General features: G+C 42.6%; 2 protein-coding genes and 1 pseudogene across 6 annotated transcripts; 1 reads left to right on the forward strand and 2 right to left on the reverse strand.

Annotated features, from left to right (window-relative positions):
• Window positions 1-20,769: 20,769 nt before the first annotated feature.
• On the forward strand, window positions 20,770-188,828 carry bcar1 (BCAR1 scaffold protein, Cas family member). Of its 5 annotated transcripts, none has more exons than XM_060923959.1 (7): window positions 20,770-21,187; window positions 142,280-142,897; window positions 171,930-172,073; window positions 176,399-176,509; window positions 180,427-181,563; window positions 182,534-182,623; window positions 186,866-188,828. In XM_060923959.1, exons 1-7 carry the CDS (start codon window positions 21,176-21,178, stop codon window positions 187,376-187,378), a joined length of 2,625 nt encoding a protein of 874 aa, XP_060779942.1. In that variant the 5' UTR covers window positions 20,770-21,175; the 3' UTR covers window positions 187,379-188,828. The 5 variants fall into 5 exon arrangements, with proteins under 5 accessions (XP_060779942.1, XP_060779944.1, XP_060779946.1 ...); XM_060923961.1 differs by having other exon boundaries at window positions 142,283-142,897; XM_060923963.1 differs by lacking the exon at window positions 20,770-21,187 and adding an exon at window positions 83,438-83,640 and having other exon boundaries at window positions 142,283-142,897.
• Window positions 188,829-201,753: 12,925 nt separating this feature from the next.
• LOC132887497 (leukotriene B4 receptor 1-like) lies at window positions 201,754-203,050 on the reverse strand. Its single transcript, XM_060922977.1, has one exon. It carries the CDS (start codon window positions 202,942-202,944, stop codon window positions 201,961-201,963), a length of 984 nt encoding a protein of 327 aa, XP_060778960.1. The 5' UTR covers window positions 202,945-203,050; the 3' UTR covers window positions 201,754-201,960.
• A 32,355-nt stretch (window positions 203,051-235,405) lies between these two features.
• Window positions 235,406-242,585, reverse strand: LOC132888303 (chemerin-like receptor 2; annotated as a pseudogene).
• Window positions 242,586-288,358: the final 45,773 nt, after the last annotated feature.

Here is a 288,358-nt window from a genome sequence, read left to right on the forward strand (position 1 = left end):
TGAGTTTTGGTGGGTGGCCTTCTCTTGTCAGGTTTGTAATGGTGCCATATTCTTCCCATTTTGCTAAAATGGATTTAATGGTGCTCGTCATTCATTATCTCATCTCATCTCATTATCTTTAGCTGCTTTATCCTGTTCTACAGGGTCGCAGGCAAGCTGGAGCCTATCCCAGCTGACTACGGGCGAAAGGCGGGGTACACCCTGGACAAGTCGCCAGGTCATCACAGGGCCGATTTAATGGTGCTCCCAAGGATATTCAAAGTTTGGGATATTATTTATAACCCAACCCTGATCTATACTTCTCCACAACTTTGTCTCTGACCTGTTTGGAGGCTCCTTGGTTTTCATGTTGCTTGCTTAGTAGTGTTGCAGAGTCAGGGTCCTTCCAGAACAGGTTGATTTATACAGACATCATGTGACACTGATTGCACACAGGTGGATCTTAAATCAATTAATTATGTGACTTACGAAGTGGGCAGCACGGTGGTGTAGTGGTTAGCACTGTCGCCTCACAGCAAGAAGGTCCTGGGTTCGAGCCCCGTGGCCGGCGAGGGCCTTTCTGTGCGGAGTTTGCATGTTCTCCCCGTGTCCGCGTGGGTTTCCTCCGGGTGCTCCGGTTTCCCCCACAGTCCAAAGACATGCAGGTTAGGTTAACTGGTGACTCTAAATTGACCGTAGGTGTGAATGTGAGTGTGAATGGTTGTCTGTGTCTATGTGTCAGCCCTGTGATGACCTGGCGACTTGTCCAGGGTGTACCCCGCCTTTCGCCCGTAGTCAGCTGGGATAGGCTCCAGCTTGCCTGCAACCCTGTAGAGCAGGATAAAGCGGCTAGAGATTGTTGTCACAACAAAACAACAATTTGCACCTTTAAAGTTGTAGGCATGTTGTGTAAATCAAATGGTGATAATCCTCCAAAAATCCATTTTAATTCCAGCTTGTAATGCGACAAAACAGGACAAACACCAAGGGGGATAAATACTTTTGCAAGACACTATGTATTTACTGGAATTGGGTTTTTTAATGAATGGGTTTTTTTTTTTAGCTAATAAGTGACACAATTTGAGGCGGGTTTATCATGATTTCAGTGTACAGTAATAAATCATGCTAATCACTTCCCTTCTCACCCCAGTGCAAAGCGAATCAAAAAATTTGGACATCAAAATGTCTTGGCTGCAATTTGCCCAATAGCTTACTGTCATGTACAATGCAAAGGTCACGCAGCCATTAATGGCACAAAAAGGCTAAATTTGTTCTCCATCAGTGTGTCTGCAGAGCTTTATGCTTTCCTTGAGGTAACACACAGGATTTGGAACGGGCAACTACCTACCTTGTGTGTGTGTGTGTGTGTGTGTGTGTGTAAAAGAGAGGAGAAAAGATATTAAACTATTCCTGGCAAGGTGGCTAGAACTAAGAAACACTGCGAGACGAGACTTGTTGACGCAGGTCTTTAGCACAAAATGGTGACCATGGCTGTAATTATTCGTCTTTATTATTACTGTCTTAGACTTTGCATTACTGTACTTCTTGTTGTTTAAAAACTTCTCTGGTGTTTAAGCCCTTTCATAAGGTGAGCCAGTGTGTTACTGAATGGAAACCTTCAAAATATGCAGTGCATATTTGCACGGGAGAAGAGCACGGATCCCCTGCTGACTTTCACTCTGACCTGAATATTTAAAAAGTCATCAGCTACAGCTGAAAATGAAAAAGCTACTTACAGTCCAAAACCGTCAGGGATGTTTTTAGAATGAATAAAAGAATATTGTTTTAATATGCATGTTGTTTCTATTTTGTCAGTTTGCCTTGTTAAAGTTGGATGGTAATCGCATCTCTTGTGCTGTAAATGTTTGACAATAAATCAAATCATCTGGGTTTTTTTTTCTGTAAAAATCATTTGGCTGCCTTTTTTTTCCCCCCCGTCTAAAATCAACCTGCTCTTATTTAGGTTTATCTTACTAAGTAATTACTCTGGCCTGTTCTCAAAGGAAAGGGCCGTGTCATAATAGTTGCCTCAGACTGTTTCATCATACATGCCATATACAACAGATGCCCCGCCTCGTGTGCTCTGTGCCTGCTCAGCACCCCAAAACAAATTCTCGTCAAGAGGATTTCTCACTCTTTTTTTTTTCTCCATTGCAACATATCCGTCTATCATCCAAGCTCCACTTTTTTATACCATGTTCATGTTCTTCCTTTAGATTTGGCGTTACACGTACCAGGCTTTATTTACTCAGGAGCTCAGAGCAGCTTTACCAGTTTAGCCCTGGAAATGTTTTTAGATGCTAAATGCTTAGATTCAGACTCTGACCTCAATATCACTTATTATAGATGTTGTATCGCATGATAAATCAGCCTATCATGTGGAAGCAAAACAACACGCATCTAGTTAACAACAGTTTTGTGGGCAGGAACAGGTTGCTGATTGAGATCAGACAAAAATGGCAAGAATGATGCAAGCCAACAGGAAATCTACATCTGCTCAAATAACCACACTTTCATAACCAGAATCGGGGGGGAGCATTTCGAAGCACATAACATGCCAACCCTTGAGCCAAATGGGCTCCAATAGCAGAAACCCACATCAGGTTCCAGGGTTCTCCACTTTTCAAAAATAAAAGGTGGTGGCAGGGGTTTGGGGGCCGCCTAGGCCCCCAACAGGGTCCAGGGCGGAGCCCCGGTGGGAGGCCAAGGGGACGAAGTCCCCCTGAAGCTGATGGACTTTGGGCTTTTTTGACAGTGAAACTGGCCAATAAATGGATAGGAAATGCTAAATCATTGTTAAAATCATTTTACAAAAAATTACTACACATATCTTTGTCAATGTGAGACTCATTTGACATTTCAGTTGAGACTGATGCACCTGTTGCATCAGTGAATTAATTATATTTTTTTCCGTGTGTGAAAAATAAATGAACTTCCATACATAAACAAAATACCCAATTACAATAAATGCATACATTTTTTACAATACACATAATTGGGTGAAACCACTCTAATCCATGTACGAGCTGGTGCGCGTGCCCGAGACTGGTACTACAAAGCCACCCCGGCCTCCATAGTTCGGGTCCTTTGACCCAGGAACCTGGAAGTCCTGCAGTAAACAACCACAGTGAAGCAATGGGAAAATGCAGCTCTTGCATACACAATCACAGATACGTAAAATAAAAGACCTGAACTTTAACTAATGTGTGTGTGCTGTTATATGATTACTGTAATTGTGTATGGTCAGAAAAGACGATAGATGAGCGTACCCATTGCACAATAACGCTACAAGCGTGTGCACCCGAAAAGTTATTTAGCTGCTGGCGAGCCACAGCTTGTAGCTTCCAGCGTTACTATGTGTCAGTATAGTGTAATGTGGTGCGGTGTAGTGTAACGCAGGGATAGACCTCAATCTGCACAGCTCTGGGTCACAATCTGTATGCAGCTGGCCAGATGTTTTTCGACTGCAATTGCGTGGCCACTTCAAGTAGCCCTGTGTGCATTCGTTTAATGGTGTTCTGCATGTTAAATAGTTACAAAATTATAATAAAGCCAATACTTAATGATTTATTTGGTGTATACTTATGAAGTTATTTGGGGGGGGGGGGGGGGGGGGGTTGGCCAAGGGAAGGGTGGCGGGCCAGAATTATAACGTGGTAGTGCGCCACTTTAAAAGTGCCAGTGGAGAACACTGGGTTCCACTCTGAGGCTACAGTGGGCAAAGGCTCAGTAAAACAGGATTGTTAAAGGAAAATCATCACCTCGCCTTTTTCTAATCTGTTGTGCATTTTGAGATGCTGTTCTTCTCATCATGGTTGCAAAGAGTGTTCTGGCCATTCTCCTCTGACCTCTGCCATCAACAAGCTGTCTCAGCCTGCAGGAACCACCGATCACTGGATGGTAAATAGCGTAAACTGCAGAAACTGTTATGCATGGAAAAGCTCAGATCAGGGCGGCACGGTGGTGTAGTGGTTAGCGCTGTCGCCTCACAGCAAGAAGGTCCTGGGTTCGAGCCCCGGGGCCGGCGAGGGCCTTTCTGTGTGGAGTTTGCATGTTCTCTCCGTGTCCGTGTGGGTTTCCTCCGGGTGCTCCGGTTTCCCCCACAGTCCAAAGACATGCAGGTTAGGTTAACTGGTGACTCTAAATTGACCGTAGGTGTGAATGTGAGTGCGAATGGTTGTCTGTGTCTATGTGTCAGCCCTGTGATGACCTGGCGACTTGTCCAGGGTGTACCCTGCCTTTCGCCCGTAGTCAGCTGGGATAGGCTCCAGCTTGCCTGCGACCCTGTAGAACAGGATAAAGCGGCTAGAGATAATGAGATAATGAGATGAGAAGCTCAGATCAGCAGCTTCTGAAATACTTAAACCAGCTCCCATGGTACCAACAACCATTCCATGGTGAAAGTCATTGAGATCACATTTCCCCCATTTGAATATTTGACGTGAGCATCTGAACTGCAGCTCTCGACTCGTTTCTTCATGATTTTATGCAGCACGCTGCTAAAACATGACTGAGTGGATAATTGCAGCAATGTGCAGGTGAACACGTGTTCTTAATAAAATGGCTGGTGAGTGCATAAATTAATTCAAGAGTGAAATTACCTCTTTATTCTCAAAAACCGAGGCTTTTTGCGAGATATCCTATTTTCCCTCCTCTGTAATGCACATGGCTATATTTTGGTTGGTCTTTTCATTTTGTTTGCTCCAGCAATCTTCTGATATCTGTAGATGTATCAGTAACATTTCACTGGAAAATAACTTCTGTTTATAAAGTGTCTCCCTTCTACTGCATTACTGAGTGGGCATTAGGATTGTTTATTTCCATTCAATGGGGCCCAGTTGGAGACACAGTTTCATTTTATCTCCTTGTTTATGTAATTGCATCCCCGGCACAGTGCTGTGAACATCTGTCTCTCTTGCCCTTCCCTCCACATGTCTTAGCAGAGATTATTTTTTCTGTAGGAGTGGATGTATGATGTATGTGCTATATGTGAAACCACAAGCTATTTTAATGCCTGTGGTGCAGGTGTGTGTTCTCTGTGCAGGTGGAGTGTTATGTACATCAACCCACCCACCCACACACCCACGATGACTCTCTTCTCCCACTGCTGCTCAGTAGCTTGCACTCAAAATGGCCTCCTACTGAGGAGAAGAGAGATCGGAGATCATTTTGACACCTACTCCAACACCTTTTGCATACACATATAACAACAGAACACAAAAATAAAACTGTGAATCACACACATCTTTGTCACATAAGGCAGCCATGCTTGTACTTATTTGTAGACTTTTACAGCTACAGCTACATCTTCATTTCCAGTATCTTGCAAAAGTATCCATCCCCCTTGGTGTTTGTCCTGTTTTGTTGCATTACAAGCTGGAATTAAAATGGATTTCTGGAGGGTTAGCACCATTTGATTTACACAATATGCCTACCACTATCGGTGCAAATTGTTTTATTGTGGCACAATAATTAAGATGAAAAAACAAACCTGGAGTGTGCATAGGTATGCACTCCCTTTCGTATGAAACCCCTAAATAAGAGCTGCTCCATAAGTCACATAATTAGTTGATTAAGATCTGCCTGTGTGCAATCAAAGTGTTACATGATGTCTGTATAAATCAACCTGTTCTGGAAGGACCCTGACTCTGCAAGCAACATGAAAACCAAGGAGCCTCCAAACAGGTCAGAGACAAAGTTGTGGAGAAGTATAGATCAGGGTTGGGTTATAAAAAATATCCCAAACTTTGAATATCCCAGGGAGCGCCATTAAATCCATTATAGCAAAATGGGAAGAATATGGCACCACTACGAACCTGACAAGAGAAGGCCGCCCACCAAAACTCACAGACCGGGCAAGGAGGGCATTAATCAGACATGCAACAAAGACACCAAAGATAACACTGAAGGAGCTGCAAAGATCCACAGCGGAGATGGGAGAATCTGTCCATAGGACCACTTTAAGCCGTACACTCCACAGAGTGGGGCTTTATGGAAGAGTGGCCAGAAAAAAAGTCATTGCTTAAGAAAACACGTTTGGCGTTTGCCCAACAGCATGTGGCAGACTCCTCAAACACATGGAAGAAGATTCTCTGGTAAAATGAGACTAAAATTGATCTTTGTGGCCATCATGGGAAATGCCATGTGTGGCACAAACCCAACACCCTGAGAACACCATTCCTACAGTGAAGCATGGTGGTGGCAGCATCATGCTGTGTGGATATTTTCGTCTGCAGGGACAGGAAAGCTGGTCAGGACTGAAGGGAAAATGGATGGCACTAAATACAGGGCAATTCTGGAGGAAATCCTAGTGGCTAGATGTGCTAAGCTAATAGAGACATACCCCCAAGAGACTTGTAGCTCTAATTGCAGCAAAAGGTGGCTCTACCGTACAAAGTATTGACTTTTTTGGGGGGTGGGGTGGGGGGTGAATACTAATGCATATTCCAGATTTCTTTTTTTTTTTGTCTTAATTATCGTTTGTGTCACAATAAAACTACAATTTTCCACTTTAAAGTGGCAGGCATGTTGTATAAATCAAATGGTGCTAACCCTCCAAAAATCCATTTTAATTCCAGCTTGTGATGCAACAAAACAGGACAAACACCAAGGGGGATGAATACGTTTGCAAGACACTGTACAGCTACAGCCTCATCATTATTCAAGCTTGCTTTGCATTCCTCTCGTATTCTTAAACTCATTTCATCAATACACATATCCACACACCACATGGTTTTCTGTGCACTAGATACAAAACACAGAAGAAATAATTGTGCTCTGGGATTATTTCATCGCATTAAAGTTGAGGAAGCTTAAAATATGACAATAAAAAGCACATTTGTGATAAAACTGGCCAGAATTCGAGCGGGAAACTTGTGGCTCTTGAAGCCATGAAAAGGTTTTATCATTGTAATCCTCTGCCTTGTTGAAGTGTCTTGACCATTTCCAATGTAATGTGCTCTTGGACTTCAGGACTTTCATATATCATCTCATCTAATCTCATCTCATTATCTGTAGCCGCTTTATCCTGTTCTACAGGGTCGCAGGCAAGCTGGAGCCTATCCCAGCTGACTACTGGCGAAAGGCGGGGAACACCCTGGACAAGTCGCCAGGTCATCACAGGGCTGACACATAGACACAGACAACCATTCACACTCACATTCACACCTACGGTCAATTTAGAGTCACCAGTTAACCTAACCTGCATGTCTTTGGACTGTGGGGGAAACCGGAGCACCCGGAGGAAACCCACGTGGACACGGGGAGAACATGCAAATTCCGCACAGAAAGGCCCTCGCCAGCCACAGGGCTCGAACCCGGACCTTCTTGCTGTGAGGTGACAGTGCTAACCACTACACCACCGTGCCGCCCCTTTCATATATCATCTTTCATATATTCTTAATTTATTCTTAATCGATAATGAAATTCTTGCTGACAGTTTATTATCTTATCAGAGTCATTGATTATTTGTAGCTGATCTGCTCTCCATGGACACTTCTCTGAGGAGACCCTCTCTTATTCAAGGCTTTACATTCACATTTTCCCAACCCCCTCCAAGCAACACTTTGTCTCTTGTGCATGTTTGTTGCTTTTGCTTTGGGTATTGACTGCAGCCTTGATTTTTATTTACTTTAATCATCATCATCATTCTAATTATTATTATTATCATCCTCCTCCACCTTCTTCTCCTCCTCCACCTTCTTCTTTTTCTTTCCCACCTCCTTCAATTTTATACCTTTCCTTTTCCTTCCCTGACTCTCTTCTTTTTCGAATCCAGCCCATTTTGTCAAGTAGTATCACAACTGAAGAATCAGGAGGAGTATGCTTGGTTCTATGAAAATGCATATAGAAATTGGAGTCATATAGTCAACACTGTGAACTGTATCTAGTGTGCATCACACTGGATTTACAGAGTAGGATCAATTTGACAGAGTGACACAGAAATTCAGTTCTGCCAGAGTGAAATGCTCAGATTTAGACACACATTCCCTGTCTACAGTGATTTGAATAAAAGCAGGCTTGTAGGCTGTAGGTAGCCGGGCAGGAAGCCTGATGTATATTTGGCACAGACATTACCTCCAGGCATGTGTATCTGTCTGTCATGAGGGCATGGCTTCAAATGAGAGCTGGAACCACAGAAATAGACAGCAGTGTAGAGAGGAGGATAATTATAAACAATCGCCATAAAGAGAGCCTCAAATAACACTAGGGTAAAATGTTCCAAATACCAATAATCTTGTGGCTGCTGCTGGATAAAAGACTCATCCGAGTTGTACTCGTGCAGTAGACATCTGTTAGAAGCACCTTTGTTTCAAAACCAGATTACATTACAGGCATTTAGCAGACACTGTTATCCAGAGTGATGTACAACATACCCAGAGCAGCCAGGGGTTAGGTGCCTTGATCAAGGGCACTTCAGTCATTCCTGCTGGTCCAGGGACTCAAACCAGCAACCTTTTCATCCCAAAGCTCCTTCTCTAACCTTCAGGCCATGGTTTCACCAGCTATCTAGTGTGTGTCACACACAGATGAAGTATGAAAGGAAATTTACTGAACATGGGCTATATGGTGTTCTCCCTTCTTGGGTTTTCTGACAACTGGAATTCTGTTGCAGGAATTTCTCTAAATTAGTGTCCTCCATCACTTTGCCCTTCATATGACCTAAAACAAAACCAAATGTGTTTTCTTGCAGCCAATACATCAATCCAGGCTCCACACCAGGGATGTCCATTTCCTTTCTGGGAGCAAGGAACCATTTTGCTGCGTTTGGTACCAACACATCTGAGTCTAATTATCAGATGCTACTGAAGTTTTTGATTAGCTGGATCATATGTGTTAGATTAGGTCTGGAACTATACTCTTCAGGGTGGAAGAGCTCCAGGAATAGGTTTGTTCACCTCCTGCTAGTTCACTCAATGATAGTTCATCTCCTGCAGTTCTGCACTACTGCAGGGTTTAGTTCTAAGACAGCATCAACACACCTGTACCTAATATTCACAGGCTCTCCTGTGCTTTAATGGGCTGTACTTGTGGCACTCCAGAAGCATTTCCAGCATCTGTTTTACACCCTCACTACACGAACAGGCTACATTATCCCCCCCAAGTTCCCAAGTTCTCTGCTACTGGCACACTTCACCCCTTGAAGTGAAATGTAAGTTCAAACTCCTTTTCCTTTCAAAAGAAATACAACCCCAATTCCAAAAAAGTTGTGACACTGTGACACTATGCAAAACATAAACAAAAACAGAATGCAATGATTTGCAAATCATGGAAACCTGACATTTTATTGAAAATGGTACAGAGACAACATATCAAATACTGAAACTGAGAAATTTTATTATTTTAAAAAAATATGCTCATTTTGAATTTAATGCCAGCAACATGTTGACTGCTATGTTGCATCACCTCTACCTTTAACAACACTGTAAACATTTGGGAACTGAGGAGACCAGCTGCTGTAGTTTTGAAAGTGAAATGTTGTCCCATCCTTGTTTGATATACAATTTCAGTTGTTCAACAGTTCAGGGTCTCCTTTGTAGTATTTTGCAATTCATAATGCACCAAACGTTTTCAGTGGGAGACAGGTCTGGACTGCAGGCAGGCCAGTTTAGCACCTGGACTCTTTTACTACAGAGCCATGCAGTTTTAATATGTGCAGAATGCGGTTTGGGATTGTCTTGCTGAAATAAACAAAGGCCTTCCCTGAAAAAGATGTTGTCTCGATGGCAGCATATTGGTCTGAAACGTCTATATATCATTCAGCATTAATGATGCCTTCCCAGATGTCCAAGCTACCCATGCCATGTTCACTAATGCACCCTCATGCCATCATAGATGCTGGCTATTGAACTGTGCACTGATAACAAGCCGGATGGATCCTCTCTTCTTTAGCCTGGAGGATGCAGTGTCCATGATTTCCAAAAAAAAAAAAAAATCGAGTTGTCAGACCTTGGGACAATTTTCCACTTCGCCTCAGCCCATCGTAAAAGAGCTCGGGCCCAGAGAAGGCGGCGGTGTTTCTGGATATTTTTATATCTGGTTTTAACTTGCATTTGTGGCTGTAGTAATGAACTATTTTCACAGACGATGGTTTTCTGAAGTGTTCCTGAGCCCATACAGTGATTTCCACTACAGACACATGTCTGCTTTTAATGCAGTGTCGCCTGAGGGCCTGAAGATCACAAGCATCCAGTGTCAGTTTTCAGCCTTGTCTCTTGCATACAGAGATTTCTTCAGATTCTCTGAATCTTTTCATGGTATTATGTACCACAGATGATGTGATCCCCAAATTCTTTGCAATTTTACATCGAGGAACGTTATTGTTAAATTTTTGGACTGTTATCCAATATCCAATCGTTTTATTGACCTACTGCCAATAAACATAATTAGGTTTTTTTTAAATATTACAGAACTTTTCCAGGGTTTTTACCAAGTATTGCCCCTGTCCCAACTTTCTTGAAGCATGTTTATGGCACTAAATCCGTTACTTCTCAGCAAACTTCAGAGTTATGGAGTCTCAGGCTCACTACTGCAGTGGTTTCAGAGTTATCTGTGTAACAGACAGCAGCGTGTTGTCTTAAATGGAACATTCTCTGACTGGTTACCTGTGACATCTGGTGTTCCACAAGGCTCCATACTTGGACCACTACCGTTCCTTGTCTACACCAATGATATGCCAAACTATCTTCAAGGTGATTCTAAGCTTGCCCTTTTCGCCGATGATTCGAAGCTTTATCAAGTCATAGATTCAAGATCCTGTCAACAATCTCTCCAAGACAACATTGATTGTGTTCACCGCTGGAGTGTTGACTCCAAAATGACATTCAACATATCTAAATGTAAAGTCTTGCACATGTCAAAGAAAAGATCTGAAGTCGACACCAACTATTACCATCTTGGTAACCAGGACCTCCAGCAAGCTAACCACATCAAAGATCTGGGAGTCACTGTTGCGAATGATATGACGTGGGGTAAACATATCGAATACATGTGCCAAGGCCAATAAGACACTCGGCCTCATAAAAAGAATCTGTGGGAGAGACATCACTGACATAAGAACAAGGAAACTTCTATTTTGCTCGTTGGTGAGGCCCAAGCTAGAGTATGCCTCCTGTGTCTGGTCGCCATACACTGCAAAACATCGCAGGCTGATCAAGAACGTACAACGTAGAGCTACCAAGTTCATCTTGAACTATCCTGAAGACAAGACATACACTGAGAGGCTCATCTACCTCGAATTGCAGCCACTGGAACACAGAAGAGAGATGACTGACCTGGTCATGCTGTACAAGATAAGGAATGGGTCTACAGAAACTGAACTTAAACAGTATCTTCTTCCAGTCACATCAATCTACAAGACACGTAACTTTGACAAGAACAACCTCGTCCAACTTACAGCATGCCATAAGCAGACTTACTATAGGGCTTCATATCTGCCAAGAACTATAGAACTATGGAACAACCTACCAACTGAGCTGAAAACCACGCCAATGTCCTTAGCGAAATTCAAAAAACTAATTTCTGAACACTATCACCAGAGGTTATCATCTTATCAGCCACCTCAGTGACTCATTATATAATGAATTAGTCTAGTATTTTTGATAAGATATTTAATGTTATAACTTTTAGACCATTCCACTTTTGCTATTTCAGATTTTTTTAACACGAAACAGTTTTAAAAAGTCTAATGTCCTTGGTGAAATTCAAAAAAATAATTTCTGAATACTATCACCAGATATTATCATCCTATCAGCCACCTAAGTTACTCATTATACAATGAATAAGTCCAGTATTATTTGATAAAATATTTAATGTTATAACTTTTAGACCATTTCACTACTCTTGCTATTTCATATTGATTTTAACATAACGTAAAATAGTTCTAAGAAGTATTTCCTGTATTTTTCAATGCTATTACAATAGGGTAAGGTTGTCAATTGGGATGCAAGTCCTGTATCCTCCTCTTGTCACGCTTTTATCATAAATAACCCTGATTTATTTTGTCTCTATATAACTATATTTAGCTCACTTAATATATTATATATTATTATACCTTAAGTTGTAAATAGTGACGAATAAATTAAACTAAACTAAACTAAATTCAAAATGAACATATATTATTTCAGAAAATAATAAGATTTCTCAGGTTCCACATTTGATATGTTGTCTTTGTGCTATTTTCAGTGAAATATAGGGTTTGCATGATTTGCAAGTCTTCACATTCTGTTTTTATTTATTTACAGTGTCCCAACTGTTTTGAAATTGGGGTTGTACTATTTCATCATGCATACGTATTTGGTTTCACAGAACTTTGTCTTTATCCTCATAATTTGTTCCTGATGCATCTTTGCTGATTGGCGTTGTTTTTTTATTCTCCCCTGACAGTGACATAGCCAAATGCCATAGCTCTTTTACGAAAGGGGGGAAAAAGTTGCTGAACTTTTGTGGAAGATGTAGACAAAATAATTATTTTCTGTTTTAAGTGATCGGTACAGTTTAAGTCTCTTAATCTTCTGCTCAGAAAGTGTCTGGGCAACATCACTGTTGTAGAGTCACAGTTCTTTGCTGAAGGTGAAAACATTCATCTTTTCACTATTGTCCAGCAGAAACCCCACTGTTCTATTCTCTTGTCTGCAGTAAAGCTGATGGGCCAGCGTGAAATATGGTGCCTTCAATGGAAGAACAGAGATGGTATTCTCACTAAATGCCAGTGAACAACATTACTCACACAGCACTCAAAAGACCTTTAGTGTTGTTGGATATGATGTGCTCAGAGGATTTAACACTATGACTCAAGGTAATCAATACTTTTTTACTAGTAGCCAAAATACCAAGTGTAAAAGCACCCTAACTGTTGTGAAAAAGAAGAATCAGTATGATGCTGAATAACTTTTTCCATTAAAGTCTTGACTTGAGAAACACATACAGTGATTTCTATGAAATTGAGATCATGGCTGTACATGGATTGAGCCTACAGTAGCTAAGCCATCACGTGTGGCTTCATCGCATATACAAGTTCCATCCATCCATTATCCATAACTGCTTATCCTGTGCAGGGTCGTGGGCAAGCTGGAGCCTATCCCAGCTGACTATGGGCTACACCCTGGACAAGTCACCAGATCATCGCAAGGCTGACACATAGAAACACACAACCATTCACACTCACATTCACACCTACGGTCAATTTAGAGCCACCAATTAACCCAACTTGCATGGCTTTGGACTGTGGGGGAAACCGGAGCTCCCGGAGGAAACCCACACAGACACGGGGAGAACATGCAAACTCCACACAGAAAGGCCCCCGTTGGCCACTGGGCTCAAACCAGAACCTTTTTGCTGTGAGGCGACAGTGCTAACCACTACACCACCATGACGTCCTATATAAGTTCCTATTTGTCCTATTTGAAAACACCAAATCTGGGTTTTAAGCCAAGATGTCTTCCATTATCATACTGCTTTTCCAGTGAGAGAATAGATTAGGAATGTTTAAGCGTAATGTTCCATATAACAAATGTAAAGACCAGTTATGCCTTCACTCAGAAAAAAAGAATCCTCAAGGGTTCTTTGACTAGTTAAGGGTTCTTTGCTTCCTAAAGCAATCAAGATCACAAATAATGTGTACTAAACTTTCCTGTGTAATCATCGTCATCATCATCATCATTGGCATTTTGTTGAGTCGAGGATGTTTCCAAAGTTTCTGCATTAATGTTGTTGATGTTTTCATTTTTCATGACTGTACCTTCTGATATTTAAGATGAATCATTGGTGACAGAATCGACATTGAAGCTTGTGGGACAAGAACATTGTTGAGCTCTTTCCTTTCCACAGTACATTGAAAACAGAGTGGGCACAAATGCACAGCCTTGTTTAACACCACTGGTGATGTCAAATTTGGGAGAAAATACACCTTGGTAGGACACTCAAACTTTCATGCCATCATGAAGTGATTGAACCATTTGGTTGAAATGGTCTTGGCATCTAAATTTTTTGAGTACCTTCCATAAGATAGGTCTCGGCAGACCTTCTATGATCTGGTTAAAGAAGACCATATCATAGAAGATGAAAAAATTGGTTTCTGTTATTCACTTGTCTTTTCTTGAAGTTGTCTGGCAACAAAATTCATATCGTCATGCCTTGTTGAGGATAAAAACCACATTGGGATTCTGGAAAGATTTGTTCAGATAGTTAGATGAGCCGATTCAGCAGTATTTGAGACAGAATCTTACCAGCTGATAACAGAGAGCCTGTTGTAGTTTTTATATTTTCCACAGTCACCTTTTTTGAACATGATCAAAATATTTTCATCTTTGAAGTTGCTAGGAACAGATCCTCATTCCCAAATTTGTAGTATCATTTCCCCCATCCGGGCGGCACGGTGGTGTAGTGGTTAGCGCTGTCGCCTCACAGCAAGAAGGTCCTGGGTTCAAGCCCCGGGGCCGGTGAGGGCCTTTCTGTGCGGAGTTTGCATGTTCTCCCCGTGTCCGCGTGGGTTTCCTCCGGGTGCTCCGGTTTCCCCCACAGTCCAAAGACATGCAGGTTAGGTTAACTGGTGACTCTAAATTGACCGTAGGTGTGAATGTGAGTGTGAATGGTTGTCTGTGTCTATGTGTCAGCCCTGTGATGACCTGGCGACTTGTCCAGGGTGTACCCCGCCTTTCGCCCGTAGTCAGCTGGGATAGGCTCCAGCTTGCCTGCGACCCTGTAGAAGGATAAAGCGGCTAGAGATAATGAGATGAGATGAGATTTCCCCCATCCTTGTACAGTTCAGCAGGGATAGAATCAGGACCAGGAGCTTTGTTGTCTCGCCCCTGGTAGCTGGCAATGCCCAGTTCCTTGAGGGTTGGAGGTGCTGACATCCACGTTTTTTTGGGTAAGGTGGGAAGATCAAAAAGACAGTCCTCAGAGGCAGTTGAAGGTCTGTTCAGTAGGTTACAGACCTCAGTCTACAGGATTGAGATTTCTTTGCCATCTGTCAATATACTGCCGTCTTCAGCTTTCACTGGCATTGGTATTGTCTTGACAGGTCCATAAGTGGCATGAACAGTGGAGTAGAAGTCAGGCACACGATCCTGGTCAGCATAGCACTGGTTTTCATTGGCCTTAGTTCGCCACCAGTCATTCTGAATCCTACAAATTTGTGTTTTAACATCTGCCATGACGTGTCGATAGTTGTCTACCTCAGTCTTGAATTGAGGACCATTTTCCAAAAAAAGTCTTGCAGAGTTTTTTATTGAGATGAGCTTGCAGATTTCATCATTGTTCTTGTCGAAGCAATCTTGATGTTTACAACTTGAGAATCCCGCTTCTCTTTCAGCTGCAGAAAGCACTGTAGTTTTCAGGCCAGCCCACTGAGACTCCAAATCAAATGGGTTTGAAATGTTGGTGTTCAGATATTGTTCTAGAGTTTGCTGAAATGTTTGACAAATTTCAGGATCTTTCATTTGTTGGACACTCAGCTTCTTTCGGAATGGCTCATTGTTCTTCAAATGTCTTGGTTTATGTTTGAGTCTCATTCGTAGATGTGAAATGATGAGACAATAATCAGTCCAGCAGTCATGATTAGCTTCCATTGCTTTGGTGATGCTGACTTCAGCTTTGTCTCTTTCTCGAACAGTGATATAGTCAATTGAATGTCAGTAATGTGCTTGAGGATGCAACCAGGTTGTCTTGTATCAAGACTTCAGCTTGAAGAGAGTGTTGGTGATGGTTAGATTATATTCTGCACATAATCTAAGGAGAAGATTGCCACTGGAGTCACAGTTTAGATTGCCTTAGTTTCCAATTATGCCCTTCCACATGTTGGATTCTCTACCCATTTGGGTGTTGAAGTACCCTATGAGAAGGAGTTTGCCACTGGATGGTACCAACACAAGGACACGTGAAAAGGTGGTGTAGAAACTTGATTTGTCATCATCACTTGCATTAAGTGTTGGTGCATGTACACTGATGACAGTCAGATAATGACCCTTGATGAGAGGTATTCTTAATGAGATGATCCTTTTGTTGATGTAGGAGGGAGTCCGGTTCAGATCCTTCACCAGCTTTGATTTTACAGCAAATCCCACTCCATAAATACACCTTTCTTTTTGGAACTTCCTTCTCCAGAAGAAAGTGTATCCAAGACCAGTTTCTTCTACTTGACCTTTGGAAATCTGGTTTCAGCAAGCATGGCGATGTCAATGTTGAATCTTGCCGGCTGAGGTCTTCTTCTTCTTCTTCTTCTTCTTCTATATTTGAAGTACAATTTGAATATTTCATGTTCCAACAATCAAAGAAACAATCTGATTTCCTGAATAACTGTTGTGACCACAAAATGGATACCCTACTGGATGTGGTTGTCCAATAACGAGACAAGCGATGTTCAGATCATCTTTTCCAGATCCTACCCCAGTGTGTGTGTGTGTGTGTGTGTGTGTGTGTGTGTGTGGGGGGGGGGGGGGGGGGGGGGGGGGGGGCTGCTCCATAATAAAAGCAGCTGCCGAATTCAAATGTTGTCTCCAATCCACTATGAAGACGACCTCCAAGCGTTTGCCCAGTTGGAACTAAAGACTTCCAGATGTATCAAGTCCTATCTCCATAATCTCTCATGGAACGCTATTGGACTTTGATGACAGAAACTCTGAGGCTGTTTGCTAGTGAGTTTGATTAGTATGGAGAAAGAGTCGTGAGTTCAATCCCCACAGTGCTTGGTCTTCAAAGCCCCGATGTCCATGGCACAACTGTGCTGAGATGATGGGAAGCCTATCGGATTGCAGAGAGATGCCGGTGCCGCAGACTGTGGTGGTCAGCCTTGATGCCTTCTCTCGATGTGATGCATGAGAGGTGATGACAACCTGTGCCATTGCTTCGACAGCTGTTATTTTTAGTGCTGCTGGGATCCCTCAAGCCCTCCTCAATGAGTGAATTTGATGGGGGAAGAGGGGGATTGCCGGTTTAGCGATCAACAACCTGGCCATGAAATGGACTGTGCAGTTACATGTTCCCACGGGAAAGGGGCCAAAAACCCTATGCATCCGGCAATGATTCTATGTAATACCCTATAGGAAAAGGGCTTCCATTGTCATAGATATTTCAGAGTCAAAGCCCTTTAGGAAAGGAACAATCATTAACTATCCAAGGAACTCAAATAAATATTACTTCTCTGTCGCAGAGCTTTTTGGTAAATGTAAAATAAATTCCACAGAGCCCCTTCAAACATCAAACTATTCAAATACTCCATCTCATAATGTGCATAATAACATTTTGTCTTTTTATTGGAGCCTTTTTATTCCTAAACTTTCCATCTTTCAAGTTGACATTATTTGTAAGACTGCTTATTATCATGTTATCAAGGTTTGGATTCAAGTCAGAAATTCAGATAATTCAACTGACTAGTCAGTTCGGCTTAAAAAAAGAACAAAACAAAAACACAGACCCATGTGAAGCATAGTTACTTTCAGAACAACTGCCTTATAGGATATTTAAATAATATTGGCTAGCATTGAGTGGTGTATCAGATATATTCCATTCAGCTAGCATGATATTGAACGAGTTGAAGCCAGCCAATATTATTATTATACATGCACACAATCTTCATATCAGCATATGACCATTCTTGAAGGCCAACGCTAGCATACCAGCGAGTTGGCGCTGCCAGTGAGGTAGTGCAGTCAGCTTCCAGCCGGTGTAGTTTTCATCAGTAGTGTTAGCAAATACTAATAAAGCAGTCAAGCCAGTGCTGTCGAGAGCAAGTAGCACAGGCTAATGACCGAGATACTAAGATTTCTGTCTCCAGACTCTTACACGCATGTTCGTGTATTTTTCACTCATACTTAAGTATTCATTTCCTTCTGTAATTTATTTAGTTACTTTTAAAATCAGCATTGACAACTGCACACAACGGAGCGACCTGGCAGCCAAAATTATTTCAGTCTTCCATATTTAACAAACCATGTTTGTTTACAAATTGTCACAGTTGCTTGCTAGCACAGAAGTTTTACATCTCTGACACATCTCTTTTCCACTTTTTCGATGTCCATTGGTATGTTTTTCTCCTATAAATATGCGTGAAGAATATATAATGAAGTTTTGGTAGCCTTTCAGGTGTTCAACACGTCTTTCTCTTTCCTGGCGAACACAGAAATGATTGTACGCATGGGCAGCAGAAAAGTCTCTCATTGGATATTTGCGTGCCGACGTGTGACATTGTGTTGTCTTGACAACGTGCAATATCGTAACGGTATTGCATGCTCATTCTCCATTGGGTAGAGTGGCATAATACACGTAGGATAAGCGATATGATAACAATATTGCATGCTATCGAATCAAATTGAATGAAACCTGCTAGAAGGGAATAGAATACATGTTTTTATTCTATTGAAAACATGTCCTGTCTGTATAATAATCCATAATATTAGCTAAATATGGCCCGTGATATTTCGATGTTGAATGTGCTTCTCTGTTTTCTCTCTTGAAATCAACTGTATAAATGCAACGCTTAGGGTAATGTTTTTGTCAGCGGTGGCTGTCCATCACTAGCGATGATGACTGCTTCATTAGGATGCGCAGAAACGCAGATGGGCCACAAGGCCCCCACCAGAGCAACAGAGTCGCCCGTAGTGGTGGCATGGACAGTCCAGCCGAGCCGCCATGGAAATGTTTGGCCTTGTGAGCTCTCACATACTATTCTCCTTTTCTAACGAAGTGTCTTGCATGGTAACGTAAGACAAACAATGTCATGCCCCCATCGTATTGTCTGTCTGGACCTCCAGACCTGATGCCAAGTGGTGCATAAAAGTGCCAGATAGGTAGGGAAGTTGCCCCACAGTGACAACTGACTTTGCCAGGTGATGCCATCCATTGGCCATTTGAGTGGCTCTTCCACATGCCATCTGGTGGTGCGCCATTGACCTTGTTGGGTTCATCTGCCACATTGCACCGAAAAGCGCCCTGCTGCCAGCACTTATTGGTGATGTACTATTTAACCCATAGCTGGAACCCAGGCAGGTGCTACCACTCCAGATCAGAGCCAACCTGGGAGCAATGGTGATCAAGGAGTAACTCCACTTTCCCCTTTATCACCACTTTCCCCAAGACATGAGACTCACCACCGGTTGCAGTTTAAAATCATACCCAGGACTAAATAAGGCATGGCAGTCCTGCTTATACAAAGCGAATAAGGTACAGTGATATCCATCCATCATCTGTAGCCGCTTATCCTGTTCTACAGGGTCACAGGCAAGCTGGAGCCTATCCCATCCAACTATGGATGAGAGGTGGGGTACACCCTGGACAAGTCACCAGGTCATCGCAGGGCTGACACAGAGACAAACAACCATTCACACTCAATTTAGAGCCACCATTTAAAGCCTCAGTCACAACCGGCCGTACGTGCTCCTACGGCCGGTCTACGTGCAAAAAACGCAAGAAACGCACGGAGGGTGCGCGTGAAATGCACGGGGGGCGCGCATGTGACGTGTGGATTTTCGAGCCGTAGACTGGCTGCAGACTGGCCGCAGAGGTTCTTTGTCATGTCAAACAAACTCTACGGGCGCTTAGGTTTTTTTCAGGTTGCAAGACAAACTTACGGCCAACGCACGTCTTTCTCCATGAACAAAAAAAACGCAGCGATTTGGGAAACACCAAAAATCACACGGCCAAAAAATCGTACATCTGGTTGTGACCTAGGCTTAACCTACCCTGCATGTCTTTTGACTGTGGGGGAAACTGGAGCACCCGGAGGAAACCCACACAGATAAGAGGAGAACATGCAAACTCCACACAGAAAGGCCCTCGCTGACCACTGGGCTCAAACCCAGAACCTTCTTGCTCTGAGGCGACAGTGCTAACCACTACACCACTTCGTCTCTGTACAGTAATGTTTTAATGACCTGAACAACAGTGTGTGCTTTGTTGTCGATTTATCCATCCATCCTTTACCAGTAGCCGCTTATCCTGTCCTACAGGGTCGCAGGCAAGCTGGAGCCTATCCCAGCTAACTATGGGTACAGCGAGGGCTGACACAGAGACAAACAACCATTCACATCTACGGTCAATTTAGAGCCACCAATTTGCCATGGACTGTCGGGGAAACCGGAGCACCCGGAGGAAACCCACACATACCCCTTTTCCACCAAATCAGTTCCAGGGCTGGTTCGGGGCCAGTGCTGGTTCACAACTCGTTGAACTTGCGAGCCAGCTGAGAACCAGTTTGCTTTTCCGTAGCTCGCGGTGCTAAGGGAAGCCACGTCAGTTACGTCGCTACGTTTGCATAAACCTTGGCGCGAATATCGAAGCAAAAACAACGCGGAAGAAGCAGCATCAGCAACAACAACAACAACAATAATAATAATAATGGATGACTTCGCATTTGTACAGCTGCTGCTTCTCGTCGCTTAAAAATGGCGATCTTTCGCGGTCTTGTTATTGTTGTTGGTCTTAACAACTCCGCCTCCTCCGTTGACGTAAGCGGTTCTTTCCTCTGGCCCAGCAGAGAGTTGGTGCTAGCCTGGAACCGGTTTTTCTGGCCCCAGAGCCAGTTCTTTGTCAGTGGAAACAGAGAACCCGGTTCCAAACTAAGCACTGGCCCCGAACCAGCCCTGGTGGAAAAGGGGCATCAGATAGCAAACTCTACACAGAGTTCGAACCCAGAACCTTCTTGCTCTGAGGCGACAGTGCTAACCACTACTACACCACCGTGCCACCTGATTCATCTCATCTCATCTCATCTCATCTCATCTCATAATGGAGTCTGTCCCTTTAAACAAAACTTGACGATTCCGTCAGAGCGCGCGCGCGCACCCAGACAGCACAGTCCCGATTCAGCTGCGATCGCACAAGCGCAATCCTTCCGAGCGCATCGGGAAAGTGCGTTTCTCCAACATACTGCATTCCCATCACTCAAAGCACAACACTAGTGCGTCTGTCCGAGATTCCAGACGGAACCGGTGAGACTGTGGAGCGCCGGATCGGAGAGCTGGCTCTTTAAACGCGCCTCTGCGCTCGATTCCCCTGCTTTCCTTTCGGCGATCGGGGAATATCCGCGACATTTCCTGCAAACTTCAGCACGCAAGGCGGAGCGCGACTCGCCACACGGGGAAGCATGGAATAGACCAAGGTGAAGAAGATCTGTGCTTCCTTGTCGGTTCAGAAACGCAGCAGATCCGGTCTGTTCAAGATCTTCAAGCAAGACAGAGAGTGGACAGAGAAGGACTACAAGATGTCCATTCCGGTAAGAAAAGACAGAAGATCTGTCCTGTTTTTATGAATCTCCAAAACACAGAAGCAGCACTCAGAGATTTGGGTTCATGATGTTCTACTGTAGTGCGTAAAGTTGCGCTTGGTGTCGGATTTCCATATCATGGATCAGATGCTGAGTGTGCGTTCCACACAGCACTGTGACACCCTGGACAGGGCGCACTGACCACTGCTGCTGACAGGAGCTCTCAGAAACAATTACAAAACCACACTGACAGTGCAGAGAGGGGAAAAACAACAACAACTCCAGTGTAGTGTCCAGCTTCAAAAACGCATACTTGGGAATTAAATAAAGTAAGCAGAAAGCCTCATCTCATCTCATCTCATTATCTGTAGCTGCTTTATCCTGTCCTACAGGGTCGCAGGCAAGCTGGAGCCTATCCCAGCTGACTACGGGCGAAAGGCGGGGTACACCCTGGACAAGTCGCCAGGTCATCACAGGGCTGACACATAGACACAGACAACCATTCACACTCACATTCACACCTACGCTCAATTTAGAGTCACCAGTTAACCTAACCTGCATGTCTTTGGACTGTGGGGGAAACCGGAGCACCCGGAGGAAACGGGGAGAACATGCAAACTCCGCACAGAAAGGCCCTCGCCGGCCACGGGGCTCGAACCCGGACCTTCTTGTTGCGAGGCGACGGCGTTAACCACTACACCACCAGTATAGTATTAGTACTATACTGGGTGGTTTTTTTTTTTTTTTTTGCTTTTAGTTTGCACCTTTACTTTAGAAAGAAAGAAAGCACAACTTTTATTCATCACACACTTGTGAAATTTCTTCTCTGTATTTAACCCATCTGAAACAGTGAACACACATGTACATACCCAGAGCAGTGGGTAGCCATGCTAACAGCACCTGGGGAGCAGTTGGGAGGCACCTCAGCCCAAGGCCGTCCCATATTAACCTAACTGCATGTCCTTGGGGGAAACCGGAGCACCTGGAAGAAACCCACGCAGACACGGGGAGAACATGCAAACTCCACACAGAAAGGCCCTCGCCGGCCGCTGGGTTCGAACCCAGGACCTTCTTGCTGTGAGGCGAAAGCGCTAACCACTCACAGCAAGAAGGTTCTGGGTTCAAGCTCAGCAGCCGGCGAGGGCCTTTCTGTGTGGAGTTTGCATGTTCTCTCCGTGTCTGCGTGGGTTTCCTCCACAGTCCAAAGACATGCAGGTTAGGTTAACTGGTGACTCTAAATTGACCGTAGGTGTGAATGTGAGTGTGAATGGTTGTCTGTGTCTATGTGTCAGCCCTGTGATGACCTGGCGACTTGTCCAGGGTGTACCCCACCTTTCGCCCGTAGTCAGCTGGGATAGGCTCCAGCTTGCCTGCGACCCTGTAGAACAGGATAAAGCGGCTACAGATAATGGATGGATGCCTTTTCTTTGTATTATTTCTTCCACCTATTTATTTATTTGTAATTGGCATTCATGGTGGACAGCAAATTAAGAATTTCATTGTGCAAGAGGACATTTCCTTCCTGTGCATATGGCAATAAACACTTTGAACTTGAACTTATGCAGCTACTATGTGTATAGGTCTAGGCCAAGGCGCCTTTCGTGCATTAGTTCAAGTTCAAAGTGTTTCTTGTCAAAATAAAAGCAAAAAAAGAAAACCCCCAGTATAGTACAAAATAAAGGTAAATGTAGTGCAAAATAGGTAGTGTAATACAAAAATAAGGCCATGATCGGACGTAGTAGCAAAAAGGGCAGTAATGTGCAAATATGTTTAAAAAAAAAAAAAGGCATGAGGCTTTCTGCTTACTTTATTTAATTCCCAAGTATGCATTTTTGAAGCTGTAATTGTAATTGGCATTCATGGTGGATGGCAAACTAAGAATTTCATTGTGTAAGAGGCAGGCCTGGAATTTCGTCATTTTAGGGGCAAGGCCACTTGGCCTTTTGTGCTGTCAATTTTTTGAGGGCACGAAGGCCAAAAGCCATGGCACCAAGGCCATAAAATAAAACAATGCTTTTAAGTTCACATCTATAATGAATTTAATTTAAGGACTAATGACTCTTCTGAGGAAGATTGGAGTCTCAGTCGAAACTATCAAGCAGGTAAAGAAACATCTCCTACACTATTATGTCTGAAGATAAGAAAATATTGAACACATCTAAACTTATCAATCCATCACTCACTTCAAAAATTGTAAAACTTATTAAACCTATATCCTCCCATAATTTTTGTTCAGTTGACACCGAATGTGCAAGAGCATCTTCAGACTGTACTACTACGCAGATTTTTGATTAATCAAAATTGAGCCTGGGGCGGCACGGTGGTGTAGTGGTTAGCGCTGTCGCCTCACAGCAAGAAGGTCCTGGGTTCGAGCCCCGGGGCCGGCGAGGGCCTTTCTGTGTGGAGTTTACATGTTCTCCCCGTGTCCGTGTGGGTTTCCTCCGGGTGCTCCGGTTTCCCCCACAGTCTAAAGACATGCAGGTTAGGTTAACTGGTGGCTCTAAATTGACCGTAGGTGTGAATGTGAGTGTGAATGGTTGTCTGTGTCTATGTGTCAGCCCTGTGATGACCTGGCGACTTGTCCAGGGTGTACCCCGCCTTTCGCCCGTAGTCAGCTGGGATAGGCTCCAGCTTGCCTGCGACCCTGTAGAAGGATAAAGCGGCTAGAGATAATGAGATGAGATGAGATGAAAATTGAGCCTGGAGTACATCAAAATGTTTGACTGTAAATGGAACATATACTAGAATGTATATGAAAATGAATAAAAGTAAATGTTAATGTTGTAATGACGCCAAAAACAATGAGATAAAATCTCTTGCGATGGTGATCTCGTCAAGATGGCAGCAGTTACACTTCGGTTAAACAGCAAAAAGAAACATATAATACTAGTAACAAAACAACGCTAACTGCATAGATTAAAAAAGTGGCTATGAACAGACAACAGCACATATCACGTATCATATTACGGCAGGAACAAGCAGTAGTAACATCCATGACCTTACGCTTAAAGCTCGACAAAGGAAAAACTTGACAGCAAGCTAATTAGCATTTGTTACCAGCTACAGTCGGTACTCGGCACGTTAAAAGTGGGTCAACGTTGTAACGACATAACGTTACTGTACAAGCAATGCTTATTTAACTGTAACAAACTTAAGCCCTATATGTTGAAATTCCTATCTTATTCTTTTGCTAATTTATCACACAGTCTTACCTCAGTCAACTTCTTCCCTCCTTCTGTGAAAATTCAACGTCTCAGATGCGGACACAAGTGGGCGGGGGATGCGTTTGATTAAGTCTCCTGGTTGGCTGGTGATAGATTGGTGTCATTATAGCATGTCGGAGCGGTTCATGCCAGGCTCGAGTCCGATCTACCACTGATGAGTTGCCCAATAAGAATCCAGAATGTCATCAAAAGACGTATTTTTTTTTCAATAGACGCAGGTGATGTTAAAGCCTGTTGGCAGTCATGAGGCAGACTACAAAACTGCAAAACCGCAGGGCATCAAGGCCACTGTGGCCTTACGGCAGATATTTTTTTCCAAGGGCACAAGGCCAAATTGAGAGGGCACGAGGGCCATGGCCCTCATGAAATTCCTGCCCTGGTAAGAGGACATGTCCTTACTGTGCATATGACAATAAAGATGAGATAAGATAGTCTTTTATTATCCCACAAAGGGAAATTTACATTGTTACAGCAGCAATATCTCATCTCATCATCTCATCTCATCTCATCTCATCTCATCTCATTATCTGTAGCCGCTTTATCCTGTTCTACAGGGTCGCAGGCAAGCTGGAGCCTATCCCAGCTGACTACGGGCGAAAGACGGGGTACACCCTGGACAAGTCGCCAGGTCATCACAAGGCTAGCAGCAATATATAAAGAGAAAAAGATAAGGCAGTGAAGGAGTAGTGCAAAAGTACTAAGTATACAAAAAAGGATATATATAAAAGAAATAAACTACAAATTTAGAGATAAAAAATTAACAAATTTGCATAAATTAACAGGTTTGCAGATATACAGTTCGCATAAGTGTATTACAAAGGTGGAATTGCACTTGTAAGTATTGCACAGGTATTATTACCAGTATTACACTTTGAACTTGAACTAATGCAGCTACTATGTGTATAGGTCTTGGGCAAGGTGCCTTTAGTGCGCAAGCTGTTTAGTGACAAGTTAATTAACACGGGGTGGGTGGAGGGGGGATATCAATTTTACTAAACTAGCTTTTGCATCAAGCTTTGCTTTAGTGATTTTAATAATTTAATGTGAAGCAAATGCTGACTCTACGATGCAGAAAACTACCTGGTTAAATCAAACACAAAGGAAAGACTGTGATGGAAAATGAAAACGTGTTGTACTTTGTGCGCGAGTGGGACAAGAGAAGCCCAAACCCCTGCGAATGACAGAAATAGCGCGCGCATAACGTGCATGCGCAACAGGCATAACACAGCGCGTACTGTTTATAGAGCCAATATTAGATTGTAAGTGAGCATGGAAACAGCCTCTGTGTGCTCAGATACAACTCGACCGTTTAAAAAAAAATTATTTTACGGTCGCAGTGACCACTTCTTAATTGAGGTCTTAGGCATAATTCATGTCAGTTTGTTTGCAGCAGGCGGAAATGACGGTGTTGAAATTACCTTGGTGACGTACGTCAGCAGCAGGTGAAAAGTAAACACAGTTGTCCGGTACTTTATCCAGACTGTGTCATGGAAACCCTATTAATAAATTTATTTCCATCACGCTACAAGTGATGTAACGTTTCTGTAGTCTGTGTATCAAATGGCACCCTAAAAGGCCCCATAGCCCAAGTGTATTATAGATAGAGCAGCATAACACTGGACACTAATCTAATACAGTGCATTATAGGATTTCCTGAACAAACTGCATTAATGCATATACTACAATACCTTATAAATGTACAGCGGATAATATTTTGCACAAACCTGCTCTATCTTGCACCATGGAAGATGGAGGAGGGTGCAGAAAGAGGACAGAACCAACATGGGAGAGCGGGAGAGAGTAAGTGTGGGGCATCAAATCTGTACCTGCTATTGCTACACATTTAAATTAAATTTAAATGGGGTGGTGTAGTGGTTAGCGCTGTTGCCTCACAGGAAGAAGGTTCTGGGTTCGAGCCCAGTGGCCGACAAGGGCCTTTCTGTGTGGAGTTTGCATGTTCTCCCCGTGTCTGCGTGGGTTTCCTCCGGGTGCTCCGGTTTCCCCCACAGTCCAAAGACATGCAGGTTAGGTTAACTGGTGACTCTAAATTGACCGTAGGTGTGAATGTGAGTGTGAATGGATGTTTGTCTCTGTGTGTCAGCCCTGAGATAACCTGGTGACTTGTCCAGGGTGTACCCCGCCTCTTGCCCATAGTCAGCTGGGATAGGCTCCAGCTTGCCTGCGACCCTGTAGAACAGAATAAGCAGCTACAGATGGATGGATAGATGGGTTGGCATGGTGGCGTAGTGGTTAGCACTGTCGCCTCCCAGGAAGAAGGTTCTGGGAGTTTTCATGTTCTCCCCGTGTCTGCATGGTTTTCCTCCGGGTGCTCTGGTTTCCCCTACAGTTCAAAGACATGCAGTTAGGTTAACATGGGGCGGCCTTGGGCTGAAGTGCCTTTGAGCAAGGTACCTAACCCCTGACTGCTCCCTGGGCGCTGTAGTGTGGCTGCCCACTGCTCTGGGTGTGTGTGCACGTGTGTTCACTGCTTCAGATGGGTTAAATGCAGAGGATGAATCTCACTGTGCTTGAAGTGTGCATGTAACAAATAAAGGTTTCTTCTTAAAAATGAAAAACACAACACATCCATCCATTATCCATAACTGCTTATCCTGTGCGTGGTCACGGGCAAGTTGGAGCCTATCCCAGCTGACTATGGGTGAGAGGCAGGGTATACCCTGGACAAGTTGCCAGGTCATCACTGGGCTGACACATAGAGACAAACAACCATTCACACTCACGGTCAATTTAGAGCCACCAATTAACCTAACCACCAGCAAGTATCGTAGTGGTTAGTGTGTCCACTTCTCGATTGAGAGATCACGAGTTCTACTCATGGTTGGGTCATACCAAAGACCATCATAAAAATAGTGCCTACTGACATACAGATGTGAGTGGGGAGTCAAACTCTCGCGGTTACCAGAGGACTAGCCCTCCACTGTAATCCTAGCTATGTAATATAGGCAAGAGGCCAAGGGCTACGAAACAGAGATCGGCGCCACCAATGGTGCGGGAAGGACTTTGAATTAACCTAACCTCTTTGGACTCTGGGGGAAACCGGAGCACCTGGAGGAAACCCATGCAGACACGGGGAGAAGATGTAAACTCCACACAGAGAGGCCCCCGCCGGCCACTGGGCTCAAACCCAGAACCTTCTTGCTGTGAGGTGACAGTGCTAACCACTACACTGCTGTGCCACCTAACAACAGCATCATAGAAATTTGCAGGGACATGCCTGATAATAAACACATTCAAAATGTGGTGAAGCTTTCTGGAAGGAGTCTCCAGTGTCCGTACTGTAACCGATGGAGGTGATGCCTTCAGTCCAGACGACTTTGCACTTTCTGCTTTCTTGGTAACATGACAAAATGCCTTTTTTTTAATCTTATTAATTTCAAAAGAGAAAGCATGACAGACTGGTGAAGAAATGACAGTATATAACTGCTATAATGCACGTGATAACAGGAACTAACTTGTTTTCAGGATGTTCCACAACATTAAATGGAGCTATAAATGGATAAAAATTATAATCATTGATAAATTACTGTTTCCATAAGAGAAATAATACCGTATACATCTCTTATACTAGTACATTAGTACTATTAGTCTCATCTCATCTCATCTCATTATCTCTCGCCGCTTTATCCTGTTCTACAGGGTCGCAAGCAAGCTGGAGCCTATCCCAGCTGACTACGGGCGAAAGGCGGGGTACACCCTGGACAAGACGCCAGTTCATCACAGGGCTGACACATAGACACAGACAACCATTCACACTCACATTCACACCTACGGTCAATTTAGAGTCACCAGTTAACCTAACCTGCATGTCTTTGGACTGTGGGGGAAACCGGAGCACCCGGAGGAAACCCACGCGGACACGGGGAGAACATGCAAGCTCTGCACAGAAAGGCCCTCGCCGACCATGGGGCTCGAACCCGGACCTTCTTGCTGTGAGGCAACAGTGCTAACCACTACACCACCGTGCCGCTCCAGTACTATTAGTGTATACGTTTAAGTTTTAGGTCATACTATTATATTTAAAACTAAAGATTACTAAAGGCTAACAGGCAAACAGCGAAAAGAGCCATTTGAAGACCACAACCACAGTAAAAACATTTCATTTCCAGTCACTAGACATCTAGAACTCAAGATGCTCATTAATTAACTATTTACCCCTTAAAGCAGTTGCTACAGCCACCCTGAGGCGAAGTGGCCAAGTGGTTAGAGCACTAGACCACTAAGCAAACGGTCCCCGGTTTGAGCCTCGCCTCGGACGGTGATCTGGGGCTCGCCTCCTGTCCACCCAGCAGTGAATGGGGACCTGGTGGAAACACTGGGGAAGTTAAAGGCTGCGAGGAAAGGAACTGGCCACCCTACCTCACCATGCCGACGGCCTAGACAGAATGTGCTCTCTAACAGGCACTCCCCAGCGTATGTACGAAAAACGTATATGGGACTCTTTGACTTTGACAGCTACCCTTGTATATGTATATACTGTTCACCCTTAGAACATCTCATCTCATCTCATTATCTGTAGCCGCTTTATCCTGTTCTACAGGGTCGCAGGCAAGCTGGAGCCTATCCCAGCTGACTACGGGCGAAAGGCGGGGTACACCCTGGACAAGTCGCCAGGTCATCACAGGGCTGACACACAGACACAGACAACCATTCACATTCACACCTACGGTCAATTTAGAGTCACCAGTTAACCTAACCTGCATATCTTTGGACTGTGGGGGAAACCGGAGCACCCGGAGGAAACCCACGCGGACACGGGGAGAACATGCAAACTCCACACAGAAAGGCCCTCGTCGGCCACGGGGCTTGAACCCAGGACCTTCTTGCTGTGAGGCGACAGCGCTAACCACTACACCACCGTGCCGCCCCCTTAGAACATATTTACAAGAAAAAAAAAGTCTAAAGACAAGGTTTTGCTCATATCAGTTTTCTCCTTCATTATGTTGAAACAATCATGACATATCATACATTTTTGAAAAGATAGCATGACACAGAATACAAAAATCACTCATAAAGTTATGTTTTAACATTCACCAGCTCACAGGCAGTGTCTGAAAGGTGAGTAATACCTGTGTGAAAACCAATCTTCACATTTTACATGAAGAATTCATGTCAAATGGTGTACAATAAATGATTACTGCAACTTTACAAAGATGCTTTATATAACATTGTTCAATTATCTTTTCAAAATGCATACATTTTATCACAAATATTCACCTGGGATACCTGTAAAGGGTAAAATACGTATGTAGAGGCAAATTCAGAGTCGTCAAATGTCGTCATTATGGTGCATACACGCCGGCATCATATGTCGTCATTATGGGATATACACGGGGTCGTCATTAAGGGGTAAAGAATTAAAGACTAGCAAAGACAGGGGTAGAAATGCAAATTCTGTCCATACAAGAAGAGAGGGGATTAGTGTGCAGTTGGTGAATGGCATATTCGAGTGAAAAATGGAGTAGCCAGATCCCGTATGTACACTCGGCACTCAGGACATCTAATACCAAGACGACAGTCACACGCACGCATTTTAACAAGTTGCACAATAAGGACACGGAGTGTATTGTGTACAATGGCTTGACTGTATCTTCTGCTCAAATCACTCCAGTGCTGGTGTCTTCTCAGTAATGAGAAAATTGCGTAGCATATAAAATGGTCTTAGAGTACGAACAGCTCTACTTTTATAAATTTGACAGCTAAAACAATGAGCCAGTGTGTCAGCCTGATAGTTACCAGTTGAATATATGTGGACCTGAAAGCCTTTTTCCCCTCTAGTGAGGCATTACAGTTCAGTAGTTCTTGCGCAGTATATTCTTGAAAACAACACTAACTGCATGCTCAGGAATTCTCCTTATACGCATGGCTGCATATGAACATGCACTCACACGAATCTTAGTCTTACATAAATTCATCATCTCAGGCTCTGAAATATTCAGCAGTATGCATATTGATGAAAGATAGCGTTTATCACTGAGCACGAGTCCTTTAAGGTTAGCCTTGATTTCGTTTAGTCCATACAGTAAGTAAGCTTATCAAAGTGCTAATCTAGAATCAGTTGCCAGAAGTGCTGTACCGTCGTATGGATGGTAAAAGCTAATCAGACCCCTGTGCCAGACATTTTCTGGCTCTCTTTTCAACTTGTGCAGCTCAGTTTGGAAAGCTCACATCACTTTCTGACAGTGGAGTTGTGTAGCACTAGGTTAAGTGGGGCCTCTGCAGGGAACACAGCAGCCAGGGAACACACACACACACACACACACACACACACACACACACACACACACACACACACACACACATATATATATATACATACACACACACACACACACACACACACACGCACTACTCTGAAGTCTGACATTTGGTGCATGTCATAGATGATACACCACATACATATTAATAATCGGCCAAGGTAAGCCTTTGCATTTCAATCATCCCAAAGCCACCGGGGCCATTCGTGCGGGGTTGCCCTGGCAACTGGAAGCCAATAGCCAGTCTTCCTCTACGTGTCTCATATTGGTTTTGGGAAGACGGAGATTATGATGTAGCACGTTTATAATACATTGTAAAAAAGGGTAGGATTCTAGCATATCCTATTGACAGGACCAAAGGATGCAGTACATGCTGAAGCTTGCAAAAGACATTGCGACACGCACATTCCTCTAGAGATATCGTTCCCTTCTCTCTGTCTCTCTCTTTTTCTCTCTCTCCCTCTCTCTCTCTCACACACATACACACACAGAGTCACACATCAGTGCTCTCAGTTTAGAGGCCTGTAGCACATATGGTAGACACATCTTTATTCGCATTTAATGATTGAGGAGCTCTCTGCTTTTCCCAAGCCTACACACACACACACACACACACACACACACACACACACACACACACACACACACACACACACACAGAGGAAGAGTCTTTATCCAGCAGTCAGCTGGCACATTCATTTGTCTGTAGATGACAACTCAGCAGATCATTTATGCTCTGAACTGCTGCAGGTATAGACATTAGGATTCTTAATGTGCGTATAAATATTTAGATGTCCGCAGGCCTCTTTACAATTTCCTTGAATAATTTCCTTATATGTTACAAAATATACGGTGTATGCTCATTGAAACCAGTTTAATACTATAGAATATTATACTTTAGATACAATGAAGTCTGTCATATATATCAGTGAAACACGCATATACAGAACAGCTGAACATTCTTGCAGTCATCCCAGAAGAAATCTTTTCTGTGCGCACGCACACATGTGTTGAAAAAGAGAGATCAGTGTGGTTATTTGCATGCACTGCATACATCTATGCAAGAGCGAGGCAGACATGATTGAGTAAAAGAAGCTGCCATGTGTTTTGACATGTCTGGGTGTGTACATGATGTGATGCTGTTGGAGGATGATAATATGAAAATGTGGTATTAAACTCGCGTGTTCATGTGCTGTTCTCTGTCAGTCAGATGCGCCTGTGTGTTGGTGTGTTTGAGTGTTAAGGGTTAAGCTTGAGAGAGTGAAAGGAAATCTCTCTTTCTGATATAACATGGGAAGGGGATGCGGGTATGGAATTACTCTGTGTATGTGTGTGAGAGGCTGTAGGCTGGTACCAAAACATATTTTGTAGTCTGGTCACACAGTCTCACGTTCTCACTGCCATACACACCCTCTCTCTTTTTGCATTCTCCTGTATTGTTCTGGACCATTTTTGAGTATGCTTGTGTTCACAGCAAGAAATACAATCAAATGTAGTAGATCAAAAAAATTATATGATGGACTATAGTCAAGTGCAAACATTTGCATCCCCAAGGGCAAAATAAAGTGTGTGTGTGTGTGTGTGTGTGTGTGTGTGTGTGTGTGTGTGTATCTATCAGGGTTCTAACTAGACCAAAATCAGTCATAAAGGGGTTCAGGGGCCTAAGCTCATCAGTTTTACGTGCTCGGAGATGCATTCTAGTGCATTTCCTGGCACTTGGAGACCTCCCTGAAAGTCACTCTTTTATTTGCCAAAAGCTGCCATGATTGGTTTTGATTGAAGACTTATTCAACTATATTGGTGACATATTTATGGAATAAGAATAAAACAACCAGTTGATGTGTCAGCTTTATTTTCAGCTTCAGCTATTCAATTACAATACATGACTATCCAGATCTAACCCATATCTATGCAATGGTTTTTCATCAGTTTGCCAGGGACTGGCATGTATTACATGCGTTGCGTGTAAGTGCCTCTTAACACGGATGGCACTTTACCATGAACACAGCATAAGGAAGGAGGTAAACTGGACTAGCATGATCAGTGACAATCTCCACATGGAACTACTCGGGCAGCTATGCACTGGGCGCTTACGTGGACGGGGAGTGGAGTCCGACTGTAGAACATTCGCATGGCAGGGCGCTGTTGCCACTGCGTGGGGATAACAAGAGAAAATTTAAACAAAAGACCACATTTTCAAGATTGACAAGTCTTTTTATTAGTGTAGCGGAAACTTTTACAGGTGTTTTGGCAATATTGTGGGCGTAGCGGTAAGGAAACGTTGCGTATCGGCCCGATACACTGAAAAGGCCTAGTTAGAACTCTGATATATACACCCAGCCTTGAAGTTATTTGAGAAAGTGAAAATTTAATATATCCTAGACTCATTACACTTTTAAAATGTTTCAAACATTTTTCTATTTTAATTTTGACAATTATGGCCTACAGTGCAAAAAAAAGATCTCAAAATATGAAAATATTTCATTTCAAGTTTGAGTAAAACAGTATAAATACAATGTATCTCTCGGTCTAGTTCAATACACGCAACCACAATTATGGGGAAGACTGCTGACTTGACAGTTGTCCAGAAGATGATCATCGACACCCTCCACCAGTAGGGTAAGCCACAGAAGGTCATTGCTGAAAAGGCTGGCTGGAAAAGGTGCACAAGCAACAGGGATGACTGCAGCCTTGAGAGGATCATCATGAAAAGTTGATTCAAGAACTTGAGAGAGCTTCACAAGGAATGGACTGAGGCTGGTATCAGTGCATCAAGAGCCACCACGCACAGACGTCTTCAGGAAATGGGCTACAACTGTCACATTCCTAATATCAAGCCACTCCTGAACCAGAGACAATGTCAGAAGTGTCTTACCTGGGCTAAGGAGAGAAAGAACTGGAATGTTGCTCATTGGTCCAAAATCATCTTTTCAGATGAAAGTAAATTTTGCATTTCATTTGGAACTCAAGGTCCTAGAGTCTGGAGGAAGAGTGGAGAGGCACAGAATCCAAGCTGTTTGAAGTCCAGTGTGAAAGTTTCCACAGTCTGTGATGATTTGGGGTGCCATGTCATCTGCTGGTGCTGGTCCACTGTTTTATCAAGTCCAAAGTCAACGCAGCAGCAGTCTACCAGATTTTAGAGCACTTTATGCTTCCATCTGCTGACAACCTTTATGGAGATGCCTATTTCCTTTTCCAGCAGGACTTAAGACCTGCATACAGTGTCAAAACTACTACCAAATGGTTTGCTGACCATGATATTACTGTGCTGGATTGGCCAGCCAACTCGCCTGACCCTGAATCTCAGAGAAAATCTATGGGCTATTGTCAAGAGGAAGATGAGAAACACCCGACCCAAAAATACAGACGAGCTGAAGGCCACTATCAAAGCGACCTGGGCTTCAATAACACTTCAACAGTGCCACAGGCCGATTGCCCTCATACCATGCCACATCTGAGCAGTAATTCCTGGTAAAGTTGTCCTTACCAAGTACTGAGTGTATAAATGAATGTACTTTTCAGAAGTTGGACGTTTCTGTATTGTAAATCCTTTTTTTGATTGATCTTAGGAAATATTCTAATCATTTGAGATATTGGATTTCTGATTTTTGTGAGCTATAAGCAATTATCATCAAAATTAAAACAAAAAAATGGTTTAAATATTTCACTTTGTGGGTAATGAATATAGAATATCTGAAAGTTTACCTTTTTGAATTAAATTATGGAAAAAAAGATCTTTTTCATGATATTCTAATTGTTTGAGATGCACTAGTATGTTTGGCACCAGTGGGTAACTTTGTAACTCACCTGAGCTTCTGTGTCGAGCGCCAGGTTTTCCAGTTTCCTCTCATTTCCCAGAAACATGCTGGTAGGTGGAGCGGCTACTGTAAATTGTGCATTGTTTGATTGTGCAATTGTTTGTGCTTGGTGCCCTACAATGGACAAGAATCATGTCAGTTCTTGGTTTGTTCATGATGGTGTTGTAATGGTTAGCACTGTCGCCTTACAGCAAGAAGGGTCTGGGTTCGATCCTCATGGCTAACTGGGGTCTTTCTGTGTGGAGTTTGCATGTTCTCCTCATGCCTGTGTGGGTTTCCTCCAGGTGCTCCGGTTTCCGTCCAAATACATGTGGACTGGGTTAACTGGCTGTTCTAAATTGCCCATAGGTGTGAATTGTTGTTCGTGTTTGTGTTAGTGCTGCAATAGATTGGTGACCTGCTTAGATTGTACCATGACCCAATATCTTACTCTGGGATTGGCTCCAGATTCCCCCACAACCCTTATGGATAAGTGGTATAGATAATGGATGAAAATGATTAATCCCTCTTATATATGTACTGTATATATGTGTTCTCCTATAATGCATATACCCACCACTTGCCCTTATACAACATCTTGTGCATTATCTTTTGAATTCTTTGAAATGCTCTGAAAAGTACATTCCCCAACACAGTCTTTCTGGCATACTGTGATAACTTTGCCTGGCAAAACAAAACAAAGGAACAGAGAACTATCACGGGTACAAATTGCAGTGAAAACGAGTCTGTCTGCTGTAGACTAAAATGAGAAGTAGTTCACGTAGAATAGAAATCTTGTTTCAGTTAGTCAGGTATCAAACAAATCTGCCACTATTGTTTAAAAGTGATGTTTTTAACATCTCTTTCTTACAAAATGACTTGTATTTGAATATAACAAACTGCTCATGGGCCAGTTAGGGAGTTTAAGTGTTGTCCCTGACAAAAAAAAAAAAAGAAGTTTATTCATGTGTGCTTCTAGTATACTTCTTTTAAACTAAAAATAAGAGAGTATCCTTTCAGTTTACTTTTTATTTCCTGATCAGAGATATACTTAATAAAGTTATACATAAGTATACTTGGCTTATACTGAAAAGTGTATAGAAAAGTCTTAGTATATTAAGCTTATACTTAAACTTTTCATCAATATATACTTAACACAAGTGTAATAAAGTGTTAAAATATTTGTGCCTTATGTTTAAGTGTACTTGCCGTGTAGTTGTGTAGAGCTTGGATGTCAATTTCAGTTGTCATTGCCATGTTTTTATACTTTGGCATTTAATACAATGCTGCTTTAAATTTTGATTCTTAAAGAACATGAATATGTTCTTAATCCTGAGTATCTGTTGTTATTTTGTGAATTCTTACCTTTATAGCTTCATTGTAACTTAAGGTACAAAACACTTAAGTTGTCTACTGGCAGTGTACATGAGGTAAGGGTTCGGGCTAGAAAACTAATAGTATACCTAGAAGGGTAATTGCAGTATACTTCAAAACTAAAAAGTGGACTAGATGTATATAACCAGTAACTAATAGTATATTTCCAATATGTTATAAAGTATACTTTTATAAACTAAAAAGTGGACTAGAAGTGTGTAACGAGTAAACCAGTAGTATATTTCCAGTATACTACAAAGTATACTTTAGTAAACTAAAAAGTGGACTAGAAGTATAAAACAAGTAAACTCATAATATATTTCCAGTATATTATGAAGTATGCTTTTGTAAACTAAAGAGTGGACTACAAGTATAGAACTAGTAAACTATTAGTGTATATACATTTACTTGTGGTATACTTGCAGGACAAAATAAAAAATACTAGTTGTATACTCAAAGTTTACTTCCCTTAGACTTAAAGTATACTTTTTATAAACTAAAAGTGGGCCAGTTTAGTCCCAAAAAGTATTAGATTAATTTACTTACAAGTATACTGTAAGTACATTGATATCAGTATACTTGGTACACAAAAGTATACTTAAAGGAGATACGCAGAACCTTTATTTTTAAATAAATTTCTGAGTGGATAGTATCTCTATCCTTGACTCTTGTATGCTGCATAAATGGAAATAAAAAAAATATATTTTTGAGAGTTAAAATTGACCTCAAAGTTGGCATTCGAGCTGCCCTGCTGAGCCAGCCAGCCCTGAGTGCGTGACGTCACAGCGGTAACTGGTTTTAAGGCCGAGGCCTTTGACAGCTATAGACCAAAGTCATATAAATAAAAATTTACAGTGAAAGTCAGAAATACCGTTACCGACTTGCTCAACTAAGACTGATTTGACTTCATTGATTGTGGGTTGACTCTCATTAAAACAGGATGGGTGTTATAACTTATGCAGCATACATGTACATGCATGCATTTTCACTGATAAAACGTAAAAGGCTAATTAAATAATCAGATGAACTGAGACAATCACATTCTGAAGCAAATTAAATAATCTTATACCGGTAACTTAAACACACAATACAAGTTACATGTATTAATCTAAATGCAGGAAAAACAACGAGTGGTGTTTTTTTTTAATCCAAATGAGAGTTGGCGCTTACCCGTCTGTGTTCTCACTTCTTGAAGACTGACCTTGTGGCCGATTGTTTTGAAACAATCTGACTTTCAGTTGTTCGTTCAGTTCTCCGTTCATTCGCTTCTTCCACGTAAGGGCGAGATATTGCTGCTGAAGCAAGCATATCCAGTGGAGAAATCAGACGGCTGCTCCACTCATTCTCCATTTTCTCCATATGGAGTACTCCGCCATTACTGCTCGGCTCAGGCAATTACTAAAACCCGGGACGGGACATCACCGGTTTTAGCAACAACCGCGGGGAGGTCACTGCCTGAGTGATATGTCCCATTCTGTCCCGGGTTTAAAGCAACAACCCTCAGCTCACACTCCGGGAGAACTGGTGCAACTGAACTTACTTTCCTTTTCTTATAGTTTTATTTTCCTTTAATTGTTGATACTGCACCCTCTTTCAATATGGGCTTATAGCCAACGCTCCTCAACAGATCAGAGGTCTCGTACGAGTCTTCAGTAAAATGTGCAGAGCAGAGCAGAGACCACTTCGTAGGCACCCAATGTGCCCGTGAACTTCTCGCAAAACGCGTCCAAATCTTTGCAGTTTGAACATTCTTGGGCCATGAATGCAATGTAAATCCACCTTCTGTCATGTTGCTGCACCCGCCAGCAACACATCTCCGTGGCATGGCGATAAATTAGCTCAAAATGGAGGATCGGAGTTGCAGTCAGCTCTGTGTTTTAGTGTAGCGGAAATGGCGATGAGACCGATAGACTTCCTGCTGTGACGTCACGGATCTCAAGGTCATTCACTCAGACCGCTATCTGTATAAATCATTTTAATCATAAAAATTACGATATTAGATTTATTGTTAACGCTTAAAACTATTCCTATGCCATTCTTGAGGTTTCAGGCATTTATAAATTAAAAAGTGAGGCCATGGCTCTGCGTATATGCTTTAAGGAAATGTACTTTGACTTTACTTAAGTAAGTATACTTAATAAAATTAACTTCTTTTTGATAAGGGGTTTTAAGGTTGTAGTACCAGTACCTGATTTGAGACATGCACTTTCTCTTTTCCTGCCTCCTTTTTTTTTCTTTCTTTGTACCCCATTGCTTCACTTACTCTACCTCATTTTCTCAGGGAGTTCCAGTTTCCATGTGTGTGTGTGTGTGTGTGGGTATTGCGTGCATGCATTTGCGGAGGTGCTGTGCTGTGTGTCGTGGTGGTGGGAACAATCCACTGTGAAATCCAAGCACAGCCCTGTAGATTTCAAAACCGGGTGTCATTTTACTCAGTGTAGCGTCAAACACGGACGTCATTTCACTGTCGATAGTGTGCAAGGGGAACATAGCACAGGCAGGTCTGACCCCTCTGCTTTGAGAATTGCATTTTGTGATTCGATCAAGAGTATCAGGGACTGCGAGAGTGTATCAAGCAAAGCTGGCTTGTTTTGTAACAGGGACTTAACCCCAGCTGCGACAGCGTCTGTGTGAGTGTGTGCGGTGTACGATTCTGCTGAGTTGCTAATGAAAGACAGAGGTATCTGGCTGATTCCATTGTTAGGCTGTGAACTCAGCATAACCCATTCTGTTCCACTGCATTGTAAATCTCTGTTGCTCTGCTGTAAAGCTTGTGAGGACCTACATGTGTGTGTTTGTCTGGCTGCATTTGGCATTGCAGACTTTAGCGTGTGTTAACAGACATTTGCATGCATTGTTTGCAGATTTTGTTTACTGCTCGGGGGGAAAAGAAGTAGAGCATAGTTGTGTGTGTCTGTGGTATGGTCAATTGTCTGCTCTTCTGCTAGAGTTTTTTTGTAGATCCTCATTTGCGGCAGCTGAAAATGTGAAAAAGAGACAGAGACACGGTATGTGTGCCAAATCGTCCCATCGCTGCTGCTGCTGCAAATCTGGGGACTGAAGTGCTTGGTAGGAGCGCAAACAGCTGCACATCGAACATGCCTGGCCTGTCTCCGAGTGGGCTACATGTGTTGGGTATGGGCTAGAGGAGCAAGCACTCACCAGGCCTCACTTGTCCCTCAATCGGCCAGCTGATAAAGGAAAGAAAAAGAGAGAGAGAGAGTGTGTGCATCTGTGGATTGATCCTAATTTAAAATGCAAGCAGCTGAGTGAGCAAGCAGTAGTAGTGTGTGTTGTAAGGGGACAGAGAGAGGAAGCAAGCGTAAGAGGAAAGGCAATACATAAAATGTGTCAAACAGAAATATAAAGTGTGAACAGGGTGAAAGAGAAAGAGACGGTCAGAACGAAGAAGAATATTACAGAGAATTGAGAGAGCAGTGATGACGTGATGGGTAAGAGGAAATAAAACTGGAACAAAGGTGATGTAAAAGACGAATACAAAGCCGGAGGCAGTGCACCTGCAGTATCGCCAACCTTGCATGGACCTATTTGAAGCGTACGTTTGAGTCCAGCAAGAAAGCTGCAGTACCGAGTGTTAAATATTTTGCATGCTGTAAATTGGACATGAATGACGAATATAACACGGATTCCAAAAATAATGCAGTGTAAAGAACTGACCACAACCAAAAATAAATATAGAACATGAATTTCTATTGTGTTCTCCTAACAACAGCGAACACACACACATACAATAGAGGGACAAGTTCAGCTGATAATATGAATGTGAATATACACTCGCTAGCCATTTTATTAGGAACACCCATCCACCTGCTGCTTTATGCTAGCCTGGGCCCGCCCATCCTAAGCGTGACGCAACACGAGGGCCTGTTGCGAGCTTAGTCTGGCCAGGCAAGCTATCTACAGCTCTTCCAAGCTCCCGAAAAATCGGAAACCAATCAACTTTGAGCATCTCCAACGGCCCTGGGTAGAGGCGTGTTCAAGGCAGTGACGTAGTAGAACTGCGACCGGAAGCCATAGATTGTTTACAGAATCTATGCCGGAAGCGCTTCATTCACATCACGAACATGGAGCAGCGGCAAGCTTTTAACACAGCGGTAGATGCTGTATTGAAAGCAATCAACGGGAAGTTCTCATTGAAAACGGAGCAAAGAGCAGCCCTGGAGGTATTTATTGAAAGGAAGGACGTTTTCGCCTTGCTCCCGACCGGCTTCGGTAAGAGTTTAATCTACCAGTTAGCCCCGTTGGTAGCCAAATCAATGGGGCTCAGCGAGAATCCTATCGTCGCGTCACATACGTCAGAGGAAAGAGTGATGTGATTGGTTTAAGCTTCGTCACAGCCTTTTCTGGCTTCGACCAGTAGCAAACTGAGGCATTTCAGGGAGGCGGGTCAACCACGGGCTCTGGGAAACGGTTGGGCTGAATAGTCTGGCCAGACCAATAGCTCGCAGAGCTTTGAAGTCGCGTTAGCCAGGCTAGCTTTATGCAGTTCTCTAATCAGTCAATCCCTTGAGAGCAGCACAATGCATAAAATCATGCAGATACAAATCAAGAGCTTCAGTAAAATGTTCACAATGTTCAAACATCAGAATGGGAAAAACTGTGATCTCAAAGTGTGACTTTCACTGTAGCATGGGTGTTGGTGCCAGATGGACTGGTTTGAGTATTTCAGAAACTGCTGATCTCCTGGGGTTTTCACACACAACCGTCTCTAGAGTTTACACAGAATGGTGCAAAAAACAAAAACGCATTGACTCAAGTCAGGTTTATTTTTATAGCGCTTTTAATGATAGACATTGTCGCAAAGTAGCTTCACAGAAAATTAAAGACTTTAAACATGAGCTAATTTTATCCCTAATTTATCCCCAATGATCAAGACTGTGGCGACGGTGGCAAGGAAAAATTCCCTCAGATGACACCTCGAGAGGAACCAGACTCAAAAGGGAGCCCATCCTCATTTGGGTGATGACACTATAGGTGCAATAGGCTTATCGAATCAGTCTCATGTAAAAAGGGATCAGTCTCATAAATTCATTAATCATTGATTCAAGTGTCTAATAGCTTATAGCTAGACCAGTGGTTCTCAAACTTTTTTCACCAAGTACCACCTCAGAAAATACTTGGCTCTCCAAGTACCACCATAATGATCAACATTAAAATACAGTAGTGTAGTCGGCCTAAGTATTCATTAAAAACAAGGCGGAGATTTTATTTAACAAGTATATTTAATATTGTTGGCCACTGTAACATTACACACAGCACTTTGAACAGTAACACTGTGTTTAAATATAGGAAAATAAAACATTGTACTTAAATAATGAATCAAATAAAATTAATTGCACATAAAAGTGAAATAAACATTGTACTAAAATAAATATTAAGAGTTCTTAAAGATTAAATGAAAATGTATTTAAAAGTTCAATAACTACTGTACTTAAATGTTAAGTAAAAAAAAGTACTGTACTTGATGTACTAAAAAAAATCAAAACAGGCTATGCATAGCTGCAGTTCTTGCCGTTTCTTTGTATTTTTCGTCATACTTCCTCCTCACTGGTTTCTGCCGTTTGCTAGCAGTTCTGGGGCTGGTTTTGCCTCTGTCGTTAGCATCTGCGCTCGGCTCACACACGTCCTCTTCAGTTCTCCCTCTCCCCTGATCCACGCTCCCATTCGCGGATTTAAGCCACGACAGTAATTTTGTCCTACTCGTCATAATTAGCAAAGCCACCTCCACCTTTTCCCATCACAGCCTAGTCTACCAATGGCGGATAACCGTCTGTCAGCGGAACCAGCGGGAATGCGTACGTACGCTACGTATGGCTACTCAGAAGCACTTGCAAACTTTTTAAAATTATTAACTTAATTTGTATCTCCTTTCATTTTCTTGTCATCGGTTGATAAGATATTTTCATCCATTCTGATATTATGGATAGTATTTCACGTTTTTTTTTTTTTAATTGTATTTATATTTAATTAAGTAATTCTTTGGCGTACCACTAGAATGTAGCCCGCGTACCACTAGTGGCATGCGTACCACAGTTTGAGAATCACTGAGCTAGACTATTAAAATCAATGGAATGACTTAGTGGTGGGTGGCACGGTAGTGTAGTGGTTAGCACTGTTGCCTCACAGCAAGAAGGTCCTGGGTTTGAGCCCAGTGGCCGACAGGGGCCTTTCTGTGTGGAGTTTGCATGCTATCCCCGTGTCCACGTGGGTTTCCTCTGGGTGCTCCGGTTTCCCCCACAGTCCAAAGACATGCAGGTTAGACTAATTGGTGACTCTAAATTGACCGTAGGTGTGAGTGTGAATGGTTGTCTGTGTCTGGGCGACTTGTCCAGGGTGTACCCCACCTCTCGCCCATAGTCAGCTGGGATAGGCTCCAGCTTGCCTGTGACCCTGTAGGACAGGATAAGCGGCTACAGATAATAGATGGATGAACTTAGTGGTGATGTTGCTATAGTTTTAGTGAGTATTGTAGCTCTAATGTAATATGTTTACTCTAGATCAATAACATTCATATAACAACCAAATGGGCGAAGGCAATTAAAATACTTGTTTGTCAGAGGTTGGCACTCAGTGAATGTTGTAGCAATAGACAGGACACAGTTTATTCCAAAGATACCATTTATTGAAATAGCTGACATGAATTAGCAAACTAATACTGATCAGATATGGCAACAATAGCAGCCAAGGAATAATTCAGTATAAATGGTGATACAATGTATACCGGTAATAATCAGTAGTGTATAGAGCAATAGTCAGTAGTAAGTGGAATAATAACCAGTAGTAAACAGAGTAAGAAATCAGCAGTGAATATGATGATAAAGGCACTAATGGTGATCAGAAGTAATAGGTTATATGCAAGTTTACAGTGTAGGGGCGAGTGGATGTTAAAATGTGAGAGGGAAATCACGTGTTTGTGTGTGTGAGAGTGTGTGAGTAAGAGTGTGTGTGTGTGTGTGTGTGTGTGTGTGTGAGAGTGTAGGCGTGTGCGTGTGTGTACGCAGCTGCGCACTAACGAGGTGAGGAGGAGCTAGGGAGAGAGGGCGTGCTCAGGCGCACAACAAGGAGGAGGGGAGTGAGGCTGTGTGCGTGCGCGGGCGAGATAGGTGTGGTATGTGAATGTAATGCATGAGCCTTTGTGCTAGGCCTTGCCTAAAGGGGGATGGGCAACAAGGAGAGCGCACGAGGGAGAGACAAAGGATCTGTAGCTTAAAACTAGTCCAGCTAGGCCTTAAACCCCAAACTTCTACTCAACCCTTAGCGACTCCTGAAATCCCAATGTTGAGGGGTGTAGTGCGATGGAGGGTGTTAAAAAGAGAGAGGGAGAGAGAACGTATGCACGATCTAACTAAATACAGATAGTAAACAAAGCAAATCAAACAACACACGGTCTAAGACTGACTTTCATGTGAATCAAAATGCGTACATTTAAACCATGAATGAATTCAAATAAACAACACTCTTCACATTAAGTAGCCACAACTAAGACTAACAATTGCCCAGATGCCAGCCTTACTTGAGATCACTCTTGCTTGGTGACTGAAAGTGCGCTGTCTGTTATCCGAAGACAGCAAGGAGCGCAGGTCCAGGGAGAAAACAGCTCCGTTCCTTTTGCTTTTACAGCTTGTCAGCTAAAGATCTTCGGTGTCCCTTCGGTCGTCCAATGATCTGGAAGGAATCTTGTTTATAGTCGTCGACTTTGCAAAAGGGAAAAGGGATCCGGTCGCCTTTTCTCTTTAAAATACTGCGTGGGCTGCAGTAACTAACCGGTTCAGTTATTATTGCAACTTTGCGAAGATCAAATACATTGAACTTTGGCTAAAGGTCCAGTATCAATAGCTCGTTCTTTGTCCTTTTCTCCTGTAGCACAGATGCAACTATGTCTCTTTCACGCGTGGAAACCCACCACCAGAGAGAAGGAATTTCGATTCCGCCGCGGGTTTAAAGCACAGTCGTGACGTCACTGTATTTGGCATCTGGTATCATCTCTGTATCCAATACCGTTACAGGGAGTCAGAAGAATGGGCAGAGATAGAACATGGCATCGAGTACAGGGATTTTTGTGTTCAGTGCTGTACAGTGGAAGGGAGAAGATGGTTCATAAAGTGAAGCAGGGAATTGGTTACTATGGCTACAGCATGGCAGCCCCCCCCCACAACAGATAGCGTAATTATAAATAACTCACTTCTATAACTGTATCCTATAGAGTCACAAAGTATAACTGTGAAACCAGGAAATGAAGTCTGTTTTGTTGAAGTTATAAACTGTTCATTGATGGAAACTTGAGTGCAAAACTGTTCATGACAACCGCAGTGCTAAAGTTAGCAAGTCAACTGTAGTCCTCAGCAGCGATGGGAATAACGGCGTTAGAAATAAACGGCGTTACTAACGGCGTTACTTTTTTTAGTAACGAGTAATCTAACTAATTACTTTTTACATCGTTATAACGCCGTTCCCGTTACTTACAATAAAATACTATGCGTTACTTTATTAAAGCTGTTCTCATCTGGCACGCTGCTCGTTCAGCCTTTCTTTCCTCTGCTTTAGTGCGGGGCGGGGAGACGCGAGACAACGGCACAGTAAGCCAATCAGAGTAGATTTGGACAACATACGTGGGTAGGCCACGCCTACTGCACTACTGCGCGCTCTTTCAATCGGAAGACCCAGCGATGGCGAGCGGTCAGCCCAGCACTGCGCTTTCACATTGGAAATACAGCCATTACTTTTCATTACTTGAAATAAAAGGCAAGAGTGTTTACGTGCAATGCACATTATGTCGAGGAACAAAGCGTTTGTCCTCGTCAGTGGCCAGTAATTAGTAACATAATTTTAATAACTACAAAAATATATTACATTTGATAGATGTCTTATCTCACATTGTCCCACAAAAATATTAATATAGTGTAGATAACGTTACTAATTGGTTCTGTTAAGTGTCCATTTCAGTCATTAAACACATTTAACATTCACTTTTATTATGATTACACTAATTGAATTTGATTTTTTTTGAGGGGGAACAAAATGTAACGGAATAATTACTTTCTCTGGTAATTAGTTACTTTTTTGACAAAGTAACTCCGTTAGTAACTCAGTTACTTTTTGGGAAAAGTAACTAGTAACTATAACTAATTACTTTTTGAAAGTAACGTGCCCAACACTGGTCCTCAGGCATAAATGTATTACTGTAAGTGTCCAGAGCATCTTTCAAGTGCGACTTTCGACTGTCCATATGGGGCCGTCCTGCACAGGAGCGATGTGATGAGACTCCAGCCAGACGTAGGGCATCAGGATGGATCAGGCAGGTCCAAGGAGCAGAAGAGGTCAGGATCTCGATCTCAGGATCAACATGTAACTCAAAGGGACAGACAGAGTGAAGGGGGCGGGGGGAATGCAGGTTGTTAGAGATGCCCAATGTCACCGAATGAGAACGAACAGTATACATTTTGCGCTGAGTGCAAGCAGGGACTCCGGCAAAACTAACTATGATGGCATAACTAAAAGGAGACAGCCAGAAGGTAACACAGACATGAGGGAGCCCCGGGATATAAAGCAGGCAGCCGTGACACTGCCAACAAACCCGAGTGAGCTAGTGAGTGGGGGCTGACAGCATCCATACATCTCAGTTTACCAAAACACTCTATGCCTGAGGACCCTCCAGATCTACTCCTTTACCTCATAAAGACTATTAACAAAAGGCTTGACGAAACAGATATGTTTTCAGCCAAGACTTAAACACTGTGACTATGTCTGAGTCCCAAACACTACTTGGAAGGCTGTTCCATAACTGTAGGGCTGCCCCCGATATAGCCTTCATTATACAAGGTACCAGCAGATAGCCTGCACCTTTTGATCTAAGTAGGCGTGGTGGGTCATAAAGGACCAGAAGTTCGCTCAGGGTAAGCAACAGTTGTGTGGGTGGAAATGTCTTGTTGATAGAGGTCAGAGGAAAATGGCCAGATTGGTTTGAGCTGCCAGGATGGATATAGCAACTCATATAATCACTCTTTACAACCATAGTGAGCAGAAAAGCATCTCAGCATGCAACAGCAGAAGACCACATTGGGTTCCACTGCTGCCAGCCAAGAACAGGAATCTTGGAATCAAGAACAAGTTCCTATTAAAGTGGCTGGCGAGTGTGTAAGGGCAGTCTAGAGAGAGTGCGATCCAAATAGTGAAAAATGGCTTATAATAATGGGGGGACATTGTGTTTATTGTATAAAAGGAGGGGCTAAAGACGTATGTATTTTGATACCACAAAATCATCCATATCAAAGTAAACTGCAAAATACCACAATAGTAAAATCCAATTCTGTAAATCCAAATTCATGAAAAATTATTTTGTAGAGGAGTACATTTTGTGTGGACGATATGAGGTCAGTAGTACAACGTCCACTGAGAAGATTAAAGCTAGACAGCCTTTTGATTTCATAAAATCGGTGAAATTTAGTTCCCTCTGAAATTTGGTCAATGTGATATAAGTTTATTTCTGTAATATCTCAAAAAACAACAGGCCATTCTGTAGCTGGGTAGTTATTTAATTTGAGGGGATTCCTGAGCAAATAATGTGCATGAAATCACTCACTTCGTGCAGTCAAGCAAACAGAGGAAGTCCGTGTGCACATGTGCAGGTTTACCTTTGTCGTCTTCTTCTTCTTCATCTTTTGGGTTTTATGGCAGCTGGTATCCAGTGTTGCATTACTGCCATCTACAGGTTTACCTTGACTATGTACTGACAGTTACATCATTCTGTCGTTAAACGAACAGCTGATCACACCAAGGTGCTCGCCGACCCCTGATATTTATTAGTTTGGTCCTGCGTTTCCTTTCCTTCGCAACATAACATCTTTTCTTCTCGCTTTCCGTTACTGTAGTCAGTCTTTCACGTTTCATTTGCGTCCTTCATTTTCCTCTCCTGTTTCAAATATATATCCCACAATGCCTTGCGTGAACGGGGAAAGCCCACCATGTGATGCATGACGTAGTATCTTGTATTGCGTCATGGTGAAGCAAGAAAAAATAGCGGAGAATTTAATGCCACGTGGCCTGAAATTGATTAATTGTTCTATTAGGGAAAAAAAAAATAATAAAATTGGAAGTCTGTGATTCGAATTCAGTAGCTTTCAGTCCACTAAACAAAAATAATTGGGTGTCAGGGAAAATTCTTTTTATGACCTACACTTGAAAAATCTGAAAAGCAGTATAGCTTTAATGTCTGCATCCTGATCGATAATCCTTCATAAATCAAGACACGAAATCATAGCTGTAGACTCAATTTCTGAAGGGTTACTCTATCAGCAAATGCTAACCAGCTTTTATATTATTCTTCTGTGTGTTGGTGAGCGCTTAACCTACTACCAGGTTATAGCAGCTTGCTAACTAGCTAGCTAGCTAAAAGTATAATGTATACAGTATATAAGCATGGTGCTGATCATAAACACATCCAGTAGGAACAGTGATGGTGTTTACAACCATGCAGAACACAAATAAGTCTGCCAGCGTGTTGCTACCTCTCTGATATGTCATTTTTTCATGAGGTATTAGGAGAATATTTTGTATTTTGAAAATACAACCCCCCCCCCACACACACACACACACAACATAAAAAGCATAAATTTGTTGTACATTTAACAGAAATAGTGTATGAGGAGGAGGAGGGAAAATGAAGACAGACATGACAGGCGTAGGAGAGATGAGTTAACATGACGGCAGCTGCCGTGATGAAGACAGGAACATGGAGCTGAGTCTGTAGCTTATCCCTTATTCTTTTTATTCCTCTCCTTTTATAAATCACACTCCGTCACGAGGCCCAGTAAAGCTCTTTCAGTGGGCTTATTGCTGAAGGGTTTTCTTTTTAAATACATTGTTAGATTAAACAGTCATTGTCCCATCTCACACACACACACACACACACACACACACACACACACACACACACACACACACACACACCTTATGATCCTTCCTTTGTGAATGAAATGAATCACTGCACATAGTCTAACACTGGCTTTAGTTTGTAAATGATCACAGTGTTTGGTTTTTGACTGATATTTCAGAAGGTTGCTCATTTTTTTTATTGTGTGCTATAAAGCATTTCACCTCAAATCCATCCATTATCCATAACCGCTTATCCTGTGCAGGGTTGCGGGCAAGCTGGAGCCTATCCCAGCTGACTATGGGTGAGAGGCAGGGTACACCCTGGACAAGTTGCCAGATCATTGCAGGGCTGACACAAATGGGCCTTTTCCACTACCCTTTCTCAGCTCACTTTAGCCCAACACGGCTCGCGTTTCGACTACCTCAAAGCAGCACGACTGAGCTCACTTCAGCCTTACTCAGCACCCAAAACTCGCACGGTTTTGGAGTGGGGCTGAAGTGAGCCCAACCGAGCCGAGTGGGGCTAGGGGCGTGAGGAGACACTCCCCTGTGCACTGACTGGTGAGGAGGAGTGTCCTCACATGCTCACACGCCCCGCGAGCACGCTGGGATCTGTAAACACCGTAAACCTGGAAGAAGAAGAATTATGACAAAGAAGAAGAAGAAGATCAAAAAACTAGAAGATGGAAGACCAACCCAAGCAAGGAAAAGCCAGCCAGTGGTCCATCGTGGAGACACAGACGTTTCTCTGTGTTGTGGCTGAGGAGCACATTCAGAAAAATCTCGACGGTGCTACGCGTAATGAGAAGGTGTTCCAGGAGATATCCCGGCTGATGTCGGAACATGGTTATCCCCGCACCGTGGTTCAGTGCCGGGATAAACTGAAGAAACTGAAGAGTGAATATAGGCAAGTGAAGGACCACAACTCCACCCAATGTGTCCACCCACTTCCAGCCAGCACGGTTCAGCGCGGTTGTAGTCGAAATGCAACCCCAACAGCCCCACTCAGCTCGACTCAGCCCAACTCGGCACCGCACGGCTCAGCCCAACTCAGCCGCGTTGGTAGTGGAAAAGCCCCAATAGAGACAAGCAACCATTCACACTCACACCTTCGGTCAATTTAGAGCCACCAATTAGCCTAACCTGCATGTCTTTGGACTGTGGGGGAAACTGGAGCACCCAGAGGAAACCCACACAGACACGGCGAGAACATACAAACTCCACACAGAAAGGCCCCCGTCGGCCGCTGGGCTCGAACCCAGAATCTTCTTGCCGTGAAGCAACAGTGCTAACCACTACACCACCGTGCTGCCCTCGAACCACAACAGTGACATGTAATTCTAAGGCAGTGTTTAACTGTTTAACAGATTTCATCTTAATGATGAGTGATCGTAAAACTTACCTTATGAGGCTTATATATATATATATATATATATATATATATATATATATATATATATATATATATATATATATATATATATATTTAAATCAGTATTAGCCTTCATTCTAAGTGAATTACTGGCTCTCGATGCCTTCAAAGCTACTGCTCCTAGTTTGCATGTCACTCATGCCCTGTAGCTTCAGAAACAAATGAATATTTGTGAAATGAAGTCAGTTAATGACTAGTCATGTTGAAATGCTCTGCAGGGCATGAAAATAACCTCACCCGCCTGTGCTTTAATGAGCTAGAGAGCGTCTGTGTCTTTATTATGTTCCTGAGAGACTTGAGCTCCAATCAGCTCTGCACAGCAGGGGTGTGCGTGTGTGTGTGTGTGTGTAAATAATAATAATAAAAAAAAAGCATGAAATATGTATGTTTATAAGTGTATATGAAAGTGCATGGGACATGGGTAAAGGGTGTGTGTGTGTGTGTGTGTGATCTCCATTTGCCATGCATAATCAGTGCTATGGCAGCATGAAGCAGCTGTACTGTGTGTTTGCTACTGTTTGAAGACCTACTAATCCGTGTGAAGGTTAACTGCTCCTCCCTGAATTACACAGGGAGAATTAAAGCAGCACGCTTCATAATGTATTCACCAGCCAATTCAATTTCATAATTGATGGATTACTACAGATAAAAGGAACATTCCAGAGCTTTCCTTTCATACCTGTTGTGATAAAGCTGACGATTCTGCTGAAGGATGAAGAGTGTGAGCTGAGATGGAGTTAGTATGGTTATGGTGGAATCATAATTGACTCCATTCCAATAAACTACAGGAGCCATTCATAATGAATGTAATTTACTTTAGTCATCCCGGGAATAGAAGAACAGGGCTTTTCGTGCCCTCTTTGATGCAGCGTGACCTCCAACAACACCATGCACAAACAGTGTGGCATTATGTTGCTGGAAATGTCTCGTTCAAAGTTTGTCAATGTTTTCTCTTGCTTGTTGACCTTTTCTGTGACGCAAGCCAGGTGGAAGTGTGTTTAGGGATTTACGGTATAAGCAGAGAGTGGAGAGCGTGTGTGTGTGTTGATTGTAAATGGTAAAAGGTAATGAGTGAGAGAATGAGCTTGAACAAGTCAACCAAATCGGGCAAGCAGTGCACCAGGAATCCATTTCATACAGCCGCTGTAGGGTGACCTTTCGCTGGGGAGTTGTTTCTCTCGTCAGTGCTGAAGGATTAATGTTAGCTCAATGTTTTTAAGAAACCTCGGCTTTCCTTTTTCCCTGCGAGTGAGTCGACCTTTCCCTGTCTGGTGGCCTTTCCAGCACCGACCACAGGATTAAGTCACGGGATAATGGAAGGATTCCGCACCTTATTACCACAAGTGCTGTGGCAACAGCAAGTCATTTATGGCCAACAAAAGCATCTCTATTTGATAGAAAATTGATCCAGGAAGATGGGTTTTTCGATTCCTCGCATGAGATTGTGGTTCTTCAGAGCCTCATGCTGTGGTAGTAGTAGGAGCAGAACAGTGGCACTGCAAAACAACAACAACAACAACAACAACAACAAATCTTAGCAAGTGAAAACATCTTGAATACACAGTTGTGGTCAGAAGTTTACATACAGTGACATGAATGTCATCTTGGATATGAATGTCATGGCAATGTTTGGGCTTTCAGTAATTTCTTTGAACTGTTCTTTTTCTGTGGCAGAATGTACAGCATATATCTTTAATTAAAAGATAAAAACACTAGATTTTGGTGCACGAGTTTTAATTTTCTTTGGGTTTTCTGAGATCAACACAGGGTCAAAATTATACATACAGCACACCTAATATTTGGGTAAAATGTCTCTTCGCAAGATTCACCTTGACCAAACATTTTTGTTTACCATGAACAAGCTTCTGGCAGAATTCTGGTTGGATATTTCATGACTCTTCATGGGAGAATTGGTAAAGTTCAATTAAATTTTTTTTTTTCTTGGCATGGACTTGACTTATAAGCACGGTCCATATATTTTCCATAGGGCTGAAGTCAGGACTTGTTTTAAGCTTAATGTTAGTCTGCTTTGTCCTCCACAACCAGCTCTGATGTGTGTTTGGGTTCATTGTCCTGTTGTAACTCCCAAATCCCAAGTCGTGTTCAAGTTTCTGATGGTTTATGCTGAAGAATTCTGAGGTAGTCCTCCTTCATTATTCCATCCACTTTGTGCAATGAACTAGTTCCACTGTCAGCAAAACAGCCCCAGAGCATGATGATCCTACCACCACCACCAGCTGGTACAGTGTCCCTCTGTACATGGTGGTCATTGTGGCCAAACAACTCAATCTTTGTCTCATCTGACCATACAGCTTTCCTCCAGAAGGCTTTTTTCTTTTTGTCCGTGTAGTCAGCTTCAAACTTTAGTTAAGCTTGAAGGTGTCAATTTTGGAGCAGGAGGTTATTTCTTGGATAGCAGCCTCTTAGTCCATGGTGATCTGAACTGTAGACAGTGATCCATCAGCTTCCAGTTCATGGCAGGGCTGTGCCATGGTGGTTCCCAGGTTGTTCCTGACCATCCAAACCAATTTCCTTTCAGCTGAGGGTGACAGTTTGGGTTTTCTTGAAACAAAGTGGCTTGGCAAAGTGACTACACCTCACAATAACTTGGATACAATTGTTTGAACTGATCTTGGAATTTGCAGTTGTTTAGAAATGGCTCCAAGAGACATTCCGGAGTTGTGTATATCTACGATCCTCTTTCTCAGATCTGCACTGAGCTCCTTGGACTTTCCCATTTTACTGTGTTGGCCAATCCAATGAGTGCTGTAAACAAACCCTTTTTATGAAGGCACAGAGAAGCTACCAGCTGTAGTCAATCATGATCACTAACAGGAAGTTAAGAGACCTCGGCCTTGACAAGATAAGAGATAGTTTGGATGTTTCAGCACCTCTGAATTGATAATCTAAGTGAGTTATGTAAACTTTTTACCCTGTATAATTTTGACCCTGTGTTGATTTCAGAAAACGCAAAAAATTAAAACTGGTGCACCAAATTCTAGTGTTTTTTTTATTAAAGATGTATGTTGTACAGTCATTCTACGACAGAAAAAGAACAGTTCAAAAAAATTACTGAAAGCCCAAATATTGCCATGACATTCATATCCAAGATGACATTCATGTCACTGTCTGTAAACTTCTGACCACAACTGTAGATGAATTTATCTAACATTTAAATAATATTGGCTGGCTTTTTTCATGGTATATCAGATATATTCCATTCAACTTGCATGATATTGAACGAGTTGAAGACGAATGGAATATATCTGATATACCATGAAAAAAGTCAGCCAGTATTATTATTATTATAATACATACACATTCGATGGAACAATTATAGATTTTACAAAAAGTTAAGAACAGGGGGAGGGAACTTACCAATATAGAATGCTGATTCTAATTGAATCTAATTCAATATTTTATCAATCCAATGTACAAAGTCGAAGTTCTAACAATAAAAATGGTGCAAGTCCAAAAAGCCGGAACAACAACCCAACTTATATAGAAGCTTTATCTAGACTGACAGTTCAAGTTCAAAGTTACTTTTGGTAGTAGTTAATTGTTACATTGCAGTTGTTCAAAACAAAAGGGCTTTGCTGAGTGAAGTCCTCTTGTAAAAGTCTCCGTCACGTTTCCTCACCTCCAAATAGAACTTTGACAATATTTCTGCTATTGCTCTCTTTTCCAGTTTTTCTATGTCTGTTGGTATGTTTTTCTCTTGTACATATGCATGAAGAATTTCCAGGGAAGTTTTGGTAGCCTTTCAGGTGTTCTGCACATCTGTCTCTTTCAAAATTCTCTTTCAAAATATATCTTCCGCTTTAAATCTTCCACTTTTAATGAAGCAAACCTCGCGGCCATGTTTGTATACAAACTGTCACAGTCACTCACTAGCACAGAAGGTTTGTCTCTGACCTGTCTCTTTTTCAACTTTTCCATATATTTAATGTGGAAGATTAAATGTGTGAAGAACATCCAGTGAAGTGTAGGTAGCCTTTCAGTGTTCGGCGTGTCTTTCTCTTTCAAAGTTCTCTCTAAATCTTCCGCTTTTAATGAAGCAAACCTGGCAGCCATGTTTGTGCACAAACTGTCATAGTCACTCGCTAGCGTTGAAGCTTTACATCTCTGATGTGTCTCTTTTCCAGTTTTTCAATGTCCGTCGGTATGTTTTTCTCTTGTAAATCTGCATGAAGAATATATAATGAAGTTTTGGTAGCCTTTCGGGTGTTCAGCGCGTGTTTAGTTTCAGTTTATTTATTTAGTGCTTAAACCTAGCACTGGATCTTCTCTCTTTCCCGGCTGACAAATAAATGATTGTGCGCATGCTCAACAGAAAAGTTTTGTCATTGGATCTTCGCATGAGCTCCGATGTGTGACGTCGTGTTGTCTTGACAACGTGCAATATTATAATATTGCACGCTCATTCTCTATTGGGTAGAGTGACGTAATATACATAGGATAAGTGATATGATAATATTGCATGCCATCAATAAACCCACTAGAAGGAAATAGAATACATGTTTGTATTCCATAGAAAAAGTGGCCCGTATGTATAATAATTCCCATAATGACATTATCATACAATAAATATAAGATTATTAGGTCTGTGTCATGTGTCCGCTCACGACTTCTGTACAGTATTCAGACCTGGGCGCTGTCTGAAAATGAACTCAACAACATTGAGGTCATATGGCATGGATTTTTGAGGAGAACGGTTTGAGGGGGATATGTATGAAGACATGTGAACGCAGGAAAAACGTCGACCCAAAAACCCAGGTTGATGGTGAACTAGACTGGGGTTTTAGATCTCCAATGCCCTACTGTGAGAGATAACTAACACACTCCCAATACACGATTACTGTTACATTCAACACTTGAAATACATTGGAAACATTTGTAGATTGGAAAATAGTGCACTTCAAAAACAGGTTCTGTTTAGTCAAAACGTTTAAGAGAGTTTGGACTAAGATTGAGTCTCTGTTGGGTATCGATATCCACCAGGGGAGATGTCTGATGATGGACAAATCAGGCTATATACAACTGCTGGGAAGGATATTTCCAACCTGGTCCAGGTAGGAGCACCATCATGATGATGATAATGATGATGTCAAGACATTTCTATTAATTTCGAGCCTGAATTTGTCTTGTTCCTTTTGTAAATAATTTAATCTTATTTCCAGCATGATGTTTTACAAAACGAAATGTGTTTCCATTGGAAAAAAATAAAAAATCTGTGTAAACTCTAGAGACTGTTGTGTGTGAAAACCCCAGGAGATCAGCAGTTTCTGAAATACTCAAACCAGCCCTTCTAGCACCAACAACATACCACAATCAAAGTCACTTAGCTCACATGTTTGATGTGAACATTAACTGAAGCTCTTGACCCGTATCTGCATGATTGAATTGCACTTGGTTTGATTAAATTGCAAGAATTAATATAACCATGGCTGTTTTCTGGCCCATACTTTGGAGTACAGCATAATTCTTTGCAAACGCTTGAAAAGATACTTAACATGCTTCTGTCTCCCATGTAATAAGTGTATTCACATATTAGTGCACACAACCATATCCTGAGTGCTTGGTAAGTGCTGACTCTTGTCTTTTCCCTTCTATTCGACACAGCATGTGTGTATCTCGTTAGGCAGTGTCAGTGAGAGAGCGTGTCTACTCTGCCAAGGCTGATCTGCTCACGCCTCAGCTACCAACACTCGGCAGCAAGGCCAACACAGCCGACTGCAGCAAACACATCAAAAAAAAAACATTAATCCTTTTCAACTGCTTTTTATTCTCAGGGCTGTATTTCATTCTAGTCAGCAGGGTACAGAGTTTTTATGCTCTTCCATAACGTACCCGTAAAGGGAGAAAATGACAGATTACTGTAAATTCGGGACCAAGTGCTGTGAAGAATGCCATGGATTTGAAAAGGATGCCCTTTAAAAGCACAGACGTCAGTATCGAGAAGGCAGAAACAAGGCATGGATTGTATGTAACTCACAGCATGTGGGAAATCCGTTTCATGTTTCAGTCATTGCAGCACCATTCAGGCAGCTTTCAGAAGTGTTTTTTTTTTTTTTTGTCTTTATTAGGGAAAGGTTTCAATGACTGAAATGACCTCTAATTTGAGTTTCAGAGATGAGTCATGAATCAGAATAAGCTGGAAATATCCATCCAGAGCTGCATGTGAGTAGATGACCACAGGGATTCCCAGAGATCAGCTATCAGATACATGTAATAAGCATGTCTACGTAACTAAGTATTTGGGAGTATTGTTTTGCTCTGTAAAGTGATAGGTGTCAGGGTTTGAGATGGGTTTCTCTGGTATGGTTACAAGTACAGCTGGCTGGTAGCATCTGAACTCCACTAAAACACTGAAATTATAGGCTTCAGGTGAATGCACCATTTTTTTTCCACGGAGTCTGTAATTTAGGGAGCATGTGGAGGCCTTATTGTCCACTTCTATAGTGTCATAGTTGAATAGGTGTGCACGTGAGAAACATCCATCCATTATCTGTAACCGCTTATCCTGTGCAGGGTCGCGGGCAAGCTGGAGCCTATCCCAGCTGAATATGGGCGAGAGGCAGGGTACACCCTGGACACGTTGCCAGATCATCGCAGGGCCAACATATAGAGACAAACAACCATTCACACTCATGGTCAATTTAGGTGGGGTTTACATTAGACCGTATCAGCGGATCATCAGATTAACGTTTTTAAAACGATTAGCGTGCACACAGCAACACCAATACACGATTCGCGTGCACACAGCAACACCAATACACGGATACGCTCGGCTCCGCAGGCATCCTGCGCTCCAAATCACTCCGCCCTGAACAGCGAGTGCCCTCTGGAGGGTGCGCACTCTGGCCCTGCGCAGCTCACAGAGCGCGCGAGTGAAGCGCACGAGCAATGATTCGGGACTGAGCCGCTGTGTGTGTGATCCCAGCGCATATCACTTACTACTTGCAAGTGGAAGGATGGCAAGCCTAAAGACAATCATAACTACACAATGAGCAGTATTTGTATCAGTATTTGCAGTATTTTCATACTTTTATACTCTTTAATGAAAGGTGATACAAGGCGGAAGTCCGCGCCGTTTTTCAGCAGTCGCGTCACATGACCAACGCCAGCGAATCAGGAAGGTGGATGTCACAGTGACGTTGTCCAATGACGATGCCAGCTAGAGCTCAGCACAGCGTATCCGCGTATTCTCAATGTTTACACAGCACCGGACCAGACACGATCTGGATTGAATACGTGGACCCTGGCGGATTCCCGTTTCCCGGCGTTTCCAGGCGTTTTAATGTAAATGGACAGTGCATCCACAAAGAAAACGAGACAGATATGGTCTAATGTAAACTTGGCCTTAGAGACACCAATTAACCTAACCTGCATATCTTTGGAGGAAACCAGAGCACCTGGAAGAAACCCACGCAGACACAGGGAGAACATGCAAACTCCATACAGAAAGGCCCCTTCGGCCACTGGGCTTGAACCCAGAACCTTCTTGCTGTGAGGCAACAGTGCTAACTACTTCACCGCCCTACGTGAGAAACAAAGTGTCAATGTGAACACTTGTAAATCATCCCATAAGAGAATTTCGCTTTGATTCTTTGACCCTCTGAGAATTTATGTTTATAGTTGTGCTCCATCAATGAAGGACTCAAGTAGCATAAATCTTGAAATAGCTTGAAACTTCAAATACCTCAAAATAGAAGTTCTGACTTAGGAACAGATACCGTACACCATGTTTTCTTATTAGTCACTTGTGGTGGTGCAAGTGGCCACTTTGAAGGTGGACCCGGACCTCAGGATGACCACTCTTGAGGCTCAGCGAGGCTCAGTGGCCAAAGGACTGTTACTGGTATATGATTCTTTAGGTCGATATGTTTAGAATAAACCAGCAGAACCCAACAGGAAGTTCTAGGTCAAATATAAGAGCAAGAAACAGGTCAAAGAACTTGTTCACTGTAAAAGAGAAAGTATTCATATTGAGGAGCTTTGTATGTTAATATGTATGTTACAGAGGGGGCAGATTTGAGAGGCAAATGCCAGTCTGATCTGTTTCAGCAGAGTAAAAGGGTGAGCCGTCAGTCCTGGCCCATGTCCTTTGCCCTGCTTGCCTAGTGTGTAATTCGTTTGGCTGCCATCTCTGTAGTAGACAAAGAGAATTGGTTTTGAACCAAGAGGGCAAGCAATTTACTCCTCATTCACAGACCATTCTCCACCTTATGAGGAAAAAAGAGAGGCTAGCAGTGGGGGTTGGGAAAGGACTGAAAGGATGGGGTAGGGTGGCGGGCTGAGTGGGAAGGGAGAGAATATATGAAAAAGTAAAAAAGAAGGACTATAGGAGATGGAAAGTAAGTGTTAGGATGGGAAATTAAAGGTGGAAAGCCACATATACAGTGTCTTGCAAAAAGTATTTATCCCCTTAATGTTTGTCCTGTTTTGTCGCATTACAAGCTGGAATTAAAATGGATTTTTGGAGGATTAGCACCATTTAATTTACACAACATGCCTACCACTGTGTGCATAGGTATTCGCCCCCTTTCATATGAAACCCCTAAATAAGAGCTGGTCCAACTCTGCAATACTACTAAGCAAACAACATGAAAACCAAGGAGCACTCCAAACAGGTCAGAGACAAAGTTGTGAAGAAGCATAGATCAGGGTTGGGTCATAAAAAAAATCCCAAACTTTGAATATCTCAGGGAGCACCATTAAATCCATTATAGCAAAATGGAAAGAATATGGCATCACTACAAACCTGACAAGAGAAGGCCGCCCACCAAAACTCACGGACCGGGCAAGGAGGGCATTAATCAGAGATGCAACAAAGACACCAAAGATAATACTGAAGTAGCTGCAAAGATCCACAGTGGAGTTGGGAGTATCTGTCCATAGAACCACTTTAAGCCATACACTCCACAGAGCAGGGCTTTATGGAAGAGTGGCCAGAAAAAGTCATTGCTTCAAGAAAAAAATAAGAAAACACGTTTGGACTTTGCCCAACATCATGTGGCAGACTCCCCAAACACATGGAAGAAGGTCCTCTGGTCAGATGAGACTAAAGTTGTACTTTTTGGCCATCAAGGGAAATGCCATGTGTGGCACAAACCCAACATCCTGAGAACACCATTCCTACAGTGAAGAATGGTGGTGGCAGCATCATGCTGTGGGGATATTCTTCATCTGTTGGTCAGGACTGAAGGAAAGATGGATGGCACTAAATACAGGGCAATCCTGGAGGAAAACTTGTTTGAGTCGGCTAGAGGTTTGAGACTGGGACAAAGGTTCACATTCTAGCAGGACAATGACCCTAAACATGCTGCTAAAGCTACACTGGAGTGCTTTAATGGGAAACATTTAAATGTCCTGGAATGGCCTAATCAAAGCCCAGACCTCAATCCAGTTGAGAATCTGTGGCATAACTTGAAGATTGCTGTACACCAACGCGACCCATCTAACTTGAAGGAGTTGGAGCAGTTTTGTCTTGAGGAATGGGCAAAAATCCCAGTGGCTAGATGTGCTAAGTTAATAGAGACATACCCCAAGAGACTTGCAGCTGTAATTGCAGGAAAAGGTCAGAGATTGAGCAGTCAGGGAGAAATTGAGGAAGAGCGTTCCAGAGTTTGGGGGCCATGGTACCGAAGGACCTGCCTCCCAGGGTGGAAAGTTTGGTGTGTGCTAGTCAAGCATGAGATAAAAAAAAATGGAGGATTTGTGACAGAGAGAGAAGGCTGGAACACTCCTGACACACTCAGCAGAGCCACATTTAGTGTCCAAGGCTCTAAAGTGTCTGCAAGTCACATTGCTGCATTTTCCAACATTCCATTCTAGAACATAAATTCATATCACGTCAAAGGATAAACAAGCTCACTATCCATTTATCATTTCCAATTTTTTTTGCTCTCTGTTCTTTAAAACCAAAACAGTCTTTGCTGAACATTCCTGTAGCGTTACCGCTACGTTGTCTACATATTTAAGCAATAGTGAGAGGTTGGAAAGCTGGACGGCAGTGCTGGAATGCAACCTTACTTTCCATCGCTGTCTCCTTTCCTCTCCCCAAGTTTGAGCCCAGAATTTTGGTCTCTCGGCAGAGACTTAAATTTCCCACCAGCTTGGGCTAAACCGATGTCATTTCAACAGCCAGTCTGATGTGACTGGGGCTGGTTTCAGAGAGACATACTGTGGAAGTGTTTTTGCCAAACTCCAAGCCTGCACTTAGCAGCGGCCTTTAAGACAGACTTTTCTGGGCTGCAGCTGCGGCCTTGGGAGAAATCAACACACACGCATGGTGTCTCAATGCAGCAGCTACTGAAATGTGGCCTTGATCAATGCAGGTATTTGTATACTTGCTTTTATTGCATCTAAACTCCCAATGGTTACACTAATGTTGTATATCATTTATTTAAGATAACTCAGTAACATTATAATGTGTCTTGTTTTCAATGTCCGTCCGTCCATCCATCCATCCATTATCCATAACCACTTATCCTGTGCAGGCAAGCTGGAGCCTATCCCAGCTGACTATGGGCGAGAGGCAGGGTACACCCTGGACAAGTCGCCAGATCATCGCAGGGCTGACACATAGAGACACACAACCATTCACACTCACACCTACGGTCAATTTAGAGCCACCAATTAGCCTAACCTGCATGTCTTTGGACTGTGGGGGAAACTGGAGCACCCGGAGGAAACCCACACAGACACAGGGAGAACATGCAAACTCCACACACAAAGGCCCCATCAGCCGCTGGGCTTGAACCCAGAACCTTCTTGCTCTGAGGTGACAGTGCTAACTATTACACCACCGTGCCGCCCTGTTATCATCTCATCTCATCTCATTATCTCTAGCCGCTTTATCCTGTTCTACAGGGTCGCAGGCAAGCTGGAGCCTATCCCAGCTGACTACGGGCGAAAGGCGGGGTACACCCTGGACAAGTCGCCAGGTCATCACAGGGCTGACACATAGACACAGACAACCATTCACACTCACATTCACACCTACGGTCAATTTAGAGTCACCAGTTAACCTAACCTGCATGTCTTTGGACTGTGGGGGAAACCGGAGCACCCGGAGGAAACCCACGCGGACACGGGGAGGACATGCAAACTCCACACAGAAAGGCCCTCGCCGGCCACGGGGCTCGAACCCGGACCTTCTTGCTGTGAGGCGACAGCGCTAACCACTACACCATCGTGCCGCCCGCCCTGTTATCAATGTATTAATATAAAAACTATTGAATTGAGAGTACCGCTGACATGGCTAGCAGGCCATGAACCAGGAAAGTGTTAAGTTTTTACTTGGTAGTCTGTAGCCTCAATTTTCGCTGTGATTTTGAACACACACATGGTAGTTTGTAACATCACAGGTGCAAGAAAAAATATTTGCAATTTGGAGCTCATTAATGATGCAGATACTCTGACCTCTTGTTCCCACACACACTCAGAGTAAAGGAACTGGCCTCCTACAGAGTCAAATCCTGGCATAGTCCTGAGACTTTCCCTCAGAGGTATGGAGGAAATCGGCGGAAATGAGATGGATGGTTATCGTTCTCAACTGGCTCAAGGGCAAACAGCCTTTTCTCTTTTTCCTCTACCATATATTTACCCACTGAAGTGGCACTCTATGTGTTAAATACACTGCATGTACAATACACACCATTCATTACTTTTGAATTCTCTGAAAAGTTTGTTCCATTATCAGGTGTATCCTGTTTGTCTTTGTCCAGGTTTGGAGAATTTCCCAATATCCCACTTTCCCATCTGTCTTCTTGTCCTTGTGCTTGTCCAGTCCTCTCCTATATGCGTGTCAAACAGGCCCTCCCATCACCTGATTAAAACCTCTTGAACTGCATTTGCCTACTGATCTGTGTAAGCTCAAATGGCTGTGTGATGGCAGATTGATGATGCATTGTGGGTGTGTTTCAGTGAGTGAGTGATGTGTTTGTCAGCGAAGGTGTGAGGACACAAGTGCACACAGATGCACAAATGTACACACATATCCTCTGGCTGTTGACACATTGATAGGAATAGAGGTGGCACTAGCTGGAAGAGGTATTGTTCAAGCCTCTTGCGCTTTTCCCCTTCCTATGTGCTGATGTGGCCATTTCACACTCTCTCTCTGTGTGTGTGTGTGTGTGTGTGTGTGTGTGTGTGTGTGTGTGAGAGAGAGAGAGAGAGAGAGAGAGAGAGATATCACAAATGCTTTGATGTCTCAGTAGTGTAAGAGCTTTGCAAAATAAAAAAAAGATATATCTTTAAAACTCTTTTTTTCCCTTTCTTTTTGGTACAAGTGAATATATGGCCATATGTGTATATATACACATGCCATATTTCCTCTCAGACCAATTCTTGATCATGATTCAGTTCACACTCTTACCAAACTCTACTGATTATTGCATGGGCGTAGAATTCAGTATGGACGTGTTCCTACCAATATCAAACGACGGCTGATATGTCCCTACCAATATTTCTGATTGAAGAAAAAAAATCACGCTCCGTCTGCGGTACACAAATGGTTACTGTAGGTTTCCACTGGGCGAAACACCACGCAAAATTTGCTCATGAATATTCACTCTGGGGGCGTGGTCGCGAAAACAGCAAGCAGGTTTGGCTACCATGTCAGTTAGCAAGTGCGGTTGCAGTGCAGTGACCGGCTAGCAAGTTAGCAAACTGTCCTTGAGGAATGTAACATTAGATTAGCTTGTAAAATGAATCAGTTAACAACAGTTCGTATTCAGTGTGTAAAAACGACAACATACAAATATGACTGTTTTCTAAGTTTGTGTGGCATGTAAATAACAATCCGACTTGATACCGACAATAACTGGTGTTCATTAAGGTCACAAAGACATCTCATCTCATCTCATTATCTCTAGCCGCTTTATCCTGTTCTACAGGGTCTCAGGCAAGCTGGAGCCTATCCCAGCTGACTACGGGCGAAAGGCGGGGTACACCCTGGACAAGTCGCCAGGTCATCACAGGGCTGACACATAGACACAGACAACCATTCACACTCACATTCACACCTACGGTCAATTTATGGCCCTTTTCCACTACCCTTTTTCAGCTCACTTCAGCTCGCTTCAGCCCGACACGGCTCGCGTTTCGACTACCAAAAACCAGCACGACTCAGCTCGTTTCAGCCCTGCTTAGCCCCTAAAACTCGCACCGTTTTGGAGTGGGGCTGAAGCGAGCCAAACCGTGCCGACTGAGGCTGGGGGCGTGAGCAGACACTCCCCTGTGCACTGATTGGTGAGGAGGCGTGTCCTCACATGCCCACACACGCCCCGCGAGCGCGCTGGGATCTGTAAACACCGCAAACCCGGAAGAAGAATAATTATGAATTACGAGAATTTCTGAAGCCTTATGCGCCTCGCCTCATCTATACGCTCTTGCCAGTATCTGTTGGCGTTGTAGGTGACAACAAGCCACAGCACCAAGACCAGCAACACTAACGACTCCATGTCCTCCATGTTTATTGTTTACTATTCGGGTCGTGAGACTACCGCTTAAAAGATCACTGAATCAGTGACATACAGAGCATCGTGGACGAGTTCGCGGAGCGCAAGGCTCGCCGTATGCCCTTCAAATAATGTGCGCAGTAGGCTATTGATGTTTTATTATGAGCCATGTACAGTATGTCGCCTAATGTTTTTTTGTTTCTGAGTTACATGTTCGTTTGAAGGACTTAATGTGCACCCCGTAGTGTTGAAATTGGTAAACACAGTGCATTCAGTGAGGTTTGCACCGCCCTCCTTTTATTTCTGACTCTTCCTGTCACCGTTGCAACCTCTGAGCGCTCATTCGCATGCCCTTCAAATAATGTGCGCTATTGATGTTTTATTATGAGCCATGTACAGTATCCTAATGTTTTTTGTTTCTGAGTTACATGTTCGTTTGAAGGACTTGATGTACTAAATAACATATAGTTGCACCCGGTAGTGTTGAAATTGGTAAACACCGCAGTTGCGGACATTTTGTAGCCTAAAATGATGTTATGATAAGCTTTAATAAAGGGCCCGGTCATTTGCCCCGCCCCCGGCCCGGCTCTGACTTGTTCCGCCACTGTCACTGATGTCACTCTTTGCGCTGCTTAACGACATCACCTGACGTCCACCCACTTTCGCTAACTCCACCCAATGTGTCCACCCACTTCCAGCCAGCACGGTTCAGCGCGGTTGTAGTCGAAATGCAACTCCAACAGCCCCGCTCAGCTCGACTCAGCTCGACTCGGCACGGCACGGCTCAGCCGCGTTTGTAGTGGAAAAGCGGCATTAGAGTCACCAGTTAACCTAACCTGCATGTCTTTGGACTGTGGGGGAAACCGGAGCACCCGGAGGAAACCCACGCGGACACGGGGAGGACATGCAAACTCCACACAGAAAGGCCCTCGCCGGCCACAGGGCTCGAACCCGGACCTTCTTGCTGTGAGGCGACAGCGCTAACCACTACACCACCGTACCGCCCCACAAAGACATGATTAAATCATATCAAATTGTGCTAATGTTGGCTAATATTGCACCGAGTCTTGCCTGTGAAGTGCCTGCAAACTTTAGCAGCCCGCTAACCCTTAATTTGAAGTGCTTCAGTTAAGACCTGCAGAGAGCCCTGACCAAGTTCGTGTAACATGACACATGTAAACAACAACCCTATGGTGATGTGGACATTGTTTGTGGCCCAGACACCTTTTAATCAAATAAAACATTTTCACATAATAAACATAACAGCCTCCACCTTCTTGATCAGAAATTTTTGGTTACTCCCGCCTCTCTTTTGAAAACTTTTTTTAAGCATGTTCTGAATTGAAGAAATACATTTTACACAATTTTCCTTGACCAGAACACTATTCGCGCTTCAGCAGAACCCTGTCACTCCCTCCTGTAACTCCTGTCTCCGCTCTGGGCTCAAGAAGATAACAAAAGGGCAATAATATAACAACAACCAATCAGAATTCAGATACATTCTGTTGCCAAGTAAAATTGTAACCTTTCAACGTGTCAAAGTTCTAGAGCCCTCATCCTGTTTTACCGTTAGATCAATCACATATATCAGCTTAAACTAGCATTCTAAAACTAGTTAAAGATCACACAGGAGAGAGCCGACTCCCCCTGCCAGCCTCATGGAACGCAGTGTTTAAGGCTCCGGATGTGTTTTACTTCCATTTATGAGGGAAAAGAACATGCACCCTCCCGACAGTCAATGCGTTATTCGCTTGTAAAACACATTTGCAAATTGGTAGAATGAGTTAATCATCACATACAAGATTTGCAGTTAATCAAATGAATTGCATATTATTATTCATGAATTACTACAGTTCTGAACTTCAAATTTTTAAAGTTTGGACTTTGAAGAGATGATGGATACTCTTTTGGTGGTACACAGTGGAGCAAAATATTGTGACCCTCTATTGTTGACCTGAAATTGGTGCCACTGGGGGTTGGCATTGGGTTTATGTCCCCACCAATGTTAATACCAAACCTACGCCCTTGGATTGTTGTTCCTGCTCCACCAATTTAAATGATGATGTGACCCATTGAATCTTAACCGTACATGAGTATCAAACATCTGTAAGATAGCAGTACACATGATAGGTTTTTCATTTTCTTGCTGTGCTGACTGCTGGGAAATCTCTGACTAGTGGATTTGGCAAGCAGATTACCTGTTGGACGCTTGCTCATCCCTCACAAGCAGGAGTGTGGACACACGCACTTCTTAATGATAGGCTCCCTGTGGATGCCCAGACCAAATTACAGGCATTAGTTTGGTGGAGAGGGCACTCCGTATTGCAAAAGCTAAGCACTGCCTGACAGTATCCAGTCCAAAAGCATGGTCCTACAGCCAAAATGTTCTTTTTGTGTGTGTGGTTTTTTTTTTTAAAGCTCCAAGTCTTTTTAGGAAATGATTGTTCAGGATTTTTTTCAGTGACTTACATGACAGCTGTTGTCCAACATCCTTAACATTAAGGTCAGCCATACAGCTTCAAACACACACTGAAAAACTATACAGGGTTACTTAGGTTACTTTAAAATGATAGTGATGTTCAATCCATCAATCTCAAACCAAGAAAAGAAAAATAAAGTGTAAACAATAATTTCATACCTAAGTCTTGCAAAAGTATTCATCCCCCTTGGTGTTTGTCCTGTTTTGTTGCATTACAAGCTGGAATTAAAATGGATTTTTGGATGGCTTGATTTACCATTTGATTTACACAACATGGCTACAACTTTAAAGGTGCAAATTGTTGTTTTATTGTGACACAAACAATAATTAAAATGAAAAAAAAAACAGAAATCTGGAGTGTGGATAGGTATTCACTCCCTTTCGTATGAAACCCCTAAATAAGAGCTGCTCCAACCAATTCACTTCATAAGTCACATAATTAATTGATTAAGATCCACCTGTGTGCAATCAAAGTGTCACATGATCTGTCACATGATGTCTGTATAAATCAACCTGTTCTGGAAGGACCCTGACTCTGCAACACTACTAAGCAAGCAACATGAAAACCAAGGAGCCTCCAAACAGGTCAGAGACAAAGTTGTGGAGAAGTATAGATCAGGGTTGGGTTAGAAAAATATCCCAAACTTTGAATATCCCAGGGAGCGCCGTTAAATCCATTATAGCAAAATGGTAAGAATATGTCACCACTACAAACCTGACAAGAGAAGGCCACCCACCAAAACTCACAGACCGGGCAAGGAGGGCATTAATCAGAGATGCAACAAAGACACCAAAGATAACACTGAAGGAGCTGCAAAGATCCACTGCGGAGATGGGAGTATCTGTCCATAGGATCACTTTAAGCCGTACACTCCACAGAGTGGGGCTTTATGGAAGAGTGGCCAGAAAAAAAGCCATTGCTTAAGAAAACGCATTTGGAGTTTGCCCAACAGCATGTGGCAGACTCCCCAAACACATGGAAGAAGATTTTCTGGTCAAATGAGACTAAAATTTATCTTTTTGGCCATCATGGGAAGCACCATGTGTGGTGCAAAACCAACACCCAGAGAACACCATTCCTACAGTGAAGCATGGTGGTGGCAGCATCATGCTGTGGGGAAGTTTTTCATCTTCAGGGACAGTAAAGCTGGTCAGGACTGAAGGAAAGATGGATGGCACTAAATACAGGGCAATTCTGGAGGAAAACCTGTTTGAGTCAGCCAGAGATTTGAGACTGGGACGAAGATTCATGTTCCAACAGGACAATGACCCTAAATGTGCTGCTAAAGCTACACTGGAGTGGTTTAAAGGGAAACATTTAAATGTTTTGGAATTGCCTAATCAAAGGCCAGACCTCAATCCAATTGAGAATCTGTGGCATAACTTGAAGATTGCTGTACACCAACGCAACCCATCTAACTTGAAGGAGTTGGGGCAGTTTTGCCTTGAGGAATGGGCAAAAACCCCAGTGGCTAGATGTGCTAAGCTAATGGAGACGTACCCCAAGAGACTTGCAACTGTAATTGCAGCAAAAGGTGGCACTACAAAGTATTGACTTTTTGGGGGGTGAATACCTATGCACACTCCAGATTTCTGTTTTTTCATCTTAATTATTGTTTGTGTCACAATAAAACAACAGTTTTCACCTTTTAAGTTGTAGGCATGTTGTGTAAATCAAATGGTGCTTACACCCCAAAAATCTATTTTAATTCCAGCTTGTAATACGACAAAACAGGACAAACACCAAGGGGGATAAATACTTTTGCAAGACACTGTATACTATGCCAATCTCTTAGAACAGTCCGCCTCACGAAATTCTTCTGATAAGATAAAGGTAAATAAATGCATTTAGTAGGTAGACTAATAGACCGAAATAGTATAATGCAAGTAAGCATGCTAAAGTATGTGAACATGCTCAATATCAGTGGCTTAATAGGGTTAATTTACACATTTCCAGTGATTGGAAATAATACTACTAATGTTTACATGAGATTGTACTCTTTTTTTTTTTTTTTCCACAGATCTCTTCTGTAACTCGAAATTTCCAGGTTTTTCTGAATGTACTACAAATTATAAATGTTGCATTATTAACAGTTATAGGACTGTTTTGCTATGTTGTGGTCTTACACTCGACTAACCGATGATGCTGATAAAACGATGTTACATATTAATTTCTATAAGGTAAGCTGTGCAATCATGTGAAACTCAGTGCTTAATCGGTCTTTGTAGTTCGCGTTACTTTGGTGACACATTTACCCGGTTGGCTCAGTTATCCTATTTGCACCATTCCTTTGATATTCGTCACAGTCCTGATTGTGCTGGTGTGGGTGAAGGTGCAAGATATCTTTGATAACAAGGGGTCAGGAGCAGCTGGAGCGGAGGCATGAGAATACGGCCGAGTGATTTGATTTCCTTATCTTGCAATCTGAGACACACACTGAGCATGCGCGCTGCACTTGTGTCTACAGTCAGGAAATGGGCCATTCTTTTGTTCAGACTGATGGCACAGACATTGGACCCTTAATGTGTGTGTGTGTGTGTGTGTGTGTGTGTGTGTGTGTGTGTGTGTGTGTGTGTGAGAGAGTGGGTTTGTGTATGTGTGTGGATGTACAGTATGTGTACATTTAAATTTAAAAAAATAATTGCTTTGGTCTGTGTGTGTGTGTGTGTGTGAGAGAGAGAGACTCTGCTGGAATGTTAATCTCATGCTGCTTAATGGAAACTGGCAGATGTGGAAGCCTGTTATCAAATAAACAGAGAGAGAGAGAGAGAGAGAGAGGCCACGTAACCAGTAGCACTGTGGCAGTTTTAAGCAGCATGAGACACAGGATAATAACTGCACTGGCAGGACTTTTTGTTTTGCCACTAATACAGACAAAGTACTATCGGTATCCTGCCCCAAGTGCATTAGACCGCTGTTGTGTTATGTAAAACAGTCAAACTACTATGTAAATCCAGTGTAATTGGGGCAAAATAGTTAACTGCTGGCATTTGGGAATAAAATAATATTGGGTTTGGGAAAATTATAAAGTGAGTTTTCCGTTGTACTGAAATGTAACCACTGAAGTCTTAACAAGGACCTTCCCTGTTAGACTGGACCAGGTTTTGAACATAAAAGTACCCAGAGTTAGGGATATAAAATAACAGACAGCTTAAAGTGGGTGTATTGGCCTACGACAGGATAAAGTACATGAAGTAAGACAAATGGACATAATTACATTTCGAAATTGTGTACTGTGGTTTTAAAGGTGTAGTCATTTGTCGTGATTTTGGCAGAAGTTAGCTAAAGCTACATGGTTTGAAACTTGAAATTCAAACAAATACAGCGTCTTAATTTGTTGTTTCCTATAAAGCGACGTTCGTAAACACATGCACACACTGCCCAGCCGAATAGATCACCTACTTACATAGAGCTTTTTGAATTCATAGGCCTTATGGTTAAGCAAGTATATACCATCCTATACTACAGCACTGCTGGATTCCTGAAAGAGACTGATTCATTTTCTAAAATAGCTTATCTCTAACAGTGGTTCCAGCTGTAATATAAATTAGGTTTATATATAAAGGTTTATATTATATACACAGGGACCTGAACAGTAAACATAATCTAAGCATATTTTAAAAACCACTGATATAAAAAAGTGGTGCGCTTCTCACCCGAAGTCAGCTGGGATTGGTTACCGTTTCCCTTGCAACCCTGACAGGTAAGCAGTATAGCTAATGGATGGGGGTGGCATGGTGGTGTAGTGGTTAGCATTGTTGCCTCACAGCAAGAAGATTCTGTGTTTGAACCCAGTGGCTGACGGGGGCCTTTCTGTATACATAGTTTTCACTGACGTCACGGCATTCCGGGGAACGCCCTCCAGCCGCCATCTTGTGGGGCAAACAAAACGGACCATCGCCATTACCGGCTACGTTATCTCGGACGAATTTATGAAGTTATATAGTCAGTTTTCTAAAATAAAGATCAATGTCGGCAAAATCAAGCAAACAGAAGTATATTACACGACAAGTACATTAGACGACATCTCACGACAACGGTATGCAGCCAAGCTGGCCTTGATTGGGGGAATTGGACTACGAAGTGGACAAAGATGCATTTTCAAGTGACTATGCAGGGCTGCCAAAGCCTGAAACTTCCAAAACCTGAAACTGACTTCATCAAACTTTAAAGGCTGTCTGATATATACAACTTTATATATTCTACAGTGCGCCTTTTGGCGGATGCCGCCTTTTTCACGGCTGAATCGCGCAGATCCGATTTTTTATTTTTTTTTTAGGGGGGGCGTTGGAGTGTCTGATTATAATTTCAAAGTAAATTCTGTATTAAAATTACTAAATAAGCAAATCCATTACAGTCCATGAAACATAGGAAGTATAAGGATGAGAAAAAAAACAGTTTAAATCGGAAAGCTGCGCTCATTTGCGCGAAGCTGCGCAAATGTGCGCAGCTTTCCTATTGCTGTTTGCATCCCTGGTTGATTAAACACAAATCAAATCCTACAGAATAGACCTAAAATGTTTTCCAAAAACAAACTTAAACACAATTGATTGTTTATTTAAACAACTTACCACTCATAAAATGATCGGAACAGACTTTGCTGTGTTTGGAAGGCTGATAATCCTTGCGGTTGATTCTCGCAAGCCATAGATTTCTCCTTTGTATGCTGAGTTTCTTTGTTTGCTCACCTTCGTGCTCCCGTACAGTGGGAATTCCATAAAAGCTCCGTTTGACGTCATCATCTGACCTATTACGACAGCCGTGAATACAACAAGTGTGCACCATTGCTAGCTTTAAATAGCCTGCTTGGGTTCTTTTGAAGACTTTGTACTCGTGCGTTACAATGTGTGCTCAGTGACCTGTACGATAAGCTTGACCCACAAGATGGCCGCCACTAGGGAATCCCCGACTCTGTGACGTCATGTGAAAACTATCTATAGGGTTTGCATGTTCTCCCTGTGTCTGTGTAGGTTTCCTCCAGGTGCTCTGGTTTCCCCCAAAAACATGAAGGTTAGGCTAATTGGTGGCTCTAAATGGACCGTTGGTGCGAATGTGAGTGTGAATGATTGTTTGTCTCTGGCCAAGTTTACATTAGACTGTATCTGTCTCGTTTTCTTCGCAGATGCACTGTCCGTTTACATTAAAACGCCTGGAAACGCCGGGAAACAGGAATCCGCCAGGGTCCACGTATTCAATCCAGATCGTGTCAGCTCCGGTGCTGTGTAAACATTGAGAATACGCGGATACGCTGTGCTGAGCTCTAGCTGGCGTCGTCATTGGACAACGTCACTGTGACATCCACCTTCCTGATTCGCTGGCGTTGGTCATGTGACGTGACTGCTGAAAAACGGCGCGGACTTCCGCCTTGTATCACCTTTCATTAAAGAGTATAAAAGTATGAAAATACTGCAAATACTGATGCAAATACTGCCCATTGTGTAGTTATGATTGTCTTTAGGCTTGCCATCCTTCCACTTGCAAGTGGTAAGTGACGCGCATACCCGATATGCACTGAGATCACACACACAGCGGCTCAGTCCCGAATCACTGCTCGTGCACTTCACTCGCGCGCTCTGTGAGCTGTGCAAGGCCGGAGTGCTCCAGAGGGCACTCGCTGTTCAGGGCGGAGTGATTTGGAGCGCAGGATGCCTGCGGAGCCGAGCGTATCCGTGTATTGGCGTTGCTGTGTGCACGCGAATCGTGTATTGGCGTTGCTGTGTGCACGCTAATCGTTTTAAAAACGTTAATCTGATGATCCGCTGATACGGTCTAATGTAAACCCCACCTCTGTGTGTCAGCCCTGCGATGATCTGGTGACTTGTCCAGCATGTACCCTGCCTCTTGCCCATAGTCAGCTGGGATAGGCTCCAGCTTTCCCATGACCCTGCACAGGATAAGCAGTTACGGATAATAGGTGGAAATTGTTGGCAAATTGCCATAGTATAAGAGGAATAACACACTGAGCTGTTACAGGAAAATAATATACAGTACTTATTATCACACCACCCCTTCATAGATTATTGACCTATAGCATAAATACACAGGTGATTATAGGAAATCGTACACATTGATTGATCAAGAGATTCAGACTATTTCTCGATAATCACCTTGTGCAACTTGGCAAATTGACAGCCAGTCGAGGAAGAATGACAAGTTATGAAAGAAAATGCTGATCCTAAAAGCGCTAAAGCTGCTACGAAGTTTGGTCTAAACCTATTCAGAGAGAAGGTGGAATTATGATTTATTTTAAATATTTCAAAACAACGTTATTTATGTGACTCGGCATAGATAAGTGACACAAATCTGCGCCGCGCCTTGATTACATTTGCATGCTGCTTTTGAAGTTTGAAATAAATTATTATATTTTTAAAATTTGATTTTAAAAATGTTTAAATAATCACCTGTGTATTTGTACTAAAACAATCATCCGCCTCAGGCTCCGTGAATATTGGTGAATAATAACCTCGACTTCGTGTTGATTATTAGTCACAGTCACTTTGCCTTCGGTGAATAATTGTTAAATAATGGCACGGCCTATGGTGTGTTAATCCTTACTTGTCCTTTGGTCCGCATCACTTATTTTAATCCAATTAATTGAGTTTAGAGCACCACAAACACCCTCTGTGAGATATTTTATTGATAGCTGCTGAAATGCAAGGAGAACTTTGCCAACTGTTTTGACTTAAAAATCACTGGCACTAATTCTCAGTTAATTTAAAAAAACAAAACAAAAAAACATTTCCTTGACTCCAGAGCTTTTTTTTTTTTTTAGGGTTAGTGGCTTCCCACCTATGGATATATGTGGTGAATACTTTCTGTCTGACCTTCATGGCTTTAAGCCTGTCAGTACGTTTACATGCATGTCCAAATCGAGCTACTGTCGGTAATCGAGCAAAGGGTCCCAGCAGGGGTGCCAGAGAAATCCAATCCTACATGCACAAGTGAAATCGGGCTATTGTGCAAGGTGCATTGTGCACCCGAGCCACACGTGGCGCTACACGCCCCATCATGTTGGTACACTTCCGGTTGCCGTCATGAAGAAGAGCTATAGTGTTGCCAAATACTGCTGACGTATTCCAGCCCAAAACATGTTCAAATCCGCTAAAATGCACTTAAAACCTCCCAATCTGGCAACACTGGCAGTTCCGTGTTCAAGCTGTTAGGCTTGCTCTAACAGACTGTATGGCTACAAACTGTCCGGCGCAGACCACTGTTTTGTAAGACAACTTATTTTGCACAATAATATTTTTCTAAAGTCCATTTTTTACTTACAAAAAAATATTTTTTTTTGCTTACAATTTAACTTATGTCTTAATAAACACACAAAAAGTTCAATTGTTTTGTTTTTATTGACATTCTTCAGATGTTGGACATATATTTGTGTGTATATACACACACACACACACACACACACACACACACACACACACACACACACACACACACAAATACAATGACTTGTTTATGTACACAATTCACAGCTATGCAACAGCTGTACAGATGTATTTGGTGATACAGTAAGTGAGCTAAATTTTAACAGTGCAAACAATGCCACAAAAAGAAAAGATTCATGCCGTTGTCATGATTCGTTGTCATGCCGACCGAGGCTGTTGTGTTTCCCGCTTGTGGTCTCGTCACTCGTCACTTCCGGAAGGGGCAGTGCTGAAGTAAGTAGCTCGAATACGTAGCTCGATAGGGTATACATGCACTAAGTAGCTCGGCAGAAATCGCATTATCTAGGTCGTGTAGCTCGATTCCGAGAAATCAAGTTCGGTTCAATTTCAGCCGAATTAAGGTGTATACATGGCATTTTGAACTTCGATTTCAGTCAAGCAACGGCAGAAATTCGATTCTCTCTATGTGCATGTAAACGCACTGAGTGACTTGTGGTTATGTTCTTGAAGTCCTGAAAGGCCATCAGTCTTGTGTCCCGGGAGTGCTCCGTTAATGAGGATGCTTGCTTCACTATTGGAACTTTAGGGGAGATTTTGCTTTCAGTGCATGGAGACAATTCTTTGTCATTTCTGTGATACAACAGCTTGTGTGTCGTGGCCATCTTCTCCAGAGCTTTCCTTCCCGTGTTCTGATTCTTCACTTGCCTCAAAGCAAAGCATTTAACCTGTAGTTCTGATGCCTGTAGTGACATTTTCATCGAGACAGCTAGATTTTACTACATTTTCCTTTTGCTATCCTTCATGGATTGTCACTAGTACAGCTGGAACGGTGATAGTTTCTGCCATAATGAGAGAAATGATCGTCGTTATGATTACGATGATACCACGTGACAGCATGTCCTTAAAAAAGGGCCACTAGATTGCGAGAGCCATTCTGTCTGATTTGCTCATCTGGTCAGTGTGTTTATATGGACGGTAGGACTGATGTCCCATGAATACCTGGCTGGAGTGTCCAGTCCAGAGGAATTGGCTGTCGAGGATAACAAGTGTTTCGGTCCTTCTCTCATGGTCTTGTTCCCTCTCTGCTGTCATACTAATACCCTGTCCACACTAGGGATTTTGTACCGATACGAAACTACTTTCGTACCGCAACACCTGTCCACACTAGCAACTATACCGGTACTGTAGCGGTATAACTGTATCGGTACGAAACCCACAAATGTATGGGTTTCGTACCGGTACAGTATCGGTACTGTAGCGCTTCGCTGTAGTGTGGACAGACGAAGCGGTTCTATATCGATACAAATATAATGCGCATGCGCAAAGTCACACACCTCAATCGATGTCTTCGCTGAATAAAATAGTGAAGAACGGAGATTCGTTTGTTTCTTTCTCAACTGCCTCGCACGTTTTATACGATTTGACTGAATAAATGACCACCAGAAATACAGACTGTACATTGACAACAAAAAGCACACACACGTTGTTTCATCCGTACGGAAGCTGAGAGAGGCCCTTCATATAATCCTTTTTTTTTATTCACCTTGTTATCCCGAGATAACGACATAATTAATTCAGGATCTCGAGAAAACAACACAACTAATTCGAGATCTCGAGAAAACAAAACCGTTATTTCGAGATCTCGAGAAAACAAAACAATTATTCCGTGATCTCGAGTAAACAAAACAATTATTTCATGATCTCGGGTAAACAGCTGATAAATGGTTCATTCAGGTGCGCCAAGAGACTTGTGATATGCTGACTTTGGGGCTATTTCTCATTCTGTATAGACGCAACTTTGGTCATTAGAATGTCTGGAATAATCGATCACCTAATAAGGCAATATTTTGATCAGGGGTTGACACAGGGAGAGATTGCATTAAGTCTTTTAATAAGGGATAATTTCAAAATTAGTCCGCGGCACCTCCGCAGAAGACTGGCCCGGCTTCGTCTCTACCGACGGAGATACAGTGATCCAGCTGAGATCATGAAATAATTGTTTTGTTTTCTTGAGATCACGGAATAATTGTTTTGTTTTCTCGAGATCTCGAAATAACGGATGCCATATATTCTCGGAAGGAAGTTACTCGGTAACCACGGAAACATTTTGCGCACGCGCATTTCAACTACCGTGAAAGAAAACCGCAAACATTTCTCGCTAGTGTGGACAGATGCACTAAACTGTACTGGTATACTTTGTATCGATACAGTTATACCACTATCGTACCGGTATATATGTGAACACAGCATAACTAACACAATCTGTATGTAAGATGAGTAGATTGTGAAGTGAGGTCATTTCAGCGGTCTGTTAAATGCCCTATAGCTGGCTACTGTTCAAATTTTATGCTTTAACAAACCAGCAACAAAGAGCATAGACAGCTAGGAAATAGCTTCCCATACAAATTGTTTCTGTTATTATTTTAATGTGATAATGTGTCAGATTGAGTAGCGCTCCATGGTTGTGGCTCAGTGGTTGAGGTTCTAGCTTGATGATCAGAATGTTATCAGTTCAAATCCCAGCACTGCCACTGTTGGGTTTTTGAGTGGGGCACTGTATCATAATTGCCCATGGCATCATAACAAACTAGGATTTAAAGAAAAAAAAGAAGCAATTTCTGTGCTGTGACAATAAAGCCTTTAAAATAATAATAATCATAATACTTCAGGACTTGTGAAAGAAGTCAGTAAACAGCTTTAAGACAGAATAAGAGTCTAGGTGTTCTTCAGCTGTGGCAGCGTAAGACAGTGTTTGGACCATCAGTGGTTCTGTATATTAAAGCAAAACTTTACACGCCAGTCTTTATGCTGTGTGTGTGTGTGAGACTGTTTTTATATCTTGATTGGGACCATATTTCCCCACAAGGATGGGAATACGTGACAGATTGGACCTTATAGAGACATTTGGGGGTGGTACGGTGGTGTAGTGATTAGCGCTGTCGCCTCACAGCAAGAAGGTTCTGAGTTCGAGCCCAGTGGCCGACGAGGGCCTTTCTGTGTGGAAATTTGCATGTTCTCCCCGTGTCTGCGTGGGTTTCCTCCGGGTGCTCCGGTTTCCCCCACAGTCCAAAGACATGCAGGTTAGGTTAACTGGTGACTCTAAATTGACTGTAGGTGTGAATGTGAGTGTGAATGGTTGTTTGTCTCTATGCGTCAGCCCTGCGATGATCTAGCGACTTGTCCAGGGTGTACCCCGCCTCTCGCCCATAGTCAGCTGGGAAAGGCTCCAGCTTGCCCGCGACCCTGCACAGGATAAGTGGCTATGGATAATGGATGGATGGATTCCTTATAGTAACTGATGATATGGTTTGATTTTGGTATAGCATAGCATGAATTAGCATTAATAATTATGACAGTGGAAGGTCCTCACAAGAATCCAAACATGAATGAGAGTGTATGAGCTGCATATGTGTATATAATTATGGTAGACATAATCAAAGCTGTGCAGTTAAATCTTAACCGAAGACTTGTGTGTGTGTGTGTGTGTGTGTGGGTGTGTGTGTGTGTGTGTGGGTGTGTTTGTGTGTGTGCCATTTAAAATCTTGAAGTGTAGAGGTAGAGCTCAGAGTAGGGGTAAAAGGTAACCTTGCTTAAGATTGTCTAACTAATACCCTGTCCACACTAGGGATTTTGTACCGCAACACCTGTCCACACTAGCAACTATACCGGTACTGTAGCGGTATAACTGTATCGGTACGAAACCCACAAATGTATGGGTTTCATGCCGGTACAGTATCGGTACTGTAGCGCTTCGCTGTAGTGTGGACAGATGAAGCGGTTCTGTATCGATACAAATATAATGCGCATGCGCAATGAACCATTCCTACTTCTTCCGGGTTATTCATACAGTACAATACGCCCGTGCTTTCCAGCTGTAAATAAAACGTCAAAATGGCTCAAAACGACCGTGGAGCTACATGGAGCAAAGACGAAGTTATGTGTTTGTTGGAGCTTTGGGGAGACGAGCGATGCCAGGAACAGTTGGAACAGGAGATTCGTTTTCTTTGTTTCTTTCTCAACTGCCTCGCACGTTTTATACAATTCGACTGAATAAATGACCACCAGAAATACAGACTGTACATTGACAACAAAAAGCACACACACGTCGTTTCATCTGCCATATTCTCGGAAGGAAGTTACTCGGTAACCATGGAAACATTTCGCGCACGCGCATTTCAACTACCGTGAAAGAAAACCGCAAACATTTCTCGCTAGTGTGGACAGATGCACTAAACTGTACCGGTATACTTTGTATTGATACAGTTATACCACTATCGTACTGGTATATATGTGAACACAGCTTAACAGTAAGCCTGCAGCAACATGGATGAAATATCACTAAAAATAAGAGGTGTGTTAAGCATGCATCTGTGTGTTTTCTTTACAGTAAATAGATTAGATGCAGTAAATACCAACATTTTCTTTATCAAGGCAAAATTGATTCAGCTAAACATCAATTCTGAAGACTTAAACCACTAGAGATGATATTACTTGTCTGGTCATTAAAAGTGCAGTGATGACAGGCAAATGGGGTGGGTTTTAAGGGCAAGCCTATGGGTATAATGTTGTTTTGCTCAATTCTCCCGTCTGCACATGTAAATAACTGTCTGGTGTGTGTGTATGTGAGAGAGACCTACTGTTGTGACTGGCTGCTACATGTAGGTGTAATTTCTATTAAACTCCGTTTTAATTCTGTGCCTCTTGCCCTGTTTACACAGTGAATTTCTCCGTTCTGTACATTGTACACACTTTTCAGTGGATCACATTTGCATGGAAAATAGCAGTGGGCCCGAGTATCTTGGTCAAAGCTGTTGGGACATTCAGTGGTGCTTGAAAGTTTGTGAACCCTTTAGAATTTTCTATATTTCTGCATAAATATGACCTAAAACATCATCAGATTTTCACACAAGTCCTACAAGTAGATAAAGAGAACCTGGTTAAACAAATGAGACAAAAATATTATACTTGGTCATTTATTTATTGAGGAAAATGATCCAATATTACATATCTGTGAGTGGCAAAAGTATGTGAACCTCTAGGATTAGCAGTTAATTTGAAGGTGAAATTAGAGTCAGGTGTTTTCAGTCAATGGGATGACAATCAGGTGTGAGTGGGCACCCTGTTTTATTTAAAGAACAGGGATCTATCAAAGTCTGATCTTCACAACACATGTTTGTGGAAGTGTCTCATGGCACGAACAAAGGAGATTTCTGAGGACCTCAGAAAAAGCATTGTTGATGCTCATCAGGCTGGAAAAGGTTACAAAACCATCTCTAAAGAGTTTGGACTCCACCAATCCACAGTCAGACAGATTGTGTACAAATGGAGGAAATTCAAGACCATTGTTACCCTCCCCAGGAGTGGTCGACCAACAAAGATCACTCCAAGAGCAAGGCGTGTAATAGTCGGCGAGGTCACAAAGGACCCCAGGGTAACTTCTAAGCAACTGAAGGCCTCTCTCACATTGGCTAATGTTAATATTCATGAGTCCACCATCAGGAGAACACTGAACAACAATGGTGTGCATGGCAGGGTTGCAAGGAGAAAGCCACTGCTCTCCAAAAAGAACATTGCTGCTCGTCTACAATTTACTAAAGATCACATGGACAAGCCAGAAGGCTATTGGAAAAATGTTTTGTGGATGGATGAGACCAAAATAGAACTTTTTGGTTTAAATGAGAAGCGTTATGTTTGGAGAAATGAAAACACTGCATTCCAGCATAAGAACCTTATCCCATTTGTGAAACATGGTGGTGGTAGTATCATGGTTTGGGCCTGGTTTGCTGCATCTGGGCCAGGACAGCTTGCCATCATTGATGGAACAATGAATTCTGAATTATACCAGCGAATTCTAAAGGAAAATGTCAGGACATCTGTCCATGAACTGAATCTCAAGAGAAGGTGGGTCATGCAGCAAGACAACGACCCTTAGCACACAAGTCGTTCTACCAAAGAATGATTAAAGAAGAATAAAGTTAATGTTTTGGAATGGCCAAGTCAAAGTCCTGACCTTAATCCAATGGAAATGTTGTGGAAGGACCTGAAGCGAGCAGTTCATGTGAGGAAACCCACCAACATCCCAGAGTTGAAGCTGTTCTGTACGGAGGAATGGGCTAAAATTCCTCCAAGCCGGTGTGCAGGACTGATCAACAGTTATCAGAAACGTTATAGTTGCAGTTATCGCTGCACAAGGGGGTCACACCAGATACTGAAAGCAAAGGTTCACATACTTTTGCCACTCACAGATATGTAATATTGGATCATTTTCCTCAATAAATAAATGACCAAGTATAATATTTTTGTCTCATTTGTTTAACTGGGTTCTCTTTATCTACTTTTAGGACTTGTGTGGAAATCTGATGATGTTTTAGGTCATATTTATGCAGAAATTATAGAAAATTCTAAAGGGTTCACAAACTTCCAAGCACCACTGTAGACGCGCCGAGCCTTCCCAAGCTGTCTCGCATTTTCGTACAGACGGAGATGAGAGGAGTGGCAGAGCACCAATGATGAACGGAAGCAAATATTTGACTTGCATATTTGGGCGAGGGAGTGGAGCCTGACATTGCTGTCCACCCAGCCCTCTCTTTCTCGATCTTTATTTCTCTTTCGCTGTCTTTCCTACTCTGTATGTGCCAAGTGTTGTCACTTTTGTTGTGTGCAGCCCGTCGGTTTAGAGTAATGGTTGTAGTATTGGCTCCTCTGAGAAATAACTGAAGAGGACTGTTGAACTCACTACTTCAGAATTGACCTCCTCACCCATATAGACACACACCTTCTCCTACACACCACTATACACATACTGTATATACAGCTGCAACCAGAAGTTTACATACAATTTAGAAAAAGACACAAACTTTTTTTTTTTCCTTCATGTCTGACAGTAAAATTGAGGAAACGCCCCCCTCCCCGTTTTTAGGTTAATGAGGATCCCCCAATTTTTTTTTTTTATTTGTAAAATGTCAGAATAATCAGAGAGAGAATTTTTAATTACTTTCATCAAAGTCAGAAGTTAACATCCACTTGGTTAGTATTTGGTAGAATCACCTTTGGACTCTTTCACTTGGATCAAGTGTTTTGGGTTGCCTTCCACAAGTTTCTCACAATATCTTGCTGGAATTTTGGCCCATTCCTCCTGACAGAACTGCTGGAGTCGAGTCAAATTAGTGGGTCTTGTTCGCACATGCCTTTTCAGTGCCACCCACAAATTTTCCATAAGACTGAGGTGGGGTTTGCATTAGACCGTATCAGCGGATCATCAGATTAATGTTTTTAAAACGATTCGCGTGCACACAGCAACGCCAATACACGGATACGCTCGGCTCCACAGGCATCCTGCGCTCCAAATCACTCCGCTCTGAACAGCGAGTGCCCTCTGGAGGGTGCGCACTCCGGCCCTGCGCAGCTCACAGAGCGCGTGAGTGAAGCGCACGAGCAGTGATTCGGGACTGAGTCGCTGTGTGTGTGATCCCAGCGCATATCACTTACCACTTGCAAGTGGAAGGATGGCAAGCCTAAAGACAATCATAACTACACAATGGGCAGTATTTGCATCAGTATTTGCAGTATTTTCATACTTTTATACTCTTTAATGAAAGGTGATACAAGGTGGAAGTCCGCGCCGTTTTTCAGCAGTCGCGTCATAACTAGCAAGTTATGAGTGTTTGAAATATGCTATGTAATATATCAGTCCATATGTCAAAGCGATGGCCATAAACGAGATTTGATGAGACCTGTGCAAGACATTGTAGGACAGAAGTAAAATGTACAGCGGAAATCAAAGTGACCAACATCTGCCAACGTTGTCAAAAGACGCACGCGCCCTCCTTCCAATGCTGGCGTAATCAAGCCGGAAGTTTTCCCTGTGTCCAAAATCGCTCCCTACTCACTATTATATACTCACTATATAAAAGGCAGCGGCAAAGAAGAAAGTATTCAGCCTTGATTTAAAAGAACTGAAAGATGCAGGTACTTTGTATTGATTAATGTGGGAAATACGCTCAGTATAACATGGATTTATCACAAAAATACATGCATGTATTTATTATTTTGAAAACCCACCAGCCGCCTGATCTGGCACGTTTTAATTATGCAACAGTAATGACGTAAATACCAGCGCGACGGACTAGTGTCCGAAAGCATTTTTTTCATTTAACCAATGAGCTCACTATGTTGCTGTCTATATAGTAGTTCCCTCTATAGGGAGTGGGGAGTAGTGAATGAGTGAGCAATTTCAGACACAGGGTTTGTTGGTTTTGATAGTGATCAGGAAAGTTAAGCCTAGGTCACAACCGGCCGTACGTGCTCCTACAGCCAGTCTACGTGCAAAAAACGCATGGAGGGCGCGCGTGTGACGTGCTGATTTTTGAGCTGTAGACTGGCCGCAGACTGGCCGCAGAGGTTCTTTGTCATGTCAAACAAACTCTACGGGCGCTTACATTTTTTTCAGGTTGCAAGACAAACTTACGGCCAACGTGCGTCTTTCTCCACGAACAAAAAAAACGCAGCGATTTGGGAAACGCCAAAAATCGCACGGCCAAAAAATCGTACGTCCGGTTGTGACCTAGGCTTTAGAAGAAAGTAGGCAGTAATCGTCATTTAAACCCATTTTTTTGTGCAGTATTTTGTTCGGAAAACAGTTCTTTTGGTGGAATAAATGTGACACAAGATGCCGAGTACGTGTTTTGCACCTAGTTGTGGTCTGAATGGCCGAAATGCATCGAAACTGGTTTCTCTTCACCGACTGCCAGCAAATGACGAAATCGCTAGAAAATGGCTTATTGCTGTGGGTGTGCAAGAAGTGGATGGGTATCTACAAAATCGGCAGAAGTACACGCTATGCTCTTGGCATTTTGATGAAGATTGTTTCCTGCCCGTTGCCTCAGGAAAGAGGGTCCTTGTGAATACTTAAATTCCTACGGTTAGTTATTAAGAAATGTATCTAAAAATATTATAAGATAAAATAATATCTGAAATACCCAATTATTGTTACATTGACTTGTTATAGAGGTCTGATTGTCAAAATGTTGCTGTTGTTTTTTTTCACATGCGATGGCGATCTGGCCGCTGTGTAAACAGTTTTCAAAATGGTGGCGCTGACACTTCACGTTTGAAGTCTTGCACAAGTCTCGTGAAGATCACGCGGATAAGCAATGCCTGCTGTGGACCATACGAACTTCATTCAACATGGCTAAACATAGAAAAGGCCGATAGGTGTAATATTATATGCTAATACGAGTCACGATATAAGGTTAATAAAACCGAAAACGCAATTAAATAACAGGTTAATTAAAAAATAAAGCAAGTTTAAAAATGACTTCAATTCCCCTTTAAAATACATCCACAGGTGTGCCTCCAATTAACTCAAATGATGTCAGTTAGCCTATCAGAAGCTTCTAATGCCAAAACATCATGTGCAACGCTTAAAACGTTTAAACGTTTAAAGTCACAGTCAACTTAGTGGATGTAAACTTCTGACTTTTTGATGAAAGTAATTAAAAATTACCTGAAAAATTCTTTCTCTGATTATTCTGACATTTTAGAAATTAAAAAAAAAAATTGGGGGGATCCTAACTGACCTAAAACAGGAAAAGTTTTCTCAATTTTACTGTCAGACATGGAGGAAAAAAAGTTTCTTTTTCTAAACTGTATGTAAACTTCTGGTTGCAGCTGTATGTAAGCTTCTCGCAATATTCTGAATGTGACAGGGAAATGATAGCAAGTTTAGTGATTTCAAGGCAATGTGAAGTCAGATGTGAGAGTGTGCACCAAAACCGCATCGAACCTGTTTCCACCCACAGCTGGTGTAAAAGGCGACATGGAATAACATAGGAGCAAATTGCAAGTGACGCGGTTACAACCCTAGCTGGCTTTTAACTCTGCTACAGTACTACCATATTGTATGTGATTATTTGTTAAAAACATGACAAGTTGCCACACAGTAAATCTATGGTTGACACAAAATGATGGCATGTCAGTTGAGTTGAACATTAGCAAGGTTGCACCTGCAACAAAACCTTCAGCAAGTTTATTGACTTGTATTGAGTAACTGTTGATCTACTAAGTGGTACAACAGAAAAGTATTTGCCCTGTTATTTGGAGACCACAAGCAATAGTCATGGCTGAAAGTTAAAGCTAGACTGCCTTTCAGATTTTTCAAGTGTAGGTCATAAAAAGGGCGGCACGGTGGTGTAGTGGTTAGCGCTGTCGCCTCACAGCAAGAAGGTCCGGGTTCGAGCCCCGTGGCCGGCGAGGGCCTTTCTGTGTGGAGTTTGCATGTTCTCCCCGTGTCCGCGTGGGTTTCCTCCAGGTGCTCCGGTTTCCCCCACAGTGCAAAGACATGCAAGTTAGGTTAACTGGTGACTCTAAATTGACCGTAGGTGTGAATGTGAGTGTGAATGGTTGTCTGTGTCTATGTGTCAGCCCTGTGATGACCTGGCGACTTGTCCAGGGTGTACCCCGCCTTTCGCCCGTAGTCAGCTGGGATAGGCTCCAGCTTGCCTGCGACCCTGTAGAACAGGATAAAGCGGCTAGAGATAATGAGATGAGATGAGGTCATAAAAAGAATTTTCCCCAACACCCAATTATTTTTGTTTAGTGGACCGAAAGCTACTGAATTCGAATCACAGACTTCCAATTTTATTATTTTTTAAAAAAATAGAACAATTAATGAATTTAGGGCCACGTGGCCCTAAATTCTCCACCATATTTTCCTGCTTCACTATGATGCAATACGAGATACTACGTCATGCATCACGTGGTGGGCTTTCCCCGTTCACGCAAGGCATTGTGGGATACAAATTTGAAACAGGAGAGGAAAATGGAGGATGCGAATGAACCATGAAAGACCGACTACAGTAACGGAAAGCGAGAACAAAAGGCATTACGTTGCAAAGGAAAGGAAACGCAGGACCAAACTAATAAATATCAGCGGTCAACGAGAACCCCGGTGTGATCAGCTGTTCGTTTAGCGACAGAATGATGGAACTATCAGTGCACGGTCAAAGGTAAACCTGCAGATGGCAGTAATGCAACACTGTGGATGCCAGCTGCTGTAAAACCCAGAAGAAGAAGAGGATAAGCATGCGCATGTGCACACGGACTTCCTCTGTCTGCTTGACTGCACGAAGTGAGTGATTTCATGCACATTATTTGCTCAGGAATCCCCTCAAATTAAATAACTTCCCAGCCACAGAATGGCCTGTTTTTTTTTTTTTTTTTAGATATTACAGAAATAAACATATATCACAATGACCACATTTCAGAGGGAACTAAATTTCACCGATTTTATGAAATCGAAAGGCCGTCTAGTTTTAAGGGAATAATTTGGCTATGCTCTTTGGGTGGAAGGGATGGCATACACTCTGTCTTCTATCTATGGCTTCTCACAGCGACACTAGACAATCATAGGCTTCATGGACGGAAGACACCAGATAGTTCGAAACCCCCATGACCCCACACACACATCCTCTCATTGTCTCTCTCTCTCTTTTTTCTTTCTTTTCATACAAAGACACTTTATTTTGAATGAATGGTCATTGAGGATGAATCTTCTATGTATGAATAATAATATGGCTTAGTGAAGAAATTCTTTCATTACCACTTTTCAAAAACAAAAAACCCCAGATAATTAAGGAGGTGTAGTAATTAGGTCCTAGTAACTAAATAAATATATGGATGAATTAGAGCAAAGATGCATACAGTGGTGTTTGAAAATTTGTGAACCCTTTAGAATTTTCTATATTTTTGTATAAATATGACCTAAAACATCATCAGATTTTCACACAAGTCCTAAAAGTAGATAAAGAGAACCCAGTTAAACAAATGAGACAAAAATATTCATCTCATTATCTCTAGCCGCTTTATCCTGTTCTACAGGGTCACAGGCAAGCTGGAGCCTATCCCAGCTAACTACAGGCGAAAGGCAGGGTACACCCTGGACAAGTCACCAGGTCATCACAGGGCTGACACATAGGCACAGACAACCATTCACACTCATGGTCAATTTAGAGCCACCAGTTAACCTAACCTGCATGTCTTTGGACTCTGAGGAAACCCACGCGGACACGGGGAGAACATGCAAACTCCGAACAGAAAGGCCCTCGCCGGCCACGGGGCTCAAACCCAGACCTTCTCACTGTGAGGCGTCAGCGCTAACCACTACACCACCGTGCCACCACAAAAATATTATACTTGATAATTTATTTATTGAGGAAAATGATCCAATATTACATATCTGTGAGTGGCAAAAGTATGTGAACCTTTGCTTTCAGTATCTGGTGTGACCCCCTTGTGCAGCAATAACTGCAACTAAACGTTTCCGGTAACTGTTGATCAGTCCTGCACACAGGCTTGGAGGAATTTTAGCCCATTCCTCCGTACAGAACAGCTTCAGCTCTGGGATGTTGATGGGTTTCCTCACATGAACTTTTTGCTTCAGGTCCTTCCTCAACATTTTGATTGGATTAAGGTCAGGACTTTGACTTGGCCATTCCAAAACATTAACTTTATTCTTCTTTAACCACTCTTTGGTAGAACGACTTGTGTGCTTAGGATCGTTGTCTTGCTACATGACCCACCTTCTCTTGAGATTCAGTTCATGGACAGATGTCCTGACATTTTCCTTTAGAATTCGCTGGCATAATTCAGAATTCATTGTTCCATCAATGATGGCAAGCCATCCTGGCCCAGATGCAGCAAAACAGGCCCAAACCATGATACTGCCACCACCATGTTGCACAGATGGGATAAGGTTCTTATGCTGGAATGCAGTGTTTTCCTTTCTCCAAACATAACGCTTCTCATTTAAACCAAAAAGTCCACAAAACATTTTTCCAATAGCCTTCTGGCTTGTTCACGTGATCTTTAGCAAACTGCAGACGAGCAGCAATGTTCTTTTTTGGGGAGCAGTGACTTTCTCCTTGCAACCCTGCCATGCACACCATTGTTGTTCAGTGTTCTCCTCATGGTGGACTCATGAACATTGGCTAATGTTTATGTGAGAGAGGCCTTCAGTTGCTTAGAAGTTACCCTGGGGTTCTTTGTGACCTCGCTGACTATTACATGCCTTGCTCTTTGAGTGATCTTTGTTGGTCGACCACTCCTGGGGAGGTAACAATGGTCTTGAATTTCCTCCATTTGTACACAATCTGTCTGACTGTGGATTGGTGGAGTCCAAACTCTTTAGAGATGGTTTTGTAACCTTTTCCAGCCTGATGAGTATCAATAACGCTTTTTCTGAGGTCCTCAGAAATCTCCTTTGTTCGTGCCATGATACACTTCCACAAACATGTGTTGTGAAGATCAGACTTTGATAGAGCCCTGTTCTTTAAATAAAACAGGGTGCCCACTCACACCTGATTGTCATCCCATTGATTGAAAACACCTGACTCTAATTTCACCTTCAAATTAACTGCTAATCCTAGAGGTTCACATACTTTTGCCACTCACAGATATGTAATATTGGATCATTTTCCTCAATAAATAAATGACCAAGTATAATATTTTTGTCTCATTTGTTTAACTGGGTTCTCTTTATCTACTTTTAGGACTTGTGTGAAAATCTGATGATGTTTTAGGTCAGGGGTGGGCAATTATTTTTTCCATAGGGCCACATGAGAAACAGAAAATTTTGTGGAGGGCCGGACCAAAAGGCTGAACTAAATTCTGCATAATATTAATTGTATTTCTTTATATAAAGCAGTAAATAACATTGTTTTTACAAGCTGCTAAGACTGGTTAGAGTATGGAAAAAACGAGGTTGCCTTACAATAAATGTCATTTATTCAATCAAATTTCTCAGAACAATAGTTAACAAAACGTGAACGTTTGTACCATTTTTTTTTTCAGTCACATTCACCCCAAAACACAGTAAAGACATCACAATATTGTCTTTCTACTCCACATATCAAGCAAGATACATCATATTATAATAATGATGCCGTGTAGGTATCAGATCTACAGATCGGCTCGGGCTCCGGCGCCTGCTGGTGACGTCACACTATGTGATTGGCTGGACCGTTTGAAGGATGACGTACAAGTTTGTGGTTGGTCTGGACAAATTACGGAAGTAGTTATCACGGGATTAGATTTCGTGGGATTTCATGTCATGTTCATGTTGCGCGCGTTGCGTTTTTGTTGAACACAACTTCAAAATAAAAGCAATGCACATTCAGTCCATGCATGAGGTAAAATTAGAAAATATGTTTATTTTGTAATTTCTAATTAACCTTATGCGGGCCTGTCAGAATGAACCAAAGGGCCGGATGTGGCCCGCGGGCCGTAAAATGCCCAGGTCTGTTTTAGGCCATATTTATGCAGAAATATAGAAAATTCTAAAGGGTTCACAAACTTTCAAGCACCACTGTAGATTTCTGATTGGTTGAATAAAGAACTATATAGGAATAAAACATTATGTTTCACAAAAAAAAGTTTAGTTTTACAATTCTCCAATGTAATCTATGCCAGGGGTTCTTAACCTTTTCTGCTTTGAGGCCCACCTTTTCATGCTTGTAATGAGTCGGAACCCATTAAAAAAGATCCCCAATTATTTTGACTCATCTATTCTATTAGAATCTAATAATCTATTGTAAAGTGTATTAATAGGATGCAACATCACTCTCTGTTACAGATGGGAGCCCAGGAATTAAATAAATGCAATAAAAACAAACTGTTTTTAATTGTAGGTTTTGTATTTAAAACTGTATGGATGTGCCAGAAGCTAAACCCTGCATGCAGGGCATTCTCAGCCAAAAGGGATTAATGATCCAAAAGTGGAGTCTGGTCCATTAACACAAGAATTTATTGCCATGTTTGTGTACAGCAAACAAGCAAGTTATTAAAACCAAGAAGTACACTCAAAAGAAGTGGATATAGAACCCACTCAATGGGATTAGATCCTTACACGCTAACAAAGAAGGATTTTTCCTGAGTTGGAAAATTGTCCATTGGTTGAGTTCCCTGACATCTCAAACTACCTGGTGCTGCAGACATCGTTCTACACGGACACACAGATGAAAACCTGGAAGAGCATGGAGGAGTACAATTTTATATATGTGGCTGGGTTAAAAATCTGGGGCTCAGGATGCTACAAGATAGACGGCGGTAGACGGATCTAAGTGCAGGAAGAGTGTTTATTAGCAGGCGTGATATTTGCAAAAACGAAAGCAAAACAGAAAGCAGAATCATAAAGCAGAGTATTTAAACAGCGTTATAATCATGGCTAGAAACAAATGTGATAATGATGATACTTCTCAAAGCCTCTGTGAAAACAGCGTCCGTATCTGCACGGGCTGATTGCGCTCAAATCAGTATCAGGTGTTTCCCATAACGACCAGGTCCCAAGCGCGTGCACAACATCATGGAAAGTGGCTGCTCGAGCTGTGCCAGAAGCGAGCGCACAAAGGCGTGACAGTCAAGTGTTCACGTGCTGTGTGACCACAAATTTAGCTCACGTGTCGTGTATATCGCCAGGCATCACCGTCAAAATGCCTTATTTTCATCAATAACCCATTGCAGAGCATCGTGAGCTGTAGTGTGACTGTAGCTTAATGAGACAGATGTGATGTTGGATGCAACCCATCAGTTGTACCCTACTACAAGTAAAAATTAGCTTCAACTTGAAAAAAAAAGCCCACTAGAGGGTGCTTCGTGGCCCACTAATGGGCCGCGGCCCAGTGGTTGAGAAACACTGGCCTATGCTATGCTTTCTAAGAGTCCAGAAACGGTCTTTTCTTCCAACCTGCCTTTGAAACACTTCTGCATAACGGCTGCGTGGGCACTTTTAGATCATCCATATTCTCTGACTAGCCAGCATCAGCGTGTCCATATATCATCTTGAAAAATCACACACACACACACACACACACACACACACACACACACACACACACACACACACACACAGAGACTGGAAGTAGGCCTGTGTTTCTCATTAGCCTACTCCACTTCTGCAAGGGTAAAAACGGATCTGCACACTGTTCTCTTGCTCTCTGGGGAAACGCTGTTCCTGCACGTTGCTTTCTATCACCACCTTATACTGCAGCACCATGTGTATTCAAGCCGGTGTGTGTGTATTGTATGTTGGATTTGCCTGAGATGTGCATGTGTGTGTTGAATGTAGAACTGTCACTTTCAGAATATGGCAGGGGGACATGTTTCTGTATCTTGACCAAATGCCTCAACAAGGATAGAAATATTTGACAGGATTGATCTGGTGGGGACATGTGATTGGTGACAAAAAAAACCCCTGCAACTTTTATTTAAAAGGTCCACTATGTAGGATTCGGGGTGGCACGGTGGTGTAGTGGTTAGCAATGTTGCTTTACACCAAGAAGGTCCTGGGTTCGAGCCCAGCGGCTGATGGGGGGGCCTTTCTGTGTGGAGTTTGCATGTTCTCCCCGTATCTGTGTGGGTTTCCTCCGGGTGCTCTGGTTTCCCCCACAGTCCAAAGGCATGCAGGTTAGGCTAATTGGTGGCTCTAAATTGACCGTAGGTGTGAGTGTGAATGGTTGTTTGTCTTTGTGTCAGCCCTGCGATGATCTGGCAACTTGTCCAGGGTGTACCCCGCCTCTTGCCCATATTCAGCTGGGATAGGCTCCAGCTTGCCCATGACCCTGTACAGGATAAGCGGTTATGGATAATGGATGGATCGATGTAGGATTCAACCAAATGAATGCTCCTCTCTTACCTCGCCCCTTTCCAAGTGCATATTAGAACATACAGTGGCTGCAAGGTACCCACAGTGTACTTCCAATACTTACATTCACACTCCTTTCCTTTTTCTTATGCTCAATAATAAGTATGATCCTCTGTTTTTCAAAATGTGGGTTCTCAAAGTTGCTAGCCAGCACCAAAAAACGCTGATTCCTCTTCATTTTTCTTCTTGGTCTTCCTTCTGGATTCACGCAGCTACTTGTAAAAACACGAAACGCAGAAGGCACTCTTCTAGAGCAAGGACGTCATTAGACATTTATGATTAGTGGGGTTAAGGGCATGCTTCTCCCTTATGGATAAGAATTTACCTCAGAATGTCATTACTGTACAGAAGGCCCTACAGTAGATCTCATCATAACTTCTATTGCGCACAGATCTACTGATATAAATGCTATCCATCAGTTTACATCAGTCACAGAGCAAAGGCTTTGCGACCAAGAATATCTCCTTTCTTATGCAAGTCACTGGCCCTAAGAATGTTATTAATTTACACAGCCAGCAGATTTATTCAATCTTAGTTGCACAAATCTGCAAGTTCCTTTAGTTTAAATTGTTCATAAAGTATTTATTAAATGACACCCCCCCCCAAAAAAAAAGTTTCAGTTGAAAGCTAGAAACTATAGATTTAAGTGAGAGTTGATTTTCGGTATTTATTCAGTTATATCTTGCCACAAATCAATATGTTAGGTATGCATTTTAACTTAAGTACTTATTCTTGTAGCTTATCCATATCCCATATGTACTGTGATAAAAGGTTTATAGGGTGAGTGCCACAGAAATTTCAAAATGTAGCCTTCCAATTCACTCAGTGCTCTGAATGCGATGTCTGTGTGTTAACAACTCCGGTCATGACAGACACTCCTGACATGGGGAGCCGTAGCCTAATGGTTAGAGAAGTAGCTTTGGGACCAAAAGGTCACTAGTTCAATTCCTTGGACCAGCAGGAATGGCTGAAGTGCCCTTGAGCAAAGCACCTAACCTCCAACTGCTCCCCAGGCTGCTCTGGGTATGTTGTACGTCACCCTGGATAAGAGTGTTTGCTAAATGCCTGTAAAGTAATGCGATGAATGTGTATCATTGGTAATTCTGTATTGTTTGTGGTGATTGTTTTTACTGTTAAAGAAATTGATCTATCAGCATTAAGACATAAAATCAACCTTTTGTAGGCTCAATGGATTTTTCTTTTCTTTTTTAGTTCTAGATTATACCATATATTTGAAACACAGTTTGTTTTTTTTTGAGGGGTGGGGCTAGAACATAGCGATATACATGCTCTAGAGGTTTGTCCATTCTAGGCTACTGCATACATGTCAACCTTTGGTCAATCAAACCTGTATAACCAACCTCCAAAATCCGTATTTCCCTTATAAAATCCGTATAAGATGCAAATTAAAATAATTTACCTAAAATTTGAATGATAATTAACAATGATATCTCCCAGTTACTTTTTATTCAATATTAATAACAATAAACCTTCAGAATGAATACAAAGCTCCAATGTTTGACAAAAACACAAAGTGTTATCAGCGTAGTTACGAAGGAAATACTTCGTTGTTTGGAGACAGGTTTCACCGAGCGGCTATTATGCACGAGACTTCATATTAGCCACAAAGTCAGGAAAATCTGTTCGTAAAATTACGTTATAATGACCAAATACAATGAAAAGTATTTTTCCAGTCTCACCTGTGAAAGGTAATCCCATGTGATCTCGTTTGGACGGTAAACCTGTTGGTACAGTTAAACGCAGCACACGAATGAGGCATCTTTACTGTCGGCTACTGTCCAGAGACGGTTGAAGAATCTCCACTTTGCCACATCCAATATGGCGGCGAGGATGACGTATGATTCTACGCAGAAGGCGGCGTCTATGTTTATATGTCTATGACTTCACGGTTGGCGGGATTCTCGCAATGCGGTGTGCGCATGATCAAAAGTGGAACGAAGTCTCGCTACCACAAGATAACGCGCGATTTCATAAGACTCTTTACTGGCTGTCTGTGGTGTACAGTACGTTTGTAAATGTTATGTGCTCTTTTATCATCGTGGGAATTGATTTATAGCTCTAAATAAATGTTGAAGTTTTTTTAAAGAATCCGTATAACTTTATTTATACGCCCGTATACTATGTTTATTGAATCAAATCCGTATAAAATACGGACATTCCGTATAGGTTGACATGTATGCTACTGTAGCAGTGCAACATGGCAGCTCTCTGGAAGTGGACCCATGCCCTGTGTAGATGTAAAGGGTTCGTTCTGAGTTTACAAAAAAACAATGATTCGTAGTTATGGGTAATTCTACATTAATGGAAACATACTTATGAATACTATCTTCCATTTCTGTTAAATAAACAGATAAAATAAAAGAGCCAAAAAGTTTCCTTTTCATTACTGAGGTTAAGGTTTGGTTTGGTTGATATATATATATATATATATATATATATATATATATATATATATATATATATATAATATTCCAGATGGATCCAAATGAACACTGTAAACAGTTTGTTCGAAACAGTGGGTGTTAATTCAACACTGGAAATGTTAGCACGCAGCACTATCTTTCACTTTCCCCTACACTCATTCACTATCCCTCACTCCAAACACTTATAGACATTTAACTACAGGACTATTCACTGATTATCTGTCTGTCTCTCATCATTACACACTGGATTTTAAAGAATCTTTGGTTTGACGTATTGATTGCTAATGCAGTGGATCAGTCTGCTAAATATGCTGCCTCTCTTCTTGAGTATTTAGTCTTTCTTTCTTTCTTTCTTTCTTTCTTTCTTTCTTTCTTTCTTTCTTTCTTTCTTTCTTTCTTTTTCTGACAGGAGAAGGTTAGCTTTGCTAGAAAAGCAGAGGCGACCGCTCTCAGACTACAAGGGAAGCCCAGCTTCCTGTAAAATATCATGAAAACGTTCGTCTGTTAAATATGTATTTAAACTACTTGACTGTTATTCCAAATTGATATTTTGTGCTAGAAAATGCTCAGCTTTACGGCTAGCTCGTTCAGCAGTTATTTCTCGCTGGTTGTCATAATCTGATAACGTGATTCCCCTCCCATAGAAGCCTGTGGAAGCACGACCAATTGATGCTCAGCATCTCTGTAGTTTAATGCTACTATGGGATATGCTTTGATCTTAGTGCAGAAAAGTGAGACATTTATTGGACAATATGCTTCTAAAATGTAATTTCTGGATGCCCAGCTTCACTGGGGGTCTATGGACAGTTGCCGACAGTAAGGTGGGACTGGACGCTGGGCTTCTGTATGATGATTAGAGGAACTCTCGAATCTCTTTTGAATGCCATACAGCGTTTTGGATGGCATGTCACACAGCTAACACAGCTAATTATATGTCATATTGGAGGGATTCAAGCTCAGTCCATGCAGTGTATTGGCAAGTGAAGTCATGAGACTAGCTGCTGCTGCTTATTCTTGTTCTTTTTCTACTGATATACAGTTCCTATTTCCATTTGTATATACTGTCAATAAAATTGTAAATACAGAGTTTGTGAGTTTCTTACTTGCTTTCGTTTTGATTCGGTAAAGGCTGTTTATTTTAAGCCAGGCAATAGAAGGGAAATCTAGCCAGCTAGCTAACTAGCTAGCTGTTAGCTGTGCAAAATGGCAAACGTTGCTAATGTTGTTGACCTGATTTTGGAGAAGACGTTTGATGCACTTCCTTATGAGGAGAGGCTCAAAATTAAACAACAGGGCAGATCAAGGTCCAAGATCAATTTAATTCAAAAGTCAGGGAGACAATCGCTCATTTTAGCTGTCTTTATATGACAAAGTAAACTGGTTAACTGTGAGTGCTGTGACCAAGAGAATATCCTGTTGGCCTTGTCTCTTAATTAGATCATCCCAGGGATGTTTTATTTGGTCAAAACTGGGTTTTGGAGATTTGGCCAACTTTGATAGGGCATACAAAAGGCATGAGAAAAGCAAAGAACACTTAAGTTCATGTGCATGCTTAAGTTTACTTGGCAGAATCAGAGGAGAACATGGCAGAATTCACATGGCCAAGAACCACCTACTTTAACAAAGAAGCCATTTGAATGGCATGAGAGGTGACCAACCTCAGACCTTTTCCCACAGCCTGTTGGCAAACCTGCTTGATTATCTTCTTTACTCACCACTAAGTGCTTCATGCAAAACCCTTTAATAATTTTTAAAGACAAGAGTCCAGTGAGTAAAATGCTAATGATGTTTGTTTTCCCACTGAATTTGATTTCCATTGGAAGTTGATACCTGAAAGTGTTTACACATGGAAGTGTGGAGAGCCGTTCAGATTGCAGACTTCAGGATTGTGAAGATTGCAGGTTGAAAAGCGCACAAAAGATTTTAGCTACAGTGTCTTGCAAAAGTATTCATCCCCCTTGGTGTTTGTCCTGTTTTGTTGCATTACAAGCTGGAATTAAAATGGATTTTTGGGGGGTTAGCACCATTTGATTTACACAACATGCCTACAACTTTAAAGGTGCAAATTGTTGTTTTATTGTGACACAAATAATAATTAAAATGAAAAAACAGAAATTTGGAGTGTGCATAGGTGTCCCCCCCCCCCAAAAGTCAATACTGCAAGTCTCTTGGAGTATGTCTCTATTAGCTTAGCACATCTAGCTACTGGGATTTTTGCCCATTCCTCAAGGCACAACTGCTTCAACTCCTTCCAGTTAGATGGATTGTGTTGGTGTACAGCAATCTTCAAGTTGTGCCACAGATTCTCAATTGGATTGAGGTCTGGCCTTTGATTAGGCCATTCCAAAACATTTAAATGTTTCCCTTTAAACCACTCCAGTGTAGCTTTAGCAGTATGTTTAGGGTCATTGTCCTGCTGGAACGTGAACCTTCGTCCCAGTCTCAAACCTCTGGCCGACTCAAACAGGTTTTCTTCCAGAATTGCCCTGTGTTTAGTACCATCCATCTTTTCTTCAGTCCTGACCAGCTTTCCTGTCCCTGCAGGTGAAAAACATCCCCACAGCATGATGCTGCCACCACCATGCTTCACTGTAGGAATGGTGTTCTCAGGGTGTTGGGTTTGTGCCACACATGGCATTTCCCATGATGGCCAAAAATATCAATTTTACTCTCATTTGACCAGAGAATCTTCTTCCATGTGTTTGGGGAGTCTGCCACATGTTGTTGGATAAACTCCAAATGTGTTTTCTTCAGCAATGATTTTTTTTCTGGCCACTCTTCCATAAAGCCCCGCTCTGTGGAGTGTACGGCTTAAAGTGGTCCTATGGACAGATACTCCCGTCTCTGCTATGGATCTTCGCAGCTCCTTCAGTGTTCTCTTTGGTGTCTTTGTTGCATCTCTGATTAACGCCCTCCTTGCCCGGTCTGTGAGTTTTGGTGGGTGGCCTTCTCTTGTCAGGTTTGTAGTGGTGACATATTCTTTCCATTTTGCTATAATGGATTTAATGGTGCTCCCTGGGATATTCAAAGTTTGGGATATTTTTTCTAACCCAACCCTGATCTATACTTCTCCACAACTTTGTCTTTGACCTGTTTGGAGGCTCCTTGGTTTTCATGTTGCTTGCTTAATAGTGTTGCAGAGTCAGGGTCCTTCCAGAACAGGTTGATTTATACAGACATCATGTGACAGATCATGCGACACTTTGATTGCACACAGGTGGATCTTAATCAACTAATTATGTGACTCATGAAGTGAATTGGTTGGAGCAGCTCTTATTTAGGGGTTTCATACGAAAGGGGGTGAATACTTATGCACGCTCCAGATTTCTGTTTTTTCATCTTAATTTATTGTTTGTGTCACAATAAAAACAGTTTTGACCTTTAAAGTGGTAGGCATGTTGTGTAACTCAAATGGTGCTAACCCTCCAAAAATCCATTTTAATTCCAGCTTGTAATGCGACAAAACAGGACAAACACCAAGAGGAATGAATATTTTTGTAAGACACTGTACTTTGTAACCTGTAGAGCATCTGAGGCTGAGACGAGGTTTACTATCCTAAGTCCAATCTATCAGTATCTAAACAAAAGACAACATAATAGACAGCAGACGTACTTTATTGCTTTTAGCTGTTTATTTGGTGTATGTGTATGTATCTACTGTAAATATGTTTATTGTGTATATTGGCATGAGCACTATAGCTCCCATTCAGTTTATTGGCATTGCCAGTTAAGAAGTTGTTTGTCTTCGGAATACAGTTAATTTTGTTTTTCCACAACTCCTCTGCTTTCTTCATGTTCATTACATTTCTTTTGTCATGGCAGTGAAATGATGATGCCCTTCCCAAGTCCACGGCTTCACTAGTTTTTTGTTCCAGGCCAGCAGTATTTTGGTGCTGAAACGGACTGATTTTCTGGCCATGAACTGACTATTTTGTGGTAGAATATAGTAGGTGGAACAGTTTTTGATTAGACACTGATTCTGTTTAAATAAATAAATAAATAACGGTCTTTCTCAGTCTATCTACTGAGTGTTTGTGATTGTTGGTCTGCTTTTGGCTACTGTTTATTTTGATTATTCCTCGCTATTTTCCTCTCAAGAACCCCTTTAGTATTTGTATGTGAGCATTGCAGTAGTGTGTGTGGTACAAGTTGTAGGTATCTGTGTAAAAGAGCATATATTTTAGCTCTTTATGAATGCATGTCTAGATGTGGACCTGTGGGAGCATGCGTGTGTTCAGAGGTCAGAGGGACTTCAGGATGAAGCTAGCGTGCTTTGTGTAATTCGCAGTGATGCATGGGTGCAGAAGAGTGTCGACTGTGTCATCAGTTATCAGTGGAACTGGAGCACATTAGTCCTCCTATCCTCTCATCTTTTCTCCTCTCCACTCTTCTCATAGGGTCATTGGTTACTAGTCACCATGGCAACTATCATAGCCTTCCCAGCCAATGACAGTGTGGCATTGGATGTGTGCGCCATCAAAGCCAAACAGCACCTGATCCACTATATAGTGCATTTTATAGTCAAGTTCAAAAACACATGACAATATCCAGTGTGCTCATGTAATCCCAGAATGCATTGCATTGCATTAGATGAGTGTCTAAATCAGGGGTTCTCAACCTTTTCTGCTTTGAGGCCCACCTATTCATACTTGTACCGAGTCGGGGCCCATTAAAAAAGATCCCCAATTATTTTGGCTCATCTATTCTATGAGAATCTAATAATCTATTGTAAAGTGTATTAATAGGATGCAACATCACTCCCTGTTACAGATGGGAGCCCAGGAATTAAATAAATGCAATAAAAACAAACTGTTTTTAATTGTAGGTATTGCATTTAAAACTGTATGGATGTGCCAGAAGCCAATATAAAACCCTGCACACAGGGCGTTCTCAGCCAAAAGGGATTAATGATCCAAAAGTGGAGTCTGGTCCATTAACACAAGAATTTATTGCCATGTTTGTGTACAGCAAACAAGCAAGTTATTAAAACCAAGAAGTACACTCAGAAGAAGTGGATATAGAAACCACTCAATGGGATTAGATCCTTACACACTAACAAAGAAGGATTTTTCCTATGAAAGAAAAATTTACAAGCTAAATTTGACATTAATAGAATAAATTTTGATCCTATTGTAGCCATAACTAAATACAAAGACAACAGTTATGCATACTATTAATTAACTTAATGTGAAGATAATTAACAGATAATCAACAGATTTAAGGGTTTTTTTTAAAGATTGTGCATATTTTTAGTCTTTTTTTATTTGTAATTATTTGTATCTGTACATGCACGACCCCACCAGCTCTGCTGATCAACTTATTGTGTTTAAATAAAGTCATTCATTCATTCATTATGAGTTGGAAAATTATCCATTGGTTGAGTTCCCCGACATCTCAGACTACCTGGTGCTGCAGACATCGTTCTGTACGGACAAACAGATAAAAACCTGGGAGAGCATGGAGGAGTGCAACTTTTTACATGTGGCTGGGTTAAAGATCTGGGGCTCAGGACACTACAAGGTAAATCGTGTATCCTTTTTGCCCAGGTAAATAGGAGTTTGAGCTTTTTGTACGCATCTTTGAGAAGGTTGCTAGGATGCTACAAATTTTAGTATTGGGTGTAAACACACCACAGCTGCTCGATTCTCAATCCCCCTGTGCTTCTCTTCCAGCAGGCATCACGGATCCATATAATTTACCCACAAATGTATTTATTCCACTTGAAAGGTGTTTGGCAAACCAGCTACCGGATTTGGGACCCTACGACTTCCTGAACTATTTAGTATTTGGCTTCAAACTTGAAAAAATTTTGCGGCCCACTAGATGGTGCTTCATGACCCAGTGGTTGAGAAACACTGTTCTAAATGACCCTAAATTTAGAACTAAAGAACACCCACAATGCACTTTGTGAGGAATAGAACATAGGGCCTTGTACGAACTTCATTGTTGTCTTCTTTAGCAGCGATAAAACGGACTCAGTCCTGCTTCATTGGTAAGTTCAGTTCTTCAGGAATTGTTTTATCCTGGTCAGGGTTACGATCTTATCCCACAAACACTGGGTTTGAGGAGCATTCGAATACACCTTAGATAGGAAGCCAAGTCATCATAGGGCACCATGAACACACATTATTCACACACTCATTCACACCGAGGGGCAATTAAGCTTAACCAATTCACTGACAGCAGGATAAACGGCTACAGATAATGGATGGATGGATGGATGGATGGATGGATGGATGGATGGAATTCACTGACAGGCAAGTTTTTTGGGGAGGTGAGGGAAACCAGAGAAAATGGAGGAAGATGGGAAACTATACAGGCAGTAACCCAAGCTCAAGTCTCTCTCTTTGTCTCACGTATTGATGTGTGCTAATGCGTGTGTATTCTACCCCCAATGCCCAGCAATGATAAAAAAAAAAAAAAAGAATAGCCTACAGGCTGATGACGTTATCTAGGAGTTGATTGAGGTGAGTGTGCATGTGTGTGTGGGTGGGTGGGTTACTGGCCATGTGAGATGAGACTACCCCAAGGCAGTATATATGAAGATAATTTTGTGTATTATGTGAATGTCAGAGAGAGAGAGAGAGAGAGAGAGAGAGAATTATTAGGTTAGCTCTAAACAGAGACGGTAGAGGTCTTATGGGCACAGAAATATCTATTTTAAAGGTTTATTATCTATTATTTTCTTTATCAATTGGAAAAACATCCCCGTTTCAAATACAAGTGAGTGTTTTTCTTCTAATTTGCCTAATAAGCAGTTGAGTAGGCAGGACTTACTGCTGAATACACATTATTTATTGTAATTACTTACACATTACATTTAATTGTGATCTTAAACGCAATCCAGACATCCCTATGGAACTCAGGGTAGTTGAAATTTGTGCCGTATTTCCTTTTTACACGTGCAGGAGACAAGACAGGCAGTGTAATAGATAGTAATTCACTCACATGTATAGGATCTATAGCATCTTGTTGGAAACTGGAATATAGTTTATCTTGTTGATGTCGTTGTTTATGTTGGATTATGTGAGTGTGTGTGGCCTTGTGGTACGCCATGGCATAATGTGTAAATGCACTGATAATATAGAATGGGAGCAGGAGACAGATAGGTTCAGTGATGTTTATATTACTGGCCAATATTTATTGTAAACCCTGCTTGCAGTCTGATGCCATACTAGCCATCTAATCAGCATAACAGACAAGTCTGAGGTGAGGAAGTACAGAACACAGAGAGAGAGAGAGAGAGAGAGAAGCCCTTTTTACATAGATATTGCATAATATTGGCGTAAAGAAGGCACTTCAATATTCCAACTAAATAAAGCTGGCAGGAAGCCGTACCAGTGTGTGCTTTTACATAGCGAGCCAGTATTCTGCAACTTGATGCGTGATGTGTCACAGCGGAGCGTCAGCGTCTAGGGTGACGTATCTACGTGTCGGAAATATGAATACCCCAAGCATACCGGCGCTGCTTTAAAAACAACAGCAGGTGAACTGAGTGCTGAGGCACTTTTCTTAACTGGGCACATTTATACCACTCTTCATACACAGAGTTGCCGAGCATCATATGCAACATGTAATCACTTCTGTTAAATAATTCATGTTTAAGCCTCTCTCTCTCTCTCTCTCTCTCTCTCTCTATATATATATATATATATATATATATATATATATAAGATGTTTGGGTCTTATAGCTGAGCCATTTTTTTTTTGCGAAAAAAGAGTCAGTCATAGAAAACCATGCTCACAGAGAGAGAGAGAAAGAGAGGATATCAGAGTGAAAGGTAAGGCGGAAGAGAGAACCGGAGAGACTCGTGCAAGCAAAATGTTTGTGTGCTAAGAAATATTTTGGGGGAGAAAGTGACTAGAGAGAAAGTCGAAAGAGATTTGAGGCAGAAAGGCGAGTGGATCTTCGACACCACAGACGGAAACGTTTGAATTCACACTGGGCTCGGAAAGAAGAATATCAAAAACAAATGTCAATGTCAAAAACATAACACCCCTGTACCACCGTTCTGGCTGTCCCTTTTACACAGATGTTTATTCCGGCTCTGTTACTCCCAATCACTCTGGCTCAGAGCTTGGAACAACAAAGACCCCTTTTCCGTATTCAAACATTTTATACAGAACGCGAGGCGGGGTATAGGCGTAAGAGTCCCACCTTGAACAGGCTGTGTAAAAGGGTCTAGAGGGAGAAAGAAAACGTTTGCAGCCGTGCAAGCACAAAGCAGATTTATTTCTACATTACCTGTATGGTGCCAACATCAGTCATGATACACTGACAACACAATTACAGTATCTGACATTATTATACATATAGTGGTGCTTGAAAGTTTGTGAACCCCTTAGAATTTTCTATATTTCTGCATAAATATGACCTAAAACAACATCAGATTTTCACACAAGTCCTAAAAGTAGATAAAGATAGCCCAGTTAAACAAATGTGACAAAAATATTATACTTGGTCATTTATTTATTGAGGAAAATGATTCAATATTACATATCTGTGAGTGGCAAAAGTATGTGAACCTTTGCTTTCAGTATCTGGTGTGACCCCCTTGTGCAGCAATAACTGCAACTAAACGTTTCCGGTAACTGTTGATCAGTCCTGCACACTGGCTTGGAGGAATTTCAGCTCATTCGTCCGTACAGAACAGCTTCAACTCTGGGATGTTGGTGGGTTTCCTCACATGAACTGCTCGCTTCAGGTCCTTCCACAGCATTTCGATTGGATTAAGGTCAGGACTTTGACTTGGCCATTCCAAAACATTAACTTTATTCTTCTTTAACCATTCTTTGGTAGAATGACTTGTGTGTTTAGGGTCGTTGTCTTGCTGCATGACCCACCTTCTCTTGAGATTCAGCTCATGGACAGATGTCCTGACATTTTCCTTTAGAAATTGCTGGTATAATTTAGAATTCATTGTTCCATCAATGATGGCAAGCCATCCTGGTCCAGATGCAGCAAAACAGGCCCAAACCGTCATACTACCACCACCATGTTTCACAGATGGGATAAGGTTCTTATGCTGGAATGCAGTGTTTTTCTTTCTCCAAACATAACGCTTCTCATTTAAACCAAAAAGGTCTATTTTGGTCTCATCCATCCATAAAACATTTTTCCAATAGCCTTCTGGCTTGTCCACGTGATCTTTAGGAAACTGCAGACGAGCAGAAATGTTCTTTTTGGAGAACAGTGGCTTTCTCCTTGCAACCCTGCCATGCACACCATTGTTGTTCAGTGTTCTCCTGATGGTGGACTCATGAACATGAACATTAGCCAGTGTGAGAGAGGCCTTCAGTTGCTTAGAAGTTACCCTGAGGTCCTTTGTGACCTCACTCACTATTATACGCCTTGCTCTTGGAGTGATCTTTGTTTGGTCGACCACTCCTGGGGAGGGTAACAATGGTCTTGAATTTCCTCCATTTGTACACAATCTGTCTGACTGTGGATTGGTGGAGTCCAAACTCTTTAGAGATGGTTTTGTAACCTTTTCCAGCCTGATGAGCATCAACAACGCTTTTTCTGAGGTCCTCAGAAATCTCCTTTGTTCGTGCCATGATACACTTCCACAAACATGTGTTGTGAAGATCAGACTTTGATAGATCCCTTTTCTTTAAATAAAACAGGGTGCCCATCATCCCATTGATTGAAAACACCTGACTCTAATTTCACCTTCAAATTAACTGCTAATCCGAGAGGTTCACATACTTTTGCCACTCACAGATATGTAATATTGGATCATTTTCCTCAATAAATAAATGACCAAGTATAATATTTTTGTCTCATTTGTTGAACTGGGTTCTCTTTATCTACTTTTAGGACTTGTGTGAAAATCTGATGTTGTTTTAGGTCATATTTATGCAGAAATGTAGAAAATTCTAAAAGGTTCACAAACTTTCAAGCACCACTGTAGGTGCTGAAGTTGTAGGAGGTCACTGTCTGTGATCTGTAATGTATCATCGCTGAGTAGTAAATAGTGGAATTTTCAGACCATAGTGTGTGCACTGAGAAGCAGCTAGTGAGCAGAGCAGGTGAGAGGTCATATAAAAATCCACATATTGTGAAAGCACAGCAGGATCCAACAGGTTAAGAATGCACCAGGCTGGAAATTGCACACTAATGCAGCTATGAATATATCTGCATATAGATGTCTTTCTCAGCATATTCTCATTAGTGTTCAGCAGCACAGCTCAGATCCCCTCAGATCGCCTGTGCCTCTTTTATAAGCTCATTTTATTTATCCCTTCACACTCGACACTCCAGTCTTACTGTCTCTGCAGAAATCAAGCCTTATATTTTCGGTTTGTTTTGCGTCTGGAGACTGTAGTGTGATTTTCAGGCCCACAGGCTCAGACGGAGACTGACATGTTTGTGATTGTCTGAACGAGTGTCTCATCAGCGCTGCTCCCTCCTCCTTTCAGGTGTTCTGTAAAATGTTCAACTGCCTACAGGGGGCGTCAGTTGAGGTATGTACAGCAACAGCATGGGAGAGACATGAAAAGAGTTGGTTCTCTTATGTACTAACATTACAGGAATATCTGAGAGTGATTGCATCAGCCTGAGTTTGATTAAATTTAGCAGCGTAGTAATGTTCAAACTAGTCGAGGCTAATCTGAGTTTGGCATTGTGGATGTTTTTATGATGTGGTTTTATGGACTGAACCACGTACCCATACTTACGCTGTAACAGTGTTAGCATTTTATGCAGTGTTTGATTACTAACTCAGTGTATACACCTCATCTTTTTTTAATCTTTTGCATTCTCTCTCTCGCTCACTGTACTGACACACTTCTAATTGAGGGCATGGCTGTGATGAAACTCTTCCTCTAAAATGAGTTGAAATTAGCACCTTCCTCAGTTCATAAACTGCTCTTAAACCGATCTAATGATGAGCCTTAATGGGCTTTCACTCTGAATATGTGAGATTTGATATTCAGAGCCTGCTTGCTTGAAGCTTTCTAGACTAGTTTGAGGACGTATACCATCAACAACCTACAACTCCTGAATACATTTATGAAAGAGTCAGTGGATAGAAGTTCCCCCTGCTGGCTGGTTTGAGTATATCGGTTTCTCCATTGCTCCCATCAGGAATCTCACAAGCTTCTTCAGAAGCTCGAGTGGATGAGGCCAGTTTCAAAAAAGTGGGTGCCATTAACCCCAAACAGGCATCATTTGACCTCATATTTTTAGATCACTTCCCAGTTGTCTCTCAAGGTCAAAAGAAATTATGATTGTGCCAAACAGCACCCAGTGTTGATGAATCCATAGACTACGACAATACAGGCACGTCCATTTCCTCTTTCATCTAAGCTCAAAGAGACACTAATGGCTTATTAGATGCTGGTAACACAATAGGCTATCAGGCAGTGGTTCTGAAAGGGTGGGGTCGCTAGTCATTAATAGAATGCCCAGCTTCACTGAGCTGTGTAGATAGTGATCTGCTCATTTGTGGCTATTGTACATATAGTTTCATACATACCTTTAAGTATGTGTGCTGCACATTGTTACTAAAGCAGCTCCTGACTGCTAATGAGAACACTATTTGCCCTGCTGACCTCTCATCTCTTTGACACCAATGATGTCATGGACAGAGCTTTTGTGAAAAAGGGCATGACCTCTCTCTCTCTCTCTCTCTCTCTCTCTCTCTCTCTCGCTGCCATCACTGAACACTACAGAAGAAGTTCCTCACCCACCTGCCAGAATGTACCCCATTCTCCATTTCTTTAACACTAGACGGCCTTTCAATTTCATAAAATCAGTGAAATTTAGTTCCCTCTGAAATTTGGTCATTGTGATACATGTTTATTTCTGTAATATCTAAAAAAAAAACCCAGGCCATTCTGTGGCTGGGAAGTTATTTAATTTGAGGGGCTTCCCAAGCAAATAATGTGCATGAAATCACTCACTTTGCGCAGTCAAGCAGACAGAGGAAATCAGTGTGCGCATGTGCATGCTTACCTTAGTCGTCTTCTTCTTCTTCTTCTTCTTCTTTTGGGTTTTACGGAAGCTGGCATCCAGTGTTGCATTACTGCCATCTACAGATTTACCTTACATCATTCCGTTGCTAAACGAACAGCTGATCACACCGAGGTGCAAGCTGACCACCAATATTTATTAGTTTGGTCCTACGTTTCCTTTCTTTCATAACATGACATCTTTTCTTCTCGTTTTCTGTTACTGTAGTCGGTCTTTCACGTTTCATTTGCGTCCTCCATTGTTCTGGTCCATTTCAAATTTGTATCCCACAATGCCTTGTGCCAACAGGGAAAGCCCACCATGTAATGCATGACATAGTATCTTGTATTGCGTCATGGTGAAGCAGGAAAAAATAGTGGAGAATTTAGGGCCATGTGGCCCTAAATTCATTAATTGTTCTATTTTTAAAAAGCGAATAAAATTGGAAGTCTGTGATTTGCATTCAGTAGCTTTTGGTCCACTAAACAAAAAATACCTGGGTGTCGGGGAAAATTCTTTTTCTGACCTAAACTTGAAAAATCTGAAAGGCAGTCTACCTTTAATGTCACCCTCTATAGGGGCCATAGTGCAACCTGAGACAAAGTGAAGGTGACCTGATTCATTACTGATTCCTATATACTCTGCCACTTTTATTTCCATACCCAGAACATTTCTAGTGCTTTTTTTTTTTACTAGGCAGTGTGGCACGGTATGGTAATCGTTATTGATCTATCCATACCCTATTAAGTAACCTGGTAAATAACTTGAACTTTCTCTTATCACATAACTGCACCCCTGGAGGAGTTTATTTCACTTCAGTTCAGTGACATCATTTCACACAAAATGCTAGTGTTAAAACTGACAGCAATGAAGGAGCTTCAATATCAGATTTACCTTTTCCATGGCATTTTGTTCTATGTAAGGAGGCATTAAGCAGACGGCCAAGTAGGATATGATGTAACAAATTGTGCAGTGATATTTCATATGTTATTTGCAACACAGCCCTTGTGTTTTTAACAAAATGTCAGTTGTCTGGCTTGAGTTACAACTCGTAATGATTGGGCTGCCCAGTGATGTCGTAGCTCAACACAAATTTCCATGGTCACCAAGCTTGGTGACCCGTCAAGAACGGTAACCAAATTCAGCACAGATATTTAGTTTTAGATATTCAGCATTGGACATTTGGCAGTGAAACTAACAGCAAAATTATGGTTTTGCAACACCACACTGTGTAATGATAGTCTCCGGTTACTGTATTCATTATTGTTACCTTTGATACAGAGTTGGTGTGTGCGTGTGTGGTCTTATTTAGTCACACAGCTGTGTCACTGTTCATCTCTCCGCTTCATGCACATATCAATTTGAATCTTATCTCTGCGGCACTGGAATTAATCATTTATAATTGTTCCATCCGCCACACTGGGGTTCAAAGTTCAACACGGCTGTCCATATATTTCATTCCTCCAGACTGAAGCTATGTCTCAAATGTTCTGCGCTTCATTAGCATTTTTTTGCCATTGACCTCATTTGTTTTATCACCGACGTGATGTGTTTGCAGAACACATTCGAGTCAGCACGTTTTAAGGCTTCAGATAACTTGTTGGAATGATTTATTATAACATTTCTCTGTTCCTTTCCTCTGCTAATACTGTATGACTAATCCAGTACACAGATAAAGATTGTCCAGCCTAACCAAAAATCACACTCTTAACTTGAGTGAATGTTCTTGAATTTCATGCCCTTTACTCCCCAACCTTCCCAGTTCTTTACTGCAGGGCCTCCCAGTTCTCCAAAATACAACATCATTATCAACCATTCTGGACAATTCCAGTCTCATCCTAAGCCATTATATGCAGAATTGGACACCAACTATCTGCATGTATATCTGACTTCCTGCAGAGTTCAATTTCAACTTCAGTGTTGGGGGTCTGACACATCAAGGCCAGGTTTATTAAACTGCTGTGTGAGTGTATTTGTGAGGGCGTAGTGTGTGGGTGCTTCATACTTGTATGGAACATGAACTTGCCCACTTGGAATCAAAGAGGAAACAAAGACCTGAGGCACTGATATTGGGTTTTGAAAAAAAAAAAAAAAACTCTACTGCATACCCTTTCTCTTAAGTGCATAGTTTTTTGTTTTATATATATATGGGGTCATTGTCAAATTCGGGGTACATTTCGCGTCTCCGAGATAAACCTTCTGTTATTTTCTACAAAACTAATCTTTATTGAATCAGTTTTGAACAATAATGCAAATTATGACAAACTTTCACCAATGGCAATATTTGATGTACATTTTAGACTCAATTTATCCATTAAACATAAACTAAATGACTCCCACCCCCCACATTACTGGCTGTCTTCGACTACTGATTCATACATTTAACTTGAATAAACATGAAGTGATTCAGTCTAACAGTCTGTTTTTGGGGGCTTATTCTATTCACTGTTAAAATCAATTGTGTAGAAAGTCTGTTTTCTGTATTATGTGAAATTTCAGTAATAAAAAAAGAACGTTTTTTTTATACGTCCCAATGTTCTTGTCAACTCTGTTAACTCTGTTATATAAAACTACATAAAATCCAAAGACTTAATAATGTGCATGACACCTGCACCAAGAGATGTCACTTCCTCTGACAGGAAACTTCAGAAAGACAGTAGGGTAGGTTATGTTTCTTCTCTCATTAATTTGAACAAAATGTTGAGGATACACCAACAGTAGCTTAATTGTCCATCAGATCTGTTACTGCGATATTGGAGTGAATCTCTCACTCATTTTTGAAAAACAAAAATGTGATGAAAATCCATAAAATTCTGTTTTTATACATGCCATGTGGGAGCTAGTTTGAGGTTAGCATGTGGAGTTAAGGCACAAAATGGTGGAAAATGTCAACTCTGTTATAATCAATTCTGTTAATGGATGGCCCGGTTTAACACTTGAAATGTACCCGCAGTTATAGAATGGGCCACACACACACACACACACACACACACACACACACACACACCAAAAAAAAAATAAATAAATAAAACATTTATTCCACAAAAGTGAATCAGATATGCGCTGAAGCCAACCAGGCACTGAGTTGACTATAAACCATATACAACCCTGATTCCAAAAAAGTTGGGACAAAGTACAAATTGTAAATAAAAACGGAATGCAATAATTTACAAATCTCAAAAACTGATATTGTATTCACAATAGAACATAGACAACATATCAAATGTCGAAAGTGAGACATTTTGAAATTTCATGCCAAATATTGGCTCATTTGAAATTTCATGACAGCAACACATCTCAAAAAAGTTGGGACAGGGGCAATAAGAGGCTGGAAAAGCTAAAGGTACAAAAAAGGAACAGCTGGAGGACCAAATTGCAACTCATTAGGTCAATTGGCAATAGGTCATTAACATGACTGGGTATAAAAAGAGCATCTTGGAGTGGCAGCGGCTCTCAGAAGTAAAGATGGGAAGAGGATCACCAATCCCCCTAATTCTGCGCCGACAAATAGTGGAGCAATATCAGAAAGGAGTTCGACAGTGTAAAATTGCAAAGAGTTTGAACATATCATCTACAGTGCATAATATCTCAAAAGATTCAGAGAGTCTGGAAGAATCTCTGTGCGTAAGGGTCAAGGCCGGAAAACCATACTGGGTGCCCGTGATCTTCGGGCCCTTAGACGGCACTGCATCACATACAGGCATGCTTCTGTATTGGAAATGACAAAATGGGATCAGGAATATTTCCAGAGAACATTATCTGTGAACACAATTCACCGTGCCATCCGCCATTGCCAGCTAAAACCCTATAGTTCAAAGAAGAAGCCGTATCTAAACATGATCCAGAAGCGCAGACGTCTTCTCTGGGCCAAGGCTCATTTAAAATGGACTGTGGCAAAGTGGAAAACTGTTCTGTGGTCAGACGAATCAAAATTTGAAGTTCTTTATGGAAATCAGGGACGCCGTGTCATTCGGACTAAAGAGGAGAAGGACGACCCAAGTTGTTATCAGCGCTCAGTTCAGAAGCCTGCATCTCTGATGGTATGGGGTTGCATTAGTGCGTGTGGCATGGGCAGCTTACACATCTGGAAAGACACCATCAATGCTGAAAGGTATATCCAGGTTCTAGAGCAACATATGCTCCCATCCAGACGACGTCTCTTTCAGGGAAGACCTTGCATTTTCCAACATGACAATGCCAAACCACATACTGCATCAATTACAGCATCATGGCTGTGTAGAAGAAGGGTCTGGGTACTGAACTGGCCAGCCTGCAGTCCAGATCTTTCACTCATAGAAAACATTTGGCGCATCATAAAATGGAAGATACGACAAAAAAGACCTAAGACAGTTGAGCAACTAGAATCCTACATTAGACAAGAATGGGTTAACATTCCTATCCCTAAACTTGAGCAACTTGTCTCCTCAGTCCCCAGACGTTTACAGACTGTTGTAAAGAGAAAAGGGGATGTCTCACAGTGGTAAACATGGCCTTGTCCCAACTTCTTTGAGATGTGTTGTTGTCATGAAATTTAAAATCACCTAATTTTTCTCTTTAAATGATGCATTTTCTCAGTTTAAACATTTGATATGTCATCTATGTTCTATTCTGAATAAAATATGGAATTTTGAAACTTCCACATCATTGCATTCCGTTTTTATTTACAATTTGTACTTTGTCCCAACTTTTTTGGAATCGGGGTTGTACGATGAAATTGAGTGGAATAACTGTTTTATTCCCTCCACATTCACTGGATTTTGAGAAACAGAGCATTTTTATTTTTTGTAAATTCAATAAATAAAAACTTTATACAAAACGTCCGACAAAATAATTTCCACTTAGAAATAAACCAGCAAAATGACAGTAGCAATTTGTGAAAAATGCTATAATAATAATTCTTGAAAAAAAAGATATGTTCTTATCATCAAATACTTTTATTCCATATTTTGTTGCCTTTTTTTTGTTTTTTTGGTGGGGGTTTGTTTTCGAATAGAGTTTTTATTTAATCCTCGGTTGGTTCAGTAACATGCGCCGCCATTATCTTTTCTTCTTTTTTTGGCGGTTGGCAAACCAACTTAAAGGTGCATTACTGCCATTGACTGGGCTGGAGCGTGGAACAGGAGATATTAGGGGGAACTATTTTCTTTTCGCTATTTCTGTTTCTTTTAAATACTTGATTACAAAATGGTAAATCTGACTTGATGTGCTCCGCCAATTTGTTACGAGTGGCGTATTTCCCAGTAAAACACTCATGTCCATATGATATATGTAAACTAAATTCAATTTCCTTTCATAATCCCAAGGTCACTTTCCAGAAGTGATGGTGGGGGGGACAAAGCAGGAATAAAGGAAGAGAAATGATCATGGAAAAGATAAGTCTTCAGTTGAAATTTGAAAGTAGAGAAAGTAGAACAGTCATGGTAGAAAGTAATGATCAGGTTAACTCAGGTTAATCTCAGAAATTTTTTTTGGGGGGGTACTATATTCTTTTCGCTATTTCTGTTTCTTTTAAATACTTGATTACAAAGTGACCAATCTGACTTGATGTGCTCTGCCAATTTGTTTGTCTCTGCTCATGGTATATGAGCTGATATCCTAGTAGTTGAGTAGCCAATCACAGCACGCAATTGCTCATATCCAGTGAATGTGGATAGAATTTTATATACAGTATACATATGAGAGGCAGCATGATGGTGTAGAGGTTGACACTGTCGCCTCACAGCAAGAAAGTTCTAGGTTTGAGCCCAGGGGCCGACAGGGGCCTTTCTGTGTGGAGCTTGCATGTTCTCCCCGTGTCCGCGTGGGTTTCCTCTGGGTACTCCGGTTTCCCCCACAGTCCAAAGACATGCAGGTTAGGTTAACTGGTGACTCTAAATTGACCGTAGGTGTGAATGTGAGTGTGAATGGTTGTGTGTCTCTTTGTGTCAGCCCTGCGATGATCTGGCAACTTGTCTAGGGTGTACCCCGCCTCTTGCCCGTAATCAGCTGGGATAGGCTCCAGCTTGCCCGCAACCCTGCACAGGATAAGCAGTTATGGATAATGGATGGATGGATATATATGAGAGAGAGAGAGACAGACAGACAGAGAGAGAGAGAAAAAGGATATTACATGGTGGTGGAAAAATATGAAGTTTATCTTCAAGTGGTGAATGTATTTTTCAAAACGAGAAGATAAACTTCATATCTTTGCACCACAGTGTAATGGTCTTTATATTATATGGACACATTCACAAATAAATAAATACATAAATAAATAAATAAATTCAAGTTAATCAAAAGGGTTTTAATTTTGAACAGGTTCGCCATTTTGTAAATCTAGTCAGTGGGAAAACACTGGGAGTGACGTCATTAGAGTGAAATATTGTGAATTATTATACATACAGGACACTTTTTTGATGGAATAAAAACGTATTCTATTCCCTTCTAGTGGGTTTCATTCATTTGGTTTGATAGCATACAATATTTTTAGCATATCGCTTATCCTATGTGTATTATGTCACTCTACCCAATGGAGAATGAGTGTTGAATATGGTTTATGCTATTGCATGGTTGTCAAGACAACATGACGTCACATGTCGGAGACGTAAAACTTCCACGCTAGTGAGCGACTGTGGCAGTTTGTAAACAAACATGGCCACCAGGCTTGCTTCATTAAATACGGAAGATTTTCAGAGAATTTTGAAAGAGAAGGACGCGTTGAACACCCAAAAGGAATGTGTATGTGTAGTAATAATAATAATAATTATATTGGCTGGCTTTTTTCATGGTATATCAGATATATTCCATTCAGCTAGCATGATATTGAACTCATCTTCGACTCATTCAGTATCATGCTAGCTCTAACAGAAATATATCTGATAGACCACTCAGTGTCAGCCAAAATTATTTAAATATGTCACTCAGATCCATGACGTATTTCGTATGAAAAATGTGAGTTTTTCAACACGAGAAGATACATTTCCTATCTTCAAGCCAACATATGATGTTCTTTTTATTATATTGACACATTCACAAACAAAAAGTACCCAAATTTATCAAAACAATTCATCAATTTCCTCATGAGTGACATATAGAGATTTATGTCACAGTTGCTGTTCTCCATGTCCTGGATGTATTTCGTATGAAAAGTACGAGTGGCGTATTTCCCAGTAAAACACTCATGTCCATATGATATATGTAAAATAAATTCAATTTCTGTAGCGCCTTTCACAATCCCAAGGTCACTTTCCAGAAGTGATGGGGGGGGGAGCAGGAAGAAAGAAAGAGAAATGATCATGGAAAAGATAAGTCTTCAGTTGAAATTTGAAAGTAGAGAAAGTAGAACAGTCATGGTCGAAAGTAATGATCAGGTTAATCTCAAAAGTTTTACGAACCAACTAACAAACTACTTTTAGTTGTGAACATATGTTTTATGCCCATGGTGAGTAGAGGAACTGCAGCTTGACACTTCTCTCTTTCCCGTATCTCACTGCATATCAGCACTTTCTGGATGCTTTGTGCTTATTACAGCACAGTCAGATTAAAGAATAATAGCATCAACTCTGTAATCATTTATAAAACTGATGAAAGAAGGGTCATAATGTCTCATCATGACATTTCCGTATATGCAACTGGACATGGCTCCCTGACTGAACTAATCAACATTCAGTTGAAGGCAGGATGATTCACAGAACCTTAGATGCTGTTAGGATTTTGGAGGACAATATATCAGTGTGATGCTATGCACCACACTTGTACCCATAAATCACCACAGTTGAACACAGGGATATAAACCAGACTTGTACCAAGTGTCCCGCGTAGTACAGTGGTGCTAAGTTTGTGAACCCTTTAGAATTTTCTATATTTCTGCATAAATATGACCTAAAACATCATCAGATTTTTACACAAGTCCTAAAAGTAGATAAAGAGAGCCCAGTTAAACAAATGAAACAAAAATATTATACTTGGTCATTTATTTATTGATGAAAATGATCCAATATTACATATCTGTGAGTGGCAAAAGTATATGAACCTTTGCTTTCAGTATCTGGTGTGACCCCCTTGTGCAGCAATAAGTGCAACTAAACGTTCCCGGTAACTGTTGATCAGTCCTGCACACCGGCTTGGAGGAATTTTAGCCCATTCCTCCATACAGAACAGCTTCAACTCTGGGATGTTGGTGGGTTTCCTCACATGAACTGTTCACTTCAGGTCCTTCCACAACATTTCGATTGGATTAAGGTCAGGACTTTGACTTGGCCATTCCAAAACATTAACTTTATTCTTCTTTAACCATTCTTTGGTAGAACGACTTGTGTGTTTAGGGTCGTTGTCTTGCTGCATGACCCACCTTCTCTTGAGATTCAGTTCATGGACAGATGTCCTGACATTTTCCTTTAGAATTCGCTGGCATAATTCAGAATTCATTGTTCCATCAACGATGTCAAGCCGTCCTGGCCCAGATGCAGCAAAACGGGCCCAAACCGTGGTACTACCACCACCATGTTTCACAGATGGGATAAGGTTCTTATGCTGGAATGCAGTGTTTTTCTTTCTCCAAACATAATGCTTCTCATTTAAAGCAAAAAGGTCTATTTTGGTCTCAGCCGTCCATAAAACATTTTTCCAATAGCCTTCTGGCTTATCCACGTGATTTTTAGCAAACTGTAGACAAGCAGCAATGTTCTTTTTGGAGAGCAGTTGCTTTCTCCTTGCAGCCCTGCCATGCACACCATTGTTGTTCAGTGTTTTCCTGATGGCGGACTCATGAGCATTAACATTAGTCAATGTGAGAGAGGCCTTCAGTTGCTTAGAAGAAGTTGCCCTGGGGTCCTTTGTGACTGCGCCGACTATTACACACCTTGCTCTTGGAGTGATCTTTGTTGGTCGACCACTCCTGGGGAGGGTAACAATGGTCTTCAATTTCCTCCATTTGTACACAATCTGTCTGACTGTGGATTGGTGGAGTCCAAACTCTTTAGAGATGGTTTTGTAACCTTTTCCAGCCTGATGAGCATCAACAACGCTTTTTCTGAGGTTTTCAGAAATCTCCTTTGTTTATGCCATGATACACTTCCACAAACATGTGTTGTGAAGATCAGACTTTGATAGATCCCTGCTCTTTAAATAAAACAGGGTGCCCACTCACACCTGATTGTCATCCCATTGATTGAAAACACCTGACTCTAATTTCACCTTCAAATTAACTGCTAATCCTAGATGTTCACATACTTTTGCCACTCACAGATATGTAATATTGGATCATTTTCCTCAATAAATAAATGACCAAGTATAATATTTTTGTCTCATTTGTTTAACTGGGTTCTCTTTATCTACTTTTAGGATTTGTGTGAAAATCTGATGATGTTTTAGGTCATATTTATGCAGAAATATAGAAAATTCTAAAGGGTTCACAAACTTTCAAGCACCACTGTATTTGAGCTGTGTGTCACACTGTTAACACTAGTTGGTAACAGTAGTTCATGCAAAGACATTCTCATAACAGTACATCCATGCAGAGTATCTCATTTTTAGCTCCATTTCTACATTACAATGTTTGAACAGATAATTAAAAAATTCATCGTGGTGTGAAAATGGCTGTATCCCAAATCACATACTTTTATACTAAATAGTGTACATTTGGGGGGCAGGGGAATGGGTGGACTGTGTAAACATGTCATAGCTATGTGAAACGATGACTAAGTCAAAATAAAAATAGTTTTTAGATGCACCAATAAGTGTTGTAGTCGAGTCACTAAATCTCGAGTCCGAGTCCAGTCTTGAGTCCCCAGTGTTCAAGTCCGATTCGAGTCTGAGTTGAGTCCACTACTGATCCGAGTTGAGTCCAACACAAGCCCCGCTATCAACAGGGCAAATAACATGAGAGAGAGTTAACACTTGCTAGTTTATCGCTCAGCAAGCAAGCCCTGCTATCAACAGAACAATGAACACAGCGTGTCACTTCCTTCTCTGGGTGGAGTCTTACCAAATAACGACTGAAGTTCGAGGTTGTCCCCGTCGTCTCCTCGATAGTTCTTCTACATATGGAACACATAGCAGTGCATTTTTTCCCACTGCACGAGAAGCCTTTATAAGCAAAGCGGACGATCCTAGGGGCTTCTCTCCAGGCATTTTAGTGCCATTAACGTCAGTTTGTTCCTGAACATGACGTATGAACAGGTGAATGGGCATTCTCTTGCACGAAATTAGTATAAAAATTAATGTAGATATAAATATAAATATCTTATGCCAAATTATTATGGCATGTTACACAAAATAAAGAAAAAATCTGAGTCCTCATCTCCGAGTTACGAGTCCGAATGCAGTTAATGCACGAGTCCGAGTCAAGTCACGAGTCCTTAAAATTAGGGCACGAGTCAGACTTGAGTCAGAGTCCTGGACTCGAATACTACAAGCCTGACCAATAATAGTATTGTTCCTGGTTGGCAATAGCTTTTGATAGGCTATTTAGTGTAGTTGTATGCGATTTCAATCCCAAAAAAAAAGGAATAGAGATTACTGCCTCCTGGTGTGGTAGATTATAACCTCCTGTACAGGCACAGAACCAAACCAGTAGTGTTATATTTGAGATTAAGCTGTAAGGTGACAGGAGGCAGTGCTTATTTAGCTTTTGTAGGCACTATTTCTTCCACATCAGCTTGGCATGACATGACCATTAGACATGTGATCCATCTGCTGAAGTTGTTTGAAGTTAATAATCTATGTAGGACGGGTTCATGTGTTCATCCGTTTACACTATGCTCATACCTGATTATCCTCGAAACGTCCAGCTCATTTGTACTTGTTTGCCTTTTCACTGTATGACTGTTTCCTGTAATAATCCAAATCCTACTATAAGTTGCCTTGAAAGGAATTACCTTTTGAAACTGGCTCCTCTGACTCAAAGAGTTTTCTTACTACTATCACCTCTGGTCTTTAGGAGTCAAGATCTAGAAACAGATTTCAGTAAAAAATAAAATTGATTGAATTGAATCTCAGTGCAGAGGAGAGTTTGACCAGGCCAGTGCAAAATGTACTGATTTTATCAGCTTTGGAATAGAAAAGTAAGCATGTGGAGGGAATGAGATTTCATAGCTGACCTTTGACTCCTGACCTCTACTCTTAAAATATTTTTATTTTGACTTCTTGACATAGTTTCACACAGCTATGGCTAGTTTACACAGTGAACTCATTCCCCCCACTCCAATTGTATACTCTTAGAAAACGTATACGAATGTGACAAAAACAGCATGAATTTTAGCATGTTCTTAGCATGTAGCATTCTTTGCATGTCTTCAACACTTTTCTCAGATGCCTATGTTGTGCTGTAGAGAATGGATAGAGAGAATAAAGTAGAGTTTGTAGTCACACTTGGTTGAGTACGTACTTAATACCATTTATTAACAGCTTTCCAGTTTTGGCTGGCTTCTAATAACACCACTGAGAGGCATTTGGTTCGTACCTTATACACAACATATGGCCAGGACCTGAGAGTTAAGGTTACACTCAAGGGCAGAGAACAAATTAAGTTAGATATGCTATAAGCATACAAGCACACCCATATACCAAAGTAATCTCAAGGTCCATAACAATGAAACACTTTATACAATGAAAACTAGCTGATGTATACACACATACACACAATTGCTCTGACACCGTAGACCTGAAAATAAAGACAGGTTCTCATATCTAAGAATTTATTTTCCATTTAGATATTTAATTGCAAGTAGTGCTTGACTGCTTCTAATTCAACCAGGATTTTTTTCCCACCTATTTAAAATGGATTGCAACCCCGTTGTAAAAGTAGGAAATGGCTTCCCATCTTAATTAACCTGTCCAATTGTAAAATGGCTATGCACTGGTGCACAATAGCACATTTACAGCTAATGTTTGATGGCTGCTCCTGCACAATGGGCCAAACAGTCTGTTACCCTTCAGTATTGTTATTAGCTGTTATAGAGGTGACCCTGGTTCATGTACATGCTTTGCACCGTTTCATTCAAAAATGGCCTCATGGAAAGGTTTGGGCTCATAGGAAAAAGAAAGGTCCCCTTCCTGAAAGCCATGGCTGGAATGTGGGGGTTTATGCTGCAGTTAGCATGCTGCATTCCAGCATTCCTGTGAGAGGGGGAGGGGGAAATGTCGGCGGGCAGATTTGCTTGGATTGCCGCTGTTGTTTTTAATTGCGTGGGGTTTGACGTCATATCATGTGTATGTCTGTCAAATAGCGGTTGAGTTACTGAGGGCAGCCGTGCAATTTGTCACCGATGCTGTTTATGCTAACCGTGGGCTGTGTTGCTGATCTCACAAGATCTCCCTGGATTAATCCTGTCTGAGAGAGAGAGAGAGACAGAGAGGTTATAAATAACTTTAAAAAAAGCTTAATTAACAACTTAAAATATTGCCTAAATACACAACCACGTGTGTACTATTTTGTTGGTAATAAAAGTACCAAACTGTATGCTGGGGTGGTACCATAAAGGGTATTTCATTTATCTGTGGTGTCCCTTAAATTAGTTCAGAGTAATGCTTTAAAGGTACATCAGTGGTGAATTAAAGTCCAACTATTTATTTTAAGTCGAGATATATATATATATATATATAGAGAGAGAGGGCGGCATGGTGGTGTAGTGGTTAGCGCTGTCGCCTCACAGCAAGAAGGTCCTGGGTTCAAGCCCCGTGGCCGGCGAGGGCCTTTCTGTGTGGAGTTTGCATGTTCTCCCCGTGTCCGCGTGGGTTTCCTCCGGGTGCTCCGGTTTCCCCACAGTCTAAAGACATGCAGGTTAGGATAACTGGTGACTCTAAATTGACCGTAGGTGTGAATGTGAGTGTGAATGGTTGTCTGTGTCTATGTGTCAGCCCTGTGATGACCTGGCGACTTGTCCAGGGTGTACCTCGCCTTTTGCCCGTAGTCAGCTGGGATAGGCTCCAGCTTGCCTGCGACCCTGTAGAAGGATAAAGCGGCTAGAGATAATGAGATGAGATGAGATGAGATATATATATATATATATATATATAGTGTCCTGCAAAAGTATTCATCCCCCTTGGTGTTTGTCCTGTTTTGTCACATTACAAGCTGGAATTAAATTGATTTTTGGAGGGTTAGCACCATTTGATTTACACAACATGCCTACAACTATCAAGGTGAAAATTGTTGTTTTATTGTGACACAAACAATAATGAAGATGAAAAAACAGAAATCTGGAGTGTGCATAGGTATTCACCCCCCAAGTCAATACATTGTAGAGCCACCTTTTGCTGCAATTACAGCTGCAAGTCTCTTCCGACTCTTCAACTTACTGTAGATGGGTTGTGTTGGTGTATAGAAATCTTCAAGTTATGCCACAGATTCTCAATTGGATTGAGGTCTGGGCTTTGATTAGACCATTCCAAGACATTTGAATGTTTCCCTTTAAACCACTCCAGTGTAGCTTTAGCAGCATGTTTAGGGTCATTGTCCTGCTGGAACGTGAACCTTCGTCCCAGTCTCAAACCTCTGGCTGACTCAAACAGGTTTCCCTCCAGAATTGCCCTGTATTTAGCGCCATCCATCTTTCCATCAGTCCTGACCAGCTTTCCTGTCCCTGCAGATGAAAAATATCCCCACAGCATGATGCTGCCACCACCATGCTTCACTGTAGGAATGGTGTTCTCAGGGTGTTGGGTTTGTGCCACACATGGCATTTCCCATGATCGCCAAAAAGATCAATTTTAGTCTCATTTGACCAAAAAATCTTGTTCCATGTGTTTGGGGAGTCTCCCACATACTGTTGCGCAAACTCCAAACGTGTTTTCTTCAGCAATGACTTTTTTTCTGGCCACTCTTCCATAAAGCCCCGCTCTGTGGAGTGTAAGGCTTAAAGTGATCCTATGGACATATACTCCCATCTCCACTGTGGATCTTTGCAGCTCCTTCAGTGTTATCTTTGGTGTCTTTGTTGCATCTCTGATTAATGCCCTCCTTGCCCGGTCTGTGAGTTTTGGTGGACGGCCTTCTCTTGTCAGGTTTGCAGTGGTGACATTCTTTACATTTTGCTATAATGGATTTAATGGTGCTCCCTGGGATATTCACAGTTTGGGATATTTTTTCTAACCCAACCCTGAGCCATACTTCTCCACAACTTTGTCTCTGACCTGTTTGGAGGCTCCTTGGTTTTCATGTTGCTTGCTTATTCGTGTTGCAGAGTCAGGGTCCTTCCAGAACAGGTTGATTTATACAGACATCATGTGACAGATCATGTGATGCTTTGATTGCACACAGGTGGATCTTAATCAACTAATTATGTGACTTATGAAGTGAATTGGTTGGAGCAGCTCTTATTTAGGGGTTTCATACGAAAGGGGGTGAATATCTATGCACACTCCAGATTTCTCTTTTTTCATTTTAATTATTGTTTGTGTCACAATAAAACAACAATTTTCATCTTTTAAGTTGTAGGCATGTTGTGTAAATCAAATGGTGCTAACCCTCCAAAAATCCATTTTAATTCCAGCTTGTGATGTGACAAAACAAGACAAACACCAAGGAGGATGAATACTTTTGTTTTTATATTTTTTATAGCATTTTTTATGTTTTATTCTTAGAATTTCATGATTATTATTTATGTTCATCATTATTTATAATCAATATTTCTCATTATGATCATTATTATTTTTGTATTTATTTATTTATTTTATCTATTTATTTAATAGCATTATTTAAAAAAACCCTAATATTTAATTTTTTAAAATTATATTCCTTTAATAATTCTTTTGCCTATTTTTTTATTCCTCATTTATTCCTTTCAGTAGATGGTTTAGGAGCACAGACTGTAATAAGTAAGGGTACTCAGTTGCAGTATGTAATGGCTATTCACTGTCTTCCCTGGCATCAATCAGCATGCATTGTTTGATGCCAGGGCTTCTTTGTTCACAATATGTTAAAGTACGACTGCTTTCTCTACATTTGTAGTCTACTGATACACACAAAAATTAGCCAGCGATGCATCAATGAAACATCGATGTGTTTCTATAGCAACTGCTTTGCAGTGACTCATGAGTCTACATCTCATGTGAAACCTGGTGCTATCATCATCATCATCATCATCATCATCATCTCTGGGGTAAAAAAAGTCATGTCTGTCTAGTCATTAATGTACATTCACATTCTAAACAACTGATGTTGGAGCATGAGAGCTGATATCCTGATATTGATCCGTGTAGGGAATACACTGTTTTCCCAGTGACATTTTTGATTGACAGTTCTTTATTATCATCAGGACATAAATAATAAATAAACAAACAGATTGAGGGATAGATAGATCTTTACGGACATAAATAGATACACAACAAACAAACAAATAAATAAAGGTATTTGTTATAACATTATTTGTGAATGGAAATAAATAAATAGGCTTTTAAGAAAATACAGAAATACTGATTTTTCTTCTTGATTTATTTCTGTATACATTCATTTATATTCACACTGATTTGTTGATTTAGTCATGAAATCGTTAATTTCTTATTTGATTGTTTTTTTTTTTATTCTGGAAGACCTGCTGTTCCATAATAAGGCGTATTGAAATTAAAAAAAAAAAAAAATCAACACAATCTAGAGCACACTTTCCTACTTTCAGCTTTCTGGGGTTAGGTGGAGGCCTTAGAGATGTTCTACATTTCACAGTCTGCTGTCACTCATTATGAAAAGTACCACACACACGCACGCACACACACTAGTAATATTCCCAGAGCACCCTGGATTTACTATGCAAACCCAATCAGCTTCCCAGTTCTTCTTAGCTGCACATAATACCATTTACTTCCTGCCACATTAAAGCTAATCTTTTTATTGAAGAGAAGCGGGAGAAAATAACTGCGCTCCAGTATGTGTGTGTGTGTGTGTGTGTGTGTGTGTGCGGGAAGGAGAGACTGATCCACTTTTGACATTTTTAATCATCTCAGAGTATTAGTATGCTCTGCAGATAAGAGCACAACCTTTTTTAAATCCGCAAAGAAACAAAATTATCTGTGGAAATTTGTAATTTGTGTCAGAGGTGGTGTAAATGAGATCCGTAATATTTTTTTAGTGGCGGTCTAGGCTTTTGTTTTTTCCTGTTTATGAGCAGGCAGAGATATCCATCTTTGGGAGGAAAGACTCCTCAGAAGGAGTTTGGGTGACATGCCAGTGTGGAAAAGTCGGCCTGTCAAGTGTCTTTGATACAAGACCCTTCAGGGCAAACGGCCATCCTACAACTGTTGCTGGAATGTGTGCTGGATGTGTGTGTGTGTGTGTGTGTGTGTGTGTGTGTGTGTGTGTGTGTGTGTGTGTCCATTTGTGCTTTTGCATGCAAATGCAAAATGCTACATTGATTTGTGAGTGTGCATTCATCTGTGTGCTTGTGCGAGCGCTGCAATGGATTCACTTCCAGATGAAACAGCTCAAGATATGGACTTCGAAACAAGACTGACAATCTCACCAAAGAAAGAGTCCCTTTTTTGCTGTGTCCTTCAAAGCTGCATGAATATTGCTGTTGGCCGGTGGGCGGATGTCAGAAAACAAGGATGTGCATTGTTTCGCTTTGTCACTGAAGTCAAATCTGCACAGAACAGAAGGAGTCTCTCCTTCAGGAGCCTGCCGCTGTTGTGCTCTCTGCTTCTGACGAAATTGTAATTTCACATTATCAGCATCATTTATGAAAGAACGTCAAAGAAAGAGATTAGCAGAGCAGACGTGAGTTAGATGATATTGCAAGTAATACATGGAGCTAATGCTGTACGTGAACCTGTCAGCACAAATTTGTAAACAAGATAATCATCGAATTTATCAACAGTAGCCTACATTCACTAGAAATGTAACATTCCCTTACAAATATTGTGAACTGCAACTTGCGTCGCAACTTGTACTAACCTGCCAAGTCAAACATTACCACCTTTGCTCGATTAGTGGTTCTGAGGTAGATAGTGTCTATTTACCCAGACGTCATTTTCAATTGCACACTGACTCTTTGTTCTGAACAAACACACAGTCTGTACACGTCAACCTCCACCGACCCTACTGACCTCCCTGAGATGTGTGTTGCAGACTGTGCTGGAATTCAGAGTACCGGTGTGGAAACATCCAGAAGGAGGTGGATTGAGGGTAAGCGAGAGAAAATAGCAGTGTAACCTGGATTCGGAGGCAGATGGGATTTCCATGTTCTCCCAACATGACCCATATTATTGCTGCGAACGGTTCTGAAGAGACTGGGTTGACTCCGCTTGTTGTCTTCAGGCGTGTGTTATGTTATGGAAGCTGTCCCGGGCTGGATAAGGGCTGGAAGGGTCCGGGATTAAAGGGGCGTTCAGGGTGAGTGTGTGTCTATGGAGTGGAGTCGTGTGTAGGTGTGAGGAATGCTCTGGGAGCCCGACCTAACTGACACCGAGCCATTTGGACACAATGAGCCCACTGTCCCACACATGCGCACGCACACACACACACACACACACACACACACACACACACACGAACTCTCAGAACCACAGATGAAGAAGAAAACTCCTAGTCTAATGCAGAAAAGTCAGACTGTACCAGTGTCTGGTTTGTTTTCATCTTTTTCATGGTTGATGTCAGGTTAATCTGGGTCTGTCTTAACCCATTCACACTCACACTGAAAACTATTTAGTGCTATTATGCTGTAATGGTTTCGTGTAGGAATGGGAGCAAAATGGTGCACTTGAAACGTTAATCAATCTCTTGGTGACCTAGTAACATTAACGGTAATCTTTTGCCACGGCTCCAGTAGGAATCGGAAACATCGGAATACCGTTTTGTAGCAGGTCGTGAATTGCTGGTGGTGATGACGTGTTTCCCGCAACTCTGAAATATACTTATAGTAGTATCCATCCATCCATCCATCCATCCATCCATCCATCCATTATCTGTAGCTGCTTATCCTGTACAGGCTTGTAGGCAAGCTGGAGCCTATCCCGGTTGACTGTGGGCAAGAGGTGGGGTACACCCTAGACCAGGGGTGTCAAACCTGATCCATAAAGGGCCTTGTGGCTGCAGGTTTTCATTCCAGCCATGCAGCAGCACACCTGACTTGGCTCATTCAATCAACTGAACTGTCTTCACACAGTCAAATACTTGCAGCCACACCCACCCTTGATTAAAGGGTGGGTGTGTCAGTTGATTGAATAAGCCAAATCAGGGTGCTGCTGCATGGCTGGAATGAAAACCTGCAGCCACACGGCCCTTTATGGATCAGGTTTGACACCCCTGCCCTAGACCGTCGCCAGATCATTGTAGGGCTGATACATAGAGACACACAACCATTCACACTCACATTCACACCTATGGTCAATTTAGAGCCACCAATTAGCCTAACCTGCATGTCTTTGGAGTGTGGGGGAAACCGGAGCACCCGGAGGAAACCCACACAGACACGGGGAGAACATGCAAACTCCACACAGAAAGGCTCCCACTGGCCACTGGGCTTGAACCCAGAACCTTCTTGCTGTGAGGCGACAGTGCTAACCATTACACCACCATGCCGCCCATACAGTACATAATGTTCGTTATTATTTATCTGTTGCTCACAGAACATTCAAGCCCCAAAAAATACCTTTGGCCATGCTGAGCCTAGCTACATTGCTAACAGGAGTGACAGCGCGTCTGACTGCGTCTGACTGACTGGGAGGTCGCGCAAAGCTCGGAGAGGTACAGAGCAGCTCGTCTCAATTCAGATTAGAGCATACTGTATTTCATTATGGAAGTACGGTGGACTGTTCCTTTAAAAATGACCAAAGTCCGGACCTCGATGGCCTCATAGCTGGCTACGGCCATGATCAAGTTATATATTTTTTTTAACTAATCATGTGTAGTAAGGGCAGGCGGGAGATTTTTATGTTGTCAGCGGGAGGTTAGGAGGATTTTCTAAATATTCCCTAAAGCAGGAGATCTCCTGCCCATGGCGGGAGAGTTGGAGCCTCTGCTATTAAATGCCTACCAAGTATTCGGACACTCTACGAATTATGATGTACTGCTTTTGCATACTAAATAGTAAGGCAGTATGAGTATTCGGAGGCAGTCTATGTGTGGGAAACACTGGACGTAAATGATGATGCAGTCATGATATTGCGACTGAACTGCTGACACCTACATAATCCGAATACTCATACTGCCTCACCGAAAACGACCGGCAGCAAATTTAAAACAACAAGGAAAGAAAACATTGACAGATATGGCTTGAAATTGGAGTGAATTATATGTCATATCCAGTCTCGCATGTTTTACACATTTTGCAGAGGTTTGCGATCTGTAGCATCCTGTTATATGTAATCAGATCACCTGTTACTTTTACCATTATGGAAGAGTGAGTGGGAATAAAAATTTGTTATCTATCCCATTTTGTATTTACGTGATATGTTAACAGGTTTTGTACGGTATGTGGAAGGGGCTTCAGTGGCTGACTAGTTAAGAGATGTGGTGGACAGGTCTTAATAGAGTGGGTCTAATTAGCTGATGAAAGAAGGCTGGAAAAGAGGGTTGCTAATTGAAATGGTGCCTGACGTGTAAGAGTAATCTCTGCAGTGACACAACACACACACATACACACACTTAAGTGACAGACACATCTGGTCACAGCTTAGCTCTTCGCTCTTAAAGATTTAGAGCGAGCAAGGGACTATCACTAACATCCCAGGAGAAAGTGTGTATGCATGCAGTAGTCTTTCTTAATAACTGTGCCACAGAAAGAGATGAAGTGTGGATCAGTTGCCATGGAATGGCAGCCGTGATGGAAAGACAAGGGCTCTGGATTCTGGAGCGTGTTAAATGAGGAATGGGGTCTTTTTTATGTTTGATCAGCCATGTTCTTTAACTCAAGGCATTTTTAATTCTGCTTGATTCACTTTGCTTTAACAGTTTCCACTCTTCTTAATCTATGTCCACAATCTCGTAGCAATTTAAAGATGTCAGTTCTGGTTTCAGATCAAGTCCCTTGCTGTCGTATCTCTGTCTCTTTAGTGGTCTTACTTTCTCACTTCTGATGTCAGAGCTGGTTCATGGAGAGATAACATTTTATATATATATATATATATATATATATATATATATATATATATATATATATATATATACCGGCGAGTGGCCTAGTGGTTAGCGTGTCTGCCTCTCGATCGGGAGTTCTACTCACGGCCGGGTCATACCAAAGACCATCATAAAAATGGTGCCTACTGCCATCTGGCAAGGCATGCTGCAATATAGGTGCGAGTGGGGAGTCAAACTTTCGTGGTTACCAGAGGACCAGCCCCCCACTGTAACCCTAGCTATGTAACAGGCGAGAGGCCGAGGGCTACGAAACCGAGATCGGCGCCACCAAATGCTCCATGAATGGTGCGGGAAGGACTTTGACTATATGAGGATGAAGGCACCACATGCTTCCCCCAGTAATCATTGAGCTTTTCCTGTTGGTGATATTGATTATGAGAGGTCGAGCCAGCTTGACCTCTTGACCTGGACCTTCCCTTATATGAGAGTTGGACAATAATGTACGGATTACTGCCTTTAGAAGATAACTTCAGAGTTGACCATAGAACATCCCCAAGACATCTAAAAGTGAATTCCACATAACAACCTTGAGGCTGTTTGGATATTTGTCTGTATTTCATGCTAACAGCCAAACTACAAACATTGAGCTTAGAAAGAGCAAGAAAACCATCGTTTATAACTGAAGAGTACAATATCACCAGGATATCATCTCTTCAGGCAGTAATCAGTTGCAAATAATTACTAAACTTGATCATGTTCAATTGTCCAACTGATCTCCTAAAATATGGATATTATGGATAAATATTACTTTGATTCCTAAAGGACTGTCCTAATGTCCTAATATAGGTGTAAATCCTGTCAGAAAACAAAAATTATGTTACTTCCCACAACCCTATCAAAGCCATTTAGTGCAAATGTATGTATCTCCCATGGTTTCATAATGAAAAAAAGTACCTTATGACTGCAATTTATCTACAGAAAACCTGGAATTCCAAGGCGTCAAAAATGACATGTGAGTTTTACCCAGGCTTGTAGTACTCGAGTCCAACTCATGCCCTAATTTTAAGGACTCGTGACTTGACTTGGACTTGAGCACTGATGACTTGGACTCGGACTCGTGCATAAACTGCATTCGGACACGTAAATTGGAGACGAGGACTTGGATTTTTTCTTTACTTTTTGTAACATGCCGTAATAATTTGGCATAAGATATTAATTGTTATATTAATTTTGTGCAAGAGAATGCACATTCACCTGTTCATACGTCATGTTCAGGAGCAAACTGACGTTAATGGCGCTAAAATGCCTGGAGAGAACGCCCCAGGATTGTCCGCTTTGCTTATACAGACTTCTCGTGCAGTGGGAAACAATGCACTGCTATGTGTTTCATATGTTGAAGAACTATCGAGGAGATGACGGGGACGACCTCGAACTTCAATCGTCATTTGGCGAGACTCCATCCAGAGAAGGAAGTGACATGCTATGTTCATTGCTCTGTTGATAGCGGGGCTTGCTTGCTAAACGATGAACTAGCAAGTGTTAACCCTCCCTCATGTTATTTGCCCTGTTGATAGCGGGGCTTGTGTTAGACTCGACTCGGATCAGTAGTGGACTTGACTTGAAATTTTCTTTGATGACTCGGACTTGAACACTGGGGACTCGAGATTGGACTTGGACTCGAGGTTTAGTGACTCGACTACAGCACTGGTTTTACCAGGACCTTTTCCCAGAGTAATAAGATGTCATATATTCATTATTAATATCTTAACATTGATTAACCTGACCATTTACTCTCATTGTAATGCAGGAAGCTCTGTCAAACCTTACACAAATGTCTTGTTGGTGTAACTGTAATGTAGTTTGTCCTAAGGGTATGCAAACCTTTGCACTTAACCGTACATTATATGGAGCTAGACGTGGTCTCATGCTCGAGCTGTGTACCTTGCCTGATATATTTATGACTTAAAATGACTTTATGTTCGAATTTTAGTTCATATTCAACTATATAATATATTCACTGTGATGTCTTTGTTAGGTTTTTGGGGATAGTTGGAATAGAACGGAGTGTTTCATGACACAATCTTGCAGTGGAAAAAAAAGAGGAATGGACAGAGAGTCTGGACAGCGGAGAAAAGACAGGAATTTTGTTGTGAGGTTAAAGGAAAAGACAGACAAAGTCGTAGTAGGGGGAGGTGTGTGTGTGTGTATGAGGGGGAAGAAAAACTGTCTGTTTCCTCTCACAGGTCTACATGGAGGTTCCTTAAACATTCCTTACAGGCTGGGAGGGCGTGACAAGTTAACATAAAAAGAGCCTCCTCGGCCAATAGGATCCTGGAAAGGAAATGTCAGGATTGAGGCAGAACGGGGATAGTGTCAGGTTACATTCTGCCGTCCCTCCTCAAGCCTGAGAGCAAGGGAGGGAAGGAGGGAAAAAGAGAGCAAAGGACAGACAGAAAGAGGGAGAAAGAGAGAACTATATGGGACAGTTTCATTCTTGGCCTCTGAGATCACGGAATAGGACGATGCGCTACTACAGTCTGCCCTGACTTTTTTTTTTACCCAGTAGACAACGAATGGGAAGTTTGGACTAGAAGTGGCTAGTCCAAAGGAGTTTTTTTTTTTTTCTTTTTTTTTTGTGGGTTAAATCTCAGGGCTCTTAGACGGTGCCTGAAGTCCCAGCGACTCACACAGTGGGACTAAAAATGAATTATCTGGTGAGTGAATGAGTGTGTCTGTTATATTTGTGTAAGTGCTTTGCTTAGTGCTGTGTGACTGCTCTAAGTTGGCTGTACGAAATAATCCAGCTGTGGAAGAGGACAGGGGGTTAGCAGACCAAGGTGAATGAAAAGACTCTGAGAAAGGAACTTCAAATTCCTTCATTTTACCTCCTTTTGTCACAACTCGGTAGGGGTCTGATTGTGTGTTTTGTGTGTGTGTGTGTATTTTGCATCTATATGAGGATTCGGGAACGACCATATATGTACTGACGCATCCTGGTTTAAGTCACTTGTATATAAACCCCCCCGAAAAACCCTGTTGTTCAAGAATAACCTCACAGAAGTTAATAAACATGCACAAGTAACTCTGTTTGGCCCTTTCACAGCCTGGGAAGCTGGAGAGTGTGTTCTTGTTTTTGTTGCAGTCTTTTCCTCAGGAGGACTAAGTTGAAGTACAAGAGCGTACATATAGGAAAGAACAGGAGCCATGGAGGCACGGTGATGCCACTGGTGTGCTCACATTGCTGACTCAGGAGAAAGTTGAAAGATTAAGGTTTTATTATGGATGTCAAGCACATAGAATGAGAAGGAAAAAGAGAGGAACGGAGACATGGATTCCATAGACCAGGCCTGCGTCTTGGCAAACAGTGTCCGTTCTTTGCTATTGTTTGAAAGTGCTGGCACGCACTCAGCTTGTAAGGGCAGGAATGACACAGGGCTTTGGTATTTGGAAAGCAGACCTCGTTCCATTGAAGGAGGACTTTGCTCCCTACATGCCTGGGCTGACCCCCTGCATGGCATATGGATATTTCTAATTTGGCAGAAAGATTTGTACTTGTGCACTTTCACAGCGAAGTGGGCCACTTTTTAAGAGCGTCATAATGCTTTGTTTGGCCATGTAGAATCTTGATAGTGGAATAGTGGAGTCCTTAAATTAGCTATATCCAAATAGAGAGTTTCCGGTTTACAGTTGTGACTAGGCTTTTGTTCTTTCCATTCGTAACAGCAAGTCATGTTTATGCTTTTTAATTCTTAGTCACTTCTTATCCATTAAAGAAGGAGTTTAGCACAGCTCTCAGACCATGATTAACTAGTTAAAATCCCCCTCAGGTGATGAAACTTGGCTCATCAGGCTGATCCTGAATCAGCATCTAAATAAAGAACGCTGCACTATGGTGGGCTCAGAGAATGGGGGGGGGGGGGGGGGGGAAGCACATCTAACCTCCTGCCATGGAATGATTTCTCCCAATGACTCAGCCTTGACTCACGCACAACCTCTGGGACTCAAGAGGGTAGAATCCCAGCTCCTTGGGGGTCTGACAGTCCCAGCCTGATCACTGCATGTCATTAGTAATTGGTCCTAGTAGAAGGTCTTCTTCAGTGCTGAAGTAATGGGCTGGTCAAAAATCCAAAATAGATGGCCTTTACTCATAGGGAAGTGTGTTTGGTGACTCACAGAAAGTATTAGCCATTTCCCAGTGTTCTAGTTATAATTTAATTGGATAGTTTTGCTTTAAGTTGTGATTAAGGCTTATGCAGTAACTTTATTTTCATGTGTAAGACTTCTTGGAGGGCGGCACAGTGGTGTAGTGGTTAGCGCTGTCGCCTCACAGCAAGAAGGTCCGGGTTCGAGCCCCGTGGCCGGCGAGGGCCTTTCTGTGCGGAGTTTGCATGTTCTCCCCGTGTCCGCGTGGGTTTTCTCCGGGTGCTCCGGTTTCCCCCACAGTCCAAAGACATGCAGGTTAGGCTAACTGGTGACTCTAAATTGACCGTAGGTGTGAATGTGAGTGTGAATGGTTGTCTGTGTCTATGTATCAGCCCTGTGATGACCTGGTGACTTGTCCAGGGTGTACCCCGCCTTTCGCCCGTAGTCAGCTGGGATAGGCTCCAGCTTGCCTGCGACCCTGTAGAAGGATAAAGCGGCTAGAGATAATGAGATGAGAGACTTCTTGGATAAAGATAGATATATTGGTGCTTCCTCAATCTTCCACACCATTGTCAACCTGGGCAAGTCCACAATCAAAATGTGTTATCGTCAGAGTTGTTTAAAAAACAGATTCGCAGAAATATCGTTTTTGGGTTGGGATTTACGATCAGGAATAACTTTGTAAGAAGCCACAACATGGTTATGTAGATCAGCGTTTCTCAACCTTTTTGCAGTCACAGCACCCTTCAGAAGTATGCAAATTCTCAAGGCACCCCCATATAAAATATACGCAGTCACGCTGACCATACACTGACCCCGGCATGGGAAAAGGGGCTGTGAGACAAATTTTGATGATGCATGAGGCGGCGATGATCTGCATTAGTGTAACTATTGTTTTTTGGAATTTTTATTCATTTTAGTTATTTCAATCTTAGAATATATAATTTTTTGATGGCACCCCTAACGAAGCCAGACGGCACCCCGTTGAGAAAGGCTGATGTAGATGACAGGCCTATGAGGTTGCGTAGTCATGACTGTGAAGTTGTGTATGTATAATGCGAAAGTTTAAGCTCACAAAACACGGGACCATTTTATCCTTCTTTATCTTATCTGTCTCACTCTCTTTGTTTTATCACTTTACATCCATTTATGTCAGTCTCGGGCTCTGTTTGTCTCTCTCCTTCCCATTCTCACTTTGAAAGAGATCGAGAGAGCTGATATAGCACTCTTAATGAAAGCTAACGGAGTTCTACATGTAAAAGATATGCGCCTAGGGCCTAGTCTTTTTATGTAAATATGCACTAGCGCTAGGGTTTTCCCTTTCTTATGGGAATGTTCTATTACTTTAGCATGCCTTGATTTTTTAGAGTGAAACAAACAACACATGCCTCATATTGCTGTTTACCTGATAGCCTGCAGCTTATCCACTATAATGAAGCAATCAAAGCTAGCTGTGATACAGTGCAACAGCTCCATGCTGTTAGTGGTGTAATATGAAAGCTGAATGAATTACAAAAGCTTAGACAATGGCCTTTTGTTATTTGATTTAGAAGTGCTTTCCCCAATTTTGTATCTTCTGATCTACTGAAATGCTGGACTCAGGTCACAGTTACGTGCTGAACCAGAGAGGAACTGCTGTCATCTTAGGACAGACATTTTTGTATTCATCATCAGGAACTGGCAAAATTCTGGGCATGTTTACACCATGATGAATGTCTCTGACTCAGGGCTAAGGAAAAGAATGTTAACACAACAATGTGCTTTGTCCTTGTTGTTTCTGTGAGGGTTTTTCCCCCCTCCATGTACATTTAGGGGCAATTTAACAGCTAGGTATGTGAACTTGACATTTGATCTTCAGTGGCATCCAACATTTACTGAGATGCTTAGTTGTTTAGTTTACATCTTTCCTCAACATGTTGGCTTATTCTCACTGTTTAGTTCACAGTTTCCTTCATTCCACACAACTACTTGCTGTAGTTGCACCAGTGCAATTTAGCTGTTACTCTGTCCAGCTCTCTTATGCCGCTTTTCCACTACCAACGCGGCTGAGTTGGGCTGAGCCGTGCCGTGCTGAGTTGGGCTGAGCCGTGCCGTGCTGAGTCGGGCTGAGCCGTGCCGTGCTGAGTCGAGCTGAGTCGGGCTGAGCCGTGCCGTGCTGAGTCGAGCTGAGTGGGGCTGTTGGAGTTGCATTTCGACTACAACCGCGCTGAACCGTGCTGGCTGGAAGTGGGTGGACACATTGGGTGGAGTTAGCGAAAGTGGGTGGACGTCACGTAATGTCGTTAGGCGGCGCAAACAGTGACATCAGTGACCTTTTAAGCGGTAGTCTCACGACCCGGATAGTAAACAATAAACATGGAGTCGTTAGTGTTGTTGGTCTTGGTGCTGTGGCTTGTTGTCACCGACAACGCCAACAGATACTGGCAAGAGCGTATAGATGAGGCGAGGCGCATAAGGCTTCAGAAATTCTCGTAATTCGTAATTCTTCTTCTTCTGGGTTTACAGATCCCAGCGTGCTCGCGGGGCGTGTGTGGGCATGTGAGGACACTCCTCCTCACCAATCAGTGCACAGGGGAGTGTCTCCTCACGCCCTTAGCCCCACTCGGCTCGGTTTGGCTCGCTTCAGCCCCACTCCAAAACCGTGCGAGTTTTGGGGGCTAAGCAGGGCTGAAGCGAGCTGAGTCGTGCTGTTCTGAGGTAGTCGAAACGTGAGTCGTGTCGGGCTGAAGTGAGCTGAAGCGAGCTGAAGTGAGCTGAAAAAGGGTAGTGGAAAAGGGCCATTACCTCCTCATTTATGTACCCTGCTCAAACAGATAATGTTCCATAGCTTCAACTTTCTTTCTAATGCCATTGTGCATATCTGTCCATCCATTATCTGTAACCGCTTATCCTGTGCAGGGTCGCGGGCAAGCTGGAGCCTATCCCAGCTGACTATGGGTGAGAGGCAGGGTACACTCTGGACATGTTGCCAGGTTATTGCAGGGCTGACACATAGAGACAAACAACCATTCACACTCACATTCACACCTACGGTCAATTTAGAGTCACTAATTAGCCTAACCTGCATGTCTTTGGACTGTGGGGGAAACCGGAGGAAACCCACGCAGACACGGGGAGAACATGCAAACTCCACACAGAAAGGCCCCCGTTGGCCACTGGGCTCAAACCCAGAACCTTCTTGCTGTGAGGCGACAGTGCTAATCACTACACCACCTTGCCACCACGCAGCTTTACAGAAATATATAAATTCCAGATATAAAATTTTGCATATATGAATTTATAAATTGCTTCGCATTCTGGACCTTACATCCAGAGTTTGCTCCACTAGTTCTGTGTTCGAGTTCCCCTTAATATGACATTGAACGTCACTGTAAAATGGTGGGTGAGAAAAGAGGCTCCTGCTCTTGTCACTGAAGCCTGACAGTAATCCTTAATGTTTGAGTTTGCTGAATTGACACGACATCAATGACATCAATCCAGCAGACAACTGCTAACGTCTTATGGGAATATCGAAAATACAAGCAACAAATTGGCACCAAAATCACGAAACACATCACACTCGTTCCAATATAAACATTTATTGTGTTTCAGGGTGGATTTTTTTTTTTTTCTTTAATGATGTCTGTATTCTTCTACAATTTTAAATGTAGGGCAGCTATGGTCTCATAAAGTATTTATTTATTTATTCATTCTTATTTATCACTTTGTGCCAGTCTGTGAGGTTTAAAAGGAGAAGAAAACAAGTTGTTCCATGTGCGTACTGCTAAATCCAGCGGTGTCCCTTTTATCTCAACTGCAATGTGTTTTAAAGGCTCACAGGGATGTCTTTCAACCACATAGACTCACTGTGTTAGTCAGGTATGACGAACATGGGCAGCAAGCCAGAACTTGACTGTAGCCTGCAGCTACAAGAATGTGAGATGTTTGCTTACCAGTGAGACACACACACTTACCTAGCAGGAAAGGAGGGTCCGGAGAGCTGCCTTTGTTTTTCTGTTGCCTCAAGGAACGCAGGAAGGGCATGATAATTCACTCCTCACTAGTGAGACTGTTATTCTTCGAGTGTGTTCAGTGTATGGGAATGCATTTTTATATGTACATTCCCTTTTTTGTATTTTGTTTATTTTTGGTTTTGTCTACTGAGCGATGACTTATCCCTGCGGTCTTTGAAGACAGTGTGTGACACACCAGGTGTGTGTCTGTGTGTGTATGGGTGTGTTGTAGGTTGTGACAGAGCAGAACGTGTGGTTATAGAAGAGGTGGATAGAAGCTGTGGAATGCTGGTAGCACAGAGATGAGCCTAGACTTGTAGAGGAAATTGTACACAATACAATACTATATATATATATATATATATATATATATATATATATATATATATATATATATATATACTGGGTGCGATTTGCTGGGGGGGATCATCGCCCCCTCTGGTTTTTATCTCTGCTGAAAAATAATCCTCGGGGACAACCCCGTCAATAAAACAAACAAGCCAAAAAAAAAGTTGACATGACAGGCATGTTGTGACACAGTTTTCTATGGTCTACATTGCACTCACTTTCAAAATGACCCAAAGTGGCAGCTTTGATGTTCACGAACGTCCCCAGCAAATAGATACATTGTAGATAATAACAATATCTTTGTGTTCTATGCAGGGATGCAAACAGCGCGCCTTTTGGCGGATGTCGCCTTTTTCACGGCCGATTTTTTTTTTTTTGGGGGGGGCGTTGGAGTGTCTGATTATAATTTCAAAGTAAATTCTGTATTAAAATTACTAAATAAGCAAATCCGTTACAGTCCATGAAACAGGAAGTATAAGGATGAGAAAAAAACAGTTTAAATCGGAAAGCTGCGCACAATGTGAACTGCGCCATCAGAGCAAACTGTTCATTTAGTATTCATGTATTTCAGTGATTTTCGAGTCACTGTCCATTTAATCCGGAGGGAGAGAAACATCACAGCAACGCGACAAGCAATGCGAACTTTGTTGTGTTAGTGTTCGTGTATTTAGTCAGAGAGATAGGAAGATGAATTTACTATCTCTGGTTTAATGTTCGTTTTCATTTAGTGTTATTCATTTGATATCATCGGATGTTATTGAGCTGTTAGCCTATTGTTACCTTAATTTTGTGACATTTCATGATTAAAAAACAAAACAAAACATCCTCCCTTCTGGTTTTTTGACAAATCGCACCCTGTGTATATCACAGGCGATTGCTCTAAGACAACGAGGGAGGCTCAGCCTCCTCTAAAAATGCCCTTATAACTTTAATGTGTGCGTGAGTTTCTCCCCCTCGTGACAGCGCGATGCAGCGCAGCCTCAGTGGGGTTCAATGGCATTTGGGAGCTCTGCGCTTTTCAATCTCAAAATGCAAGACGATTATTGGACAAATACTGCGAAAACGCCCGCCTATGGACTCCGAGCCTCACATGGGAGGGACATGGCAGTTTCCGCGAGGAGACTGGTGATTGGTGAAAGCAGCTGGATATTTTCTTTGATTGACAGCTCGTTTCAACTATAGACAGGCAGCGGTGAATTTCAGTTCAGTCCCATGCAGATTCGCAAGTGCTGTGGTGTATTGTAAGAGATCAGCTTACATTTCGATTTCATTCATTACATACGGTTTCTACCAGCTTTTTTAGTTTGTATATATTTTCATTGTAAATAAAGTGTAAATATAGTGTTGTCAAGTTTGCTATCTTAGTTCCAGAAATTTCGTTTATTTGAGTGACTGAACTTGAACTTGAGGGGGCTAGTCAGCTAGCAAGAAAGCTGCGCACGGAGGCCAAGCATTGCTGATTTAATTTTGGCGAAGCCATTTGCCAGTCTTCCTTTCGAGGAAAAAATTAAAGAGCAAGGTAGACCAACGCCTCAAATTGACTTGGTGAAAAAGGTAGGGAATAATACTCGTTCCTTTCAGCTCTCCTGGTACGAGAAAGTGAATTGGCTAACAGCAAGTGACCCACATCAACAACAGTAAATAGGCTACTTTAGTAATATGTCATGGATGGACCAAAAATATAGAATCTATTTAAAATGTTTATGCTGAGTATATTATATTGGAATATATATTTTTCTGGATATGAATTAAACACAGCTACAATTTGGAAAACATTTTTAAACAAAAACACAGCCGAGAACATTTCACACTACAGACCTGGATTAAAAGTGAAGGGTTATCAAAATTGTCAATAAAACATTTCTCAGTCAAAATAAGTAAAATATAGGGAAAGTGTCATTGAATGAAATGTGTGGCACCCAGCTCTACTGCTGAGGTTCCTGACAAAGAGCTGCTTTCAATAATGATCAATTTTTAAACATGCCACAATTTTAAAATATAAAATGTTAAAATATACCCCCCCCAACACCACCATCATGTATATTGGACAGTAGGCTAATGGGCCAAAAGAACCTGTTATTTCACAGTTTGTGACCCTGCCAACAATCAGCCAGATCAGAGGAAAGAGTATGGGCAAAATTGATGTTTTTTCTTTTAAAATCTGGAAATATCGTAACCGACCAGCCTCCCCTGTTTGAAAGACTACCAGCCGCCACTGGTGTGTGTATATATATATATATATATATATATATTATATACACACACACACGCATACAGTACACACCGTCACCAGATTTCCTCAAATCCGTTTTTACAAGTTTGTGTACCCAAAAGAGAGCCACTGAATGCGTTCTTCTTTCATTTCTTTGACATTCTTTATACTTCAGACTAACACACACCTACATGCTAACAATTAACTTCCCCTCTTGCCTATTTTTTTTTCAGTTTCTCTTGTGGTCTGCTGTTTACTTTCATGTTTATTCTTGCCTGTAGCAAATACAGCTAAGATCCATCCCGAAACTAGAGCAAGTCACTATTGTTTTGTGCCTTAAGTAGCTCAAGTCATCTGAGATGTAATGCCTCTTCCATTTTCTAGTAAATGTTCTCTTTGTAAATATTAAATGCTTCCATTATGGTGCACGAAGAGAGGGTATTTTAAATTGAGGTCTCTTCCTACATGCTTACAAATCTCACACACTCAGATTGTGTTGAAATTTGTTTAGCAGGCTGGGTTTTTCTGTTCAGGCTCACCTTTTTTTATCAAAGCCCACACACACACCAACCAAGTCGCCAAGACAATACGGGTGAGAACATACACGTGAGTCTGCCAGCCCCATTTCATGACTCTCCGAGACTTACAGCAAGGTGACCATCAGTCCGGTCTGATTTCACTGTCTGAACACCTCAGGCTAATCACCAGCTTGTTACCACTTTAACCCAACTCCTGCTTAGTCAAACTCCAAATCCCACAAATTACAGAAGAACCTCAGCAGAGAAGCTAAGCCAAGTGATTTTCAGTTAGCATGGGTTAGCTCTGTTTATAGGCAGAAAAAAACAAAACAAAAACACTGATAACCAAATCTCTGTTCATGCTAACTATGGTTAGCATATGAAGAGTTCAGATGCAAAACTCCCTAAATCCATTTGACCACTTTTTGAGAAAAAGGCCATTTTTTTATCAGGCCTTCATATTTAAGTATAGAAAGCTAGTTTTATTTGAAATCACAAGGTTATTAGTTAGTGAAAAATATATGTTAATCTCACAAATGTTACTTCAGCCAAATTTACGACGGAGCATTAGGGCCATTAATGAAGGAGAAGATATTTTTTGATATGACGAGATTAAAGTCAACATGTCGACAGTAAAGTTGGCATGTCGACATTAAACTCAAAGTTCCGAGAATAAAGTTGAAATTGGATGTCGACTTTAATCTTGATGGGTCGACTTTAAACTCGACATGTCGACATTAAACTTGGAAATGTCGAGAATAAAGTTGATGTCAAGTCGACTTTAATCTCGACAAATACGTTAAATGTCGAGAAAAAAGTTGTTTTTTTTTTCTGAGTTTTGCATGCAGAGAGAGCACTGCTCCACACTGAATCAGACCAAGGACTCAACATGCCACCCGTGGACAATTTGGTGAAATTATACTTTGGTATTGGATTAAGCAACAAAGAAATACTCGCTGTTTTAGCGCAGAACCACGGTGTGGTAATAAGTATTAGGACGCTGAAAAGATTGTGCCCAAAACTCCGTCTTTTTAGGAGGAAAAACTACACCGACTTAGAGGAAGTGGCCGCATTCTTGCAAAGCGCAATATCTTCTCCTTCATGAATGGCCCTAATGCTCCTGTCGACATGTCGAGTTTAAAGTTGACCCATCAAGATTAAAGTCGACATCCAATTTCAACTTTATTCTCGGAATTTCGAGTTTAATGTCGACATGTTGACTTTAATCTCGTCATATCAAAAAATATCTTCTCCTTCATGAATGGCCCTAATGCTCCGTCGTACAAATTACTATTTTTTAGCAATTATTTTTTTATTTAGCGTCAAAACCAGCTAAATCCATATGTGGTTTGTGTGCAAAAACCTCTAAATCCATTTTTTCCTTACAGACATAGGTAAGTGTTACAAAACCACCAAAGATACAATTGAAAATATTGAAAATTATGATACCACACATATGGGGTGGTTGTGATGGTGATGGTGGTGTGGTTGGCTCACTCATAGCTAATTTAATATGGGACCTATGATCATGAGCAAATTGCACCATATTTTTAGGTAATACCTAATAATACCAACACCTCTCTTCATAAATGAAGGCAGAAGGCCTGTCATGTCAACATTTAAGAAATTCGAAATCCACACAGTGTAATCACAATGCCAATAGGTTTATTTTCTTCACATCAGCGGACTTTCTAAGCAGGTGATACAAAGTACTACACCCAATAAAATACATTGAAATAAAACTAAAGTGCAATATAAAAATCTTATGTAAACAGCATGAAAATCTATACACAAAATATACAGCAGCAAGCAACGTTCTGCCAAGAAGGGTAAGTTTATGTCAGTACATTAACACAGTAACAGCAATAAAAACACAGCAGTGCAAAGAACTTAGATGGGTATAAATAAGTTAATGATGAAGATGAAATTGAGGTACAAGCCATCAAATTTATAGTATGAACAAAAGATTATTTAAGGTGACAAAACTATTTTAGGTTTTTTTTAAGATTATGAAACAGGTATGATAAGTTACATATTAAAAAAAAACACAATTATGTTAAAAGTTCACATCAATGCTCATGAAGGACGCCTGGCAGACAGGAACCCTTGTTTTATCTTCCTTCAGAACGGAGTATTTGATGGTCATGTCTCTCTGCCGTCTCTTGTCTTCATCATCAACTTGTTCCCTCCTCCGTTGAACCGGCATAATCTCCAAGTGGGACAGAAGTATAGCGTCCTGTTCAACTTTATCTTTAGATGTGTATAGCTGATTTTTAAAGTATGCCAGGTCGTTCTGAGTTAAGCTTGCCGCAGCGCACATCAACCTGTTGTGATTGCAGGCTATTCCATTTTCAGTATTTTCGCCACTATATCGGTTCATTTTCGCTTTATAGCGAACATGATTTTCAACAACGCGACGTTTTCTCCGCCCATTCACTGTCTGGAGGACAGGTTCATCCATGCCATCGTAATCCATGTTGGTATTATCTGCCATTTCGCGAAATCTCCCTCTGAATAAAGTTGCAGCTTCCTTGATGAGACTTTGTTTACTAGCGTTAAAGCGCGCGAGTCCAAGTGACGTTCTGATTGGTTGTTGAATATAGAGGCTTTTGTTGCTAAATCGAAGCGGCGTTTAGAGGGGTTTGATATTAAACCGATTTTTTAGACAAGACGGGGAGTGGTTTTTATTTTATTTTTTTACAAAAATATTTCATTTACATATACTAGATGTAACCAGGATTCACACAACATCCTTAACTCATTTTTCACGGAGATGGCGTTTAGAGGGTTTTGCATCTGAACTCTTCATATGTCTTCACTATTAAACTCGATTGTCATTCCACGGTTTGAATATAAAAGAGAAAAAAAAAGAACACCACACTAAAGTTCCTTCATTGATTTGCCGTTACAGATTATTTTGAACCATCTGCATTTGTTTGGTCAGGCTCAGGTGGACATAAGAAAAGAAGACAATGCTGTTTTGGTGTTGTGTTCATTTATTTGAAGCTAATAAAACTTTCGTCGGAGGTCGGTCAGTGGTGTTTGGTTTGGGCTTGTGAGAGAGAAATGAGTGACTCGAACAAATATGTCTCATCTCATCTCATTATCTCTAGCCGCTTTATCCTTCTACAGGGTCACAGGCAAGCTGGAGCCTATCCCAGCTGACCACGGGCGAAAGGCGGGGTACACCCTGGACAAGTCGCCAGGTCATTCAGGGCTGACACACAGACCCAGACAACCATTCACACTCACATTCACACCTACGGTCAATTTAGAGTCACCAGTTAACCTAACCTGCATGTCTTTGGACTGTGGGGGAAACCGGAGCACCCGGAGGAAACCCACGCGGACACGGGGAGAACATGCAAACTCCGCACAGAAAGGCCCTCACCAGCCCCGGGGCTCGAACCCAGGACCTTCTTGCTGTGAGGCGACAGCGCTAACCACTACACCACCGTGCCGCCAAACAAATATGTAGTTGCTAAAATATGTATGTAAGAGGACATTCGTGAAGACATTCATGTGTTCTTCCCATGTGTTTGGCACACACAGAGAGAGAGAGAGAGAGAGAGATAGATTTGTCTAACTACAAGGTCCTACCATTTACATATTTAATAATGCAGCTAATTAATATTCTTTTGCTCCGAAACCTAATCTTAACTTCAGGGACCAAAATAAAACCTTTTAAGTCAAATATACAGTTTCTCTAATAATAAAAAACCCCCAAAACAAAACAAAAGATTTACTCACGGGGCCAGCCAAATGTCCCTACAAGATATAAAATATGCCCTCTCAACACATCCACAAACCACGAACTTTGCTGACTTTACTAATGTTTGTTCTGAGCAAAGACAAAGACAAATTCTGTAAACCCCCTACAACTTATGCACACATACACTCCCCCCGCTCTTTTGCCCGTGGTTTCCCATCCATTGACCTGTCTGCACTGAACGCGCTCCACCAGCTGCTACATTATTTCCTGTTCACTTACCACTGCAGCCTGTTTCCTTCCCTTTCTCCAAAACTTTGCATCCTTTTTTCCCCCCCTTCTATCCTGTGAAACTTACTTCTGTACATTTCGTATCTGTTACACTTTCTCTCATGGATCAAATCCTGGACCATTGCTAATGTCTTGCCCCTGTCCTGCTTGTGATCTTTTTAAATGCAAATGGTTGAGCATTTAGTGTCTTGGATGATGAATTTCCTTTTCCTTTTTGTCTTGTTCTCTTTCTGTGCTCATTCTCAGCCCCTTGCTCTTTCTTCTCCCGTTATTCTATTTTTTCTCTTCTCGCATGTGTATAATAAATTTGGTTGTCAAGAAATAGGGAAGCATTTGGTCAAACTGCATGCAATGTCTCACTATGTGTCACCTTTCATCGAACAAAATTCCTGAATATAGGATTTTTTCACCCAGAGCAGTACAAATCCAATCACTATAGAAAATGTATTTTTTATCTTGACAGTGGGTGCATGTGCTACTCCACACAGTCACTGATGCACAACATTATGATTAAGGTACATAGTCATATAGTGTGTTTATTATTCACTGTGTACTTGCGTTATTGCATATACCGTCTGCTGTAAATGAGATTATACTCGGCCACTGTGTCACTGAGTCAATCAGAAAGGCATATGAATCATTTCTTAAACACTTCCTCTGTTCAGAGTGGGGGAACGAGAAACACTAAGGGAATTGTGGAGGAGTGTGAGAGAGTAGTAGAACAAATAGAAGTTTGGCAAGCTTCAATAATGGAGACAAAGTTCAGCTCCTTGTGATGTCATGAACCCTACAGAGGATTCCTCTTCCTGGCAGGAAGTTACCCCAACAAAATATGTGGGTTTTAACAATAGATCACAAATCGTGCCTGTAGACTAGATAGGAATGTCGAAAGACAAAATAGATGCTGTGACAGAGAAAAACAGTCACAGGGCATCATTTTTACGCTGCAAGTATTTCTCAGTTGGATCTCACCAATGTCTCAGTAGTATGTTCTTATTTCCTCAGTATTCCCCAAATGAGTTCAAATTGGCATCGAAAATGCAACTGAAATTCCTGTGCAAATCTTTCAGAGTGCTTTAAACTGTCTCCATGGAGAAAACCTGGTGAGTCAAAGAGCTCTTTCAACTAGTCTTGAGAGCTTCTCATTATTTTGGCATTAGTGTACGTGTGTGTGTGCATGTGCCAGGCCTGGACGGTGACGTCTCAGCCAGCTGCTAGCCGGTAGTAAGCCACCCTGGTTTATTATATAGCACTCAGGCCTAAGGGAGATGCCATAGTGAGCCTGGCAACACAAGCAGTGCATTCATCAGGGAGATATGGTTTACATGAGCCTCTCCTCGCTTCCCCAGCGCAGCACAGACCCAGCATTCATCACAGTTCTGCCACTCAGCATAGATCTCTACGAACATATACGCACAAAGTAAGGAGACTTACATTCAGTCTGGGTATTGAGATCACATTCATGAATAATGAATAATGAGTCATATACTGCCACTCACTATTGTGCCACAGAGAAGAGTATGTCCTGGGAGAAACAGGCTAATAAGGATATTCTGTCTGTAGATGTGGAACATGGCTATGAGTAATACAAATGAAGTCAAGATGTAAGAAAGGCTTGATAAAGGTTGAAAAAAATTTTTTCCTCTTGCCTTTACTCATGCCAGTCAGGTAACAGGCTGATCTGGAGGTCTGAAAGCTGCAAATGAGTTGAAGACTATATCGCCAGACTGCTGAATGAAATGACTATCACTGCAGAGACCGAGACTTATTTAATATGTATGTCTCATCTCACTTACTCCATAAGAATAAAACAAGAGATTTTGCTCAAACAATTTGAACAGTCAAGCTACAGTTAATTAACCTGACATTAAGACATCCTCACAATTAGCCAATCATGTGTTCATTTTGCTGGAGGACAGTGGGAGAGGGCCAGTGGTGCTTGCTGGAGCTTCATTAAGTGGGTGCATTGAGCACTGGGAGGCATGCTACACGTGCCAGGATATACCATTCCCTATTGCTGGTGGGGGGCCTGAAAGCAAGCGTTTGTTTCGTATAAATGGCTGGCACTGCTTGTGGGTGGCTCTTGAAGACATGGGACAGATGGAGTCCTTGTTATGGAAGGCAGAGACTCCGAGATGCTAACAGTGTGGCATTTGTATTTATACACACATACCTGTCTTTCCAACTATGTTAAAAGAAAACTGCCTCCATAAATACTTATGTTGCTAATTATGAATCAGTGGCAGTTATTTTAGGCAGATACTTTCTGTTTTCTGTATGCCCATTAATTTGAAACCCATGCTATTCCTGGGAATTTTGGAGAATTCCAAAAAAGTTTGGACATTGTGTAAAACGTAAATAAAAACAGAATGCGATGATGTCAAAATCATGGAAACCCTATATTTAATTGAAAATAGTACAAAAACAACATACCAAATGTTGAAACTGAGAAATTGTATTATTCTTTAAAATATATGCTCATTTTGAATTTGATGCCAGCAGCATGTTTCAGAAATGTTGAGACAGGGGCATGTTTACCACTGTGTTGCATCACCTCTACTTTTAACAACACCTGTAAATGTTTAGGAACTGTGGAGACCAATTGCTATAGTTTTGAAAGAGAAATCTCCCATTCTTGTCTGATATACAATTTTACTTTCTCAACAGTTCGAGGTCTCCTTTGTCGTATTTTGCGCTTCATAATGGGCTAAATTTTTTCAGTTGAAGCCAGGTCTGGACTGCAGGCAGGCCAGTTTAGCACCTGCACTCTTTACTATGAAGCCATACAGTTTTAATATCTGCAGAAAGTGGTTTGGTTTTGTCTTGCTGAAATAAGCAAGACCTTCCCTGAAAAAGATTTTGTCTGGGTGTTAGCACGTTGCTTCTAAACCTGTACATATCATTCAGCATTAATGATGCCTTCCCAGATGTGCAAGCTACCCATGTCATGTGCACTAATGCACCCTCATACCATCACAGATGCTGGCTTTTGAACTGTGTGCTTGTAACAAGCTGGATGGTCCCTCTCCTCTTTCGCCCGGAGGATGCAGTGTCCATGATTTCCAAAAATAATTTCAAATTTCAATTCCTCAGACCACAGGAGAGTTTTCCACTTTGCCACAGTGCATTGTAAATGAACTCGAGCCCAGAGAAGGTGGTGGTGTTTCTGGATATTGTTTATATATGGTTTTAACTTGCCTTTGTGGATGCAGCGATGAACTGTGTTCACAGACTATGGTTTTCAGAAGAGTTCTTGAGCCCATGCAGCAATTTCCACTACAGGATCATGTCTGTTTTTAATGCAGAGAGACTCAGTCTTCTAAGCTTCTGAGGCTTTAACTTTTCTCAACTGTCTTTTTTAAAAAATTATTATTATTATTATTATTATTATTGAACATTTTAAGTATCCTTTTGTATGCAAATCAAAACATGAGTGTTGTTGATTGCTCTTTTTGTTTTCTCTCTCTCAAGCAGAACGTGTTGGCCAAGGCTCTGTATGACAATGTGGCGGAGTCTCCAGATGAGCTCTCCTTCCGGAAAGGTGACATTATGACAGTGCTGGAGCGGGACACACAAGGCTTGGATGGCTGGTGGCTCTGCTCATTGCATGGGCGCCAGGGCATTGTACCAGGTAACCGCCTCAAGATCCTGGTAGGCATGTATGACAAGCAGCAACAGCAGTCTTCCACCTCCTTATTATGCCCATCTCAGAGCCACCTCAGCATTCCACCTAGTGCCTACACCAAGCCTTCACCTGCTGCCCAGTACACAGCCATGCACCCAGTCTGTACTAGCCCTTCCAGCCTGTATCAAGTGCCCACTGGGCCCCAGACTCCTCAAATCCAGCCCAAAGCTCCACCCCTCACACAGAAACAAGGTTCTGGTAAATATCACCCAGCTGGGCAGGACATCTACCAGGTACCACCCTCCATGGGCACACCAGGCCAAGAGATCTACCAGGTACCACCCACAAGTGGAGGACAGGATGTATACCAGGTGCCCCCCTCTTTGAACCAGAAACAAGAAGTCTACCAGATTCCCCCCTCCATGGAGAAGAGAGGCTGGGACACCTCCAAGACCGTGGGAAAGGTAGGGACAGTACACACACAGACAACCCAGAGCAGGAAATGGACTTCAGTTCCAGTTTAACATATTATGAGTGAAATCTAAAACTTGTCATATGAGCACCTGAGAGACAAAGGTTTTCTGTTTCTGCTCAAACAACCCAAAATCTGGAGCTGGACCTATTATTATTATTATTATTATTATTATTGCACAGCACACATGGTTCACGAGAAATAAAAATGTGATTGGAAGGCAGGCAGCAAGAAAGGAACAAAGAAAGAGAAAAAGTTTAGAATATGCAAGAGAAGTATGAAGCATTTAAGAGATAGAGTGGATAGACTGAAATATAACATAATAAATAATACAGTAGCATGTAGTAGTGGGGACTGCAGACATTGCAGGGTTGTGGGAAGTGAGTTGGTGATTTTCAGCAGGCATCTTCAGGTCTCCTGCAGTGGGTAGTCCCACGCCCCCTGGGACTGTCAGGAGCACAGAGCCATATGCCAGGGGCGTATCAGCAGTAGGATTGAATGAAGTGAAGTGAAATAATAGTGGAATGGAGGGGAAGGAGGAGTGGCCCAGCTGTTTCCCCAGTGTGTCCTGGAGACCTTTACCACCTTCTTCCATTCAGTGACATTATTTGTTCTTAAACTTTAAAAAAGAATCTAGGTTAAATTTGAGTTCCCTTATGGCATGACTGTCATATAATTACTCGTTGGCTGTCCAGCACCTTGCACAGTAAGGAAAGACAAATGATGTCGTGGCCCCATTGTGTTGTTTCTCTGGACCTCCAGACCTGATGCCAAGTGGTGCATAAAGGTGCCACAGACCTGACGGGTATGGAAGTTGCCCCCCAGTGACAACTGACTTGCCGGGTGAAGCCATCCGTTGGCCATTTGAGTGGCTCTTCCACATGCCATCTGGTAGTGTGCCATTGACCCTGTCGGGTTCATCTGCCACATTGCACCGAAAAGCACCCTGCTGCCAGTGCCTTATTGGTGATGTACTATTTAACCCATAGCTGGAGCCCAGGCAGGTGCTACCACACTGAGTCAGAGCGGACCTGGGAGCAATGGTGATTAAGGGGTAACTCCACTTTCCCTAATACTCAAGTCCTCCTGGACCTGAGACTCACCATTGGTTGCAGTTTAAAGTCATACCCAGGACTAAATATATTTACTACTAATAACATAACTAGAGACCTGTGCAGGTCTGAGCTCAGCGTTTTACGTCGATGCCAGGATTCAAACTGACGTTGCAAAATCTGTTCCTTTCCTGGACCGCTTGGCCACAGAGGATTATATCACAAACTGAGGTTATGCAACATGGCACTTACATAATCAGTGGCACCACAATGCGACTGTGGAACCGCAACCTGAGACTGGCACGCCAGTTACATTCTTAAACACGCTCAAACTCGGTTAAACATACACATACAGACAGGTGCCTCTATAGGCTTCAGCCAAAGGGTGAGCCAATAATGGAAATAATTACCACATTAAAACCGTAGTAATATCACGGTCAAGAGTATAACAGCCATAGTTACCATATGATCTCATCTCATTATCTCTAGCTGCTTTATCCTGTTCTACAGGGTCGCAGGCAAGCTGGAGCCTATCCCAGCTGACTACAGGCGAAAGGCAGGGTACACTCTGGACAAGTCGCCAGGTCATCACAGGGCTGACACATAGACACAGACAACCATTCACACTCACATTCACACCTACGGTCAATTTAGAGTCACCAGTTAACCTAACCTGCATGTCTTTGGACTGTGGGGGAAACCGGAGCACCCGGAGGAAACCCACGCGGAGTTACCATATGATACCCTAGTAAAATATTGTAATATCATAAGTATATAACAAACATAGTTACTCAAAGTTCCATTGTAAATCCATGGTAGTATCATGACTAAATATGCACTAAAATAAACATAGATACCATAAAACTTCATAATAAAACTAGTATATCTGTAGTAATACTAACTATACTAACCATAGCTATTGTCAGGTACCTCAATAAAATGATGGACTTATCATTCAGAGTACAATAAATACATTGTGAATTTTGATACATGTTGGCATTTCAAAAAGTTCCTTGCTCAAGGACCCAACATTCGCAGCTTAAAACTACAGTGCTACCACCACCATGCTTTATTTTCAAGGTGTCTCACACAGGGTTACAATATTGAACTGTTTGATCAAGTGTTTGTAGTTGCACTGAAGGTCAATGATCCAAATTGTGTATTGCCTAAAAGCATGCACAAATGACTTCTGCGTAATGACCGGACATGTCTGGACATCTCCCAAACACTTAGTTTATTCGAAAAACAAAGAAAGATTGTCATATATGTCTCATTACATGGGCAAGTAGTGAGATAAGAATCGAGTGTAGTGTCACTGATCAGTAGTCAAGGCCAGGGTTGGAAACAGGGGCTGAGGAAATCAATACTAAGCCCCTCAGGGTTTTGGTGTCATTCTAGAGCTCACATATTAGTGATAACGCAATCACTGTGCCTAAAGTCTGGCTCACATTCTACACATAACAAACTGCTCCGTGAGACTTCCAGAATGTTTTCTCAGTTTCTCTGCAATCTGCTTATAAGCAGTCCATTTTATACTATAGCCATTATCAAGAGCTGGTCAGTTCAATCCTGTTTATTTTCAGATTTTTAATTTATTTGCGTTTTTTAAAAGTTGCATTAGCCAGACGTGGAAGATGGGTTCGGTCTTGTATGTCCCCCCCCACTTAATATTCTCTAGTGTTCTTATGCTCCCTCCTCTCTAACCATCACTCCTGCCACTTTCTCATTATGAGATAAGGAGTTCACACAGAGAGAACGCATGGTGAACCATACCCATACACATATACGCAAATAAAAGATAGCGAAGGCTTATCCTGGATCCCTCAGTCCTTTTTGATAAAAACAGGAAACTGTATGTACCATATTTAGGAATAAAAGCACTTGACATATGATTCTTGTGTGTGTGTGTGTGTGTGTGTGTGTGTATACATGGGGTAGTGAGGTCCCTCTTTGAAGAAGAACAAGCTAATATGGGAGCATATCTGGTTCAGCTGCCTAGTCCCTGAAGGGTGAATGGCATGCTGGGGGCTGATTGTGCTAAAGCAGCAAAAGCAGCTGGGAGTGGTGTCACATCAAAGCAGATTTCAGATGGGGTGTGTTGGCATATGACCCTCAAAGCTCAACCACGCTCTTCTGAGAGACTGAAATGCCTATGCACTCTGTCCGTCAGTTTTAGTCTCTTTTTCTTCAATGCTTATTCTTTCTCAGTGTTGTTTTCACTGCCAGTGGTTTATTTAATTTAGATTTTTCCCCGTTACTATGCTAGCAGAAAACCAGAAAGCCATCTCAAAATCTGTGGCAACAGCCATACTTTCTATAACGAAATATGTAATACAAATAGTCAGAATCCTCAGAAAAATTTGGCTTAATTAACCAAACAAGTACGTATCCTCATTACTCATGCCCTAAAGAAGTTGGAACTATGCAAATAATATTTTGTTTTAGAGGCAAGCTTTTCTCATCTACTTTTTCTACCTGCAAAGTCGTAGTAAGACAATGAGCCAACTCTAATTCTTCCCCACCTTTGACTAAGATGTTGGTAAAGTTTCCTAACCATATACCTTAATGACGCTAACACACTCCCTGGTTGCTTAGTTACACATTAACCAGAAGGATGTGGCAATTCAGCTTTGTGTGCACATTGACCTTGTTGAGTAAACAGAACCATATGAACGCTGAACTGAAAGAAAGCTTCACATTGTGAGAAAGGAACAAATGGCACACATATGCATGGATGATTTGCTTTGACGAACTATAAACACTATACAACCTGCTCCTAATATTACTCCTTATATTCTGTCTTGGCCAAAGCATTTGTTTAGATTTTACAGCAATACAACTGCAATTTTTATTATCAAAAATCCTTTCATTATTATTATCATCATCAAAACTCCTCATTAGTGGCGGCATGGTGGTGTAGTGGTTAGCACTGTCGCCTCACAGCAAGAAGGTCCTGGGTTCGAGTCCGGCGAGGGCCTTTCTGTTGCCCCTTTTCCACCAAAGCAGTTCCAGGGCTGGTTCGGGGCCAGTGCTTAGTTTGGAACCGGGTTTTCTGTTTCCACTGACAAAGAACTGGCTCTGGGGCCAGAAAACCCGGTTCCAGGCTAGCACCAACTCTCTGCTGGGCCAGAGGAAAGAACCGCTTACGTCAGCGGGGGGGCGGAGTTGTTAAGACCAACAACAATAACAAGACCGCGAAAGATCGCCATTTTTAAGCGACGAGAAGCCGCAGCTGTACAAACGCTTAATCATCCATTATTATTATTGTTGTTGCTGCTGCTTCTTCCGTGTTGTTTTTGCTTCGATATTTGCGCCAAGGTTTATGCAAACGTAGTGACGTAACTGACGTATACAGCGACGTAATGACGTATACAACGACGTAACTGACATATACAGCGACGTAATGACGTGGCTTCCCTTAGCACCACGAGCGATGGAAAAGCAAACTGGTTCTCAGCTGGCTCGCAAGTTGAACGAGTTTTGAACCAGCACCAGCACTGGCCCCGAACCAGCCCTGGAACTGATTTGGTGGAAAAGAGGCATGTGTGGAGTTTGCATGTTCTCCCTGTGGGTTTCCTCCGGGTGCTCTGGTTTCCCCCACAGTGTAAAGACATGCAGGTTAGGCTAATTGGTGGCTCTAAATTGACCGTAGGTGTGAATGTGAGTGTGAATGGTTGTTTATCTCTGTGTTAGCCCTGCGATGACCTGGCGACTTGTCCAGGGTGTACCCCGCCTCTCACCCATAGTCAGCTGGGATAGGCGCTTGCTTGCAACCCTGTAGGACAGGATAAGCGGCTATAGATAATGGATGGATCCTCATTAGTGAGCAGTATAAACAGTAATGATGGAAATGGAGCCAGGGATGTTGTATTTTCATCGGAAGGAGTATAAGGATATATGGTATAAGTATAATGGAACAGCTACTACAATCAGCTTTTTGGTTCAGATTAACAAACAACAGATTCCTCTTGTATTTTCAGTGTGAGACTAAGCTAATTACCCTTTTTCCCCCTCATCTTTAAGTGGGTGAATAATTCTGCAGATGTATAAGCATGCTACAGTACGTTATGCTTTGACTAGTTCTGAATATACTAAATGTGATCTCTTGTCCACAACTTAATAGGACTTGTCTCTACAATAATGTGAGACATTCAGACAAAACAAAACAAAAAAAAAGACTTTCAACTTCAAGAACGTTAAACAATGCAATGCTAATAATCCCTGCAATGGTAATGTGATATCCTTCTGCACTCTTCCTCAGAACTTTACAGTGATGTGTGTATGAGATATCTATACCAGTAAGCAAAATGTCCGAACTCTTCCAATGTGGTCCCAGTATACACTAACAACCAAGCAAAACCAAAACAGAAGACCTCTTGACTCAGAATTCCTACTCAAAAATGTAGCATGTTCTCTTCTAAGTTCATAAAATGACATCAAACCAACATGGCTGCACACAGTAGGCATATCAGGTGAAAATTCAAATTCAATCCAAATTGCTTGAAACTGCTCTCATTGAATTCAGAATTGAATGCTAAACAGCATACTTTTTACAGAATTAAAATGTTTATCCATTCTTGAGATATTACCAGTCAAAGATTGAAAAAACAGCTTAATTGTTTAGAAAACTGCCGTAATATTATGTATTAGGATCACATGGTCCAAAATGGACCTCCTTAACGAATGAGATCAAAAGTTTTTTCTTAATAACTTTTCTATTTTTCAAGATATTTACATGGAAATTGGCAGGCACATAGATGGTTATATACTGAATACAAAATTTGAAAAATTAGTAAACACCAATTATGCAAATTGGTATTTAATTATTAATTATGCTAATTAAGTGAAAATGTTAAATTGGTACGCTCTCTTCTTCAAAGTTTCACCAAATGGCCTTATTTGTGCAATATAAAGCTGATCTTAACTCTCATTTATACATCACAAAGAAGGAGAAATCAATGTTAATTATAAAATATGCATAAACAAGCACTGAATGTCATTCACATCTACCATTTTCTATCAAAATAAAAAAGTAATAAAAGAATATTTCTAATACCCTCTTTGTGCTCTGTAGACCTTTGTATTTCTAAGTAGGGCCTACTAGTGTTTATATAAAAGAATGATTCTTATTTCAGTTAACATTCACAGCTTTCAAGCCTAACCTTGAAAAAACTGTGTGAGCCACATCCAGTAAACAATCCCAATTAATTTAACTGAAATTGACACTCGCGTTTCTGACTTCCGTTTTTTAAAAATATCATTCCGACCACTAAGATCTCAATATTTTTCATCAAAACAGTACAGTTATTTTCTAAAATAGTTATTTATTTACATGACTCAGTTTGATTTGGGAAAAATAAGTAGGTAAAGCTATGACAACTCATTTCAAAGTCTCTCGTGAATCATAACATCAAAACTAGCTGACAGAAAATTTTGCTGAATACTTCATCAGAAACAGTAAGAGCGAGAGAACATCCCTGTAAAAGTTATCAGATTGATATTCACGAGTAATCCGGTCGGAAACGATCAGAAGAGAGAGACAGCCTGATCACTTTCCCGTGACTCGAAAATCACTAACAGTTTCCCAGTGTCACGTGAGCAGAGTTTTTACTCTGTTGTACCAGCTTCAACCTGCCGTTACTCCCAAAGTACTGAACAGATCTTAACAAGATACATTTCTTTGGAAAGCAGAGCTTATAAGCGTTTTAATGAGTATTCACAATAGAAAATATTCAAAAGTTAAGCAATGACAGATTTGGAAACTCAGATGAGCGTCTGCATGCACAATTTTCACACAATGGCCAACGAGCGTCTGATATGCCTACACACAGTGTCAGACTTAGACTTAGACAAAACTTTATTTATCCCCGAAGGGCAATTAGAAGGGCGAAGAGTGGTACATTAAAAGAGCAAGAAAATAAAATCACAAAAAGAATAAAATCACAAAAATGGGTGGGCAAAAAACAAAAAACAGCATATTATGTACAATATACAATGGCAGGCCTGTTGCCAGTAACAAAGTTTAAAAAAAAAAATAAAAAAAAATAAAAAAAGGCAGCAGATAAAATTTGGCAAATAAATAAAATGACGCGTGGATAAAATTAAAATGACAAAATTAAAATGACAATATGATTAGAGTGACTTTGTAGTTAAAGTGACAAGGTGATATTTTAATATTGCACATCAGGACACGTGATATTGCACTAGAGTATTAGTAAACAAAGTAGAACGTCTTACCTTTAAAAGAGTTATGATGTATGTACGCTACAGTATTTTTTTTTTTTTTTAGATTAATTAACATACAGACATATTTGCTTATTAAATCTAACATTGACTAGACGGTTCAATGAGGAGGAAAATATACACTCACTGGCCACTTTAACAGGAACTTGTTCTTGATTCTAAGATTCCTGTTTTTGGCTAGCAGGACTGGAACCCAATGTGGTCTTCTGCTGTTGCATGCTGAGATGCTTTTCTGCTCACCACGGTTGTAAGGAGTTCCTGTGAGTAGCATTGCAGCTCAAACCAATCTGGCTATTTTCCTCTGACCTCTCTCATCAACAAGGCGTTTGTTTCCACCCACAGAACTATTGCTTACTCAGTGTGTTTTGTATTTCGCACCATTCTGTGTAAACTCTACAGACTGTTGTGTGTGAAAACCCCAGGAGTTTCTGAAATACTCAAACCAGTCCTTCTGGCTCAAACCAACGCTCATGCTACAGTGAAAGTCACACTTTGAGATCACAATTTTTCCCATTCTGATGTTTGAAGTGAACATTACCTGAAGCTCTTGATTTGTATCTGCATGATTTTATGCATTGTGCTGCTGTTAAGGGATTGGGTGATTAGAGAACTGCATAAAACAGCAGGTGGATGGGTGTTCTTAATAAAGTGGCCGGCGAGTGGATATCACTCACCATAGTTAGCTGGCTAGCTTATCGCTAACAAAGACGACCATGGAGGTGTCCATATTCTCCCCCTCTCGCATGGAGGTTTTTTTTTTTTTTTAAAGCTTCCCTCTCTTTAGTTAGGAGCTCCTGTTTCTGTGATTAGATAAATAAAACGTGAAATGTGTACAAAAGTGACACAAAATGCCAATCAGTCTACCTTTAGTACATACATACGACATACATACATATAGTAGCCTACATGTAAACCTCTTACAAACCTCATGATAGTTTAATATATATTGTACATTTATTTAAGTTTTGATATTAGGCTGGGCGGCACGGTGGTGTAGTGGTTAGCGCCGTCACCTCACAGCAAGAAGGTCCGGGTCCGAGCCCCGTGGCCGGCGAGGGCCTTTCTGTGCGGAGTTTGCATGTTCTCCCCGTGTCCGCGTGGGTTTCCTCCGGGTGCTCCGGTTTCCCCCACAGTCCAAAGACATGCAGGTTAGGTTAACTGGTGACTCTAAATTGACCGTAGGTGTGAATGTGAGTGTGAATGGTTGTCTGTGTCTATGTGTCAGCCCTGTGATGACCTGGCAACTTGTCCAGGGTGTACCCCGCCTTTCGCCCGTAGTCAGCTGGGATAGGCTCCAGCTTGCCTGCGACCCTGTAGAACAGGATAAAGTGGCTAGAGAGAATGAGATGAGATGATATTAGGCTAGTAGTATTAGGACAGCGTTTGAAGTGATGTCATGGTGCTTGCTGCAGATTTTGAAACGCCACACATCACACCACAAGTAATCAGAGACGACACATTTAAGGCACATGAAAAGGCGAGGTGTGAACAGCTCTATGTCTCAACTGACCACTTGTGATCTGATGCTAATACCAGTCTAAAACTCCACTTATCTGCCTCTGTCAAAATCCCCGCTCAGAAAGCAAATGCATAATCTCAGGGGACTATGTGGCGGTCCACTGCTCACCAGAACAGGCAGAGGAATTAGAAGAGGAGGTGGTGAGGGGAGGAGGAAGGCTGTGTAAGCTTATCTGCAGCAGCAGTTCTTATTGGGAGTAGAGAGGTGCTGGCGAACGCGAGCAGAGAAAAAAAATGCAGGTAGATTAAGGCTTTGGTGATACAGAGCTCTCAGCAGTCTGTTGAAATTAGAATTATATTAAAGCGTTAATGGTAAAAACACCCATGTATATTTTGTGTGTGGTGTGTTTCAGTGTCACGACATACTTCATTGTGATGTAACCGTCAGTACGGATCTGCAATTTAAATGTGAATGTGTTTATTTTGGTGCCTCTCATACACTTTAATGTCACGAGAATTTTCAGTGAATATTTTCAGTGCTGTTCCAGTATGACAGCCACACACACACACACACACACACACACGTTGTGCACGTGTTTGTATGCGAGTTGTGGATATTCTCCTGGTGTAATATTCTGCATATCTCTTTCCGTACATTCCTCTGTGTTGGAGATTCTTCACTCTGCCTGACTGAAGAAAAGCTCGTACTTAAGGAATGCCTTTAGCTTAGAGTAATAAAAAGAAAAATAACGTTAGAGAGAAGAGGTGCATTATATACTCCTTTAACTTCAGATTACTGGATTGATTTTTGTCACCTGACCTTATGTTCGATGAAAAATTTCTCTTGTGTCACACCTCAAAACACTTTTTCACCCTGAGAGTATAATTTCAAAAACATGTCTATGAATCTTACTGAGCTGTCACTTTAATGACTTGTTTAGCTGCCAGCAGCCGGAAACTACTTAAAATGTATTTTCCTCCACCTGGTTATCCGTCTATGTCTTTTTAAAATCCAAATTGGAATAATAAAACAAATAAAAGAATACATAAATAAATAAACAAACTTATAACTAAACCATTTTTGGTATTTGCCAGATCACAGATATGAAAATAAATGAAGTGGGACACATTTCAGATATATTTCATTGTCAGCGTGTGTCTGATGAAGTGTCATATTGAATGATCTGTTTCAGTGAATAGTAGAGACAAATCAGTGTGTAAAATATGAACGAGGCTGTGCCAAAACATCTTTACATAAAACAACATCTGCAGTACCAGTTTAATAGAGATTAATACAGTTGTGGAATAGGGCTATTTACTGTATGTTTATTATTTACTATTTACTGTTTGATCTCAAATGCATTAAGAAGGCAAGAAATTGCACTAATTAACTTTTGACGAGACACGCCTGTTAATTGAAAAGCATTCCAGGTGACGACCTCATGAAGCTGGTTAAGATAATGCCAATAGTGTGTAAAGCATCATCAAGGGAAACGCTGGCTACTTTAAAGAATCTAAAATATTAAACATATTCTGGTTTTTTAAACACTTTTTTGTTTACCACATAATTCCATACATGTTCCAGATATTATTTCATAGTTTTGATGTCTTCAGTGTTGTTCTACAATGTCGAAAACAGTCAAACTACAGAAAAAACTCTGAATGAAGAGGCACTGTATGTCCAAACTTTTGACTGCTACTGTAAATAAATCACTTCTACTTGCAAAGATGCATGTGGGATTGAGTTAAAGCTATACTGCCTTTCAGATTTTTCAAGTTTAGGTCATAAAAATAATTTTCCCCGACACCCAATTATTTTTGTTTAGTGGACCGAAAGCTACTGAATTCAAATCACAGACTTCCAATTTTATTAGTTTTTTTTTTTTAAATAGAACAATTAATGAATTTAGGGCCACATGGCCCTGAATTCTCTGCTATTTTTTCCTGCTTCACCATGATGCAATACAAGCTACTACATCATGCATCACATGGTGGGCTTTCCCCGTTCGCGCAAGGCATTGTGGGATACAAATTCGAAACAGGAGAGAATGATGGCGGACGTGAGTGTGCGAATGAAACGTGAAAGACCGACTACAGTAACGGAATGCGAGAAGAAAAGACGTTATGTTGTGAAGGAAAGGAAACGCAGGACCAAACTAATAAATATCGGCGGTCAGCAAACACCTCGGTGTGATCAGCTGTTTGTTTAGCGACAGAATGATGTAACTGTCAGTGCATGGTCAAAGTAAACCTGTAGATGGCAGTAATGCAACACTGGATACCAGCTGCTATAAAACTGAAAAGAAGACGACGACGAAGGTAAGCGTGCGCATGCACACACGGACTTCCTCTGTCTGCTTGATTGTGCGAAGCAAGCGATTTCATGCACATTATTTGCTCGGGAATCCTCTCAAATTAAATGACTTCCCAGCTACAGAATGGCCTGATATTTTGTGAGACATTACAGAAATAAACATATATCACCATGACCGAATTTCAGAGTGAACTAAATTTCACCGATTTTATGAAATCGAAATGGCGTCTAGTTTTAAAATATGACATACAAGTAAGATGTAATTAACACAAAACCTAACAATAACACCAAAAGTGTGCTAGCTGAAAAAGTTCAGGTAGCTCTTTTGGGGTAACTGTGATTGCCCGTTTAGTTGTGCAGACGGTGCCACTTGCTCCACCTGCTGTTCTATGCCTGCTGGTATGTCAAAACTCCATCTGTGACCCCCACCACCACCACACACACACTCACTCTTCTCACCACTCCCTGCAGGACAGAGTTAAGAGGTCAGTGAATGTGTGTCACTGTATATGAAGACACCGCTCTGCTTCTTTGTCTAGTGGGATGTCCTCTGTTACCTGCTGTGGACTCATTTTCTGCTCTGCTAGCTTGACACGGAAGAATAAAAAAAAGAAAAGAGTTGGGAGTTACAGGGAAAGATGACACCAGGCCCAGAGCCTATGTGGTGGGTACGGCAGGTGGAGGATGAAGAGAGGGAGGAAGGTTCTGGTTTCACATGCGGACCCACAGCCTGTGGCCTTTCATTAGCTACCCACAAAGGCCGTACGGGTTTGGGACAGAGCCGGAGGGAGGATGAGCCCAGCGCTGCTTCTCAGTATAAACACGAGGACTCTTGCAGCCTCTTTATTTGCGCTCCATTGGCTCTCATCAACGGCCTGAGCTATTAGAATGGGGCACAGTGCTGACTTTGTACTGCACAGAGTTGAAAAAGAGCATGGCAGAGTAGAGGAATGGCTTGACACACACACACTTTAATACTTTAATCAATTGTTGCTGAATGTGCATTTTGGCTGTGTGCGCGCACATATCACGTGTGTTTGCTCTAGTAAACAAACTAATTGGTTCCTGTTAGGAAGCTGCTGCAGGGCTAAACTCCATGTTCACCTCTTTAGTGATCATTATGCTGTTTTACTCTCCTCTCCTCTCCTGAAGGGCACACATAAAAGGAGACTAGATCTGCTAACCAAATGGAAACCAGATGTTTACAGTATGTGTATCCACCTCCTCGAATCGCTACCTACCGAAATAAAACATCAGACATAAAGATAGGATCCAATTTTTAGGAGAGGAAATCCAGAAATCTTTAATGATGCTGTGTGTGTTTCTTTCAGTAATTTGCTTCACACACGAGTACATGCTTACACACACACCATTCTCAGTTTTTGGCTAACTTTGATCAGCAGGCCTGATGTGGTCTCCGAGGACACACACTCATCCCACTCTTATTAATGGGTGTTGCAAACAAGCTTGACTGTTGTGTTGCCAAAAGCAAAGTGAGAGTTTGTGTGTGTGTGTATAGTCTCATAGTCCTATTTCCAGACAGTATTTATTCAGACAGTCTCACACTCCTATTTCCAGAATATGAAAAAAAAAGCTAGAGGACAAAAGTGAAGTTTTATAGTTCAGCACAAGTAGTACTCAAGCATGCAGGAGATAAATTGGCTTGATGAAACCGAGAGGGTTAGAAATGCAGAGACTAAATGAGAATGCAGCTCAGGAAGACCAGGGAAAAAGCAAAAGAATTGGAAAAAGGCATGTGGAAGAATGCAGAGAGCTCGAATATTCAAACTGAGGCCAGATCTTTTAGAGAAAGAATAAGAAGTGGCCTAAACAGTCAGCAACAGAACTTGGGGTTCTGGTTTATTCCCCACAATTTATAGTAGCAGTCAAAAGTTTGACCACAGCTACTCATTCAGAGGTTTTTCTGTATTTTGGCTGTTTTTTACATTGTAGAGCAATACTGAAGACATCACAACTATGAAATAACATCTGGAACATGTATGTGGTAAACAACAACAAAAAAAAAGTAAAAAAAAAAACCCAAACAAACCAAAATATGTTTCACATTTTAGATTCTTCAAAGTAGCCACCGTTTACCTTGATGATGCTTTACACACTATTAGCATTATCTTAACCGGCTTCATGAGGTTGTCACCGGGAATGCTTTCCAATTAACAGCTGTGTGCCTTGTCAAAAGTTAATTAGTGCAATTTCTTGCCTTCTTAATGTGTCTGAGTAAATAGTACTAGCAAACAGTAAATAATAAAAATACCGTATATGATATTACACGGTTGCACGAAGATATGAAGTTTATCTTCATGTGGTGAATTCATGAGTGAATGAGTGATATATTTTTCAGCACAAGAAGATAAACTTCATATCTTTGTGCAACCGTGTAATGTTCTTTATTAGAATCATAATCAAGTTTATATGGATACATCCACAAAAAAAAATGCAAGTTAATTAAAAGAATTTTAATTTTGAACCGGTTCACCATTTTGACATGTGTCAAGTCAGCAGGAAAACATTGGGAGTGATGTTATCAGAGTGAAATATCAGGAATTAGTTAAGTTAGTTAGTTAAGGCACTTCAACAAAAAACTTTATTTTGTGCAAAACACAGTGATCAAAATTAGAGAACACTAACCATTGTAGCGGCGGCACGGTGGTGTAGTGGTTAGCACTGTCGCCTCACAGCAAGAAGGTCCCGGGTTTGAGCCCAGTGGCCACCAAGGGCCTTTCTGTGTGGAGTTTGCAGGTTCTCCCCGTGTCTGTGTGGGTTTCCTCTGGGTGCTCTGGTTTCCCCCACAGTCCAAAGGCATGCAGGTTAGGCTAATTTGTGGCTCTAAATTGACCGTGAGTGTGAATGGTTGTTTGTCTCTGTGTCTGCCCTGCAATGACCTGGCAACTTGTCCAGGGTGTACCCCGCCTCTCGCCCATAGTCAGCTGGGATAGGCTCCAGCTTGCCTGCGACCCTGTAGAACAGGATAAGCAGCTACGGATAATGGATGGATGGATAGTTAAATTTGGAGGAGGAAGCGTCATGGTTTGGGGGATGTTTTCTGCAGCAGGAGTTGGGCCTCTTGTACAGCTACATTGCAGGGTGAATGCAAATGTTTATCAGGATCTCCTTTGGCAACGTGCAATTCCTTCACTGCAAGCATCTCCCAATCAGCCCACAATTTTCATGCAAGACAATGCCCTCTGTCACACTGCAAAACGGGTAACGCAGTTCTTTGACGCTAAGAACATTGAAACAATGAAATGGCCAGCCGAGTGTCCAGATCTATAGAGAATCTCTGGAAGATCCTTGGCGACAAAGTAACGGCTAAGAAACCCACTACAGTTACCAAACTGTGGAAAAGACTGCAAAAAGAATGGACCAACATCAAACCAGAGCAGTGTGGGAAAGTGGTGATGTCCTGTAGGCACAGATGTGCTGAAGTCATTCAAAGCAAGGGCCTCTTGAATCCTGTAGCCCTCAAAAAAATTTAGTTTTAATCTTCTTTTCTGCTACAATGGTTATCCATCCATCCATTATCTGTAGCTGCTTATCCTGTACAGGGTCACAGGCAAGCTGGAGCCTATCCCAGCTGGCTATGGGCAAGAGGTGGGGTACACCATGGACAAATCACCAGATCATCACAGGGCTGACACATAGACACAAACAACCATTCACACTCACAATCAATTTAGAGCCACCAATTAGCCTAACCTGCATATCTTTGGACTGTCAGGGAAACCAGAGCAAATCCACACAGAAAGGCCTTCGTCAGCCGCTGGGCTCGAACCCAGGACCTTCTTGCTGTGAGGCGACAGTGCTAACCACTACACCACCGTGCCACCACCACAATGGTTAGTGTTCTCTAATTTTGATCACTGTGTTTCACACAAAATAAAGTTGTTTTTTTTTTGTTGAAGTGCCTTGGTTATTTAAAAAAAAAATGCTCGAACAACAGTGGTATAACCACAGCTGATATTCTTTCAAATTCTGAGCAATGAAGATGAACAATATTTCAGAATAAATCAAGTATTTATAAACTGTTCTCTAATTTTGATCTATACTGTATACTGTGCATGTGAGTGTGAATGGTTGTCTGTGTCTATGTGTCAGCCCTGTGATGACCTGGCGACTTGTCCAGGGTGTACCCCGCCTTTCGCCCGTAGTCAGCTGGGATAGGCTCCAGCTTGCCTGCGACCCTGTAGAAGGATAAAGCGGCTACAGATGATGAGATGAGACTGTAATATTCCACACCTGTAGTAATCCATATTATGTCAAGAACCGCTCAATTAAGTAAAGAGAAACGGCAGTCCATCATTACTTTAAGCCATGTAGTGTCTTATTAATTAATAAACATAAAAAACAAACAAACATTGAATTAGAAGGTATGTCCAAACTTTTGACTGGTACAGTAGCAGATGAATGTAATGGTCAGAGTGATGATATTAAAAGCGAATGCGTTGTAATTACAACATGCAGTGAGACCATGGATAAGTTCGACATGGACGAAGTACTTAGATGAACACTTTCTCTAATCAACTGCTGGTTGACCAGCTAACATTTGCTGAAACCAAATGATGCACGTTTTTTAAATTTTTTTATTTTGTTAGTTTTGTTTTGTTATTTTACAAGATAAAAAAAAAAATCTACACCATGATGGTGAAACTACAGTGAGTGTAATCCATTGGAAACACAGTGTAAGTACAGGATCAACACTCTTAAGCCTTGGTGAAGTCATCAGCCTTCATGATTGCAAATAAACATATTTCTGTTGCTTTTGTGTCTTCAAAATCATTGTTTGTGCTGGTACGGTTTTTGAGAAACTAGACATTCGCCGGTGCAAAATGAGGAATAAAACAGCATGTTGTTGTTTGCTGCTCACATACAAACAAACTATTCTGTGTTTAAAAAATGACTCATGTATGACAGAGCTGAAATCTCAGGACAACCACTGTACAGCAAGCGTAGCTCCTGAGTGTATCTTGTGCTCATTTGTGTGAAATTGAAATAAATAAGCTATTTAACCTTGACGGCGTGATCTGTAGAAAAATTGCAAAGACTCTTGTCAATTATACAGTTTGAAAGTCTGCATTAGTGAGTCTCCTTATCCACAAAATGTACTCAGGAGCCTTCCTAGGATACATTTTTGAATCTTCATGAATTTCTTTTATAAATGCTCCTGCGAATGATTTAATGAATAAACTTGTTTGTATGCATCTTGAGGGCGGCACGGTGGTGTAGTGGTTAGCACTGTCGCCTCACAGCAAGAAGGTCCTGGGTTCGAGCCCAGCGGCCGGCGAGGGCCTTTCTGTGTGGAGTTTGCATGTTCTCCCCGTGCCTGCGTGGGTTTCCTCTGGGTGCTCTGGTTTCCCCCACAGTCCAAAGACATGCTGGTTAGGTTAATTTATGGCTCTAAATTGACCATAGGTGTGAATGGTTGTTTGTCTCTGTGATCGCACTGCGATAACCTGGCGACTTGTCCAGGGTGTACCCTGCCTCTCGCCCATAGTCAACTGGGATAGGCTCCAGCTTGCCTGCGACCCTGTAGAACAGGATAAGCGGCTACAGGGTATCCATCTTGTGAAACAAGGCCCGGTGTTGGTAGCCCTTTCCTTGATTACCATCACTTCATGTTGGTCCTAATCTTGGGCCAGTACCAAAACCATATAAACTGTAAGCTTTCCTACAGGGAAGGAAGAAGCATAGTCCTAGTTCCAGGACTTATGCAAGGCTGACACTTGCACGATTCCGTGGCACGCATTGGCACGACTCGAGTCGTGCCAGTGCGCAAACTAGTCGTAAACTGGCGTGAAGTGTGCGTAAACCCGTCGTGACTGCGTGCCATGTCGGGACGAGAATTTTGAAATGTTCAAATTTTTGGTCACGAGAAAATTTCGCGACCGGGTCGTGAACTATGCGCAAACTGTTCGTGATCTCGTCGTGAACTCGTCAGGACAATGCGGGAGGATGCGTGCCAGTGAGTGGAAGTGCGCGCCATGCCACGACTGTCACGAACTGCCACGAATAGTTCACGAACAGCTCACGTCGAGTTCACGAGTAGTTCACGACATGTTCACGAATTGGTGCGCGTCGCAGTGTGGCCGTGCCTTCCCACTGACACGGTCACGCATTGATGGCACGAGCAGTTCACGACTAGTTTACGCACTTCACGAACAGTTTGCGCATGGCACGAGCAGTTCACGACGAGTTCACGAGCAGTTCACAACTACTGCGCGATAGTGGCGCTCGCGTCGGTGCGGGGGTATATATAGGGCTTCCCGGACACTTCTCGCCATTCGCAATTTTTTTTCTAGCTTTTTTCTTTAATGTCTTTTATTTTCTATTCCTTCATAACTTTTTTTTTTTGGGAGGGGGGGGGAGTTTCGTTTCTTTTATTTCAAAAATGGAACAACTGTGGATGCAGCTCACGAAGCTACTACCATTCTTTCTTGCCAAGGTACAGCACCAGCAGGGGACATGTAGTAATGTGACAGGTAGTCTCGCTGATCCTTTACATCCTTCTGGGTATGATGGCCGGTTAGAGGCAGCAGCCCCTGCAGGTGTCGGTCAGTCCTCCATCCACCAGGGATCAGATCATGTGTGTCTGGATCTTCGCGGTCCACTTCTGAAATTGCGTGTGGGTATCTGACGAGGATGAGGTTGTGCATGACACAGGCGTGCCCAAGTCGGCACGACACCGTCCGAATTGCGCAAACTCGTCGTGCCAATGCGGGAAGTGCGTAAACTATGCGTGAACTCGTCGTGCCAGTTCGTGAATGTGGACGGGCACGCATTCGTGAACTCGTCGTGAACTATGCGTGAACTAGTCGTGAACAGTGCGGGAGCCTCCCAGTTCGTGCCCCAAAATGGCACGACTTGCCACAACAAAATCGTGGCCAAAAGTCGTGCAAGTGTCAGCCTTGCATTAGTGCAGCTGAAAAAGGTCTTTGCAATATGATGAAGCATGACTGAGTGTGAGGAGTAGCGTGCCATCCCACCCAACATAGTAATGACAGTAATGTGGAGAACATATCTGGGGGTCTCAGGACTGTTAGCATGGCTCTGTGTGGATTAAGGATGGGGTCTCTCTGTCTCCATGAGCCCTGGGGCCCCTTAAATCACTACACATGGCACATACCACGTGGCATTCACAAACTGACACATGCGCTCATACACACAAGTGCGGAATTAATTAGCTCTTATTAATCCAGTATTGGGTGTAGGGTCGGAGAGGAGGACTGTAAATCTCTCTGTCTCCTATACTGTTGCTATTGGTCCTGATCTACTTCGTACAGCAGCTGCATGCCCTAAAGGCTCCTTAAATTAGGCTTTAACCATTATTCTGGCTGAGGGGGGATTGCAGTCTCTCATGTCAACTGCGCACTAGCAGTGGCCACATTAAACCAGCCATGAAAACGGAGAAAGATTGACTTCAATCAAGATGCCATAAAAAAGTAACTTCAGTGAAGTTGCAGTAAAAACCTTAAACCCAAGAGTCAGAATTAAAGTGAGTTGGAGTGGGCACATTGAAAGCACAGCTGCTTGGATGCCCTAGAAAGGCTACTATATGTAGGAGTGTGTGTGTGTATAGCTGAGGAGGCAGCTGCTTTGGCACTTACATGACACCCTGCCGCACAACCCAGCTGAGAACTCTCTGGATTATTCGGTTATTATTTTAGCTCAGGATGAGAAAGCGAGTCACTGAACTTCACGTTTGTGTGTATATTTGGAAATGTGCTGAATGACTAATAAAAGTCTCTCTCTAATCCTGTAATATTTGCTGTCTCTCCCCTGCCGATAACCTGTCACTAGCTATGTCTAACTTGTTAGCCATTAAACAAATCTGACACTATGCCACTGCTAATTCAGCTCAAACTCCTCAAATGTGTCGTCCCATCCTCCCGTCGCTCTCTTTCTTAATCTTTTACTCATCTCTTCTGCCATTCCAAAAAAAGAATGAGACATTATTTCTTATTTCTGACAAAACCATCATGAATCGGTCTCCCTCTGCCTTTGCTCGGTCACTGCTCCCCAGTCATGGCTGTAGCTAATGGGAACATTCTCTATGGTGCTGTACACACTTTCACACTTATTTAGGCTCCTCTGCAGGTGTGTGACCTCACGCACAAGAGATGGCCTGTTTTTCTGTACTGCAAATTCTGAGATAACACTGGCGTACCAAAATAAAACCAGAATGTGTGTCCTCATGGTCCAGGGGTTAAAAAGCTCACACTGTAATTTGCTTCGTCTGGAGAAGCCGTTATAAATCATAAGAGAAAAATGTAGAAATATCATGTACGATATACGCATGTAAGCACCAATGCCGCACTTGCATGTCTCATCTCATCTCATTATCTCTAGCCGCTTTATCCTGTTCTACAGGGCAAGCTGGAGCCTATCCCAGCTGACTACGGGCGAAAGGCGGGGTACACCCTGGACAAGTCGCCAGGTCATCACAGGGCTGACACATAGACACAGACAACCATTCACACTCACATTCACACCTACGCTCAATTTAGAGTCGCACTTGCATGTGTTTTTATTTATTTATTTATTTTTACATTTTATGTCTTGGTTAAATACAGTATCTCCGTTGCTATAGTATATAGTTTAGTGAGAATTCACAAATATTCCCTTAAGCTAAGTACTACTGTATATTTGCATTTCTTTTGATATGAGACATGTGTAAGATTTTCATTATGTAATTATTAAGAAAAAAGAGCACCATTTTACAATAAATGGTGGAAACCTTATGAAATAGAAATTAAAATTACATGACTTTAATTTATTTCTTTTTTTTTTTTACAATTTTATGTATTATTTATATATAGTTCATTATTCATATAATGTAGTGACAATGTATTGTATGTCTATTAATAAATTACATATACTATATAATTAAACACACACACACACACATATATATATATATATATATATATATATATATATATATATATATATAGGAGTGGCACAGTGGTGGAGCGGTTAGTACTGTCACTTCACAGCAAGAAGGTTCTGGGTTTGAGCCCAGTGGCCGGCGAGGGCCTTTCTGTGCGGAGTTTGCATCTTCTCCCCGTGTCCGTGTGGGTTTCCTCCGGGTGCTCCGGTTTCCCCCACAGTCCAAAGACATGCAGGTTAGGCTGATTGGTGGCTCTAAATTGACCGTAGGTGTGAATGTGAGTGTGAATGGTTGTGTGGCTCTATGTGTCGGCCCTGCGATGATCTGGTGACTTGTCCAGCAGTCGGTGTTCTGGCTTTTATATATGTGTATATCTTATATAAATATCCCATTATAAAAACAGTATTGTTTCATGTTGAATGGACTGTCACAGGAGAGCCATAAACAAGACCATAAACAAAATTGTAAAAGAATAAGACCAGATAATGGTCACTGGACACATAGAGGAAGCAAATCCTCTCCTTCCCTTCCGGATTCAAACCGCTCCCACATTCACACTGTGCAAAGCAGGATTCATGTGTGCAGGAACTGAGTACTCAGGCTGGACAGGAATGCCCACCCATAGCCAGTTGATTGACAGATTGGACACTCACGAAGATGAAAAAACAATAGGGAAAAAGAAAATAGAATAGGGAAAAGCAAAAAAGAAAATAATAAAATGTCTTATTCTTTTTTTTCTGCATTTATTTTCTTATTCTTTTTTGTTTTTATTTTTATTTCTGCATTTATTTTCCTATTCATTTGTTTTTCTTCATTTTCCTATTCTTTTTCAACATTTATTTTCTGATTCTTTCGCAAATTTATTCTTTTTATGGCACTACTCCATACATATAGGCGACCCTCCAAGGTCTAACAATGTACCAAGTTCTTTTATCGTAAATAACCTCTTTTGTAATATACTCAGCAAAAATAAAAACTTGACACTCATTATTTTTCAAATAGTGTTTAGAAACTTTTCTTGAAAGAGTTCTTGTTGTGATTATGGTTAAGTGCATTGTCAAGGGCATTACGTCACATTCATTCTACTGGTCGGGCCTACGTAGCACGTGCGAGAGCACTGCACGCTAAAATCACGTTTCCACATGACACAAGTGACGTGACCTATTGATACACGTGCAATTGATCTCACGGTAGCAGAGTGTCATCTCAGAAAAACAAGGTTTTATGGTTAATTATTCGTTAATTTGCAATGCCACGACTGTCAAACATTCAGTGTGAACGTGCCATTGGCATGCTGAATACGGGAACATCCGTCACTGACGTTGCGAGGGTTATGGGATGCAGTCGACAGACCATCCATAATCTCCAGACACGTCTCCATCAAACTGGCACCACAGCCGAGCGTAAGGAACCCTCCACAGAACTTGCAGGAGCTTGGTGCCATGTTGGTACAAATATGGCGGCGCATTCCCCAAGCTGTGTTCAGACGCATCATCCAATCCATGAGGAGACGTTGTATCGCAGTTGTGAACGCCCATGGAGGACACACCCGATATTGACATGATTTCATTAAGTTGTGACTCACAGTTTTTGATCATGGACATTGTCGTCGCATTTCCGGTGGAACCGATTCCATGACAAACATGATCTGTATGCTATAGCATCTTTAATGACAAGATAATTGAATACAATCGTTATTTCAAACCTATTTTCCAAAATGTTCAAATTATTGACTTTGAAACGAGTGTAAAGTTTTTACTTTTGTTGAGTATATTAGCAACAACAAAAATAAATAAATTAAAATGAGGAGAGCAATTAAGGCTTGTTTTAGTAGGATTAAAATAAACTATAGAGAAATGCCGACAATCGTTTGACCCCAGAGCCATACATGAAAACAGTCCCCATGTATTTAAATAGATTACAAGCCACATTATCTACTATTTGCACAGCTAAACATGCCAGTCCCTTTGAACGCCTTTCACTTTTGCCTTCCGCCCTGAGCACCTTCAGGGGTTCACTGAGACCCACTGAAGGGCTTTCCGAAAGAAACAGCAATCAATAATGTGAATTATCAATGAGTGTGGCAAAGAGCCATATGGCTCACTGACTATTACCCAACCTCTCATCAATGTAACTAAAAGGATGCTTGTAAATAAATGAGAAGTGAATGTGTATGTTTGAAGAGGGTGGGGACCAGCTGTCACAGCATTCATGGGTTGGTTGCCTTAATGATGATGTCATTAAGAGATGTGGGTCATCTATGGTGCCGTGCTGAACAAGGGAAGGTAATAGAGATTTTGCAGTCACGTGACCGGAAAGTACACAACCGCCATCGTGTCGGTCAAAAACACCGCTGAATATTGCTGCACTCGTGTACAGAATGGATCAATTTCAACCGACGGACTACACGGCTCATTTTTCTAATGAACAGATAACTAGATATATGTCTAAAATAAACGAGCTACAGATTTGTGACCCTTATGGCTTTCCGGACGGAGTTTTCACGACCGGATTTTGAACTGCCAGCGGAATACCCTGACGTGTATGATTACCTCATCAACTTTCCCTCGCTGTTCAGTGGTGAAGCACTGCGTGCCTATAAATCTCTGGACAGTTATCTTTACAGAAATTCAGGATTTGTCAGCGACTCAGATGTGGCATCTTGTAAACAAGAAAATGATCCTCACTGGATGGGTAAGTCATTTAAGTATTGAGTATAGCACTGACCAGCCGATTATAGAATAGAATAAGGTAATTCCAAATCGTCCGTGTTGTTTACATGGATCTGGCGTTGGAGAGGTAGAGGCTTGGCAGTGGAGGTTTGAGTGGCTGTTTTCTGAGCTTAGTCAACGGGCCGGCTCTGCCTGCAGCCTCGCTTTTGCTTCGGCTCCCGGCGCTGCCTCCTTCGCTTTGCTTCCGATAACAATCCACGGAGACCCCGCTGGTCTCGCAATCTGGTCTCGTCCGGAATTTTTTTTTTTTTCTCTCGTCCGGAATGTTGTGCATGCGATGGAAATCGCTACAAACCGTCATTTTCTGCTGGAAACCAATGTCCAGTAAGTCCATACGGTTGTAGTGGATATTGAAGTCCGGTACAGACGAACAACACGCAAAAATACACACAAAAAACATAAAAACCGTGCACAGGTAGGGAGAGCTTGTAGCCGCAGCCGTTGTAGTAGAATTGTATATAGTAGGGTTTTCCAGAAGAAAAGATAGACGTAAAAGCAGAAGTAGAAGGCGGAATATGGCGTTTGACCGACAAGATGGCGTCTGTCACAATCTGGATCGGCTGTGACGTCACATGCAAGATCTCTATTGTGCAGCAGTGACTATCTGACCGCCATGACAGCTGATCAGAAGTCATGATCACAAAACCCCATCGTGTGTGTAAGGGTCACCACTGAAGAGAGGAACAGATTGCATACCACCAGTCCCCCCCCCACACCACTTCATATTCTAAGGACTCCCCATGACATTAGCTGTGACCTCAGCTGACACAGTGACGCGTGGCACCACTAAAAATTGTTATTCAAGCCACTTTGGAAACTGTTACTCTCTGTAAGTACTAGAAGCAATAACGATATTAAAGGGAAACTGAAGGCAATTTTTTTTTATTATCAAAACTCTATCTCATTTTATAAAATATAGGAATGCTTTTCTGACAGCTATTTTGTCACTGCTATAGCAAGTTATGAGTGTTTGAAATATGCTAGGTAATATATCAGTCCATATGTCAAAGCAATGGCCGTAAACGAGATTCGCTGAGACCTGTGCAAGACTTCGTAGGACGGAAGTAAAACGTACAGCAGAAATCAAAGCGACCAACATCTGCCAACGTTGTCAAAAGACGCATACGCCCTCTTTCGAATGCTGACGTAATCAAGCCGGAAGTTTTCCGTGTCCGAAATCGCTCCCTACTCACTATATAGGGCACTGTATAGTGGGGACGCCATTTTGTAGTGCTGTCCGAAACCTTAGTGAGGATTATTTACACTCTATATAGTGCACTCAAAGTATCCCACAATGAATCATGAAAAGTAGTGTACAACGATGGTCACTAACCAAAGCAATATATCCCATCATGCATTGTGCTGAAAGAAATTAAGTTAAAAGTCTCAAATTTGATTTAATAAAAAGCAGCGGCAACGAAGAAAGTATTCAGCCTTGATTTAAAAAACTGAAAGATGCAGGTACTTTGTATTTATTAATGTGGGAAATGCGCTCAGTATAATATGGATTTATCTCAAAAATACATGCATGTATTTATTATTTTGAAAACCCACCAGCCACCTGATCTGGTACGTTTTAATTGTGCGACAGTAATGATGTAAATACCAGCGCGACGGACTAGTGCCCGAAAGCGTTTTTTTTTAATTTAACTAATGGTTCGAAGTCGTATGGAATAATTTCCATCACTGATGAAGCTGGCAAATCTCAAAATTAATCTAAATTAGAATGATGTGGCAATCTGGTCGCTGTGTAAACAGTTTTCAAAATGGCGGCGCTGACACTTCACGTTTGAGGTCTCGCACAAGTCTCGTGAAGATCGCGGGGATAAGCGACTCCTGCCGTGGACCAAACGAACTACATTCAACATGGCTAAAAACCGAAAAGGCCGATAAGTGTAATATAAATATGCCAATACGAGTCACGATATAAGGTTAATAAAACCGAAAACGCACTTGAATAACACATTAATTAAGAAATAAAGCAAGTTTAAAAATAACTTCAGTTCCCCTTTAATATTTTATGCATGATGAAATGCAAACTTTTTTTTTAAATTGTGCCAGTGATGGGAATGTGGAATAAAACAAACTGTGAAAAACATCAGATTAAAAAAAATCATTCTTTTTATAGAGTATAATAAGCAATAACAATAATTTAAGAATATATGCTGACTAAATATGATCTAATTTTTCTCATTCTCTCTCATCACCATAATAACATTATCTTACAGTTAAGATTACTTAATAATCCTGTGTGTAAATTTAAAAATCATATTTCTGTTTAGGCGGCACGGTGGTGTAGTGGTTAGCGCTGTCGCCTCACAGCAAGAAGGTCCTGGGTTCGAGCCCCGGGGCCGGCGAGGGCCTTTCTGTGTGGAGTTTGCATGTTCTCCCCGTGTCCGCGTGGGTTTCCTCCGGGTGCTCCGGTTTCCCCCAAAGACATGCAGGTTAGGTTAACTGGTGACTCTAAATTGACCGTAGGTGTGAATGTGAGTGTGAATGGTTGTCTGTGTCTATGTGTCAGCCCTGTGATGACCTGGCGACTTGTCCAGGGTGTACCCCGCCTTTCGCCCGTAGTCAGCTGGGATAGGCTCCAGCTTGCCTGCGACCCTGTAGAAGGATAAAGCGGCTAGAGATAATGAGATGAGATATTTCTGTTTATATTTTCCCGATGAAATTAGTGTCCGTTTGTTTTAAATCGGACTGTACTACTTCAGCTTTGGTAGTTAGTAAAGTTAATCTTAAAGTGCATATAACGGGTAAATTCAGGAGCAAGATTAATGTAATTCTCCTATTTTATATTAAACTTTGGTCAAATATCTGTCACGTTTTGCATTTTGTGCAATTTTTTTTACCTTGTGCAATACCAGAAAAATTCAGTTGAAATCAAGCCATTTGAGACGAATTGGTCCGCCTCTGATAAAACTTGGCATTTGGATTTCCCGGGAAACATTGATTTTCGTGACGTCACGTGTGGGACGCCTCCTTCTGAATCCTACATCAGCGCTGGTTTGTTTAAGAGAAAACGACCATATTATTTACATCCCCGGTGTCGTCTCCGTCGTCTTCACTACTTGAATCATCATCAAATCCAAACAGATGAAGCCCCAATTCTGACATCTCATTATATTCCTCATCCAAAGGTGAAGTAACATTGTGCTCAGGTGACAATTCCATATTTCAATGTAAAATCGCTAGCTGCTGAACTTGGTCTACACAGGCTGTGCACTGAAACCGTGCAAGCTCGCGCAGCCTGCTGGCGCTTCTGCAGGTGACGTCACGAATCTGGCTCCAGAATCCCTTAGGATTTTTTCAGACGCGTTTTGTTATTTTATTTTTTTCTGCTGTAGACAGATGGCCTTGTGCAAAATTACCCTTCTGGATGAGTGTGTAAAGGGACATTTTTTCATATAAAAAAACCCAAAATTGGTCCAGGATATGCACTTTTAGGCCAAGTTTACATTCGACTGTATCTGTCTCGTTTTCTTCGTGGATGCACTGTCCATTTACATTAAAACGCCTGGAAACGCCGGGAAACGGGAATCCGCCAGGGTCCACGTATTCAATCTAGATCGTGTCTGGTCCGGTGCTGTGTAAACATTCAGAATACGCGGATACGCTGTGCTGAGCTCTAGCTGGCGTCGTCATTGGACAATGTCACTGTGACATCCACCTTCCTGATTTGCTGGCGTTGGTCATGTGACGCGACTGCTGAAAAACGGCGCGGACTTCCGCCTTGTATCACCTTTCATTAAAGAGTATATAAAGTATGAAAATACTGCAAATACTGATGCAAATACTGCCCATTGTGTAGTTATGATTGTCTTTAGGCTTGCCATCCTTCCACTTGCAAGTGGTAAGTGATATGCACTGGGATCACACACACAGCGGCTCAGTCCCAAATCACTGCTTGTGCACTTCACTCGCGCGCTGTGTGAGCTGCGCAGGGCCGGAGTGCGCACCCTCCAGAGGGCACTCGCTGTTCAGGGCGGAGTGATTTGGAGCGCAGGATGCCTGCGGAGCCGAGCGTATCCGTGTATTGGTGTTGCTATGTGCACGCGAATCGTGTATTGGTGTTGCTGTGTGCACACTAATCGTTTTAAAAACGTTAATCTGATGATCCGCTGATACGGTCTAATGTAAACCCCACCTTAAAGTGCACTGGCTGGCCACATAACGTGAGCCTTGAGTACAAAGAATGATCACTTTTCAAACGCTTTCACATTTCAACAAAATGCTCCCTCTCATCTTTTGCATTTCTGTGAACTGAGCCAATACACACAAGTTGATATACAAGTGACAATACGCCGTTAACCCCAACAACTCTTCACACACTGGCCATCTGTGGAGCAAGCTGTCCTCATCTCTCTATGGTTTTGTTTTAGGTCACTGAGTGCAGGTAGGAGGTCTCTGTGTCTGTGTGTGTGTCTGGGTGGCATTCACATTGCCTTTGTTCAGTCAGAGATGAAAAGATTTACTACCTCCACTGTCCACAGCACTTTTGTCTGCATCTGTTATTGGAAGAATGGGGATGGAGGCAGGATAAGGCCAAATCATTTCTTACGTCATTTGTATAGTCTCAGAAATGCATGCAGGAAATCTCTGCTCTTGGTGCTTGCCATGTAATGGTGTCCAACTGCACATGCACTGTATATGTCATGTATCATTGAACCACAACTACATGTGTTTTATGAAATCTCAGGCATTAAACGTCAGGTCAGGGGGTTTTATGTCAGAAGACTTTTGTAGTATTTGGTGAAACTCTCTTCAAATATCGATATAATATCTCCCCTCGGAAAAACTCAAGTGTCTGTGAGACCTCCATCTATGTAAATAGGACAATAATGATGTGGACCAATGACATCCATCCAATGAAGACAAGCAGGCATCTTCTCTATCACTTCAGATATGTCCCATCTTGCACTCGTATTCAGGTGTGTTGGAGGGCGTGGATTTGAAGAGGCCACTAAAGAAAAGGCTGTGCTTTTAGCCCATTCGGTAACTTCAACCAAGATAACTGATTGAACAGAGCTGAGGTTTACATAGAGCTGTGTGCCAATACATCCATTATCTGTAACCGCTTATCCTGTGCAGGGTTTTGGGCAAGCCAGAGCCTATCCCAGCTGACTATGAGCAAGAGGCAGGGTACACCCCAGCCAAGTTGCCAGATCATCACAGGGCTGACACACAGAGACAAACAACCATTCACACTCACGGTCAATTTAGAGCCACCAATTAGCTTAACCTGCATGTCTTTGGACTGTGGAAGAAACATGCAAACTCCACACAGAAAGGCCCCCGTCGGCCACTGGGCTCGAACCCAGAACCTTCTTGCTGTGAGGCGACAGTGCTAACCACTACACCAACGTGCCACCCTGTGCCAATACATTCCTGATTAATTTTTTCAGTCTTTCACACAGTGAAACTGCGTGCGTGCATGTGAGTAGTCTTGGTGGATTATTTTTCTGTAGTATGGTGAGATGTGAATGTGAGGTATGAATAAGGGATTGAATGAAGGGTGTATTGGTCTGATTGATGTTCAGATATATCTCAGTGACTCCAGAACCCTCAAGGGATCAGTGTCATAGATAAATTAGACCTAGATAAATCACACACACACACAAAATCTACTTTTCCTGTATGTTCCACCCAGACACATGCACAGAACTATACGTAATTTAAGAAGGTGTCTGGAGCAGAAATTAGTGCCTCTATAATATAACTCCTATGAATATCTAAGCATAACAAAATGCATCTTGATATAATACTGTATTTTATAGTAGAGTACAGGATGTTGTGCTTTGAGTCGACATATTCAGTCACATTGTTATGAAAGGGAGTGGTGTTGTGGCTCATGTGTCAGTGAGCAGTAGACATCTCAGTGTTGTGAGGGCAGTATTATGAGTCTGTATTGTAGTCAAAATAAGACGATAAGTGTGTTTTTCTTTCTCAGGCTGGGAAAGTTGACATAGTTCTGACACCATAAGAGAGAGAGAGTAAATAGGCAGACAATAGGACAGCTCTGGTTCCCACGGTGACCCCCAAGGACCCCCAGTTCAGATTGGAAATGATATGGAACAACATGGTGTAAAGGTCATTGGAGCAGAATTTAGTGCCAGTTTATAAAGTTTCAGAAAACAAATGCTTTAACAAAAGTGCAGTCTGGACCCCAGCTGTCAACTGGGGCAAATTTATTTCCTTTGCCACTTATTATAAAGAGGAGTGTAAACCTGGCAGAGTAGCTTCATATGTGCTGCTGACTTTCCTCCATCAAAGTAAAACAAGTTGTATATAACCTTTTATTGGTCCTTCTGTGTCTGTCACAGGTGGTGGTGCCCACACGGGTTGGCCAAATGTATGTGTATGACACAGGAAACACAGAACAGGATGAGTACGATGTCCCCCGAAACCTGCCTACCTCCCAGGACATCTATGACGTTCCACCTACCCGTGGCCAATACAACCAGCAGGTAACTGAACATAAGCACATGTTATTATCATCAAGCCTATCAGGTCAGATGAGACATAATGACCACGGTTTTGGTGAAAATGAGGAAAATAACTATATCCACAAACACAGTCAAGCAGTTGCTCAACACACTTTATGTAAGATTCAGTAAATATGGTGTCTGTGACTCAGCACACACCCAGGTTGGCCAGGACAGAGGAATGAAGCTACAAGCAAGTTTGCCTTCCTATACACCTAAATACAGCACAACCCATTGTACTTTCACGTGTCAGGTCTAGTCAAGTTTATTTGTATAGCGCTTTTACCAATAGACATTGTCCCAAAGCAGCTTTACAGAATCTGAATGACCCAAGACATGAGTCAGTTTTATCCCTAATCTATCCCCAATGAGCAAGCCCATAGCGACGGTGGCAAGGAAAAACTCTCTCAGACGACACGAGGAAGAAACCTCGAGAGGAACCAGACCCAAAAGGGATCCCATCCTCACCTGGACAACAACAGACAACATGACTATAGCATTAACAGTTTTAACATGAAGTCAGTTTCGTTGATGTTATAAGTCTTCATTAATGAAAACTTGAGTGCAAAACTGTTCATGACAACCGCAGTCCCAAAGTTAGCAAGCCAACTGTAGTCCTCAGCCACAAAAGCATTACTGTGAGAGTCCAGAGTGTCTTCCAAGTGTGACTTTCAACTGTCCATATGGGGCCGTCCTCCACAGGAGCGATGCGATGAGAACGTGTGAACAATGCCCCAGCTAGGTGAACTATGCAGAATCCTTGAAAACTGAAGGTCAGGGCTGAGCTCCACTGCAGCTGTAGGAGAATAGTCAAGGGGTCGAACTGAGCTCAGTCCAGCCACCTGCACTTCAGTAAACTAAATGCTAACACAGCATTGCCTTATTAATATATGCACTTTTATATCCAACCTTCCTGTCCAGTAAGAATTTCTGTGTCATAAATGTGATTGACCTGAGTGTGCGTTTGCTCTCATGATAGATGGCTGACTTTTTCTCTGTTAGCTCAGACATTCTACCAGATGTCATTTGTCTATAAAATGTTTCCATTCTCATTAATGTTTCATCTGCTTAGACTATTAAATCCATCCTATCTCACTGTCTCTTTTGCTTTCGTTCTCTTTCCAGCCTCTTCCCTCCGTCACTTTTACTCTCTTTTTTTGTTCGCTCAGTCAGACTGTATTGTCAAACTCGTATTGGATTGGAGTTTATTTTTGGAGGAGGTCATGCATTACTCGTAGGGGAAGCACATATTTCAGTGGCTAGAGGCATTTGAAAAAGAAGGTCGACATTGTATGTGTGTGTGTATGTGTATTCCCTTTCAAAATGTATGAAGCAAAATGTCCTGGGACTACAGTATATGTCTGAGTGAAAGTCTTAATCTGTGTGTACACTCAGGAGCCTGAAATGGCTGTCAGCAAGATCTGTCCCTCAGTGCATCACACTGTCTCTCTCTCTCTCTCTCTCTCTCTCTCTCTCTTTTTTTCTCTCTCTTACACACACACACACACACACACACACAAATGAGTAAAACTGGCCCATGGCAAGGACCACACACACACAACCTCGGGATGCAGCTAGAGAGTGAAGGAAAGAGTGGGGAGAGGAGTGAAAGATACAGAGAAGGAAAAAGTAAGGGGGATGGAGATAAAGAAGTAATTAGAGACTATAGATAATGGAGAGTTTGGTATGTACCAGGCTGTGATTAGACACACTGTAGAGAGAAAAAATAACAGTGGCAGTGGGTCCTATTACATGTATCAGTGCTTTCCTGACTCTTGTTCAACCAGCTGACTTAGTAATCTCTGTTGTATTAGGGCATGGAGAATATTCACTCATGTTCTCTCCGCTGCACACTTTTCTCCATGTGTATACCAGTGTTGTAGTCTGAGTCCAGTCTCAAGTCTCCAGTGTTCAAGTCCGAGTTGTGAAAAAAATTTTTGAGTCGAGTCCATTATTGATCCGAGTCGAGTCCGAGAACAAGACTCTAACCGCACTATTTGACGGCGGCTGTTTTAGCGCCATTAAGGTTAGTTTGTTTCTGAACATGACGTGTGAACAGGTGAATGTGCGTTCTCTTTATCAGGGAGTGCGAAGTATTCTGTCAGAGATGGTTGGGAGACAGATGTAAGTGCAGAAGGTGTGTTTATTAATACAAGTGAAGAGGGTAAACAATCCAGAACGGCAGGCAAAATCGTAAAACGGTGAAACAGGCAATAGGTCGAGCGAGGCACAAATAGGCTATCGGAGACGAGGCAGAATCAAAGACGAGAAACAGGAAATTAGGGATCAGGAAACCAAACAAGGAAATAAAGCTTGGTAATGCGTCAACAACGCAGATCAATACTTTGCAAAGTAAGTGTGTTTTCACACTTTTTATATAGGCGTGCTGATTGTGCCTTAATCTTGTGCAGGTGTGAGTCGTTTATGGCACACGTGCGAGAGTCCACTTGGTGTGCGCGCTGTCCGGAGCGCGCCTGAGAGTCTATCTGATGCACGCGCCAAGGCGCGCAAGTGTGACTATCTTGCATGAAATTAGTACAAAATTAATGTAGATATAAATATCTTATGCCAAATTATTATGGCATGTTACAAAAAATAAAGAAAAAAAATCTGAGTCCTCGTCTCCAATTTACGAGTCCGAATGAAGTTAATGTACAATTCCGAGTCCAAGTCTGAGTTATCAGTGCTCAAGTCCAAGTCGAGTCATCAGTGCTCAAGTCTGAGTCCTTAAAATTAGGGCATGAGTCGGACTCGAGTCTGAGTCCTGGACTCAAATACTACAAGCCTGGTTTATACTAAGGAGGTGATTTGCAGTAGCAGTCAAATGTTTGGACACCCCTACTCATTCATAGGTTTTTCTGTATTTTGACTATTTTCTACATTGTAGATCAATACCAAAGACATCAAAACTGTGAAATAACATCTGGAACATAGATGGAGTGATGTGGTAACCAAAAAAAGTGTTAAAAAATAGAATATGTTTCATATTTTAGATTAGCCAGTGTTTACCTTAATGCCTCTTTACACACTACTGGCATTATCTTAACCAGCTTCATGAGGTAGTCACCTGGAATGCTTTTCAGTTAACAGGCGTGCCTCGTCAAAAGTTAATTAGTGCAATTTCTTGCCTGCTTAATGTGTTTGAGATCAAACAGTAAATAGTAAATAATAATAATACAGTAAACAGCCCTATTCCACAACTGTAGTAATCCATATTATATCAAGAAGCACTCAACTAAGTAAAGAGAAACGACATCCATCATTACTTTAAGACATGAAGTGTCTTTTAATTATTAAAAATAAAGAAAAAAACATTAAATTAGAAGATGCGTCCAAACTTTTGGCTGGTACCGTTGAGCTGAAGTGGCAGTCTGTGAAATAACAGAGCAACATGAATATTTATATGAAATATTTGTTTACAAACAATACACTCAGTAGTTTAATAAGTTGTCATTGTGGTTGTTTTTAGGCTCAGATTCATGCATATGTGTTCAATAGTGCACGTGTGTTTTTTTTCTTTTCTTTTTTAAAAATTACAATCTAAAGCGTATTCCCAAACTGTATGTGTTTTGTTTGCTTGAAATGTCATGAAATTTAAGCTTTATTTGTAGAATAAATTACATGTTGTTCATTGGGCGCTTGTACATAGGCATTAGTGTAGATGTGTGCTTATTGTGTTGTATGCTTCTAACCAGTGTATACCCTGGTCATGTCATCATTTAATGGCAGTCATGAAAATAACTTGAGGTTTGATTTGTCTTTGCAACTAGTCATACCTTCCACAGAGCCCATATGTCACCATTTTTGGTTCCAGCACTAAAAAGCTGCTGGACTGCAAGGAAATGCTTCAAAATGAGACACAAGCACCTTGCCAGTGGAAAAGGGTTATATGGCAGATAGCAGAAGTACTGGTGTGAGGGATGGTGAGGGATTAAATATAGAAAATTATCTGATTGTCCCCATTAGGTCCAGTCTTCGGTCACACACCACTGATCTCTCTCGGACACGTGTGTAGGTGTGATATGAGATTCTAAGTGTCAGTGGAGCGCGATCACTTTTATCATGTGTACGCTACCCTTAGTTTTTTTCTTCCAGCTACATCAATAACTTCTGTTCCACCATGATATGGAAGAGAATGGTGGGAGGAAAGGAGGAGGAGGACATAGCAAAAAAAAAAACCAGTGACCGTCAGGAAGCATTCAGGGGAGCCTAGCAAGAGGGAGAGAAAAGATAGAATGTCCTTAAAACTACCTTCATATTTCCAGCGTCTTAGTGCTTTTTTTTATACTCAGTGACTGATTTTACAGGTATATGACACTCCTCCCATGGTAATGAAAGGACCAACCAGCAGAGATGTGCAGGGAATCTATGACACCCCACCAAGTGTGGACAAGAACCAGCTGCTGTCCCAGCAAATGGTAAGACGTGCATACATACACAGAAACGTAGTTCAGATAGATAAAACTAATACAGGTCACCATCTTTGAGCTGGAGAGATCTCTCAAAAGAGACAAGTACAGTCAAGCTGGAAAGTCTGCACACCCCTTTCACCTTCTCCATATTTTATGTTACAGACTTATTCTACAGTAGATTGAGTTCATTTTTTGTCACAAAATTCTACACAAAATAGCCCATAATGACAAAGTGAAAGCAGGTTTTTAGACATTTGTGCTAATTTATTAAAAATGAAAATGTAAAATATCATATGTACGGAAGTGTGCACACCCTTTGACATGACACCCAAAAGCGAGCCGAGGTGCATTTTGTTTCCACTGATACTGCTTGAGATGTTTCTACAACTAAATTGGAGTCCACCTGTGGTAAATTCAATTGCTTGGACATGATTGGGGATTGCCAACACCTGCCTATATAAGGTCCCACAGTTGACAGTGCATGTCAAAGCAAACTCCAAGCCATGGGGTCAAAGGAATTATCTGCAGACCTCAGAAACAGGATTGTGTTGAGGCATAGATTTGGAGAAGATTACAGAAAAATTGCTGCAGCTTTACAGGTCCCAAAGAGCACAGTGGCCACCATCATTCGTAAATGGAAGAAGTTTGGAACCACCAAGAACCTTCCTAAACCTGGCCGCCTGGCCAAACTGAGCGATCGGGGAAGACGGGCCTTGGCCAGGGAGGTGAGCAAGAACCTGAGGGTCACTCTGACAGAGCTCCAGCGTAACCTTGTGGAGATGGGAGAACCTTTCAGAAGATCAACCATCCAGGCAGCACTCCACAAATCAGGCCTTTATGGTAGAGTGGCCAGACAGAAGCCACTCCTTTGTAAAAGGCACATGACAGTCCACTTGGAGTTTGCCAAAAGGCACCTAGAGGACTCTCAAACTATAAGAAACAAGATTTTCTGGTCTGATGAAACCAAAATGTAACTTTTTGGCCTGAATACCAAGCGTCACGTCTGGAGGAAACCAGGCACCGCTCATCACCTAGCTAATGCCATCCCTACAGTGAAGCATGGCGATGGCAGCATCATGATGTGGGGATGTTTTTCAGCAGCGGGAATGGGGCGACTAGTCCTCATCGAGGGAAAGATGAATGCAGCCAAGTACACCGAGATCCTTGAAGAAAACCTGCTCCAGAGCACTCTGGACCTCAGACTGGGGCGAAGGTTTACCTTCCAACATGACAACGACCCGAAGCACACAGCCAAGAGAACAAAGTAATGGCTTCGGAGAAAGTCTGTGAATGTCCTTGAGTGGCCCAGCCAGAGCCCAGACCTGAATCCAATTGAACATCTGTGGAAGGAGCTGAAAATGGCTGTGTACCGATGCTCCTCATCCAACCTGATGGAGCTTGCAAGGATATGCCAAGAGGAATGGGTAAAAATGTCCAGAAACAAGTGTGCCAAGCTCATAGCTTCTTTCCCAAGACACTTCGAAGCTGTAATTGCTGCCAAAGGTGCATCAACCAAGTATTAGGCTAAGGGTGTGTACAGATATGTAATGCCTGAATAACCTATTTTTGTTAGTAAAATAAAATGGCATATTTTCTAAAAACCTGCTTTCACTTTGTCATTATGGACTATTTTGTGTAGAATTTTGTGACAAAAAATGAACTTAATCTATTGTAGAATAAGTCTAACATAATAAAATGTGGAGAAGGTGAAAGGGGTGTGCAGACTTTCCGGCTTGACTGTATGTTATAGTTTAGACATATGTGGTATGTTAGAACTGAGTGAAACTACAATGCTAAATATTGCAGTTGTGGATTACTGCATTCAATAGGAATATTGTAGCCTTTCAAATCCTGCATAAAGAGTGGAACACATGGGCTGTGAACCAGCACGTCATGGTTCTGGTACCAGCTGGTTTTATAGGCACTAAAGTAGATTATTATAAGATGTAATAACTGTTAAAGTGTTTAAAATCTGATTTACAGTAGCAGTCACAAGTTTGGACACACCTACTCATTCAGAGGTTTTTCTGTATTTTGTATTTTCTACATTGTAGAACAATACTGAAGACATCAGAACTATTAAATAACAGATGGAACATATACGGAATGATGTGGTAAACAAGAAAAGCGATTAAAAAGACTAAATGTTTCATATTTTAGATTCTTTAAAGTAGCCAGCGTTTAGCTTGATGATGCTTTACACACTATTAGCATTATCTTAACCAGCTTCATGAGGTAGTCACCTGGAACACTTTTCAATTAACAGTTGTGCTTCGTCAAAGTTAATTAGTGCAGTTTCTTGCCTTCTTAATGCGTTTGAGATCAAACAGTAAATAGGCATATCGAGTGAAAATTCAAATTCAATCCCAACTGCTTGAAACTGCTTTCATTGAATTCAGAATTGAATGCAGAACAACATACTTTTTACAGAAATAATATGTTTATCCGTTCTTGAGCTATTACCAATCAAAGATTGAAAAAATGACTTAATTTTTAGAAAACTGACGTAATATTATGTATTAGGATCACATGGTCCAAAATGGGCCTCATTAACCAATGAGCGCAAATGTTTTTTCTTAATAACTTTTTTATTTTTCAAGATATTTACATGGAAATTGGCAGGCACATAGATGGTTCTATACTGAATACAAAGTTTGAAAAGTCTGTAAAAACCAATTATGCAAATTGGTATTTTATTATTATTAATTATGCTAATTAAGTGAAAAATGTTAAATTGGTACGCTCTCTTCTTCAAAGTTTCACCAAATGGCCTTATTTGTGCAATATAAAGCTGATCTTAACTCTCATTTATACATCACAAAGAAGGAGAAATCAATGTTAATTATAACATGCGTAAATAAGCATTGAATATCATTCACATCTACCATTCTCTATCAAAATAAAGAAGTAATAAAAGAATATTCCTAATACCCTCTTTGTGCTCTGTAGGCCTTTGTATTTCTAAGTTGGGCCTACTAGTGTTTATATGAAAGAATAATAAATGATTATTTCAATTAATATTCACAGCTTTCAAGGCTAACCGCGAAAAAACTGTGATCCACATCCAGTAAACAACGCCAATTAACTGAATTGAAATTGACGCTCGTGTTTCTGACTTGCGTTTTTTTAAAATCTCATTCTGACCACTAAGATCTCAATATTTTTCATCAAAACAACTACAGTTATTTTCTAAAATAGTTATTTACATGAATCAGTTTGATGTGAAAAAATAAGCAGTTAAAGCTATGAAAACTCACTTCAAAGTCTCCCGTGAATCATAACATCAAAACTATCAGATGGAAAATTTTGCTCAATACTTCATCAGAAACAGTGAGAGCAAGAGAACATCCCTATAAAAGTTATCTGATTGATATTCACAAGTAATCCGGTCGGAAAACCATCACAAGAGAGAGAGCCTGACCACTTTCCCGTGACTCAAAAATCACCAGCAGTTTCCCGACGTCACGCGAGCAGAGTTTTTACTCTGTTGTACAAACTTCAACCTGCTGTTACTCCCAAAGTACTGAACAGATCTTAAGATTAATTTCTTTGGAAGGCAGAGATTACAAGCTTTTTAATGAGAATATTCACTTTATAAAATATTCAAGAGTTAAGCAATGACAGATTTGGAAACTTAGATGAACGTCTGCATGCACAATTTTCACAGCACGGCCAGCGAGCGTCTGATATGCCTACAGTAAATAATAAAAATACAGTAAATAGCCCTATTCATTAACTAAGTAAAGAGAAATGACAGTCTATCATTAGTTTAAGACATGTAGAGTCTTTTAATTATTAAAAATAAAGAAAAAAAACCCATCGAATTAGGAGGTGTGTTCAAACTTTTGGCTGGTACTGTAGGTTGCCAAGAAGTTTAAATTGCACAAGACTTATTTGTATTCCTAATCCATACTCCTTCCCAGGTGTACGACTTTCCCCCATCTGTGAGTAAGGACATTCCAGATGCACTCATCAAGGAGGAGACCTATGATGTCCCACCTCATTTTGCCAAAATGAAGTGTCCAAGCCCAAATGCAGGCAACCCTGAACCACCGATACCCGAAGATGTGTATGATGTGCCACCCCCTCAGCTCTCTGGCAAACCACAGGCTGAGGCACAGGAGATCTATGACATCCCCAGCAGCCTGCATCAGGGTGACGTCTATGACTTCCCACGTGAGCGCCCACCAGTTGCTGAGGAATCAGGTGACTATGTCTATGATGTACCACCACAGGTGGTACGTGATGCAGCGGGTGCTACCACAGAGGAACTGACAGTGAGTTTCAAGCGCCTATCTGCTTCTAGCACAGGCAGCACACGCAGTAACTTGTCCACTTCATCCCTGGACACAGTGCCAGTGCGGGACAGCACAGCGCCAAGTCGCCTACTTTCCCTGGACCTTGAGCAGGCCATGGAGCGTCTTTCACGTCTGCAGCAGGCCGTGGATACCTCAGCTTCAATGCTCATGTCCTTTGTCACTGGTGATTGGAGGAGCTCTGCCCAGATGGATGCCAATTTGCCCTCTATTCGACGGGCATCTGAATGCTTACGAGCATCAGTCAGGGATCTACTGGAGTTTTCTCGTGGCGCTGTGGCCAATGCTGCCCAGGCCACTGATCGTACACTTCAGGCCAAGCTCAGCAAGCAGGTGCAGAAGATGGATGAGGTCTTCCAAGGTCTGCTCAAGCACAGCCAGGCACTGGATGCCCTGGGCTGGTCTCCTGCTGCTCTCCCAGCACCAGCTGCCAACAGTGGTGGGGATGACCTGGACCGGCTGGTCATGTGTGCTCGTTCTGTGCCTGACGACACCAAGCAGTTAGCATCCTTCCTGCATGGCAATGCAACGTTGCTCTTCAGACGGACAAACAGGCAGCAGCAGCAGACCTCAGATGTGTTGGGACAGCTGAGCAGTAACACAGGCACACCTGACAGGACCAACATCCAATCACGTCCCCTGCCCTCGCCACCCAAGTTCGCAGCCGAAGAGGAGCCTCCTGAGCGACCTTATGAAACCACGGAGGAGGGCTGGATGGAGGACTATGACTATGTGCATTTACAGGTAAAGGAGCAAAATCAAATGAGCCCTTTGAATTTTACCATCACCAGTAAATAAAATAAGAACAATATGGCAATCCAAGGACCCCATTATTTAATGCCTCATTGATGCTACAGCTATACAGTATTTTCTGTAATCTGTTTAACTTTGAACATCATTAGTAAATAAGTAAATTAAACTACTGTGACATATTTGAAAATGACAATATTGTCACAAACGAACAAGCCAAGCCCTGCATGACCATAGCAAGCTTTCCCTACTCTTACTCATTTAGTTATTGAATCTTTATTATCACTTAATAAAGAGTGTAATGTGCTAAATCTGGGGAAAGGCTAGGGAAAAGACTAGTGCTGTAGGTTTTTTGGTCGTACCTTCCTTAGGCTGTAATTTTAACTGGCTGTATGAACCCAGGGTGCAGGTGGCTTCTCACATGGCTGCACTACCGTCAGAGTGAGCAATGGCCTCCATGTCCTCCTTCATGTGGGCACCACTACTAATCCCCTAGTGTAGTGCTTAAGGTGTCATCATTAATCACTCCTGACCATGTTCTGGCCTGTTTTTTCTTCATAGCCCAAATACGTCTTCTCTTATTCCAGCTGCCTGGACTTTACGGTGTGGTACATATTTTGCAGACACTACTGCAGACATTTCTTAGCCAAAGTGCTATTTCTTGATAAGTGTCACCCACTATGGTGGCAAACAAAGGGATTGCAGATATTGCGGATGAAAATGACTTTGTCTGCTTAACCCACACTGCCTCCTTGTGGCTGTATTAAAAATGACATATGCCAAAATTAATGCAAACTCAAGTCTGTGTTTTTCATGATCTTTTACCGACATGAGTTTAACTCAGGGCAGAAAGAAAAACATGAAACTGTAAATGGCAAACTGCAGAAATACTGTACAATGCGTATTGTAGCAGGTTTTCATCCGTGATAAAATATATAACCATAATAGGTTTGTTGTCTTTTAGGGTAAGGAGGAGTTTGAGAAGAACCAGCGGCAGCTGCTGGAGAAAGGCAGCATCACTAGACACAGTAAGACCCAGCTGGAGCAACAGCAGGTCAGTCTCAATCTACATGGCTTTGTGAATGCTAAAAAATATAGCAGTCTGTTTAATATATTAGTATGTCTTTATATTTTAAAATATGCACTTTAAATTTTAACTTAGTTAAACTTAGCAAGTGATGGTGTCATGATGAGGAAGCAGGTATGGCAAATAGACTTTCATATAAAGCTGAAACACTACACATATCAGTGTTCTAAAATAAAGGAGAAGACTTAAATATAGGGCGGCACGATGGTGTAGTGGTTAGCGCTGTCACCTCACAGCAAGAAGGTTCTGGGTTTGAGCCCAGTGGCCGAACCTGTGTGGAGTTTGCATGTTCTCCCCGTGTCTGCGTGGGTTTCCTCCGGGTGCTCCGGTTTCCCCCACAGTCCAAAGACATGCAGGTGGGGTTTACATTAGACCGTATCAGCGGATCATCAGATTAACGTTTTTAAAACGATTAGCGTGCACACAGCAATGCCAATACACGATTTGCGTGCACACAGCAACGCCAATACTTGGATACGCTCGGCTCCGCAGGCATCCTGCGCTCCAAATCACTCCGCCCTGAACAGCGAGTGCCTCTGGAGGGTGCGCACTCCGGCCCTGCGCAGCTCACAGAGCGCGCGAGTGACGTGCACGAGCAGTGATTTGGGACTGAGCCGCTGTGTGTGTGATCCCAGTGCATATCGGGTATGCGCGTCACTTACCACTTGCAAGTGGAAGGATGGCAAGCCTAAAGACAATCATAACTACACAATGGGCAGTATTTGTATCAGTATTTGCAGTATTTTCATACTCTTTAATGAAAGGTGATACAAGGCGGAAGTGCGCGCCGTTTTTCAGCAGTCGCGTCACATGACCAACGTCAGCGAATCAGGAAGGTGGATGTCTCAGTGACGTCCAATGACGACGCCAGCTAGATCTCAGCACAGCGTATCCGCGTATTCTCAATGTTTACACAGCACCGGACCAGACACGATCTGGATTGAATACGTGGACCCTGGCGGATTCCCGTTTCCCGGCGTTTCCAGGCGTTTTAATGTAAACGGACAGTGCATCCGCGAAGAAAACGAGACAGATACGGTCTAATGTAAACTTGGCCGCAGGTGAGGTTAATTGATGGCTCTAAATTGACCGTAGGTGTGAGTGTGAATGGTTGTTTGGCTGTATGTGTCAGCCATGCAATGATCTGGCAACTTGTCCAGAGTGTACCCCGCCTCTTGCCCATAGCCAGCTGGGATAAGCTCCAGCTTGCCCAACCCTGCACAGCATAAGCGGTTACAGATAATGGAAAAAAATGGACTTAAATATGACCCCTTTAATGTTTGTTCAGGCTCGAATGCTCTGTAATAAGAGCCACGGTGAGGTGTCCTGCAGGTTACCATCCCCCCCAAAAAAAAAAAAAAAACCCAGGAAACTTCGGGGAAACACTGCATATGAAAATAATGACTGGAAGCAAAAGTGAAATGTGATATGTGAGAGTGGAGTTTCTCAAAGTGCTAATCTAAATGCATCAATACACCATATCATATAATTGGAATTATAGCGCATAAAATGAAAGTGGTGCATTGCAAGTAACACTAATGTTAACATGATTAGTAGTGTCAACACTGAATACTGGTATCAAGGCTGGTCAAAAATGCTGGTTTGCTAACAGATCAAATGTTAAATATTATATACTTAACATGCAAGTATATACTTTTGTTTTCAGCTAAATGGTCATTCAGTACTTATTGTTAATCATTTGGTGGCAAACAATAATGATGGGAAAATGTATAGTATATTCCATTTTTAGTCAAACAGCCATGCAGCACTTATTTATGTAGGACTTAAAGTTCAATATAATAAAAATATTTACTGATTTTCTGTTAAATACATATTCCCATCATTATTAAACCCCTGCTCCGAAGGAAGAGGGGTGTACTGGTTTTTACCTCTGTCTGTCCATCCGTATTTCCATCCATCTGAAACACCTTTTTTCTCAGCAACCACAAATCATAGCCACTTGGTATACCGTTTTCAGGTCTGTCCCACATCGACTTCCTGTTTACTGACTGAATGTATTTATGAAACATATAGGGTGGATTTACAAAATTTTCATAACACTTTTCTCAGCAACTACAAATCACAACTGCTTGATATTTGGTACTGAGCTTCAGCTTGGGGTTCTATACCGTGTGTACCATTTTCGGGTCTGCCGCTCATCGACTTCCTGTTTTACCAACTGAATGTACCTGTATTTACGAAACAGCTAGGGTGGAATTTGACACTATTTCAAGAAGCAAAATGCTGTTTCAAAATGACAGTTTACCAGGATGCTATTTGAAACCCCTGGGGAGAGACACTGCTCTTTACTTACTTGTTTCAGGGTTACTTATTTGTTGAAGTCAACATTCATAATGAGTGTCCTATTCCTTCAATTACTTGGATTCTGATATAAGCAAGAGTGGGGGATACGTAAGTGAGCAGGAGCTCACAGCTGATCTTGTTGTTAATTATTTTTATTGTTCATAATTCACACAAAGGTCTTCAACAGTAAAAACTGTATGAAATCTGTAAATGTTTTATTTATGATCTTGAACTTGATTGGATATTGACTTGCATAAATGACTTCTGCATGGCTAAATCAAAACGGTATTAACCCCTTCAATGCCCTTGGACGAGTCACGTACATCATGAAATCTTTTACCGCTGTACCTTATGACAGAAGAATGTTTTAGGCATCAACTGTAATTCATATGTGCCACTGTGAAGTAAAAGTAATGTGCCATGTAAGGTACATAAAAGGAAGTGTTTATGACGAGTAGCATACGTCATAAGGCACAGCAGTAAAAGATTTCATGACGTACGTGACTCGTCCAAGGGCATTGAAGGGGTTAATGTACTGTACAATTTCCCTTCATTATGGAGCACTTGCATGTGACGTCACAGCCGATCCAGATTGTGACAGACGCCATCGTGTCGGTCAAACGCCATATTCCGCCTTCTACTTCTACTTTTACTTCTACCTTTTCTTCTGGAAAACCCTACTATATACAATTCTACTACAACGGCTGCGGCTACAAGCTCTCCCTACCTGTGCACGTTTTTTATGTTTTTTGTGTGTATTTTTGCGTGTTGTTCGTCTGTACCGGACTTCAATATCCACTACAACCGTATGGACTTACTGGACATTGGTTTCCAGCAGAAAATGACGGTTTGTAGCGATTTCCATCGCATGCACAACATTCTGGACGAGAAAAAAAATATATAACATTCTGGACGAGACAGCGAGACCAGCGGGGTTTCCGTGGATTGTTATCGGAAGCAAAGTGAAGGAGGCGGCGCCGGGAGCAAAAGCGAGGCTGCAGGCAGAGCCGGCCTGTTGACTAAGCTCAGAAAACAGCCACTCAAATCTCCACTGCTAAGCCTCTACCTCTCCAACGCCAGATCCATGTAAACAAGACGGACGATTTGGAATTACCTTATTCTATTCTATAATTGGCTGGTCAGTGCTATACTCAATACTTAAGTGACTTACCCATCCAATGAGGATTTTTGTTACAAGATGCCACATCTGAGTCGCTGACAAATCCTGAATTTCTGTAAAGATAACTGTCCAGAGATTTATAAGCACGCAGTGCTTCACCACTGAACAGCGAGGGAAAGTTAATGAGGTAATCATACACGTCCGGGTATTCCGCTGGCAGTTCAAAATCTGGTCGTGAAAACTCCGTCCGGAAAGCCATAAGGGTCACTAATCTGTAGATCGTTTATTTTAGACATATATCTAGTTATCTGTTCATTAGGAAAAATGAGCCGTGTAGTCCGTCGGTTGAAATTGATCCATTCTGTACACGAGTGCAGCAGTATTCAGCGGTGTTTTTGACCGACAAGATGGCGGTTGTGTACTTTCCGGTCACGTGACTGCAAGATCTCTATTGTTTGCCACCAAATAAATAAGTCCTGAATGGCCATTTGATTGAAAACAAAAGAATGGTTTCTGACTTTTGCACAGTACTGTGTCTTATACTGTGACCACGCATTACCGGTATGTTAAATGACACAACACAGGTCTTGCATGTGAGCATGTCATCATGTCTGTGATGTTTTGTATAACTTGGCATCAGAAGCTTGGAGACACTCCAGTTCAGTCACTTCATGAATGCTAGTATTAAATCAGTACTGCACAATTTTCAGAGTGTTGATATTGTATTAAAAACAATAATGATTATGAAAATAGTGATTTTCTGTCCTTTGCATCCATTCTTGCAGCTCAAGCAGTTTGAGAGGCTGGAGCAGGAAGTCAGCCGGCCAATCAACAATGACATTTCAGGCTGGACCCCACCCCCACACTACCCACCTCCGTCACGCAGCAAGCTGTGTGCAGGTGACCGGCAGCTGCTGCTATTCTACTCTGAGCAATGCGAGGCCAACATCACCACGCTGACCAATGCTATTGATGCTTTCTACTCATCCATCAACAACAATCAACCACCCAAGATCTTTGTTGCCCACAGCAAATTTGTCATCCTCAGTGCCCATAAGCTGGTCTTCATTGGAGATACAGTCTCACGCCAGGCCAAGTCCCCTGAGGTACGGAGCAGGGTGGCACAGCACAGCAACGCACTCTGTGAAAAGCTGAAAGACATTGTAGTTAGCACCAAGACTGCAGCCCTACAGTACCCATCTCCAGGGGCAGCACGGGACATGACCGAGAGGGTCCGTGAGTTGACTGGCTGTACCCAGCAATTCCGCATGGCCCTCAATCACCTACTTTCCATGTGAAAACAAACATGGGAGTGTATAGAAACACTGAGACTACACATGCATGGGGTCCCACTGCGACTTCCTCGTTCCATGTCCATGCTTTGTGCTTTGTATTCCAAAAAAAAAAAAGACTATAAAACACTATCAGTGAATAGTGCTATGGGTTGTAAATGAATTTATGTAAATATATAAGTTTCTGTAAGAATCTGGGGAAGTAGTGGGGCAACAAGAAATGATGAACTGTATCTTTGTTTTTGTTTTTTTGAACAACAGAGGAGAAAAAAACAACTGAAAAGTAGTTTTTAGTCATTATTCACTATTATTGTTATAATGTAATTATTGCCCTGGTTACAGTAATTGTCATCATTCTTATGATTATTGATGAGATATTAAGGGTGTCTAGAATTTTAAATGTGTATGTAGAAGTACTTAATGCCATTTTTCATCAGTGATGAGGATTTTTAATAAATTTGTACGCTAGCATGAGGGACGTGACGGCAGCAGACGTGCAGCGCTTTATCCTTTTAATCAACGGGGCAGATTCAGGGTGGGAGCAAAGCATTATGGTGAGCTGACTGGCAGACTGTACACGTAGACTGCCTAAATGAGTGAAAGGTAATTCAGTTTGCTGTATCTGCTAAAATATTCTCATGAAGCAGATGCAAAAGATAGTCTCGTCACAAGCAAGGGTCGATTTGGAAAACGATGCTTATAAAACATGGGAAAGAGTAGCTCTTTTTAACTGTTAAATAGTTTCATTTCCAACATACTTGTTATTCCTTTCAGTATTCTTGCTCACCTTTCTCCCACTCTGGTCATGGTCTGCATTTTATGAACAGGTTTCTGTGACTTGCTGTGCACTGTTCCAGATTTTTGCTATGTTCTAGATAAGGCTTCATATCTAGCAGCATGCCAAAGCAGTTTTTCCATTGCAGTGCTATTACCCTGCTGGACAGGGTCATTTTAGCCAAGGGGTTCTGTTTAATACCTGAAAAAGATTTTTCCTTTTGGCACATTCCTGACCGTTAATGTCTATTAATCATGATGGCAGGTCTGTTCCTACAAGTAGGCTCTTTTTCTTTTAATAGCTATATAAAAATGTTTAACCGCCTCATAGTTAAACACTCCTAGTGTATTAAAATAGTACATTTTATTGAACCCCTGAAGATCCGCGAAGAATAAGGCTCTTTCACTATACTGTAATGTGGCAGCAGCTGTCGTATTGTCACTCACATTTGCAAAGTTTTTGTCACTGGAGGGCAACGTTGAGAACAAATCCATCTGCCTCAAATGTTTTCTTGGCTTTTTAACACCCTATTGGTTGCATTTTGAATATCGGAATATGTCAGCAGAAATAAGTTGGTGAATGTGGTAATACCTTTAAGTACTACATGTTGTGCATATAGTCAGAATCCCTATCCAGTTTGAAAAAAAAAAAGGAGCACAGTGAAAATAAAAATTGACTTGGTATTTGTTGTAATGTTATTTCATCCTCAAATCTGTGTTTAAGGGTTTGGAATATCTTTGCGATGTTAAAAACATACTGTAAATTGCCTAACTGGAAAATATATGTTTAATATATTTTCATTAAAAAAACTGATCAAGCCAATCTGATCTCTGTCCAATTCAACTTGTACACAAAGAACAGGAATATTGTTACTTAACAAAATGGCATAACAAAAAGGGCTTAGTTTGAAAGTTCCATCCATGCATTATCCGTAACCGTTTTTCCTGTGCAGGTCGCCAGATCATCACAGGGCTGATACATACCGGTAGAGACAAACAACCATTCACACTCACATTCACACCTACGGTCAATTTAGAGCCACCAATTAGCCTAACCTGCATGTCTTTGGACTGTGGGGGAAACCGGAGCACCCGGAGGAAACCCATGCGGACACAGGGAGAACATGCAAACTCCATACAGAAAGGACCCCATTGGCTACCAGGCTCAAACCCAGAACCTTCTTGCTGTGAGGCAACAGTGCTGCCCTAGTTTGAAAGTTACTTATTATAAAGTATAACCATGCTGCTTTCTCTATCTTACTTTAATTTATTTTAGTTCCTAGAGTCTGGTTTATCGACAAACCTCATAAAAGGAATATGTGCAGCTGGGGGGTGTTAGACTGAACATCCTTCTGGTTAAGACGCTCTCTTTGAATGTAATATCTATCAGGTAAATTTGCCATGCTTAATGAAATATGACCTCACCGGCAGCTCAGCTCTTGTGTTAACTCCTGGGTGTGATATTAAAGACTACATGCAGTTAATGAAGACCAAGATACTTAGGCAGTTCTTCACTCTCACTACTACTGGCAGTAAATTAAACTGGGATTCTTACTGCGAAAGCAATTAGGTTTAACTGACTGCATGCCACTCTTGGTGTACTTATAGTCACCAGCCAGACAGCCAGCTTCTTTTGTAGCCTTTTGTCTCTGATGTTGAGATGCATTCTTGTTGAGCAATTTTTGTAAAAGAGTAAAGCAAATTTATTTGCAACCACAAAACAAATCAAATGTCAAAGTCATAGTAATAGTTTAATTTAAATTTAATTTAATAGTTTAATTTAAAACACTGTTGTGCTTGGAAAACAAAAGAAACACGTTTCAGGCAGTGGTGTTCAGGCCATGGTGAGCACCAAAGATCCTATCAGATGAAATAACAATATTTAATAATAACAACATAATTAAAATATTTGATTTTTAAAATCCATATATATAATGTTTTAATTGTTTTAATTATGTTGCTCTCCTCATTCTTCTGTAATTTACTAAGCCATATTTCCTATCAAAAAGAATGGCATCCAGTTATTGTCTCTTTTAAAGTCCTACCAACACAGTACTGCACAATATTTTACACACAGGCCACTTTTTCCATGGAATAAAAATATGTATTCTATTCCCTTCTAGTGGGTTTATTGATAGCATGCAATATTATCATATCGCTTATCCTCCATGTATTACGCCACTCTCCTCAATGGAGAATGAGCGTGCAATATTGTTACAATATTGCACGTTGTCAAGACAACATGACGTCACACATCCGAGCTCATGTGAATATCCAATGACCAAACTTTTCTGCTGCGCATGCGCACAATCATTTCTTTGTCCGCCGGGAAAGAGAGAAGACGAGGCTAATCCAGTGCTACTGCTAGGATTAAGCACTAAATAAATAAACTGAAAACTGAAGACGTGCTGAACACCCGAAAGCCTACCAAACTTCATTATATATTCTTCACGCATATTTACAAGAGAAAAACATACCAACGGACATCAAAAAAATGGAAAAGAGACACGTCGGAGATGTAAAACTTCCGCACTAGTGAGAGACTGTGACAGTTTGTAAACAAACATGGCCGTGATCTGCTTCATTAAAAGCATAAGATTTTGAGAATTTTGGCTGCCAGATTGCTCCGTTGTGTGTAGCTGTCGATGTTGATTTTCAAAGTAACTGAGTAAATTACACAGGGAAAATAATTATAATATTCAGCTTGACTGCACTCGCATTGGCCTTCGATAACACTATACCGGTTGGAAAGTAACTGCACTGCTGCACTAACAGCACTGAGTTGTGGGTAAGCTAGCATTGGCCTTTGAGAATGCTGATATGATGAAAGTGTGTATGTACTGTATAATAATAATAATAATATTGGCTGGCTTTTTTTCGTGGTCTATCAGATATATTCCATTCAGCTAGCATAATATTGAACTCGTTTTTGACTCATTCAGTATCATGCTAGCTGAATGGAATATATCTGATAGACCATGAAGAAAAGCCAGCCAATATTATTTAAATATCTTGTGGTTACTGCCCGGTGTGCAGCTTCTAACTACTGGATTTATTCCAGAAAATGAGGTCGACCATGGCTTCACCTGAGTAGTGAAGATGGAAGCAATATTCATTACAGGCCTTAGTGATCTGACAATAAGATGTTTGTATGATTAAACAAAGATATCTTCCAATAAGATATTAAGTGTGATTTTAACAAGCTGTGTAACAGTGTTAAGTCTACGACCAGCTTCAGATCAATGTTTATATATGTGTCCTTTGTGAAGTTATTGTTGTTTTTCTTAATCTCATCTCATTATCTCTAGCCGCTTTATCCTTCTACAGGGTCGCAGGCAAGCTGGAGCCTATCCCAGCTGACTACGGGCGAAAGGCAGGGTACACCCTGGACAAGTCACCAGGTCATCACAGGGCTGACACATAGACACAGACAACCATTCACACTCACATTCACACCTACGGTCAATTTAGAGTCACCAGTTAACCTAACCTGCATGTCTTTGGACTGTGGGGGAAACCGGAGCACCCAGAGGAAACCCACGCGGACACGGGGAGAACATGCAAACTCCACACAGAAAGGCCCTCGCCGGCCCCGGGGCTCAAACCCAGGACCTTCTTGCTGTGAGGCGACAGCGCTAACCACTACACCACCGTGCCGCCTGTTTTTCTTAATCTGTACCCTCAAATCAGGAACTTAACATCTTCTGTAAACGCTCTTGCACAACACTGGACTTTTACCCAGAGTGGAAAAAACTTGAATAATTGTACTTTTTACTAAACTTAAGTATTAATTAGGAGCATTTATACTTTATTTCAGTGTTATTGGGGGAAAAATATCCAACATTATAAATCTTGAAGAAATCTTATCTCTTGGTCTTGCCTCATACGCTGTTATATACGTGAAACCAATCAAAACCATCAATGCAGAAAAAAGGCAATCTACTGTGACTTCATGCAACACAATGTAGTTAGAGCTGTAGCTATGAGTGTGTATTTGAATATATAAGAGGCTCTGGTCTGCAGTGTGAAACCTGAAGATCAGTGTCCTTGGCCTTATCTCAGTAAAATGTTTCAATATGCTGGAATAAGCAAAGACTCATATAAAACTGGGTGACCCCATTGCTGTAGAAGGCATGAACTGTTATCATAGAACTTTGAAAAAAAAAAGCATGGTGAAGTAAGACATTAAGTGTTGCTAATTTGCGAACATTAACTGTCTATCATGTTGAAAAGTTTCATCTATGCAGCTAATTTGGTAATCATAAGTGATTTTTAAAATACTTTGTACTGCATAAAAAGCTTGTTTACCCAAGCTTTGAACTCTATCCAGAGTCTTCATCGGGGGAAATGACATCACTTTGAGCATGCATTATGCATGCTCGAAAGAATGGTGTCCCAAATATCCGGAAGCTGGTACCAGCCCCCGTCATGGTTCAGGGAGGGCTTGAGGGTTCTGATGTAGATGGCTTCTCGTACACCTCATTTAAACCAGTCCAGTTCCTAGTCTAGAATTTTCACATTGTCTAGCTGTATCCTGTGTCCCATGTGGTGTTTGTGAATATGTTGCAATACCTCAGATGATATCAAGCTTGAGCGTCTATGTTCCATGTATCTAGTTCGAAGAGATCGTTTGGTTTCACCAACATTTTAACATTCGCAATTAACATTCCAGTTCATCCCAAAGGTGTTCAGTGGGGTTCAGTGGGGTTGAGGTCAGGGCTCTGTTCAGCCACTAGAATTTGTCCACACCAAACCATCAAACCATGTCTTTATGGACTTCATTTTATATACAGGGGCACAGTCATGCTGGAACAGGAAAGGACAAAGTTGGAATCATCCATCCATTATCTGTAACCGCTTACCCTGTGCAGGGTTGCTGGCAAGCTAGAGCCTATCCCAGCTGACTATGGGCGAGAGGCGGGGTACACCCTGGACAAGTCGCCAGGTCATCGCAGGGCTGACACATAGGCCAAGTTTACATTAGACTGTATCTGTCCCGTTTTCTTCGCGGATGCACTGTCCGTTTACATTAAACCGCCTGGAAACGCCAGGAAACAGGAATCCGCCAGGGTCCACGTATTCAATCCAGCTCGTGTCAGCTCCGGTGCTGTGTAAACATTGAGATACGCAGATACGCTGTGCTGAGCTCTAGCTGGCGTCGTCATTGGACAACGTCACTGTGACATCCACCTTCCTGATTCGCTGGCGTTGGTCATGTGACGCGACTGCTGAAAAACGGCGTGGACTTCCGCCTTGTATCACCTTTCATTAAAGAGTATAAAAGTATGAAAATACTGCAAATACTGATGCAAATACTGCCCATTGTGTACTTACGATTGTCTTTAGGCTTGCCATCCTTCCACTTGCAAGTGATATGCGCTGGGATCACACACACAGCGGCTCAGTCCCGAATCACTGCTCGTGCACTTCACTCGCGTGCTGTGTGAGCTGCGCAGGGCCGGAGTGCACACCCTCCAGAGGGCACTCGCTGTTCAGGGCGGAGTGATTTGGAGCGCAGGATGCCTGCGGAGCCGAGCGTATCCGTGTATTGGTGTTGCTGTGTGCACGCAAATCGTGTATTGGTGTTGCTGTGTGCACACTAATCGTTTTAAAAACGTTAATCTGATGATCCGCTGATACGGTCTAATGTAAACATGGGCATAGAGACAAACAACCATTCACACTCACATTCACACCTATGATCAATTTAGAGTCACCAATTAGCCTAATCTGCATGTCTTTGAACTGTGGGGGAAACCAGAGCACCTGGAAGAAACCTACGCAGACACAGGCTACATCCACACAACAACGAGATGTTACTTAAAAATATATCGCGTCCAAATGGGCAACGATCAGTAAAATATCAGGTCCATATGGCAACGCAACGCTTGCTGAAAACGATGCAATACACATGCCACACCTCTAGGGGCGCTGTAAGATGGTCCCTTCGGAGACACCAGAACAATAGAAGAAGTAAGGACGCATGCGCATAAACTATTATGCGCGAGACTTCATATTAGCCACAAAGTCAGGAAAATCTTTTCGTAAAATTACATTATAATGACCAAATACAATGAAAAGTATTTTTCCAGTCTCACCTGTGAAAGGTAATCCCATGTGATCTCGTTTGGACGGTAAACCTGTTGGTACAGTTAAACGCAGCACATGAATGAGGCATCTTTATTCTCCGCTTTGACCTATCCAATATGGCGGCGAGGATGACGTATGATTCTACGCGGAAGGCGGCGTCTTTAATGGTCCGGAATAAATTGAATGCTACACGTTGATGGATTAATTTGTTGTTCTACGCCCTTTTTGAGGAATGTATTGGAGGACTTAAACCAACATCTGAAGAGGTGAGATCGCTCCTTTTTTTCCCTATTTTTGCTGGCGGGATTGACTCTGCCCTAAGGGCTATTTTCTCTCTCTCTCTCTCTCTCTCTCTCTCTCTCTCTCTCTCTCACTTTGCACCATTACACAATAAATATTCACAGTGAAAATATTTTGTAAGCGCATTTCATGAACCAAGTTATAGGATTTGTTGGCAACTCGCATCGAGTTCATTACACTTCTACCCGGCGTGAAGCACTCACAGTCATGTGGTTGTGACGTCATCATAAACAAATCCGTTCTACTCATCCAGACAACTTTGCAACGGCAATGTTGCCAGATCTTTCCACTCTGGAACCCGTTCTCAAAAAGATTGCGTTTTGGGCACCCAAAACGCCGGTGCCGTGTGGACGCCAGGCCTAAACGATAAGCAATTGTATCGGAGTCACCTGAATTCGTTGCCGTGTGGACAGGGCCACAGGGAGAACATGCAAACTCCACACAGAAAGGCCTTTGTCGGCCACTGGGCTCAAACCCAGAACCTTCTTGCTGTGAGGTGACAGTGCTAACCACTACACCACCGTGCTGCCCAAGTTGGAATCATACAATTGTCTAAAAGGCCTATGTCTGCATGATGTAGCATTAGTCTCATCTCATCTCATCATCTCTAGCCGCTTTATCCTTCTACAGGGTCGCAGGCAAGCTGGAGCCTATCCCAGCTGACTACGGGCGAAAGGCAGGGTACACCCTGGACAAGTCGCCAGGTCATCACAGGGCTGACACATAGACACAGACAACCATTCACACTCACATTCACACCTACGGTCAATTTAGAGCCACCAGTTAACCTAACCTGCATGTCTTTGGACTGTGGGGGAAACCGGAGCACCCGGAGGAAACCCACGCGGACACGGGGAGAACATGCAAACTCCACACAGAAAGGCCCTCGCCGGCCCCGGGGCTCAAACCCAGGACCTTCTTGCTGTGAGGTGACAGCGCTAACCACTACACCACCGTGCCGCCCTTTGGTAATCATAAGTGATTTTTAAATACTTTGTACTGCATAAAAAGCTTGTTTACCCAAGCTTTGAACTCTATCCAGAGTCTTCATCGGGGGAAATGACATCACTTTGAGCATGCATTACGCATGCTCGAAAGAATGGTGTCCCAAATATCCGGAAGCTGGTACCAGCCCCCGTCATGGTTCAGGGAGGGCTTGAGGGTTCTGATGTAGATGGCTTCTCGTACACCTCATTTAAACCAGTCCAGTTCCTGGTCTAGAATTTTCACATTCGCAATTAACATTCCAGTTCATCCCAAAGGTGTTCAGTGGGGTTCAGTGGGGTTGAGGTCAGGGCTCTGTGCAGCCACTAGAATTTGTCCACACCAAACCATCAAACCATGTCTTTATGGACTTCATTTTATATACAGGGGCACAGTCATGCTGGAACAGGAAAGGACAAAGTTGGAATCATCCATCCATTATCTGTAACCGCTTACCCTGTGCAGGGTTGCTGGCAAGCTAGAGCCTATCCCAGCTGACTATGGGCGAGAGGCGGGGTACACCCTGGACAAGTCGCCAGGTCATCGCAGGGCTGACACATAGGCCAAGTTTACATTAGACTGTATCTGTCCCGTTTTCTTCGCGGATGCACTGTCCGTTTACATTAAACAGCCTGGAAACGCCGAGAAACGGGAATCCGCCAGGGTCCACGTATTCAATCCAGATCGTGTCAGCTCCGGTGCTGTGTAAACATTGAGATACGCAGATACGCTGTGCTGAGCTCTAGCTGGCGTCGTCATTGGACAACGTCACTGTGACATCCACCTTCCTGATTCGCTGGCGTTGGTCATGTGACGCGACTGCTGAAAAACGGCGCGGACTTCCGCCTTGTATCACCTTTCATTAAAGAGTATAAAAGTATGAAAATACTGCAAATACAGATGCAAATACTGCCCATTGTGTACTTATGATTGTCTTTAGGCTTGCCATCCTTCCACTTGCAAGTGATATGCGCTGGGATCACACACACAGCGGCTCAGTCCCAAATCGTGGCTCGTGCACTTCACTCGGGGAGAACATGCAAACTCCACACAGAAAGGCCCTCGCCGGCCCCGGGGCTCGAACCCAGGACCTTCTTGCTGTGAGGCGACAGCGCTAACCACTACACCACCGTGCCGCCTGTAGCATTAGTACTCTTTACTAATATTAAGGGGCCCAAACCCTTAAAAAACAGCATTAGATAATTATCCTTCCTCCACCAAACTTTACTGCTGGTACTGTACATTCTGCTAGGTCCATCAGAATAAAGAGTGAATGCAATATTTTTGTTAAGCCCCATGAATTAAAGCTGAAAGTCTAGACTTCAATCATACATTGATTGCTTCCTTTCAAATCCATTGTGCTGGTGTACAGAGGCAAAAATACAAAAACTGTGTCGCTATCCAAATACTTATGGACCCAACTGGAGGTGTGATGGTCAGGTGTCCACATAATTTTGGCCATCATGGAGCTTGAAATCTGACAAAAGTTTTTAAATATGAATTTCATAAATTCAAATTAGAGACACATCACACTGAATAAAATTAATTTTTTTTTCTGTGGTAATAAATTTAAATTTAATAATTTTAACTTTTTCTTATGATTTCACAGTGCTCAAACCCAGCCTTTAAACAGTAATGACCATAATATAAAGTGAAGAGAAGAGAAAAGAAAAGAAGAAAAGGGCCGTGGAGTGGATTAAGCACTTAGTAGAGGTGCATCTCAGAAAATTAGAATATAGTGAAAAAGTTCATTTTTCAGTAATTTAATTCAAAAAGGTAAACTTTAAAATATTCTATATTCATTACACATAAAGTGAAATATTTCAAGTCTTGTTTATTTTAATATTGATGATAATTGCTCAGGGCGGCACGGTGGTGTAGTGGTTAGTGCTGTCGCCTCACAGCAAGAAGGTCCTGGGTTTGAGCCCCGGGGCCGGCGAGGGCCTTTCTGTGTGGAGTTTGCATGTTCTCCCCGTGTCCGCGTGGGTTTCCTCCGGGTGCTCCGGTTTCCCCCACAGTCCAAAGACATGCAGGTTAGGTTGACTGGTGACTCTAAATTGACCGTAGGTGTGAATGTGAGTGTGAATGGTTGTCTGTGTCTATGTGTCAGCCCTGTGATGACCTGGCAACTTGTCCAGGGTGTACCCCGCCTTTCGCCCGTAGTCAGCTGGGATAGGCTCCAGCTTGCCTGCGACCCTGTAGAAGGATAAAGTGGCTAGAGATAATGAGATGAGATGAGATAATTGCTCATAGCTCATGGAAATCAAAATTCAGTATCTCACATTATTAGATTATTTCCTACGATCAATCAAAAAAGGATTTAGAATACAGAAATGTCCAACTTGGGCGGCACGGTGGTGTAGTGGTTAGCGCTGTCGCCTCACAGCAAGAAGGTCCGGGTTCGAGCCCCGTGGCTGGCGAGGGCCTTTCTGTGTGGAGTTTGCATGTTCTCCCCGTGTCCGCGTGGGTTTCCTCCGGGTGCTCCGGTTTCCCCCACAGTCCATAGACATGCAGGTTAGGTTAACTGGTGACTCTAAATTGACTGTGAGTGTGAATGGTTGTCTGTGTCTATGTGTCAGCCCTGTGATGACCTGGTGACTTGTCCAGGGTGTACCCCGCCTTTCGCCCGTAGTCAGCTGGGATAGACTCCAGCTTGCCTGTGACCCTGTAGAACAGGATAAAGTGGCTAAAGATAATGAGATGAGATGAAATGTCCAACTTCTGAAAAGTATGTTCATTTATACACTCAATACTTGGTGGGGCAACTTTACCATGAATTGCTGCATCAAGGCAGCATGGCATGGAGGTGATCAGACTGTGGCACTGCAGTGTTATTGAAGCCCAGGTCGCTTTGATAGCAGCCTTCAGCTCATCTGTATTTTGGGTCGGGTGTTTCTCATCTTCCTCTTGACAATACCCCATAGATTCTCTCTGGGGTTCAGGTCAGGTGAGTTGGCTGCCCAATCAAGCAGAGTAATATCTCATCTCATTATCTCTAGCCGCTTTATCCTTCTACAGGGTCGCAGGCAAGCTGGAGCCTATCCCAGCTGACTACGGGCGAAAGGCGGGGTACACCCTGGACAAGTCGCCAGGTCATCACAGGGCTGACACATAGACACAGACAACCATTCACACTCACACCTACGGTCAATTTAGAGTCACCAGTTAACCTAACCTGCATGTCTTTGGACTGTAGGGGAAACCAGAGCACCCGGAGGAAACCCACGTGGACACGGGGAGAACATGCAAACTCCACACAGAAAGGCCCTCGCCGGCCCCGGGGCTCGAACCCAGGACCTTCTTGCTGTGAGGCGACAGCGCTAACCACTACACCACCGTGCTGCCCCAGAGTAATATCATGATCAGCAAATCATTTGGTTGTAGTTTTGGCACTGTGGGCAGGTGCTAAGTCCTGCTGGAAAAGGAAATTGGCATCTCCATGAAACTTGTCAGCAAATAGAAGTATGAAGTGCACTAAAATCCCCTGGTAGATGGCTGTGTTGACTCTGGACTTGATAAAACACAGTGGACCGACACCAGCAGATGACATGGCATCCCAAATCATCACAGACTGTGGAAACTTCACACTGGACTTCAAACACCTTGGATTCTGTGCCTCTCCACTCTTCCTCCAGACTCTAGCAGGGGCGTAGCTAGTATTTTTCAAAGGGGGGTCACACACTGACTGGCAGCCTGAGTACATTATGTAACAAAAAATAGTTACCATTGCTAGTTTTAGGTAGCTTAGAAACCAGCTCTTCTATTATTGCTGTTTCTTCCATGTTTTCTTGATGTTGTGTTCTAGAAACAGCACTAAAACTTAGTTTTGAAGCCACAAAATGTAACTTTGATGGAAAAAAATATAATAAATTGCTTACCTCTCTTCATGTTGAAAGAAGGAGGAAAGTTTTGCTTGTTTTGACATGGCGAATTATTAACACAAGAGGAAATACTTGTAATTTGCAACTAAAAAGACTGCAGCTACACTGGCAGCTTGACCATGCTTTCTAGTGCGATTGTGTTGCACTTGCGCAGAACTGTGTGAGTCCTGTGCGCCTTGGCTCGTGCACCTGAAGGCGCACCTCGGGCTGCACGCATGCCTAACGAGCTCCGGCACGCGCGCCGTTAACAAAGAACACCTGTCTTTAATCAATGAACTATGTTTGGGCTATTTAAGGACTGCGTCCATACAAGGATGATGTGAAGTATTACGCCGTGTCTAGTGTGCCTTACAGAGCCTTGTTCCCTGTCCCTATTGACCTCCTGGTTTTTCGACTCCTGTTTCTCATCCCTTGATCTTGTATAGTTTTGCCTCTGATATTCTGTCCACACCTCGATTGATCTCCTGCCTGTTTCCTCGATTACGACTTTGCCTGCTGTTTCGGACTGTTTGCCTGTTGTATGCGTTTCACGCACTTTATGCTCATATCACACTGTGTATTATTTAACATATCTGCACTTACATCCGCCTCTCTCACACACACTCTGACAAACTGGGTTTTTGTGCCCAAACCACAGGAAGTCAAGGTTATAGAAACCCTAATGAGGCTGAGGTGACAATCTAGTTTAAAAAATAATGTTAGGAAAATTACAGTGGGCGTTTTTCTAATATTCTTATGCGGCTATTGAAAAAATGTATGGTCTGACGGGGTGTATGTGTGTCACGGGCACCCCAGGACCCCCCCGCTATGCCCCTGTCTAGGACCTTGATTTCCAAATGAAATGCAAAATTTACTTTCATCTGAAAAGAGGACTTTGGACCACTAAGCAACAGTCCAGTTCTTTCTCTTCTTAGCCCAGGTAAGACACTTCTGACTTTGTCTCTGGTTCAGGAGTGGTTTGATATTAGGAATGTGACAGTTGTAGCCCCTTTCCTGAAGACATCTGTGTGTGGTGGCTCTTGATGCACTGACACCAGCCTCAGTCCACTCCTTGCGAAGTTCTCCCAAGTTCTTGAATCGACTGTTCTTGATGATCCTCTCAAGGCTGCGGTCATCCCTGTTGCTTGTGCACCTTTTCCAGCCAGCCTTTTCAGCAATGAGCTTCTGTGGCTTACCCTCCTTGTGGAGGGTGTCGATGATCATCTTATGGGCAACTGTCAAGTCAACAGTCTTCCCCATGTTTGTGGTTGCATGTACTAGACCAAGAAATACACAATACACTGTTTTACTCGAATTCGAAATTAAATACTTTAATATTTTGAGATTAAAAAAAACCACTGTAGGCCATAATTATCAAAATTAAAATAGAAAAATGGTTGAAACATTTTAGTTTACATATAATGGAGTTAAGAATATATTAAATGTTCACTTTTTAAATAACTGACGGAAAAATATTGAACTTTTTCCACAATATTGTAATTTTTTGAGATGCACCTGTACATGCCCAGTGTAACTATTTAGGTAATGTTGAAACCAATTAGGCTAATGTTAGTTTTCTGACAATTTAAAGGCTTATTTAAAAAAAAAGAAGAAGAAAAAAGCATTGATCGGGGGTGGGGGAATCCCACAAAGATATATCTTTTCTTCTTCTTTTTTTTAACCATGTCCCTGGCAGTGAAAGATACTGTAAGAAAAGGACAGTAACAAATTCGCAAAGGATATGCTTCCTCATGAATAGGGAAGGTTCAACCATCTATTAAATAGCTTTAATGGTACAAAGATTTGTTTAATCACTTTTTGGAAATGAAAGAAGTCTGTTTTAAGGATGTGAGCAGTTCTAAGAAAGTGAAAAGGTTCCTTGTACAAAACAAGCATATTGTTATTTCAATCATATTTTTCTAGATTCATTCACAAAGTGCTTCACAAAACAATAAAATGTAGCACAGCAATTTAACAATAAATATACTATTGATAATAAAATATATATGCATCAGATAAAAATACATAAACACCATAATATGAACACAAACCTAGATATAAACAGAAAAGAATCTCAGTCTAAAAGTAATACAATCCAATACACACACACATTATATATACACACACACACACACACACACACACACACACACACACATTTTATATATATATATATATATATATATATATATATATATATATATATATATATGTGTGTGTGTGTGTGTGTGTGTATAAATATATATATGTGTGTGTGTGTGTGTGTGTAAATATATTATATATATATATATATATATATATATATATATATATATATATATACACATATACACACACACACACACACACACACACATATATATATCAGGCAAACAGGAGTCACCAAATTATTTAAAACAGGTTTCACAATACAACTATTGAAGAAAAATATAGAAATACTTTTCTAAATGTTATATAACTGTAACAAAAAGGTCTATGCATTAAATCCCAACAGGATGAAATGGCACTTATTGTTCACAATAACAGTGCAATATCTTCCAACAGTATTTCAAGGTTATTGTGAAAAACATTTATATGTACTCAATTTGTTACAGTGAAGTCTGTGCTGTTTTCTGTTTCTTGCTGTTGCCTCTTTTTCTTGAAGATCCCTGATGCAAATGCATACAAAAATGGGTTCACACAGCAATTAATTATAGAGACAGTTTTGCTCAAATCTCCTGTTGCTCTACGAATCACTTTTAGTTGAGCATAGACAGCTGGAGATGATGTCTTAGTCAGAGTAGTAGCAATGTCAAACATGTTGATGATATGTACAGGAGTCCAGAAAAGAAAGAAGGCTGTGACGATACTGATCACAAGCCTTCTCATTCTCTTCTTTCTTTCTCTAATATTTGTACCTCCTTGTAGCTGTGTCTTGCAGATCCAGCAGTAAGATGCAGTTATAATGGTGAAAGGGAGGACATATCCAAACAGGATCTCCAACACAAGAACTGTAACCTTTCCAGAGGGTGATGCTATGGTCCTCTGGCACCTTAAAGATCCCCTCTTCAACTGAACACTTTGAACGAAAAGTACAGGTAAGGCAAAAACTGTGGCTACAATCCAGAGCCCAATTAATAGTAACTGTCTACGAGCTTTCTGCAGTCTTTCCACTGTGCTGAGATCAGGAACTTTTGATTTAATTATGTAATAGTGATGTGCAGCCATCACAGTCACAGTCAACACACCAGCATACATAGCACAGTAGATTAGATACACCAGAATCTTGCATGACCAAAGGCCAGATGTCCATCCATACAGCAGACCAGAAACTCCAGAAGGAGCCAAACCGAGGACCAAAGAATCAGATATAGCCAGGTTTAGCATTAGCTTCATAGTGAAGCTCATACGTTTGTTCCATTGACGAGCGATGGTGATGATAACTGCAATGTTGCTGGGTAATCCAACCAAGCAGCACAGGCTTAGAAATACTGCAGCACCTACCTGCTTGGAGCTCACAGTACTGTTGGTGTTGACAAAATCAGACTCAGAAGTCTGATTGATGCTAAAGTTGAGATGCTCCATGGTCAAGCAATTGCACAGCCAAGAACAAACACTTTGTTTCAGAGTGGATTTCAAAAGCACAGTTGTTCCTCTTGGAGGTTGCGCATATGTGGAACAACCCAGGCAACTATACTGCTGGTGTGAAACTGCAAAGTAAACCTGTCAAGCCATAACTTCCTTATACATGTTAAAAGAAAAAAATGGACCATAAAAAAAAAGCTGATCACGAATCCACCTTTAAAAAAAAATCCCTATCTACACCTAACTGTTATTGTACTCATATATAATTTGCATGCTTCATATCTAAAGTTGACTAATTCATTTTTATTATTACTCCAATAATCCAAAACAAACCTGGTGATTATACTTTTCTAACACACCCCTTACCATTTCTCTATCATTCTTATTTCAGATTACTTCAGTGGTTAAAATTATGAAGACGTGTCATTACCAAATGGTGGTGAAAAAGAGTTTATAAGTAAAAATCAATTGACAACTTTTTATTTAAAATTACTCTCATACCTCTTTATTTGCTGGTATGGATTTTTTTTAAATCTATTTAAATGTTAAACCTGCTCTATTACCTCTGAGCCAGAATGTATATAGTGTTTCAATAACTGTTAATTCTTGTTCTGGTAACTTTGTGTTGTAAAGCTTAGAGGAAGCACTGAAGTTTTTGTAATGGAGATTTCAGATAGATCACACAAAGGAAGTGGCTAACCTTGTAGTGTCATTTTGCTGTACAGAACAATTCAAAACAATGAATAAACCACAAGGTATAACAGTACTAAGATATGGTCACCCTAAAGGACAAGTCACAACCACAAATGGGAAAACACAACAATAAATGAGGAATCACAACAAATCATAAAACGCAATGACAAATAAGGAATCACAGCAGTCAATAACAAAACACAACAACAAATCGCAAAACTGAAAACTGTGGCAGCAAGGGTGTGGTCAAGTGTCAGTTGTGAATAGCAAGGAGTCAGGTTGAACCAGCAGGTAACATGTGATGAGGTACACCTGTGTCTAATTACTGGCTGTCTTAACATGTGTCTCTGTGTGTCTTTTAGATAGCCAGTAATGAGAGAGAGAGCTGTGTCACCCCATCGCATTCGTGTGTGTATAGTGTGCCAAAGTGGTAGTTAAAGTCACTGAAAAGCAGAAATAAAATTAAAGCACACCTTGAATTGCAGCTCCTGTCTCCAGTTCCTCATAGCCCACTCTCATAAAGTTGCTACACTGGCGCCAAAACCTGGGACTTGAGGAACCAACACTGCCATGGAGTCCAAACCAGTCAGGGAGCTCCTCCAGACCCTCACTGCTGACCTCCAATGCCAGCACCAAGAACTGCTTGCCCTGTCCAACAAGCAGGAGCAGTGCTTCCAGGCACTGTGTGAGGTCCAGGATAAGGATTGAAAGGTGATACAGAGCTTGGTCCAGTCAGTGGGTACTCCAGCACTCGCTCCAGCAGCCAGCGTTCCTGTGCAGCTGGTCAAGATGGGGCCACGGTATGACACAGAATCCTTCCTTGAGCTGTTCGAGGGCATCATGGAGGTGAGCTTGTGGCCAACCTTGCAATGGGTGGCTCGTCTATTGCTGCTCCTGTTGGGGGAAGCACAGCTTGCAGCTCGGCAGCTCCTGGCCACCAGCATGCTGGAGTACCCAGACCTGAAGTGGGCTATACTGCAATGAGTCGGCCATGGCCCAGAAGAACGTCGCCAGCGGTTTTGTGCACTGGCCTACAGCAAAGTCAGCCACTCATTTGCATTTGTGCAGTGGCTTCGAGATGCTTGCTGATGGTGGTTCCAGGCAGGTGTCAGATTGCAGGCACTTACAGATGTATGTGCAGAAAGAGATTGAGAAGTAGATTGCAAACAAAGCCAAATTGTGTGATGAGAGATGTAGTTGGTAACCAGGTGAGGGTTGATCGATCATGCAAACAACACAAAGTAGGTGAGGCAAAAGACAAGAGAGAAATACTAGCAGGGATCAGAATAATGAGATAGCAGGCAGACAATGAAAAGGCTTGGTAGTACTGGTCAGAACACAGAACAATACTTCACAATGAAGGTGTGGAACTGGCATGGTTATATGGGGAGACTAATGATGTATGTGATGATTGTCAGCTGAGTTCAATAGGCTGGTGACAGAGGGCGCTGTGTGTTTTGGGATGTGTAGTTCTGGGAGTCCATGTTTGTAGTTTGGTTAGTGACTACGTTTTCAATGGGTATACTGACAGCAGGTAAGTGTGAAATGGAGGATGTCATCGACTGCGTGACGCTGTAGCTGTTTGTCACCCAACTGCTGAGGGAGACTTCAACAGGGATCCAGTGTCACCGCATGGCATCGCTGGAGGAGGCAGTCGAGCTGGCAGAAGACCACCTGATGGCATTTCCAGGAGCAGACGCTCCCGCAGCTTCTCTCCCTCTCTCACGTTCCCTTTCACTTTCTCTCTCTCTCTCTGTCTCTCTCTCTCTCTCCCCTCACCATCCCCTACCCCAGCTCCGTGGAAACGGGGGCCAATTCCCCTGAAACCCGCTCCCCGCACTTGTGTCTGTCCTCGTGTTTCTGGTCTTGGTTCCCAAGACAGACAGGTCAGTCCGGGTCTGTGTGGACTATAGGAAAGTCTAAATTTGGTGCATGTCTGATGCCTCACATTGATGAACTGCTCGATTGGTTAGGGGTGGCTTGCTTTTATTCGGCATTGCATTTAACAAAGGGGTACTGGCAGATCCCCTTGATTCCATTATCCCACAAGAAAATAGCCTTCTCCACTCCGTTTGGTTTGCACCAATTTGTCACCCTTCCTTTTAGGTTGTTTGGGTCCCCAGCAACATTTCTGTGTCTCATGGACCGAAGACTCCGTCACCACAATGCAGATACCGCTACCTATTTAGATGACATAATTATTTATAGTAATGATTGGCAGCAGCATTTACAAGATCTCAGGGCTGCCTTCATCTTAACAACAAAGGACACTCATTTCAGGATTGCAACGTACACATTTTAGCCAGAGAGGATCATTGGTATGAGCGAGGAGTTAAAGAAGCCATTTTTGTCAACCTGGAACGGCCATCACTGAACAGAGGTGGGGGTCTAAGACATCATTTATCAGCCACCTACAATGCAGTCCTTGGCACACTTCTCAGACAACTGAATGCACACCAAAACCCAGCTGTTTTCAGACTCACAGGAGGACAGAGAGAATCAGCATTCCATTCTAATGGGCAATCCATTGATCATCCTAATGACTCTTGAGGCCGTTCACAACCAGCCCCCAGTGACCCACACCAACAGGATGACTCATGACACCTTAGATGAGCTTTTCATCCCTGAGAGGATAAATACCTGATACTCCCTACCAGTCAGACAGAACTGAAGAAGCCTTTTGGATGAGAGGTGAAACGTCGTCAAGAATCTTCAAGCAAGTCCAGTTGCTCTCTTTTACCACCCACAGTTTACTATGACCTGGATGACTGAGAATCTTCACAGACATCTTCGTGCCTAACTATTTGGCTGTCACCAGCCCTCTGACTGACCTCACTATAAAGGGGGCACCGGATCTGGTTCAGTGGATGGAGCCATGCAATTGGGCTTTTGCTCAGGTAAAAACAATTTTGTGTGGGGGCCTGCTGTTGCATTCTCCTGACTTTTCTCTCCTTTTTGTTTTACAGACTGACACATCAGACAGAAAGCTTGGGGCCATTTTGTCCCAGGTGGTGGAGGGGGAGGAGTGTCTGGTGCTGTACATCAGCTGCAAGCTCTCCATGTGAGAGTCAAAGTATGGACCCTTTTCACGTGACGTCACGACAAACGCGGCCGCCATTTTGGACATGTACTACCAGTAGTTTACCACAGCCAACATTGAGGAATGGCAGCAAAGAAAGTTTTTACTTTCAGCAAGACTTCCATCATGCCACTATATTGTTGTGCACCTGGATGTAGTAACCATCAACAAACAAGGCAAGGTTTATCATTTTATCAGATCCCGACGGAGAAGATGGATAGCGGCCATTAACAGATTGGCAGCCCTCGGCATACCAACGCTTGTGTAGTGACCACTTTGTTGGAGGTAAGACGAATAAAATTAGCCAGAAAAGGCATTACATTGCTGTTAACATTCTGTGGCGGCGAGTGTGTAACCAAATAGGTTAAAATAACCCATTGTAACCTCTTTGTTCTTCTGTAGTAGCTATTGTTGACTAGCTAATGTCAACAACATACTAGCTAGTTACGGTAGCAATGTTTACGTTCAGTCATTTGGATGACTGTTAAAACCTTTCAGTCTCAAGTTTTTCCTTTACTGTATTTACTAGTTTACTGTAATTATGATCCGGCAGCTATTTACACCGGATCCAGTGTAAATAGCTGCCGGAGCCAACGTCCGAGGTTCCGGAGCGCGCTCCGGCTTGCTCCCCCTCAAATTAAGCAGCGCGCTTCGGCTTACTCCCGGAGTGCTCCAGCCGAGGTTCCGGAGTGTGCTCCAGCTTGCTCCCCCTCAAATTAAGCAGCGCGCTCCGGCTTGCTCCCGGAGTGCTCCAGCCGAGGTTCCGGAGCGCGCTCCGGCTTGCTCCCCCTCAAATTAAGCAGCGCGCTCCGGCTTACTCCCGGAGTGCTCCGGCCGAGGTTCCGGAGCGCGCTCCGGCTTGCTCCCCCTCAAATTAAGCAGTGCGCTCTGGCTTGCTACCCCTCAAATTAAGCAGCTTGCTCGGACGGAGCACTCCTGGAGCAAGCCGGAGCGCGCTCCGGAACCTCGGACGTTGGCGTGTATGTGTATGGCGATGGGTTTTTAACGACATAGGTATACAGATCATGTGGGCCGAAGTCAGGTAAAGACGAGGGCTTCGTGTACTTCCATACGTCAGTGAACAATCCTGGTGGAAGCAGGTAAACGTCGTTCTCTAAGCCTGCTAACCTCAATTTTTGCAAATACCTCTCCCTCTGCTCGCCCTGTAAATGCCCTACGTTGCTGGATAGTGAAGGTGTTTTCTGCATCTCGCTCCTTTTTCTTTTATGTTTTTCGTTTGTCGCCTTCCTCGCATTCAAACTGATTCAAGCCGAAGTCCACTACATGTCCAAAATGGCGGTCGCGTTTACGAAGGTCACGTGACTGAAAAGGGTCTATAGCACCATTGACAAGGAGTGTCTGGCCATCAAGTGGGCAGGCTTCACTATTCGGTACTACCTGCTAGGATGCCCATTCACCCTCTGTTCTGACCATGCCCTGCTCCAGTGGCTCCACCGCATGAAGGATGCCAACATGTGGATCACTCGTTTGTATATGGCCCTTTGGCCTTTTAAATTCGAGGTGGTCCACAGGCTGGGGCACAGATGGTAGTGGCGGATTACCTCTCCTGCCTGGAGGGAGAGTCAGATGCAGGCCGTACGGCTCCCCGGCCTGAGTCGGGTGGTGGGAGTATGTGGCAGCAAGGGTGTGATCGAGTGTTGGCTGTGAACGACAAGGAGTCAGGTTGAACCAGCAGGTGATGTGATTATTCTGGTGATATACTTCCCCCTATTTGTTGTGAGTGTGAATTCAACAGGTGGCCAGTTCTTAAATATAGCACCATTAAAGATTTAGTTAGCTACTTTTGTAAATGAAAGCAGTCTGTTTTAAGGATGTGAGCAAATCTAAGGAAGCGAAAATGATCCTAGAGTGAAAGCAAGCACATTTTTGTTTCTATTGCATTTTTCAAGAAATGAAAATTAATTCACAAAGTACTTCACTAAGCAATAAAATATAAAACAACAGTTCAATAATAATAATAATGATAAAAAACAAACAAACATATAAACCATATGGGGAAAGCCATGGTGTAATGGTTAGAGAAGCAGCTTTGGGATTAAAAGGTCACTGGTTCAAATCCCTGAACCAGCAAGAATAGCTGAAGTGCCACTGAGCAAGGCACTTAACCCTGGGCAGCTCTGGGTATGCATACATGTTAACCTTTGGTCAATCAAACCTGTATAACCAAAATCTGTATTTCCCTTATAAAATCCGTATAAGATGCAAATTAAAATAATTTACCTAAAATTTGAATGATAATTAACAATGATATATCCCAGTTACTTTTTATTCAATATTAATAACAATAAACCTTCAGAAATGGATACAAAGTATTTTTCCAGTCTCACCTGTGAAAGGTAATCCCATGTGATTTCGTTTGGATGGTAAACCTGTTGGTACAGTTAAACGCAGCACATGAATGAGGCATCTTTATTCTCGGCTACTGTCTAAACGCTATACCAGAGACGGCTGAAGAATCTCCACTTTGCCACATCCAATATGGTGGCGAGGATGACGTATGATTCTACGCAGAAAGCGGCATCTATGTTTATATGTCTATGACTTCACGGTTGGCGGGATTCTCGCAATGCGGTGTGTGCATGATCAAAAGTGGAATGAAGTCTCGCTACCACAAGATAACGCGCGATTTCATAAGACTCTTTACTGGCTGTCTGTGGTGTACAGTACGTTTGTAAATGTTATGCACTCTTTTATCATCGTGGGAATTGATTATAGCTCTAAATAAATATTGTTTTTTTAAAGAATCCGTACAAGTTTATTTATACGCCTGTATACTACGTTTATTGAATCAAATCCGTATAAAATACGGACATTCCGTATAGGTTGACATGTATGGGTATGCTGTATGTTATTCTGGATAAGAGCATCTGCTAAATGCCAGTAATGTAATATATTCATAGAATAGTGATAACATGAACACAAACCTTGAAATAAAAACACAAGTCTCAATCTAAAAGTAATACAGTCCACTACATATACACAATATCAGGCAAATAGGAGTCACCAAATGCAAATTTCAAAGTGTTTCACAATGAAATAAAAGACAACAGTTTAAAAATAAAGAAATGCCATCCAAATGATATCATTACACCTAAACATCATGTGGTAATACACATCCAATATTTTTCAAAGTGAAAATCCACTCTCAGTAATATGATGTATAACCTGAACAGGATAACAGATAAATTAACTTGTTGACTATATGTTTTTAACACACCCCTTACCATCTCTCTATCTTTCTTATTTCAGGTTAAGTCAGTGGGTAGAATTATGAAGACCTGTCATTACCAAATGGTAGTGAAGACAGTTTATAAATACATTAATATTAACTGACAAGTTTAGATTTAAATGTTACTTTCACACCTCTTTTTATTTTCTGTTCTCAACTTTAGGTGTTTAAATGTTAAACCTGCCCTATTATCTCTGGGACAGAATGCATATACTCAGTTTCAGTGACTGTTAACTCTTGTTTTAGCAACTTTGTATTGCAAAACTTATGGGAAGCTGTAATGAGGAGATTTCAGATAAATCACACTAAGGAAGTGTCAAAAACTTCTGTTGTGTCATTTTGCTGTCTAGCATTTTTGCTGAAAGGACAATAGTAAAACAATGCATGCGTCATGACTATAGTAGACCGGAAAGAAGAAAAACAAGAAGAACAGAAGAAAAGCATTAAAAGTATTAATAGTTACAATTACTCGAGTTTCATAATACATAAATCAGACTAATAGCTCACAAAGAATAAAAAAAAATCTTTTATGTACACACATGAATCAGAATGGAGTAAGACGCTTGAGTCCAATCCAAATAAAATTTCTCTCAGATTATATAAGATGGGCAATCCTTTTCATAAGTCAATAAGTGTTGCCAGGCAAGACAAACCTCACCCAGTAGCACTTATGATGAATATGAAGGAAAATATCGCGAAAAAAATAAGTACCCTATGGGTACATGTGGCTACTGCTGATAAATAAAATTCTTTTCTAACACCATGTCTATACAATAAATATAGCATATTGTTAGGGTTTTGAACCCAGGTCACTGGTGTGATAATCCAGCAAACACCCACTAGGCCACCAGGGGGATGACTCAAGTACAGAGGCGCGAGGCGAAAGTAGAGTATCAAAAACAATTTATTTACAATATAACAATCCACGGCAAAAACAAAACTATAATCCAAAAGCTCAGAAGATAAGGGAAAAATAAAAAATATCCAAAAGTTCAAAGTCCAAAAATGAGAAAAGAAAAGGCAAAAATACAAACGCTTAGAAGATCTCAAAAATGGTAAACACAAAGTCCCAAAAGGTCCAAAAGAAAGCAAAGTACAAAAACCACAAAGACACAGGCAAGGAACATGGGACAGAGGGAACTAGCACTAACAGCATAGGATAGCATAGCATAAAGACTCCGTGACAAGGGAACAAACAGAGGGGTATTTATACACAAACTAAAATAGGACACAGGTGACACTAATGAGGACTAGGCGGGGCACAAGACACATGGAAAACAACAAACATAAAACACAGAAACAGTGGCGGCCTCTAGAGGCCAAAACAAACATGACAAGAAAAACATAACAGCGGCCTCTAGAGGCCAAAACAGTCCCAGTCCTAACAGGACCCCCCCCCCCCCCAGGAGTGTCTCCTGACGTTCCCAGGGCGATCCGGATGGGCCGAATGGAAGTCCCGGCACAGTCCTTTGTCTAAAATGTCCTGGGCGGGGACCCAACAGCGTTCCTCAGGGCCATAGCCCTCCCAATCTACCAGATATTGAAGCCCGCCGTGGACCCGGCGGGAGTCAAGCAGGCGATGCACGGTGAACACCGTCTGACCCTGGAAGATGCGGGGGGGGTGGGGAGTTCCTAGGGGCATGGGCATACGTGGACGTCAGTACGGGCCGCAACAGGGAAACATGGAATGTGGGGTTGATCCTCAGAGTCCGGAGAATCTGTCAACTATGACCAAAATGACAGTGTTACCTTGTGACTCAGGGAGACCCGTGATGAAGTCGACTGCCACATGGGACCGGGGACGCCGGGGAATGGTCAGAGGATGCAGGAGACCCTGGGGATGCTGTCATGGGTTCTTGCTTCTGGTGCACACTTTGCAGGAAAGGACGAATGACCTCACTTCCTTCTCCATGCTAGGCCACCAGAAGCGTCTTCTCAAAAAGTCCAGGGTCCTCCGAGCTCCCGGGTGGGCGGTGAGAGGGGACGAGTGACCCCACTGGAGAACCTTGGCCCGGGCTTGATGTGGGATGTACAAGAGGCCCGGTGGCCCCGTCCCAGGACCGGGGTCCTGGCGTTGGGCTCATCGGACGGCCTCCTCAATACCCCAGCGGACAGGGGCCACAATCCGGGACACAGGGATAATAGGCCCAACTTCGCTCTCCCTGTTGGTGGAAGCGAACAGCCTGGAAAGCGCGTCAGGTTTGGTATTTTTGGAGCCGGGGCGGTATGATAGGGTAAAGTCGAACCGACTGAAAAATAAGGCCCACCTAGCCTGTTGTGGATTGAGTCTCTTTGCTTGCTGGAGGTACTCCAGGTTCTTGTGGTCCGTCCAGACCAAAAATGGATGTTGCGCTCCCTCCAGCCAGTGCCTCCACTCCTCAAGGGCCAGTTTAACTGCTAGCAGTTCTCAATCCCCCACATCATACCGGGACTCTGCAGAACTCAGGTGGTGGGAGAAGTATGCGCAGGGGTGCAACCTTCCTTCCGAGCGTTGAGAGAGGACCGCGCCAATGCCGCTGTCCGAGGCGTCCACCTCGACGATGAAGGGTTGCGCAGGGTCTGGGAGGACCAGAATGGGTGCTGTGCAGAAGCGGTGCTTGAGGTCTTTGAACACCTTTTCCGCCTGAGGAGACCAGACATATGATCCACCTGTCCCTTTGGTGAGGTCTGATATGGGTGCTGCTACAGAACTAAAGTTCCTGATAAACCTGCGGTAGAAGTTAGCAAATCCTAAGAACCGCTGAACCTCTTTGACGGACTTGGGGGTGGGCCAGTCCCGGTCGGCCAGGGTCTTGGCTGGATCCATCTGGAGTTGGCCTGTCTGTACAATAAAACCCAGAAAGGAGACCTCGGGAACATGAAATTCACATTTCTGGGCCTTGGTGAACAGATTGTTCTGTAGCAGCCTCTGGAGAACCTGGCGGACATGGTGGTGGTGCTCCTGCACGGTCTTGGAAAAGATAAGGATATCGTCGAGGTAGACAAAAACGTACAGGTTAATCATGTCCCTCAAGACGTCATTGATTAGGGCCTGAAAAACAGCTGGTGCGTTGGTGAGTCCGAAGGGCATCACCTGGTATTCATAGTGCCCAGACGGGGTGTTAAAGGCAGTCTTCCACTCGTCTCCCTGTCGGATACGGACGAGGTGGTATGCGTTCCGTAAGTCCAATTTGGTGAAGACAGTGGTGCCTTGGAGCAGATCGAACGCTGTAGACATCAGCGGAAGGGGATAGTGGTTGCGTACAGTGATCTTGTTCAGACCCCTGACATCCTTCTTGCCGACAAAGAAGAAGCCGGCACCAGCGGGTGAGGTGGAGGGTCGAATGAACCCAGAGGCCAAGGCTTCCTTGATGTACTCCTCCATGGCCTTGCATTCTGGCTGAGAGAGGGAAAACAGTCTGCCACGAGGAGGGGTAGTCCCAGGGAGCAAGCCGATGGCACAGTCGTAGGCACGGTGCAGAGGGAGAACGGCAGCCCTGCTCTTACTGAAAACTTCCTTGAGATCCCAGTACTCTGTGGTAACTTGAGATAACTCGGTGAGATCAGGAGGCTCGGCAGGAGACACAGGAGAGCTAGAGAGCAGACAAGAGGCATAGCAAGCAGGACCCCACTCCACAACCTGGCTAGTGACCCAGTCTATACGAGGGTTGTGGTGGGTAAGCCAAGGAAGACCTAGAATAACTGGAAACTCTGGTGAAGGAATCAGGTGCAGGGATATTTCTTCCTTGTGACCTTGAGACTGGAGGAAGACTGGAGAAGTTACTTGGGTGACTCTTCTGTCACCTAAGGCTTGGCCATCGAGGGCAGACACAGACAGTGGGACTTCAAGAGGTGCAGTCGGGACATTGATACTTTGGGCGAAGTGAACATCCATAAAGTTTCCAGCCGCCCCTGAGTCTAACAAGGCCTGACAAGAGTGGACGGACTCACCCCAGGAGATGGAGACCGGGATGTAGACTCCTTGGCCAGGGAGTTCAGGAGAGAGGGTAGGCCCCGTCACAACCCTCCCTCGGCTGGACGGGGCGGTCCTTTTCCCGAGAGCTCGGGACATGATGCTCGGAAGTGACCAGGCTTGCCACAGTAGATTCAGCACTTGTCCCTCCTTCTGCGCTCCCTCTCAGATGCGGAGAGGCGAGTATGGCCCACTTGCATGGGTCCAGGACAGTCACTGGAGGAGGTAGACGGGCTCCATGATGAGGCAGTGAGGCCGGGGAGACTCAGGACTTGGCGGCGCTCTCTAATCCTGTTGTCAAGACGAGTAGAATATGAGATCAGAGTTTCAAGGTCACTTGGGCAGCCGATAGAGGCCAGACCATCTTTGATGAGGTCAGACAGACCATGGTGAAAGGCTGAAACCAGGGCAGTCTCGTTCCATCCACTTACTGCTGCGAGCGTCCGGAACGAGATGGCGTAGTCTGCGACGCTTCCTCCTTGCCGGATGGACATGAGCTTTCTGGCTGCATCTTTGCTGATGTCTGCTTGATCAAAGACATGAAGCATCTCCTCCGTAAACAGCTGGAAATCAGCGCACTCGGGTCCCTGTCTCTACCAGATGGCTGTTGCCCAAGCTCGTGCCTTACCAGCTAACAAGGTTATCACAAAGGCAATCTTGCAGCGATCCGTAGTGTAGGTGGTAGGCTGGAGCTCAAAGGTGAGTTGGCACTGGATAAGGAACTCCCAACACTCACTGTGCTTGCCGTCATACCTCTGTGGTGCAGGAAGGCTGGGTTCGCAAGGTGAAGGACGCAGCATGGCAGGAGGCACTGGAGCAGAATCAAGTGCCAGGGTTTTCCCAATTTGCTGGGGCAATACCTCATGGCAAGCAAGGGCTTGCAAGAGTCCGTCCATGAGCGTTCCAAGACATGTTAAAGCAGCCATCATTCCCTGAAGGTTAGAGGGTAGACAGTTGAAGAAGCCTCTGCTGAGTCAGTCATGACGGAGTCTTTCTGTTAGGGTTTTGCTGGGATTCAAACCCAGGTCGCTGGTGTGATAATCCAGCAAACACCCACTAGGCCACCAGGGGGATGACTCAAGTGCAGAGGCGCGAGGCGAAAGTAGAGTATCAAAAACAATTTATTTACAATATAACAATCCACGGCAAAAACAAAACTATAATCCAAAAGCTCAGAAGATATAAGGGAAAAATAAAAAATATCCAAAAGTTCAAAGTCCAAAAATGAGAAAAGAAAAGGCAAAAATACAAACGCTCAGAAGATCTCAAAAATAGTAAACACAAAGTCCAAAAAGGTCCAAAAGAAAGCAAAGTACAAAAACCACAAAGACACAGGCAAGGAACATGGGACAGAGGGAACTAGCACTAACAGCATAGGATAGCATAGCATAAAGACTCCATGACAAGGGAACAAACAGAGGGGTATTTATACACAAACTAAAATAGGACACAGGTGACACTAATGAGGATTAGGCAGGGCACAAGACACATGGAAAACAACAAACATAAAACACAGAAACAGTGGCGGCCTCTAGAGGCCAAAACAAACATGACAAGAAAAACATAACAGCAGCCTCTAGAGGCCAAAACAGTCCCAGTCCTAACAGCATATATATTTACTTTATGAGGCAGTAGCCACAAAAATGAAGCGTAAACCAAAAATGAACAATTTAAAAATCACAGAAGTAAAATATACCAAGTGTCTGTACTTTATATCATTCTACTCTTACCTCTTACAGTCTTCAAAACTGAAACCTCCGAACCAAGGCTGACATACACACGCTGTCACCATGACCGAAACGCTTATTTACCAGAAATGGCCTGGTGCTAGAGCTCAGTGGAACGCACTTTCCCTCTGTAACAGTGGTCTCAAAGTTTAGGGGAATAAAAGGGTATGAGGGAGAGAATAGGAGGGTACAATTAAAAAGGCTGAAGCCCTTCACCGTGAACCACAGGTGAGAAAAGTGGAAAACTGGGTTTATCTGAGACACAGTTTCAAGGCTTTTGGGGAGGAATTTCCAATTTATTGTAAACAGCAAAATAGAGTCCGCTTCTATTCGAGCTATTGAACAGACCAGGGGCTCAGTCCAGTTTTCCAGAGGCTTGTATTTTTTAAGGGTGATTGACATAGATAGATTGGCAAGGTTATATCTAACTTTACAAGAAATATCAACCACACACATTCACAGGTTATGACATCTTTATTACTGATTTTTGCACTGCTCTTTTTAAATTTGTCATTCACTTCAGTTTCTGACTCTTTATTATTATCATCAACACCCATAATGTCTCAGGAAAATGAGGCACATGTCCACTGACTTAACGTCACTAGTAAAATTAATCATCAGTTTAATAAAAAATATAATTTCTCTCACATCTCTCTCCTTTAGGATCGCAAAGACACACATTCTAAGCTACATTATTATATTATAACATTCAAAATCCCAGATGACATCCAAGTCAGTTGTTTTCAAGTTTCAAGTTTATTTGTATGGCGCTTTTAACAATAAACATTGTCGCCAAGAAGCTTTACAGAATTTGAACAACTTAAAACATGAGCTAATTTTTTCCCTAATCTATCCCCAATGAGCAGCCTGTGGTGACGGTGGCAAGGAAAAACTCCCTCAGACAACATGAGGAAGAAACCTTGAGAGGAACCAGACTCAAAAGGGAACCCATCCTCATTTGGGCAACAACAGACAACATGACTATAACAGTTTTAACATGAAGTCAGTTTTGTTGATGTTATAACTCTTCACTGATGGAAATTTGAGTGCAAAACTGTTCATGACAACTGCAGTCCTAAAGTTAGCAAGTCAACTGTAGTCCTCAGCCATAAAAGCATTATTATACAGTTGTGCTTGAAAGTTTGTGAACCCTTTAGAATTTTCTATATTTCTGCATAAATATGACCAAAAACATCATCAGATTTTCACCCAAGTCCTAAATGTAGATAAAGAGAACCCAGTTAAATGAATGAGACAAAAATATTATACTTGGTCATTTATTTATTGAGGAAAATGATCCAATATTACATATCTGTGAGTGGCAAAAGTATGTGAACCTCTAGGATTAGCAGTTAATTTGAAGATGAAGTCAGGTGTTTTCAATCAATGGGATGACAATCAGGTGTGAGTGGGCACCCTGTTTTATTTAAAGAACAGGGATCTATCAAAGTCTGATCTTCACAACACATGTTTGTGGAAGTGAATCATGGCATGAACAAAGGAGATTTCTGAGGACCTCAGAAAAAGCGTTGTTGATGCTCATAAGGCTGGAAAAGGTTACAAAACCATCTCTAAAGAGTTTGGAGTCCACCAATCCACAGTCAGACAGATTGTGTACAAATGGAGGAAATTCAAGACCATTGTTACCCTCCCCAGGGGTGGTCGACCAACAAAGATCGCTCCAAGAGCAAGGTGTGGATTAGTCGGCGAGGTCACAAAGGACCCCAGGGTAACTTCTAAGCAACTGAAGGCCTCTCTCACATTGGCTAATGTTAATGTTCATGAGTCCACCATCAGGAGAACACTGAACAACAATGGTGTGCATGGCAGGGTTGCAAGGAGAAAGCCACTGCTCTCCAAAAAGAACATTGCTGCTCATCTGTAGTTTGCTAAAGATCACGTGAACAAGCCAGAAGGCTATTGGAAAAATGTTTTGTGGAAGGATGAGTCCGAAATAGAATTTTTGGTTTAAATGAGAAGGGTTATGTTTGGAGAAAGGAAAGCACTGCATTCCAGCATAAGAACCTTATCCCATCTGTGAAACATGGTGGTGGTAGTATCATGGTTTGGGCCTGTTTTGCTGCATCTGGGCCAGGACGGCTTGCCATCGTTGATGGAACAATGAATTCTGAATTATACCAGCGAATTCTAAAGGAAAATGTAAGGACATCTGTCCAGGAACTGAATCTCAAGAGAAGGTGGGTCATGCAGCAAGACAACGACCTTAAGCACACAAGTCGTTCTACCAAAGAATGGTTAAAGAAGAATAAAGTGAATGTTTTGGAATGGCCAAGTCAAAGTCCTGACCTTAATCCAATCGAAATGTTGTGGAAGGACCTGAAGCGAGCAGTTCATGTGAGGAAACCCACCAACATCCCAGAGTTGAAGCTGTTCTGTACGGAGGAATAGGCTAAAATTCCTCCAAGCCAGTGTGCAGGACTGATCAACAGTTACTGCAAACGTTTAGTTGCACTTATTGCTGCACAAGGGGGTCACACCAGATACTGAAAGCAAAGGTTCACATACTTTTGCCACTCACAGACATGTAATATTGGATCATTTTCCTCAATAAATAAATGACGAAGTATATTAGTTTTGTCTCATTTGTTTCACTGGGTTCTCTTTATCTACTTTTAGGACTTGTGTGAAAATCTGATGATGTTTTAGGTCATATTTATGCAGAAATATAGAAAATTCTAAAGGGTTCACAAACTTTCAAGCACCACTGTAAGAGTCTGAGCATCCTCCAGGTGTGACTTTCAACTGTCCATATGGGGCCGTCCTCCACAGCAGCGATGCAATGATAGTTGTTTTCTATTACTCTCTTATGTTTTTTGAGGGTGAAAATACCTGGAGGCTATAGCCCAGAAACTGAGCTCCCTTAGGCTGCTTGCCAGCTGACAGCGCTTTCAGTTTAAAAATTCTGACAAAACTAAAATTATGTCTCATCTCATCTCATTATCTCTAGCTGCTTTATCCTGTTCTACAGGGTTACAGGCAAGCTGGAGCCTATCCCAGCTGACTACGGGCGAAAGGCGGGGTACACCCTGGACAAGTCGCCAGGTCATCACAGGGCTGACACATAGACACAGACAACCATTCACACTCACATTCACACCTACGGTCAATTTAGGCTACATCCACACGACAACGGCAACGAGATTTTTTTTTTTTTTAAATCACATCCACATGGGCAACGGATCAGTAAAATATCAGGTACATATGGCAATGCGCTTGCTGAAAACAATGCAATACACATGCCACACCTCTATGTGCGCTGTAAGACGGTCCCATCGGAGACACCAGAACAATAGAAGAAGTACGATGCATGCGCCTTCTTCTACCCCACGTCATAGACCTGTTGCTGGGATACGTCAGAGTGTCCGCCATATTGGATGGGCAAATCTTTCCCGTAAACCAATGCAAGTAAATGGACTGAACTTCATAAAGCCCCTTTCTACAATAATGTTTAACTCGATGCCTTTTATTCACCCATTAAGACACACACGTATATATTTGGGAAACAAACAGGCATCAAAACAACATATATAACTTTTAATGTGATGGTTATAAATAGTGTGCGAAATACCCGTCAATATTCCGTGGGAGGTGTGACCTAAATTTCCTCAACATGCAGCAGGCCTATACCGGAATCAAGCTATCGGAAACTTGTTTTTTTTTTATTCCGCTGCTACTATCGTAGGCTACTAACGATATCTACACATCAAGGCATGTTTTGGAGCTCAGCGGGGATCGTGTAGAATAACGTGCTGTGCTTATGCTGCTGAAGCCATGCCGTGCCGTCTCCGCATCACTTTTATTAAATGCCGTGCAGATAGGCTATAAAATGTCTCCAAAACCAATTTTTGCAATATACAGTGCTATATGGAAAAAAATTCAATTAAACCATATTACAATGGGATTGCTCCATGTGATTGCTTCACAGTCTGACATGCTTCCAATCTCTTCTATTTTTGAGTGTGCCATCACCATCTGACAGCTGGTGGTGAAATTGGTTGGGTGGGCTATGAAATAAATTATAAATTTATTTATAAATTATAAATTGTTTGGAGACAGTTTTCACCAAGCGGCTATTATGCGCGAGACTTCATATTAGCCACAAAGTCAGAAAAATCTGTTCGTAAAATTACGTTATAATGACCAAATACAATGAAAAGTATTTTTCCAGTCTCACCTGTGAAAGGTAATCCCATGTGATCTTGTTTGGACGGTAAACCTGTTGGTACAGTTAAACACAGCACATGAATGAGGCATCTTTATTCTCCGCTTTGCCCCATCCAATATGGCGGTGAGGATGACGTATGATTCTACGCGGAAGGCGGCGTCTATGTTTATATGTCTATGCCCAGTGTGAAGCACTCACAGTCATGTGGTTGTGACGTCATCGTAAACAAATCCGTTCTACTCATCCAGACGACTTCGCAACGGCGCCGTTGCCAGATCTTTCCACTCTGGAACCTGTTCTCAAAAGATTTCGTTTTGGGGCACCCAAAACGCCGGTGCCGTGTGGACGCCAGGCCGAAATGATAAACAATTTTATCAGATTCACCTGAATCCGTTGCCGTGTGGACAGGGCCTTAGAGTCACCAGTTAACCTAACCTGCATGTCTTTGGACTGTGGGGGAAACCAGAGCACCCGGAGGAAACCCACGCGGACACGGGGAGAGTATGCAAACTCCACACAGAAAGGCCCTTGCCGGCCACGGGGCTCGAACCCGGACCTTCTTGCTGTGAGGCGAGTACACCACCGTGCCGCCCTGTTTGTCAGATTGTTACACAAATTGAGAAAGTGATTGAACGAGTCTCAGTCTACAAATACTTGGGATTTTACTTGGATGAAAATCTGTCTTTTAAATACCATATTGAGTATCTAACATAGAAACTCAGGGTTAAACTGGGTTTCTACTATAGAAACAAAAGTTGTTTCTCCTTTAGTGCAAGAAAAAGACTGTTACAGGCAACTTTTTTATCGATACTTGACTACGGTGACATCTTATACATGCATGCAAATCTCTCCTCTCTGAAAATGCTGGATTCAGTGTATCATGCAGCATTAAGGTTTGTAACGGATTCGGGTTTTCGTACTCATCACTGCAGCCTATATGAGTGCGCTGGTTGGCCTTCACTGCACAATCGTAGATGGGAACACTGGTACAGTTTTCTTTATAAGGCCATCCTGTGTGACTTGCCTCCTTATTTATGTTCTCTTTTGACTCTTAAAGTCACCACCAAAAGCTGTAGTCTCCGGCTCGATAGATTGATAATGTACGCCATTCCTCGTATGCGGACTGTCTTTGGTGAAAGTGCTTTTAAAGCATTCACACCCTTGTCCTGGTATAAATTACAGAGTCATCTTAAATTGGATTACCTCCCAAGTATGGAAGATTTTAAAGCTAGGATCAAGGACTATTTGACTACTGAATGCACATGTCCTCTTACTGAACGCAGCTGGTGATTATAATGTAATGATGTGATTTGCCAATTTGTTTTAACAGTTTTTATGTTTGTTTTGTTGTTTTTTTTCAATTGTGTACCTTATGTGGACCTACTGTGCTGCTCTCTTGGCCAGGATCCCCTTGCAAAAGAGATTCTGAATCTCAATGGGATTATTCCTGGTTAAATAAAGGTAAAAAAAAAAATTAAATTATTATTATTTTTTAACCGACCCCTGTATTACTGACACCGCCCGATGTGCTCGGGGACTGTCGGTTGCTCTGAGTGTGCCTCCCCCATGTCTGTTTCGGCCCTTAAATCATCTTCAGTGCTTGAAAACAAAACAAAATAAAAAAATAAAATAAAATCACCAGTTTAGACTGTGCCACTGTTTGGTTAACGCAGAGATGATTACACCCCCACACCAGGCTGACTAAGACGCACTGTGATTGGTCAAAAGCTTGGCGCTCATGTGGTCATTATGTTTAGTCGATTTTAATTGGTCACAAGCACGTGCTCATTGTTTACACTCTAGTGTCCCAAAGTTTCTTCTCTGGGGTTGGAATTCAGCAAACGGAGCAATTTCTATAAAAGATGACTTATGATAATGATGACGCACATTCGTCACCGTGACAACTGCTAGTAATTTTCTCTTCATCACTGATGGATTATGTTCGTCAGTGACAAGTGTGACGAGCACCAGCGGGAACCCTGGCCATTATTTAGTTGAATGAAATTTAGTTTCACATCGTGCACTGCTCAGTTTTGTACAGATATCTCATCTCATCTCATTATCTCTAGCTGCTTTATCCTGTTCTACAGGGTCGCAGGCAAGCTGGAGCCTCTCCCAGCTGACTACGGGTGAAAGGCGGGGTACACCCTGGACAAGTCGCCAGGTCATCACAGGGCCGACACACAGACAACCATTCACACTCACATTCACATCTACGGTCAATTTAGAGTCACCAGTTAACCTAACCTGCATGTCTTTGGACTGTGGGGGAAACCTGAGCACCCAGAGGAAACCTACGCAGACATGGGGAGAACATGCAAACTCCGCACAGAAAGGCCCTCGCCGGCCACGGGGCTCGAACCCGGACCTTCTTGCTGTGAGGCAACAGTGCTAACCACTACACCACCGTACCGCCCCACAGATATGTAAATAAAAATATTTTTTGTTACTCAGTGAAAAACAGATGGCGGCAAATCCTACTACAGTGATTTGCTGCCGCTGATCGGCTACTTTTGAGACCTCTGCTGTAATAAGCATAAACATGTCTGAAAGCGGGCGGCACGGTGGTGTAGTGGTTAGCACTGTCGCCTTACAGCAAGAAGGTCCGGGTTCGAGCCCCGTGGCCGGCGAGGGCCTTTCTGTGTGGAGTTTGCATGTTCTCCCCGTGTCCGCGTGGGTTTCCTCCGGGTGCTCCGGTTTCCCCCACAGTCCAAAGACATGCAGGTTAGGTTAACTGGTGACTCTAAATTGACTGTAGGTGTGAATGGTTGTCTGTCTCTATGTGTCAGCCCTGTGATGACCTGGCGACTTGTCCAGGGTGTACCCTGCCTTTCGCCCGTAGTCAGCTGGGATAGGCTCCAGCTTGCCTGCGACCCTGTAGAAGGATAAAGTGGCTAGAGATAATGAGATGTCTGAAAGCGATTTCTTTAGTCTAGTACGTAGCAGGCAAGCTAATAATAATAATAAATCAACAGAGTGGGGAAGTTTTTATCAATGGGGTTTTAAAGTGTTGGGCATGGCCCAAACCCCTTACTTTGCATATGTAAACAAACCAAGAAACTATCCAATGACAGCACAGTGTATACAAATGAGGCAAGTGATCCAACCAGCGTGTTTGTGGGAGGAGTCTTTCCAAGGCAGCGCTCCTGCAATCTGAGCTCAGAGCTTTTTTTTTTTTTTTTTAAATCTTTTTGGTCACCGTGACTTTGACCTTGACCAGATGACCCTCAAAATGTCAGAGGTTCTATTTGAGACCAATGCCCACCTATCCTGAAAGTTTCATGAAGATTGGTCCAGCTGTTTTCCCGTAGATTGATTGATTTTATTTAGTAAATTCAATATAAATACATACAAACAATTGTAAATACATTAAAAATACATGGATGACACAAGAAAGTGAAAACACTTATTTCCATTGTGGTCCATAAAATCAAGTGACAAAATGAAGGGAAAATGTAGAATGTGGAATTAAAATAAAGAAAAATATGGTATGTATACGTTGATAAATAACATCAGCAGTATAAATAAATATAAATAAATATGATAATATAAATATAAAAAGATAATACTGTGCAAAAGTACTTAGTGCAAAATACGAGTAAACAAATACCTGTATCAGAATTAACAGGACAAAGACAATATAATAACAGAAGACTAGTTAGATTATGACATAACAGAAGTGTTGCGTTCTTCCTCTAAAAGCTGTTAAGATAAAAAGGTTCGGACTAGATGTTTGAAAGCACTTTTGGAAGACTGAGACCGTATATGACTAGGTAAACCATTCCAAAGGCAAGCACCAGTATATGTGAATGAGGACTATCCGAAAGATCTAACAGAAGGGATAAACAGAGAGAGGGGGCCTGAACGGGTATTATGGCGGGAAGAATTTGGAATTAAGGCAGATGTTAGATATTGTGGAGCATTACCATGAATAATGTTGTGCTTGTGATGTACCTAATTTAAGCTGTTTGACTCATAGGTTCACTGGCAACATCTTGGCCTGCTCAAACTCAAAATGACCTATATGGGTCCTAGGAGAGGCACTGAGTAGATACAAAACTATTTTGTTCTGAATTGTCTGCAGACAATCTTGCTTTTTCTTGGTAAGACCAGAGTACCAAGAAGCACTGGCATAGTCAAAATGACACTGTATTAGAGCTGACACTAAAAGCTTTTTGGTAGCCATGTCAAATTGTCTGGTCTGCCTATACAGGAATTTAAGTTTAGCGTTGGATTTGCTAATGACAGTGTCAACGATTTGGCTCGCTGATAGTGACTGGTCAAGAACAACTCCTAAATATTTAACACAGGTTTTACTGGCAAGGGTTTGACCATCACATGTGACGTCTATAGACTCAGAACTATGGAGTCTCCATTTGGAGCCAAAGAATATGGATTCTGTCTTCCCAAGATGGAGGGACAGCTTGTTATCAATAAGCCATTCATGGACAGATTGAAGTTCGGAAGACAGCTGCTGTTGTATGTCAACAGTATTCTTTCCAGCATGGGCGATTGCTCTAAGACAACGAGGGAGGCTAAGCCTCCTCTAAAAATGACGAACATCGTGTAGGATGAATTGCGCTAGGCTTATGTTATAGCCGACCTTATAACATTGCTATTTCAGATCCAGAATCATAGAAATATATGTGCTCAACCCACTACAGTGCGAAATCATTCCGTTATAACTTTCCCCAGTTCGCCTAATGTGTGCGTGAGTTTTTCCCCCTCGTGACAGCGTGATGCAGCCCAGCCTCAGTGGATTGGGAGCTATGTGCTTGTCAATTTCAAAATGCAAGACGGTTATTGGACAAATACTGCGAAAATGCCCGCCCACGGAGTCTCACGGACTCCCAGCCTCAGTGGACTTCAACGGCATTTGGGAGCTATGCGCTTTTCAATATCAAAATGCAAGATGGTTATTGGACAAATACTGCAAAAATGCCCGCCTACGGACTCTGAGCCTCACATGGGAGGGACATGGCAGTTTCCGCGAGGAGACTGGTGATTGGTGAAAGCGGCCGGATATTTTCTTTGATTGAAAGCTCGTTTCAACTATAGACAGGCAGCACAGTGTTGCCAGATTGGGCGGTTTTAAGTGCATTTTGGCAGGTTTTGAACATATTTTGGGATGGATAACGTCAGCAGTATCTGGCAACATCAGTTCAGTCCCATGCGGATTCGCAAGTGCTGTGGTGTATTGTAAGAGATCGGCTTACATTTCGATTTCATTCATTACATACAGCTTCTACCAGCTTTTTTAGTTTGTATATATTTTCATTTTAAATAAAGTGTTGTCAAGTTTGCTATCTTAGTTCCAGAAATTTCGTTTATTTGAGTGACTGAACTTGAACTTGAGGGGGCTAGTCAGCTAGCAAGAAAGCTGCGCACGGATGCCAAGCATTGCTGATTTAATTTTGGCGAAGCCATTTGCCAGTCTTCCTTTCGAGGAAAAAATTAAAATTAAAGAGCAGGGTAGACCAACGCCCCAAACTGACTTGGTGAAAAAGGTAGGGAATAATACTCATTCCTTTCAGCTCTCCTGGTACGAGAAAGTGAATTGGCTAACAGCAAGTGACCCACATCAACAACAGTAAATAGGCTACTTTAGTAATATGTCATGGATGGACCAAAAATATAGAATCTATTTAAAATGTTTATGCTGAGTATATTATATTGGAATATATGTTTTTCTGGATATGAATTCAACACCACTACAATTTGGAAAACATTTTTAAACAAAAACACAGCAGAGGTCAATTTTTAAACAACATGCCACAATTTTAAAATATAAAATGTTAAAATATACCCCTCCCCCCCAACACCACCATCATCACGTATATTGGACAGTAGGCTAATGGGCCAAAAGAACCTGTTATTTCACAGTTTGTGACCCTGCCAACAATCAGCCAGATCAGAGGCAAGAGTATGGGCAAAATTGACGTGTTTTTTCTTTTAAAATCTGGAAATATCGTAACCGACCAGCCTCCCCTGTTTGAAAGACTACCAGGCGTCACTGCTTTCCAGCTACCAAGAGGGCAGAGTCATCTGCATACAATAGCAGTTTACTATTTACTGTAGAGGGCATATCATTAATATAGATAAGGAAAAGCAAAAAGGCCCAATATTGAGCCTTGTGGGACACCACACATCACATTAGCAGGTGTAGACAGTACACCACCAACTTCCACATGCTGCTGCCTATTACTTAGGTAGGCATGGAATCAGTTAACATCAGGTTTCTGAAGCTCCATGGCTTCAAGCTTCATAAGAAGAATACTATGGTTCACAATATCAAAGGCTTTTTGTAGATCTAGAAGTACCATACCTGTGTAATTGCCTTTGTCTTGTTCAGACTTAATATAGTCAGTGAGATGAATTAAACAAGTATCTGTGGAGGAAGAGGACCGGAAACCCAACTGGTACTCGTATAGAGTTTATGATCTGTGAGGTACTGATTGAGTTGGTCATAGACAACCTTCTCAATCAGTTTGCTTACAATGCTGAGAATAGACACAGGCCGATAATTATCAGCTTCGGTTTTGCTGTTTTTCTTGTGTATAGGAGTGATCTTAGCAGACTTAAGTTCAGAAGGGATCACCCCAGTGGATAGGGACAAGTTTAGAATATATGTGAGCGGGATTGTAATATTGCTGACAACCCCCACAAAGTAACAAAGAAACCTGACCGAAAACAATACCTCGCCCCGCTTACTCTGTAGCGGGCGAGGTAATAACTAAAAGAATAATGTAAACCTTTGTGTCTGATTGCCGTATGTATCTGTGTGTATGCCTTCTGTAATAAAAATGGTCCTGTATGAGAGAGATGTTCCGATATTAAATATAGAATGTGTAAAAATTTTATATGACAGAAATTATAGTATTTTGTTCATATGCAAATAGTTAGTTTATAGTACCATGCCTGAAAATTACTTCTTTCCAGAGGAAATAAGGTAAGAAGATGAAGCCTTTATTTGTCATAAATGCAGCATATTGAAATTCACATAACCCAGTTTGTTAGGAAGTTGGGGTCACAGCATAGTCTGGTTAACACCAGACCATATCACAAGTGAAATATGGTCTGGAATCCGCCTATTGAATTTCTCGTAGGGGAGGTGTGGTTTACGATTGTCAACGGCCGTTTATTGGACGTTGCGAATGTCTATCATTTGGCGTATACGTAGCCCATGGCCAATCATGGCAGTTGTACCCGGTGACGTAGTTAGAGCGACGAAGAAGACGAAGAGGCGAAGAAGAGAAGGAAAGAGAAAGAGAAGGCAAAACAAAAATAGGAAAACAATGGCACTGAACGATTACTGCCGTTTGTGCAAGACAAAGCTTGATCGAAAGTTTGGTTCGTATCGCTCACCGCCATGTTAAATGTGATCCGTAAACAGTCCCAAATAAACTACAAGCTTCCGTTTGTCGAGTAGTATGCGTCACCGTCTTTCCACCCCTCCCCACTCTCTGATTGGCTCCCTAACTCAGGCGAGCCTTTAGACCATAGTTTCCATGCTGTCTTTTCAGATCGGAACGATTGTGCAAAGCAGCATGGGATTTCCCAGGCTAGTCACAGCACAGGATTAGCCATGATACAGCACCCCGTGCAGCAGAGAGGGTAAAGGGCCTTGCTCAAGGGACTAAAAGTGGTAGCTTGGTAGTAGTGGGGCCTGAGCTCCAACCTTCTGATCAATAAGCCAGAGCCATAACCACTGAGTCACCGCTGTCCTGTTATAAACTACTGTACCACAGCACAGTCGAATTCTCAAATCTCAAATCAGAAGATACACATTATTTTTGTATAAATGGATAGCATTTATAGAAAACTTGAATAGCAGTTCTGGAACTTGGATAGCAGTTCCGGCTGTAACATGAACCATATGTTTATATTAATGGGTTTATTCAAATACAGTATTGTTGTGAAGTAACAGCTTTTGCACAGAGATTTGTATGGCAGCCACTCTATATAATAATGTTTTTTTTGAGAGAGAGCATAAGAGTGAGCGAGAGAGAGAGAGAGAGAGAGACTGACTGCTTCCTGTGGTTCTTGGATAAATGACAAGCGGAACTTGTCTCTTGGACATTCCACAGGATGCAGAACATGTTGTTACTTAATAAATTAAACATTGTAATCCTTGGCAAATTCCTGTGGTATTAGCAAAATACCACACTCCAGACTTTGGGGTTATAAGAAAAAAGTTCACTTTGCCTTGAGCCCTTCCAACTATCACTTCCTTCCCCATTTATGGAGTGACATCAAATCAACATGTTCACTACGTACAGTATAAAGTGCCCTTTCTGTACTTTTTTTTAACTCATTCATAGCAGTATAGACTTTACATTAGTTAATATACGGACACAGTACTTGGTTAAATCTCTAATTGGCCATACTAGTACTAGTCATTGTTTTGAGAAGATTATCAACAACATTAAAGTGAATGCAAACACAGTCTTAGAAGAAGTGTGCAGAATAATTACACAAATTATGTCTAGCATTCTAGTTTACACATTTTGTGTCAATATTAAATAAAACTGTGTTGGAAGAATTCAGCTTTATATATATATATATATATATATCTCATCTCATCTCATTATCTCAAGCCGCTTTATCCTTCTACAGGGTCGCAGGCAAGCTGGAGCCTATCCCAGCTGACTACGGGCGAAAGGCGGGGTACACCCTGGACAAGTCGCCAGGTCATCACAGGGCTGACACATTGACACAGACAACCATTCACACTCACATTCACACCTACGGTCAATTTAGAGTCACCAGTTAACCTAACCTGCATGCCTTTGGACTGTGGGGGAAACCGGAGCACCCGGAGGAAACCCACGCGGACACGGGGAGAACATGCAAACTCCACACAGAAAGGCCCTCGCCGGCCACGGGGCTCGAACCCGGACCTTCTTGCTGTGAGGTGACAGCGCTAACCACTACACCACCGTGCCGCCCACTTCCCATTTTGTTTTCTTTTTATTGTATACCTCTTCTTCTTCTTCTTCTTTCGGCTGTTCCCGTTAGGGGTTGCCACAGCAGATAATGTCCCTCCATCTCCTCCTGTGCTCCGTATCTTTTTCTCTCACACCAACTGTCCTCATATCCTCCTTCACCACATCCATAAATCTCATCTTTCGTCTTCCTCTTTTCCTTCTATCTGGCAACTCCATCTCCAGCATTCTTTTCTCAGTATATCCTGGATCACTCCTCTGTACATGTCCAAACCATCTTAATCTCGGCTCTCTCATTTTGTCTCTAAGCCATTCTACATGTGCTGTCCCTCTAATATTCTCATTTCTCATTCTGTCCAACTTTGTCACTCCCGGTGAAAATCTCAGTATCTTCAAATCTGCTATTTCTAGTTCAGCCTCCTGTCTTTTCTGAATATTGGACTCCACCATGTTGTCCTGAATCTGTAGGCCATTTTCTCTATTCCTATGTGACCCAAGGAGTGTATCCATGTGGCAAGCTCTGGTAGCAGTTTTGCAGGACCAGTGACTTTGTCTCCATGTTTCCACAATCCACTCTCATGTTTCTTTGCCCCATTGTCCACCCAGGTCCATTTTTCCTCTCGGCTACAATCGTCTTGTAACTCTTTGATATCAGTCAGGGTGTATGCTTGTAGAATCTTTAAATTCACTGTTTCAGTTTGATTGTCTGCTGCTTTGTTAGCCCCTTCCTTGGCAGCTAATTTTGCAGCCCTGTTTGTTAACGCATTTCCTTTTGCTTCTTCTGTGTTTTGCTTCATGTGTGCTTTGACTTTGATGATGGACACTCCTTTCGGCAGCTGCAATGCAGCTAATAGTTCTTGGACCAACTGTCTGTTCCTTATGGCATTCCAGCAGCAGTCAGGAAACCTCTGTTTTTTCATACTTGTCCGAAATCATGTACCACTCCAAAAGCATATCTGGAGTCTGTGTAGATGTTTGCTGTGCGCCCATTGACAAAGTTGCATGCTTCAATGAGTGCTTTCAGTTCTGCTTATTGTACTGATGTATTTGTCAGTAAAACGCCTACCAGTACTTCATGTGTTGATGTTACTGCCCAGCCTGCCACTCTCTGATTGTTTACCACTTGTGAGGACCCATCTGCAAACAACAGCATTTCTGGAATGAGCAGAGGGTCTTCCTTGACTTGTCTTTGTTCCTCAATCATCTGAACAATTTCAACACAGTTGTGATCTTCTTTGACCTGCAGCTCTGGTAAAAGAGTTGCTGGGTTCACAGGGGATGCTTTTTCAATGATGATGTTGGGCAACTCCAGAGTGGCTGTCCATCATGTCCATCGTGCTGCAGTAACTTATGACATGCAACTCATGGTGATCATCATGTGTATAGCATGTGGGCATTTCACTGTGAGTCTTTGATCCATCACAATGGTCAAAGCAGATTCCACAGCCAGACATGTGGCTTGAATCACTCTCAGGCACAACCCTCATCCCTGTGATACTTCATCCAGTCTCACTGAGTAATATGAGACTGATCTGCTTGTTCCTCTATGTTCTTGGGTCAGGACTGCTGTCATGTACCCGTCTTGTTTGTGAATACACAGGATGAATGGGTTGACTGGTGTCGGGGATTCTGAGAGCTGATGCTTGGCACAAAACTTGTTTGAAGTTCTTGAATTCCATTTGCTCATTGTTCAGTGCAATTTTTCTTTGGAGTTCTTTCTTCCCCTCCTTGAACTGCCACCTTATTGTGGTGGAGGGGTTTGTGTGCTTGAATGATCCTAGGAGCTATGTTGTCGGGGGCATTATGCCCCTGTCAGGGTTTCCCAAGGCAGATAGGTCCTAGGTGACAGGCCAGACTAAGAGCAGTTCACCAAAACCCCTATGGAGAAAAATCCGAGGACCGTGACGTCGCCCGGGATGACGCAGCCGGGGCCCCACCCTGGAGCCAGGCCCGGGGTTGGGGCTTGTATGCGAGCGCTTGGTGGCCGGGCCTTTGCCCATGGGGCCCGGCCGGGCTCAGCCCGAAGAGCTGACGTGGGCCCGACCTCCTGTGGGTTCACCACCCACAGAGGTAGCAGTAGGGGACTGGTGCAATGTGGATTGGGTGGCAGTCGAAGGCAGGGGCCTCGACGACCTGATCCCCGGACACAGCGGCTGGCTGTTGGGACATGGAATGTCACTTCGCTGGGGGGGAAAGAGCCTGAGCTTGTGCGGGAGGTTGAGAGGTACCGGCTAGAGATAGTCGGGCTCACCTCCATGCACAGCTTGGGCTCTGGAACCCAGCTCCTCGAGAGGGGCTGGACTCTCCACTTCTCTGGAGTCGCCCGTGGTGAGCGGCGGCGGGCTGGTGTGGGCTTGCTTATAGCTCCCCAGCTCAGCCGCCATGTGTTGGAGTTTACCCCAGTGAACGAGAGGGTCGCCTCGCTGCGCCTTCGGATTGGGGAGAGGGCTCTTGCTGTTGTTTGTGCCTATGGCCCAAATAGCAGTATAGAGTATCCGGCCTTCTTGGAGTCCCTGGGAGAGGTACTGAGGAGTGCTCAGACTGGGGACTCCATTGTGTTACTGGGGGACTTCAATGCTCACGTTGGAGATGACAGTGACACCTGGAGGGGCGTGGTTGGGAGGAACGGCCTCCCCGATCTGAACCCGAGTGGTGTTTTGTTATTGGACTTCTGTGCTAGTCACGGTTTGTCCATAACGAACACCATGTTCGAGCATAGGGGTGTCCATAAGTGCACGTGGCACCAGGACACCTTAGGTCGGAGGTCAATGATAGACTTTGTAGTCGTTTCATCTGATCTCCGGCCCTATGTCTTGGACACTCGGGTGAAGAGAGGGGCTGAGCTGTCAACTGATCACCACCTGGTGGTGAGTTGGATCCGCTGGCGGAGGAGGAAGCTGGACAGACCTGGCAGGCCCAAACGTATGGTGAGGGTCTGCTGGGAATGTCTGGCCGAGCACTCTGTCGGGGAGGTCTTTAACTCCCACCTCCGGGAGAGCTTTTCCCAGCTTCCGAGGGAGGCGGGGGACATTGAGTCTGAGTGGACAATGTTCTCTACCTCCATTGTGGACGCAGCTGTTCAGAGCTGTGGCCGCAAGGTCTCCGGTGCCTGTCGTGGCGGCAATCCCCGAACCCGGTGGTGGACACCAGAAGTAAGGGATGCCGTCAAGCTGAAGAAGGAGTCCTATCGGGCCATGTTAACCTCCAGGACTCCCGAGGCAGCTGACGGGTATCGGCAGGCCAGGCGTGCTGCAGCTCGGGCAGTTGCGGAGGCAAAAACTCGGAACTGGGAGGAGTTCGGGGAGGCCATGGAGAAGGACTATTGGTCGGCCTCGAAGAAATTCTGGCAAACCGTCCGGCGCCTCAGGAGGGGGAAGCAGTACTCTGCCAACACTGTTTACAGTGCGGGTGGGGAGCTGTTGACCTCGACTGGGGACATTGTCGGGCGGTGGAAGGAATACTTTGAGGATCTCCTCAATCCCACCGTCATGTCTTCCACTGAGGAGACTGAGGCTGATGACTCAGAGGTGGACTCGTCCATTACCCAAGCCGAAGTCACTGAGGTGGTTTGCAAGCTCCTCGGTGGCAAGGCACCGGGGGTGGATGAGATCCGCCCTGAGTATCTCAAGTCTCTGGATGTTGTGGGGCTGTCTTGGTTGACAAGCCTCTGCAACATCGCGTGGCGGTCAGGGACAGTGCCTCTGGAGTGGCAGACTGGGGTGGTGGTCCCTCTTTTTAAGAAAGGGGACCGGAGAGTGTGCCCCAATTATAGGGGAATCACACTTCTCAGCCTCCCAGGGAAGGTTTACTCCAGGGTACTGGAGAGGAGAATTCGACCAATAGTCGAACCTCGGATCCAGGAGGAACAATGCGGTTTTCGTCCTGGTCGCGGAACACTGGACCAGCTCTATACCCTTCATAGGGTGCTCGAGGGTTCATGGGAGTTTGCCCAACCAGTCCACATGTGCTTTGTGGATCTGGAGAAGGCATTCGACCGTGTCCCCCGTAGTATTCTGTGGGGGGTGCTTCGGGAGTATGGGGTTCGGGGCTCTTTGCTAAGGGCTGTCCGGTCCCTGTACGAACGGAGCAGGAGTCTGGTTCGCATTGCCGGCAGTAAGTCAGACCTGTTCCCAGTGCATGTTGGACTCCGGCAGGGCTGCCCTTTGTCACCGGTTCTGTTCATAATTTTTATGGACAGAATTTCTAGGCGCAGCCAGGGGCCAGAAGGAATCCTGTTTGGGAACCACAGGATTTCATCTCTGCTTTTTGCAGATGATGTTGTCCTGTTGGCTTCTTCAAACCAGGACCTTCAGCATGCACTGGGGCGGTTTGCAGTCGAGTGTGAAGCGGCTGGGATGAGAATCAGCACCTCCAAGTCCGAGGCCATGGTTCTCGACCGGAAAAGGGTGGCTTGCCCTCTCCAGGTTGGTGGAGAAGTTCTGCCTCAAGTGGAGGAGTTTAAGTATCTCGGGATCTTGTTCACGAGTGAGGGAAGGATGGAGCGTGAGATCGACAGGTGGATCGGTGCAGCCTCCGCAGTGATGCGGTCGCTTTACCGGTCCGTTGTGGTGAAGAAGGAGCTGAGCCAAAAGGCGAAGCTCTCAATTTACCGGTCGATCTACGTTCCGACTCTCACCTATGGTCATGAGCTTTGGGTAATGACCGAAAGGACAAGATCGCGGATACAAGCGGCCGAAATGAGTTTCCTTCGCAGGGTGGCTGGGCGCTCCCTTAGAGATAGGGTGAGAAGCACAGTCACTCGGGAGGAGCTCGGAGTAGAGCCGCTGCTGCTCCACATCGAGAGGAATCAGCTGAGGTGGCTCGGGCATCTTTTTCGGATGCCTCCTGGACGCCTCCCTGGGGAGGTGTTCCAGGCATGTCCCCCCGGGAGGAGGCCCCGGGGAAGACCCAGGACACGCTGGAGGGACTATGTCTCTCGGCTGGCCTGGGAACGCCTCGGTGTTCTTCCCGAGGAGCTGGCCGAGGTGTCTGGGGAAAGGGAAGTTTGGGCTTCCCTGCTTAGACTGCTGCCTCCGCGACCCGGTCCCGGATAAAGCGGAAGAAGACGAGACGAGTTCTTTCTTCCTTTCAACATGTCATTCAGTGGTTGAGCTATGATTGTGTACAAATCAATCCACACTCTGTTAACATTGCAGAGTCCCAGGAATGACCGTAACTCGTGAACTGTAGTCGTTAGATTGACTTCACAGATTGCTTTTTTTTTGACAAAGTTGACCTTTTGACAAGCTTGTCTTTTGGCCCTTTTTTGTCTAGAAGTACAGGATCATCAGCACATACTTTTCATGTTGTTCTTCTGTTTCAGACACAATCTGTCATTGATATAATTGATGATGACAGATGATGTTTCTGGAGCTTGTTTAAGATGATGGTAGAGTGCCATGTAATACACTGTAGGGCTGTCATGAAAACCTTGAGGTAATCTGGTCCAGGTGTACTGTGTTCCATTCAGTGTGACTGTTGGCCATGGCCTAACCTCTTCAGCCTAGTGGCACTGACCAGAAACCATTTGCCATGTCAATCACAGTAAACCACTGATGTTCTGGCTTGAGAACATTGAACAGGGTTGATATGTCTGCCACCAGTGAGTTTTATTTGTCTTCACCTATGGCTTCATCCAAGGCTCTTGTGAGTGTGGCTTGCTCAGGTGGAATCAGTAATGCATTCAAAATCTTTACTCCACCATATGGATGCAGGTTATAAATACCTCTGAGGTGACAAAGTTCATACCAGGTTTTCATCCCATCTTCTCTGGGATGTTTCATATTTTTACTCCACCTGTCAATATCAGAAGGAGCAGGTCCTCCAGCTCTTGTTCTTGTCTTTAATGGTCTTAGCTGCATTATTTCTTTGCTTTCTGAATCACTGGAGATTTCACTCTCATTCATTTCATTCATCTGAGTGGTTTTTTTTCATTACAGTTTGCTTTTTCACCTCTAGGGGTGACTTCATCTCAGAGTAAGGTGGTGCACTGGGCTGCACATGTGCATTTGGAGTGGAGGGAGCTGAAGAAGCATCTTTTAGATTTTTCTTCATTTTTTTGGATAATTTCCATTCCAGCTCATCCACTCTAGCTTTAGACCAATAAAGCTTTTGCTCCAAATCAGCTTTAGATTCAAGCTGTCACTCTAAATTGGCTTTAGACTCAAGTAGTTGTTGTTTAAGATTTGCATTCTGCTCAACCTCAGAATATGCAGTGCTCTCCATGTTCTCTCACATTTCTCTCTTTTTTCTGGACAGCCTCATTCATAGTGGACAGATGGCTCTCATAATCTTTGAATCTTCTATCCATTTCAGATTTCATCTGAATTTCCTTGCACCTTTTACTGTGGGTCAAAGCCATCAAAACTTGCTTAAGCCATTTCTCCTTGCCACGAGTTGCTTTTGTTTTGTCATGCTTTTCTAACTTCTTCTGTGCACTACAATGAGTTGCAAGCTATGCTGCACTTCTGAGCTAGCTCTTCTTCCACTTGCATTAACTCTGTGGTTTTGTCAATAATGTCACAGAGTTCATTTGCCACATTAGCCTTGTTGATTGTGCTGTTAGGCTCAACATTAACCCTTCCTTTCACCATGACTCTTTTAATCAACTCACAAAATCATCAAACACTTTAGACATCTTCAATCACACCCAGGAAAGATAAAACAGAAAAGGACATAAACCAGATGAAAAACGAGTCGATACACTTAAATACTTCTGCAGGAATTCTCTGTGCTTCAGAGCTCTTTATACACACCCAGTTTCCTTTAGAGCAGTACACAGCTGGCTCATGTATATACAGTGGTGCTTGAAAGTTTGTGAACCCTTTAGAATTTTCTATATTTCTGCATAAATATGACCTAAAACATCATCAGATTTTCACACAAGTCCTAAAAGTAGATAAAGAGAACCCAGTTAAACAAATGAGACAAAAATATTATACTTGGTAATTTATTTATTGAGGAAAATGATCCAATATTGCATATCTGTGAGTGGCAAAAGTATGGGAACCTTTGGAGAAAGGAAAACACTGCATTCCAGCATAAGAACCTTATCCCATCTGTGAAACATGGTGGTGGTACAGTGGTGCTTGAAAGTTTGTGAACCCTTTAGAATTTTCTATATTTCTGAATAAATATGAATTAAAACATCATCAGATTTTCACACAAGTCCTAAAAGTAGATAAAGAGAACCCAGTTAAACAAATGAGACAAAAATATTATACTTGGTCATTTATCTACTGAGGAAAATAATCCAATATTACATATCTCTGAGTGGCAAAAGTATGTGAACCTCTCGGATTAGCAGTTAATTTGAAGGTGAAATTAGAGTCAGGTGTTTTCAAGGCAAGGCAAGGCAAGGCAAGTTTATTTATATAGCACATTTCATACACAATGGCAGTTCAATGTGCTTTACAGAAGTAAAAACAAAAACAGTAAACAATAGAGAAATAAAATTACATAAAATAATTTTATTTTTATTCTAAACCAATTAATTAAAAGAATTAAAAGAATTAAAAGAAAATGATAAGAATTAAACAATAGTAGAAATAAAATAATAAAATAAAGTAGAAATAGGAGGAGAAAAAAAAGAAACCAGCAGAATAGAATAAAGAATAAAATAGAATAAAGTTAAAATTGGGCGGCACGATGGTGTAGTGGTTAGCGCTGTCGCCTCACAGCAAGAAGGTCCTGGGTTCGAGCCCCGAGGCCGGTGAGGGCCTTTCTGTGTGGAGTTTGCATGTTCTCCCCGTGTCCGCGTGGGTTTCCTCCGGGTGCTCCGGTTTCCCCCACAGTCCAAAGACATGCAGGTTAGGTTAACTGGTGACTCTAAATTGAGCGTAGGTGTGAATGGTTGTCTATGTGTTAGCCCTGTGATGACCTGGCGACTTGTCCAGGGTGTACCCCGCCTTTCGCCCGTAGTCAGCTGGGATAGGCTCCAGCTTGCCTGCGACCCTGTAGAAGGATAAAGCGGCTAGAGATGATGAGATGAGATAAAGTTAAAATTAAAGTAAATTTAAAACATGCAGAGAAAGTAAAAATTATAAAAAAAGAAGACAATATTAATTATTTAACAGAAAGCATCTGAAAACAGCTTGGTCTTTAACCTAGATTTAAAACTGCCAACAGCAGGAGCATTTTTAATGTCCTCTGGCAGTTGGTTCCATAGCTGTACTGCATAGTAGCTGAAAGCTGCTTCACCATACTTTGTTTTAACAACTGGTTTTAATAGTAAATTTTTCTGTTTTGATCTGGTAGATCTGATTGGGTTAGGCCGCTGCAACATATCAGAGAGGTAATTGGGCCCTGTACCATTTAGAGATTTGTATACCAGCAGCAATACTTTAAAGTCAATTCTGTAGCTTACTGGAAGCCAGTGAAGGGACCTTAGAATTGGAGTAATGTGCTCTGTTCTTTTTGTTCGTGTGAGAACCCTCGCCGCTGCATTTTGAACCAGCTGAAGTCGTTTGATGGTCTTTTTTGGCAGGCCTGTGAAAAGGCCATTGCAGTAATCAACCCTACTAGAGATGAAGGCATGTATTAGTTTTTCCAGATCATTTTTTGACATAAGTCCTCTTAGTTTGGAAATGTTTTTTAGGTGATAAAATGCCGTTTTAGTGATTGCTTTCATGTGACTGTCAAAGTTTAGCTCGCTGTCAATGAAAACACCAAGATTTTTAACCATTTCTTTAGTTTTCATCCCTTTTGTGTCAAGAATAGTGGTAATCTTGAGTCTTTCATCTTTTTTTCCAAATAGAATTACTTCTGTTTTATCTGTGTTCAGCTGAAGAAAATTTTGTGACATACAGCTATTGATTTGATCGATACACTGGTAGAGACATTCAAGGGGGGCATAATCATTAGGTGATAGAGCAAAATAAATTTGGGTGTCATCTGCATAGCAGTGATACAAAATTGAATTTTTATTGATAATTTGCCCAAGTGGGAGCATATAAAGGTTGAAAAGTAATGGTCCAAGAATCGACCCCTGGGGGACATCACAGGTCAAAGACATTGACGTTGAGGAACAATTTCCCAGGGTAACAGAGAAGCTTCTATCTTTTAAGTATGAATTTAACCAATTGATAACTTTACCAGTCAATCCAACCCAGTGTTCAAGTCGATATAGCAGTATGTTGTGATCAATAGTATCAAAAGCTGCACTGAGGTCCAGTAATACCAGGACCAATGTTTTGCCTGCATCAGTATTAAGACGTATGTCATTTATAACTTTAATCAGCGCTGTTTCAGTGCTATGATTGGCACGAAATCCTGACTGAAAATTATCAAAATGGCTGTTTGCTATCAAGAAGGCAGTTAATTGATTGAAGACAATTTTTTCAAGGATTTTCCCAATGAATGGTAAATTTGATATTGGCCTGTAGTTATTTAATACTGAAGGATCCAGATTATTTTTTTAAAGAAGGGGCTTTACAACGGCTTTTTTAGGGACACAGGAACAACGCCAGTCTCCAGGGATGTATTTATAATTTGAAGCACATCTGTAATTATAAGATGAAGAACAGACTTAAAAAAGTTGGTGGGCAGAATGTCCAATTCAGATGTTGAGGAACTGAGATTTTGTACAGTTTTTTCAATCAGTTATTTCAATCAATTGGGATGGCAATCAGGTGTGAGTGGGCACCCTGTTTTATTTAAAGAACAGGGATTGATCAAAGTCTGATCTTCACAACACATGTTTGTGGAAATGTATCATGGCACGAACAAAGGAGGTTTCTGAGGACCTCAGAAAAAGCATTGTTGATGCTCATCAGGCTGGAAAAGGTTACAAATCCATCTCTAAAGAGTTTGGACTCCACCAATCCACAGTCAGACAGATTGTGTACAAATGGAGGAAATTCAAGACCATTGTTACCCTCCCCAGGAGTGGTCGACCAACAACGATCACTCCAAGAGTAAGGCGTGTAATAGTCGGCGAGGTCACAAAGGACCCCAGGGTAACTTCTAAGCAACTGAAGGCCTCTCTCACATTGGCTAATGTTAATGTTCATGAGTCCACCATCAGGAGAACACTGAACAACAGTGGTCTGCATGGCAGAGTTGCAAGGAGAAAGCCACTGCTCTCCAAAAAGAACATTGCTGCTTGTCTGCAGTTTGCTAAAGATCATGTGGACAAGCCAGAAGGCTATTGGAAAAATGTTCTGTGGATGGATGAGACCAAAATAGAATTTTGGTTTAAATGAGAAACAATATGTTTGCAGAAAGGAAACCACTGCATTACAGCATAAGAACCTTATCCCATCTGTGAAACATGGTGGTGGTAGTATCATGGTTTGGGCCTGTTTTGCTGCATCTGGGCCAGGACGGCTTGCCATCATTGATGGAACAATGAATTCTGAATTATACCAGTGAATTCTAAAGGAAAATGTCAGGACATCTGTCCATGAACTGAATCTCAAGAGAAGGTGGGTCATGCAGCAAGACAACGACCCTAAGCACACAAGTCGTTCTACCAAAGAATGGTTAAAGAAGAATAAAGTTAATGTTTTGGAATGGCCAAGTCAAAGTCCTGACCTTAATCCAATCCAAATGTTGTGGAAGGACCTGAAGTGAGCAGTTCATGTGAGGAAACCCACCAACATCCCAGAGTTGAAGCTGTTTTGTTCAGAGGAATGGGCTAAAATTCCTCCAGGCTGGTGTGCAGGACTGATCAGCAGTTACCAGAAACGTTTAGTTGCAGTTATTGCTGCACAAGGGGGTCACACCAGATACTGAAAGCAAAGGTTCACATACTTTTGCCACACACAGATATGTAATATTGGGTCATTTTCCTCAATAAATAAATGACCAAGTATAATATTTTTGTCTCATTTGTTTAACTGGGTTATCTTTATCTACTTTTCAGACTTGTGTGAAAATCTGATGATGTTTTAGGTCATATTTATGCAGAAATATAGAAAATTCTAAAGGGTTCACAAACTTTCAAGCACCACTGTAGTATGATGGTTTGGGCCTGTTTTGCTGCATCTGGGCCAGGACGGCTTGCCATCATTGATGGAACAATGAATTCTGAATTATACCAGCGAATTCTAAAGGAAAATGTCAGGACATCTGTCCATGAACTGAATCTCAAGAGAAGGTGGGTCATGCAGCAAGACAACAACCCTAAGCACACAAGTCGTTCTACCAAAGAATGCTTAAAGAAGAATAAAGTTAATGTTTTGGAATGGCCAAGCCAAAGTCCTGACTTTAATCCAATCGAAATGTTGTGGAAGGACCTGAAGCGAGCAGTTCCTGTGAGGAAACCCACCAACAACCCAGAGTTGAAGCTGTTCTGTTTGGAAGAATGGGCTAAAATTCCTCCAAGCCGGTGTGCAGGACTGATCAACAGTCACTGGAAACATTTAGTTGCAGTTATTGCTGCACAAGGGGGTCACACCAGCTACTGAAAGCAAAGGTTCACATACTTTTGCCATTCACAGATATGCAGTATTGGATCATTTTCCTCAATAAATAAATGACCAAGTGTAATATTTTGGTCTCATTTGTTTAACTGGGTTCTCTTTATTTACTTTTAGGACTTGTGTGAAAATCTGATGATGTATATATACACACAACCCCAATTCCAAAAAAGTACAAATTGTAAATAAAAATGGAATGCAATAATTCTCAAATCTCAAAAACTGATATTGTATTCACAATAGAACATAGACAACATATCAAATGTCGAAAGTGAGACATTTTGGAATTTCATGCCAAATATTGGCTCATTTGAAATTTCATGACAGCAACACATCTCAAAAAATTGGGACGGGGCAATAAGAGGCTGGAAAAGTTAAAGGTACAAAAAAGGAACAGCTGGAGGACCAAATTGCAACTCATTAGGTCAATTGGCAATAGGTCATTAACATGACTGGGTATAAAAAGAGCATCTTGGAGTGGCAGTGGCTCTCAGAAGTAAAGATGGGAAGAGGTTCACCAATCCCCCTAATTCTGCGCCGACAAATAGTGGAGCAATATCAGAAAGGAGTTCAACAGTGTAAAATTGCAAAGAGTTTGAACATATCATCATCTACAGTGCATAATATCATCAAAAGATTCAGAGAATCTGGAAGAATCTCTGTGCATAAGGGTCAAGGCCGGAAAACCATACTGGGTGCCCGTGATCTTCGGGCCCTTAGACGGCACTGCATCACATACAGGCATGCTTCTGTATTGGAAATCACAAAATGGGCTCAGGAATATTTCCAGAGAACATTATCTGTGAACACAATTCACCATGCCATCCGCCGTTGCCAGCTAAAACTCTATACTTTAAAGAAGAAGCCGTATCTAAACATGATCCAGAAGCGCAGATGTCTTCTCTGGGCCAAGGCTCATTTAAAATGGACTGTGGCAAAGTGGAAAACTGTTTTGTGGTCAGACAAATAAAAATGTGAAGTTCTTTATGGAAATCAGGGACGCCGTGTCATTCGGACTAAAGAGGAGAAGGACGACCCAAGTTGTTATCGGTGCTCAGTTCAGAAGCCTGCATCTCTGATGGTATGGGGTTGCATTAGTGCATGTGGCATGGGCGGCTTACACATCTGGAAAGACACCATCAATGCTGAAAGGTACATCCAGGTTCTAGAGCAACATATGCTCCCATCCAGATGACGTCTCTTTCAGGGAAGACCTTGCATTTTCCAACATGACAATGCCAAACCACATACTGCATCAATTACAGCATCGTGGCTGCGTAGAAGAAGGGTCCAGGTACTGAACTGGCCAGCCTGCAGTCCAGATCTTTCACCCATAGAAAACATTTGGCGCATCAATAAAACGGAAGATACGACAAAAAAGACCTAAGACAGTTGAGCAACTAGAATCCTACATTAGACAAGAATGGGTTAACATTCCTATCCCTAAACTTGAGCAACTTGTCTCCTCAGTCCCCAGACGTTTACAGACTGTTGTAAAGAGAAAAGGGGATGTCTCACAGTGGTAAACATGTCCTTGTCCCAACTTTTTTGACATGTGTTGTTATCATGAAATTTAAAATCACCTAATTTTTCTCTTTAAATGATACATTTTCTCAGTTTAAACATTTGATATGTCATCTATGTTCTATTCTGAATAAAATATGGAATTTTGAAACTTCCACATCATTGCATTCCGTTTTTATTTACAATTTGTACTTTGTCCCAACTTTTTTGGAATCGGGGATGTATGACCCCAGAGCCAAATTAATAGTGAGTGTCTACGAGCTTTCTGCAGTCTTTCCATTGTGCTGAGATCAGGAACTTTTGAATTAATTGTGTGATCGTGATGTGCAGCCATCACAGTCACAGTCTACACACCAGCATACATAGCACAGTAGATTAGATACATAAGAATCTTGCATGACCAAAGGCCAAATGTCCATCTATACAGCAGACCAGAAACTACAAAAGGAGCCAAACTGAGGACCAAAGAATCAGATATAGCCAGGTTTAGCATTAGCTTCACAGTGAAGCTCATATGTTCGCTCCATTGACGAGCGATGGTGATGATAACTGCAATGTTGCTGGGTAATCCAACCAAGCAGCACAGGCTTAGAAATACTGCAGCGCCTACCTGCTTAGAGCTCACAGTACTGTTGGTGTTGACAAAATCAGATTCAGAAGTCTGACTGATGGTAAAGTTGAGATGCTCCATGGTCAAGCAATTGCACAGCCAAGAACAAACACTTTGTTTCAGAGTGGATTTCAAAAGCACAGTTGTTCTTCTTGAAGGTTGTGCATATGTGGGATGACCCAGGTAACTATACTGCTGGTGTGAAACTGCAGAGTAAGCCTGTCTTTCAAACCATAGCTTCCTTATACAGTACATGGTAAAAAAAAAAAAAAGAACCAGAAAACCTTGGTGACTATACTTTTCTAAAACACCACTTACCATTTCTCTATCATTCTTATGTCAGATTAAGTCAGTGGTTAAAATTATGAAGACCTGTTATTTTATATATATATATATATATATATATATATATATATATATATATATATATATATATATTAGCAAGAGAGAGAGAGAATATTACTCTCTAATTTAAATATTACTATTATTTAAATGTTAAACTTATTTGCTATTACCTCTGAGACAGAATGTATATACAGTACTCAGTTTCACTGACTGTTAACTCTTGTTCTGGTAATGTGTTGTAAAGTTTTGGGGGAACTCGAAAGTTTTTATCATGAGAAGATTTCAGATAAATCACACTGAGGAAGTGACTAAAACCTCTGTTGTCATTTTGCTGTACAGCACTTTTGCTGTAAGGACAATAGTAAAACTATGTATATATACTGAATATAGTAGACCAGAAATAAGAAAAACAGGAAGAACAGAAGCATTAATAGTTGCAGTTATGTCTCTCAGATTATATAAGAAGGGCAATCCTTTTCATAAGTCAATAACTAAAATAATAATGTTAACCTTTGTGCCTGATTGCTTTCACTGTATCTATCTGTATACAGTATATGCCTTCTGCAATAAAAATGGTCCTGTATGTCAGTAATGCTGTCGAGAGCGGCAGTCCGAACCCAGCTACAAACATGGCCACACAGAACTAAAACACCCACGAACCACAGCGCCCTCTATCACCTGTTTATTAAATACACCTGTCACTCTTTTCCTGGTTCATCAGTCCCTGCTATATAAACACCTCTCCCACTTGATGCGAAGTATCATTCAGTGTTCATGCCTGTCATACCGAACCTTTATTCTACTGCCTGCTTTTTGTGTTCTCGACCCTTGCTCTCATATCTTACTCGTTATTCTCTAACCCTGTCTACATTGCCCCATCTACCAATCGATTGACCCTCGCCTGTCCCATGACCTTAATTCTAGTCTCACGTTTTGGCTTTGTTTCCAGTTTGCTTTCCCTGCTCTCCCCTGCACATATATCCATAAATGCCTGCCCCCTGACAGAATACTTCGCTGCGATGGATGCAGCAGAGGAGGCGAGGCTAACTGCTCTGAGTGCTCAGGGGCACCTCTTGGGGGAACATCAGCAGATGCTCACCAACTTGCATGCTCAGAGAAATATGCTGGGATTTGTGTAGCTGTAAGGGATTTTTGCTTCAGTGCTTCATTTTTTTTTTGCATACTTTATTCGTCACATGCACACTTCAAGCACAGTGAAATTCATCCTCTGCATTTAACCCATCTGAAGCAGTGAACACACACACACACACACACACACACACACAGAGCAGTGGGCAGCCACACCAGAGCGCCCGGGGAGCAGTCAGGGGTCAGGTACCTTGCTCAAGGGCACCTCAGCCCAAGGCCGCCTCACATCAACCTAACTGCATGTCTTTGAATTGTGGGGGAAACCGGAGCACCCGGAGGAAACCCATGCAGACACGGTGAGAACATGCAAACTCCACACAGAAAGGCCCTCGCCAGCTGCTGGGTTCGAACCCGGAACCTTCTTGCTGTGAGCCGACCGTGCTAACCACTACACCACCGTGCCACCCAATGTACTTCTCTATGATCCAACACATCTCTGATGAACGTAAGATTGCAAGGTTTCTTTCGTTCTTGACCGGCAAGGCGATGCAGTGGGCTAGCACAGTGTGGAGGAGTGGAGGGGAGCACACAACCTTGTATGATCATTTCCTTGCACTATTCAAGCGTGTGTTTGATCATGAGTCTGAGGGAATTGAGGTCGGCGAGAGCCTATTGACCATTACACAGGGCTCTAGGAGAGTCACCGACTATGCCCTAGATTTCTGAATTCTTGCAGCAGCCAGCAGATGGAATGAGCCATCTCTAAAAGCTGTTTTCTGCCAGGGGCTCCGCCCTGCTGTATTGAGTGAGTTGGCGTGCCATGATGAACATCTCACCTTAGACACCCTGATTGATCTCGTGATTTGGGTGGACCATCTACTATCCAGTCGCCCATCACTCAAGGAGGAGGCCGCACCCAATTCTACCACCGATGCTCCCACACCCATGGAGATCTCACAAGCTTGTCCGAAATGCTCTGAACGAGATCGGAGGAGGAGAGAGGGCCTGTGTTTCTACTGCAGGAGTGCCAACCATCAGATTATTCAGTGTCCAGTCCTCCCACTGTGCACCAGTTCTGGGGAGACTGAGGCTGACGTGGTGAGTCCAGTGAGATCATTTAGAGCTCAGTCTTTCAAGGTTCCTGTATTGTTGAAACTGCCTTCCTTGACCCACATGCTTTCTGCATTTGTTGACTCAGGGGCAGAAGGGAACTTCATTAACAGCTCAGTCATTCAGAAGTTCAGTTTGCCCACAAACCCTCTGCAGAGCCCACTCAGCATCAGGACAATCAACAGAGGCCCAATAGGGGATGACCACGTCACCACCCGGACTGCTCCTGTGCACATTCAGGTGGGAGCCCTCCATTCAGAGCTAATCTCACTCCTTGTTACCGCTACTGTACATCATGACATCATTTTGGGTTATCCTTGGCTGCAGCTTCATGACCTGCTCATCTCCTGGCAGAATAAGGAGATTCTCCAATGGTCCCCGACCTGTTTTCAGAACTGTCTTCAGCGTCCTCAGCTAAGTCTCTCCTCCACCTCTGTAGAGAGTCCCCAGCCTGACTCCTTAGAAGGGGTCCCAGAGTGTTACCTGGACCTAAGGGAGGTCTTCAGTAAGGGTAAGGCATGCAGCCTAACACCACACCGCCCCACAACTGTGTCATTGACCTACCGGGCACTTCTCCACCACGCAGTCACATCTACCCTCTGTCCCAGATGGAACAAGCGGCTATGGAGGAGTACATACAAGAGGCCCTCAAGCAGGGTACATATGCCTGTCTACATCACCTGCATCAGCGGGATTCTTCTTCGTGGAGAAGAGAGGGGGCAGCCTCTGTCCATGTATAGACTTTCGAGGACTCAATCAGATCTCAGTGAAATACCCGTATCCTCTTCCTTTGGTGCCCTCGGCTTTAGAACAGCTCTGTAGCGCCAAGGTGTTTTCTAAGCTAGACCTATGCAGTGCCTACATCCTGGTCCATATCTGAGAAGGAAATGAGTGGAAGACGGCCTTCAGCACCAACGCTGGCCATTTTGAGTACTGGGTGATGCCCTATGGCCTCTTTTTGGCACCAAGTGTGTTCCAGTGTCTCATCAGTGATGTACTTCAGGACATGTTAGAAAAATTTGTGGTGGTGTACATCGATGATATCCTGAGCTACCCCCCAGATGAAGAGAGCCATCTCCAACACATCCGATCAGTACTCAACTGCCTGTTAGGAAACCACCTTTATGTCAAGGCCGAGAAGTGCAAGTTCCACATGCATCAGATCTCCTTTCTGGGGTACATCATCAGTGCAGAGGGGGTCAGTATGGACCCCTCCAAGGTCTCTGTCATGACTTCCTGGCCAGTGCCCACTTTTGTCAAGGAGCTCCAACACTTCCTAGGTTTTGCAAATTTCTTTCACTGTTTCATTAGAAATTTCAGTATTCACGCGGTGCCCTTGACCTCCCTGTTAAAGAAGGGACCAAAGTGCCTCCACTGGACCCCTCTAGCTGAAGAGGCCTTCAACAAGCTCAAAACCGCCTTCACCACAGCCCCGATTCTCCAACACCCTGACCCTACCTGACCTTTCACGGTCGAGGTGGACACCTCCGGGACAGGTGTAGGAGGGGTCCTCTCACAGCGCTTTAGTGAGAAGCCCAAGCTCCATCCAGTCACATTCTTCTTGAAGAAACTCACCTCAGCAGAGAGGAACTATGACATTGGGAACAGAGAACTACTCGCTATCAAGCTTGCTCTGGAGGAATGCAGACACTGGCTGGAGGGAGCCACTTACCCCTTTGTCATACTTATGGATCGTAAGAACTTGGAATATCTCAAGAAGGCCAAGAGACTTAACCCATGCCAAGCCTGATGGGCTCTGTTTTTCACATGCTTCCACTTCACAATATCCTATCGTCCAGGCACCAAGAACACTAAGGCAGATGCCCTGTCACGTGTCTTCAGCCCATCTCCTCATGACCCTGAACCCCACCCCATCCTCACACCTGAATGCTTCATCCAAGCAATTTCATGGGACCTAGACAAGGAGATAAGGGAGTCTCAACCACAGACACCTCCAGCTAACTGCCCACCTGGCCACCTGTATGTCCCCAACCATCTCTGAGGTAAACTCATCACTTGGGCACATGCATCTCCTGCCACTGGTCACCCAAGCAGTCATCATACTCACCAACTGCTACAGAACAAGTACTGGTGGGAGCATATGTTGACTGAGATCATCCATTTCATCTCCTTCTGCATGGAGTGTGCACAAGCCAAGGTACCTTGAACACCTCCTGCTGGTAAACTATGCCCTCTCCCTGTACCTCAGAGACCCTGGTCTCACCTGGCCATCGGCTTTATCACTGACCTACCACCATCCCAGGGCAACACTACCATCCTGGTCATCATCGACAGGTTCTTCAAGGCACTGAGACTCGTACCATTACCCAGCATCCCCACAGCTTTACAGACTGCTGAATTGTTATTCCAGTATGCACTCATACTTTGGCAACCCAGAGGACATAGTCAGTGACTGTGGCCCTCAGTTCATCTCACGCCTATGGGCCAGTTTCATGGAGCGGTTAGGTGTCTCAGTGAACCTCATGTCCGGATATCATCCCCAGTCCAACAGCCAGGTAGAGAGGGCTAACCAGGAGATAGGATGTTTCCTCAGAATATTCTGCTTGTGGAACCAGGGAGACTGGGCCCATTTCATCCCGTGGGTTGAGTATGCACAGAACTCTTTGAAGCATTCTGCTACACAACTAACACCCTTTCAGTGCATGCTTGGCTACCAACCCCCCCGTTCCCATGGGATGACTCACTGGCATGTGTACAGGCAGTGGTGGAATGATTCTCGCACAGCCAGTCAGTTTGGGAGGAGGTTCATCAACGCATTGAGTCTGTCAATGCCAAGTATAAGGAATATGCTGACAAGCACAGGAGTGGCAACCATGAGTTTTCTCCTGGTGACCAGGTATGGGTATCAACTCAGGACCTCAAGGAACCCAATACTTGTAGGAAGCTACAGGCATGCTACATTAGACCTTACAAGGTGCTCTGACGCATCAATGAAGTCTCCTACAGGCATGAGCTTCCACTGCATAGTCGCTTGTCACGCACGTATCATGTCTCCTGCCTAAAACCTGCCATCCAAGGCCCTCTGTCCACAAACACACTCGCCCCAGACCACCTGTCACCTTGTCCAGAAGGGGATCCCATCTACCACGTAAACAAAATCCTAGACTCTAGGCACAGAAGATGTCAACTTGAGTACCTGGTACATTGGGAGGGCTATGGACCTGAAGATCGAAGCTGGGTAGGAGCAAGGGACATTCTGGACCCTCTCCTGATTCAGGAGTTCCACAGCCAACACCCTGACCAGCCTGCATCCAGAGGGAGAGGGCATCCTAGGAAGAATGTAGATCCTGGAGGGAGCTCCTCTGTGTGTGTGTGTGTGTGTGTGTGTGTGTGTGTGTTCTGTCAGTAATGCTGTCGAGAGTGCCAGTCTGAACCCAACTACAAACATGGCTGCTCAGAACTACAACACCCATGAACCAGTGCTGTCTATCACCTGTTTATTAAATACACCTGTCACTCATTTCCTGGTTCATCAGCCCCTGCTATATAAACACCTCTCCCACTCTCACTTGATGCAAAGTATCATTCAGTGTTCATTCCTGTCATACCAAGCCTTTATTCTACTGCCTGCTTTATTGTGTTCTCGACCCTCACTCTCGTATCTTTCTTGTTATTCTCTAACCCTGTCTACATTGCCCCATCTACCGATTGATTGACCCTCACCTGTCCCACGACCTTGATTCTAGCCTCGCGTTTTGGCTTTGTTTCCAGTTTGCTTTCCCCACTCTCCCCTGCACATACATCTGTAAGTGCCTGCACCCTGACTGTATGAGAGAGATTTGTTTTTATATTAAATACAGAATGTGTAAAAATTAAATATGACAGAAATTATAGTATTTTTTAAATGTGCAAATAATTACTTTATCCACAACTTTCCTGAACTCTGACCTTTCCTATGATTCATTGCTGCATCATAGCGGAAGCCAGGATCTTTCTTCTGTTCCACTGTGTTTATGTTTGTAGCTAACGCTAACTGCTATGTAGGTAAGCTCAAAAATGACTTAAAGAGGGGGTGTCATGGCTCGGGTGGATAAGGCGCCATACCATGAATCCGGGGACCCGGGTTCTGTTCCGACCTGGGGTCATTTCCCGATCCCTCCCCGTCTCTCTCTCTCTCTCTCTCGCTCGTTTCCTGTCTCTGCACTGTCCTGTCCAATAAAGGTGAAAAAAGCCCCCCCCCAAAAAAAAAATGACTTAAAGATAGTTACATGGGTCCGATTTTCTGATGTGCTCTGGGGATAATATGATCAAAGTGCACCATCCATTAACCCTCATAGAATGGATAGACAACATGCAGTTGTGGCCTGATGTCAGTTACATTGACGTTGTCACTGATTTTATTCTTTGTGAGGGCGTTGATGGTGAGAAGCTAAGAAACTACAAAAGCACGGAGGTGTACAATGATCCACACAGTAATAAAATTGGCAAAAATTATGTGTAAAAGAGAGAGCGAGTTTGTTTGCTTAAAGGCTGAAGTTGACTTTAGCCAGAGCAAAACAACAACAACAACAAAAAAAACAAAACAAAACAAAGGGAAATCCTGCAGTCATGTAGCAACTATGATCTGGAAGGTAGGCTATATCAGAGTTGAGTGATTGTGTTATTGCATTATTGTATTAGTCCTGATTGTATCAGGAAATTTCCCCATTGTGGGACAATAAAGGTCTTCTTATTTTATCCTATTGGTTTACTAATAATGTCATGTTTATATTTTATAAGTCGCTTTGGACAAAAGCGTCTGTAAAATACCATATAGGCTCAATATGTATATGTAAAGGCTCAAGAAGCAAAAGGTTCGAGAGAAGCATAGGCTAACCATTTTAATGCCGATGCTGTCAAACTTTGGAAACAATAAACATGCCATAATTAAATAATTCTTTGTCTATGTATTTGTCCAAGCTTCTTCAACTTCTTAACTCCCCTGATCATTACAGATATTGGATGGTATTTGTAGGCCATTTGTATACACTAGTACTTTAGCACTGATCACTCTTGGATTCTCTTGGCTACATGCACTTATTGTTAGTCACTAAATAAAAATGTCAGCTAAATGACTGTAATGTAGTGTAATATCTGAGTAACGTACAATATCTAAACAGCAATTACATGGAATTAATGTTGTTGAGTCAGGTCCAAAATGCAGTGGTTAGTGGAAAGACATGAATTGCATGTACAGATGAGCAGTGTATGGAGCTGGACAACATGTATTGCGAGTCCATTTGTGCTCAAAACAGATTCCATTCATAAAATCTTTAAGCTTTCATGAGTTATTTGTGCACCCAATGACAGCACACGTTGAACCAAAAAAAGAGATAATTTAAAAAAGACATTATCCTCTGACTAAAACATGGTTGTCGTACCTAGCTCTGCTCAGCGACATTAGGCTCCCTCAGCCATAGCTGCTTGGATAAACCGGAAATCAAAGACTGGCATTCAGGAGAGGCGGGTGTCATGGCGACCCCCACTGTCTCTTGCAGGAAACCATGGATAGTACCATGCCCAAAAATGACTTCTTTCTGAAAGAAATAAAGTCAAAAGATGAAGCTTTTATTTGTCATAAATGTAGCATATTGAAATTCACATAACCCAGCTTGTTAGGAAGTTGGGGTCACAGCACAGGGTTAGCCATGACCCCTTGGAGCAGAGAGGGTAAGAGGCCTTGCTCAAGGGATTAAGAGTGGCAGCTTGGCAGTTGTACGGCCTGAGCTCCAACCTTCTGATCAATAAGCCAGGGCCATAACCACTGAGCCACCACTGTCCTCTGTCAGAATGCAGGCACGTACAGATGTATGTGCGGAGGAGACTGGGATACAAACTGTCAAAGTCAAAACGAGAGACTGGAATTGGAGTCAGTAAACTAGCGAGGGTCAGGTGATCAGTGAACAACAACGTAGGGAAGACAAAGAGTGAAAATGTGAGAAATAGCAAAGGGTCAGAAATACAAGAGGCAGTCAGAAAAGATACAAGGCTTGGTATGAACTGGAATAGCAGAACGATACTTCGCACTGGTGCGTGTGTGAGGGGAGCTTAAATAGAGAGAAAGGTAATTAAGGAAATGAGTGACAGCTGAGTTCAATAAGCTGGAGACAGAGGACACTGTGGTTCTTGGGAATTGTAGTTCAAGGTGTTCATGTTCATAGTTTGTTTGTTTTCAACAGGTTTACTGACAGAAGCCCCCCAAGGAGCTACCTCCGGGAGCTACATTCTTTCTGAGATGCCCTCTACCTCTCGGTGCTGGTTTGTCAGGATACTGGGCATGAAATTCTTGTTTGAGAAGTGGCTCAAGAATGTCCTTGGCCATGACCCAACTTTGTTTCTCAGGTCTATATCCTTCCCAATCTACCAGGTACTTGACTTGGCCTCTTCTTCATCTTGAGTTGAGGATCTTATTTACCTGGTAGATGGGCTCACCCTCAAGACTGATTGTTGGGTGCTCTTGGACTGGTGTGTTACCAGCAAGGGGACCCAGGATGGCAGGTTTCAGGTTGGATACATGGAAAGTTGGGGATATTTGGCTGTGAGGGGGAATTTCAAGATGGTACGATACCTCATTAATACGGTGCAATATCTTCAATGGCCCAATGTAACATGGTTGAAGTTTTCTACAGGTGTTGGGTTCTCTCAGGTTTTTCATGGCCACCCATACTCTGTCGCCCAGGGAAAAGTTTGGGGTATCTCCTCTATGTTTATCCGCATGTTCTTTATACTTGGCATTGACTAGATGTTGATGGACCTCCTCCCAGATTGTTTGACTGCGTATGAACCAGTTATCTACAGCTTGTACCTAGCTAGGTGTGTCATCCCAGGGAAACAGGGGCAGTTAGTAGCAGAGTATGCACTGAAAAGGTGTTAACTGGGCGGCAGAGTGTTTGAGCAAGTTCTGTGCATACTCAGCCCAAGTAAGGAAGCGTGCCCAGTCCCCCTGGTTAAGCATGCAGTAGATCCTCAGGAAACAGCTGATTTCCTGGTTGGCTCTCTCTACTTGGCCATTAGACTGGGGGTGGTGGCCCAACGTGAGACTCACTGATACCCCCAACCTTTCCATGAAGCTTGTCCAAAAGCATGAAATGAATTGAAAGCCCCGGTCACTGACTATATCCTTGGGAATGCCATAGTACCTGACAGTTTTTTGAAACAGTAACTCTGTGGTTTGAGAAGCTGTGGGGATGCCAGGTAAAGGGATGAGTTTAAGTGCTTTTGAAAAATCGGTCTATAGTTACCATTATAGTGGTGTTACCTTGTAAGGGAGGGAGATCCGTGATAAAGTCAATGGCCATGTGTGACCAGGGTCTCTGAGGAATAGGGAGAGGGCACAGTTTGCCAGTGGGGGGTTCTAGGAACCTTAGCTTGGGCACATTCTGAACATGAAGTGATGAACTGGTTGATTTCCGTGAGCATGTTCTCCCACCAGTACTTGTTTTTTAACATTTGGTGAGTTCATTGACTGCCAGGGTGCCCTGTGGTGGGAGATGCATGGGCCCAGGTGATGAATCTGCTGCAAAGATATTTAGGTACATAGAGAAGACAAGGTGGGAGATGAATGGGTCTGGTTTGTGGTTGTGATCTCCTTATTTCCTTGTCGAGCTCCCAGGTGATAGATCGTATGAAACACTGTGGTGGAAGGATGGGATGAGGAACTGAATCTTGGTGAGATGGACCAAAGGTTTGTGATAGGGCATCTGCCTTATAATTCTTGGAACATGGATGGAATGAAATTGTGAAATTGAATTGGGTGAAAAATAATGCCCACCTGGCCTGATGTGGATTTAACCTCTTGGCTTTTCTGAGATATTCAAGGTTTTTGTGATCTGTGAGGATTATGAAGGGGTGAGTCACTCCCTCTAACCAATGTCACCACTCCTTGAGGGCTAGTTTAATGGCGTACAGCTCTCTGTTACCCACATCATAATTTCTCTCTGCTGAAGATAGTTTCTTAGAAAAGAAAGCTATTAGGTATAGCTTCTGTTTCTCCCCAAAATGTTGAGGAAGGATTGCCCCTACTCCTGTATCAGATGCATCAACTTCCATGATAAAAGGCTTAGTTGGGTCTGGATGCTAGAGTATGGGGCCAAAATGAAAGCTAGCTTGAGCCGACTGAAAGCTTCCTCTGCCTTTGGGTTCCATCAGAGGCGCTTGGGTCCCTTCTTTAGTAATGCTGTTAAGGGAGCTGCAATAGCGCTGAAACCCCAAATGAATCAGCGGTAGAAGTTTGCAAAGCCCATGAAACACTGAAGGTCTTTTATGGATTTGGGTGTCGGCCAGGAAGTGACTGCAGACGCTTTAGATGAGTCCATGCTTACCCCTTCTGCACTGATAATATAGCCAAGGAAGGAGATTTGGCTTTGATGGAACTCACATTTCTCTGCTTTAAGGTAGAGATGATTCTCCAGTAGATGCTTGAGAACTGCTCTGACATGTTCCTGGTGACTTTTCTCATCTGGGGAGTATATCAGGATATCATCAATGTAAGTGATGGCATATCTACCCAGCATGTCCCATAGCACGTCATTTATTCAGCACTGGAACATGCTGGGTGCCAAAGAAAGGCCATATGGCATTACCTGGTATTCAAAATGGCCGGCGGTAGTGCTGAAGACCGTCTTCCATTCATCGCCCTTCTTTATGCTGATCAGGTTATATGTGCTGCATAGGTCAAGCTTAGAAAAGATCCTAGCAGGTCTGAGTTGCTCCAAAGCTGCTGGAACAAAGGGAAGAGGATAAGGATATTTAATGGAAACCTGGTTCAGACCTCTGTAATCGATGCAAGGTCTTAGTCCACCTCCTCGCTTCTCCACAAAAAACGAAGCCAGCAGATATGGGGGACTTGGAAGGGTGGATATAACTCTGCTTGAGGGCCTCCTGAATATACTCCTCCATGGCAGTGTTTTCCTTCTGGGATAGGGGATAAATATGACCACATGGCGGTGACATACCTGGCAATAGGTTGATTGCACAATCATAAGGTCGGTGTGGTGGTAACCCGCAGGCTTTCCTCTTACTAAAGACCTCCATAAGGTCCCTATAACAGTCTGGAACATTGTCCATGGAGTCTGGTTGCGGACTCTCCACTGAGGTGGAAGATACATTAACCTGGGGAAGAGAGAGACAACTCTGAAAGCAAGTGGGTGACCATTGAAGAATTTCCTTACTTTGCCATGAGATCAAAGGGTCGTGGAGATGTAGCCAGGGATACCCAAGAATAATATCATGATCCACAGTTGTGGTCACATACAGGGAAATGAGTTCTTTGTGCAATGCTCCTACTTGGATATGAACTGGGATGGTATGTGTGGTGATGAGACCATCTCCGATGGGTCCTCCGTTGATGGTCCTAATGCAGAGTGCACTGTGCAGAGGGGTGGTAGGCAGGTTGAGCCTCTGAATGATCATACTGCTGATAAAGTTCCCATCTGCCCCAGAATTGACAAAAGTAGAAAGGACATATGTGGAGGACGCGGACTTTAATAAAACTGGAACCTTAAATGATTTTGAATTGAACTTTCTCACCAGACTCATAGGTCTTGCTGGGGTCTTTGTAGGAGCTACATGGGGTGGATGGATGGGACAGCGCCTGATGTTATGCTCAGAGCTCCTACAGTAGAAGCACAAACCCTCCTTACGTTGTCTCTCATGCTCAGCGCAGGTTAACCGGGTGCATGACACCTCCATGGGTGAGCTGTCCTTGGAAGGTTGAACAAGCTAGGCACTTTCTTGGATAGAGGGTCGATGTGTCAACAGATGGTCAAGATGAATAGCTAAGTCGATGAGGGAGTCCAGTGTGAGGTTCTCATCTCTGCAAGCCAGTTCACTAATGATCTCAGGGCGCAGACCTTGGCAAAAAAACTGCCTTCAGGGCTGGATCGTTCCATCCACTGGCAGCTGCTAATGTCCTGAAGTCCAGGGCATACTCAGCCACACTTCTAGAATCTTGAGAGCTGGTAAGTAGACTTTCACCAACCTCAATCCCTTTTGGTTCATGGTCGAACACCCTCTTGAATAGGGTGAGGAACTGCTCATATGATGTGGTCTGCTCACTGCCCTTGTCCCAAATGGTAGTTGCCCATCGGAGTGCTTTGCCAGTGAGAAAGGATAGGAACTTAGCGATCTTGTGCTCGTCAGACAGATTAGGCATGGTAGCAAAATACATGGAACATTGAAGAAGAAAACCTTTACATGCAAGGGTGTCTCCGGTGAATTTCTCCCATGTGGATAGCTGCAGCGCTGGGCTAGGTGGAGACTCAGGGCGTGCTAGGAGGGTGCTAGGAGGGTCTGTGACATCACAGTGGCAAGTTGTGCCATCTGTGTATTGAGGTTGGCAAGCATTTGTTGATGTTCTCCTAGCAAACGCCCCTGTGCATTCAAAGCAGTCTGTTTTGCATCCTCCGCTACATCTATGTTTGGTGAAATATCCTGTCAGAGCGCAGGCACTTATGGATGTATGTGTGGAGGAGAGCAGGATATAAACTGTCAACAAAGCCAAGACGAGAGACTGGAATCAGAGTCAATAAACTAGCGAGGGTTGGATGATCAGCGAACAACGTAATGTAGGGAAGACGAAGAGCGAAAACGTGAGAGAAATAGCAAAGGGTCAGAAATACGAGAGGCAGTCAGAAAAGATACAAGGCTTGATATGAACTGGAGTAGCAGAATGATACTTCACACTGGTGTGTGTGTGTGTGAGGGGAGCTTAAATAGAGAGATAGGTAATTAAGGAAACGAGTGACAGCTGAGGGCACTGTGGTTCTTGGGAACTGTAGTTCAAGGTGTCCATGTTTGTAGTTTGTTCATTTTCAACAGGTTTACTGACATCCTGTTATAAACTATTGTACCACAGCACAGTCAAATTCTCAAATCTCAAATCAGAAGATGCACATTATTTTTATACAAATAAAAATATAAATGCATTGACTTGGATAGCAGTTCTGGCTGTAACATGATCCATATGTTTATATTAATGGGTTTATTCAAATACAGTATTGTTGCTATAATAGCTTTTACACAGGGACTTGTATGGCAGCCACTCCACATAATAATACTTTTTTTGAGAGAGAGAGAGAGAGAATGATTGTTTCCTGTGGTTCTCATATAAATGATAAGAGGAACTAACTTGTCTCTTGGACATTCCACAGAATTAACTATTAAAATGGCGGACATGTTGTTCATTCATAATTTTAACATTGAAATCCTTGGCAAATTCCTGTGGTATTAGCAAAATACCACACTACAGGCCTTGTGGTTAAAAGAAAAAAAATCCACTTTGCCTTGAGCCCTTCCAAAGATCAGTTACTTCCCCATTTATGGAGTGACATCAAATCAACCTGGTCACTGTGTACAGTATAAAGTGCCTGTTCTGTACTTTTTAACTCAATCATAGCAGTATAGACTTTAGATAAATTAATATATGGACACAGTACTTGGTTAAATTGATAACTGACCATACTAGTACTAGTCACTCTTTTGAGAACATTATCATCAACATTAGAGTGAATGTAAACAGCAGCCAGCTAGCTTGTTGCTAATGCTACTCACTATTATCTGTAACTAATTTGTTGCTATTATTATGTTCCTTGCTATTGTTGCTATGCTGCAATTTCAATGCAAATTGTTGCATGAACTTTTGAAGTTCACTATAGTACTACAATAGCAGTAGCTATTTAAAAAGGAAAAGTGTTGTTAAAGTAGGCTTTTTTGAGCTTTACATCCTCTGACAAACCAAACAAAAGATATGCTTTAGTATAGGCATCCATATTTTTTTGAATCCCGAGGTGGGAAATGACAGTATAGCAATTTGTAAAGTATCACTTAAAAGGCACCACAAACACAGCATTATTGTCATATATCTGCATGGTCTGTCATGAGTAATTCCTTACTTTTTTATTCTCTGTTTTTTTTTTTTTTTTTTTTTAATTCTGATTAAACACTATTCTATTTGGCTTCTTTGTGTAATTCCTTGATCAGACTACATGAATTCCACCCAATTCTGATACAATTTTGTCATTTCCACCATTGGGCCCAATTGTCAGGAATGATAAATGGGCCTTGTAGCATGCCATAATCAAAGAACAGTGATGTGTTGTATGGGACACCCCATGACACACAAATGAAAATATTTTTTTTTTTTGCATTTTTTCACCTAGTTTTATAAGTCCTACAACATGTTCATTGATAGCCATTTTCTTGACCCTCCTCCCTGACAACATGCATGGACATAAATGATGAGTGGTCAAGGTCAAACCTGTAGTGTTGCCAATCTTCTGATCAAGACACAGCAAGAATTTATGGCAGTATGATTGCCTAATCTGACATGGTGTCCATCATGAAAAATATTATGTAGCCTAAAGTACATATTTATGTGTTGCAAATACTCATGACAAATCAATGCAGATTCGTCTCTGGCACCACCTAATGAAAAGCAAAGAAGCAACTTTTTTGAGCATGTACGGTATTTGCCATTTTGAGCTACTTTCCCATGAAAATAGTTGGCAAACTGGCTGCAAACTATGTGAGTTTGACTTGTCACTTACTAATGTGAATGCATGGTAAACCGTAGGTGCTAAAGAAGGTAACAGGACTTGCTTGAAATCCTTGAAGACGTTTCACCTTTCATCCGAAAGGCTTCTTCAGTTCTGTCTGACTAGTAGGGAGTTTTGGGTATTTATCCCCTAGTGGACGAAAAGCAACCCTAAGGAGAATCATTGAGCTCACATGGGTCATCGACCCTCTCATTCATCCTGTAGGTTGTTAGGGTCACTGGAGGCTGGTTGTGAATGGTGTTAGCAGCCTAAAGAACCATTAGGGAGATCTGTGGAATGTTGTCTCTCTCTGCCATCATATGAGTTATTGAAGTCAGCTGAGTCTTGGTGTGGATGTGAATTCAGTTTACTGGGAAGTGTGCCAAGGACTGCATTGTAGGTGGCTGATAAGTGGTGGCTCAGACCACCTCCTCTGTTCAGCAATGGTCATTCCAGGTTGACGAAGATGGCTTCTTTTACTTCTCTTTCAAACAGGGGTGAAAGTAACTTTTATTTCTTGCCGGTACTATTATTTTGAGTCATAGTGTGCGCGCACAGCGCGCGCTGAAAAATACACCGAATTATTTATTATTGTCTACTTATCAAGCATTCACTAGGACTTCTTATCACTCAGTAGTACTAGGATAGTACTTTTTTTAATCACACTATCAGGGGCGGAGCTAAAGGGTGGCCGGGGGCTGTGGCCACCCCAGGGCACGCCTTGGCCCCGCCCTGGCCACCCCAGGGCCGGACAATAAAATTTATAAAACCGATATGTCCCACGAAATGTTAGTTCCACCCGCTGGATTTTTGTTCCGCCTATTTGGTTTCTGCGGGGATGCATATTACCGTAGCACATAAACATTTCGCGCGTTCAAGCAGCAGGTGGTATCAGATAGTCATGCTCTAGTCCGACAACACAACAACCTACGAGAACGTGCGATTAATTTGGGATGTAAGTTATTTATCTCTTATACTCTCTTCACGTTTTCTCACTTTGTAGACATACAGTTGCAATTCTGTCCTCAGACAATTCAGAGTTTCCAGAAATCTCCACTCTGCCTGGGGTTTTATCTGGCTACAGTGGGATTTGTGCTGTGTGCACACATAGATAGATAGAAAGAAAGCAAAACGTCGGTGGTTTTTGATAGTATGACTCAAAAGAGAAAATTATGTCGGCGAGTTAGCTGTCTGTGAATCACTTTGCTCACTCTAACCGCAGAATACAACTTTTAAAGTTAATGTTTGTCTGTTACATGAAAATATAGAGATGTTGTGTGATGTTTATATTAATGTGTGTGAGATGTGTGTTACTGGTGGGAGTACACATTGATTAATAATTGTCACACTCATACATACACAACACTCGTGCATTCTCTCAACACACACTCTCCCCCTACCCCTTTCATGCACCACATTTCTATATTTACATGTAACACACTCACTCATACACAACACTTATGCACTCTCTCAACACACACTCTCCCCCTACCCCTCTCATGCACCACATTTCTATATTTACATCAAATCAAAATCAAGTTTATTTGTATAGCGCTTTTAACAATAAACATTGTCGCAAAGCAGCTTTACAGAATTTGAACGACTTAAAACATGAGCTAATTTTATCCCTAATCTATCCCCAATGAGCAAGCCTGTGGCGACGGTGGCAAGGAAAAACTCCCTCAGACGACATGAGGAAGAAACCTCGAGAGGAACCAGACTCAAAAGGGAACCCATCCTCATTTGGGCAATTTACATTTACATGTAACACACTCACTCATACACAACACTTATGCACTCTCTCAACACACAATCTCCCCCTACCCCTCTCATGCACCACATTTCTATATTTACATGTAACACACTCACTCATACACAACACTTATGCACTCTCTTAACATACTGTCTATCTCACTCACACACACGCACACAATTTGTGCACTACATTTCTATATTTACATGTAACATTCATACACTCTCAACACAGACACACAACTCGTGCACTAAATTTTTATATTTAAATGTAACACTCATGCACTGGGGCGGCACGGTGGTGTAGTGGTTAGCGCTGTCGCCTCACAGCAAGAAGGTCCTGGGTTCGAACCCCGGGTCCGGCGAGGGCCTTTCTGTGTGGAGTTTGCATGTTCTCCCCGTGTCCGCGTGGGTTTCCTCCGGGTGCTCCGGTTTCCCCCACAGTCCAAAGACATGCAGGTTAGGTTAACTGGTGACTCTAAATTGACCGTAGGTGTGAATGTGAGTGTGAATGGTTGTCTGTGTCTATGTGTCAGCCCTGTGATGACCTGGCGACTTGTCCAGGGTGTACCCCGCCTTTCGCCCGTAGTCAGCTGGGATAGGCTCCAGCTTGCCTGCGACCCTGTAGAAGGATAAAGCGGCTAGAGATAATGAGATGAGATGAGATGACTCATGCACTGTCTTAACTCTCTCTCTCTCACACTCATATATGAACACATACTTCACTCTCTTAGCACACACTATGTCTTTCTCTCACTCACTATAAGATACAACTCATGCACTCTCAACACACACCCTCTCTTACACACACACACACACACACAGCACTCATGCATGATGCACTACATTTCTATATTTACATGTAACACACTCACTCATACACAACACTTATGCACTCTCTCAACACACACTCTCCCCCTACCCCTCTCATGCACTACATTTCTATATTTACATGTAACACACTCACTGGTATACACAACACTCGTGCACTCTCAACACACACACCACTCATGCACTCTGAACACACACTCACCCACACACCACCCATGCACTACATTTCTATATTCACATATAACACACCCTGTAGAACAGGATAAAGCGGCTACAGATAATGAGATGAGATGAGACATATAACACACACAACACTCATGCACTCTGAACATACACTCTCACACACACAACTTATGCACTTCATTTTTGTATTTACATGTAACATATCTTCACACACACACACACACACACACACACACACACACACACACACACACACAATTCGTATACTACAGCTCATCTATATCTACATGCAGTGCACATACTTTCCCCCTCTCTTTCTCACATACACCACTCATGCACTACAGTACACCATCTATGTCATGTGTTCCATCAGTGTAACACTTTCACTCACTCCCACGCACGCGCACACACACAAACACATTTTGTAACTCAACACATTTAGTTTGTACAGTACTTACAATGGACAATATCACAACATGTAAGTGTTTACATATGTTGTATGCAGTGGCGATCCTAGAGTGATTTACTCCCCGGGCGAAACCCCCTGCTGGCCCCCCCCGCGTTGGGCTCTGTATTAGCCAACAGAATGTTAACAGCTTTACATGGTCGTTTAAACATTTCTCGTCGTGTGTTGTACGTCGCGGACACGGCCCGTTATAAATTTGCTGTTACCAGAATGGCAATGATCAAGTCGTAATGTATTACTTAAGACTCTGTGTAATGTCATAGTAGTGTAGTACTATGCACGGGCGCAGATAGAGGGTGGGACGGGTGGGATTCGTCCCACCCAGATTTAAATTCACCAAAATGTCTATGCTGTCTTTCTTTGCATAAGGCAAACCTCACGGAAAAATCAAAAGACTAATTACCTTTCGGTTTATTGAGGTGCACAGCAGTATATACATAGTTGCAGCAACTCGCATAAAACAAAACAAAGACTGATATTCGGTTGGTTGAGCTGCGCAGACTGCACAGGTTGCGAGCTCAAGCTTGGTTGCTATGGTTACCCACAACAAGTTTGACTATATCGGGGTTGGGGTTGGTTTGCTGGCAGCTTTGTCCCCCCCAGTTTTTTGTCCCCCCCAGTTCAAAAAGCGTATCTGCGCCCCTGGTACTATGGTAGTAAAGTCTTTTTGATGACTAGTACAACGTTCCGCTGGTGGGATTGTGCATATTATGGGGCTACGACAAGTTAGGCACACACACACACTGATGACGTCACCTGCGCAACTTTGGTATTGGGCTTCCCCATCCAAAATGTTCACCCCCCCCCCCCCCCGCCTTGTTTTTTTTGGGGGGGTTTTTTGGGGGGGACCTTTTTTTTGGGAGGGGGACCGTTTTTTTTTTTTTCGCGCCCGTGCTCGTGCCGCCCCCCCCCACGATGCCGCCCCGGGCGGCTGCCCGGTCGGCCCGCCCCCAGGACCGCCCCTGGTTGTATGTATGAGTTAAGTATACAAGTATTTTCCTTTTCCTAAGCAAAGCACTCTTTATTCAAGCCTGACTAATATCCTTACTACTTCCCAGGTGCCTGGGACAGGTGATCTTTTAGTTTTTACTTTTGCATTTTAGTAGTGATCGTTAAAATCCTGATGCTTAACTAGAGTAAACAAGTTGGATGGTTTCTTTGTTTTGCAGATGCTTTATGTTACATAAATAAATTAATACATTAATTTCTGACCTCTTGGCTTACATGGGTTTTGTTCATGAGTTAGGCACCAGATATGCCACCAGATACATCAGAATACAGGAAATCAAATCTAGCTAATTCAAAATTTCCCAGGGGAGAACCCCCGGACCCCCCCCCCCCTTTATTTAGTCACAGCATGGCCACCCCCTGTATATCCTTGGCCCCCCTTTGCCCACCTCATGTAAAAAAATCCTGGCTATGCCACTGCACACTATCACTCTTTCATCCACCTGTATCAGTTTTTGATTATAATTGGGAGACTTTGCAACAAACGTCTGTCTACTAAAACACTTTGGATACCAGCTGTGCACGTTGGCGCAAGATGGTTAAGCAGTGGGCTACGCGCACTATCTCGCATGTTGTCTGTCGAGTGAAACACGGAAGGAATTCACTTCAGACATAATTCAGAGACAGGTCAGAGCGAGTTATATGCAATGTATATTGAGGAAAACGTGTTGCTTTTGGTAAATTGAAGTTAGCAGGTGTGTTATGCCGAATGTTAACCGCTAATAATTATTCCAGCTTTGAACTGCAGTTGTTTGTGATCAACCTCGCCTGCCCCGTGTTGTGTGCCACAGTCTATCGTCCTCCAAAATTCAATAAGGACTTTATTCAAGAGTTCTCTGAGTTTTTGTCTGATTTTATTGCAAAGTTTGATAAATTATTGATTTGTGGAGACTTTAATATTAATGTTTGTTGTGCAGCAAATCAACTGGCTAATGAGTTTAAAAGCCTTTTGGATTCCTTTGGGCTCATCCAGTCTGTTAATGCACCAACACATGAGCATGGGCACACACTCGATGTTGTTATTTCTCATGGGCTTTCAGTTTCCCTCAGAGAAATAGTGGACACTGCCATTTCGGATCACTTCCCCATTGTTTTCGATTTTGCTGCTCCCCCACCTGCCAATAAGCCTGTTTCCTTAGCTCACAGACACCGTATTTTTACTTCATCGACGGCTGGAGAGTTTGCTGTTGCCTTTAGGGACTCTCAGCTGCATGCCGACAGTGGGCTGGTTTCTTCCCTTTGCCCAGAGAGTCTCCACTTTCCATTCTATCTGTTCTGCAATTCTGGATTCTGTTGCCCCTTTTCGGCAAAAAAGCATTAAGACCAAGACAGATCCCTGGTTGAATGACCACACCTGTCTGCTTAGGCAACAATGTAGACAGGCTGAACGGCAGTGGAAAAAGGACAAATTGCATGTATCCCTGGGCTGGTTAAGGGACAGTTTAGCTGCTTACCAGAGATCTCTGAAGGAGGCCAAGTCCAAATATCTGTCTTCCATTATAGCCAATAGCTCTCATCATCCTAGATTGTTATTTAATACTATTGACTCTGTTATTAATCCACACCCCACTGTTCTGTCTAATGCCTCTGCCGCAACCTGTGAAGAGTTTGTCTGTTTCTTTACTGACAAAGTGGCATCAGTCAGACAGAATATCAGTAACTTTGATACGTTCCTTGATGATGTGGATGCTCCTCCTACACAGTTTGCTGTTTTCGACCGGTTTGAGACTATTTCTCTGTCGTTTTTTACGAAGGTGGTTAGTGGCATGAAACCCACTAACTGTCCCTTAGATGTCATTCCGGCCAAGTTTTTGAAGGAGGTTTTTAATTCTGTTGGGTCAAGTTTGCTTGTTTTTATAAATACTTGTCTTAATTCTCGGTCTGTCCCAGCTGCCTTTAAACATGCTGTAGTTAGGCCCCTCCTTAAAAAACCACATCTTGACCCTTCTGTTCTGTCCAATTTTAGGCCTGTCTCCCATTTGCCTTTTCTTTCTAAGGTTTTAGAAAAAGTTGTTTTTATTCAATTACAGTCATGTTTAGAGAGAAATAAATTCCAGTCTGGTTTCAGATCCCGACATAGCACTGAGTCAGCACTGTTAAAGGTGCACAATGATATCGCTCTGTCTGTGGATGCCGGGAATCCTGCCATGCTGGTGTTGCTTGACCTTACAGCGGCCTTTGATACAGTTGACCATGTAGTCCTTGTATCTCGCCTAGAGCAGTATGTTGGCATTCGTGGCACTGCTCTCCAATGGTTTAGGTCATACTTGGCAAATAGGAGCTTCGCTGTGATGATTGGTGACCTCTGTTCTTCATATGCATCCCTCTCTTTTGGGGTGCCACAGGGCTCTATTCTCGGCCCTATTCTGTTTTCTTTGTACATGTTACCTCTGGGATCAATTATAAAAAAAACACAATCTGTCTTTTCACTTTTATGCTGATGATTTGCAGATATATTTGCCCATGAGACCCAATGAAAATACGGCGCTTACTAAGTTACTGGATTGTATTACTGATGTAAAGCAGTGGCTGGCACGGAACTTTTTGCATTTGAACGACAGCAAAACGGAATGTATTTTATTTGGCACGTCACCCACATCAAATGTTTTTACAACAAATTTTGGTACTCTGGCCCCCTTTTTTAAACCATTTGTACAAAATCTTGGGGTAACGTTTGACAGTGGGCTTAAATTTGATAAACAGATTAGTTCTGTTGTTAGAACGAGCTTTTTTCAACTTCGTCTCTTGGCCAAAGTGAAGCTGTTTCTCAGTTGGCAGGATCTCGAGAAGGCAATTCATGCATTTATCAGTTCAAGACTGGACTATTGTAATGCCCTGTATGTTGGCCTCAGCCAGTCTTCAATTTTACGTCTTCAACTTGTACAGAACGCTGCGGCCTGATTTTTAACAAGCACGTCGAGATGTGAACACATTACTCCTGTGTTGTCGTCACTCCATTGGCTTCCAGTCCGTTTTAGAATTGATTTTAAACTTCTGTTTGTTTTTAATGCCATCAATGGCCTGGCTCCCTCTTACTTGTCTGAGATTTTAACTATTCGTGATCATGATAGGGCCCTGTGTTCTTTGGGTCAGCTTCCGTTAGAAGTTCCAAGGTTGAGATATAAACAGTGGGGTGATTGTTCTTTTGCTGTTGCTGCTCCCAGACTGTGGAACAATCTGCCCCCCCACATTCGCACCACTATTGATCCCGGCCTTTTTAAATCGAAGTTGAAGACCTACTTTTTTAGATTGGCATTCAATTCTGACTAGGGGAGTCTTGTTTTTGAGGGTTGCTTCGTTTCGTCTGTTTTATTTCATGTACTTCTGAAAGGCTTTTGGTAATCTGCAGCACGGTGGCACCATCCGCAGTCAAATCCTGTGTTTTTATGTGTTTTGGTGTTCTGTTTTATGGCTTCGATGTAAAGCACTTTGGGCACCTTTTGGTTATTGTAAAGGGCTATATAAATAAAATTTGATTGATTGATTGATTGAAAGTGCATTTTTTTTCAAAGACAGTATATTTTTCTTTCCGGTACGGCAAAATCTTTTAGTGGTACACCGGACTGGCTTACTTTCACTCCTGCTTTCAAACCACCGGTCTCCTCTGGCTAAAATGCATACATTGCAGTCCTGAAACGAGTGTCCTTTGTTACTGAGATGAAGATAGACTGCAGGGTCCTGGCCTGAGGACCATGCTTGACCTCTGCCTGACCACCACCTATTTCCAGTTCAATGAATGTTTCTACAGACAGAAGCATGGATGCACCATGGACTCACTGGTGTCCCATATAGTGGCTGCCTTCATCCTTATAGCTTTTTGTTCTTCTTCATGCAGCGCATGCAGGAACTGGTCAATGGTAACATGTTCCAAGATTTTTGCTGGCATTAGCTGTTCGGGTTGGGGCTACCACTGGGTGATCCACAGGAGTGCACCCATCTGGCCCCATGGTTCACACCCTGGACAATAGGCCCAGCAATAAAGCTCAGAAGCAGCTCTTGTGGGGGATAGCCTGCAGCGGGCTAGGATCTCATCCTTGAGGACAAGATAATCAGAAGCTTTATTTGGTAAAGTGTAATAGGCCTGCTGAGCCTCCCCTTCAAGCTCCAGTTCAGCTGAAGGCCCAGGAGCCTTCCTGATGTGACCAAAGAAGCCTGGGAGGAGCAGCTATCCCTCTTCTGCTCCACAATTGAATATGTGCAACTTCAGGAAGCTGTATTAGGTACTGAAGTTTGACAGCAATCCCATGCCATGAGTGGATGACCTCATAGAGCACCTGGGGAGAGCCTGGTTCATCTCTAACCTGGACCTCACAAAAGGTTACTGGTATGTTGCCCTCTCACCTGACGCCAAGCCCAAAACTGCCTTCAGCAGTACACTTCACTGGCAATACCTGGTTCCCCCCTTTGGGCTCCATGGAGTACCCGCAACCTTCTATTGCCTAATGGACATTGTGCTGCGACCTCACCATCCATATGCAGCTGCCTACCTTGATGATGTGGTCATTTGTTCTGCCACCTGGCAAGATCACCTACACCATGTTCAAAGGGTACTGGATGAACTCTGAAAGGCCGGTCTAACTGTAAACCCAAAGAAATGCCATCTGGGGCTAATGGAGGCACAGTACCTGGGCTACCTCATCAGTCAGGGATTGCTGAAACCCCAAGAGAAGAAAGTCGAGGCCATCCTATAGGTTCTTTATCCCGATATTTTATCTGGTTCTTTATCTGGATATTTTATCTGTGTGTAACAAAGTTTTGAGAATAAAAGATTGAATTAATAATCCTGTGTGTCTCCTGCTCAGCGATCAGTTTCCTCATGGGTCTGGGAATAACGTCACTGAAAACAGTGTTCAAAGAAATTTCTCAGTTTATTCTAAGTCAAACATGAGTATATATTCACACATACGGGTGTGGTGAAACAAGCATGATTGGTCAATTTGAACCAAAGAAATGCATGTGTTATTGTACAATTAGTTAAGACATGGTGTCAGATAAATGGCATGCATAGTGACACAGGTGGAAGCTCAGCGTGCTACCAAATAAGGTGTTGACCCTAAGAGGATAGAAAAATATAGTATTCTTACACACACACACACACACACACCAGTCATTCTGCTACTTAGAAAATCCTGTGTGCTATGAAAAATGAAGAAACAGGTGTGCTAAAAATCAATCTTATCACTGTCAAAATCTTTCCCCAACCCACCACCAAGAAACAGGTATGTGCTTTCTTGGGGCTAGTGGGGTATTATAGGAGATTTCTCTTCTCTTTAGCATTCCCCCTCTCACATCTATCCAGGATGGGAAAGCTTGAGAAAGTTCACTTTCAGAAGTTCCTTTTGCAATGAAACTGTCTCAAGTCCCATAGAAAATAAACACTAATTTGAAAAATCTGAGTTTCCACATGTGATAAGTGATTCTTTGTTCTTTTATTTTTGAGATATCAATGATTCTTATATCCGAATTGAACAGTGTACCAGCATTTTGAAAAAAATCTTAGTTGGCACTCTGAATCCAATTCAAGTAGACAAGTGCAACCTAAAAGACGTTTAAGATGGCGACGCCATTTACGCACTGATCGCTACATAAAATATCTGGATAGCTGATTTGCCAGTGTGTGCTGTATAGACGAGTGAAGCCATCTGACTGCCATATTACATTGCATGTATTTGGTTTATGTGTTAAACCGTCGTATCCAGTCAAATTTGCCCCAATAAAAGTATCTCCTGACTTTTTTCCTTTTCATTACCTCCTCTTAGGGGCGGCACGGTGGTGTAGTGGTTAGCGCTGTCGCCTCACAGCAAGAAGGTCCTGGGTTCGAGCCCCGTGGCCGGCGAGGGCCTTTCTGTGTGGAGTTTGCATGTTCTCCCCGTGTCCGCGTGGGTTTCCTCCGGGTGCTCCGGTTTCCCCCACAGTCCAAAGACATGCAGGTTAGGTTAACTGGTGACTCTAAATTGACCGTAGGTGTGAATGTGAGTGTGAATGGTTGTCTGTGTCTATGTGTCAGCCCTGTGATGACCTGGCGACTTGTCCAGGGTGTACCCCGCCTTTCGCCCGTAGTCAGCTGGGATAGGCTCCAGCTTGCCTGCGACCCTGTAGAAGGATAAAGCGGCTCGAGATAATGAGAATGAGATGAGATTACCTCCTCTTATTTTCTCAACTTTACCCACATTACTTACATATCTTTATAGCTCTCTCCTTCATTGTTATTGTTTTCCCTCCTTTTCCAGTTCAGTCTCTGATCATTTTTTGAATGGCTCTATTACTACTATCATTATTTTGACTGATATTATTTTAGTTTTTCTCTTATACTGTACAGTGTATCTTTCTCTTTCGTATATTTCTTTTTCCTTTCTATTTAGGACAGTTGCTGAAACAGGATTATTTTCTCATGCTGTTTGCCATTTTCACTTCATTCTCAGTCATGTCTTAACAGTATTTATTGGTCACATAATTCAGATCACACATGAGGATTGCCCAAATGAGGATGGGTTCCCTTTTGAGTCTGGTTCCTCTTGAGGTTTCTTCCTCATGTCATCTGAGGGAGTTTTTCCTTGCCACCGTCACCACAGGCTTGCTCATTGGGGATAGATTAGGGATAAAATTAGCTCATGTTTTAAGTCGTTCAAATTTTGTAAAGCTGCTTTGCAACAATGTTTATTGTTAAAAGCGCTATACAAATAAACTTGACACATGAATCGATCCTGATAGAGTTCAATAACTTATAGATTATTCCTCAGTGCTCACACTAATATCTCACATCTCATTTTCTTTAATACACATTGGCTTTTTTTAATACTATTTAATTGTTATATTGATCTTATTTTTGTTTGCCTGATGTTATTTAGGTTTTCTTGAAATTTGTCATTTTTTTTACTGTTTTGTAAATATTAATTTGTATGAAAATATTTTCTAAAAAATGGAGTATTAGAATAATTTATTGTTTTGTTATAATTATGCAGTAAATTGTAATTACTTTAGGACTTATTTAATTGTATTATTATTAGATGACTGATTATACATAATTTGTAAATATAGCTACAGATTGATATCAGTCTGTTTCTAAATAGTTAATTTGTAATATCTACGTATATGTAACTCTTGATTCCATCCATTATTTGCATGATTAGTTTCATTTCATTTTTCATTCTGTGCAGTAGAATGGTTTTTTTTTTTTTTAAATTGCTGATCTGGAACAGCATATGGAGGGTTCACATGCCTCTGGGCAACAGGAAATGGCTTTACTTTTGTGGACCCTGACCCTGTCAGTAACAGTGCTGAAAACCTGAGTTCGGAGCAGCCTCCAAACATGGCTGCTCCAGACTACAACTCCCAGGCACCACAGCGCCCCTCATCTCTAGAATACTAACAAGGGCACCTGTCTCCTATTTGCCAGTAATCATGTCCCTATATAAGCTTAGCAGTCACAAACACCTGTTGTGAAGTATCGTTCTATGTCTCTGTACCTGATTATACCAAGCCTTCTGACTTCCTGCCTGACTACTCGTGGTTTGACTCAGTTTACATTTATTTTCCGACTCCGTTTCCTCGCCTGCCCTTTGACATCCTGTTAGTTGATCGACCAACCTGCACTTGCATCCATAAGTGCCTGCACCCTGACAGACCCACATGCTGTCTTCATCTCTGTGTAAACCAGTATTGTTTTGTCATGTGGTAATGTACACTTCGTTTTCTTCTTCCACACACCATTGCCATAGTATTTTTCACTCACGTATTAATTTCCCTGTTATTTACTTAGTTACTTTTAAAATGAACATTGACAACTACACTCAACAGAGCTACCTGGCACCCTGCCACTAATCCTTTGCAAAATCCTCTGCCCTTTTTCTTTTTTGGTGTGTCTGGCTAAGTTTTGGCTGAACTGAACTCCCAGCTCTAATAGTAGTGGTTTGCCACTGGTGAAAACAATGTGTACCACATACAGTATAGGAAAGCTAAACAGGTAATTTAGTTGAGAAAGCAGGGACTGTTTAGTTGAATGCCCATTCACCACGTCAGGGTATAGGCCAAGAGTGGGATGTTAATAAGATGAAATAAGACAGACAAGGTTAATGGAAAAACACATTCCTTTTTCTTTAAGTTTTTTTTTTTTAAATTTGCCTACTTTTAATGAACAAATCATTTCACAGACAGAATCATCACAAGGACATACACAGAGAAAGCAGGGCTAGGCAAGTAAGTCACCTTCAATTCAAACATCAGAATAAGTGTGTGAAGAACACTGAAATTTTTTTTTAATAAACTATGAACAACATACAACGACAGTCTTTCTCTTCACCATCATATCAGCCAGTTCTCTTCCTTTACCAATCATAGCGCTAACATTTAAAGTTCCAACTTTCAATTCCACTCTCCTGTCTTTTCTACTCTCACATTTCTTCTGAATTCACCTTCCACTTCTCTTTTGCCTCCTTTTTGCACCTGTAGCATAGTTTCCATGGGTACCTGTAGTAAGTTCCCTATGGGTGGGTGGAGCACAGAGGACGGCAGGACAGAGATCAGGATTCAACTCAGGCTTTATTGCCACACTTTTCAGTAGACAATTGCAAACAGGAGACAGAGACAAACACACACACACTGTAGTCTCGTCCGGGGAAGCTCTCTCTCTGCTCTCCCTCTGCCTCCTTAAATAGGGCGCGATTACTGGGAAGACACACAAACACAGGTTAATTGCTGTCAGGTGTAGTGATTCTGCCAATCACCTTCCCTGACTCCGCCCTCCTGTCACAGACCAGCGCTTGACCACGCCCCCGCTGCCACATACCCCCACCGCCCGACTCAGGCCGGGCGCCTGCAGCCGACTCCCGCCCCCCCCCTTGACGGGAGAGGAAGTCCGCCACGACCATCTGCGCCCCCGGCCTGTGGACCACCTTGAAATTGAAGGGTTGGAGTGCCAGATACCAACGGGTGATCCACGCGTTGGCATCTTTCATGCGGTGGAGCCACTGGAGGGGCGCGTGGTCCGAACAGAGGGTGAAAGGGCGCCCCAGCAGGTAGTACCGGAGGGCGAGGACCGCCCACTTGATCGCTAGACATTCTTTTTCTATGGTGCTGTAGCGCCCCTCACGCACCGACAGCTTCCTGCTGATGTACAGGATGGGGCGGTCCTCCCCCTCCACCTCCTGGGACAACACCGCCCCCAGCCCTCTGTCCGACGCATCGGTCTGCAACACAAAAGGGAGAGAAAAGTCAGGGGAGTGTAATAGTGGCCCCACACACAGTGCAGCCTTTACCTCAGAGAAAGCCCGCTGGCACTGCTCCGTCCACTGGACCGGATCTGGTGCCCCCTTTTTAGTGAGATCAGTCAGCAGGCTGGTGACGTCTGAATAATTAGGTATAAACTTACGATAGTAGCCAGCCAGCCCCAGGAACTGTCTCACCCCCTTTCTGGTCTTGGGCCTCGGGCAGGCCGCAATTGCTGCTGTCTTGTTAATTTGGGGACGCGCCTGCCCGTTGCCCAAGTGGAAGCCCAGATACCGTACTTCCACCTGCCCAATCGCACACTTCTTCGGGTTGGCAGTGAGACCCGCTCGCCTCAGCGACCTAAGGACGGCCCTCAGGTGTTGTAAGTGCCGCTGCCAGTCGTTACTATAAATGATTATATCATCCAGGTATGCGGCCGCATAGGTGGCGTGGGGACGGAGGACCCTGTCCATCAGCCGCTGAAACGTAGCAGGCGCCCCAAACAGCCCAAAAGGAAGTGTGACGAATTGGTGCAAGCCAAACGGTGTGGAAAAGGCCGTTTTTTCCCGGGATAATGGAGTCAAGGGGATCTGCCAATATCCCTTCGTCAAATCCAGTGTCGAATAAAAGCGAGCCGTGCCTAGTCGATCGAGCAGCTCGTCAATACGAGGCATTGGGTACACGTCGAATTTAGACACCGCGTTGACTTTTCTATAGTCCACACAGAACCGGACCGACCCGTCGGCCTTGGGTACCAAGACCACCGGGCTGCTCCAGTCACTGTGGGACTCCTCGACGATGCCCATTTTGAGCATGGTCTGAAGTTCTTCCCGAACCACCTTTTTTTTGTGTTCGGGTAGTCTGTAAGGGCGGCTACGCACTACCACCCCCAGGGGCGTCTCTATGTGGTGTTCTATGAGGTTAGTGCGACCGGGCAGGGGTGAGAACACATCCGAAAACTCGATCTGCAACTGGGCGACCTCCGTGAGTTGGGTCGGGGAGAGGTGGTCTCCACAGGGGACCGGAGAGGTACGTGATGCCAGTGTCCCTTTTTTAACCTCCAGCCCCAGCTCCGCCTTCTCCGGAACTACCGACACCAACGCCAGGGGGACCTCCTCGTTCCAGAGTTTAAGCAGATTGAGATGGTAAATCTGTAGCGCCCCACCCCTGTCCGTTTGCCTCACCTCATAGTCGACGTCCCCGACTCGCCGTGTGACCTCAAAGGGTCCTTGCCACTTGGCGATCAATTTGGAGCTCGACGTGGGCAACGGTATGAGTACCTTATCTTCTGGAGTGAACTCTCTAAGGCGTGTACCCTTGTTGTACAGGCGGGCTTGCCGTTCCTGGGCCTGCCGCAAATTCTCCTGAGTTAGGTGGGTGAGCATGTGGAGTTTTGCGCGCAGGTCCATAATGTACTGAATTTCATTTTTACTTTGTGAAGGTCCCTCCTCCCAATTTTCCCGCAGCACATCTAGGATGCCGCGCGGCTTACGCCCATATAATAATTCGAACGGGGAGAACCCCGTGGAGGCTTGGGGGACCTCTCGCACTGAGAACAGCAAGGGTTCGAGCCACTTATCCCAATTACGTGCGTCCTCACTCACGAATTTTTTAATAATATTTTTGAGGGTGCGGTTGAACCGTTCTACTAAACCATCCGTTTGTGGGTGATACACACTGGTGCGGATCGGCTTAATCCCCAACAACCCATACAGTTCGTTCAGTGTACGTGACATAAACGAGGTGCCTTGATCAGTCAGAATTTCTTTCGGGATTCCAACTCGGGAGATGACGCGGAAGAGTGCCTCTGCAATACTGCATGCTGAGATATTGCGCAGAGGCACTGCTTCCGGGTATCGCGTTGCATAGTCCACCAGAACTAATATAAAGCGGTACCCTCGTGCTGACCGATCTAATGGCCCGACGAGATCCATCCCAATTCTCTCAAACGGGGTCTCGATTAATGGTAGAGGGCGCAAAGGCGCTTTTGGAATGGCCGCTGGATTTACTAACTGGCATTCGCGGCATGCCGTACACCACCTACGGACATTGCCGCGAATCCCCGGCCAATAGAATCGGGCCATTATTCGGGCTAGTGTTTTATCCTGCCCCAAGTGTCCAGCCATGGGATTAAAGTGAGCCGCCTGGAATACCAATTCCCGGCGGCTCTTCGGAATTAAAAGCTGCATGACTCGCTCTTTAGTTTGAGTGTCCTGCGTCACTCGGTATAATCTATCCTTCATAATCGCGAAGTAGGGGAAGGACGGGGTGGCATTCGGCTGGAGCGTTTGACCATCGATTACTCTCACTTGGTCAAATGCATGCCGCAGAGTCTCGTCTCGCGACTGCTGTAATGGGAAATCCGCAAGGGATTCCCCAATAGAGAGAGGAGGAGCCGGCGGCTCCTCACTCTGACGCGGAGATGACGTAGACGGCTCTGTGACAGCTGCTCCCACCAAAGCGACACCGGGACCTCCCCCTGTCAAATGGCAGGACCCACTCTCTACTAGGCGCGTCATTAAACCCCGAAATCCCGGCCAGTCAGTAGGGCTGCCATGATTAGTCGATTAGTCACGATTATGTCGACGAACAAAATCGTCGACAACTAATTTAGTAGTCGACGCGTAGTTTTTTTTTTCTTTGCTTTTCTTTCGAAACTGCCGCGTCTGCCTTTCTGTCACATACACACATACAGTCAATGTGCGCGCGCACACACACACACACACACACACACACATATGCGCAGTAGTGGTAATCGGCATCAGTCCTGACTTGAAATGATACCATAACAATAGCATGGCTTCCCGGCAACGAAGTTCCAAAGTGTTGGAGCAGTTTAAGAAAAGTGGTGAGAAAAGTGTGCAGTGCAACGTTTGCAAAACTGAACTTGCCTTTCATGGTAGCACAACGGCTATGCATGAGCATCTGAAGAGAAAGCATGTCATTGTGGATGGTTCTGATGAGGGTCCGTCATCTAGGTAAGCAAACCAGCTAGTTAGCTGCCAATATTAGGGTAAACGGTGAGCTTTCTTGCTACTTACTTATCGTTACATTTCAGTGCTAAAAAAGCCCGGTCTTCTTCTCTGGACGGCTTTGTGACCAAGCCGACAAGGTGCACACCACACCAAGCCAATGTCCTGACCGAGTCAATACTAAACATGCTGGTCACGGACATGAGACCAATGTCCATGGTGGACGATGAAGGATTTAGAGAGATGATAAAGCAGTTCAACCCGGAATATCACGACAACTACCTACCAGGCAGATCCCATTTCACCACATTGATGGAAAAGAAATACGATGCAACCTTTGAGAAGGTAAGTCTCTCTTTCTCTCAATTGGTTTTATTGGCATTGATGTATTAAAACGATATTGCCAAAGCAACAATAACACATAGTAAAATGAATAAATGATTTAATAAACAAGCAACATTCAAAGACAAATAAGAATTAAAAGATCACTCACTCAGTCACACACACAAAATTACCGTATTTTTCGGACTATAAGTCGCACTTTTTTTCATGGTTCGGCTAGCCATGCGACTTATACTCCGGTGCGACGTATATATGTTTTTTTTTTTTTTTTTCACCGCGGAATAACTGGAGCTGATGCTGAGTCTGACGACAGCCACGCAGAAGAAGAGGAAACGGCGCTTCATCTGCCGCTGGAGTTGGCAGAGTTGTTCAGAAGCGACACCGAGGATGAGGAATTCAATGGATTTGCTGATTTGGAGTGAAATCGCCAGCTTGATAAACTTGATTGACCTGTGTTTTATTATTAATGATAGGGCTATAGTTATTTAAATAAGTTATGTAATGATTTTAGGCAGTGCTTAATTTGTGAAGTGGGAGGTCCCGGAACGCAGGAGGTGGGTGGGTCCGGCGACTCAAAAAAAAAAAAAAAAGGTGGGGGGTGGTTTACTATAACTTTCCGCACATGCGCTTATTGTGTGTGTAAAAAAAAAAAAAAAAATATCAGACATTATGATCTTAGAAAACGCTTTAGTGACGAACAGTTACAGACAGTAATAGCTTTCTAGTAGTCGTGATATGTTATAAAATATTTTTATTAGGCTATATATTAAATTATATATTAAATTTATCTTCTAAAATAACAGACTACTCATATCACAACCGGTTTATTTCACCATTGGAGATCAGATCACACAAGACATGAGTTAAATTACTCTTTTTAAGGATTTAAGTAGGGTATTTAAAAGTGGTTGTTTTTTTTTCACTAGACGGTTGTCTTTGGAGATGATATACCTATAGCCTACTTGACCTCTGATTTAATGAAATAAAATTCGACAAAAATGAAGAATGACTCTCCTCGATGATGACTACAGCTTTAATAACAAAGATGAAAGAGCCATGGGGCGATAATAAGCCCTACCGGTAAAAATAATCTAAAAGCAAACTGATTAATGCATCAGTAATAGGCTACTAATATTAGTTATAATAATAATAATATAGGCTATTAGTAATAACGATAGTGATAGTATTAAAGATAGTAGTAGATATTTAAAATAATCAGACTAGGCTACTTACAGGGCAAAGGGCGCGTTATCACTGCTCAGCTGTTCGTTTATTAAATAAACAATGCAGTCGCGCAGTAACCACGCGCCGCTTATCAGATACAATCACAGATTCTATGGATAGAATAACCCTTCAAAAAAGTGCGACTTATAGTCCGGTGCGACGTATATATGTTTTTTTCGTCTTCATAATGCATTTTTTGGCTGATGCGACTTAAACTCCGGAGCGACGTATAGTCCGGAAAATACGGTAATAATTTTACACATTTCATGATGAAATAATAAAGAGCTTGCTGACTGAGCAACCATTAAATTAATCTTGGTTAAAGCATGCAATGTAAAGTTTTTTTATTATTTATGTTGAATGTTTATTATTTAACCTATTTAACATGCATAACTGAACTATTAAACTGGTAAATTAATTTAAAACTTTATGCATAAACTGACCAATAATGTTAATAATGGAAAAACACAAGCACACACACACATCTCTATATATAGAGATAGATAGATAGATATGTGCTTTGTGTTGTGTATATAATTTTCTTCTTATTGCTTACTATTCTTTCAAATTTCTCATGTCTTTAAGGTAAAGGAGACCCTCAGAGGTGTAAAAAGTTCCTTAACTCTTACTGCTGATGTGTGGATGAGTCGTGCGACAGAGTCTTACCTTGGTGTGTCTTGCCATTTCCTGAGTGAGGATTGGAAGATGAAGACCTTCAACCTTGCCACCATGCCTCTTGAGGAGAGGCATACTGGTGCAAATATAATGACATGGATGGAAGAGGTTCTGACAAAGTTTGACATCTTGCCCACCAAAATAAAAGCAGTAGTTCATGACAGTGGTTCCAATATGGTGGCAGCAATGCGACTGCTTGAAGAAAAACATGGATGGGCCTCTATCTGCTGTGCTGGACACACACTCCAGCTCATAGTTAACACTGCTCTCAAAGAAACAACCATTAGCAGAGCACTAGGTGCTGCTAGGCAGCTAGTGGAGCACTTTAAGAGAAGCGAGCTGGCTAGTACAAAGCTAAAGACAAAACAGGAGCAAATGAATGTCAAGAAAAATGCGCTGATCCAGGATGTCAGTACAAGATGGAATAGTACATTCCACATGATAGAGAGACTCCTCGAACAGCGCTGGCCTCTCACTGCCACTCTCTCAGATCCTGAGGTAACTCCAAGGGGGAAACAATACTTTGACTTGAGGCCAGAGCAGTGGGAGCTTCTTGAGGAACTGAAGAAAGGGTTGGCACCTTTTGAGAGTGCTACTGTTTACCTAAGTGGAGAGCAGTACACAACCATTTCTGGTCTTCCACAGGTCGTCAAAGGGCTGACACGGGCTGTACACCAAAGCCAATTTGAGACAAGCTCAGGAAAATCTTTCCTTGCTAGTGCAGAAGAAGGGATGACTCAGAGATGGGGGAGTATTTACAGTGTCTCAGGAGAGAAAGAAAATCCAGTTATGTTTGCAGCTGCCCTGGACCCCAGATATAAAAAGCTGAAGTTTTTGACTCCTGAAGATGGCATTAGAGTGCAGGGGACAGTTGAAGTGCTTGCTGTCAAAGAAGCCAAAAAGGCTGGGACACAGGATGCAAATGTGACAAGGGCCAGTGTTTCAGGTAGAACTGAAAGGAGTGCTATGGAAACCCTGCTTCAGTCTGACACAGACAGTCCAAGTGAGAATGAGGATGGAGAATCTGAGGAGGACCAAAAGATCCAGGTTGCAATAAATGAAGTTCGGCTGTACTTTGGAGAGACCACCACACTCTCTCTAAAATGGATGATCCTCTCAAATGGTGGAGTGAAAATGAGGGGCGTTTCCCCACACTGTCAAAGATCGCTAAAAATTTTCTTTGCATCCCTGCAACCTCTACCCCATCGGAGCGGATTTTCTCTGCAGCAGGGAACATCTGCTCTCAAAAGAGAGCAAGCCTTTCTCCAAGCCATGTAGAAATGCTAACCTTCCTGGCCATGAACAAGAGTCTTGTGGGATTGGGTTAGTGTCAGAGTGTAGCAAAATACATTTGTGACTGAGCACTGAGCACAAAATGCACTTTTTTTTTTTTTGAGTGAGACCAAATTTTATTTTTGTGAATAATTCCTAGGTAACCGGAAGTATTTATTTTTGTGTTGTTTAGGCCAGTCTTTATTGTGCCTTGTCTTTATTTTACTCAGCTGTTTGCACTTCATGCTGCTCTGTTTGTTGATAGAAGCTTCACATCTCATTAAAGGGTTAATGAGCTATCATCTTAACTGTTTTTATTTTCACTTAGCACATACCTTAAACACTTCAAGCAGAAAGCTAATGATCTGAACAGCTGCATGCTGGTGCGATAAGATGTATGATTTATAGTCAATTTACGTATGATCTGATTAGTCGACTAATCGAAAAAATAATCGGTGATTAGTCGACTATCAAAATAATCGTTTGTGGCAGCCCTACCAGTCAGTCCCCAAAATTAAAGAGTGGGTAAGGCGAGGATTAACCGCCGCCTTCACTATAAATTTTTCCCCTCTGAAAATAATGTGGACCGACACCAAAGGGTAGCGGTGAACATCCCCGTGCACACACAACACCTTCACCCCTTGTGCTCCCCCCAATGCCTCGTTTTGAACCAGGCTTTGGTGAATTGAGGTCTGATTACAACCAGAATCCACCAATGCCTGATATGTAGCCCCTTGGATACTCACCGGTATGCGATACACTCCGGCCCGATCGAGGGTGGCCTCTGGCGCGTCGGGGATCCGAACCACCGCGCCCACTTCCATTGCTGTGCACTGCTGTTGAAGGTGGCCCGGCTCCCCGCAGCGCCAGCAAACCGGCCCGGGCTTTCCCTCTGGACCGGTAATCTGGGGCTCACTCACCTGAGGTGGGGGAGAGACAGACACAGAAGGGAGAAACGGGAGGGCACCGCGGGTGCGGCGGGCCGGCTGGGGTGGCGCCGGCCCCCGCCTCCGCGGTGGGGGAATGGGGCGAGGACGGGACACAGGGAGAGAGAGAGAGAGAGAGAGAGAAGAGAAGATGCCATCTGCTGTCCTGCCGCTGGGACAGCCGCCAGATGATCCTCCGCCAGCTCGACTGCCTGATCCAGCGACGCCGGGCGGTGGCACTGGACCCACTCCGCGGTTCCAGCTGGTAAGCGGGCGATGAACTGTTCCAGTACCACCTGGTTGACGATTCCCTCGGCGTCGCGATCGTTGGCCCTCAACCACCACCAGCAGGCGTCCCGGAGCTGCTGGCCGAAAGCAAACGGCCGGCCGACTTCCTCCAATCACAGCGCGCGGAAGCGCTGGCACTGTTGTTCCGGTGTGCGCCCCACGCGCTGGAGGACGGCCCGGTGGAGGTCCGCGTAGGCCAGCCGGCGGTTGGCGGGGAGCTGTAGCGCAGCCAGTTGTGCCTCTCCCGTTAGCAGGGGAGGAGGCGCGCCGTGCGCTGCTCCATCGGCCACCCCGAGGCTTCGGCGACCTGTTCGAACAACGTGAGGAACGCCTTGGGGTCGTCCTGCGGGCCCATCTTGGTGTCAGTGAGGGGAGACGGGCCCGTGGCCAGAGCGCTGGTGGACCCCGCCGACGCGAGGAGATGCCGGAACACCTCGCGATCTTCCTGCTGGGCCAGCACCAGGGCTTCGAAGCGCCATTCTTGTTCCTTTCGGAGTGTGACGAGCGCCTGGTGCTCGTTTGCTGAGCCGTGGCGAGGGCGTGGACCAGGTCGGCGAACGGGGAGGATTCCATGGGGCTGCTGGGTTGGTGCTCCACTGTCCCGGGTTTCGGCACCACTGAAGTAAGTTCCCTATGGGTGGGTGGAGCACAGAGGACGGCAGGACAGAGATCAGGATTCAACTCAGGCTTTATTGCCACACTTTTCAGTAGACAATTGCAAACAGGAGACAGAGACAAACACACACACACTGTAGTCTCGTCCGGGGAAGCTCTCTCTCTGCTCTCCCTCTGCCTCCTTAAATAGGGCGCGGTTACTGGGAAGACACACAAACACAGGTTAATTGCCGTCAGGTGTAGTGATTCTGCCACTCACCTTCCCTGACTCCACCCTCGTGTCACAGACCGGCGCTTGACCACGCCCCCGCTGCCACAGTACCCTACTGGGAAGCAGTTCCAGTGGCCATTGTTGTTAACCAGGGCCTCGACCAATCCGATATGAAAGTCCTCTTCATCATCTGCATAGTTGATTTGGCATGAGTTTTATGCTGGAAGCCCTTCCTGATGCAACCCTCCCCATTTATTCGGGCTTAGGAGCGGCGCTAAGAATGCACTGGCTTGTGCACCTCGGTGGCTGGATTTTAGTTTGAACCAGTGCACTATAGTTTGAGCCAGTGTACTGTAAGTAATTGGTTTACTCTTTAATCGGAACTTTATTTGATTTGACTCTTCAGCACCCAATGCTTCAAAATTATACAAAGTTATAAATTGAATGCCTTTATTGTAACTGCATAAATGTACAATGAAATTTAGAGCATCTCCTAAGTGGTACATACAGTAGAGACACAACAATATAATCTGTAACAGATTCACACATACTGTATAGATGCATTGCATATAAAATTAAACATATATAAAAGAGGAGGATATAATATAAATATAAATAATTTACAACTACAATATAACATTAATATAATTTAAACCAGTCAATAGTTTGGACACACCTATATTGGTCTGATCATTCTTGATTTCTGCTGAGGCACACGGATGGTAGTAGGGTCAGGATTTGGCACCAACAGCATGAATCTATGGACCCAACCTGCCTTGTGTCAACAGTCTAGGTTGGTGGAGGTGGTGTAATGGTGTGGGGAATGTTTTCTTGGCACATTTTGGGCAGATACAAGTCATTTCATCCAACGACCATTTTGTCCAAAGCCTTTTTCATACGCACTATCAATTATTTTAGATTTCAGGTATTTATTTGTTCAAAAAAGGAGGAATTCTCAATGGAATTTGACCAAAGCAAAACACATTTTTGCAAAATGAAAACAAAACTGGAAATGATGGGAATCAGTGAGTGTCAACTTCGGGTGTATTTGGCTTGGCCCGCTTGCGGGGAGAGATTATTTTTATTCGACGAGATTACATAGAAAATCTATACTCGCACTTGCCATATATCCTTGACAAGTGCAAGATATGAGATGATATCCAGATATGAGAAAACGTGCATTTTCTCAGTCTTTATACAGGCATGCTGATGCTTTTTGATCATGTGCAGGTCAGCCTCATTAACAACGCGTGAGCGAGAGTCTGCTCGGTGCGCGCACAGTCTGGAGCGGACTCTCGCACGTGCACTGTTAATGAGGCTCACCTGCACATGATCAAGCGGCATCAGCATGCATATACTGGTGCTTGAAAGTTTGTGAACCCTTTAGAACTTTCTATATTTCTGCATAAATATGACCTAAAACATCATCAGATTTTCACACAAGTTCTAAAAGTAGATAAAGAGAACCCAGTTAAACAAATGAGACAAAAATATTATACTTGGTCATTTATTTATTGAGGAAAATGATCCAATATTACATATCTGTGAGTGGCAAAAGTATGTGAACCTCTAGGATTAGCCGTTAATTTGAAGGTGAAATTAGAGTCAGGTGTTTTCAATCAATGGGATGACAATCAGGTGTGAGTGGGCACCCTGTTTGATTTAAAGAACAGGGATCTATCAAAGTCTGATCTTCACAACACGTTTGTGGAAGAGTATCATGGCACGAACAAAGGAGATTTTTAAGGACCTCAGAACAAGCATTGTTGATGCTCATCAGGCTGGCAAATGATCCCCAGATTTCATTTACAACATGCTCTTACAGCTCAAAATGCATCTCTGGGCATTTAAAAACTGCAGAGCTTCCGGGGGCCTCTGGCAGCCCCAGACCCGCGGCCTTACTGGGTTGACGCCCCCACTTCCCATTTTCCTGGATCCGCCCCTAAGGAAGATATGCATTGTAAAGGATGGTATGTCCGTGTGTGTTTGAGGCTTCAAAGGCCCATCCTTATCTTTCTTACAGCTTTGGGGTGAAGAATATTAGTATAAATGTTTTGAGAAAGTGTTTTGTGAGATGAGAAGCCTGGAAGAATCTATGCAGTGAACGAGCTCATAGAGAGGATAACACCTGTGTATGAACCTGAAGCTTCAAGAAAACCTCTTCTCTCCTCCAAATTTGTGCCTGCTTGCATCTTTATTAAGGAAGAAACAGAAAATTTACTTCACAATCTGGGTGAAGTCTACTGGATTTAGATCTGGTGACTGAAGAATACTGAACTCAATGTCATGTTCATAAAACCAGTTTGAGACAACTTTTGCTTTATGACATGGTGCTTTCTCATGCTTGAAGTAGCGATTAGAAGATGGTAAATCGTGGACATGAAAGGATGCACATGGTACATAGACTCTGGCATTCAAGTGATGGATGATTGATATTAATGGGCCCAAAAGGGATCAGGACACTTCATCCAATACCTTTTTCATATGGACTATCAAAGCCTTTTTCATACGCACTATCAGTTATTTTATATGTGCGACAAGATTGAGATATAAACAAACCATAATTCATTAAGGGAGTGCATTAAGTGGAGTGGAGATTATGACTGCATCTCATGCGATTTATATACCTAATAACCTATACGTACCTCCCACTGTCAGAGAGCGGTAGGAAACGGATGCAAGTGCAGAAGTCATGTTTATTAACAAATGTGAAAACACACAGGCAAACAATCCAAAACAGCAGGCAATCTCGTAAACATGAAACTAGAAGAAGGTAAGGTGAGGCACAAACAGGCTAAATCAGGCAAAGACAAAAACAGAAACTAAGAACAGGAAACAGGATCAGAAACCCAGGATATTTCTACAAAGGAGAATAAGACTTGGCATAATACTTTGCACTGAATGTGCGTTTTCTCAGTCTTTATATACAGTGGTGCTTGAAAGTTTGTGAACCCTTTAGAATTTTCTATATTTCTGCATAAATATGACCTAAAACATCATATTTTCACACAGTTCCTAAAAGTAGATAAAGAGAACCCAGTTAAACAAATGAAACAAATATTATACTTGGTCATTTATTTATTGAGGAAAATGATCCAATATTACATATCTGTGAGTGGCAAAAGTATGTGAACCTTTGCTTTCAGTATCTGGTGTGACCCCCTTGTGCAGCAATAACTGCAACTAAATGTTTCCAGTAACTGTTGATCAGTCCTGCACACCGGCTTGGAGGAATTTTAGCCCGTTCCTCCATACAGAACAGCTTCAACTCCGGGATGTTGGTGGGTTTCCTCACACAAACTGCTCACTTCAGGTCCTTCCACAACATTTCGATTGGATTAAGGTCAGGACTTTGACTTGGCCATTCCAAAACATTAACTTTATTCTTCTTTAACCATTCTTTGGTAGAATGACTTGTGTGCTTAGGGTCATTGTCTTGCTGCATGACCCACCTTCTCTTGAGATTCAGTTCATGGACAGATGTCCTGACATTTACCTTTAGAATTCACTAGTATAAATCAGAATTTGTTTTTCCATCAATGATGGCAAGCCGTCCTGGCCCAGATGCAGCAAAACAGGCCCAAACCATGATACTACCACCACCACATTTCACAGATGGGATAAGGTTCTTATGCTGGAATGCAGTGTTTTCCTTTCTCACTTCCTTTAACACTTCTCATTTAAACCAAAAATCTATTTTGGTCTCATCCGTCCACAAAACATTTTTCCCATAGTCTTCTGGCTTGTCCACGTGATCTTCAGCAAACTGCAGATGAGCAGCAATGTTCTTTTTGGAGAGCAGTGGCTTTCTCCTTGCAACCCTGCCATGCACACCATTGTTGTTCAGTGTTCTCCCGATGGTGGACTCATGAACATTAACATTAGCCAATGTGAGAGAGGCCTTCAGTTGCTTAGAAGTTACCCTGGGGTTCTTTGTGACCTCGCCGACTATTACATGCCTTGCTCTTGGAGTGATCTTTGTTGGTCAACCACTACTGGGGAGGGTAACAATGGTTTTGAATTTCCTCCATTTGTATACAGTCTGTCTGACTGTGGATTGGTGGCGTCCAAACTCTTTACAGATGGTTTTGTAACCTTTTCCAGCCTGATGAGCATTAACAACGCTTTTTCTGAGGTCCTCAGAAATCTCCCTTGTTCGTGCCATGATACACTTCCACAAACATGAGGGCTAAAATTCCTCCAAGCTGGTGTGCAGGACTGATCAACAGTTACCGGAAATTTTTAGATGCAGTTATTGCTGCACAAGGGGGTCACACCAGATACTGAAAGCAAAGGTTCACATACTTTTGCCACTCACAGATAATATTGGATCATTTTCCTCAATAAATAAATGACCAAGTATGATATTTTTGTCTCATTTGTTTAACTGGGTTCTCTTTTTATCTACTTTTAGGACTTGTGTGAAAAACCGATGATGTTTTAGGTCATATTTATGTAGAAATATAGACAATTCTAAAGGGTTCACAAACTTTCAAGCACCACTGTATATAAAGACTGAGAAAATGCATGTTCCGTGCAAAGTATTATGCCAAGTCAGCATGCATTACCAAGCTTTCTTCTCCTGTGTAGATTCCCTGGGTTTCTGATCCTGTTCTTAGTTTCTGTTTTTGCCTTTGCTTGATGTAGCCTGTTTGTGCCTCACCTGATCTTTTGCTAGTTTCATGTTTACGAGATTGCCTGCTGTTTTGGATTGTTTGCCTGTGTGTTTTCACATTTGTTAATAAACATGACTTCTGCACTTGCATCCATCTCCTACCGCTCTCTGACAGTGGGAGGTATGTATAGGTTATTAGGTACAGCATATAAATCGCATGAGATGCAGTCATAAACTGCACTCCACTTAATGCACTCCCTTAATGAACTATGGTTTGTTTATATCTCAATCTTGTCACACATATAAAATAATTGATAGTGCATATGAAAAAGGTATTGGACGAAGCGTCCTGGTTCCTTTTGGGCCCATTAATATCAATCATCCATCACTTGAATGCCAGAGTCTATGTACCATGTGCATCCTTTCATGTTCACGATTTACCGTCTTCCAATTGCTACTTCAAGCATGAGAAAGCACCATGTCATAAAGCAAAAGTTGTCTCAAACTGGTTTTATGAACATGACATTGAGTTCAGTATTCTTCAGTCACCAGATCTAAATCCAGTAGACTTCACCCAGATTGTGAAGCAAATTTTCTGTTTCTTCCTTAATAAAGATGCAAGCAGGCACAAATTTGGAGGAGAGAAGAGGTTTTCTTGAAGCTTCAGGTTCATACACAGGTGTTATCCTCTCTAATGCCGCTTTTCCACTACAAACGCGGCTGAGCCGTGCCGTGCCGAGTCGAGCTGAGCGGGGCTGTTGGAGTTGCATTTCGACTACAACCGCGCTGAACCGTGCTGGCTGGAAGTGGGTGGACACATTGGGTGGAGTTAGCGAAAGTGGGTGGACGTCACGTGATGTCGTTAAGCAGCGCAAACAGTGACATCAGTGACAGTGGCGGAACAAGTCAGAGCCGGGCCGGGGGCGGGGCAAATGACCGGGCCCTTTATTAAAGCTTATCATAACATCATTTTAGGCTACAAAATGTCCGCAACTGCGGTGTTTACCAATTTCAACACTACCGGGTGCAACTATGTTATTTAGTACATCAAGTCCTTCAAACGAACATGTAACTCAGAAACAAAAAACATTAGGATACTGTACATGGCTCATAATAAAACATCAATAGCCTATACTGCGCACATTATTTGAAGGGCATACGAATGAGCGCTCAGAGGTTGCAACGGTGACAGGAAGAGTCAGAAATAAAAGGAGGGCGGTGCAAACCTCACTGAATGCACTGTGTTTACCAATTTCAACACTACGGGGTGCAACTATGTTATTTTGTACATTAAGTCCTTCAAACGAACATGTAACTCAGAAACAAAAAAACATTAGGTGACATACTGTACATGGCTCATAATAAAACATCAATAGCCTACTGCGCGCATTATTTGAAGGGCATACGACGAGCCTTGCGCTCCGCGAACTTGTCCACGATGCTCTGTATGTCACTGATTCAGTGAGCTTTTAAGCGGTAGTCTCACGACCCGAATAGTAAACAATAAACATGGAGGACATGGAGTCGTTAGTGTTGCTGGTCTTGGTGCTGTGGCTTGTTGTCACCGACAACGCCAACAGATACTGGCAAGAGCGTATAGATGAGGCGAGGCGCATAAGGCTTCAGAAATTCTTGTAATTCGTAATTCTTCTTCTTCCGGGTTTACGGTGTTTACAGATCCCAGCGCGCTCGCGGGGCGTGTGTGGGTATGTGAGGACACTCCTCCTCACCAATCAGTGCACAGGGGAGTGTCTGCTCACGCCCCCAACCTCACTCGGCTCGCTTTGGCTCGCTTCAGCCCCACTCCAAAACGGTGCGAGTTTTAGGGGCTAAGCAGGGCTGAAACGAGCTGAGTCGTGCTGGTTTTTGGTAGTCGAAACGCGAGCCGTGTCGGGCTGAAGTGAGCTGAAGCGAGCTGAAGTGAGCTGAAAAAGGGTAGTGGAAAAGGGCCATATGAGCTCGTTCACTGCATAGATTCTTCCAGGCTTCTCATCTCACAAAACACTTTCTCAAAACATTTATACTAATATTCTTCACCCCAAAACTGTAACAAAGATAAGGATGGGCCTTTGAAGCCTCAAACACACATACCATCCTTTACAATGCATACCTTCCTTAGGAGCGGATTCAGGAAAATGGGAAGGGGGAGGGACGTCAACCCAGTAAGGCCGCGGGTCTGGGGGCTGCCAGAGGCCCCCGGAAGCTCTGCAGTTTTTAAATGCCCAGAGATGCATTTTGAGCTGTAAGAGCATGTTGTAAATGAAATCTCTGAAAGAAAATGACCATATCAAAAATGTTTTAAAACTTGGAACTTTCAAAACTATTTTATTAGTCACTGAAAATGATATTGTCAGAGTTACAGGTATATGCGTAGAACATAATTACAAGTGATATATGGTAATATTTATGAAAGTTGCATTGTCGTATAATGCATTACCACATGACACACTACAGTGTAGTACACTGACCACTAAACACCTAATATCAATAAATGATTACTATTCTAGCAACTGCAATCTGAGCTCCTGCTCAGGACATTCAATGTACATATAAGACAGTGAATATACCCAGGTAAACTGAGGGAATGTAAATGGCCACTTAAGACAGAGCTTAATACCGAGATGATTACAAATAAAGACTGCAAGAGTTGCATGTCTATAATACAAAGTCAGTAACTTCAATCTGACCTCCTGAGTCTCACAGAATGAAATAAGTATACAGTGATTGTGTGAGCTGCATATGAACAAGTCCTATAATAAGTCTTAGTTCCCAAGACTCAGGGGATTTCAAGCAGATTTTCTTCAGAGCTTTTGCAAAAATCAACATCTCTCACAGACCAATCCAGCCACTGTTGTAAAAATCAAAGTGAGGCTCACCCCCAAAATGTCCCATGTCCCATGTACATACGCAGGGTATAGTAAGTACAGGGATACCCTATTAATGAATATGAGCAGTAGTTGGACAGCCGACACGTGTGTCTCCTGCTGCAGCATATTATTATTTTGGCTTGTGAACATGCGTGTTAACGATATCATAAACATAAAAGGATGATGCACACCCTTTTCATGTAGTCTACAGTGCAGTCTGGGAATACAATGTTATTACAGTGTGGGAAATAAGGAATTTTAAGCAGACTGTCACAGGACAGACAAGTCTGAAATGTTATCTGTCCATCCAAATTTCAGCCTGCCCGAATGACGGGCCAAAGGCCCGGAACAATATGGCCTAAGACGGGCCCCGAAAGCTGAAGGGCTTTAGATGCCTGGAGATGGCTTCTCAGTTATTTCAAAGCCCATTTTTGTGATCTTCAAAGGCGAAATACACTAGACATTAGTTGCTAATTACACTACAAATTGAAAATAATTTACAAGAAAATGTCAGAAGAGTCAAGAAAAACATGCTTAAAGTTATACCCAAGCAAACAGTAGCACATACAGACAGAGAATGATCCCAGGCCTAAAATAATGCAGGTCTAAGAAAACCCTCTTAACCATTCTTCACCAGATCTGAATCCAATACAAGACCTTTGGGGTGTGGTAGAACAGGAGATTCACAACATGAATGTACACCCGAAATATCTGCAGCAATTGTTGATGCAATCATGCCAACATGTACCAGAATCTCAAATTAATGTTTCCAACATCTTATGGAACCCATGCCATGAAGAACTGATGTTGTTTTGAGAGCAAAGTGAAGACCCTACCTAGAATTAATATAGTGTTCCTAATAGTGTTTGGTGAGTTTAGCAGAGATAACTTGATCATAGGTAATCTGGGCATCTGCCAGAAACACCCTGACTGAAGTTCCACATGACCTCTGTGCTGGTTTTGTGAGGCCACAAGATGCAATGGCCTTTCACTGGTCATGTTATGCATGTGAAAGTTAAAATATTCAATAAACTGGCGCATTAGAACTATAACTTTCTTGAAACGTTCTTCTAATACTAATCAAACTTAAAGGCCGCTTAGTGGGGTAATTTAAAAACTACAAAGCTTCTAGAGTCTTCCTGGAAGACTGCCTGGGTCCTGGTCATGACACCAGCACATAAAGTTATTGTAAGCCATTTGCTTATATTGCCAATGGAGAAATAACTGTTTCTGTTAAATCAGTGATTAATATTCTCATATGGCTGCAGGTTTTTACCACATATATTTATGCCTCTGTGGCTTATCCTTGAGGTCCTGTTCCATAGTATTGCAGCATTGACATTTTCCAGTTGTAGTACCCAGATGTTGAGTCCCACTCAGGAGCACCTTTGAAGATGTATTGCCACAAACCTGACTAACCTCTTTACAGCTTAATCACATAACATTACTAAATTGAATCACAGATCTTTCACAATTTTGTTTTGTTGACATTTTAAAAAA

This window comes from Neoarius graeffei, chromosome 6 (genome assembly GCF_027579695.1).
Source record: "Neoarius graeffei isolate fNeoGra1 chromosome 6, fNeoGra1.pri, whole genome shotgun sequence".
NCBI lineage: Eukaryota > Metazoa > Chordata > Actinopteri > Siluriformes > Ariidae > Neoarius > Neoarius graeffei.

What these genes read in the sequence shown, in the direction of transcription:
- bcar1 (XM_060923959.1), top strand. An exon ending in CCTCCAAGACCGTGGGAAAG is followed by an intron (nt 142,898 to 171,929) that starts GTAGGGACAGTA and finishes TGTCTGTCACAG; the next exon opens with GTGGTGGTGCCCACACGGGT. An exon ending in GTGGCCAATACAACCAGCAG is followed by an intron (nt 172,074 to 176,398) that starts GTAACTGAACAT and finishes CTGATTTTACAG; the next exon opens with GTATATGACACTCCTCCCAT.
- LOC132887497 (XM_060922977.1), bottom strand. Translation starts at nt 202,944, where the DNA reads ATGGAGCATCTCAACTTTAGCATCAATCAGACTTCTGAGTCTGATTTT.